Source organism: Phyllobates terribilis, unplaced genomic scaffold (assembly GCF_046119375.1).
Source record: "Phyllobates terribilis strain yellow unplaced genomic scaffold, ASM4611937v1 Scaffold_7__3_contigs__length_470593459, whole genome shotgun sequence".
Taxonomy (NCBI): domain Eukaryota; kingdom Metazoa; phylum Chordata; class Amphibia; order Anura; family Dendrobatidae; genus Phyllobates; species Phyllobates terribilis.
Genome location: NW_027362767.1, coordinates 230,703,790 through 230,992,147, shown reverse-complemented (window position 1 = coordinate 230,992,147; position 288,358 = coordinate 230,703,790). Strand labels below are relative to the sequence as shown.

Below are 288,358 nucleotides of genomic sequence, written 5' to 3'. Positions count from 1 at the left end.
CAGTTTGACCACTAGTGGCCGCTATTCACTTTAATAATTGTGCTGCAGTTTCACAATTTACCACCGGAGGCTACTGTTGTGTTTTGCAATAGCTCTTTACCAAGATGGCGGATTCTGAATCTATGGAATCCATCTTGTTTGCTGTTTGGGCCTACTTAAAGCCGCATGGATTTCTCACTCATTGCTTGAGTATTGTGCCTAGCTGTTAGCCTAGTTTCGGTCTCCAGCGCCTAAACATTCTTACCCAGACTGTTCTAATTTATCTACGGATTGTTTCCCACAACTCCTTGCTACCTTCAAGAAATTCTACTACTGCTTGCTGTTCCTGCTTGTGCTCCTTCGGCTACTGGTTTCCAACAGTGCTATGCCAGTACTGTAACACCGGCCTGGCTCAGTTCATTTGTATTGAGCAAGGTCGCGCATATCCAGTCGGCACCTGACCGCATGTACGCAAATTGCATACTTGCGGTCACACATTTGCTCCCAGAGAATCCTGACAACGTTCATTGTGCCCACTGTAAGGATTCACAACTTTTGAGGATTCACAACTCTTCAGTCACAAATAGTGGCCATGTACAAGTCTTCTTGATATCCAATACCAATACTATATTACTCACCCAGTTATTGGTGGGAACATCAGGTGACTATTAACTCTCCTGATGTGCCCACCAATAACTAGGAGGGTGAAACGCGTTGAGACTTATGATATCGATAAATGAGACTGATAGATATTTGATACCAATATAGTATTGGTATCCAGCAATGAATATGCAGCAGATTTAGCCAGAATCAAAAATTATAGAATAGTTACGAGAATTAAAATTATAGGCGAGTTATCGAGGTGGTTTCTTTCTACTGTATAGACTAGCTGTATCTTGCTGTTCATTATTGGAAACTGTGACAATTTAAAAACATTATAGTGATTTTGATAATGTGAGGAACACTACTGTTGCAATATATTGATAGACTTGCACATAGCACAGTGGAATTGTAAAACACATTTCAACATTTTTCAAATAAAAATGATTTTTTAACTAATTAGTCCACTTACGGGAGCAGACGGCCGTATAAATTATACCAAGATCAGAACACAATGCACGGACTGGCCGGTGGCTCTCCCACCCTGAGCATGACCGCTGCATATAAATACATGAAGCGGTCACGCTCGGGTGGGGAGAGCCGTCAGCCAGTCCGTGCACTGTGTTCTGATTTTTACGACTGTCTAGCTGTGCACTTAGTCAGTTACTGTTTATCTGTCTGAGTATTCAGGAGTATGCTTCACCATCCACTTTACTCAGATGGCTAATCATCTCTTCAGCGAACTCCTGCCTGTTTATCAACAGTCTGCATTTACTTCCTAGTTCGGACCTGCAATTATCCATTTGTTTGCTGTAAGCAAAACAAACTTTTCTCTTCTAATACTAATGTTGTTCACACATCTCTGCTGCAACAGTGTGTAATTTTCTCTGCAAGCAAGTATCCAGTTTGAAAATTCTTCATTGCTGTTAACCACTTGCATACATTTCTGCTATTCTACTGATAACATTCAACACTTCTATTAACCATTTATCTGCTGCAAGTCCTGGATTGACTATACACCTTCAGTTCCTGAGTATATCCACACTCCTGCATCTGTGTCTTCTAGTGTTTTCAGCTCCGATGGTCTACCTGCCGTTCTACCTACTGCTTGTCATACCTGCCGTCCTTTTCCTAGCTGATCCATGTGCCATCTGGCCAGTCCTGCTCCATGTCAGATTCTCAATTGTCTTGCCATGAAGTAGTGTATGGAAAATGTCAATCATGCCCATGGGGTGTGTGATTAGGGGATCGGAGCCAGGACTAGTATGGGAAGAGCAATACCCTGCCGCACTAGTCCTAACTTATGTACATATGACAAGCTGCAGAATAAAACTCATAAATGTTAGAATGTAACTTCAAAGGCTATATTATAATCCTGCCAGATGCATATATATTTTAATATAAATATATATATATACACACACACATTATATATACAATATATATATACAGTACAGACCAAAAGTTTGGACACACCTTCTCATTTAAAGATTTTTCTGTATTTTCATGACTATAAATATTGTACATTCACACTGAAGGCATCAAAACTATGAATTAACACATGTGGAATTATATACTTAACAAAAAAGTGTGAAACAACTGAAAATATGTCTTATATTCTAGGTTCTTCAAAGTAGCCACCTTTTGCTTTGATGACTGCTTTGCACACTCTTGGCATTCTCTTGATGAGCTTCAAGAGGTAGTCACCGGAAATGGTCTTCCAACAATCTTGAAGGAGTTCCAGAGATGCTTAGCACTTGTTGGCCCTTTTGCCTTCACTCTGCGGTCCAGCTCACCCCAAACCATCTCGATTGGGTTCAGGTCTGGTGACTGTGGAGGCCAGGTCATCTGGCGTAGCACCCCATCACTCTCCCTCTTGGTCAAATAGCCCTTACACAGCCTGGAGGTGTGTTTGGGGTCATTGTCCTGTTGAAAAATAAATGATGGTCCAGCTAAACGCAAACCGGATGGAATAGCATGCCGCTGCAAGATGCTGTGGTGGCCATGCTGGTTCAGTATGCCTTCAATTTTGAATAAATCCCCAACAGTGTCACCAGCAAAGCCCCCCCACACCATCACACCTCCTCCTCCATGCTTCACGGTGGGAACCAGGCATGTAGAGTCCATCCGTTCACCTTTTCTGCGTCGCCCAAAGACACGGTGGTTGGAACCAAAGATATCAAATTTGGACTCATCAGACCAAAGCAGATTTCCACTGGTCTAATGTCCATTCCTTGTGTTCTTTAGCCCAAACAAGTCTCTTCTGCTTGTTGCCTGTCCTTAGCAGTGGTTTCCTAGCAGCTATTTTACCATGAAGGCCTGTTGCACAAAGTCTCCTCTTAACAGTTGTTGAAGAGATGTGTCTGCTGCTAGAACTCTGTGTGGCATTGACCTGGTCTCTAATCTGAGCTGCTGTTAACCTGCGATTTCTGAGGCTTGTGACTCGGATAAACTTAGCCTCAGAAGCAGAGGTGACTCTTGGTCTTCCTTTCCTGGGGCGGTCCTCATGTGAGCCAGTTTCTTTGTAGCGCTTGATGGTTTTTGCAACTTCACTTGGGGACACTTTCAAAGTTTTCCCAATTTTTCACACTGGCTGACCTTCATTTCTTAAAGTAATGATGGCCACTGGTTTTTCTTTACTTAGAATTTGTATTATGGCAAGAAAAAAGCAGCTAACAGTCTATTCAGTAGGACTATCAGCTGTGTTTCCACCAGACTTCTACACAACACAACTGATGGTCCCAACCCCATTTATAACGCAAGAAATCCCACTTATTAAACCTGACAGGGCACACCTGTGAAGTGAAAACCATTTCCGGTGACTACCTCTTGAAGCTCATCAAGACAATGCCAAGAGTGTGCAAAGCAGTCATCAAAGCAAAAGGTGGCTACTTTGAAGAACCTAGAATATAAGACATATTTTCAGTTGTTTCACACTTTTTTGTTAAGTATATAATTCCACATGTGTTAATTCATAGTTTTGATGCCTTCAGTGTGAATGTACAATTTTCATAGTCATGAAAATGCAGAAAAATCTTTAAATGAGAAGGTGTGTCCAAACTTTTGGTCTGTACTGTATATATATATATATATATATATATATATATATAAATAAAAATGGCAGCTTTCAATATTTAGGAGATCAGACAAGTTCCCATAAAGGGGTTCTTGTATATTTTATTAGTGACTCTGTCATTTGTACTTTTTATTGATTTTTTTTTTTGTAATCATAAAGACTGAATTATTGAATTGTAGTGTTAGATTTAATTGCTTGAGCTAAAATGTAGGTGTCAAAATGTATGATGTATCCTTCATATATTGTAATATTGGTGCATAGTGGGCTTTGTGCCCCTTCCATGGGTGTGACTGCTACTTCTGCACCTCCTGTAGCTATGACCCATGCATGGCTTATAAGTCTCTTCACTCTGACATGCCAGGCTTGGCTTGTCACTCTCCACAAGGAAAAACGTTACCCCTTAGATCCCAGCTATGACCTTGCAAATAAGTATTCCATTTAAAAGAAAAGTTTGCAGTTATAAGGAATGTGGTATTTATGGATACCTTCTAACATTATTTCAAATGACTTCATGGGTGAAACAAGGATAGAGTTTAATCACCAGTGGAGTTATGGATTTTGGATGGAGTTGTCTTTTTTTACTGTAAATGGGCGGCCAAAAGACCATTTGTCACAAAAAAAATATTCTTGCAGTTCCTTTTTTTCTGCTTACATGGAAAATAGAATATATTTAAAAATATAATAATGTATATTTCAAAGAGACAATGAACGGAATGCACCGGCTTAATGTACCGCAATCCATTGTCTCTTCCAGATGATATTATTTTAAGGGTCAAATTTTCTTCTTTTTTTTTTGTTGTAATTGCTCCATGTGGTTTCTTCCGACCTTCTGCAAAGCTCCTTCCCGTTCTGATACGACTAAAATGACCTTTTTCACTATAGCTGACACGCATGAATTAAAAGCGACCCTTTAAAATTACAGAGAAATATGCCGTCACTTTGGAAAAAAAAAAAAAAGGGTTTCACCTTTCTGGACAGTAAGCCATTTTCTCACATTACCAGAGACTTTGTTTTTCAATTTACAGCTCTCAGACAATTCCTTTCCCATCTAACACGCGGCAAATGAATCCGTTAAAACACCCAGCTGTCTGAGAAATACTGAAAATTTAATGTATGTTAAAAGGGTATTAAATTTCCAAGCAAAATTTACATGGGAATATGACATTAAAATATTTTTAGCTTGCAGAAACCCGGGGGCTTAAACATTATAATATAGACAAATTTTATCATTTTAAAATGAATTAGCATTGCAATATTTCTTATGTATTCATGTTGAGTTAATGCATAAAGATGTAAAAATAGCTTCAGGCAGTTACTCTAGTGACATTGAAATCACACGCTGGAAATCCGCATCACTTAGGAATGCGTGAACTCTGCAAGCGAACGGACGGCCTTAATGCAAGGACCTAAATGGCTTTTAAACAAAATATATAGTAAGTTGGTATGTATTAAAACACCCCTGGCTGGCGGCTTCTAGGCGGCTTAGTCGCTGAGTGGCGAAATATAATAGTTTTAACGGCAGAATTTAAGTATAGAAATTATGTTATTTGCAAATCTTGCAGCGGTGACTTATATATGGAGCTTTCAGGGTGTCTTGGCTCGTTATATATTTGGCTCCGTAACAGAACAGGATTTTATAAATGTTGAAAACCACATCAAAAGGGTTATGTTATCTCAAAGGGGTTGTCCAGGCTTGGGGTACAAGTCTGCAGTTACTCTATGTGACTTGTAATCTTGTGAATCCTCACAGTGCGCACAGTGCACGCTGTCAGGATTCTCTGGTGCCGGTGTGGCACCCCAGGGGTCTGGTTTCCACAGTAACAGCAATGTTATGTCTGACAGCAGGTGGGAGGTCTCTTGGTCAGGGATCCTGTGCATGCCACACCTCCTGCCCAGTCCTGGGAGGGGAAGAACTTCCCCTATATAAACCTAGGGCTGAGGCAGGGTTAGTGAGTAGAGAAGAAGTAGAGACAGAGAAGAGAAGCAGATATAGGAAAGAACATCAGGAGCTCTGTGGGAGCAGTGCTATAAGGAGTCAGGGGCTGGCAGCTGCAGAGTTCGCCCTGACTGAGAAGCTAACACCGGACCCGGAGTCCGAGGCTGTGGGGACTAATCTCCTATCCAGCAGCAGAAACCGACCGGCAGGGGATTGCAGGTCCTCTGGCCCAGAAACCCGAAGGCACGGTCACACGCGTGGGACCAGCACCGCCGTCGTGGAGCGGAAGCTACTAGAAGGCCCCGAGTCACCGGCCATACGGGTGAGCACCACACGGTACACTCAGGGACGTGGGCTACTTATACCCGCTTCTAGCAAGGTAGCCAGAAGAGTATCGTTAGTTTGGGAGGCCTACAACTCCGCCTGGCCAGGGGAGATCCCATCTGCTCAAGGACTGACCAGGCCCCAATCGCTAGCCAGTACTCCGGGAGGGTCTATCGTTGTCACCAGTAAAGACCCTGAACTACACCGTACCGTCTCTGAGTGGTTCCTGCTACCCCCATCATCCACGTCGGCTGCCCTGAGGCCATACCCCTCCCGTTGGGGGTTATACTATCACGCTGCACAATCCTACCACCGGCCTCAGCGGTCTGCCCTGCAGCAGCAGCTCCTTAGCTGTACTCAACGGGTGGCGTAGTCGTCCAACATCTACCGCTAATACAGCGCCACTTAGTCTGACTCCCTGGGCACGGACCGGATCACCGCCACGAGACTACAACCCTCAAGAGATCCGGCTCCGGGTAAGCTCCCGCATGCGCAACGCAGCGCGACACAGGCCCAGGGGCGCGTCAACGTTTGGCGTAGTCGGCAGGATTTCGTGCCCGCAACCACCGGGTACTGCGTGCCTGAAAAAGACTGTTCAAACTTACCTGTGGTGAAGATTCCCGCCATCCGGCGCCATCTTCCGCTTCCTTCCCGCCATCGGTGGAGTTTTCCCGCCATCCGGCGCCATCTTCGGCCTTCTTCCCGCCATACGTGGAGTTTTCCCGCCATTGGACGCCATCTTGAGGACGCCGCGCGGGAAGAAGAGGGGCGTGGACTCCGAAAGCGCGCGAGAACTGAAGCCCCGCCTCACGTCCGGACGTTGCGTAAGGTCCTGGAAGGAGCCCAGCAGACGCCGATGTCACAGGAGCGCGACGGAAGGTCCTCAACCCTGACGATCCACTGCGGAGCCGCGGCCTACGGAAGAGGATCATCGCAAGGTAGGCCACGGTCCACTAGGGGGGAGAAGGATGTCGGATACGGAGGAGAGCTTCACCGCTTCAACCCCCGCCAGCGCCACCGCTGTTGCGGTCATGCCTTTCACCATGCCCTATATCCCGGGGGCAGCCTGGCTACCCCAGTACTCAGGGGAGTCACATACCCTGCATGACTTTAGAGAAAAGCTGGATAGCCTCTTCCAGGTGTACCCCCTCACAGAGGAGCAAAAAGTGAGCATCCTGGTGGCCCAATTAACCGGAGCAGCCCAAAGGGAGGTAAAGTCCTGGCCACCTGGGGGGAGGACTGTCGCAGGGATACTAACCCGGCTGAGGGACACCTTTGATACCCGCACCTCAGCCGAGATCAAGCTTAGATTCTACGGGTGCAAACAGCGGGCACATGAGAGTATAAGGGACTATGCCCTGAACCTACAAGAGGCCCTGAGGGCCATTAAGCAGACCGACCCTGACGGCGTGGGAGACGAGGACAGGCTGTTGACTGAACAATTTATAGAGGGTTTATATTGCAATGCCCACCGAACCCAGTTGCGGGCAATGGCCTTACAGGACCCTCATCTGGGATTTGCACAGTTCAAGGACAGAGCCATCCGGGTGCTTCGAGAACCGGCACCAGGTGGCGTTGTGACCCCCAGACGCCCCACTACCACTTACCACCAGGGCCTGTGGGAGCTGATGCGCAGGCTTTGAACAATGACCCGGCTCCAGACCTGCACCATCAGGTCCAAGAGCTAGCTAAAAGCGTTGCTGCGCTAACCCGAACTGTGCAGTCTTTACAGGTTTCCACTCCAGGGAAGATCCAGCTGGCATCCGGACCGGAGGACATCCCGTGGCGTCGACCAAGGAGGACCCCACCGGCCAGAGGAAGACCCAGCGACCGATACAACGAGGACGGACGACCCATCTGCCGCCGCTGCAATCAACCCGGACATATGGCAAGGTACTGTCCTTTAAACTGGCACAACCTGGGGTAGAGGGCCAACCCCCAGGAAAAAGATCACCAGGCCCATCGAACTGGCGCGACAAATATGTGGGAGGACGTCCAGTCTTACCCGTGGTACTGGATGGCATTCCTATGAGTGCCCTACTGGACACCGGGTCACAGGTCACCACCATCCCGTACGTGCTCTTCAAGCAGTACTGGAATGACTCGGATATCACCCGCTACCCTGACGACGACTTGAGTATCATCGCCAGCAATGGTCAGCCCGTGCCACAGATTGGATTTAAAGAGGTGACCATTAAAATCGGTAGAGTCGAACTGGCAGCACAGGGACTGATCATTGTAGACATTGACAAACACGAGAGTCACCCAAAGATAACTCTAGGGACTAATGTAATTGAAAATTGTCTTGCAGAGGTGATTTTCCTTTTACAGCAGGTTGCCAAGAACGCCAGCTCCGGCCAGCAGCGAGTGCTCCAGAAAGAGATCCGGGCACTGATGCGACGGCAACAGCTAGAACTCTCCGGTGGTGAGATTGGTAGCGTGCGAATGTGTGACCCTTTCCATATTGCCATGCCCCCGAAAAGTGAAATGATGATTTGGTGCCGGGCAGCTATTGGTCTGAGAGGTAGAGATTACCAGGCAATGGTAGAACCAGTTTACTCAGACAGTAGGCCCACCATTTTGACAGCACGGGGGGTGGTCAATGTACGCCATGGGAGGGTGCCCGTTCGCATAATAAATATCGGGAAGAGGGAAGTGTACCTGCCCCGGTATGCCACGCTAGCCAAATTGTATACCATCAATCAAGATTCCATACAGTCCGTAGAACCCTTGCCTCCATCTTCCCCGGAGGAAGGTAACGGCTCTCAGAAAACAATGGAGGACTGGTGTCAGCAACTACATTTGGGTACTGACTCCACTCCCTCACACCAGAAACAGGGAGTCTATCGGGTGGTGCAAGAGTACGAGAGAGTGTTTAGTAAACACCCGTTAGACTTCGGGCGAGTCAAGGGGGTAGAACACCACATCTCCACGGGAGACCATCCTCCCATAAAAGAGAGGTATCGACCCCTACCCCCTGCACACTACCAACACGCCAAGGGGATGCTTAGAGACATGAAGGAGGCTGGGGTGATCAGGGATAGCTGTAGCCCCTGGGCAGCTCCACTAGTCTTAGTCAAAAAGAAAGACAACACCATGAGGATGTGTGTAGATTACCGGAAAATCAACCGTATCACACACAAGGATGCGTACCCCTTACCAAGGATAGAGGAGTCTTTGGCTGCTTTAAGATCTGCTAACTTCTTCTCTACCTTGGATCTCACTAGTGGGTACTGGCAGGTTCCTGTAGCAGAGGCGGACCGGGAGAAGACCGCATTCACCACCCCGATGGGACTTAGCGAGTTTACCTGCATGCCGTTCGGACTCTGCAATGCACCAGGAACCTTCCAACGATTAATGGAGTGTTGTCTGGGCCACAGAAACTTTGAGACGGTCCTGTTGTACCTGGACGATGTCATCGTATATTCCAAGACGTATGAGGACCACCTGAAACACCTGGCGGAAGTGTTCGAAGCTCTGGCAAGCTACGGCCTAAAAGTGAAACCCTCCAAGTGTCACCTCCTGAAACCAAAGGTGCAGTACCTGGGACACGTGGTGAGCGCTGATGGAGTGGCTCCCGACCCTGATAAGATCACCGCAATTAAGGAATGGCCAAGTCCCTCCAGTGTAAAGGAAGTGGGGCAGTTCCTCGGGTTGGTAGGCTATTACCGCAGATTCATCCCCGGTTTCACCAAAAAGGCAGCTCCTATGCAGGACCTCCTGATAGGCCAGTCCCGGAAGGCCAAGAACCAGAAGCCGCCCTTCAAATGGGAGAAGTTAGAAGAAGAGTCCTTCCGCCAGCTGAAGATGGCCCTCACGGGGGATGAAATCCTGGCGTACCCTGATTACAGCCAGCCCTTTATCCTCTACACCGACGCAAGTAACATCGGGCTAGGAGCCGTACTGTCCCAGATCCAGCAGGGGAAAGAACGAGTAATCGCTTACGCTAGCCGAAAACTGCGACCCACCGAAAGAAACCCTGAGAATTACAGCTCATTTAAGCTAGAGTTCCTGGCAGTGGTGTGGGCAGTCACCGAACGCTTTAAGCACTACCTCGCTTCTTCCCGGTTCACCGTGTACACGGATAACAACCCGTTGACACACCTGGACACGGCAAGACTCGGTGCCCTAGAGCAGAGATGGATGGCCCGTCTGTCCAACTACGAGTTCACAATCAAATACCGGGCAGGACGCTCCAATACCAACGCGGACGCCCTGTCCAGGATGCCAAACCTACCGGACGTAGGAGAAGATCCAGAGGGACTGGAAGAAGTCGAACTCCCCGCGTTCCACCGTCATGGGACTATCCAGTATTCCCATCGGGTAAGGAGTAAGCAAGCCGCTACGTTTAACCCCTTGCCTCACTACGACTGGGAGGAAACGCAAGACAGTGACCCTGCCGTCCGGCTGGTAAAAGAGATGCTGACTCGGCCAGAGGCTCGCCTTGAACCAGACGCTCCGGAGGAAGCCAAGCAACTGTGGGCTGAGAAGAGTCGACTGTTCCTTTACAAGGGGAAGTTGTGCCGCAGAATGGTTAACTCCCGGACGCATGAACTAATCTGGCAAGTAGTGGTGCCACGGAGAGACGCAGCCATGGTGATGGAAGCATACCACGACGGGGCTGGACACTTCGGATGGAAGAAGCTGGAGTTCCTGCTGCGTGGGCGGTTCCACTGGGTAGGCATGAGGGGAACCATCGAGAGGTGGTGCAGAGACTGTGGCCCGTGCAACCTAAGAAGGAAGGACCGTGCCAGCCAGAAGACTCCCCTGCAGTCCATCGTCACCCGGCAGCCGTTGGAACTGGTAGCCTTGGATCATGTAAAACTGACCCCAAGCAGAAGTGGCTACGTCTACGCGTTAACCATTGTGGATCATTACTCCCGGTTCTTGGTTGTCGTCCCCGTCAAGGACTTAACGGCTCAAACAGCAGCTAGAGCCTTCCAGCAGCACTTCTGCCGTCCACACGGGTACCCGGACCAAGTGCTGACGGACCAGGGACCTGCCTTTGAAGCGGAGGTCTTCCAGGAATTCTGCAATCTGTATGGCTGCCGGAAGATAAGGACGACACCCTATCATCCGCAAACTAATGGACTTTGTGAGAAAATGAACCAGGTGGTAATGGATCTCCTGAAAACGTTGCCCCTGGAAGAACGCAGTCTGTGGCCTGAGAAGCTGCCCGATCTGGTGGACCTATACAACCACATCCCGGTAGGTTCCACCAACTGTACCCCGGCTTACCTAATGAGGGCGAGACCTGGTAAGTTACCTGTTGACCTGGAAATGGGAGTCCTGACACCCGAGGACACTTCACCAGAAGCAGACTGGGACACAGAGAGGCAGCAGCAGTACCGGAAAGTACAGGAGAGCGTGGAGCGAAGTCTCTGTCAGGCTAGGGAAAGACAAGAGAAAACTTACAACCAGTATGCTCCCGCTGTTCCCCTGGTACCCGGAGAGCAGGTCTTGAAGAGGAAAAGACGGCTCCACAAGTTGGACGACCAGTGGGAGAAGGACCCGTACACCGTACTGCCCTCAAGCCACGAGAACCCGAAAGTCTGTACCATCAGTAAAGACGGAGGGGAGACCATAGCCATTGTATCCCGGGATCACCTGAAGAAGTGTCCTGAACAGCTACGGAACCCTGAAGAGGAACAAGAAGACCATCGACCCGTAGAGGAAAGGGAAGATATGGTTAGTACTGTGCTCGGAGACTTCCCTCGGTCCTGGACTCAAGTCAATGGTGCAGTTGTGGTACCCGTCCTCACGTTCCTCCAACCAGCATCCCAAGTGCCTACGGAGCAACAGGTAGAGCTGGAAGAGCAGCCGGTGCAGGAGGCAGAAGACTCCACACAAGCAGAACAGGAGGATCAACCCTCTGCTTATAGTGAGCCTGCCGTACCCCTAGTGAGCCAAAGAGCCGGTAGACAGCTGCCCAGTTTACCCTTGACAGCTCCTACACCCTGTAGTTCAGGGCTAGACAGTCAGCTCCGTAGGTCCACTAGGGCCACTAGAGGCCAGTTACCCGCACGTTGGAGGATCTAAGTGTTTAAGTTATTTTATTAATGTTTGTCTGTTATTGTTGCTTGTGTATAATTTTGTGTTTCTAGTTATTTACAGGAGTCTTTGGTGGATTTACCGGGAATCCTTTGTGTATAGTTGGAGCGTAACCCAGGACGGACTAAAGACTGTTAAGGACTCGGGGCAGGACAGACCCCTACCTGGTTACGTCTCCCTGTTTTGGTGAAATGGACACCTTGCTTTGCTTCAAAAACTGCACCCGGTTGCGGACACGCCGTGACCATCTTTATATGTTTTTCTTATTGTACTATTATTATTGTTTATACCTCGTTATGTTTTTCTAAAAATATGTTTAGTCCCGGAGTACTAAATTTCACTAGGGGGGAATGTGGCACCCCAGGGGTCTGGTTTCCACAGTAACAGCAATGTTATGTCTGAGAGCAGGTGGGAGGTCTCTTGGTCAGGGATCCTGTGCATGCCACACCTCCTGCCCAGTCCTGGGAGGGGAAGAACTTCCCCTATATAAACCTAGGGCTGAGGCAGGGTTAGTGAGTAGAGAAGAAGTAGAGACAGAGAAGAGAAGCAGATATAGGAAAGAACATCAGGAGCTCTGTGGGAGCAGTGCTATAAGGATTAAGGGGCTGGCAGCTGCAGAGTTCGCCCTGACTGAGAAGCTAACACCGGACCCGGAGTCCGAGGCTGTGGGGACTAATCTCCTATCCAGCAGCAGAAACCGACCGGCAGGGGATTGCAGGTCCTCTGGCCCAGAAACCCGAAGGCACGGTCACACGCGTGGGACCAGCACCGCCGTCGTGGAGCGGAAGCTACTAGAAGGCCCCGAGTCACCGGCCATACGGGTGAGCACCACACGGTACACTCAGGGACGTGGGCTACTTATACCCGCTTCTAGCAAGGTAGCCAGAAGAGTATCGTTAGTTTGGGAGGCCTACAACTCCGCCTGGCCAGGGGAGATCCCATCTGCTCAAGGACTGACCAGGCCCCAATCGCTAGCCAGTACTCCGGGAGGGTCTATCGTTGTCACCAGTAAAGACCCTGAACTACACCGTACCGTCTCTGAGTGGTTCCTGCTACCCCCATCATCCACGTCGGCTGCCCTGAGGCCATACCCCTCCCGTTGGGGGTTATACTATCACGCTGCACAATCCTACCACCGGCCTCAGCGGTCTGCCCTGCAGCAGCAGCTCCTTAGCTGTACTCAACGGGTGGCGTAGTCGTCCAACATTTACCGCTAATACAGCGCCACTTAGTCTGACTCCCTGGGCACGGACCGGATCACCGCCACGAGACTACAACCCTCAAGAGATCCGGCTCCGGGTAAGCTCCCACATGCGCAACGCAGCGCGACACAGGCCCAGGGGCGCGTCACCGGCAACGGGGGCAGGCGGACATATGACCGCATACTTCCAACCACATTCCAACTAGAAGTTTCCAGCCTTGCTCAATTCATTTGTATTGTGCGAGGCAGCACACGTCTAGTCACATTCTTCCGGTCACGCACCCACCCGCACATGGCGCCAGCGAATCTTGACAGTGCGCACACTGAGAGCTGTGAGGACTCACAAGTCGGCAGTCATAGAGAGTGACTGCAGACCTTAATTGAAACCTGGACAACTAAGGATGAGCGAACCCAAACTGTAAAGTTCTCCTATAAGTCCGTGAGAAGTTTCTGTTACTGTTCAGATACTTAATAAAGCTTGTTGAAAAGCTGCAGCGCAGCCAATCAACAAGCTTTTAGGCTGTGGGCACTTCCGCAGCCATCACAGCCATACTAAGTATTGGCATGGCTATGATTGGCCGGCGCCACCAGTGACCCGCCTGTATTACCGCCGGATCATGGGTGGCGTCGTCTCTGACTAGCTTAGAGACAGGACGCTAATCGAGTGATGGACAGTGTAAAATAAATAATTAAAAAATACAATATGGGGTCCACCTACTTTTAATAACCAGCTAAGGGAAAGCAGACAGCTGTGAGCTGGTCTTATTATGCTGGGAAGGACCCAATATCCATGGACTTTCCCAGCTTATTAAAAACAGTCCCCAGGTGTCTGCTTTGCCTTTGCCCGTTATTAAAAATAGGGGGGGGGACCCTAAAAACAATGATATGGGGTCCCCCCTATTTTTAATAACTAGCTAAGGCAAAGCAGACAGCTGGGGGCTGATATTAATAGGCTGGGAAGGTCCATGGTTATCTTTCCCTTCCCAGTCTAATAAGACCAACCCTCAGCCGTCCAAGAAATGGCGCATCCATTAGATGTGCCAATTCTGGTGCTTAGCCTCGTCTCTTCCCAAAAAAACCTGGTGCGTAGACAATCGGGATAATAGTTTTTGGGATTGGGGTCAGCTGTGTAATGTCAGCTGGCATCAAGCCCAGGGGTTAGTAATGGAAAGGCGTTTATCAGACACCCCCATTACTAACTCCATATTTAAAAGTAAAAAGCCACACACACAGGAAAAAAAAGACTAACTAAAGAATAAAGTCTCCTCAACACATTCCCTGGTTTACTCATTTAGTATTAAAAAATAATCCCCACAACCCTGACATAAATCCATTGTAGTTCCCACGATGTCCAGCGATTCTGTACATTCTGAGAATGATGCTCCATAAGTCACTCCCAGTCATACCCTAAGGCTAAATGCACACTGAGGGGTTTTGGTTAGGAATTTTTTTGAGCTGTAAAATCGTTTCAAAAACTCTTGAAAGACTCATTTCTGTTGTAAAAACGGCTTTCGTGTTTATATGTTCTTTACTGTGAGCAATTTTTTTTTTTACTCTTCAGATTTTGAAAAATACCTGGTGAGAAAAAAAAGTGCATGTCACTTAATTCAAGCAGCTCCTGATGGAAAACTCTCCGTCTTAGGCAATGTCCAATCAAGATCTTCAGGAAAAAAAACTCTCCCAAACTCTTTAAAAAAAAAAAAACTCTTCCAAAATCTCCCAAGGGTATGTGCACACTATGGGCCTGATTCATCAAGCTTTTTTTTTGCCAGTATTCTGGTATAAAAAGCTTTGAAAATTTGCATAATTTTGGCATAATAATCAGCTGCGCTAAAATTATGTGACTTGCTTGAGCTCTCATTTGGGTCTAGTTGGACTATGAGGCTCTGATTTTTCTGTATATTCTTGTTTAGTGGCACAATGTGAAGCTTGTGGACCCCAGTGCAAATTTCCAACAGGGTCCCAACTATTACAGATAGTCAATAGTATTTGTCTTATTACGTTAGCCAAATGGACCTTTTGAGCCCCCTTAGTCTCCATGGCCTAGGGCAGAGGTCCCCAACCGCCGGTCCGCGGACCAGGACCGGGCCGTTGGGGTTTTTCAGCCGGTCCGCGGCGCCGCTGACAGCTAGCTCCGCGGTCCTGCGCCTGGTCAGAGCTCGCTCTGTGTGGATTTATAATGTTTTCTGCCATAGCCGTGACAGCTCGCAGCTCCCGGCAGAGAACATTATGCAGGACGGGGTGGGGCGTCGGGCGGGTCTTAGTGACGCAGCCCTCCACAGCACAGCATGGTACCTGTTGTACGTCACGGGGCGGGTCTTAGTGACGCGGCCCTCCTGCACAGCATGGTGTGTTCCTGACGGGGTGGGGCGGCAGGCTCTCCTCACTGACACGCCCCCGGCAGAACATGTTATGTGGGGCGTGCTGGGGCAGCAGACTGGCTTCAGTGACGCGGCTCCCGGTACCGGTGTTCAGTGTGTAGCGCTGCTAAGCAGCAGCGCTGTATACACTGACGCTCAATGTACAATGCTGCTACTTAGCAGCGCTGTACACCGAGGTCCCGCCAGCATCCTCCCCATACAGCGCTGTCTGGTGCATATAGCAGTGCTAGTAGCAGTGCTGTACACTGAGGCTATGTGCCCATGTTGCATTTATGAAGCAGAAAATTTCTGCTTCATTTCTGCAAGTCCTCTCCCGGAAAAATGCATGTGGAATTCCGCACGCGTTTATCGCGCATTTTTCGCGCGTTTATCACGCGTTTTCCACATGCGGAATTGCCTTGCGTTTTTTATGCATTGAACAAAGGCAATTCTGCTTGCGGAAACGCAAAATTAAATGACATGCTGCGGATTTTTGAACGCGGCATAAATGCTGCGGAAAAATCCGCAGCATGTGCATAGAACTTGCGGAATCCCATTGGGGACCATGGGGTGCGTGTTACCAAGCGTTTTACAAGCGTTTCCGCTGCGGAAATTCCGCATCAAAAACGCTTGAAAAATGCTACGTGGGCACACAGCCTGAAACTCAATGTACAGTGCTGCTACTCGCAGAATGTGCTCAGGCAGGAGCAGGGACAAGCAGGTCATGTGTGTCCAGCGCTCCTTCCCCTCCTGCTAGCTGCGAGTTGGAGGGGGAGGGGCTCTGGATGCTAATGGACAGCTAGATATGACGTCAGGTGTCCCACCCTTATGACTCCTGTAGCTGTGTTCTGGTGTCGTGCGGCCCAGCAGCAGATTTTCTGGTTAAAGTGAAAAAAGCAAATAACAGTGAAAATTCATAGCAGCAGTGGCTGTGTCCAGTAGCAGCAGTAGTGGTCATCATCATCAGTGCCCGTCTCCAGTAGCAGCAGTAGTGGTGGTCATCATCATCAGTGCCCGTCTCCAGTAGCAGCAGTAGTGGTGGTCATCATCATCAGTGCCCGTCTCCAGTAGCAATAGCCATCTTTCTGTGTTAGGGGCCCACTACGCCTTCACCTCTAACCCTTGTAAAATGAGTAAAAAACAAACATCACTGAAGAGCTTCTTTGAAAAGGAAGAAAGACCCAATGAGACAGATGAAGACTCCATGACTGCTAAAAAAAAGAAAGCTGCATTTAAAAGAAAATACAATGAGTCCTACTTAAATTATGGGTTCATCGCAACTGGCGATTCACATGCCCCAAGCCCACTCTGTCTGATATGTGGCGACCGGCTATCCAACGAGGCCATGAAGCCTTCAAAACTGGTTCGCCACTTACAGACCAAGCACCCTGCATCAAAAGACAAGCCTTTGGAGTTTTTTGAAAGAAAAAAACGCGAACACGAAGGACAGAAGCAATTATTGAAGGCCACCACATCAACAAATGTGTCTGCTCTGAGAGCATCATTCTTAGTGGCTAACCGCATTGCCAAGGCTAAGAAGCCCTTCACTATTGGTGAAGAGTTGATCCTGCCTGCCGCTAAGGACATTTGCCAGGAACTTTTAGGAGAGGCTGCGGTTAAAAAAGTGGCACAGGTTCCTCTTTCAGCGAGCACGGTCAGTAGACGAATTAATGAAATAGCAGAAGACATCGAGGTACAATTGTTGGAGAGGATTAATGCGTCACCATGGTACGCAATCCAGGTTGACGAGTCTACTGACGTTGACAACAAGGCAATGATGCTGGTTTATGTGCGATATATTTTTCAGGAGGATGTGCATGAGGATATGTTATGTGCATTATTGTTGCCAGCCAACACCACAGGTGCAGAACTATTCAAGTCTTTGGATGATTACATATCAGGAAACCTAAACTGGTCATTTTGTGTCGGTATATGCACAGACGGAGCAGCTGCCATGACTGGACGGCTTTCTGGTTTAACTACCCGGGTCAAAGAGGTTGCGTCTGAATGCGACTCTACGCACTGTGTCATCCATAGAGAAATGCTGGCAAGCCGAAAAATGTCACCTGAACTTAACAGCGTTTTGCAAGATGTGATTAAAGTTATTAATCACATAAAAGCACATGCCCTTAACTCACGTCTGTTCGAGCAGCTCTGTGAGGAGATGGACGCGGAGCACAAACGTCTTCTCCTACACACAGAAGTCAGATGGCTTTCTAAAGGTAGAGCACTGGCCAGAGTTTTTGAGTTACGAGACCCGCTTTATAGATTTCTTTTAGAAAAAGAATCGCCACTTGCAGCACATTTCAGTAGTAAGGAATGGGTCACAAAACTTGCTTACTTATGTGACATATTCAACTTTTTGAACGAACTTAATCTGTCACTTCAGGGGAGAATGACAACTGCCTTCAAGTTGGCAGATAAAGTTGCTGCATTTAAAGCCAAACTGGAAGTGTGGGGACGGCGAGTGAGAACAGGGATATTTGACATGTTTCAAACATTAGCAGGAATTTTGGAAGAGACCGAGCCTGAGCCTTCATTCTCCCAGCTGGTGCATGATCACCTATCTCAGCTTTCAGAAGAGTTTGAGCGCTATTTTCCGACCACAAAAGACCCACGAACTAGGAAGGAATGGATTCGCAACCCATTTGTGAACAAGCCAGGTGAATCGACCTTGTCCGTGCTTGAAGAAGACCAACTGCTTGAGATTGCAAATGATGGTAGCCTTAAAAGTATGTTTGAGACTTCAAATCTCCCAACATTCTGGATTAAAGTCCAGGCTGAATATCCTGGGATCGCCACCAAAGCACTGAAAACTCTGCTTCCTTTTCCAACATCCTATCTTTGTGAAACTGGGTTTTCTGCCATGACAACAGCAAAAACGAGATTACGGAGTAGACTGGACATAAGGAACACACTTCGGGTTTCACTGTCTCCCATCACCCCTAGATGGGACCGTCTTGTTGCAGGAAAACAAGCCCAGTGCTCCCACTGATCCAGGGAAACAAGCCTGGTGCTCCCACTCATTCTGAACCTATGGTAAGTTGAATCACATTCTCATTATAAATGTCATAATTATATGATAAGTATGCACTAAGCTCCACCCCTCCATAACCCCACCCCCATATGACCAAAGCCCCGCCCCCACCCCCACCGGGCCATGGAAAACTGGTCTTGCTTAAAGCCGGTCCCTGGTGCAAAAAAGGTTGGGGACCTCTGGCCTAGGGTGAGACGGCAAACCGTACACTCACTATAGTTGAGCCCCTTTATGTAGAAGTCAATTTTTCATTTATTTCATAGAAATACAACGCAATATGCCTTTATCAGCTGTACTGTTTCATCTATATGCTGCAACTTAAAAAGGTTAACCCCTTTACCACCTTGGGTTTTTCCGTTTTTGCGTTTTTGTTTTTTTCTTCTCTTCTTCCCAGAGCCATAACTTCTTTTATTTTTCCGTCAATATGGCCGTGTAAGGGCTTGCTTTTTTGCGGAACGAGTTGTACTTTTGAACTACACCATTGATTTTACCATATAGTGCACTTGAAAAAAAATTTGAAGTGCAATGAAATTGCAAAAAAAAGTGCAATTCAACAATTGTTTTTTGGTTTTTTTTTTAGCATGTTCACTAAATACTAAAACTGACCCTCTATTATGATTATCCAGGTGATTATGAGTTTGTAGATACCAAACATATATAGGTTCTTTTTTATTTAAGTGGGGAAAAAAATCAAAAGTTTGTAAAAAAAAAAAAAAAAATGGCGCCATTTTCTGAGATCCGTAACGTCTCCATTTTTCGGGATCTCAGGCCGGGTGAGGGCTTATTTTTTTTGCACACTGAGCTGACGTTTTTATCGATACCATTTTTGGGGTAGATACGATGTTTTGATCGCCTGTTATTGTATTTTAATGCAATGTTGCGACGACCAAATTATCGTAATTCTGTCGTTTTGATTTTTTTCTCGTTACGCTGTTTACCGATCGGATTAATTCTTTTTATATATTGATAGATCGGGCGATTCTGAATGTGGCGATACCAAATATGTATTTATTTATTTTTTTTTTAGGCTTATTTTGGGGCAAAAGGGGGGTGATTTGAACTTTTATATTTTTTTAAATATTTTTAAAAACATTTCTTTTTTTTTACTTGCTTCTAGAAGCTGCGATCGTTTGATTGCTTGTGTTACACACAGCAGGGATTCAGCCCTGCTATGTGTAACAAAACAGTTCGGCAATGAAAACCACAGGGGTCTCCCGCCAACCCATCGGCAACCAACAGTCATGTGACACTGGCGCCGATGAGCTGGTCTTATGACGCGTTTCCGGAGCGGCCATCTTAAATGCCACTGTCGGAGTTTGACAGCGCCATTTAACATGTCAACAGCCGTGGGTGGATCGCGATTCCACCCTCGGCTGTTAGGGGCACATGTCAGCTGATCAGATCAGCTGTTATGTGCCGGGAAGATGCGGGCTCAGCACCGGAGCCAACATCAAAGGGAGGGAGACCAGATTGGACATACCTATACGTCCAAGTTCGCAAAGGGGTTAAAGGAGTTTTGAGGACTTTTTTTTTTTTTTTTACTTAAATGCATGTATTTAAAGCTAAAAATGATTTCTGAAATCGGGTTCCCATTAAAAATTTGGCACCATTTGCCTTCTATAACCTTTTTGTTGTACTGTCTATTGCTGACTGCAGAATGAGTCAAATGAGAATCTGTCAGTGAGCTCGTTCTGATGGTCTGACGGGAGAGTTTTTAGATATTTTTTCTGAGCTTTTTCAGCCAATTTAGGACCACAGAGCACATATAAGTTAAATTGACGAAGCTGTGCTCTCCAGATCCGCAACTGAGCACTTTTGGTCATGGTGGTGGCACCAGGAACAGCTGATCAGCGGAGGTGCCAGGTGTGGCACCCCCACCGATCATATAATGAAGACCTATCCTAAGGATAGGCCATCAATGTAAACCTCCCGGACAACCCCTTTAAATGTTCAGGGAAATAAAGAGACTGTAGAAGCCAAATGTTGCAACATTTTTAATGAAACCCAATTGCAAAAATAATTTTTAGTCCCAATTACATTCATTTAAGTTAAAAAAAGAAGAAAAAAAATCGCTAGAGGACATTTAACAATACAAAAATAATTAATTGGAATGAAAATTAAAATTAATTGAAAATGTGTCACCTAATGACATATTTTCCCATTAGAGCAAATATATTAGACTCCAATCCATTAAACCCCCACCACCCCCCAAAAGAAGCTAAAATTGCAAATCCTGCATTAAAAAACTAAAAAGTAAATTGTTTGCCCAATTTCCATTCCGCAATTTTTATGCTGATCATTACTATCACTATAATTTAGGTTGATAGAGGTTTTTTTTTCTATAAGGCTGATTTTTTTTGCTTTTTCCCATTTCCTAGTCTACAAATTAAAGAAATTAATTGTGATTAAGAAACCTCCAATACAGCAAATTACTACTAATTAATTAGTATATTTTACAGTTGCTTCTTGCTGCATCTAATCAGGACGCTAAAAATATTTTACTATCGTCTATATATCTCTTGATTTAGAACTAGAGCGATTTCGCAAGCAATAACTTTAAGAAAAAGATTGCGGTATTATGTCGAGAGAGAAAAAACAAAATGGAGATTTCATGGATGAAAAAAAATAAAATAAAATAAAAAGTAACTTTGAGAAAATAGAAAATTAGGTTTTCTCATGTCCTTGACTGAAAAAAAAGGAAGTTGCAGGAAAAATAACTACTTTGTCGAGCGAGGAGTCTTGTAAATTCTTGCATTACTTATTGGTGTTATATTACCCTATTTGTTAACATTGTCTTGAAAAGGAGACTCCGCTATTCTTACAATCTCTGTGCAATCCTGGTTTATTCTAGCAGGAAGGTAATTATTTATAAAATGACTATAACAAGTCATTAGCAATAAGCAAGCTATCCAGAAATTCTACATTCCCTTGGAACAAAAAAAAAGGAAAAAAAAAAACACAATAAATGTTTCATAATTAGATATATGTGGTTGAATAATTTCTCTTCTCCAGTACAAGAAGTACCTTAGTAGATGATCAGCGGGAAATGAGCCTTTAATCTTGTAACAAAAATTAGCCGTAAATTAGAGACAGAGGTAATTTCTTATAGAAATTTACGGTGCTCAAAACACATGGAATATTTACAGGCGAAGCGAAGAAAGAACGTCCCAGGTTTATTTAATACTGCGGAATTACCGAAGAATGTCAACGGCCTGCAGATACAACGACAAATGTAAAAAGAGAGATAGCGAGACAGATAAACAGCCCTGTGATAAAAAAAGAGTGACGGATATATAGAGAGGTACATAAAGCCGTAGATCCTCACCTGATGGAGAGCGATGGAAATATAGAAAGCAAGGGTGAGACGCAGGCATGACTGACGCAAGAATAAAACAAAAAAGACTGTAGTTGATGGAAAGATCGATAGATAATAGATAGATAGATACATGAGAGATAGATAATAGATAGATACATGAGAGATAATAGATACATGAGAGATAGATAATAGATAGATATATGAGAGATAGATAATAGATAGATACATGAGAGATAATAGATACATGAGAGATAGATAATAGATAGATATATGAGAGATAGATAATAGATAGATAGAGGATAGATAGATAGATAGATACATGAGAGATAGATAATAGATAGATATATGAGAGATAGATAATAGATAGATACATGAGAGATAATAGATACATGAGAGATAGATAATAGATAGATATATGAGAGATAATAGATACATGAGAGATAGATAATAGATAGATATATGAGAGATAATAGATAGATACATGAGATAGATGATAGATAGATACATGAGAGATAATAGATACATGAGAGATAGATAATAGATAGATACATGAGATAGATAGATACATGATAGATAATAGATAGATACATGAGAGATAGATAATAGATAGATACATGAGAGATAATAGATAGATACATGAGATAGATGATAGATAGATAGATACATGAGAGATAATAGATACATGAGAGATAGATAATAGATAGATACATGAGAGATAGATAATAGATAGATACATGAGAGATAGATAGATACATGAGAGATAATAGATAGATACATGAGAGATAATAGATAGATAGATGATAGATAGATAATAGATGATAGATAGATAGATAATAGATAGATGAGAGATAGATAATAGATAGATAGATAATAGATAGATGATAGATAGATGATAGATAGATAATGATAGATACATGAGAGATAGATAATAGATACATGAGAGATAGATATAGAATAAAAGAAAGAAGACTAGTTGATGGAAAGATAGATATGAGATAGATACAGTACATGAGAGATAGAGTGGCACAAAGTACATCATGAACAGACAGATAAATATGAGATAGATAGATGATCATGGATAAACAGATAATACATGGATACACATTGATAAATATATAGATATATAGATAATAAATATGAAATAGAGATAGATAATATATATAGACAGTAGATGATGGATAGGCAGAAAAATATGAGATAAAAAGATAGATATATAGATGATAGAATAATAAATATGAGAGACAGTATCCATCTATGTTTTTATCTATCTTTCTTATACATCTATCAATTATCTATCTATTATATATCATCTATCTATTATCTATCTATTAATCTATCTATTATCTATCTATCATCTATTTATCTTATTAATCTATATATTATCTATCTATTTTATGTTTCTATCTATCTCTATCTATCCATATATCAATCTATCTATCTAAGATTATTACAGAAAGACTTCTATGAGCAGAAGGAAAAGATGAAAGAAATTGAGCCTTTTTTTTTACCATGTACAAACTTGAGTTGGAGACAGGAACGGGGGATCGGGAAGGATTGGGCCATGTTTCCACATAGCGTCAATACTGCGTTTTTTTCTGGGGAAATTTTTCATACCAAAAACCTGCCATGTTTAACTGTCCAAGCAAAGTGGATGTGATTTCCTGTAAGCTCCTGCCAACTGTGCACCTAAATTTGCTGTTGAACGCGTGGGCTTTTTTTAATGTAATTTTTTCTCTCTAGGGAGCCTGAAAAAAAGCATGTTAATAAAAAGCAATTGCGTTTGTAAGTGCAGAATCAAAAGCCTTTTTGTACTAAACCCCCCCCCCGCAAAGCTTCAAATCTGCACCAAAAATCAAACAAAGGGGAAAAGGCATAAAAAATGCGTCAAAAACGCAATAATCACAGAAGATTGGGTATTTTGGTGCATAAATAGCAGCATTTATGCTAAGTGAGAACACGGCCTTAGAGATCCAACTTCTTTGATGTGATAGATTTTGTTTCATGATAAAGAAATACTAATTTCATAACAAAAAAAAAAAAGTAAAATAATTTCATGATGATATATACATAATACATCAGCATTATACTCATTGCTATAGTTATTAGAGTATGGTGTTATAAATACGAAATTAATTACATTAATATTTTTTTTAAATCATACCTACATATAGATGTAAGAGATAAAAAACATTTTATATAGTATGGCGCTGTTATGGTGCTTTGTTTTATTTTATGTTTTTTTCTTAGCTATTTCAATATAGTAAAAAGTCATTATAAAAGTTATTAAATAATGCAACATTTGGACAAATACATATAGTAAATTATAATTAGGATACGTTTTGATGATCTAGATAATGTTGGGGTTATCCTATAGAATTTTCTATAGTTTAATTATGAATCACGGAGATTTTGATTGTGATTTTTGTAGGACAATATGTGACAAAGAGTCATTTATACGATGCTGCTTGACTATATCAACGTGTCCACAAACTAAAAGCCTGTGCAGCAAATCTACCACAATGGCACATGAACAGACGGATCCGGAGCCGAGAAAGGTCAGCACAGGTATATCACACAGGCACAGACATAACACTTAAAGAGCTCATTTTCTGAGAAATGTTAATTGTGTGCATGTAAATTCCTCCATGCATAAACTGCAATGGCAAACAGTTTGCCGATTACCCGGTACTTTTTTTTTTCTCTTTAAATTCTTTTAATTAAATTTCCTTTTTTTTTTTCTTCTATTATTTAACTCTGTAGTGATTTTACAGACCTACTTATAATTATTAGACTGGTTCATTTTCGTAAAAAAATAATATATATATATATATATATATATATATATATTTGATTGTAAACTACTGGACATTGTAAAGAATAGGAAACCTGTTACTAAACATAGATACTTTACCTTTAATACAATTTATCATATTTTTTTAATGTTTTGTTATATAAGCGTAATATAATTCATATATTATGTTACAAATATGCCAAAAACTAAGGTCTATTGTGACTTTACTTAGATTTTGCAGTGATAAAATTGTATTTTTTGCAAGAAAAATTATATTTAACTATTCAAATTGCCTCTTCAGAGAGGAAGAGGACTTGAACTCTAGCGCCACCTATTGGGTGGAGCAATCCTAAAAGTCAATATCGACCCTTCAACCAGCCTTATCACATGACTTAGGATAAGTTCAAGTCCTCTTCCTCTCTAAAGAGTCAATATGTATATTTAATTTAGTAAAGGAGTATTGCATGGCCTATAAGTCTCCTTACACTGGCATGTCAGTCTACACAAGGAGAAACGCTACCCCTTATTTATATTTAAAGGAATTATCCTCTTTGGACAATTTGCTTTTAAAGGGTTCTATGGAATAAGGAATCTCTTTTTAATCACTGGGAGTCCTACCACAGATCTCAAGAACCGGTGATGTGTAAATGGGTCAGTGGTCGATTTTACACACTGGCGCGCCATTTATTCTTATAGGAGTGCTGAAGACTAGCCGAGCGCAGTGCTTGTCTATCTCCGGTGGTCCCATTAACAAGGAATGATGCAGAAGTGCCCATGATCAACTACCACTCCATTCACACTGGGGATCCCAGTTCTCGGAATGGGTGGGTCTCTCAGCGGTTGGATCCCCAGCAATCGGGAAACTGGAACTTGAGAATACCCTTGGAAGGAGGATTTTTACAATGGGACTCGCCTACGCTGTGGGTAACTTGAGAGCTCACAGAACTCCGTTATGATAGCCAAACATATACCGTATGTAGGAGAGAGGGAATAAAAATGGCTTGCATACTGTCAAGCCTGCAATGTATTATACAACTATCAAGCTTATACATAATTAAGTCCCCTAGTGGAAGGAACTAAACAAAAGTAAGTAGAAATTCAAAAGGCATTTAAAAAAAATAGAAAAAAAAAAAATGTAAATGCTTTAGGATGTACTTAAAAAATACTGATTAAATCATCAACTAATAATGAGAAAAAAACAAGTTCAGCAATGTAGAAATAAATGTTAGGGTTCTCATAATAAGGCAACACAAAAACAAATTTAGTTTAAAAGGAACCTGTCACCTGGTTTTCCCAATATAAACTAAAGCCACCATCTTTAATGCCTATTTTACTGCAGTCCGGCAAACTGTATATAAGCCCCCAACCTCCTCGGCATATCCCAAAAAAATACTAATTATAATCCCCCCATTCAGCATGGTCCGGTCTTATGGGCATTGTTGGTCTTGTTTGGCACCTCCTCTATCACCGCAATCACCGTCTTCCTGCTTTGTTTGATGTAGATGAAGCGTTTTACGTCAACCACACAGCGATGCAAATCTTGCACCTGCGCAGGCGTGCTTCGTTCTGCCATGCTGAGGGCAGAGAAAAGATCTATAATGGACATGGATAAAGAGAGCCGATGACCCCAGAAGTAAAGCCGGCGCATGCACATTACTGTACTTTGCTCTGCCCTCACACATGGCTCGCCATTGCTTCGGGTCGTCTGTCCTCCTCAACATTCTCCTTCAGTAACAAATTTTTTAGGCAGGTCATAATAATGGCCATTTTACATAATTATGGTTAAGTGAATATTCTGGCTCAACTCACTTCCATATGGGGAAATGAAAGGGGTCAAGTCTCTACACGAAAAAATATAGTCCAGCTCACCATGATTTGCATCCTGTGGGTGTTCAACGGTACAGCATACAAAACACGTATCAATGCGTTTCAGGTGTCTACGCACCCTTAATCATGTCTCTACACACCTGCTGGGGTGAGCATGATTGCCAGGTATTGTGCACCTGTAGTTGACATCTGCCGGTGGCACAGGGATCTGTAAGGATCACTTTCACTGCTCACCTCCCAGTATCCACCATTGGCAGCATCCCTAGATGTGGAAAGTGCTCAGAAGCTGAGCGATTTTTGTTCACAGCGTGTGTTGACTGTTTTCCACAGTCTGCACCCACAAGCAGATGCCGGAACTAGAGATAAATCCAATCCCGGCAGATTAAACCCAGTGATGCCACAGTCAATTGTGACCGTGACAGCTGAAGAACTAATCAGGAGGTACCTTCCAACCGCTTGTTTCAGTTGTTTCCGGTTTCTACGACTCTTTGCATAGAACGTGTCCCGCAATCATTTCTCAGAACTAAATGTGGCTCTCAACGTAAGAAAGGTTGGAGAGCACTGCTGTACGCATAGGCCATCTGTAGTTAAAAGCAACTGAATCCAATAAATGAGAAATAAAAGTTTGTTTTCCAAGAGACTAATCACAGCGTCATATTATTATATGGAGAGATACAGAATTGTCCCTATCAGAGATGAGCGAATCGATTCGCGGGACCCTGGTCCAGCGGCGCAGTCAGTACTCTTTGGCTGCCAGATGAGAGCCCTGTGAACCAATTACGACCTGATGTTTTGTCCTTTAATTTGCCAGCCTCATCATTGCGGAGAACCACACACATGTCGCCCCAGGCAGCTAATCAACTGAGGATCTATGGATGCCGCCAGGTTTGACGCATTTCGCAAAGCACTTGTCCAGCGGTCACAGAATACTGACCTGACAGCTGAACCAGGTTCTTGCAAATTTATTCGCTCATTTCTAGTGTCTATATATAGTAGTCGTAGAACTAAGAAATATATAATTCACTAAGGGTTGTACACCGAGTAAATGGGATCCTCCATTGAGTCACCAGTTGTCTCCCACAACGAGGCCCTCATCATACAAGCAGTGGCGTAGACTGGGCTGCCATCCGCCAGGGCAAGGCAACTATTTTACGTCCCCCTAACCTGTGAATGTTATGAACTGCTACAAGCACTAAGGAAAGATAGGAAAACTGTCCCTACAATAGGACTAAGCTGATTCCCTACGATGCAGCGGGGGACCAGTTCCTTGTGAACAGACCCGCCTAAGTCCTAGGCTAGTCTGAACGCAGACCTATAGATATAAGGGAGGGGTCCCTACAAGAACTAAGGACTAGGATATAGTTGGACACCTCCTAGCAGAAATTGTAGCAGAGCAAAGACAAACAAACAAAAAGTACTAGTGGTCCAAAGACCAAGCAAACTACAGAGTTAGGTACAAGGCACCTGGCTAGCTTAAGAGTAAATGTAACACTGAAGTCAAGCAAGGCCAGAAGGGCGGAGCTGAATTATATAGGCAGAAAGTCATGTGACCAACAAAATGGAAAAAGAACTAACAGGAGGGTTCTAACAGTACCCCCTTTTCTATGAGGATCCTCCGGATCCTCCAGGCCCAGGTCTATCAGGAAACCTCCTGTGGAACGCTCTGATAAGTCTAGGAGCAGAGACATCATCCGTTCTTACCCAGGAGTTATCCTCGGGACCGAAACCTTTCCAAGCGACGAGATACTGCAATCTCCCTCTATGCCATCTAGAATTAAGAATGCGAGAAATTTCATATTCACCGTCTTCCACCACCGGAGGAACAGAGACAGTGGCGTCCCTATCCGAAACCTCATCTTTTTTCAATAAGGAAACATGAAACACCGGATTAATCTTCCAGGAGGTGGGAACCTCCAACCTAACAGCAGATTGGTTAACTACCTGAAGTTACTTAAACGGCCCTACAAATTTCGGGCCCAATTTCTTAGAGGACAACCAAACCATGTCACCAACCGTAAACAAAACCTCTTGACGTTTCCTGTCAAAGTACCTCTTAGATTTTTCGTTAGCCTCTTGAAGGTTACAACGTACATCAGTCCAAACTCTCTCCAAATCACCGGAAAAATCCTCCTCCTCCGGCACAGCCGATACCAATTTGGAGAATGACCCAAACGACGGATGTCTCCCAGTACAACAAAAAAAAGGAGAACACCCAGCAGAAGAGTATGTATGGTTGTTAAGAGCAAATTCAGCAAGTGGCAGAAACTCAGACCACCCCTCTTGATTGTCAGCCACAAAACAACGCAAAAACTGTTCAACATCCTGGTTCTTTCTTTCAGTCTGTCCATTAGACTCAGGATGATAACCAGACGAAAATGACAAATGAACTCCCAACCTGTCACAAAAGGCACGCCAAAAACGAGCCAAGAACTGAGGTCCTCTATCGGAAACAATGTCGGTAGGAACGCCATGGAGTCTGACAACTTCCTTAACAAAAGCCTTAGCGAGTGTCTTAACGCAGGGCAGTTTGATGAAAGGAACCAAGTGACACATCTTGCTAAAACGGTCCACGACCACCTAGATGACAGTGAAACCCTCAGGGGCAGGAAGGTCAGTAATAAAATCCATAGCAAGATGCGTCCAAGGTGTACTAGGAACCTCCAGAGGGCAAAGCAACCCCGCAGCAGGAGCATGTGAAGACTTAGATCTAGCACACACAGTACATTGATGCACCCACTTAATGACTTCCTTCTGCCACCCAGGCCACCAAAAATTGCGACCTACAAGTCTCTTAGTCTCCGAAATTCCTGGATGACCTGCCAACCGAGACTCATGACACTCCACAAACAAATCTCTCCTAAATCTCTCCTAAAGTTCCTAGGCACAAACAACCTCCCATGGGGAGTCCAATGCTGCTATCACAACTCCTTCCTGTAAAATGCTCTCCTCCTCCTCGGTACCAACCATGGGAGAGAAGCTGCAAGATAAAGCATCAGCTTTTACATTCTTGGTACCTGGGATGTAAGTAACAGAAAAATTAAACTGCGAAAAAAAAAGTGTCCACCTAGCCTGACGGGCATTCAAGCGCTTAGCAGCATCAAGATAGATCAGATTCTTATGATCAGTGAAAACCTGAATGGGAAATTTAGCACCTTCCAAGAGATGACGCCAATGTTCAAATGCGAGTTTAATATCCAGCAATTCCCGATTACCAACATCGTAATTAAGTTCGGTCTCAGAAAATTTTTTTGAAAAAAAGGCACAGGGATGTACTCCATCCTTGTTTTCCTGAGACAAAACAGCCCCGACCCCCACCGAAGAAGCATCAACCTCGACCAAAAAAAGCTTGGTCTCATCAGGCTGCATAAGGATGGGGGCAGAACTGAACCTCTCCTTGAGATACACAAAAGCTTCAATGGCCTCAGTAGTCCACTGGACCGTATTCGCACCTTTCCTGGTGCGATCGGTCAGCGGCTTAACAATTATAGAAAAATTCTTAATGAATTTTCTGTAATAATTGGCGAAACCCAAAAATCTCTGTATCGATTTCAAACCAATAGGCCTAGGCCATTCCTGAACCGCCTGTACCTTCACCGGGTCCATCTCAAAGCCCTCGCTGGAGATAATGTAGCCCAAAAAACTAATTCTCTGCACAGCGAACTCACATTTCTCCAGCTTAGCAAAAAGCGAATTGTCACTTAACAACTGCAATACCTCACGTACACTCTGCCAATGAGACTCCAGATCCGGCGCAAAAATCAAAATGTCATCCAAATACACCACCACATTCTTACCAATCAACGGTCTTAGGATGTCATTAATAAGGTTCTGAAAAAACGCTGGTGCATTGGTAAGACCAAAAGGCATAACCGGATTCTCAAAATGACCCACCGGAGTGTTAAAAGCAGTTTTCCATTCATCACCTTCCTTCATACGTAACAAATTGTATGCCCCCCAGAGATCAATTTTAGAGAACCACTTGGCCCCCACTAACTGGTTGAACAAGTCAGGAATTAATGGCAGTGGGTAGGAATTGAATACGGTAATTTTATTAATTTCGCGAAAGTCCAGACATGGACGTAAACCGCCGTCCTTTTTTTTTACAAAAAAAAATCCAACAGCCACAGGAGACTTAGAAGTTCTAATGTGACCAAGCTTGTCTGTATGTATTCCTCCAAGGCCTTTCTCTCAGGGATAGTCAGATTAAATAAGCGACTCTTGGGAAGAGTAGCTCCAGGGACAAACTCAATAGTACAATCATAGTCCCTATGAGGAGGCAAAACTTGCGACTCCTCCTCAGAAAAAAACCTTCCAAAAATCCTGAATAGGTACAGGTAATTCCCCTCTTTCCACAGCAGCAATGCGACCGTTACAACATTTATCATGACACTTAGGACTCCAAGACTTAATTTCATGGGTAGACCAGTCCAGTACAGGATTGTGCAACTTTAACCAAGGTAACCCCAAAACCACTGGAGAAGGCAAATTATTTAATACCGCCAAATCTAAATTCTCTTGGTGAATACCATTAATGGTGAGGGGAACTTCAAAAACCTTGTGAGTAATACATTTCAAGGGAGAGCCATCAACAGCAACCACAGAAATAGGAGATGACAAAAGTTTGGATTCTAATTTAAATTTTTCCAAAAATCCCTTATCAATCACATTGAGTGTAGAACCACAATCCACAAATACCCGAAATTCAATCAACTCCTCCTGGAATGAGATGCTTCCAGAAAGAAATACTCCTTTTGAGTTTAAACAAGCTATACGGGTGTAACTGACCTCTTTTTTTTTTTTTCTTTGTTCAAACGAAGCACACAGTTCTTAATAAAGTGGTCAGATTTACCGCAATAAAAACACAATCCCTTATCAAACCTGCGGTCTTTTTCCTGAGAGTGGGGTGACATCGCCCCAATCTCCATCGGTTCTCCACCTTCCGAGCAGACCCTCTGAAAACTAGGAGCTGCCATAGCAGTAGATTTCTCCTCATTAATCCTAGCACGCAGTCTCCTGTCCACACGTATAGCTAATTGCATTGCCTCCTGCAAGGTTCCAGGTTTTGGGAAGGCAATCAGCAGATCCTTAACCCTTTCACCTAGACCAGCAAGAAACAGACATTTTAATGCCGAGTCATTCCATTCCACTTCGGCCGACCATCTTCTGAAGTATGTACAATAATTTTCCACATCACCTGATCCCTGCTTCAAACATCTTAATTCAGTTTCAGCAGATGAGACTCGATCAGGATCATCATACAACAACCCCATAGCAGAAAAAAAATCTTCCACAGATCTAAAACACGGATCATTAGGTTGTAGAGAAAAGGCCCATCCCTGTGGTTCTTTACGCAAAAGTGACATTATAAACCCAATGCTCTGTGATTCATTCCCCGAGGATCTGGGTCTTAAACAAAAATATAATAAACAAGCGTTTTTAAAGGAAAAAAAATCTTGCTGTTTACCATAAAAAAAATCTGGCAGTCCTACCTTCGGTTCGTCAAAATGCGCTCCAGGACAGCTACTCACGTGTTGCTGGAGCTCGGCCACCTCCAAAGACAGTCCCTGCAGGCGTTGAGCCAACTCCTGAACCGACACCATGCTGATATCTGGATTACTTTCCTTAGAGTGTTTTATTTTTGGCTGGACTTACTGTTATGAACTGCTACAAGCACTAAGGAAAGATAGGAAAACTGTCCCTACAATAGGACTAAGCTGATTCCCTATGATGCAGCGGGGGACCAGTTCCTTGTGAACAGACCCGCCTAAGTCCTCGGCTAGTCTGAACGCAGACCTATAGATATAAGGGAGGGGTCCCTACAAGAACTAAGGACTGGGATATAGTTGGACACCTCCTAGCAGAAATTGTAGCAGAGCAAAGACAAACAAACAAAAAGTACTAGTGGTCCAAAGACCAAGCAAACTACAGAGTTAGGTACAAGGCACCTGGCTAGCTTAAGAGTAAATGTAACACTGAAGTCCAGCAAGGCCAGAAGGGCGGAGCTGGATTACATAGGCAGAAAGTCATGTGACCAACAAAATAGAAAAAAACTAACAGGAGGGTTCTAACAGTGAACTGTTAGAGCTCTCAAAGTTCCTTCCACCAGAATTCACCTCCTTATCCTCAAAAGCACATGTGTAATTTGAGGAAAATACTGATGTAATTATAGTTTCATCTCCTATTATTTCTGTTTTTTTTTATTTTATTTTGGTCACTGCCAATGAGCAATTCATCTCGCCTGTTGCGCTCAGCATAAGCAGCTCTAGGCGGGCATAACTTTACAGTGTAGGCATCGCGGGGAGGATGGGGGGGGAATTTGCACCTTCACAGACAGACTGGAGCAACTGCCCCATTGGTCAGCCCCTTTTAGGATAGAGAATTAGCATAATTATGTCCCAGCCCCCATTTTTTTAGCATTGCAGGGAATATTAGGTACTGAAAATGCCCTGAACCATATGGGGCTAAACTGAGCTATGTCTCCTCTTCTCATGGCTCCATGGTATATCTAGCCTTAGGGAGAAGAGGAAGCTAGAATAAACAGCAAAATAGGGCTTACAATTTATAGATTAAAAAAAACACATTTATTCTGAAAAATGGTGTAATTTGCAGCAAATCTTTCATTTCAACTCCGACAGTCCATATTTACTAAATGTCGCACCTTAATGATAAATTTGGCACAATTTTCACCAGTGCAACTTTCCAAGCATGCTTGTACACTTCACAATTTTTTTTCCGCAAATTGTGACTTTATATGCATGTTAAAAATGGTTACGGTGCCTCAGACCTGCTGGTTAACTGACCAACGGCTGTAAGCATTACAAACTACTATCTAGAGATTGTTCACATTGCACTGCAGTCATTTCTGTGAATTTCTGTAGTTTCTACAATCAGCAACTACTGCTTCCCATTGTCTGTTCTACGCATTAAGAACTGCTCTGAACAGACTGTTCACATTACGTCGCAATCACTTCTGCAAATTCCTGTGGATCTGCAATCTGCATAGTGTGGAAAAAAAAGTATTTAGTCAACCACTTGTGCAAGTTCTCCCACTTAAAAAGATGAGCGAGGCCTGTAATTGACATCATAAGTAGACCTCAACTACGAGAGACAAAATGGGAAAAAAAATCCAGAAAATCACATTGTCTGATTTGGAAAGAAATTTTTTTCAAATTTTGGTGGAAAATAAGTATTTGGTCAATTGCAAAAGTTCATCTCAATACTTTGTTATATATCCTTTGTTGGCAATGACAGAGGTCAAACATTTTCTGTAAGTCTTCACAAGGTTGGCACACACTGTTGCTGGTATGTTGGCCCATTCCTCCATGCAGATCTCCTCTAGAGCAGTGATGTTTTAGGGCTGTTGCTGGGCAACACGGACTTTCAACTCCCTCCAAAGGTTTTCTATAGGGTTTAGATCTGGAGACTGGCTAGGCCACTCCAGGACCTTGAAATGCTTCTTACGAAGCCACTCCTTCATTGCCCTGGCGGTGTGCTTGGGATCATTGTCATGCTGAAAGACCCAGCCACGTTTCATCTTCAATGCCCTTGGTGATGGAAGGAGGTTTGCACTCAAAATCTCATGAAACATGGCCCCATTCATTCTTTCATGTACACGGATCAGACGTCCTGGTCCCTTGGCAGAGAAACAGCCCCAAAGCATGATGTTGCCCCACCCATGCTTCACAGTAGGTATGGTGTTCTTTGGATGCAACTCAGCATTCTTTCTCCTCCAAACACGACGAGTTGTGTTTCTACAAACAGTTCTACTTTGGTTTCATCTGGCCATATGACATTCTCCCAATACTCTTCTGGATCATACAAATGCTCTCTAGCAAACTTCAGACAGGCCTGGACATGTAATGGCTTAAACAGGGGGACACGTCTGGCACTGCAGGATCTGAGTCCCTGGCGGTGTAGTGTGTTACTGATGGTAGCCTGTGTAATGTTGGTCCCAGCTCTCTGCAGGTCATTCACTAGGTCCCCCCGTATGGTTCTGGGATTTTTGCTCACCGTTCTTGAGATCATTTTGACCCCACGGGGTGAGATCTTGTGTGGAACCCCAGATCGAGGGAGATTATCAGTGGTCTTGTATGTCTTTAATTTTCTAATTATTGCTCCCACAGTTGATTTCTTCACACCAAGCAGCTTGCCTATTGCAGATTCAGTCTTCCCAGCCTGGTGCACGGCTACAATTTTGTTTTTGGTGTCCTTCGACAGCTTTTTCGTCTTCACCATAGTGGACTTTGGAGTGTGACTGTTTGAGGTTGCGGACAGGTGTCTTTTATACTGATAACAAGTTCAAACAGGTGCCAGTACTATAGGTACTATAAAAAGTACTATAATGAGTGGAGGACAGAGGAGCCTCTTAAAGAAGAAGTTACAGGTCTGTGAGAGCCAGAAATCTTGCTTGTTTGTAATTGACCAAATACTTATTTTCCACCAAAATTTGAAAAAAAAATTCTTTCCAAATCAGACAATGTGATTGTTAGAACCCTCCTGTTTGTTTTTTCCATCTTGTGTTTTGCGGTCACGTGACCATCTGCCTTTATATTCCAGCTCTGCCCTTCTGGCTGTGCTGGACTTCAGTGTTTGACTGTTTCTCTAGCCAGGTACTTCTGTGCCTTTCTCTGCCTGTTCGCTTGGTCCTTCTGGGACCTCTAGTACTATTTGTCAGTTTGTCTTTTTGTGTTCTGCAACTACTTTTCTGTTTAGGAGGTTTCCCATATTTGTCCCAGTCCTTAGTTCTTTTAGGGACCCTTCCAGTTATGCTATAGGTCTTCGTTCAGACTAGCCGAGGACTAAGGCGGGTCTGTTCGCTAGGAACAGGCAGCCCGCTACATCGTAGGGATTCAGCTTAGTCTTACTGTAGGGACAGCTTTCCCCTATCTTTCCTTAGTTTATGTTGCAGATCATAACAGTAAGTCCAGCCCAAAAAACTAAAAGGAAAGAAATTCGGGGATCAGTATGGTTTCCGTCCAGGATTTGGCTCAACGACTGCAAGGATTGTCTCTGGAGGTGGCCGAGCTTCAGCAACACGTGAGTAGCTGTTCTGGAGTGCATTTTGTCGAACCCAAGATAGGACTGCCTGATGTTTTTTATGGTAAACAGCAAGATTTTTTTTCCTTTAAAAATGCTTGTTTGTTATATTTTTGTTTGAGACCAAGGTCCTCTGGGAATGAATCACATTGCATTGGTTTTATGTCACTTTTGCGCAATGAACCACACGGGTGGGCCTTTACTCTCCAACCTAATGATCCGTGTTTAAGGTCTGTTGAAGAATTTTTTTCTGCTATGGGGCTGTTATATGACGATCCTGATCGAATCTCATCTGCTGAGGCAGAACTCAGGCGTTTGAATCAGGGGTCAGGTGATGTTGAAAATTATTGCACACATTTCAGGAGGAGGGCTTCAGAAGTTAAATGGAATGATCCTGCGCTGAAATGTTTATTTCTTGCTGGTCTGAGTGAAAAGGTTAAGGATCTGCTATTTGCATTCCCTGCACCTGAGGCTCTGCAGGATGCCATGCAATTAGCTGTTCGTGTGGACAGGAGGCTGAGGTGCAGGCTGAATGAGGTAAAGACTCCTGTAATGTCAGTTCCTAGTCCCCAGAAAATCTTCTCAGACGGCGGAGAATCAATGGAGATTGAGGCGATGTCACTCCGCTCTCAGGAAAGAGACCGGAGGTTCGCCGAGGGATTGTGTCTTTATTGTGGTAAAGCTGACCATTTGATTAAGTATTGTGAGCGTCGTTTAAGTAAAGAAAAAAAAAGGTCAGTTGCGCCCGTATAGCTTGTTTACGCTCTGCAGGAGTATTTCTTTCTGGGAGTACTACTTTGCAGGGAGATTTGATTGAATTTAAGGTATTTGTGGATTGTGGTTCAACACTTAATGTGATTGATAAAGGGTTTTTGGAAAACCTTAAATTGAAATCCAAACCTTTGTCATCACCTATTTCTGTGATTGCAATTGATAACACTCCCTTGAAATGTATTACTCACAAAGTTGCTGCATTTCCCCTCACTATCAATGGAGTTCACCAAGAAATTTCGGACTTGGTTGTTTTAGATAATTTACCCTCTCCAGTTGTTCTAGGATTGCCTTGGTTAAAACTGCACAATCCTTTGTTGGACTGGTCTACTAATGTGTTTAAGTCTTGGAGTCCGAAGTGCTATGATAAATGTTGTAATGGTCGCATTGCGGCTGTGGAAAAAGGGGAATTACCTGTACCTATTCAAGATTTTTGGAGGTTTTTTCAGAAGAGGAGTCGCAAGTTTTACCTCCTTATATGGATTATGATTGCGCCATTGAGTTTGTTCCGGGAGCTACTCTTCCCAAGAGTCGCTTGTTTAATCTGACTATCCCTGAAAGAAAGGCCTTGGAAGAGTACATACAGACTAGCCTGGATGCTGGTCACATTAGACCTTCTAAGTCGCCTGTGGCAGTTGGATTTTTCTTTGTTAAAAAAAGGACGGGGGTTTACGTCCATGTCTGGATTTTTGTGAAATTAATAAGATTACCGTACGCAATTCCTATCCATTGCCGTTAATTCCTGACTTGTTTAACCAGTTAGTGTGGGCCAAGTGGTTCTCTAAAATTGATCTCCGGGGGGCATACAATTTGTTACGAGTGAAGGAGGGTGATGAATGGAAAACTGCTTTTAACACTCCGGTAGGTCATTTTGGGAATCTAGTGATACCTTTTGGTCTTACCAATGCACCTGCATTTTTTCAGAACCTTATTAATGACATCCTGAGACCTTTGATTGGTAATAATGTGGTTGTGTATTTGGATGACATTTTGATTTACTCACCAGATCAAGAGTCCCATTGGCAGAGTGTACGTGAAGTTTTGCAGTTATTGAGTGATAAATCACTCTTTGCTAAGCTGGAGAAACGTGAGTTCGCTGTGCAGAAAATTAGTTTTTTGGGCTACATTGTCTCCATCGAGGGCTTTGAGATGGACCCGGTGAAGGTTCAGGCTGTGCAGGAATGGCCTAGGCCTATTGGTTTGAAATCTATACAGAGATTTTGGGGTTTTGCCAATCATTACAGGTAATTCATTAAGAATTTTTCTGTAATTGTTAAACCTCTAACCGATCTCACCAGGAAAGGTGCGAATACGGCCCCGTGGACTACCGAGGCCATTGAAGCGTTTGAGTATCTCAAAGAGAGGTTCAGTTCTGCCCATATCCTTATGCAGCCTGATGAGACCAAGCCTTTTTTGGTCGAGGTCGATGCTTCGTTGGTGGGGGTCGGAGCAGTTTTGTCTCAGGAGAACAAGGGTGGAGTACATCCTTGTGCCTTCTTTTCGAAAATTTTTTCGGAAACTAAACTGAATTATGATGTTGGAAATAGGGAGTTGCTGGCTATTAAACTCGCGTTTGAACATTGGCGTCATTTTTTGGAAGGCACTAGATTTCCTATTCAGGTTTTCACAGATCATAAGAATTTGATCTATCTGGATGCTGCCAAGCGCTTGAATGCCTGTCAAGCTAGGTGGGCACTTTTTTTTTCTTGGTTTCATTTTTCTGTTACCTATATCCCTGGTACTAAGAATGTTAAAGCCGATGCTTTATCTCGCAGCTTCTCTCCCATGGTCGGTGCCGAGGAGGAGGAGAGCATTTTACAGAAAGGAGCTGTGGTGGCGGCATTGGACTCCGTTTTAGAGAATGGGATTCCGAAAGCTCAAGATGATGCTCCATCTAACACTCCCCAAGGGAGGTTGTTCATGCCTAGAACCTTTAGGAGAGATTTGTTTGTGGAGTGTCATGAGTCTTGGTTGGCAGGTCATCCAGGAATTTCGGAGACTAAGAGACTTATCAGTCGCAGTTTTTGGTGGCCTGGATGGCAGAAGGAAGTCATCAAGTGGGTGCGTCAGTGTACTGTGTGTGCTAGGTCAAAGGCTTCACATACTCCTGCTGCGGGGTTGCTTTGCCCTCTGGAGGTTGCTAGTGCGCCTTGGACGCATCTCACAATGGATTTTATTACTGATCTTCCTGTGTCCAATGGTTTTACTGTCATCTGGGTGGTCGTGGACTGTTTTAGTAAGATGTGTCATTTGGTTCCATTCATTAAGTTGCCCTGCGCCAAGACACTTGGATTTTCAAGCTCCATGGCGTTCCCACGGATATTGTTTCTGATAGAGGACCTCAGTTTGTGGTTCGCTTTTGGCGTGCTTTTTGTGACAGGTTGGGAGTCCATTTATCATTTTCGTCTGGTTATCATCCTGAGTCTAATGGACAGACTGAAAGAAAGAACCAGGATGTTGAACAGTTTTTGCGTTGTTTTGTGGCGGACAATCAAGAGGTGTGGTCTGAGTTTCTGCCTCTCGCAGAATTTGCTCTTAACAATCATACATCCTCCTCTGCTGGGTGTTTTCCTTTTTTTGTTGTACTGGGAGACATCCGTCTTTTGGTTCGTTCTCCAAATTGGGGTCGGCAGTGCCGGAGGAGGAGGATTTTTCCGGTGATTTGGAGAGAGTTTGGACTAATGTACGTTGCAACCTTCAAGAGGCTGACAAGAAGTCCAAGAAGTATTTTGACAGGAAACGTAAAGAGGTTTTGTTTACTGTGGGTGACATGGTGTGGTTGTCCTCGAAGAACCTGCGGTTGAGGATTCCCTCTAAAAAACTGGGTCCTAAGTTTGTGGGTCCATTTAAAGTGCTTCAGGTTGTTAACCCACCTGCTGTCAGGTTGGATGTCCCTACTTCCTGGAAGATTAATCCTGTGTTTCATGTTTCCTTGTTGAAAAAGGCTGATGTATCGGATAGGGATGCCACTGTCACAGTTCCTCCTGTGGTGGAAGACGGCGAATATGAAATTTCTCTTATCTTGAATTCTAGATGGCATAGAGGGAGATTACAGCATCTCGGTCCCGAAGACAACTCCAGGATAAGGACGGATGATGTCTCTGCTCCTAGGCTTGTTAAAGCTTTCCACAGGAGGTTTCCGGATAGGTCTGGGCCTGGAGGATCCAGAGGATCCTCATAAAAGAGGGGGTACTGTTAGAACCCTCCTGTTTGTTTTTCCATCTTGTGTTTTGCGGTCACATGACCATCTGCCTTTATATTCCAGCTCCGCCCTTCCGGCTGTGCTGGACTTCAGTGTTTGACTGTTTCTCTAGCCAGGTGCTTCTGTGCCTTTCTCTGTCTGTTCACTTGGTCCTTCTGGGACCTCTAGTGCTTTTTTGTCAGTTTGTCTTTTTGTGTTCTGCAACTACTTTTCTGTTTAGGAGGTTTCCCATTTTTGTCCCAGTCCTTAGTTCTTTTAGGGACCCCTCCCGTTATTCTATAGGTCTTCGTTCAGACTAGCTGAGGACTAAGACGGGTCTGTTCGCTAGGAACAGGCAGCCCGCTACATCATAGCAATTCAGCTTAGTCTTACTGTAGGGACAGCTTTCCCCTATCTTTCCTTAGTTCATGTGGCAGATGATAACAGTGATTTTCAGGATTTGTTTTCTCATTTTGTCTCTCATAGTTGAGGTCTACCTATGATGTCAATTACAGGCCTCTCTTTTTAAGTGGGAGAACTTGCACAATTGGTGGCTGACTAAATACTTTTTTTCCCCACTGTACTGCTAGCTCTTGTTAAACCCATCATCTGCTGTATGCATTACGAACTGCTATCTACAGACTGTTCACACGATGCTGCAATTATCTCTACAAAACTCTTATAGTTTCTACAACCTTCGTATACATGTTGGTTCAGACCTGCCGTTTAACCATTCCCTTACTTTCCAGTGTTTGTCTAAAGTGTGTTCTGATCTCCTTGGTTGCTTATTGTCCAGGTCTTCAACACTGTTCCATTGTCCTCTATCCATGTCACCTGCTCCTTGGTGAATCCACCAGGTGGTGCCCAACAGTCTGAAATTAGTCCACCGTTACTTGGTCTCAAACCTCTCAAACTTTCGGAGAGAGAAAGGTGAAAGAGTCTGGGATGTAAGTGTTCCTAAATAGTGCTAATCCGGGGTTGAGACATAGTAAAAGAAAAGCTATCCAAGATCAGTGGTGTAAAAAGAAAAGATAAGAGGAGAGGGTTAGGTGACATTAAAAAGTACTTCAGTGTACAAAAATGCTTTTTAATTTTATTATTTACTGCTTGCAAGTATGAAGTCTAGCAGCGGTGACTGAACAGGCACAGTGCTTACAAGCTCTTTTCAATAGCTCTTGTAAATGCGGCACTGATGCAGACCAGATTGCTGGAGAGCACTGTTAGCTTCCAATCCGGGACAGCTTCAGCGCCAGTGTACTGCTCCGATGCTGCAGAGGCAAAACTGCCTAATATAGCAGCATCGGAGAGCGCACAGCCATGCTGCTGGTCCAAACTGTTGATCAAGAGGAGCGCATCGCTTCCTGGCAAACAGGAAGCCGAGAGGCTGGAGAGCTGTGTGCTCCTGCAGAAGGAGTTGAGGATAACCTTTTAAATGCATTTATTCCTACATCTTTCTTGCATGTTCATATTTTTTGTGATTCTACCTCAATGATATTGATACTCTTTCCAGGCTGAAGCTTATATTCGCCCCGCAGCTAAATAGCTACCAGATTCCTGCTTATACTTTAGCAGAGCTCCCTTGCTCATGTCGTTTCCTGTCTACACAGAAACATCTCAGAATAGTATAGCACAGTATAGTTGCTACCTGGGGTTTATATACACTACCAAAAGAAATAAAAAAAAGCTATTTAATTAAATTATTAAAAAAAATGAAAGTATAAAAGAGAAAATACAACTGAGCCCCAGTGTTGCCTGCAGGTGGCAGTCATGGCGTACAAAGAAACACAAACTCCACTTTGTCTATTTACAGAACAATGGCACATTAGCGTCTGCTGCCCCTAAGCAAGAAAAATTCTTTCATGATCGTATCCGATAAAAAGCATGTGCCCTTGTGAGAGCATTCGGTTTTAAGTGATGTCCTTTGAAAAATGCCAAATTGGAAGGGCTAGTATCTTGCTGTTAACTGTGCATATAATAAGGTCAGGCGCTCCTCGGAATTGTTTAAGTCATAGGAAGACCCTTCATTCAAGGTGTCTGATTTACAACATATAATCTGCTGTGTATCTAGTGCTGCCTCTGTCCTCTCTATATATATATATATATATATATATATATATATAAATATATATATATATATATATATATATATAAATATATATATATATATATATATATATAAATATATATATATATATATATACATATACATATATATATATATATATATATATATATATGTAGAGAGAGAGAAAGTGAGCGGATAACATTATAGAAAACTTTTGTTGTATATTGGTGCTATACTATTCTGATTTGATCCTATAAATGGATGGAATTGATTGAAATTTATAAAAATAAAATTGAGAGAAAATGAGAGAAATATAAACAGACGGATTGATAGATGCAGTAAAAAGATAGAAAGATACATAGCTGATTACATGCAGTAAACGGATGGAGATAGATAGATAGATAGATAGATAGATAGATAGATAGATAGATAGATAGATAGATAGAAATATAGATAGATACATACATACAGTGGAGAAAATAAGTATTTGATCCACTGACGATTTTGCAAGTTTTCCCACCTACAAAGACTGGAAAGGTCTGTAATTTTTATCATAGGTACATTTCACCTGTGAGAGACAGAATTAAAAAATAAAAACCAGAAAATCACATTGCTTGATTTTTACATAATTAAATTGCATTTTATTGCATGAAATAAGTATTTGATACAAGAAAAACAGAACTTACCATATTTTTCGAACCATAACATGCACTTTTTTCCCCCAAAATTTTGGGAGGAAAATGGGGGGTGCGTCTTATGGTCCGAACGTTACTTTACCAGATAGTTGCGGTGGTGGTGGAGTGGGATCGCAGAACCCCCCCGTGCCCTCCCCCCTTCAGGAACGCGGCAGCAGCAACAGAAGAAGAGGTGAGATGCTGTCGGCGGTGAGTCGGTGAGGCAGAGCAGCTGGGTCCTGGGTCTGGCAGGGGCCGGGACCTGTGTCGGGCTGTTAGCGGCCTTGCAGAGCGGCCTGCGTGGTTTTCTGGTGTGCGCGGCCATCTTCCTGATGCCGTGATCTACATGAAAATTGCAGCCCGAGCCGGCGCATGCGCAGACTGGTAGCTCCCGCAGCCATTTTCCTGTAGATCACAGCTTTAGGAAGATGGCCGTGGCCACCAGAAACCCGCGCACACCACTCTGCCTCACCGCCCAACGCCGCTCAAAGCCCGGCACAGGCCCCTGGCCCCAGCCTGGCACAGGCCCTAGCCCGGCACAGGAACCAGCCAGGCTAAGGGCCCCGGCCAGGCACAGACACCAGCCAGGCACAGGCCCCAGCCAGGCACATGGCATCTCACCTCTTCTGCTGCAGCCACCAGATTCCTGAGGGAGGGAACTGAGGGCCCTGTGATGCTGCTCCACCACCACCCCAACTCCCTGCTGTTGGAGCACCAACTTTTTGCATCCAGGGTTCGCAGCATTACTCCACTTCCGCCAGCTTCCTGAAGGACCCTGTCTCCTGTGACCCTCGCTCCACCATTTCCCAGGTAAGATACTGTACCTATTCAGGCTATAAGATGGACCCCCATTTTATAAAAAATATTTTTTTTCCTATTTTCCACCCCAAAATTTGGGGTGCGTCTTATGGTCCGGTGCGTCTTATAGTCCGAAAAATATGGTAATATTTGGTACAGAAACCTTTGTTTACAATTACAGAGGTCAGATGTTTTCTGTAGTTCCTGACCAGGTTTGCACACACTGCAGCAGGGATTTTGGTCCACTCCTCCATACAGATCTTCTCCAGATCTTTCAGGTTTCGGGGCTGTCACTGGACAGCATTGTGTTTCAGCTCCCTCCAAAGATTTTCTAATGGGTTCGGGTCTGTACACTGGCTAGGCCACTCCAGGACCTTGAAATGCTTCTTACGGAGCCACTCCTCAGTTGCCCTGCCTGTGTGTTTCGGGTCATTGTCATGCTGGAAGACCCAGCCACGACCCATCTTCAATGCTCCTACTGAGGGAAGGAGGTTGTTGACCAAAGTGTCGCAATACATGACCCCATCCATCTTCCCCTCAATACGGTGCAGTCATCATGTCACTTTTGCAGAAAAGCAACCCCAAAGTATGATGTTTCCCCCACCATGCTTCCCGGTGGGGACGGTGTTCTTGGGGTTGTACTCATCCCTTCTTTTTCTTCCTCCAAAAACGATGAGTGGAGTTGATACCAAAAAGTTCTATTTTGCTTTCATTTGACCACATTACCTTCTCCCTTGCCTTCTCTGAATCATCCAGATGGTCATTGGCAAACGTCAAACGGGCCTGGACATGTGCTGGTGTGACCAGGGGGACCTTCTTTGCTCTGCAGGCATAGTGTTTTACTAACGGTAATGTTTGAGACTGTGTTTCCAGCTCTCTTCAGGTCATTGACCAGGTTCTCCTATGTAGTTCTTGGCTGATTCCTGACCTTTCTCAGAATCATCCTTACCCCACGAGGTGAGATCTTGCATGGAGACCCAGACCAAGGAAGATTGACAGTCATCTAATGTTTCTTTCATTTTCTAATAATTGTGCCAACAGTTGTTGCCTTTTCACCAAGCAGCTTGCCTTTTGTCCTGTAGCCCATCCCAGCCTTGTGCAAGTCTACAATTTTGTCCCAGGTAAACTTAGACAGCTCTTTGGTATTGACCATGGTGGAGAGGTAGGAGCGTGATTGATAAAAAAGTTCAAAAAGGTGGGAAAACTTGCAAAATCGGCAGTGTATCAAATACGTATTTTCCCCACCATAGATAGATAGATTTCTTGCAAATTGATTTGCAGAACCCAGTATATTGGTCACATCAGTAATTTGAGGCTGTAGGATGGAAGCTGCAAGAACCAACTGGAATCTGACGACATCCGTGGCTCATCTTTTGATTAGCAGGCTTGGTGCCACGTCAACTTGCGGCGTGACGCACACGTGACGTTGCACCAGGACGATTAATCAGGTTAGAGACGGTTCTCGCAGGTCCCATCCTTCTGCCACAGATTACTGACGTGGTCAATGGATTGGATTGTGCACATTGATTTGCACCAACTCTAATACTGTAGATACAGTAAAAAGATTAATTGTGGAAAATCTACAGCAAGGGAGCACAAAGCCTTTTGCCAGTCCCCCAAACCACTCTAATACAGCACTATTTAAAATAAAAAGAAAGAATTGACAATAACTTTTAAAGTGGTGGGAAAACCTCTTAAACTTGTTATATTTTTAATGATATGGGATTATGAGTCAAGTTAAAGTGTGCTACATCTAAGTATATGTATTACATACATCTTAAAATGGGTGGATTTTTAAAAAAAAATCCCAAAAAGTGTGTAGCACTCAGTACTTGATTACAATTAGTAAAGTAGATATTTTATTGGCCCATGTGAACAAGGTCCAATGGGCAAATAAAATATCTGCTATACTATTTGGAATCAGTTATTGATTGATCTGGATTATTTTAAGTTTCATAGGTTATTGGGTTACAACAACCTGTAAGCTCACACTATACTCATTTCCTGCAAGCTTATGCTATTTTATTTATTTTTCTTCAGATAGATACAGTAGATAGATAGATAAATAAATAGACAGATAATGGACTTCTCATCCCTTATATTTATATATGAATAACTAATTGTTCTAACCCATTCAAGTGTTCACATTGGCAATGCTAACTTTTTTTTGGTCCTATCAGTAACGATTTTTGAATGAATTTATAGATATGTAATAAATAGATACAGAAAACATGGTTATGAGATAGACAAATATGAAATAGATAGATGTGAGATAGAAAGATACATAGAAATATAGATGCAAACAAAAGAATACAGCAGCACTCTGTAAGGACTAAGATGTATGCAGACACTGAATACATGAAATTAAGACTGTATTACTGCTTTATAGAATATTCCTATAAAATTAAGCCAATTCATAGGCAAGGTGTACCTTACTTTGATGGGATCCTAAACCTAATACTTGTCGAACATGCCTCTCACTGGCTAAAAGTTACAAATTCAATTTAAAAGGCATTTAGGATCCAGCACAAATTAAAAACAGTTTTAGGGTGAAGGGAGGAGGAGTGCTCGGCCAAATATAGAGGAAGTCATCACTTTCAACACTATACTACAAAAAAAAAATGACCAGCACCTTCGAACAGAATAAAGCAAGTGTGAACAGGTGCAAGGTGCTACGACTGCATCATATGCAAAGAAAAGCATGCTGCAGCACTCTGTAAAAGTTAAGATGTATGCAAACATTGAATATATGAAATGTGGACTGCAATACTGCTACACAGAGTATACTTAAAAAAAGAAGGTACTTAACACATAAACTGGCCAATTCATGTTATAGATAGATATGAGATAAGTGTAAACGTCACATATTCAATGTTTGCATACATCTTAGAGTATACAGAGTGCTGCGGCGCTGTTTGGTTTGTATGTTGTGCAGTCCTATCAGCTCGCACTGGTTCACTCATGTTTCATTCTGTTAGGAGGTCCTGGTCAGTTTTTTGTTTCTTTGTACCATATATTTGGAGGTGTTGACTGCCTTCATATTTGGCTGAGTTTTTCCCATCAGTCTAAAGCTGTTTTATTTGGCATTGGATCCTACCTGCCCTTTACATTTGTATGCTTTTGGCTTGAGAGAGGTATAACTGATAGAAATGGTTAGGGTTCCTCCAGAGAAAGCTACATATTGTTATGGCTGATGAGCTCACATGAATTGACCAATTTGTCCACTAAGTACATTCATTTTATAAGTATAGTCTGTATAGCAGTAATGCAGTTTAAATTTCATATATTCAATGTTTGCCTACATCTTATAGCCCACAGAGTGTTGCTGTATGCTTTGGTTTGTAGATGAGATACATACACAAGAGATAAATAAGAAATAGATAGATAGATAGATAGATAGATGGAGAGATACAGTGGCTTGCAAAAATATTCACCCCCTTGACTTTTTATCAATTTTTTTACATAACAACCTGTGTTTGAATATTTTATAACCAGATTTGTGTGTGATACATCAGCGCTAAACAAGATAAGTTGGTGAAGTGAGAAAAATATAGGCAAAAATTTAATTTATGGGATAAAATAAATAAAAATTGGCCTTTTGCTATGAAGCCCCTAAAAACTTCTTCTGGTGCAAGCAATTACATTTATAAGTCACATGCTTAGTGAGAGGACGTCCACTGTGTGCAATCTAAGTGTCACATGTCTGTCAGTATATACACTTTACCTCTTCTGAAAGGCCACAGAGGCTGCAACACCATTAAGCAAGATGCACCACTAACCAAACACCACCATGAAGACCAATGAGATCTCCAAACACCACCATGAAGACCAAGGAGTTCTCCAAACAACACCATGAAGACCAAGGAGATCTCCAAACAACACCATGAAGACCAAGGAGATCTCCAAACAACACCATGAAGACCAAGGAGATCTCCAAACAAGTCAGGGACAAAGTTGTTGAGAAGTACAAGTCAGGGTTGGGTTATAAAAAAAATATCCCAATCTCTGATGATCACCCGAAGCACCACCAAATCCATTATCATCAAATGGAAAGAACATGCAACCACAACAAACCTGCCCGGGAAAGGAGGGCATTAATCAGCGAGGCATCTCAGAGATCAAAGGTAACCCTGAAGGAGCTGCAGAGTTCCCAAGCAGAGAATGGAGTATCTGTCCATATGACCATAATAAAATTGTAAGGCTCGTTTTCAGTTTGCCAAAAGACATGTGGGAGACTCACTAAATGTATGGAGGAAGGTGCTATGGTCAAATGAGACCAAAATTTAACATTTGGCCACCAAGATAAACGCTATGTCTGACGCCAAATCAACACAGCTCATTACCCCAAGAACACCATCCCAACAGTGAAACATGGTGGTGGCAGTATCATGCTGTGGGGATGTCTTTTGGCAGCAAGGACAGGGAAAATAGTCCAAGTCGAGGGGAAGATGGATGGTGCAAAATATAGGGATATTCTTGAGCAAAAGCTGTTGCAGTCTGTCAGTCATTTGAGACTGGGACAGAGGTTCACCTTCCAACTAGACAATGACCCAAAGCATTCTGCTAAAGCAACATTCAAGTGGTTTAAGGGGAAATGCGTAAATGTTTTGGAGTGGCCTAGTCAAAGCCCAGATCTTAATCCAATTGAGAATCTGTGGTCAGATTTGAAGATCGCTATTCACCAGAGGAAACCATCTAACTTGAAGGAGCTGGAGTAGTTTTGCCTTGAGGAATGGGCAAAAATCCCAGTGGCCAGATGTGGAAAACTCATAGAGACTTATCCAAAGCGACTTGCAGCTGTAATTGCTGCAAAAAGAGGCTCTACAAAGTAGTTATGCACACTGAAGTTTTCAGCTATTTTGTCCTATTTGTTGTTTGCTTTGCAATAAAAAGAAAATCAAATGTTCACAGTTGTCGGCATGTTCTCTACATGAACTGATGGAAACCCTCAAAAAAAACAGTGCAATTCCAGGTTGTGAGATAAAAAAACATGAAAAATGCCACGGTTGTGAATACTTTGTATGATGAGAGATAAATAGCTGGATAGATAGAAGATGAACATGAGATAGACAGATGGAGATAAAGATATATATGAGATAAATATAATAAAAGTAGAATATATTTAGAATGTTTGTGTGATGAATATATATATATATATATATATATATATATATATATACATCGTTCATATGATTATTATATACATTTTTTCAGTCCTGCTTAGTAGATATCACATCTCTTATAACCCATTCATAAGCAGCCATTCACCCATTCTGGAGTTTATTTAAGGCGCTGTGTGTTTAGCGTGAGTGACATTACACGACGAGCCGGGATTTACATACATGTGAAACGCGCCTCCCGAGCTCCAGACTAAAGCAATGACAGAGACAATTGTGTAGAGCCAGATAAATCAAATTAATTCTGCAGTGCGATGCTATGGAACACATCAATGTCTCATAAATATATGATAAAAAATAATAAACTCCGGGAGAACTACAAGCATTTAATGCAACGCTGAGCCTTCGGGTGATAGATTTTGGGGTGAAACATCTGTCATTTCACAAAGGATTGATTCAGCGTTGTCACACGACTATATGACCTTCCTATTGTCGAGAAAGAACTACAGGAGTGTGCGATACTTCTCGGTGAAGGACGCATATAGACATGACATTACGAGATGCATTAAACCCTCTGCCACACAGTATATCAAAGCCCTCGCTAAACATATTGCTCCGGCTCCCTCTTGCCCTGAGAAATAGAATGCAATGTTGTGACATTTGTATCATATCACCAGTAAAGACAGAAGGAATACACCCAGATGGATAGCACAGGTTTATCAATTTAGCAGTAGGCAGGTGTTTCATTCTGCAGGGTAATATATTTGAATCACTGCGTGAAAATATAAATGATTATTATGCCGTACTAGAAACCTGCACGGTATTTAAAAAATGGATATTGTAACATTTATTACATGGAAAAAAAGGCAATAAAATACATCTTCGGTGCCACAGTTGGTTCGTAACATTTGTCTTGTTTGCTTTTCAGGCGCCGCTGCTTGCTCACAAAGGCTTACAATCTAAAGACAAAGGGTAAGGGCTCAGCATTTATAATGTCACCACCAGAGAACGAGGGCTTCCTATCTCTTTATAGGTCATTTTGATATTACAAATCCTCCGTTATCTCCCTTCTTCCAAACACCCCCCCAATCCACTCGTCTTATTCTGCTGAGAGAGTGAAAAGTTCATTTGATGTTCAGCGATGTGCCTGGTTGGCGCTTAGGATTACAAGAGTAATATTAATAAAATATAAAGCCTTGGATATTATACAAAGTTCAGCATAGAGAACACACACACGGGGAGTTATGCAAAGTGCCAGGCTTTTACTGCGGGCGCCCTATTAAGCGTTTTTTTTTTTTTTTTGTTTCAAGGAGATAATTTGCTCCCTTCTTCTCTTTTGCAAAGAAAGTCACCTCATTATAACTTGAAAAATATCAGGATTAATTAGGCAGAATGGGAGCGCTAATGAGATCGTCAACAAGTCACCTCGGAGAAATGTGGATAAGTCCGTACCATGGAGACAGTTTAGTGTACAGTCAGCTTAGTCTGACGAGACAGTCCCCCAAACTCCCCGGCGTGGTGCGGGAAGGAAAAGCGCTTTTACAAAAATAGAAGGTTTTATAAGAGTTTATTCTGTGATAAATTACTTTTTTTTGGGGGGGGGGGGAGAGTCAGACTAAAAAAAAAGACATATTAATAGATTATGATGCAAGTAAGACAATCTGGGACAAGGTCATTTCATTTTGGTAATAAAGTGGAGGGTGACGTCTAAGCGCTGAGGGATTCAACGACTTATGAGTTGTGACTTACAAAACGATATTTGCCCACTAAACGTTTTATTGTTTCATTTCCATCAACGTCTTTGTTCCAAACGTTGCAGAACAGATATGGGTACAATGATAGGGTTTAAGTCAGGGAGTTAAAATGATTTTCTTGTAATTATTTAGGAGGGATGTTGATGTAATCCACCGAAGATAACGCTGGATCTCCCATGGAGATACATAGATGACAGTGCTCATACTTCCCAACACTTAAATCTCACATTTTGGGACATTTTAAACTGCAGTCTCAGTAAGAAAGTCAATAAAGCTGTCTATAAACGTGTCTTTATGTGCCAATCTGCATCAGCGACATCTCTTGGCAATTTCACGAAAAAACGGGACTGTTGGAAATCTGAATTAGATCAAATCATTCATTTTGAAAAAAGCATTGTAAAATTTTGGAATCATTTCTACTCTTTTATTTGCCTTAGTTCTGATTCCCAAGTGTCTTTAAACTGCACACAAATATATTCAAAACAAAGGAACTACATGATATTTCCAGGCACTTTCACACTGTAGCATATTCTTTTGCATTGCACGTGTCCTTATATGAAGAAAGCTCAATCATACTAATGCCTCCTAGTTAGGGATGAGCAGACCCCAACTTAAAATTCAGCGTTCGTACCGGACAGTTAGTGTCCGAAGCTAAATGCCGAACACAGACTTCTCCTGGAAGTCCACTGCAAAGTTCAGAGCTCCGGGGAAAGTCCATTGAAGAGAGAGAGAATTTTCCAACTGAAAAGTTTGGGTCCCCATTGTTTTCAATGGGGGTTCAGGTTCAGTTCAGGTTCTTGAACTGAACTTTGGAATAAAGTTTGGGTTGGCTACCAGAACCCAAACCTCCACGGGTCCGCTCATCCCTACTCCTAGGTTATCTAGTAAAAGCCTGCAAAAGGGATGGGCATCTTGACCCTCCAAAGGGCAATGAAGTTTCCTACCAAAATAGGAATCTATATGACCGGTGAAAGTGATTGAATCACTGGCGTTGAGGTCTACAGAGCTTGATGCCTGGACCGGATGCATCAGACAATTTGTAGGCTACTCACAGGTCACTTCTTGCAGAAACTATATTAATATTCTGTAATTTGCATTGTTAATGGGTGGAGAAGGGAGAATCGATTCGCAGGACTCCATTCCTTCAGACAGGTCAGTAATCTGTGACTCCTGAACCTACAAATCTCCTTGTCTTCCAACTCTTCTTTTGATTACCCGGGCTGGTGTGACATCATTGCAGTGGGACGCACCCATGACATCACGCCACCCCAGCTAATCACAAGAGGAGCTTGGAATGCCGGCAGGTAAAAAGATTCAGAGGACTCCCATCCAGTGGTCGCAGATTACTGACCTGGCTGATGGCTATAATCCTGTGAATCAATTCTTCCATTTCTACCAAAGTGGGAATACCCTCATTGTCATGGTTTATGGGGGTAATATCTAGCTAACAATATGTATTGAATCACCAAGTGGCTACACTGTTTATAGGGCCTTTTTCCCCCTTTTCCTTTCCCCCTTTATGTAGGATCTGCCTATACATGTTTATATCCAGATGTGGTTCAGTGTGTGGTATATATTGTGTGCACATCTTCCATGATGTGCATGTATATATATTTATTTGGACATGTTTGGGTATGCCCCTTCACTCCCTGTACATGGTGGTACACTGTAGAATGACTCGAAAGGTGATTTGTGTAGATAAAAATCTTTAAATGAGAAGGTGTGTCCAAACTTTTGGTCTGTACTGTATATACATATATATTTTTCTATATGTTCATGACTATGAAAATTGTACATTCACACTGAAGGCATCAAAACTATGAATTAACACATGTGGAATTATATACTTAACAAAAAAGTGTGAAACAACTGAAAATATGTCTTATATTCTAGGTTCTTCAAAGTAGTGGTCTTCCAACAATCTTGAAGGAGTTCCCAGAGATGCTTAGCACTTGTTGGCCCTTTTGCCTTCACTCTGCGGTCCAGCTCACCCCAAACCATCTCGATTGGGTTCAGGTCTGGTGACTGTGGAGGCCAGGTCATCTGGCGTAGCCCCCCATCACTCTCCTTCTTGGTCACATAGCCCTTACACAGCCTGGAGGTGTGTTTGGGGTCATTGTCCTGTTGAAAAATAAATGATGGTCCAACTAAACGCAAACCGGATGGAATAGCATGCCGCTGCAAGATGCTGTGGTAGCCATGCTGGTTCAGTATGCCTTCAATTTTGAATAAATCCCCAACAGTGTCACCAGCAAAGCACCTCCACACCATCGCACCTCCTCCTCCATGCTTCACGGTGGGAACCAGGCATGTAGAGTCCATCCGTTCACCTTTTCTGCGTCGCACAAAGACACGGTGGTTGGAACCAAAGATCTCAAATTTGGACTCATCAGACCAAAGCACAGATTTCCACTGGTCTAATGTCCATTCGTTGTGTTCTTTAGCCCAAACAAGTCTCTTCTGCTTGTTGCCTGTCCTTAGCAGTGGTTTCCTAGCAGCTATTTTACCATGAAGGCCTGCTGCACAAAGTCTCCTCTTAACAGTTGTTGTAGAGATGTGTCTGCTGCTAGAACTCTGTGTGGCATTGACCTGGTCTCTAATCTGAGCTGCTGTTAACCTGCAATTTCTGAGGCTGGTGACTCGGATAAACTTATCCTCAGAAGCAGAGGTGACTCTTGGTCTTCCTTTCCTGGGGCGGTCCTCATGTGATCCAGTTTCTTTGTAGCGCTTGATGGTTTTTGCAACTGCACTTGGGGACACTTTCAAAGTTTTCCCAATTTTTCACACTGACTGACCTTCATTTCTTAAAGTAATGATGGCCACTCGTTTTCCTTTACTTAGCTGCTTTTTTCTTGCCATAATACAAATTCTAACAGTCTATTCAGTAGGACTATCAGCTGTGTATCCACCAGACTTCTGCACAACACAACTGGTGGTCTCAACCCCATTTATAAGGCAAGAAATCCCACTTATTAAACCTGACAGGGCACACCTGTGAAGTGAAAACCATTTCCGGTGACTACCTCTTGAAGCTCATCAAGAGAATGCCAAGAGTGTGCAAAGCAGTCATCAAAGCAAAAGGTGGCTATTTTGAAGAACCTAGAATATAAGACATATTTTCAGTTCTTTCACACTTTTTTGTTAAGTATATAATTCCACATGTGTTAATTCATAGATTTGATGCCTTCAGTGTGAATGTACAATTTTCATAGTCATGAAAATACAGAAAAATCTTTAAATGAGAAGGTGTGTCCAAACTTTTGGTCTGTACTGTATATACATACAAGCTACTTATGCATCATATTCACTGCTTTATCATTGTCCCACACACATATACATGTGTGTATATGTATACATATATGTATATACTTATTTTTTCACTTTCAATCCCATCCCCTTTTTCCCTCCCCCTCCACCCCTCCTTTCTTAGTTGTTTTTTTTTGCGGACCCCTCTTTAAACAAATTACCATGTTCATGTTTTTTCACTTTTCTTTATTTTTACCCTGGTCAGCCTTTACTCACTTCCTTCATTCACTCATGCACTTGGATTTATACACCTCACATTATTTTATACACTCTCTAGGCTTGAGTAGCAATATCCCTCACCTATGAGCTCATACTGTATATACATATCCTAATATGCACTGATGTATTTTTATATAACTATTTAGATTAGCACTATCAGTTGTTTTTTTTTCATATTAATATAACTATTCAACACATATCCATTACCACACACCATTATATGATTCTTTCATAAGAATACTTCTATTAGGCATATATTTTATATATTTTTATAATCATTAGTTGGTTTATGTTAATATAATTATTTGACACATCTCCATTCTCACATACCTTTATCTCATTATTTCATATGAATACCTCTATTAGGCACATATTTTGTATAATTATTCATTTATTTTCCACCAATGGTCTTATTCCTTAAATTAACATAGTATTGGCATATTGAGTCACCTTTGTTAAGCCGATACATCTGCAGACTTATTCCATACTTACGTTTGCGGTCTATGTGATAAGAAGGGTATTGTACGCATGTGCCGCCTGTGTTCCGAATGTCTGGCTTGTCCCTGTATCTCTATGCGTCTGATCGGCATGTCCTGACGTCATTGGTCACATGACGCGAGGGCGGGCCAGCGCTCGGATCCTCCTGACGGGAGATGCGTCATCGGTGCCTGATCTCCTCCCATTGGCCTTGGCTGCTTTTTAAACCCACGTTAGTGTATTGGACCCCACCCCTGACGAAGGCATATCCGAAACGCGCATCGGGGTATGCGTGCAACACACAGTTCTCCCGGCCCACCAGGTATTGTAACCACCAGTGCTTCCCTGTTTAGTGTGCTACAATGGCGGTTTGCACTTCAGACAAATTACCACACTTTTTTCTCGGCACCTAGTGGTGGTCACATGGTGGATGATATAGGAGCCTATAGAGAGATTGATCCTTGGCAGTCTGTGTATAGCCCTTTCACATGAACAAAGTGTCACGCAATGTGTGTGAAAGACTAAGTGCAACACAAAGGGAAGGGGGAAAGGGAACCCAGACTCTAGAAAAAGGGGGAGTGGAGACCTCCTAGGCTGATCTGATATCACCCTGTCTCCACTAACGTCGCACAGGAACCTAAATCCTGTATTTCCCTAACGCTTGGCCCTGGATAGGGAAGGGTGGGATGAGCACGAGTCGATCCCCACTAAACACTAAAGACAACAAGGGACACAACACGGGGACAAGTAGTTTAGCTTTAGCCGACTTCAGAGAAAAGCGTCCTCCTAGCACCACAGAGGAAAAGCAGACTGCAACAGCTCCAAGCATTCACAAGGAAACATGTATCACTGGCACCTTCCTGCTGCAAAGTGAAACTATTTAAACACCCAGGCCAGGGTGTTAATTAGCAGGAAGGAGGTAGCCGCTGGGTCCTAGAGTGAGACAGCTAAAAGGGGTCTGTAATGCCAAACAAAGAGATCTTCTGCAACCCACTGCAGGGCGACTGTCTGTCACATCTGACACACCCGTGACACAAACTACCTGCATTCAACCAATAAATATTATTATCCCACCATTTACTACTGTGGTGATGTCAGGACTCCCACAATGGGTATCAACTGAATTAGCTACAAGTATTTTCTAGTTGAACCCCTCATGTGGATAGTCTTCATTTATTCCACTCTTCTCTATACAATATATATATATGTCTCCGGTTTTGCGTTATTTATACTTATATTTTATGTATATATGATATGTAATGTACATTATACATTTATATAATGTCTTTTAAACTATGAGTGGACTTCTGTTCTTAGTACCACCATATAACCAATGGCTGTTTAATAAAGGATTTTTATTTACTATCTTTGTTTCTACTCATTACTATCTGTATGACCATTTATTCGTTTTTTTTAAAGTTCGAACAAGTATAATGTTGCTGGATCCTGTGGCAGGATAGGGTTTAGAGAGTGGTGCTGATGGACAGAGAGAACTCCTCGTCCTTCCTTTCTGCTCTCTTCCACATTCTAAGGATACCTCCTAGTCCATGTTTCTTTTGTTCGTTAATTTTGTTACAGAACATGGATAAAAGTAATTATAAACGAAATTTCTGGTTCAGCCAAGAGTGTATGTGATCTCAATGGGGAGAGGAGCATAAGTTGCTACCACTCTTCTCCATGGGGCCTTGTCTGGTATTGGATGACATATCATGCCACATCAAGGAACCTCAAAATTAGAACAGTCGCGGCTATCAGCTTGGCTTACTGTCATACAGTGCTCTGAACTTCAGGTAAGCAATGGATCATCCCATAAAAAAACTGTGGATGTGTCCTTTTGAAACTGGGAGCATACAGAGGTACAATAGTGTCTCATGGAGGTTAATTAGGAATGGTAACCTCCTGAAGCACTAATGTTTAACCTCACTGGAACTAAGGGGCTTAGGCCCACCCAATGAAACAGCCCCATAGTATTATCCCTCGTCCACCATCTGTACAGCAGGCACAATGCAGTCAGGCGGGTAACGTTCTGGCATTCACCAAACCCAGACTCATCCATCAGATGCCGGATAGAGAAGTGCGATCCGTCACTGCACAGAACATGTCTCCTCCAGAGTCCAATGGTGGTGGCGGCTTTACACCACTCCATCAGACGCTCGGCATTGTGCTTTGTGATGTACGACTGCATGTAGCAGTTCGGCCATGAAGCTCCCGGTGGGAGCACAGTGTTTATGCTGATACCAGTGGACGTCTGGACTCTGCAGTTATGGAGTCAGCAGAGCGGTGGTGACTTTTCTGCCCTCTGCTCTTCAGCACTCGACCCCCCATGCTGTAACGTTACGGGGTCTCCACTTCGTGGCTGAATTGCTGCGGTTCCTTCCACTTCTCAATAATATCACTCACAGGTGATGGGGGAAGGTTTAGGAGGGAAGAAATGTCATGGACGGACTTGTTACAATGGTGTCTCCTTTTACAGGACCGCGCTGTTATGTCATTTGTTAGTAAAAGCAGATGGCATGGCAGGGGCGGAGGTTATACACCAGGGATGTTATACACTGGGGGCGAGGGGCAGGAGGCTATACACTGAGGGCAAAGGGACGGATGTTATACACCGGAGACGAGGGCCCAAATGTTATACACCAGGGGCAGTGGACCAGATGGTATACTCTGGGGAGCGAGGGCTTAGATGTTATAAACCGGAGGCGAGGGGCCAGATGTTATACACTGGGGGTTGTGGACCAGACAGTATACTCCGGGAAGCGAGGGCCAGATGCTATACACCGGAGGCGAGGGGCCAGATGTTATACACCGGGGGCTGTGGACTGGATGGTATACTCCGGGAAGCGAGGGTCCAGATGCTATACACCGGAGGCGAGGGCTCAGATGTTATACACCAGGGGCAGTGGACAGGATGGTATACTCTGGGGAGCAAGGGCTTAGATGTTATGAACCGGAGGCGAGGGGCCAGATGTTATACACCGGGGGCTGTGGACCAGACAGTATACTCCGGGAAGCGAGTGCTCAGATGCTATACACCGGAGGAGAGGGCTCAGATGTTATACACCAGGGGCAGTGGATTAGATGGTATACTCTGGGGAGCGAGGGCTTAGATGTTATGAACCGGAGGCGAGGGGCCAGATGTTATACACCGGGGGCTGTGGACCAGACAGTATACTCCGGGAAGCGAGGGCCAGATGTTGTACACTGGGGTTGAGGGGCAGGATATTATACACCGGGGGGCGAGGGACCTGATGTTATACTCCGCGGGGCAGCGGACCAGATTGTATACACCAGGTAGCAAGGGGCAGAATTTTATACAATGGGAGGCAAGGGGACGGATATTATACATGAGGGATCTGATGTTATAAACCAGGGGCGACGGCAGGATATTATACAACAGGGACGACGGACGAATGTTACACACTGGGAGACAAAGGGTCGGTTGTTATACACAGGGGGCGAGGGGCCAAATGTTATAGACTGGGAGACGAGGGGCCGAAGGTCATACACCTGTGGCAATGGGACTTAATGAAAAAACTGAATTCAATGATTAACAGGTATGTTTCTGTACTTTTGTTCATACAATGTATATGCATGAGATCTAGGAGAATTTTCATTATTTTCTCTACGATTGAGCTGAAAATTACTATACCAATTAGGATAAATATGAAAAAAAATTATTTCAATTGGTGGATATATCTAATGCGTAATAATTTCCTTTAACAATCAATATTTAGTCCTGTCTTATACAAACTTTTCCCATAGTAGCAAAATATCATCGGATTGGTCATCTCCCTAAAATAGAATGATATAAGCATGGTTGGTCAAATGGTCTAACTGGAAGGTAAAATCCTAATGAATAGCTTTCACAGCCATATGTATAGTAAGCATACATTTTGGGCCTGATTCATAATTTGCGATTTAACTAATTTTTCCTTTTTTTTTGTCTGCAGTATTCTCTGACACATTTTGCGACAAACTCTTCAACATGGCGCCCGTGGTTCTTGAATTTGGTGCAAAATTTTTTTTAAAAAATGCGTGTTTTTTTCTGTAACCAGTTTTTGCAACTTTTTTAGCAGTAAAAGTTGCAAGTCCTTTAAAAAAAAAAAGTAGTAAAAATGCGCCAAATTGAAAAGTCCTCCAGGAACCTCTGTCCGGGGAGAAATGAGGGGGTTGAACTGGAGTGAAATGCGCCCCAAAAATTGCAATATTTGATTAAAGTCGCATTTCATTAATCTGTCTGGAAAAGAGAAGTTGATGAGGAAAGGGGAAAAAAAGAAAAGAAAGACAAGCTAAAAAGAGGCGCAAATACGAAAGTCACTAGAAAAGGGCAAATGACTCCAGAACAGTGGAGAAACTGCAATGATACATATGTACTACATCTAGGATCTCTGATTTTCCACCAGTTATTATTTAAAATGGAGATTGTATCACTAACCCCGAATTCTCCGCAGAAATGCAAAGCATCCCATCTACACATCCTAACATTTCCAAGCCAGCTTAGAAAATGACCATTTTAAAAAAAATAAATAAAAAAAATGAAAATCTTATTTCCCAAAAGCAATAAATCCCTAAAGGCTTGCAATATTTCCTGTGCGGACAAATGATGTGAATATCTGGGTTTTGGAATATTTTTAGCGTTCATATTCCTTGAACTATTACTCTACTGAGCCTCGGATGAGATTAGAATGATGGAAACGATCGTATTTCGCCTTCAGCTTCCGGATTTTCTTGGTTATCTTTAAATATACCCCGATCTTAGCAAATGACTCCTAAATTCTCTGCAGGTTTGAGATACCTTTTTTTTTTTTAATGAAAGCCATGGGATTGTGTTTTCCCAAAAGTGTTTCCCTTTTGTCCATCTTAAATAATGGTAAGTGTCCTTATGAGTTAATCACGCTCGGGCTTACATCATCGGATTATATTCGGGTAAGGGTTGCAACCTGAACAATGATATTGATGCCGCGTGCCGTCTACTGAATGGCCGCGCCAGACACACTCCTTTGTCTGTAATTATCGACAGCATCTGGGGCATTTACTGAATTAAGATCGCTCTTCGTAAAGGCTGAGATGGGACTGTCAAAGGGTTAAATATATCCTAAAATAAAGTGTTTTTGCCCCGTCCGTTATATGCCCGAGCGCTCTCACTGACATGCAATATACGGCAGTCAGATAATCAGCAACCAGACAAAAAGCCTATGCGCCTTTTGTTTATTAAAACACCCCGGAGGATTTACGGGGGAAAGAGAAATTGTGACGTCCCCGCTGTTAATTAAGGCTGCAGAGAGGATTTTAAGCCGAGGCGCTGTCTCACCTCGCTGCTGAAGCTATTAAGGCAGATGGATACACACAGAGAGCTCTCACATTTGTAAAGCTTTTAGCTTCTCTAACACGTGAAGGCAGAGGGCCCAGGCGACAGATTTAATAGCAATAATGAAAGGTGGATGTGATTATTAATGTTACGATAGCAGCATTAGCATGTAAGAGGAGCCACCTACAAGTGTTTATACATCTCCTATAAACCCCTCTCCTGGTCTCCTTCCAATCATCCTATTAGACGCCAAGTTTTTCCCTTTAGACCCTTCTTGATTTAATGTTTAACCCCTTTCCTGAATTAGCGATTTTCCATTTTATCGTCCCCTTCTTCCAAGAGACCAACATTTTTATTTTTTTTTATTTTTCTGCCGAAATAGCTGTACGAGCGCTTGTTTTTTTGTGGGACGTGTTGTATTTTTGAATGACTTCATTCATTTTACCCCACGTGGAGAAATTGCAAAAAAAAAAAATGCAATTCTGCAATTGTTTTTTTTTTTTTTTTTTACTGTATTCATCATGCTGTAAAAAATGATCTGGCGGTATGATCTTCCAGGTCAGTACGATTACAACTTGAATAGTTTTTTTGTTATCATTTAAGAAGTGGTGAAAAAAAAATCCGGAAACTTGTAAAAATTATACATTTTTAGACCCCCAACATTTTCATTTTTCAGTGAATGGAGTTGTTTGAGGGCTTGTTTTTTTGCATAGCGAGTTGGCGTTTTTATTCATACCATTTTGGGGTGGATAAGATGTTTTGATTGCTTTTTATTGCATTTTTTGCGGTGTTGGGGCAACCAAGGAAAACCTTGCAATTCTAGCAGTTTATTTTTTTTTCTACGGCGGTTTATGAATATTGCACAAAATAAAAAATGCTATTTATTTTTGTCTTTAAACAGTTTTGCATCTTTTTAAGAGCAAAAAGTTGCATGTTTCACCAAAATGTCAAAACATTTGCAAACAAATTTGCGACTTTTCAGAAGTGCAAGGTTTTGGCTAATTATGCTTTACTTTATTATACCACCTTCTTAAAGGGGTTGTTAAGGATTAATTTTTACTTGCCCAAAGACTTGCAGACATAGAAAATAGCAAACTAAGCAATGCTCACCCTCACCAGGTCCAGCACTACCCTCCCTTCCGCTGCTCTCATCTGTGTTAACAGACTGCGGTGGTCACATCGTAATTACAGCACTGACCATCACAGGGGTCAGTTTTTGTGATGAAAAAAATAATATCAGACTGCTAAGCCCCTGATAGGTTACATGCAGTGTAGTGGTCGTGCCATCACCACTGAAGTCTGCCAACAAAAACTGGGGCAGTTGTGGAGAAGCAATGATGAAGCAGGGATATTACTTTTGCCGTTGAACTAAAAATTTTTTTAGGAAACCAGACAGTTGATACCTTCTGCTGAAACTATGGGCAGCATGTATCAGACACTGGCTGCATGTTTCCACATGCAGTGTAAATACATCTTAACATTCAGAAAACCCCTGACTGTTCTGAAACTCCATTACTGCACCTCACTCTCCGAAAACTTGTTACTTACTCACTGTCCCAAAACCCCTCATTAACTGCCCAGAAGCCCATGAAACACTGACTGAATTACCCATAACTCCTTTCTGATTCCCCCGAAACCCCATGACTTACACTCCCAAAAGCCCTTTCTGACTAACTATTCTGAAAACCAAAGACTGTGACTCACTTTCCCAAAATCTGTTACTCACTGTCCCAAATCCACTGACTCCCCCGAAACTCTCTGAAACCCCTAAATAACTTACACGCCTTAATGACTGACTCCCTTGAAACCCCTCATTGACTCCTCCGAAACTATTTAATTACTGACTCCCTCAAATCCTGACTGATCCCCCAAAAACCTGACTCACTCCCCTGAATTACGGAGTTGCCTGAAACCTGTAAATCACGGTGTCACGCAGGCACAGGAAACCTCCCAGGAATGGTAGGATTGCAGACGTTTTCGGAAGGCTCGTTCCGGGAGAACTTATTATTACTAGCGCACTGTGGACAAACGGTAAAAAAGTCCCGAACATCCTTTGCCAGTTTGGATTCATGTCTCCAGGATAAGGATTCTCCTTCTACTGGTAGAAGCAAAGGTGTTATCTGGAGAGATGTCTTTTACAAAAAACAGGAGCTACTTCTACAATCTTAGCTGTGTTAAAGTTGTGCTGCAATTCCTCCTTAGATTCAGATGCGTCAAAGTATCGAGACAAGACACGAGTCTCAGGCAGGGAAGGCAGGTTCGAAGGCATGGAAGGCGGAGACTTAGGCAATACCTTGGCCAAGCAGTTGGTAGAACACGATGTTCCCCATTGAAGCACCTTACCGGTGGACCAGTTAACAACCGGTACGTGTAGACGAAACCATGGAAGACCCGAATTTACAGAGCTAAGTAGCACATAAAAAGAGATACTTTCTGAGTGCTGGGTTTGAAACTGCAGGGTGACAGGCAGCGTGACATGAAAAATAAGCTCCACCAGGAGTTGTCCGTCATTAGAGGCAACAAGCAGGGGACAAGGATGGATGAGTTAGGCAACGGATCCAGAGTCTGAATGGGCTGTCGCGGAGAGAGATCTCTCTCCCTAAACCAAGGAGACTTGGGTCAAAAGTTTTGCAGAGCTAACTTTCCCATCAAGGGTCGTCTCTCCGACTGTTCCAAGACACTGGAGGCCTCTGGGACTCACTGGGCACTGATGAACATAATCTCCCTCGTTTCCACAATACTTGAACATATTGTCACGATACCTTCACTGTTGCTCTTGTACAGAGAGTTTGGCTCACTCTTCCTGCATCGGCTTTATATTAGGAAGTGGAGCTTGAGGCAGCAAGGGGTTATGAAAGGTTGGAAACAACCTAGCAGGTTCCCCGAGAAGAGAGGACACTTGAGCCTGTTCTAGCGCTTGCTCATGGAAACAAAGAACTATCCTTGTGGCCATGTGTATAAGGGCATCTAGTGAGAATAGTAGATCTCTGCCTGCCAACTCATCCTTGATATAACCAGACAGGCTTTGCCGGTAGATTGCCACCAGGGCTTCTTCATTTCAGGCCAGCACCGCCACCAGGGTGCGGAAGCATAAGGCATACTGAGCCACAGTATCCGTGCCCTGTCTTAGTCAGCAGGGATGAGGTGGAGGACTAGGTGTGGCTAGGATCCACGAATACTGCCCGAAACATCTCCAAGAGTCACGGACCACCATGCTCCCAAATGGGGTATGCCCAAGCCAGGGCTCGACCAGATCTTAGTCTGGTCAGAAGGAAAAAGATGAGTGTGGAGAGTGAAGTGGATCTGGCACTGGTTTATGAAGTGGAGGCTTTCCTTTGGGTCTCCATCAATGTGGGACAGAAGCGGAAGCTTTGCTGCTCCACCAGACACTGGAACTCAAGGCGGCTCACCTAGAGACGATGTTGATGCTGAGGAAGGCGGACCTGTCACAGTTGAGGCGGGGGAAAGGGTGGACACATAAGTGGACAAATCCTGCAGCTGGGTTCCCATAACATTAATCGGCTGCATCAGCTGGTCTTGACACTCCCATTCAGAATGGACCTCCTCGAACAAGACTTGTACTGGATAATTGGTGTCACTGGATCTTGATATGTCAGGGGGTCCATGGCCCGATCATAATATAACACTAGTGGGTGTGTATAACGCTGATGGGTGTGAACCCACTGCGCCATGGACCGGGATTACCCTGGAGGGTCTACCAAGTGTCTACCTAGTGTAATGCAGCAGGTTGCTAGCATTACTGTAAATGGTCCAGGATGTGCTTACCGGACCATGTACCTTCCCCTTTAACTGACTGGTCACATGACTGTGACATCACACAGGTCCTGTATGCACAGTAAAGCTCTGTACACGTGACTGGGACAGCACACAGGACCTATACACACAGCTGACTGATCACATGACTGTGACATCAGCAAGGTCCTGTCAGTATGTGGCTGTCTGTGCACAGCATATATAAACCTGCTTAATTTGAGACAGGTGTGTTCGGTGTTCGGTGTGAGGCCTGTTCCCCATGTGTGTGGGATACCGTGATACCGTTTGTGAGAGGCCTAGTGAGGCCGAGAGTGAAGCCTGGCAGCCTGAAAGGCCAAGCCTGGATCCGATGCATGGATGTCAGTGGCCTTTGAGGGAAAGCCGGCTTGTGGAAGAGTCCTGAAAGGCGCAGGCTGGATGTGAGTGGAGACATACCAGTAGCCTTAGACGGAACGACGGCTGGAGACCCCTACCTGGGAAGCCGCAGAGCCACAGTGGTGGCAGAGTAACGGACTGAGACAGCTATACCCGGCAAAGGTAATACCCGGTGCTATATGGACATTGTGATATGAACATTGCTACTTTATTACCTTGCCGTAAGCTGTACCCTGGAGCAAGTGGGCGGGTGTGCCACTTGGCTCATGAATTGTTTATGTGTGTAAACCTGCCGGTGGCGGACTAAGATGAACTGTGTGTGAACAGCGGTTTATGAAGTGCCATAATAAACTGCAACACTGTGTGAAAAACGTAAAGACATTGCACGTGTGCATTGATTGACGCAGCGAAGCGAGTTACCCCCAGTATGATGACGAGCGCTGCCTTACATATGGTGGAGAATGCGGGCAACGGCAGCCCGGTTGCTAGTGGCAACGACAACCCCGGTTGCTAGGGGCAACGGCACAGGACGACGAGTGTGGATAAAGCATCTTGCGGCAACTCGGCGGGGTTGCGAAGATTGGCGTCGCACTCAAACCTGGTTTGCTGTGGCTCGGCGGGGCTCACGAAGTATAAAGCATCTTGCGGCAACTCGGCGGGGTTGCGAAGATTCTCATCGCACTCAAATCCGGTTTTGCGGTGGCTTGGTGGGGCCACGAAAATTTTTCCGGGAGAGCGATGAAGTGCTAGTGTGAACAGTGTACCGCGATGGCTGTGAGCAAAGCAGCAGATCTGTCTGGAGCTATTGAGCGGTTGAAGGGCCGGTTGGGACCGGAGCAGGTATTTGGGAAACTTTTACTGGACATGGTGCAGGAACCGCAGGAGCTGTGGGCACCATATGGAATGGCGGCAGTGGACCATTCTATGGACTCTCCGGGGGCGCCAGTGTTGTCCCAGAGTGCCCGGGGAGGTGGTAAGAGATGTTGTGAACTGAGTCCTAAGACTACTGCTGATTTTTTGTGTAAAAATTACCCTGCCGGTGTGGTTGTTAAAAAGGGGGCGGAGTCTAAAAAAGGGGCGGATTTTCACAAGAGTGTGGAGTGTAGAAAACTGAAAATTGTTACTGGTGTTGGGTTGGTGCCTCCTAAAAATGACAATGTGACCGTTGATAACGTGGTAACTCCAGTAGAAGGGGGTGACGTCAAAGTGGGAGGTGACCTGTTAGTTCACAACACCATGGGTAGTGACACAGACCCTGTAGCTGACTGTGACACTATGAAAGTAAAAAGTGAGTTCAGTCAGGAGGGGCTAGACGAGGTGAGAGAGTCCCCATCTCGTAGACGGCGCAAGGGCCACAAAAAGGTTGCTCCTGTAGACTTGGCTGAAAATAAAAATAAAGAGAGGGTAGTACTGTGTGCCTTTGCTTCAAGTGTGGATCCTCCATTAGAGGTAGAAGAGGAGGTGACGTTGCCAGTAGCAACCTCCGGTACGGTACCGAGTCAGAAGGATCTGACAGCCCTGGAAGGGGAGGCGGCCAGTCGTGACCAAGAGCTGGAACCTATCGGCCAGCAGGGTCAGAGTGACGGGCAGCAATTATGTGGAAACCTGGGGAACGTGTCCTCAATCCAGTTGATCCTGGAGTCTGAACAGCAGAAAATACACCAGCTTGTGAAGGACTTACAGCGAGATCTAAAGGGAAGCAACGAGGAAATTAACCAGTGGAAGGAAATGTTCTACGCAATTAAGGAGGACCGCCGCAAAATCCAGGAAGAGGTTTTGCAGTTGAAGCTTGAGAAGGAGGCGCGGCAGAATGGTGTTTCTGGACGCGAACAAATCCTAGAACGACTGCGCAAACAGCTCAACCAGGAGCTGTGTGACTCCAAGAAGGAGTGTGGTGAACGCAGTAGGGAACTGCAACAGAGTAAGAGAGATTATGAGGATCTCCTCAAGGTGAAGGAAAAACTAGAGGAGGATAAGGTGGGTGCAGAGCAAGTGCGCCAAGCGGTTGAGACCACTCTGCAAGACACCCGTGAGGAGAATGATGGTCTCCGGGGAAAGACCCTAGATCTGGAAGCTCAGGTGAAGGAGCTACAGATGTCCTGTGATGCTCTCCAGAAGGCGGAGACGTACCTTAAAGAAACAGTCAGCAAGATGGAAGCTGAGCGGAAAAAGATGGAGGAGTCTGTCGGAGAATCCACAGACCAGGGCCAGGAGTTGGCCGCTGGTGAGGGGAGGTGTGAAGCAGATACCTCCTCGAGTGATGCGAGCTTGGATGATTCGGTGGAAGTAAGAGCCGAGATCAGGGAGCTCAAGGAGTTGCTACAAACCCAGTGGACGCAAGAGAAGCGTGAGAGACTGGCTATTGAGAGCCGAGTGGGCACATTGGAGACGGAGAGGTCTGAGAGAGCTCTGCTGCTGGAAGAGCAGTTGAAGCAGGAAGAGCTTCAGAGACGGGCCGCTGAGAGGCGAGTAATTGAGCTGGAAGGAGAAGTTTTGGAGCTCAAAGGTCGCCTAGCAAAGTGTCACATGGTGAACGAGGTCTCCTTGGAGAAGGGAAAAGGCAAACAAGTTGCACTTACTCCCTTAGACCATGAGAAGGTAGACCTGAGGAGAGCTAAGAGTATGGTGTTGGAAGATAAAGGTGAAGTGGAGGTGGTCAAGACGAAAAGTTGTGAAGTGGTAGTTGTGAGTCAGCTCAGGGGAAGCATCCAGGGTGAAGAAGCTGGAAGTCAGTTGTCCCTGAAACCTGAGCTGGTTGATCGTCTGGAAACCACTGGTGAGACCGAAACGTCTCGGTACAAGTGCCTCGTAGATGTACCCGAGGACTTGAGGGAAGAATGCACCCGTGAGTTCGTGCATGAGGAGTTTAAGAAAGCCGTGGGAGCCTGTAAGGTGTACCTGACCTCAGAAGCTAAACAGCTGGTGGTCCTGTCCACGACCGAAGTCACAGTGAAGAGGGTGGCTATCCTAAGTGACATGCACTGGCGATGTATTCGTACGAAGCGGTTTCTCCGGTTGAAGACGGAACAAGCCGTTAGGCAACTGGAGCTTAGGAGAAAAGCTCACAGTATGCGTGAAGAGGTCATCCGGGTGCCTCATGTTCTGGTGAGAAAGCTCATTGGGAGAAGCGGTCGAGCCATGCAGATGATGGTCAAGAAGTCTGGTGTGGTGAAAGTAGGCAGTCCACGTGATCATCAGGACTGGATACCAGACGAAGACGGCATGGTGTCCTTCTCCACTGTAGGAACAGAAGAAAGCCTAGAATATATACGCATGCTGATTGAGTACCGAGTGACCTACCTGCAGGAGGTAGAACAATTGAATCTCGCTAGACTGCGAGTAGATAGACAGCATCATCTGAGCAGCAGAAGATGGGAGCCGTCTAGAAATAGTGAGACCCGACAGAGAAAGGGCCCCCTAAATAACAGAACAGCTACAGCTGAAGTTAGGGACCTTTCAAGATGTCCTGAGAGTAGTGGGCGTGGGTTTAGAGGTAGTGAGACCTCCAGTAACTCAGGTTTGAGCAGCCCGTACAAACGACCCAATAGAGGACAGGACAGTACGGAGTCGAACCGGACCTTAGATACCAGGGCATGTGAGTCGCACTGCTGTATTGACCGCTGGGAGCGGGGAAGACCTGACAGGGTTTTGATTGACCGCTGGAAGCGGGGGAGACCTGACAAGGTTACAACTGACCGCTGGGAGCGGGGGAGACCTGACAAAGTTACGACCCGGAAAGGTGACCTGACGAAGTCAGTGACAGTGACAAATGGTAGGTCCCTAAAGAATGGGCTAATGTCATTGACTAAGGTTCCAGGGGCTGAGTAGCACAATTGTAAAGTTCATGGTCTCTGTGAGCTGGGGGTTATAATGTTATTGTGTATATTATGTGTTCAACCCCACAAGTTTGAACAGAGGGGGGGGATATGTAATGCAGCAGGTTGCTAGCATTACTGTAAATGGTCCAGGATGTGCTTACCGGACCATGTACCTTCCCCTTTAACTGACTGGTCACATGACTGTGACATCACACAGGTCCTGTATGCACAGTAAAGCTCTGTACACGTGACTGGGACAGCACACAGGACCTATACACACAGCTGACTGATCACATGACTGTGACATCAGCAAGGTCCTGTCAGTATGTGGCTGTCTGTGCACAGCATATATAAACCTGCTTAATTTGAGACAGGTGTGTTCGGTGTTCGGTGTGAGGCCTGTTCCCCATGTGTGTGGGATACCGTGATACCGTTTGTGAGAGGCCTAGTGAGGCCGAGAGTGAAGCCTGGCAGCCTGAAAGGCCAAGCCTGGATCCGATGCATGGATGTCAGTGGCCTTTGAGGGAAAGCCGGCTTGTGGAAGAGTCCTGAAAGGCGCAGGCTGGATGTGAGTGGAGACATACCAGTAGCCTTAGACGGAACGACGGCTGGAGACCCCTACCTGGGAAGCCGCAGAGCCACAGTGGTGGCAGAGTAACGGACTGAGACAGCTATACCCGGCAAAGGTAATACCCGGTGCTATATGGACATTGTGATATGAACATTGCTACTTTATTACTTTGCCGTAAGCTGTACCCTGGAGCAAGTGGGCCGGTGTGCCACTTGGCTCATGAATTGTTTATGTGTGTAAACCTGCCGGTGGCGGACTAAGATGAACTGTGTGTGAACAGCGGTTTATGAAGTGCCATAATAAACTGCAACACTGTGTGAAAAACGTAAAGACATTGCACGTGTGCATTGATTGACGCAGCGAAGCGAGTTACCCCCAGTATGATGACGAGCGCTGCCTTACACTAGTCTTCAATAGAGCCTCTGATGGTGAGGATAGGCTTGGATACTGGTAGACACCAGATACCACTCCAATGTAGTCCCTGGGACTTCAGCAGCTAACCGAAGTGTCCGAGACTCAGGTACGTGGTACAGGTGGATGAAAGCAAAGACGTGATCATGCAATCCAGGGTCAGGGCCAGCAGCACAAGTTCAGAATATGTAGCCGAGGTCAGGAGTGGAGAGGTCAGGATAAACGGTAAACGATATAGGTCAATAGCAGGAGAAACAGAACAAACATGCACCCAGTGGATCCAGAGACATGCAACTGGGAACCAACGTTCAGGCAAGCAGTGGTGGGAGGATCTGCCTAATAAACCTGCTGCTGGTCAGGATAAACTATAAATGAGCTGGGTCAATAGCAGGAGGGACAGAACAAACATTCACCCACAGGATCCAGAGACAAGCAACTATGAACCAACAATTGGGCAAGAAGTGGTGGGAGGGGCTGCCTAACAAAGCCGCTGCTGCCTAGGGATAGGCTGGGGAAGGCAAATCCTGCAGGACAATGCAGGGTTAAATTCTTGTAGGATCTGTCCACGCCTCCCTATAGCCAGGTGGAGATTTTCTAGGAGCAGAGCTGGCAGTGAGCAAAAGTCAGCTCAGGAAGATGGTCTGACGCTAGGGAAGCAAAGTGGTGAATGCAGTGAGTAGGGTGGCGCTGAGAACGAGTGCAAAACACCGACGTGACAGTACCCCCCATACGCTCCTTACTGCCATACTCCCTGTAAACTTTCATAAACTTCCCCGAAACCTGCACTGATTCCCCCAAAACCCTTAGCACACTCTTGAACAAAACACCACAATGACTAATTTACTGACTCCTTCCGGAAACCCCTGAATCACTGACTTCCCCGTAATCCGGGAATGACTGACAAACAAACTGACTACTCCCCTGAAATTCCTCATTAAGTTCCTTGAAAGTTCTCACAGATGCCCCTAAAAAAACTTCACTGATTCCACCAGAACACTCGAATAATTGACTTAATGAGTAAATCTCATGAAACCCCTGAATACCGACTACCAAGGAAGCCCTGATGCCCCAAAACGTTTGAAATCCAATTTACAGAATGACTTCTCTGAAACTCCTTATTGACTCTCCTGAATCTCATTTCTTCTCCAAAACTGCTCATTAACTACCCTGAAACCTCTGCCTGACTCCCCTGATTCTCCCAAAACCTGACTCACTCTATTAAACCCCCTTAGTGACTGACTTAATGACTAGCCCCCAAAATCATCGATTCGCTCTCCTGACACCCCTGAATGACTGACACCAATAAATCAATGACTCCTCTGAAACTTCTCACAGACTGCCCTAAAGGCCCCGTCACACTTAGCGACGCTGCAACGATCCCGACAACGATACGACCTGTCAGGGATCGTTGCTGCGTCACTATGTGGTCGCTGGTGAGCTGTCAAACAGGCAGGCTCACCAACGATCAGGGGAGCAGCGACATCGTGGAAAGAATCTTTCCGCGATGTCCTGCTCCTGGTTACGAGCCTGCTGAAGCAGGAGCAGGCTGGTAACTATGGTAAACATCGGGTTACTAGGGGCACACGAGCACCTAGTAACCCGTTGTTTATCATGGTTACCACTCTGCTACGGTGAGCAGGAGGTTACCGCTCACTTTAGCAGGCTCGTAACCATGATAAACAGCGGGTTACTAAGTGCGCGTGTGCCCCTAGTAACCCGATGTTTACCATAGTTACCAGCCTGATCGCTGCTCCCGCTGGTCACACACAGCGATGTGTGCTGACCAGCGGGAGAGCAACGACCAAAAAATGGTCCAGGACACTTTGCAGCGATCAGCGACCTCACAGCAGGGGCCTGATCGTTGCAAAGTGTCACACATAGCGACATCGCTGGTGAGGTCGCTGTTGCGTCACCAAAACCGTGACACAGCAGCGATCTCGCTAGCGATCTCGCTATGTGAGACGGGGGCTTAACTCTTTTCTCCCCGCAAACACCTCATTATCACCCCTGAAACATCATTAACTTATCTGGTTTCCCTGAAGTGGATGTCTGTGTCCTTTACTGATTTACCCATGGGCCCATCCATCTGGTTCTTTAAGAGTCACTCTCATCTCATCAATCCATAAAACCTTTGAACAATCTGACTTCAGGCATTACTTGGCCCAGCCTTGATGTTTCCACTTCTGTGTCTTGCGCAGTAGTGATCGGGCTCAGCCTCTCAATTCGGCCATGTCTCTGAGCACTGAACACCTTGTACTTCTGTGTCTTGCTCAGTGGTGGTCGGGCTCAGCCTCTCACCTCGGCCAAGTCTAAGAGCACTGAACACCTTGCACTTCTGTGTCTTGCTCAGTGGTGATCGGGTTCAGCATCCTCACCTCGGCCAAGTCTATGAGCACTGAACACCTTGCACTTCTGTGTCTTGCTCAGTGGTGATCGGGTTCAGCATCCTCACCTCGGCCGTATCTCTGAGCACTGAACACCTTGTACTTCTGTGTCTTGCTCAGTGGTGATCGGGTTCAGCATCCTCACCTCGGCCGTGTCTCTGAGCACTGAACACCTTGTATTTCTGTGTCTTGCTCAGTGGTAGTCGGGGTTCAGCATCCTCACCTCAGCCAAGTCTATGAGCACTGAACACCTTGCACTTCTGTGTCTTGCTCAGTGGTGGTCGGGCTCAGCCTCTCACCTCAGCCGTGTCTCTGAGCACTGAACACCTTGTAGTTCTGTGTCTTGCTCAGTGGTGATCGGGTTCAGCATCCTCACCTTGGCCAAGTCTATGAGCACTGAACACCTTGTACTTCTGTGTCTTGCTCAGTGGTGATCGGGTTCAGCATCCTCACCTCGGCCATGTCTCTGAGCACTGATCACCTTGTACTTCTGTGTCTTGCTCAGTGGTGGTCGGGCTCAGCCTCTCACCTCGGCCGTGTCTCTGAGCACTGAACACCTTGTATTTCTGTGTCTTGCTCAGTGGTGATTGGGTTCAGCCTCCTCACCTCGGCCAAATCTCTGAGCTCTGAACACCTTGTACTTCTGTGTCTTGCTCAGTGGTGATCGGGCTCAGCCTCCTCACCTCGGCCATGTCTCTGAGCACTGATCACCTTGTACTTCTGTGTCTTGCTCAGTGGTGGTCGGGCTCAGCCTCTCACCTCGGCCGTGTCTCTGAGCACTGAACACCTTGTTCTTCTGTGTCTTGCTCAGTGGTGGTCGGGCTCAGCCTCCTCACCTCGGCCGTGTCTCTGAGCACTGAACACCTTGTACTTCTGTGTCTTGCTCAGTGGTGGTCGGGCTCAGCCTCCTCACCTCGGCCGTGTCTCTGAGCACTGAACACCTTGTACTTCTGTGTCTTGCTCAGTGGTGGTCGGGCTCAGCCTCTCACCTCGGCCGTGTCTCTGAGCACTGAACACCTTGTATTTCTGTGTCTTGCTCAGTGGTGGTCGGGCTCAGCCTCCTCACCTCGGCCGTGTCTCTGAGCACTGAACACCTTGTACTTCTGTGTCTTGCTCAGTGGTGGTCGGGCTCAGCCTCTCACCTCGGCCGTGTCTCTGAGCACTGAACACCTTGTATTTCTGTGTCTTGCTCAGTGGTGATTGGGTTCAGCCTCCTCACCTCGGCCAAATCTCTGAGCTCTGAACACCTTGTACTTCTGTGTCTTGCTCAGTGGTGATCGGGCTCAGCCTCCTCACCTCGGCCATGTCTCTGAGCACTGATCACCTTGTACTTCTGTGTCTTGCTCAGTGGTGGTCGGGCTCAGCCTCTCACCTCGGCCGTGTCTCTGAGCACTGAACACCTTGTTCTTCTGTGTCTTGCTCAGTGGTGGTCGGGCTCAGCCTCCTCACCTCGGCCGTGTCTCTGAGCACTGAACACCTTGTACTTCTGTGTCTTGCTCAGTGGTGGTCGGGCTCAGCCTCCTCACCTCGGCCGTGTCTCTGAGCACTGAACACCTTGTACTTCTGTGTCTTGCTCAGTGGTGGTCGGGCTCAGCCTCTCACCTCGGCCGTGTCTCTGAGCACTGAACACCTTGTATTTCTGTGTCTTGCTCAGTGGTGATCGGGTTCAGCCTCCTCACCTCGGCCAAGTCTATGAGCACTGAACACCTTGCACTTCCGGGGCTCTGGGGAGGTTGCAGGTCTGGAATTCAACAGTACTGGAGAATAATGGCTTCCTCGTCACTTAACGATTGATACTTCACAAATCTTTCACAGTTAATGTGTGTCTTTTTATCTCAACACCTTTTTTTGAGAACATGTTGACTATTTGCATCAAAACCTTTGTGATCATGCCCCAATTTTGTCATCATGCCCCAATATTTTACAAATTTCATGAGTGTTGCATCCCTGTTTTAACAATTTCTGACTTTTCAGAGTCAGTTAAATCTAATTTTTGACCCATTTTGCTTGAAGAAAACAAGCTGCACACCTTGATAAAGGGTTTTGTATCCTTAGGCCTCACCCCCCTCATTACACAAATACACATCATTTGATCTGCTCCATCCAATAAGCAATCAAGTTTAAACAACTTGGAGTTGGAAAATCTGCATAAAAATGATGATAAGGTCAAATACTCACTGCCTAATAATTGTGCCCAGGTGTACCTGTTCCAAGAGATTGAACTATGTTATCCACATATTACCCCATTATATCCAATCACCCTGAAGTAGATAGGTGTTACAGCCGTATCTACTTTAGTAGAGAAGGTTTGACCCAAGTAACCGGACCATAAAAACTGGGGAAACCAATCCAGAATGGGTATTGCTCTGCACGGCTAACAGGCATAACTCTACAGCTGGTGTGAGCACCTTGCAACCAGATCTCCCACTGTCACAAAACCCCTGAAACACTGATTGAATCACCCGAAACTCCTTCTGATTTCTCCAAAATGCCTTACTCACTCTCAAAACACCTGAATGAGTGACTTAATGGCTTACACACCTAGACCCCCTCACTCACTGTTCTGAAACCCCCTGACAAACCTGTGGCTGGAATTTATAGGAGTTGTTGTATTGCAGTACATAGCATAAGCAATTGGACGAATGCAGGTTCAAGTCCCTTAAGGGGGCTAAAAAAGAATGAAAAAAATAGAAAAAAGTTACTTTTTTTTTTTAGAAAGTTAAAACCCAATAAAAACTCAAATTACCCCTCTTTTTCCCTCTTTTACTATAGTCACAGACAGCGCCGTCTGGTCCAATGGGCGCCTATGGTCTTGATCTGGCACCTCCATTCATCCTATAATCACTGTCCTCCTTCTCTGCTCCATGTGGATGACGCTTCCTACGTCATCCACACAGTGTCCCCCAATCGCGCTCCCGTGCAGGCTCACTTCTCTCAGCCCTTTCGAGGGCAGAGCAGAGCACTGAAGTGAGCGTTCGCCGGTTTACTTCCAGGTCATCGGCGCTCTTTTGCCTTTACCGGCATAATGTATTTCAGGATAAATATATTCAATATTTACAAATATGTTAGTGGACTCAGAGTGCGTTTGCATCTATCGCAGTCACAGCAATCTGCACGCTAATTTATTTCACTAATTTAGGAGATGGTTGCCAGTTTCATTTTTTGCAGTGTATATATAGGGGTAAGAGACTGCCTCTATATTGGCTGAGAACTCCTCTTATCCGTCCAAGGCTGTTTTTAAAGTGGTTGTCCACTACTTTTATACTGATGAACCATCCTCAGGATAAGTCAGCGATATTTGATTGATGGAGGTGCGACACCCGGCACCCTCATCGATCATCTGTTTCCACTGCTGAATGGATGTGATCAGCTCCATCAACAGTATAGTGGTCGTGGCAGGGTACTACATCTGCCCCCATTTGAATGCATCTGTGATGCCTACTTTGGCCACTATAAAGTAGATAAAGCTGTGCTGCTCAGCAATTGATCGCATCCCGCCAGAACAGAAATCAGCTGATCAGTGAGGGTGCCAGTTGTCGCACCCCCACTGATCTGATATTGGTGACCTATCCTGAGGGCACGTCATCGCTATAAAATTATTAAACAAACCCTTTAATTAAGAGTTGGATCTTACCTGGCCTTTAAATTTGTAAGCCTAAACCAAGGACAGGTGATGTTACACATCTGTCTTGGCTCGGCAGGGCTTCATCACCTTCCCGTATGGCTGCTGCCCTCTGCTGTGCTCCACGCCGGTTTTACAAGTGGCCCGGCATGCTTCCATGTGATCACCTGCCTAGGCCTATATAAGGTCCACCAAGACACCCGTCTGTGTCTTGTTATTAAGGCTCTTGGTTCTGTTTGCTTTACTGTATACCACTAGTTGCTTTCTTTTGTCTTGTCTGCTCCATATGTGACTTCCTGCTGCTGCATCTACCCCTGGGATCCGTGTGCCCACCCGGCCTTGGGCTTAGAGGATCCACCTTACAAGGTGAGTCCTTTAACAAGCGAGTTTGTTAGCATAGTTTCCATCTTCAGGGGTCGTCTTTTCTTTTGCAGATGGGCTCAGACACTTTTATCAATCTATATAACAGTAATGCAGTTCAGGTTTCATATATTCAATGTTCCTATATACCTTAGTATATTCAGAGTGCGGTTTCTTGTTTGTTTTTTTTTAGAAGTTATAAGAATTTAGGGTTTGCTTTTTTACAATACAAAGTTTTGGCATCAGTCACAATAAGTTGAGATATAATTAAATAATTGGATACAATATAACCAGTCACAGTATAATTGAGATGTCTGTATTTTCTTAGTTCTATTCGAACATATTAATTTCTAATTTATTATCTTTCTTGGCTTATGTGAAGGAGACATTTTCCCATTGCATGTTTTTTTTTTCACCTTTTATAATGTCATCACTTCTGCTTCGCTTCCGTCTTATATTCTTTATTCAGGAGGCCAATGGCTGGGGAAGGACATCATGAGTAAGAGGCACTGCAGCATTAAAAGAAATTTAAGAAACTGCTAAAAAAGGATCAAGAGTCATACAGGAAAAATAATGGTTATGGACAACTGTGGAGATGATGAGTAGCCTCATGTATCACACCAAGTATACGGCAGCTGAATGGCACCTGCCATAAATCCTCTGTGTTCTGGTGCCAATGATGGGGTCATTTTGACGGTGGTTGATTGAGAGGGTAATATCTCTATCTTGTCAATGCAAAGTACAAAATCTAAATTTCAGATTTTTCAAAATGAAACGCCACCTTCATTAAAGGGCTCCTGGTAATTATACTGTATGGATCCATAACAAGCAATCTATGTGGAATTTAACCAACCACATCCAGGCTGAAGATTTACAAAGCTTAAAGAAAAAAAAAATTCCTTTTATGTTTACGATGTGTTTTTCATTGCACATATGTAATAATGCATAACTTACTCCAAACAGGTGGAAACATAAAAAAAAAAAAGACATGCTGGATAGTAAATCGCATATTTCAGTTCAGTACCTGCACTGCCAGGAGACGGAGGCTCAGCGTCTGTGCTTTATGTTAGGTTAAATTACCCAGCACGCTGAAAACACTGTGATCCAACGCTCAAGCAGATTCCGTGGCACGAAAACAGAAAATGTGATAATAATCCGGTTTATGGAGGTTATTAAATGTAAAACATTATACTTTTCTAATACTTTGCTTATATCCTGCGCAGGTCTACCCATTTTATGCATTCTCCATTGTTAAAAACCATGTTGTAGTTGGCATTGCTTACTCAATTTAGGTAGAAAGGTGAAGCCTTGTTCCAAGATCCTTTTACAGGTAACACGAGACTGAGTTTCTTTTATTTTCAAGGGATTTGTACAGTGTCCTAAAAAGATGAAACAAGTGGACAAACTTGCATCCACTAACTGGGCATCCAAAATGACGAAATGTGGGTCATGACTATGCAATTGGTTTTTTCACTTGAAAAAGCCGCTAAGTCCAGGGCTGAAACGAGTTGTGGAAATTAAAAATGTTCAACTCATCTTGGTCCTAAGGATTCTTTAGTACAGCAGTGCAGCATGATATCGTGTTATCGTCGAAACTGGTCAAAATGTGGGTCATATAATATTAAAGGGAATCTGTCAGGACGGAATCACTGCTCAAACCAAGTATATGAGCTCGGTGCACCCTTGGCATGGCTAAACATTGGAGTGCACCTTCCCACTTGCTTTCCTTCTATCTCTCCTCTTTCCTCTTCTTTGACTGACAGCTAAGGCTTTATAGAGCTAAACAAAGGAGAAGATAGGTGGAAACCAAACAGGTGGGAAGGTGCATTGATCTGTTTGGCCATACTGAGGGTGTGCCAAGTGTGCGCCGAAAGCTTGTGCAAGGTTCTGTCCTGACAGGCTCCCTTAAAAGGTATATTCCCATATTTATCACTTTTCCATGGAATAACAAAAAAAGCAGAGATTGTCTGGAGCACACTCAGAGCAACACAAGTCAATAAAACGCAAAGGAACTTAACATGGACAAATTCAGACTTGGCTGGCTCCGGTACATAGGACTGGTACAGGATTAACTGGAGAGATATAGGGACCCCACAAGGGGATAGCAGCTGTCATGAATGTGGCGCATAATACTGGGGTACATCTGAGATTAGAAGATCGCAGTAATTAGCCGTACACAGGTCCTCTTTAAATCCTCACGGTCATTGATGAGTTAACAGGTTTCTTGTTGCATGGAAAGGGTTTAGAGTTCCTCGTGATCTATTGGCTGTCCTGCTTATTGGAACGACTCACTTCCATCATATGAACTTGTGTTTGGCTTCCCTCCATGCGAGCAATAGAATCTTCATTCTGTTCTTGTCCGCATTGGAGAAGGTGTTTCCTGAGAGTCGCTCTGGTCGTCTTGAGATTGTTGCATGCGGTTTGTTGTGAATTCCTCTTACTTCCCCTTGTTGGTGTTCCTTCGTGTTGCTTTTCTGCCTCGTTACTTTGCTCCCATCTTCCCTTTGAGTTTTATCCTGTGTGCCTGTCGTTTGATTGAGCCTTGGTTTGCCCCGTTTGTCCAGCCTGTGTTACCCCTTATGCGCCTGCCCCATCCCTCACTGGGGGAGGGTGGGAGTTCCATAGGATTTTGTAGCAGCAGAGAGAGGTATGAGAACCGGGCATCTCCACCTTCAAGGGTAACCCTGGGGTTAGGCATAGTCTAGGGCAGTGCTGGCAAACCTATGGCAAGCGTGCCAGAGTGGGCACGCAGAGCCCTCCCTAAGGGCACGCGCGCCATAGCCGCAGAACTAGTGCTCCTGGACCAGGACCTGGCCCGGCGAGTGAGTACTCGGAGCCCACCGATACCAGTCCCTATTTCAGCTAGATGTGCGCTCTCTGACACACATCTAGCTGAAGTATATTGCAGCGCACGAGTTGCCAGGCCCGTGCGCCGCAATACACACTGCTGGCCAATCAGAGGAGCGCTGCTGATGTCAGCCTACAAGCGACCGGGCGCAAGGCAGTGACGTCAGTGACCTGAGTCAGCTGCCGGCTACAGGAGAGGATGCGGTGCGGGAGAGGAAGGAAGGTGAGGAGGAGTGTTTGTTATGTTTTTTTTTTATTTTTTTTTTTAATATGACCAGCGGTGCCAGCAGGATGGAATGGGGGTGGTGGGGGGTGGAGGACAGCAATATATACTGTACATGGAATGGGGGGGCAGCAATATATAAATGGAATGGGAAGGGGGAGGGAAACAGCATATATACATGGAATGGGGGGGGGGACAGCATATATACATGGAATGGGGGAGGGAAAGAGCATATATACATGGAATGGGGGGGGACAGCATATATACATGGAATGGGGGAGGGAAAGAGCATATATACATGGACTGGGAGGGGGCAGAATATATACATGGAATGGGAGGGGGGAGGAAACAGCATATATACATGGAATGGGGGGGGCAGAATATATACATGGAATGGGAGGGAAAGAGCATATATACATGGAATGGAGGAGGGAAAGAGCATATATACATGGAATGGAGGAGGGAAAGAGCATATATACATGGAATGGGGGAGGGAAAGAGCATATATACATGGAATCGGGGAGGGAAAGAGCATATATACATGGAATGGGGGGCGGCGGGGGGTGGAGGACAGCAATATATACTGTACATGGAATGGGGGGCGGCGGGGGGTGGAGGACAGCAATATATACTGTACATGGAATGGGGGGCGGCGGGGGGTGGAGGACAGCAATATATACTGTACATGGAATGGGGGGCGGGGGGACAGCAATATATACATGGAATGGGAGGGGAGGGAAAGAGAATATATACATGGAATCGGAGGGGGGAGGGAAAGAGCATATATACATGGAATGGGGGGGGACAGCATATATACATGGAATGGGGGAGGGAACAGCATATATACATGGAATGGGGGAGGGAAAGAGCATATATACATGGAATGGGGGGGGGACAGCATATATACATGGAATGGGAGGGAAAGAGCATATATACATGGAATGGGGGGGGGGCAGAATATATACATGGAATGGGAGGGAAAGAGCAAATATACATGGAATGGAGGAGGGAACAGCATATATACATGGAATGGGGGGGCAGAATATATATATATATGGAATGGCAGGGAAATAGCATATATACATGGAATAGGAGGGAAAGAGCATATATACATGGAATGGGGGGGGGCAGAATATATATATATATGGAATGGGGGGGAAATAGCATATATACATGGAATGGAGGAGGGAAAGAGCAAATATACATGGAATGGGGGAGGGAACAGCATATATACATGGAATGGGGGGGCAGAATATATATATATATATGGAATGGCAGGGAAATAGCATATATACATGGAATAGGAGGGAAAGAGCATATATACATGGAATGGGGGGGGCAGAATATATATATATATGGAATGGGGGGGAAATAGCATATATACATGGAATAGGAGGGAAATAGCATATATACATGGAATAGGAGGGAAATAGCATATATACATGGAATGGGGGGGGGAACAGCATATATACATGGAATGGGGGGGGGGGAACAGCATATATACATGGAATGGGAGGGGGGAGGGAAACAGCATATATACATGGAATGGGGGGGGACAGCATATATACATGGAATGGGGGGGAAAGAGCATATATACATGGAATGGGAGGGAAAGAGCATATATACATGGAATGGGGGGGAAACAGCATATATACATGGAATGGGGGGGAAGCATATATATATGGAATGGGGAAATAGCATATATACATGGAATGGGGGGGAAAGAGCATATATACATGGAATGGGGGGGAAGCATATATATATGGAATGGGGAAATAGCATATATACATGGAATGGGGGGGAAGCATATATATATGGAATGGGGAAATAGCATATATACATGGAATGGGGGGGAAATAGCATATATACATGGAATGGGGGGGAAAGAGCATATATACATGGAATGGGGGGGAATATATACATGGAATGGGGGGAAAGAGCATATATACATGGAATGGGGGGGGAGAGCATATATACATGGAATGGGGGGGGATGGAAACAGCATATATACATGGAATCTGAGGGGGGAGGGAAAGAGCGTATATACATGGAATCGGAGGGAAAGAGCATATATACATGGAATGGGGGGGAGGGAAAGAGCGTATATACATGGAATCGGAGGGAAAGAGCATATATACATGGAATGGGGGGGAGGGAAAGAGCATATATACATGGACTGGAGGAGGGAACAGCATATATACATGGAATGGGGGGGGCAGAATATATATATATATATATATATATATATATATATATATATATGGAATGGGGGGAAATAGCATATATACATGGAATGGGAGGGAAAGAGAATATATACATGGAATGGGAGGGGGGAACGAAACAGCATATATACATGGAATGGAGGGGGAAACAGCATATATACATGGAATGGGGGGGGAAGAGCATATATACATGGAATGGGGAGGGCAGCCATATATACATGGTTGGGGGAGGGTGGCATATATACATGGATGGGGGCATAGAACAAGATGGGGGTGAGCACATTCTTTATTTCTTCAGTCTCATACACCTGCTCCTTCCTGTGGCTGCTCTATGCTACCCTTGTCTGCTCTCTGTATGAGCTGTTTTTTCTAAACTAAAACCTCAGTATTCAGGTTAATTTGCCGTGTTGGCACTTGGCGATAAATAAGTGGGTTTTGGATTGCAGTTTGGGCACTCGGTCCGTAAAAGGTTCGCCATCACTGGTCTGGGGCTTCCCTAGATTGAGGGACAGTATAGGGTCCCTCTTCCCCGGCTCTCTTACGGTCACAGCGTGACAGCAGCTTGCAGACTGACTAACACTATTGTTGATTAGGCGCCTCCCAAAAGGTGGAGGAGCCTTAAGTACTAAATGACTCCCAGTTATTGGCTGGGGACAGATTAGGAGTGTGCGCAATGTCTCTTTAAGAGACAGGGAGTGCATGCACCCTAAGTGTTCTGCCAGAAGACCTGTGTGGCATGCGCAAACCCTGGGAGATGTGAGCCGGAGCACAGGACGTCCCTGCTGGGAGGAAGGGGCAGAGGCATGCAGGGCGTTACACCTGGATTGCCATGTTGGCTTTTTTTTATGATTATAACTTAAAACTTCAATAAAAACAAGTTAAAAAAAATACACTTGGTAGGAAAATCCAAACAGCATGGAACAATGGCAAAGTACACCAGGGGGGTGCAAAAGCAGAAAAAAAATCTTTTATTCCTCCATGCACATGAAAAAACAGCAATGTTTCGATCTTTATGGTCTGAAGATTATAAAGATCAAAACATTGCTCTCTTTTCAAGTGCATGAATGCATAAAGACATTTTTTCTTACTTCTGCAACCCTCTAGTGAGCGCTGTCATTGTTCCATGACAGTTGGTTATCCATTGAAAAAATCCAAAAAAGTAAACAAAATTCCAGCAATGCCAACTGGAAAAAAATAATCAATCCTTAATTTAGTCATGGTTAAAATTACATATAGCCATGTACTTCTGCCATAAGAGTAGGTCAAGCGTTTTGGGTGCGTCCACCCTCATCATAGCGGTCCATCAAATAGGTGATACATTTCTGATTGCTGGGACAGGAGATGATGATGGTGTGCACTAGTGTTTTTGCAGATTCGTGGTTGAGGAATGTGCAGATCCGGGAGATATTTTTGAGTTAGAGTCGGCAGTAAGTGGAAAGGGCTTGGATATGAGGTTTGAAGGAGAGATTAGAGTCCATGGTTACCCCGAGACAGAGAGCTTGTGGGACTGGGGAGAGTGAGCAGCCATTTACTTTAATGGATAAGTCTGTTGGGGGGTTGAGTGAGATAGGGGAAAGATGATGAATTCTGTTTTATCCATGTTAAGAAATCTAGCAGAGAAGAAGGATGAAATAGCGGGCAGACATTATGGGATTCTAGTTAGTAAAGAGCTGATATCAGGTCCAGAGAGGTAGATCTGTGTGTCATCAGCATAGAGATGATACTGAAAGCCATGAGACTCTGAGCTGTCCCAGGCCGAAGGTGTAGATGGAGAAGAGCAGAGGTCCTAGGACTGAACGTTGGGGGACACAGACAGATAGGGGGCGAGATGAGGAGGTGGTGTGTGAGTGGGAGACACTTAATGTCATGTCGGTTAGGTATGAGGAGATCCAAGATAAGGCCAAGTCTTTGATGCCAAGAGATGAGAGAGTCTGTAGTAAGAGGGAATGGTCCACTGTGTCGAAGGCAGATGACAGCTCCAGGAGGAGGAGGACAGAGTAGTGTCGCTTGGATTTGGGGGTTAGTAAGTCGTTGGTGACTTTAGTCAGGGCAGGGCTAATTTCATAAGTTCCATAAACTTTGAAATGAATGGAAGCACGAAAGCTAGACCACCACTCCATTCTAACTCCTCATCACTGCCCAACCACAGTGAGGAAAAGTCAGAATGGAGAAGTGGTCAAGCAGAGGGATCCCCCTGTTGTAGTGATTGCTGGGGATCCCAGTGATGGAGTCCCCAGTTATCAGACAGCCAACATGGAATGATTGTGCCTTTTTGTTTTAGAAAATTGGAAACTCGGGAGCCAATGAATGCAATTGAGGCCAAACATTTGCACCTTCGCTCTATTCTGGATCCATTTTCTGGGTTCCAGAGCCTTGATCTCAGGATCACTGGCAGTCACAGCAGTCAGACCCCCAGAGATCAGCAAGTCATTCCCTCTCCCAAAGATAGTGGATAACTTTATTATTTTGGGATTAACCCTTTAACATGAGAAAACAATAAATTTAGCTCTATGTTCACGTGATGAAAACTGCTTTCTCCACATTAATTCTCCTACCCATGGATCGTCAAAAGGATGGCAAGTAACGTCATTTTTTAAAGGCCTATGAGAAAATGAAAGCAGTGATCTGGTTTTGACTCTATTGTTTCCATGCTCTAGTTTTGATAAATCTCCCATTTTGAACATAGCCTTAGAGAAGGAAAGTTCATTTGAGACGCTAAAGTTCTGCTTTTACATCAGAAGTAAGTAACGAAAAATCTATAGGTAATTGTCTAAATGTAATATAAACAGTCTCGGTTAATAACTGTTGGTTATTATGAGTTTTGACCTAATAATGAACTAATATGGTCTATGAACATTTTTTCCCAATGGATGGAAGGTTTTGCCTTTATCTTCCAGGTCTTCAAAATCTAATTTTCGCAGCGAAGATGTTTTTCCTACATCCGGTAAATTCCTAAAAATCAATTTTCCGCCAGTAAAGACGATCGCAGGCCTGTAATTTCATCATGTTGTAATGTTGTTATTGTAAACAAACATTTTCTTGAGATTATTACAAAATTGATGGATTAATGACCTCAGAATGACCACAGAGAAATACACCCACTAAGCACACACATAACATGACACTGTTGTATCTGCAAACCCACAGGGTGCTGCGACCATGATGTTTCTCTACGGGGTAAAGAGGAAAAGTCACAAGACGATAGCAAAGTTTCTACGAGTTCTTTTGATTTTTGTTTCAAATTTCGTGGTGACAGAAAACTGTGCTTTTACCAATTAATTGCTGTGGAGTCCAAGCTTAAAAATTAGCTAAAGAAAAAAGAATAGGAGAGATTTATAAATGTTGCCATCGGATGCCTGAATTTACAATTTTTAAAGATGTTTTCCATGAATTAAACAAAATTCCGATAAGTAGACAAACTTCTAAAAAACAAATAACCATTAATTATTACCAGTTAAATCAACATCCTCTGGTGGTCTCTGCCAGTCATGAATCCTATATATAATTCACAAGACCACTGCAGCCAGTGACTGGCTGTAGTGGTCAATGAGTGATGTACAGTATGTCATTACTACAGGATCAGGAGACCACCGGATCAGTGAAGGATTTACTTGGTAATAAATGAGGTTGTCTCAAGATGTAGCTCAGGATCGCACTAGCGTACTGCTCCTGGCTTCCTGGTTTGCCGGAGGATCGCACTGCTCCTGGCTTCCTGGTTTGCCGGGGGAGCGCACTGCTCCTGGCTTACTGCTTTGCAGGGTGAGCGCACTGCTCCTGGCTTCCTGGTTTGCCGGGGGAGCGCACTGCTCCTGGCTTCCTGGTTTGCCGGGGGAGTGCACTGCTCCTGGCTTACTGCTTTGCAGGGTGAGCGCACTGCTCCTGGCTTCCTGGTTTGCCGAGGAAGCGCACTGCTCCTGGCTTTCTGGTTTGCCGAGGGAGTGCACTGCTCCTGGCTTACTGCTTTGCAGGGTGAGCGCACTGCTCCTGGCTTCCTGGTTTGCCGGGGGAGCGCACTGCTCCTGGCTTCCTGGTTTGCCAAGGGAGTGCACTGCTCCTGGCTTACTGCTTTGCAGGGTGAGCGCACTGCTCCTGGCTTCCTGGTTTGCCGGGGGAGCGCACTGCTCCTGGCTTCCTGGTTTGCCGAGGCAGTGCACTGCTCCTGGCTTACTGCTTTGCAAGGTGAGCGCACTGCTCCTGGCTTACTGCTTTGCCGCGGGAGCGCACTGCTCCTGGCTCACTGCTTTGCCGGAGGCAGTGCGCTCCTGAAGATTAACAGTTTAGACCAGCGGCATGTCGTGCCACTTGTACAAACTGAGCACTCTCCCATACTACTAGCGGAGGCAACTTGGCCTCTGCAGCATGGGGGGCAGCGCAAGAGGACTGAAGCTGGCTACATCTTTCTGTCAAAAGCATGAGCAGGCTCGCACCGCGAGCTCCATACCTAGGTAACTGTCCCAGTTGGGACAACCGGGTAGCCGGTAACCTATAAACTTGAGACCACCCCTTTAATATTTATTTCTTTATTTTGGAACATATTATACTTATCCGCAATATTGTAAAATCAGGGAAAACCCAATTAAAAAATAGGCTGCATTTTATCTTTTTTGTCAGCTACCTCACTTTTGCAAAACACTTTCAAGAATTTGTGGTTGAAAACCAAGGCTGAAAATCGTAATTCTGTTACAGATGTGCCAGTGGAGCACATAAGGCCCATTGTAAATAATTGTGGGGCTAATACGCAGCTTTTACATGGTGAATCCGCGGCACTAATGAACGTTGTTGTTTAAAGGGAATCTGTGAGTAAAAAATTAATGTTCAAACCAAGCACAGACGCTCAATACACCCTTTGCGTGGCCTAATAGTTCACCTCATCTTCCCATCTACTTGTTTTCCATCTATCTCTGCCCTCTTCTGGTTCCAGTAAAGCCAAAACTTGTCATCAAGGAAGAGGAGAATAGAGACAGATGGAAAACAAGTAGGTTGGAAGATACACTCAACAGTTTGGCCACACCAAGCGCTTGGTTTGAACAGTCATTTCGTGCCGACAGACTCCCTTTAAGATCAGCACCGCAATCATAATTCAGCTGCATTGAATAAAAAAATATCCCATTCATATGCATTAACGTTAAACTGTTGTTAGATTCGGAACATGTGAACATTGCCCTAAAAGAAAAAATGTATTTACAGCATTTCACGTTCTTCTTTTTTGGAACAATTCAGAATTTTGGTGCATCTTCTGCTCTCTCTCCTAGAGCAGGGGTGGGCAATTAACTTTTCTAAGGGGCCACATGAGAGACCTTCACTGTCTCTTATGACTATTTACAGTATGTGTCAGGACTCGAACCCAGCAGCTCTTGTGCACTAGGCGGCAGCTCTTCCCTCTGAGCTATTCAGCTTGCTGTACAGTTCCTGGCTAACCTAGATTCTAGTACCTGTGTTGTTCCTGATTGGCTTAATCCTGTGAGTTCCTGATTGAACACCCTAGTTAACCCTGGCCTGGCACCTCCTTCCTTGCGAGATTATTGAGCTTCCCGCCTTTAATCAAGCTTTCCCTTTACCTGAGGCCTTATACAAGATTATACTGCATTTCCTGTGTACCGACTACTGGCTTTCCCTGACTACGCAAGCTGCTAAATCCTACAAGATTATACTGCTTTTCCTGTGTACTGACTCCTGGCTTTTCCTGACTACGCTACCTGCCGGTGCTGCCCCTAGTTGTTACAATACCACTACTTCAACCCAGATCAGTTCCAAAAAGTATGAGCCCCCATATAGCTTCCTATATACAGTATGAGCCCCCACATAGTCTCCTATATACAGTATGAGCCCCCACATAGCCTCCAATATACAGCGTGAGCCCCCCCACAAAAACTCCAATATACAGTGTGAGCCCCCACATAGCCTCCAATATACACTGTGAGCCTCCAAATAGCCTCCAATATACACAGTGAGCCCCAACATCGCCTCCAATATACAGTATGAGCCCCCACATAGTCTCTAATATACAGAGTGAGCCCCACATAGCCGCCTATATACATACAAATTTCCCATACACATGAAAAAAACAGCACATACTCACCTCGACTTACCCGAGCGCTCTGCTCCTGTCTCCTGTGTCTCAACAGCAGCTGAGACAGAGATGTAATTTCATCGCTTCTGCTGTCTCATACGCTGATTGGTGGAAGATGGAGCCGGCGACCCCATCCTCCATCAATGTATTCACCAAGGTCTGCATTCTGAGGATGCAGATAGCGGTAACAATTGTCAGCGTCCATGGATGGACGGCGAGCGGGGGAGGGCATGGTACGGCCCGTGGGCCACTGTTTCAGCCCTTTGGCTGTCTCGGGCGGAGGGCTGCAATGGAACCACCAGAGGACCGGATATGGCTCGAGGGCCGCAGTTTGCCCAAGTCTGTCCTAGATGGATTCCCCACTCCATTATGGCCATATACCCTAGGGTACATAGACAGTAGTTTAAGGGTTATTCTCATCAAGTTAAATTGGCAAACCTGCAAAGTTGCTTGTTTTCACAAGCAACTTTGCAATTTACCTATTATTGAAAATTATCTCTGTTCTCAAGCATGGAAGGATTTTAAATTCTACAGTTTACTGCTCATTGCCTAGGTTACCAGCCATCTCTGCTATCAAAGGTGGCCAGTTGAGTAGGCATAGAGCACATACTTGCAAAGTTATTGCTTAAGATCATTGGATCCAGCCAGTTTCAGTGTCCCTGAACTCTGCCGATGCTGCAGGGGGAAAGCTACCTCTATTTATAACAACTGAGAGCACACAGTTCAGGCCAGTGGTGCAACTATGCCGCTGGCCCGAACTGTCAATTTTCAAAGGGCCACCAGCCCTCAGTAAGCTGGAAAGAACATGGAAGCCAAGGCAGTGGTGCACTCCTAAAGAACAATCATGATATTATGGTTCACCTAGTGAAGTGGATTTTCTAAGTTTTGGATCCGGGTGAGCAGCACGAATTGGAGGTGATGGCGCAGCATATCGGTTCTTGCTCAATAACACATGAATCAAAGAGAACTAGTACAACGAAGTATGCAACACGGCAGACAGACAAGCAGAGCAGGACACACCAAAAGAAACTGATCCAGGAGTACAGATATACACAGGAACATAAAATATATAATCAATCCGGGACTGACAGCAGACAAATGGTTAATGGCAGCAATGTATGCAATAAGCAGACAAATGGTTAACCACAGCACTGCAGACTTGAATAGACAAACTGGATACTTGCTTGCAGAAAATATTGCACACTGTTGCAACAGAGTTGTAAGTGGGAGCAGCACCAGTATTATCAGAGAGGAGTTCGTTATCAGGCACTTGTCAGCAGAGATTAATTTGTTTTCCGGTACCTGTTGCAACAGAGTTGAGAGTACAACAGCACCAAGATTCACAGGTCTGAGCTAGGAAGTAGTTACAGATAGCTGGATAATGAGTAAAATGTATGTAGTACACAAGGTAGCTGAATGCTATGTTTACTTAATACTCAGCACATTGCTGTCTGAGTCTGCCTTAAAAGGCCTTGGGTGATGATGTCAAAGTTGTTTGCTTAGCTACCACATTAAGGCTACGTTCACGTGAGCTTTTGGGGAGTTTTTGACGCTGCAGAATTTCTGCACCATTTCCGCACCTATTATTTAAATTATGTTACTTGCGTTTTTTTATTGGGTTTGTGTGAATTTTTTAAACATGCGTTTTTATCAGGTTTTTGATGCTACGCTTTTTGTCTCTTGTTGGTGTGCCATGCTTTAAATAAAGCTGCTATGTTTTTGATATGTTCTGGCATTTGGCTTTGACAAAACTTTATTGATATTCAGTGGGGAAAATAAGTTTTTTGATACACTGCCTTCTCATTAAGAAGCCCTCCTACTCTGCACTCATTACCTGTATTAATTGCACCTGTTAGAACTCATTACCTATATAAAAGACACCTGTCTGCACACTCAATCATACTCCAACCTCTCCTTCATGGCCAAGACCAAAGAACTGTCTAAGGACACCAGGGACAAAATTGTAGGCCTGCACAAGGCTGGGATGGGCTACAAGACAATAGACAAGCAGCTAGGTGAAAAGGCAACAACTGTTGGCACAATTATTAGGACATAAAAGAAACACAAGATGACTGTCAATCTTCCTCGGTCTGGGGCTCCATGCAGGATTTCGCCTTGTGGGGTAAGAATAATTTTGAGAAAGGTCAGGAATCAGTCAAGAACTACACGAGAGGACCTGGTCAATGACCTGAAGAGAGCTGAGACCACAGTCTCAAATATTACCGTTAGTAACACACTATGCTGTCATGGATTAAAATCCAGCAGGGAATGCAAGGTCCCCCTGCTCACGCCAGCACATGTCCAGGCCCGTTGGAAGTTCACCAATGACCATCTGAATGACCCAGAGGAGGCATGGGGGAAGGTCATCTGGTCAGATGAAACCAAAATAGAACTTTTTGGTAACAACTCCACTTGCCATGTTTGGAGGAAGAAGAAGAATGAGTACAACCCCAAGAACACCGTCCCAACCGTGAAGCATGGTGGGGGAAACATCATACTTTGGGGGTGCTTTTCTGCAAAAGGGACAGGACTACTGCACCGTATTACGAGAGGATAGATGGAGTCATGTATCATGAGATTTTCGCCATCAATCTTCTTCCCTCGTTAAGAGCATTGAAGATGGGTCGTGGCTGGGTCTTCCAGCATGACAATGAGCTGAAACACACAGTCAGAGCAACTAATGAGTGGCGACAGTAGAAGCATTTCAATGTCCTGGAGTGGCCTAGCCAGTCTCCAGACCTGAACCCAATAGAAAATCTTTGGAAGGAGCTGAAACTCAATGCTGCCCAACGACAGCCCCGAAACCTGAAAGATCTGGAGAAGATCTGTATGGAGGAGGGGGCCAAAATCCCTGCTGCAGTGTGTGCAAACCTGGTCAAGAACTACAGGAAACGTCTGACCTCTGTAATTGCAAACAAAGGTTTCTGTACCGAATATGAAGTTTTGTTTTTCTATTGTATCAAATACTTATTTCATGAAATAAAATGCAAATTAATTATTTAAAAATCATACAATGTGATTTTCCGTTTTTTATTTTTAGATTCTGTCTCTCACAGGTGAAGTGTACCTACGATAAAAATTACAGACCTCTCCATTCTTTGTAGGTGGGAAAGCTTGCAATATTGGCAGTGTATCAAATACTTATTTTCCCCACTGTATTTAGGTGAGGATTACATGCGTTTTTGATGTGTTTCCGCCACAGAAACTCACTAAAAACACATGTTAATTTTATTACCTGCAGGTTTTCCGCATCTAATGCAAGTCTGTGGGGAATATCTGCACAGAAAACTCAGTGTACCTGCAAGAGAAATTGACATGCTGCGGATTTGAAACACACACCGTAGGTCAGTTTACGCTGAGTGAAAAAGTACAGTGGGCAAGAGATTTCTATAAATCTCATCCACTTTGAACACTGCGTTTCTGAGGCACCAAAAATGCACAAAGTCAAAAACTCACCAGAAGCTCATCGTGGGAACGTAGCACAGACTTGCATAAAGAAAACCGGCCCTAGGAGAATGAAAAGGCCTGGCCCATTGACAAAACATGAGAAAACAAAACAAATAAAGTGCCATGGTAATATCAAATGATATACAAATACAGTCATGGCGAAAAGTGTTAGCACCCTTGAAATTATTTCAGAAAATGAAGTATTTCTCCCAGAATTGTTTCAAGCATGTGATGCTCGTTCAAACTCACCTGTGGCAACTAACAGGTGTGGGCAATATGAAAATCACACCTGAAACCAGATGAAAGGGGAGAAGTTGACTCAATCTTTGCATTTTATGTCTAAGCATGGAGAACAGAAAGAGGAGAAGAGAACTGTCTGAGGAGTTGAGAACCTAAACTGTTGAAAAATATCAACAATCTCAAGGTTACAAGTCCATCTCCAGAGATCTTGATGTTCTTTTGTCTACGATGCACAACATAATCAAGAAGTTTATAACCCATGGCACTGTAGCTAATCTCCCTAAACGTGGACAGCAGAGAAAAATTGATGAAAGGTTGCAGGACAGTCTTGATGGTGGATAAGAAGCCAATCAAGTTCCAAAAATATTCAAGCTGTCTTGCAGGCTTAGGGCGCATCAGTGTCAGCTGAAACTATCCGTTGACATTTGAATGAAATGAAACGCTATGGTAGGAGACCCAGGAGGACCCCACTACTGACACAGAGATATAAAAAAGCTAGGCTGCAGTTTGCCAAAATGTACATGAGTAAGCCAAAATCCTTCTGGGAAAGCGTCTTGTGGACAGTTAAGATCAAGATAGAGTTTTTTTTGGTAAAGCACATTATTCTGTTGTTTATCTAAAACAGAATGATGCCTATAAAGAAAAGAACACAGTACCTACAGTCAAATATGGTGGAGGTTCAAATATATTTTGGGGTTGTTTTGCTGCCTCTGGCTTGGGTGCCTTGAATGTGGGCAAAGCATCATGAAATCTGAAGATTACTAATGGATTTTGGGTCACAATGTAGTTCCCAGTGTCAGAGAGCTGGGTTTGTGTTCTAGGTCATGGGTCTTCCAGCAGGACAATGACCCCAAACATACTTCAAGAAGCCCCCAGAAATGGATGGAAACAAAGCGCTGGTGAGTTCTGAAGTGGCAGCATTGAGTCCAGATCTAAATCCCATTGAATATCTGTGGGGAGATCTTGAAATTGTTGTTGGGAGAAGGCGTCTTCACATACGAGAGACCTGGAGCAGTTTGTAAAAGTCTAAGATCCCAGCTGAGAGGTGTAAGAAGCTGATGGTTATAGGAAGCGATTGATTGCAGTTATTTATTACAAAGGGTGTGTAACCAAATATTAAGTTGAAGGTGCCAACAATTTTGTCTGGCCAATTTTTGGAGTTTTGTGTGATATTATGTCCAATTTGCATTTTTTTCTCTGTTTTTTTTTTTTTTTTTGTGTTGTTCCAATACACACAAAGGAAATAAACATTTGTATAACAAAACATCTGTAATTGCAATAATTTATGAGAGAAATCCTTCATTTTCTAGAATAATTTCAAGTATGCCAACACTGTCGGCTATCACTGTATGAATATACTTGATGCAAGACTTTGAATACTTTTTGCATAACTAAAAAAAATCATACAATTTAAGTAAACTTAAATATAAAAAGAGTCCGCTATCTTTAAAGACTGACCTCAGCTGAGGATATTGAGCTTTGCATCATTTCTTCCACTCAGGTGGAAACATAAAATCGCTAAATAATACGACTTTTAATAGCGGCTTTAATCTGACACACAGTTTGGTACTTTTGCTATCAAAGCAGATATTACTTCCCAGCGTTGTTCTGTACATTAAGCTACATTACACAAACAGTCAGACTGCACACATGCCGGCAAGGTTCACGTCAAGTACATTTATGACCAGGGACCTGCAGGAGTGTAAGAGGGAGTAATAAACTCTTTTACTGAGCCGTAAAAACATTCTGCCTTTTATATCATCGATCGATATTTGTGAAAATTGTTGTTTTTTTACCTATTATAACGCTGAACATTTTATACAGCATTACCCTTTATATTTTCTTCTACTGCTGAGCTTTGTATATTTTTTGCTTGATTGGTTACTGCATCCTGTAATACAAGCTTTCATCATTTCATGGTAACTTGTAATAATGACTTCCCAATGGCTGTATCATCAATATGTCAATGTGCTCAGCCAGAAAAAAAACACTTCTCTTAAAGCTTATAGGTATTTATGACATGGAAAATAAATTTTTACAGATATTAGTAGTTACCTGTAGTCTGTAATATTCATTCCTTTTCATATAAAGTTGCAGCCTGACTTAGATATTTCTGTTGTGGGAGCATCTTTCCTAGTAATACAGGTTGGGTGTGAGGCCTGTGTGTATGAAGGGTGTTGCCGTTTTCAGCACAGCTTCTAATCTGGCTTATTTTCTCTTTTTCTGTGCTTTCCTCCCTCTCTGTAGCTTTTTTCTCTTCCATCCCTGAATTACTTTCTCTCCTCTCCATACTGTGAAAATCTTTGTACAACCTCTTCCCTGCTGCTTCCTCTAACACTGAGCGAAGGGTGAAGGAAGCCGAGATTCATCAGGAGCAGAAGTTCTGATAGATATGATACATTTTTGCAAAAGCGCTCAGCTAAATAAAGGACTTACAGACTCCCTGTGGCAGCAAAGTGGAACATTTCTTGATGAAAAGTATATAGAAAATTGATTAACTTTGCAATTGGGAAGCAAAAGAATAATTAAAACAAATCTGTACATAGTTGTACATAGCTTTTAAAACCCCCATTCACATCAGAATAACAACTTGCTGACATTCGCCATACAGAAGAAGTCTGATGCACATGCTCAGGAGCTGAGCAAGCTCAGATCGCTGCTCTGTAATCACTAAAATATAGCTGTCAATTTCTATCAGTGTGTGATCTGGCGGTCGGTGCCATTTCGGCAAGTTCGCAGGGTGCCCCCTATTGCTGCTGTCTATTTAATCGTAAATTTCGGTATATACTGCTATACTAAAGCATATTGCAAGTTCAAGTGTAGACTAAGTGTAGACTAAGTGTAGACTACTAAGTGTAGACTACTGGCTCTGAAGTGTAGACTACTGGCTCTTTTAGAAGAAAAGGTGCGGGGACTGGAAGAAAGAATTGCGACATTAAAACTCATCAAGGAAAATGAAGACTTCCTGGACAGAACAGAAGCGTCACTACTGGTCACGGAAAGTGAAGGAAGCGTCAGAGAACCTCCAGAGGCAGACAAGTGGAGGCAAGTGACCAAAAGAAGCAAGAAGACCATGGAGACACCACCAACCACACAACTGAGAAACAGATTCCAAGGACTTGTGGAGGACGAAGATGGCACACCTAAAGATGAGGAACTACCAGCAAGCAAAAAAGAAAAGAGTACCCAGAAACACCCAGAAGCGACAAGAAAAAGGACAGCCAAGAAGGGAAGAAGAGTGGTGGTGGTGGGAGACTCACTACTGAGAGGAACAGAAGCAGCTATCTGCAGACCGGACATAACCGCAAGAGAAGTATGCTGCCTCCCAGGGGCGAAGATCAAGGATGTTACCGATAGGATACCGAAGCTCATCAGTTCCAAGGATGTCCACCCATTTCTTCTGATACATGTTGGCACCAATGACACGGCAAAGAAGGACCTACCGACAATCTGCAAGGACTTTGAAGCATTGGGGAAGAAAGTAAAAGAACTGGATGCGCAGGTAGTTTTTTCTTCTATCCTTCCAGTAGACGGGCATGGCGTCAGGAGATGGAACAGGATCCTTGAGGTGAACAACTGGCTGAGACGATGGTGCAGACAACAAGGATTTGGATTCCTGGACCACGGTGTGAATTACCTCTATGACGGACTCCTTGCCAGAGACGGACTACACCTGAACAAACCCGGGAAACACACATTCGCCAGGAGACTCGCAACACTCATCAGGAGGGCGTTAAACTAGAAGAAGAGGGGATGGGAAGAAAAACGCCGGACACGAACATGCAACCAGAGAACATACTAATGAGAGATATGAAGTGCGACAAAGAAGGTCCAGGACAAGATACTTGGAGGGGAGGTGAGAAAATTTCTAATACAATCCACAGGGAGAAGATTGGAACAAAACAAAATCGTGTAAACTGCGTGCTAGCAAATGCCAGGAGCCTGACAAACAAGATGGATGAACTGGAAGCAGAAATATCTACAGGTAACTATGACATAGTGGGAATAACCGAGACATGGTTAGATGAAAGCTATGACTGGGCAGTTAACTTACAGGGTTACAGTCTGTTTAGAAGGGATCGAAGAAATCGGAAAGGAGGTGGAGTCTGTCTATATGTAAAGACGTGTCTAAAGCCTACAATACGGGAGGATGTATGGGAGGGAAATGAGGAGGTCGAGTCCTTATGGGTGGAGATACATGGGGCAAAAAACAATAATAAAATTATCATAGGAGTCTGTTATAAACCACCAAATATAGCAGAAGCCACGGAAAGTCTATTAATGAGACAAATAGACGAAGTAGCAAAAAATAACGAGGTGATTATTATGGGGGACTTCAACTACCCCGATATAGACTGGGAAACCGAAAGCTGTAGATCTCAGAAAGGAAACAGGTTTCTGTCAATTATCAAAGACAATTATTTGTCACAACTTGTGCAGGAACCAACTAGAGGGACGGCCCTTTAAGACTTAATATTAACTAACAGGCCAGACAGAATAACTGAGGTGCAGGTCGGGGGGCACCTGGGAAATAGTGACCACAACATTATACAATTCCACATGTGCTTCAGTAGGTGCCCAGCAAGGGAGTCACAAAAACACTGAACTTCAGGAGGGCAAAGTTTGATCAGCTAAGAGATGCCCTGCACCTTATAGACTGGGATAGTATCTTCAGTAATAGGAGCACGGATAGAAAATGGGAAATTTTCAAAACAGTCCTACATAGTCACTGTAGAAGGTACATACCTTATGGGAATAAAAGGGCTAGGAATAGGAGGAAGCCAATGTGGCTAAATAAGGAAGTCAAGAGGGCAATGAAAAACAAAAAAAGGGCTTTCGGTAAACTTAAACAAGAAGGCAGCGAGGAAGCGCTAATATCTTATAGGGAAAAAAACAAAATCTGTAAGAAACAAATAAGAATAGCAAAAGAGGAGACAGAGAGACTAATTGCCAAGGAAAGTAAAAAGAATCCCAAACTGTTCTTTAACTATATAAACAGTAAAAGGATTGAAACTGATGGCGTTGGCCCATTGAAAAATAACCTGGGTAAAATCATAGAGGGCGATGAGGGTAAAGCAAACCTACTCAATAGCTTCTTCTCCACTGTTTTCACAAAAGAAAGCAATTTATCGGAGGAAATGCAGAGTGATAAAGTAAACCCTCCGCTAAATATCACCCACCTAACCCAGGAGGAAGTTCAGAAACGCCTAAATAATATCAAAATAGACAAGTCACCAGGCCCAGATGGCATACACCCCCGGGTACTAAAAGAATTAAGTAATGTGATAGACAGGCCGCTGTATCTTATATTCAAGCACTCTTTATGGACAGTGACTGTCCCACTAGACTGGCGCCAAGCAAATATGGTACCAATATTCAAAAAGGGGTCTAAAAGTGACCCTGGGAACTATAGACCAGTCAGCTTAACGTCTGTTGTGGGTAAATTGTTTGAAGGATTTCTTAGAGATGCTATTGTAGAATATCTTAATGATAATAACTGCCTAACTCCATATCAACATGGATTCATGAGAGATCGCTCCTGCCAAACAAACCTGATTGCCTTCTACGAGGAGGTGAGCTCACAGCTGGACCGGGGAGAGTCCGTGGATGTTGTATACCTTGACTTCTCCAAAGCGTTTGATACCGTGCCACACAAAAGATTGGTATATAAAATGAGAATGCTTGGTCTGGGGGATAATGTGTGCAAGTGGGTAAATAGCTGTCACGGGTGTGTTGCCACGAAGATCGTCACGAGTACACAGCCTGACTTCTCGCAGCTGACTTGTTGGTGCTTTGTGTTTTTTCGGCAGTGAAGGAGTTAATTCTCTCTCTCTCTGGGCTAGCTGAGGTCCAGCCTCGCCCAGCTGCAATCAATGCTTCTTTAGTGAGACTCCTTCATATTCCTGCAGGTCTGTTTGGGAGGTGTCGGTGAAAGCTTTTCATTCAGACTTACAGAGCGGATCGTGGTGTTTGGAGTTGCTGAGATAAGTGTATTTGGAAGTGTTTTTTCCCTTTCCTCGCTTTATCATTTATCTCCTTTCCCGTTGGTGTTCCCTCTGTTGTAGTTGTGTAGAAGTTGTATGCAAGGTGGTTTTGGTTTTTCCCTTGTACTGTCTCGTTCGTCTAAATACTGTGTGTGGGCATATTATTTCTGGTTCCCAATTGTTGTGATCGGGGTCCTTCTCAGGACTAGATTACTGAGGTGCAGGGATCCTCAGGAGGTAGGGGTTACGCTGGCGGCCTGGACCTCTGTACCTTTAACAGTACCTCCAGGTTGAGGGATTAGTCAGGGCCCCAGCTTAGGGTCAGCTTAGGCCCCCTACCTCCAGTATTCTGTGACAGTGTGACATTTTCACCGACCAACTTAGTTTTTCTCCAGCTACCATGGATCCAGTAGCCGGTCTAGCTCGGCAGTTGCAGAGTTTGTCCATGGGGCTGGCGGACGTTAGGTCCAAGGTTTTGCATCCTCTGGAGCAAGCCGGACCAGAACCTAAAGTAGCTCTCCCTGACAGGTTCACTGGGGGGCGGGACAAGTTTTTTGTTTTCCGGGAGGCATGCAAATTGTACTTTCGGCTGCGGCCTCGGTTATCGGGCAGCGAAGAACAAAGGGTGGGAATTGTCATCTCGCTCCTACAAGGGGACCCACAATCTTGGGCGTTCTCTCTTCCCCCAAGCTCCCCGGTTCTCCAGTCAGTGGATAGGTTTTTCGCTGCTCTGGGACTCGTATATGATGACCCAGATCGGATCTCCCTTGCTGAGTCTAAGTTACGTAGGATTCAGCAGGGAGATCGTCCGGCGGAGGAATTCTGTTCGGAGTTCCGTAGGTGGGCCACGGACACCCAGTGGAATGACCCGGCTCTTAGGAGCCAGTTTTGTCATGGTTTATCCGACAAATTACAGGATGTGTTGGCACAGTATGACTCTCCCGCGTCACTGGAAGCCGCTATGGCCCTTGCCATTCGCGTTGACAGACGGATTCGGGAGAGGTGCGGGATAACTCTACCCCCTGTAATGTCTCCACCTCCTACAAGGTCCCCTCATATGGTGGTTCCCCTGGTCAGTCCGGAGGAGCCTATGCAATTAGGAGGGACATCATTTCGGGGAAGGGGACCGGTGGAGCGCCATAAGACAGGAAGGTGTTTCCTCTGCGGGAAAAAGGGACATTTTATTGGGGGGTGTCCATCCCGTCCCTTGCAGAGTAAAGAGTCGTCGAAAAAACTGTTGATCCCAGGTTGTGTGGTGGACGGCAATCTGGGAGTAGGTATTTCGTCCCTAGGTTCGTCTCAGTTTCTCGTACCGGCGGAGGTGGTGGTGGGTGCGAGAACTGAGAGGATATCTGTTCTTCTGGATAGTGGGGCCGGGGCTAATCTGGTTGATGCTCGGTTTGCCCGGGTTCAAGGTATGCGATTGAGTGAGTTGGCTAAACCCATCCCCATATTCTCGATCGATGCCAGGCCTCTCGGTCAGGGAAGTTTTTTGCAAGCTGTGCATGGCGTAAAACTTCAAGTGGGGGCAATACATAAAGAACTGTTGTCTTGCTACGTGTTGGAGGGTCTTCCCACTCCTATAGTGTTGGGCCTTCCTTGGTTAGCTAAGCATAACCCGGTTATTAATTGGCAAACCAGAGAGATAAGCCAATGGAGTAAATTCTGTAATAAAAACTGCATGAACACGGTCATCGGTGCGGTTACTCCTTGGGTCTTACCTCCATTTCTGGCGGACTTTGAGGATGTATTCTCGGAGAATGGGTGTCAGGAACTACCTCCTCATCGCGAGTATGACTGTTCTGTAAAACTGCTCCCTGAGGCCAAGTTACCTAAAGCTAGGTTGTATAACCTTTCTGGTCCTGAGAGGCAGGCCATGAAGGATTATATTTCTGAAAGTCTGGCTAAGGGGCATATTAGACCTTCATCTTCACCGGTGGCCGCGGGGTTCTTCTTTGTTAAGAAGAAAGATGGAGGCCTACGCCCTTGCCTGGATTTCCGTGAACTTAATCGGATTACGGTCCGAGATCCGTATCCGCTCCCACTTATTCCCGATCTCTTTAATCAGATCGTGGGCGCCAAATGGTTCTCTAAGTTGGATCTCAGGGGGGCGTACAATCTGATTAGGATGAAGGAGGGGGATGAGTGGAAGACGGCTTTTAACACTCCGGAGGGGCATTATGAGAACCTTGTCATGCCATTCGGTCTGACTAATGCCCCGGCGGTGTTTCAACACTTTGTTAATGATATTTTTCGCCACCTGGTGGGACAGTTTGTTGTCATATATCTGGATGATATCTTAATTTACTCGCCGGATCTGGTGTCTCATCAGGAGCACGTTAGACAGGTGTTACAGATCTTGCGGGATAATAAACTGTATGCCAAGTGGGAAAAGTGTGTGTTCGCCGTACAGGAACTCCAGTTTTTAGGCTTCCTGGTTTCAGCGTCCGGTTTTCGTATGGACCCTGGGAAAGTGCGGGCAGTTCTTGAGTGGGATCGGCCGGAGAATCTTAAGGCACTACAACGTTTCCTGGGGTTTGCTAACTATTACCGGAAGTTCATTCGTAATTTCTCCTCCATGGTTAAGCCTCTCACAGACATGACTAAAAAGGGGACGGATTTTTCTAGGTGGTCTGACAAGGCTTGTCAAGCATTCTCCTCCTTGAAAAAATGTTTTGCCTCGGCACCCATACTCATTCAACCTGATGCGTCTCAGCCATTCTTTGTAGAGGTAGACGCTTCCGAGGTAGGGGTGGGAGCAGTATTGTCACAGGGTTCGTCCCCTGGTAAGTGGCATCCGTGCGCCTTTTTCTCTAAAAAATTGTCGTCCGCTGAGAGGAATTACGATGTCGGCAATAGGGAACTCTTGGCCATTAAGTTAGCTTTTGAGGAGTGGCGCCATTTTTTGGAGGGGGCAGTTCATCCGGTCACCGTCATCACCGATCACAAGAACCTGCTATATCTGGAGTCCGCTAAACGTCTGAATCCCAGACAAGCTAGGTGGTCATTGTTTTTTACCAGGTTTAATTTCGTCGTTACATATCGTCCTGGGTCTAAAAATGTAAAGGCGGATGCCTTATCTCGTAGTTTCCCTGGGGCCGGGAATACGGACGACCCGATTCCTATTCTTCAGGAGGGGGTGGTGGTTTCGGCAGTATGCTCTGAGCTGGAGGAGGAGATATTGGAGGCTCAGGGGGACGCCCCTGTTGGACCTCCGGGGAGACTGTTCGTTCCAGATCAGTTGCGACAAAAGGTGATCGAGGCACACCATAACTCAGTTTTTGCAGGACACCCGGGAAGTAAAGCAACTGTGGATCTCCTCTCGCGTCGGTTTTGGTGGCCTAACTTACATAAAGAGGTGGTAACTTTTGTCGCGTCCTGTGGGGTTTGTGCGCGCTCTAAGACCTCACATACCCGTCCGTCTGGGGCCCTTTTACCTTTGAAGATCCCGGAGCGTCCTTGGACTCATCTGTCTATGGACTTTATTACGGACCTCCCTCCGTCTTCGGGTAAAACGGTCATACTCGTTGTAGTGGACAGGTTCAGCAAGATGGCACATTTTATCGCTCTTCCGGCTCTCCCTAATGCTAAAACTCTTGCGCAGGTGTTCATTGGGGAGATTGTGAGGCTTCACGGGGTACCCTCAGAGGTGGTGTCTGATCGGGGGTCTCAGTTTGTGTCCAAGTTCTGGAAGGCGTTTTGTGCACGGCGGGGGATGCATTTGTCATTCTCGTCGGCTTTTCATCCTCAGACCAATGGTCAGACGGAACGTATGAACCAGAGCTTGGAGACATATCTTCGGTGTTTTGTGTCAGAGAACCAGGAGGACTGGGCTTCTTTCCTACCTCTGGCAGAGTTTGCTCTCAATAATAGGCGGAGCGAGTCCACTGGTAAGTCCCCGTTTTTTGGGGCATATGGTTTTCACCCCCAGTTTTGTACTTTCAGTAGGGGGGGCTCTTCGGGGGTTCCGGAGGAGGAACGATTTTCCTCATCTCTCGCTTCAGTATGGAGAGGGGTGCTGAAGAATCTGAATACTATGGGGAACCGATACAAACGTATGGCTGATAGGAGGAGAGTGTCTGGTCCGGACCTAAGTGTGAACGATCAGGTATGGTTGTCTACCAGGAATATTAAACTTAAGGTTCCCTCCTGGAAACTGGGTCCCAGGTTCATCGGGCCGTACAGAATCAGTTCTGTTATTAATCCGGTGGCATTCCGTCTTGACCTCCCCCCTACGTTTAAAATTCACAACGTGTTTCACAGATCATTGCTTAAGAGGTATGTGGCGCCGGTGGTACCGTCACCTTTACCTCCCCCTCCTGTGGTTGTCAATGGTAACTTGGAGTTCCAGGTATCGAGGGTCATTGATTCACGCTTTAATCGCCGGTCCCTTCAGTACTTGGTTCATTGGAAGGGGTATGGTCCTGAGGAGAGGATGTGGGTTCCTGCGTCGGATATTAACGCAGACCGATTAGTTCGGGCCTTCCACACGACTCACCCGAATAAACCTGGCCCTGAGGGTCCGGAGGCCCCTCGTAGAAGGGGGGGTACTGTCACGGGTGTGTTGCCACGAAGATCGTCACGAGTACACAGCCTGACTTCTCGCAGCTGACTTGTTGGTGCTTTGTGTTTTTTCGGCAGTGAAGGAGTTAATTCTCTCTCTCTCTGGGCTAGCTGAGGTCCAGCCTCGCCCAGCTGCAATCAATGCTTCTTTAGTGAGACTCCTTCATATTCCTGCAGGTCTGTTTGGGAGGTGTCGGTGAAAGCTTTTCATTCAGACTTACAGAGCGGATCGTGGTGTTTGGAGTTGCTGAGATAAGTGTATTTGGAAGTGTTTTTTCCCTTTCCTCGCTTTATCATTTATCTCCTTTCCCGTTGGTGTTCCCTCTGTTGTAGTTGTGTAGAAGTTGTATGCAAGGTGGTTTTGGTTTTTCCCTTGTACTGTCTCGTTCGTCTAAATACTGTGTGTGGGCATATTATTTCTGGTTCCCAATTGTTGTGATCGGGGTCCTTCTCAGGACTAGATTACTGAGGTGCAGGGATCCTCAGGAGGTAGGGGTTACGCTGGCGGCCTGGACCTCTGTACCTTTAACAGTACCTCCAGGTTGAGGGATTAGTCAGGGCCCCAGCTTAGGGTCAGCTTAGGCCCCCTACCTCCAGTATTCTGTGACAGTGTGACAATAGCTGGCTGAGTGATAGAAAGCAGAGGGTGGTTATCAATGGAGTAAGCTCAGGGTGTGTCAGGGTTACTAGCGGGGGGCCTCAAGGGTCTGTCTTGGGCCCTATATTATTTAATATATTTATTAATGATCTAGTGGAAGGGTGGCATAGTAAAATAGCAATATTTGCAGATGATTCTAAACTTTGTAAAGTAGTTAATACAGATGAGGATAGGGCACAGCTACAGGAGGATTTAGATAAATTGGGGAGTTGGGCCAAAAAATGGCAAATGGGGTTCAATGCCGATAAATGTAAGGTCATGCACATGGGAAAGAAAAACAGCAGTCACCCATACATATTAAATGGGAAACCGCTGGGGAAATCTGACATGGAGAAGGACCTGGGCGTCTTGGTTAATAGCAAATTAAATTGGAGTGCCCAGTGTCAGGCAGCAGCTGCGAAGGCAAATAGAGTCATGGCATGCATCAGAAGAGGAATAGGGGCATGTGATGAGAACATTGTTCTTCCTCTGTATAAAGCGCTGGTAAGGCCGCACTTAGAATATTGTGCACAGTTCTGGGCTCCGGTGCTCAGGAAAGACATATTGGAGCTAGAGAGGGTACAAAGGAGGGCGACTAAGGTAATAAAGGGAATGGAGGGACTAGAATACCCAGAGAGGTTGTCAAAATTAGGCCTATTTACATTGGAAAAGAGAAGGCTTAGGGGAGACCTCATAAACATGTATAAATACATCAGGGGGCTGTACAGAGATCTCTCCCATGACCTGTTTATACCAAGGACGGTGACAAAGACGAGGGGGCACACTATGCGTCTGGAGGAAAGGAGGTTCCTGCACCAGCATAGAAGGGGATTCTTTACGGTCAGAGCCGTGAGACTCTGGAACTCTCTGGGAGAGGAAGTGGTGATGTCCAACTCACTTAATGAGTTCAAGAGAGGCCTGGATGCCTTTCTTGAGAACAATAAAATTACATCTTATGCTTAGTGATAGTTAATTAATCCAGGGATTTAATCTGACTGCCAGATTGGAGTCGGGAAGTGAATTTTTCCTCAATGATATAAATTGGCCTATACCGCATGGTTTTTTTTTGCCTTCCCCTGGATCAACGCTGCGGAATAGCTGCAGTGCACAAGAAATAGGCTGAACTGGATGGACGCTTGTCTTTTTTCGGCCTCATAAACTATGTAACTATAAACTATGTAACTATGTAAGTCCGCCAGGAGGACTAAAAAGTAAGCAAAAAGTAATTTGAAAAACTTTTCTAAAATATTAAATAATATTAATTAAATTCAAATCAAATCTCCATTTCACAAAACAAAAAATAACGAAATTAAAAAGTTTTGGAGTGAATCCGATCTATCAAAATACAATAATTGCTGTAAGGAAAAGAAAAAAAATTAAAAGTGTCAAAATTTTATTTTTTTTCAGCCACTGTACCTCTCAAAAAGATGCAATAAACAAAAACATAGCTATGTAGAAGCAAAAAAACCCCCAAAAAAACAGAAACATGACTTTGGGAAGAAGGGTAGGAAAAAAGGAAAGAGCAAAAACGAAAATTCACCATGTCAGGAAGGAGATAACATGATATTATTTGAGCCAGACAATTTAATTTCAAGAGTTTTCCGAGATCTCATAAAAGTGATCCTGTTGTTTTATGGTTAATGAAGCATAAAATGTTACTTGTTTTTTTATTTGGAACAATAGATAATAATCTACAATGTGCAGCCAAATGCCTTTCGTCTACAGTGAAGATTACATTAACCTGATAACGACCAAGGGGTGAGGTTAAAGCTCCTGCAATCTAGCAGCAGCATGTCCGGACCGCGGCTGTCAGGCACAGCTGGGGAGCCTGGGGAGTAGACAGAAGTGGTTTATTACCGCTTCTGCCTTTTCCATCTACATAAAGCTTAATGAGCGCTATGCAGTGGCATTGCTTCTGTAGGACCTGGTAATCACGTGAATGAAGGGTATCTGCTCAGAATACCAGAGCTGCCCGTTCTTGGTAGACCAATATCAGTGCTTTCAGTGACTTGTGCCATTGTAGAGGACTACTGGCGCTACTATGGGTGCCCTTGTTGCAGTAATAAAAATGCAGAATAAAGAAAAACTAAATATTCCACAGAAATTGTTTATGCTCTCTTGGGGGGGGCACATTATGTACAGCATATATACAGTCTCAGACTGGCCCATTGGAGAATAGGTAAATCCCCCTGTGGGCAACTGTGCAGAAGTCCCCCAATCACCCTATATGAGCAGTAGTTGAGACAATACACCTGATTCACTATGTGCTGACAAGGTAGCATTCATTGATGCTGCGGGCCCTGGGCTAGGAAGAGGGGGTGTTCCAGCGGTGCAAGGCAAGAGACAATTTCCACTGCGCATAATGACCTCACGGTGGGCTTCAGGAAAATGGCGTCGGTGTCGACGCATATGCAGATTGAGATCTTGTCTCAATGATGAGGTGAGATACCAACCTGCGCATGCGCTGCCTGCAGCACCATTTTACTGAAGATCTTCGGGAGATCAATGTGTGCAGCGGGGACTTTGCTCCTGCCTCGCACTGCCAGGACACCCCCTCTTCCTAGACTAGGGCCCGCAGCATCACCCCACTTCTGTTGTCAAATGATATAAATGTGACTCCACTCCACCGCCGCTGTCCCCCAGTAAACTACAGCACCTGTGACCCCTGACATGCCTGATCCTGATGACAGGTTAAACATTATTTTTTCCTATTTTCCTCCTCTAAACTTAGGATGTGTCTTATGGTCTGGTGCGCCCTATAATCCGAAAAATACTGTGTGTATATTTGAGTGCCGCCTGCTTTTTTTTAAATTTTTATATTATCTGGTTTTAGGGCTAGCGCCTATCCCTTACTCTGAAGCCGGTGCTGCATCATATTTTCTGTTTGCTTTGTAGGGATTCAAGCTTTCCAGCAGTGGCGAGGGGTACAGGCACTAGGTTTTGTTGCAAAACAGTCTTAAGTTCATTGTCTGTCATAAACTTCAAAAGTAGCTTTTCTTCAGCCAAAAAAAAATGCATTAACAAAGGAAAACAGTCCTTTCTCAGAGTAGGCACAGTAAAATTACATAGTCTTACTTTCATAGCAAGTCAGGCATTGCTACGGCTTCAGGCATGGTCTATCCACCATAAGAGCTCTCACTCCAGCTCCACTACCTCAGGCATACCTCAACCAATTCAGCTGCCTTTTATAAGACCTGCAAGGCCCGGACTGGAGTGTATGGGAGCGACCATTCCCACTCAGGCTCTTCTGTCGCTCCTAAATCCAGGACCCAAAATCCAGTCCATTTACAAAAACCTCCCAGCAACCTACAGTTAATGGTGCCTTCATTTCTGGGACTTACACTACCGAGGCCAGCCACCTCAGTGATACATAACTGCCATCCAGGACTTTCCCTCCTGCTTCCTACAATATACATGTGTGTATATTTATTTAATTAAAATAAACTATATATATTTATAGAGATACATATAAATAAGTTTTTTTGTAAAATATATATACTCACACATACACATATATACACTGAACAAAAATATAAACACTTGTTTTTGCTCCCATTTTTCATGACCTGAACTCAAAGATCTAAGACTTTTTCTATGTACACAAAAGGCTTTCTTCTCTCAAATACTTCACAAACTTATATATATATAAAACGTTTGTAAGAAAATAATAAAAATAAAAAAGTCTACACTGCAAAAAAAAAAAAAAAAAAAAATTAGATTTTTTTGTTAGCTAAAATACATTTTATTACATACATATAAGAAAAATAAACCTTAAAAACCCCTACACATATTAGGTATCCACATAACTATACTAACCTGGAAATTAATTTGTCATGTTATTTGATGTGAAATGTGAATACTAGAAAATAAAAAAAATATATTTAAAAAAAAAGTTTTTTTTATATTTGGTTGCCGCCCCCCCTCCAAAAAAATATCTAAATTTGTCAGTAATTTATATATACCCGAAAACATAATACAATTTGCTACACATAAAATCATTATTTTAATCCTAACGCTCCCTTGAGTTTTTGTAACTCTACCATTCAGTTCCAGAGATATGGGCCCTTTTTTATGCTAATTTTTATGGTCTTTGACAAGGGGGTGTGGCTCACAGGATCCTCTGCGGCTGAACACGTGCAGGGCTGCTCCATTCAAGTACTATGGGACTGACGGAGACAGCTGAGAGCGCGCTGCCGGCAATCTCTGGCAGTCACATAGACTTTGAATGAAGCTACAGTACACATGCAGCCTGAATGCTTTGCGTAATATTTTATTGTAAAAAAAAAAAAAGCAATAAAAAAAAAACTACCCAGAAAATATTTGCTCCCAAGGTAATTTTCTATCATTAACCCCAAGAAATATTATTCCTTTTTTTACTGACAGCTTTGCTTAATTGGCATTTTGATAGCATTAACTTACAAGGCAATTAACATATTTATGAGATGCCCTGATACATAGTCAGAATCACTCATTGCAGAAAATATCTAGATACATTTTGGATGATTACAAGCTGGAAATGTAGAGGACAGTGAAGAAGATCTACAGAAAATAGATCTAAATCCAACACAGAATCTAAGGCAGCCAATGGACTGACACAGAGATGGGGATTCTACCTCATCATGAGTTTTCGGCTGCCGAATATAACAGGTTTTCACCAAATAATGGACCTGAGTACATGTTCTTTTGTACATTCTTCTTAGCGGGATGGCTAGAGGTAAAACAGAAAGCAAAGAGTCAGTAAAACGATTATTCCCACCTTCATAGATGGATATTGTCAAGGGTGTGTCAGATGTGACAGACAGTCGCCCTACAGTTGGTTGCAGGAGATCTCTTAGTTTGCCATTACAGACACTTTCTTAGATCTGTCTCACTCTAGGACCCAGTGGCTACCTCCCTCCTGCTAATTGACACCCAGGCTTGAGTGTTTAAATACTTTCAGTTTGCCAAAGGGAGGTTCCGGTGATATTCACATGTTCCCTTGTAAAGGCCTGGAGCTATTGCAGTCTGCTTACTTCCTCTCTGGTGCTTAGGAGGACGTGTGGTGTAATCTCTTTGAAGTTGGCTCAAGCTAAGTTACTTCCCCTCGTGTTTGTCTCCCTTGTTGTCTTTAGTTGATAGTGGGAACTGACTAGTGCTCACCCTCCCCCCACCTTCCCTATCCAGGCCCAAGCGCTAGGGCAATACAGGGTTTAGGTTCCTGTGCGGCGATTGGTGAGGAACCAATATAGGGACGTTAGGGGAGACAGGGTGATATCAAATCAGCCTAGGAGATCTCCACTTCCCCCTTTCCCTAGTGTCTGGGCTCCCTTCCCCTCTTCCCTTCGTGTTGCACCTAGTCTTTCCTACACCTTGCGTGACAGATTTTGTTGGATAGAGCTTGTAAATACAAGCACTTTTGAAATTTACTGCACATTAAAATTTGCAGCCGTTCTTGTGATATTAACACTTTTGTTTACAGCTGCTTTACTAGGAGACCGACCACCGATGCTGTCTAGCTTGTAAGCACTGCGCTGAAGCTGGCCGGGATTCGGAGATAGCAGAGAGATCCATCGATCCTGGCAAGCTTCAAAACAGTGTGTACAAGCTCAATAAAAAGGAGCTGGTCAGCACTGCACATGTTCTGCTTCTGTTGTCTTGCAGGGCAATGAGCTGTTATCAAAAGAAAAGAAAAATGATATGTCAAAAATGGCTAAATATTTTAAGAAGCAGTAAATTGCAAAATTGCTTGAATTTACAAGCTATATCTGACAATATCCATTTATGAAGATGAGAATAACCCTTTAAAAGAGAATCTATCACCAGTTTTGTGTTATGTAATCTGACAGTAGCATGATGTTTGGGCAGAGAACCACATTCCAGCAATGTATCACTAACTAGGATGTGTGATGTTGTGTGAATAAAATCAAAATTTTATCAACAGGAGATTATCACTAGAGGACTAGGTGTCTCGTGCCTCCTGGTCCAACCATGCCCCTACCATTGATTAGCAGCTTTCTGCCTATGCACAGTGTACACAGAAAGCTGCCAATCAGTGGTGTGGGCGGGGTTATACAAGGCTCAGCATTCAGAGCTCTGCTAGATCTAAAACAGAGAAAACTATGAGAGTATACATCATGCTGCCATCAGATTACATCGAAAAAACCTGCTGTCACATTCCCTTTAAAGTGTTATTGCCATCTTCATAAATAAGTATTGTAAGATAGTGCTTGACATAAAACCAATAACCTCTTCGCAACCAAATAAGGTAAAGATATGTCATATCATCAAAAAGAAAGTATGAAGCGGGCTCAGAAACTGAGCCTGCACCGTACCTGGCAGATGCTGACTAAGTTACAGTAACAACAGCGGCTGGAGCTTGCTCTGATCACTACTGATAACCATTCAAATGCTGCTGTCAATCATTGACAGCGGAGTTTAAATGGCTAAATTGATGATGTACATATGCACCTGAACCCATTAGGTAATCCATCGTAAAGGGAAACCCATCATTAAATTTATGCTGCTGGAACTACGGGCAGCATAAATCAGAGCCCGACTTTACTATTGCACCCAGGTATGGTTTAATCTGAAACACTGCAGCATTTCACAGAAAACATAGTGTGAAAACCCATCCGGATACTATAGGGAGAGGCTCAGGAGTGAACACTGATGGAAGATGGCCCCTGTGCAAGAACAATATATGAGCCCCTTGTTGTCCAATAGTTCATCATAATGTACAATTCAACCTGCTTTGCAGGTGGTAGTAAGCCCCCTTACCTTTCAGGCACCTTTGCAGCTGCCCAAGTTGCACCAATGGTATGTCTGCCCTGGGTGACCTGATTAGTTCGGTGCAGCGCCCTTCTTCCCTCCCTGCTCCAGTCGATTGAAAGATTTCTGGTTATGTATGCAGGAGATAGATTTGTCAGTCAACTGGAGCTGGGCGAAGGGAAGTCAGCCGGAGATGGCATTGGACTAGTCTCGTCTCTCCCTATAGTACCCAGACCGTTTTTCAAACTATGGTTTCTCTGAAACACTACAGCATTTCAGAGCACAACATACCTGGCTGCAATTACACGGTCAATGTCTGATTCATACTGACTATGGTTCGGGCAGAATGAATATAATGACAGGTTCCCTCCTATGTAAGGATGTGTACATATATTAAAATACTTACGGATCTCCGTCTTCTCTGGTTCCAGCGCCGCTCTGGCCCCCACACTCAGAACGCACTTCAGCATCACCGATTCACACAAGAACTGGTATGCGGGGCGGTGTCACTTCCAATTAAGTAACTGTGAGGATCTGGCCTTTTTCTAAAGACTATCAGACTTTTTACAGCACGGAGCACCGATGCCATTGATCTTGTGTTTTATTAGTGATTTCTTGCTGTATTTTATTGTTCTGCTTTCTCGTCAGTATGTGCACTAATTTCACTTGTAAAGTGTCCAGCATTCCAGTAATCTCATTAGTATCTCAAGAGACTCTAACCATTGTTCAAACAGTGACTAGGCCCATTGTGTGAGTGTTGAAAGTAGATCCGGCGGAGCCATCACCACAGGGAGTCTCACATGTAGACCAAGGTGATGGGTTCGGCTTGAGAAGAATACCTCCACTAATGCACCCTTAGCTTTGGGGGGAGGGGGAGAGCAGTTCTGCCCATTCAGAGGAGTGATCCCAGTGAAAGAGGAAAAAAGCCACATGTTTAGTGAGGAGTTGGTGGAATGATGTCGCAAGGGTAGGATCTAATCTGAGGACCTGGACCATAGATGGATCGATGGCATATGGAGTCTTGGAGATCAGTACCGACTGGGCTGGATGAACGTGCTACAGATGTGGGATATGTCATTGGGATTTAAACTTTCTTAAAGGACTGTTGCTACTGGATTCCTGTGCTTCCATTGTTTTATCTGTCGTCTGGAGGATCGTGGACTGTGGCTACAGTCAATACTGGTTGGAGATATGAAATCTGTGGGCCAACCAAAAGTTGGGAGACAGTAAGCATCGCCTGACACAAAGTCAGTGGAACTACTAATCCCAGGTTGGGACTTGAGGACTGAAAGAACTGTATTTTGGCCATTTACCAGGAGTTGTTGTATTACCATGGATGCGAGGAATAAAATATTGTTGCATCATTAACCTGCTTAGGGGCTTATTTACAATCCACAACCTCAGATCTTCACAGTAACCCTTTGAGACTCAGACTACAAATAATTAAAACGGATTCCAAAATAAAAATTTTGATCAGACTTCTTCATTATGTCCGCGAGGTGATCCGATTACAGACATTATACATTGATATATTTTTGTCAGTTAAAACACTTAAAAAAAAACATTTGTTTTTGTATTGCAATATTCTGAGAGCCAGAACATTTCTATTGATGGAGCTGTGTAACGTCTTGTTCCTGCAGGGCGAGCTGTATTATAGGTACATGCAACAATTTGGGCAGTGAAAGTAGCTAAAAACAGTAAAAGAGATGAAAGCCCGGGATTGGAGAAAACTCTGATCCTGCCGGTGCCAATGGCTGGAATTGCAGAAAACTCTGATCCTGCCGGTGCCAAGGGCTGGGATAGGAGAAAACTCTGTTCCTGCCGGTGCCAATGGCTGGGATTGGAGAAAACTCTGTTGCTGTCGGTGGCAATGGCTGGGATTTTGAGAAAACTCTGTTCCTGCCAGTGCCAATGGCTGGGATTGGAGAAAACACTGTTCTTTCTGGTGCCAATGGCCGAGATTGGAGAAAACGTTGATCCTACCGGTGCCAATGGCTGGGTGTCACGCAAGGTGTGGGAAAGACTTAGTGCAACACAAAGGGAAGTGCAAAAGGGAGCCAGACTCTAGGAAAATAGGGAAGTGGAGACCTCCTAGGCTGATCTAGTATCACCCTGTCTCCACTAACGTCCCTGTATTGGCTCTTCACCAATCGCCGCACGCGAACCTCGCCCTGTCTTTCTCTGGCGTTAGGCCCTGGTAAGGGAAGGGTGGTGGATGAGCGCTAGTCAATCCCCACTGATCACTAAAGACAACAAGGGGGGACAAACAAGGGAAGATAGTTTAGCTTTTAGTCGACTTCAGAGAAATGAACACCCGCCCTCATAGCTACAGAGAGGAAGTAGTAATGCACTTGCTCCGAGCCTTCACAAAGGGTAATGTGAGTATCGCTGGCACCTCCCTCTAGCAAAAAGCAGGTATTTATACACCCTGGCCAGGGTGTTAATTAGCCAGAGTAAAGAAGCCGCTGGGTCCTAGAGAGACAGCCTCTAAGAAGGTGTTTGTAATAAAAAATGTAGAGATCTCCTGCAATCAACTGCAGGGCAACTGTCTTTCACTTCTGACACACCCGTGACACTGGGATTGGAGAAAACTCTGATTCTGCCGGTGCCAATGGCAGGGATACTGCCGATGCCAATGGCTAGTATTGGAGAAAACTCTGATTCTGCCAGTGCCAATGGCTGGGTTTGCAGAAAATGCTGATCTTGCGATGCTAATGGCAGTTTTTGAGCCTGCACCATAACTGTGTCATATCCATAACATACTGGTGCTTTAATATGCTGTAAATGGTGGCAAGTGGTCAAACTAATTGTCTGGCGTTAGCTGTTTAGTAGCTTGACCCGTTCCCTTTAAAGGGTTTTTCATCAAGAGCTCATTGCTCCTCTACCACCCAGCATCTAAGGCTATGTGTCCACGATCAGGCTATAGCAGCGCTTTGGACGCGTATTTTCGTTGCTTCCGATCCCGCACGTAAATCCACATGTGCTCACTGCACACATGCGCAGTTAAAGCACCCTCTGCATTCTATTATGGAAACTGACATGCTGCGGCTCCTAAAGCCGCGCCTCCGGTGAGTTTAACCGGTGGCAAATAGAAGCACAGTGAGTATGAGATTTCTATAAATCCCATCCACTGTGCTTGTAATTTAGAACGCAGCGGTTTGGACGCAGCACAGGTGAGCTGCGTCCAAAACGCTACCACTACGGATCGTGGGCACATACCCTTAAAGTGAACCTGTCATGTAAAATAACGCCATTAACCAGCAGATATGGGGTTAATCTGTGTTCTGACACCGTGTGGCGCCGGCAATGATCTCCCCACTGCCGGGGTGAAATTATCTTTATTCCCCCAGCAGTGTTAAGCATCCAGTCATAGGGGCGGCGTTGACGCGGGTTCAGTCCCTGCTCATTCTATAGAGAGCGGCGTTTGTAACTGCTCTGCCGGTAATGACTGACAGCCGGTCCCTAATGCTGAGCTGCTGTCAGTCAATGCCAGGGGCACTGTTACAGCCACCACAATCTATACACTGAGCGGTGACTGAACCTAAGTCGGCAACGTCCCTATGACTGAAAGATCTAACTTGTCGGGGGGAATAAAGTTCTTTTCCTCCTGGCAGCGGGGCTCTCAGTACCGGAACGTTCAGTACCCTCCAGATTAATAGCGTTATTTTACATGACAGGTTCCCTTTAAGGAGGGCAATGTGCTCCAGAATGACACCTGCAGCACGGTCACACCTTCCTCTCTGTGGCGGAGGACGTGCGTCAGAGCAGCGCTTCCAAGCTATAAAGTAACGGTGCTTGTAAGAGCTGCACTCGTTACCTAGGAAATCAGCCACTGCAGATAGACTGCAAAGGAGGCTGGTAACCAAGGCAACGTGCAGTATACTATGGAATTGACCACCCTTCCTTCCATAATGACAATGTTGCTTTCCTTTTTTCACCCATTTATGATGATGAAAACCCTCTAAGGTCACTAATACCAAATCTCCATCACTGGCAGCAAAATCTCAACCACCTCCATGTTTCCCCGCAACAGCCGCCTCCTCCTCCCACAGTCACAGCCGCAGCTCCGGCACGTGACGCAGCACGTCATCTCTGTGCGCAGTCACATGACCCCCTCCTCTGACGTCATCAAACATTTCCTGCTCTCATGTTTAGCTAATAACAACAACAGACCGTGGAGCCGGTGACAGTCGGTACCGGAACTGGCGGCGCGGACTCAGGTGAGGGCGGCGGCGCCGTTATTACACCTCCACAGGCTAATGACAGCACAGGAACAACGTGATTGCCGTGTGTGCGACATTACCGTACCAGGGGATGTGACCTGGCGGCAGGGTCCTCCTGTCACCGGGAGCAGTCTGCAGGTGGAGAGCCGTGCACCTGTCCTCCCCTCCCCAGTGCTGGCTGCCCTGCAGATACCGAGACCTGGTCACAATTCAATGGCAGCAAGCAGAGCTCTGAGGAATGGCAGCTGTCCTCCCTGCTGTGCAGCTGTCATCCAGCGCAGGCCCCTGCTGTTACAGGGGTCACATGCCTCAGCTGCTGCAGAACCTCTTTTTTTGCACAGTCCCGTGTTCGGACGACAATCTCTGGTCCTAGATTGTTATGGCCCCTCCGGGGATCAAGTCCCGTCTCTTCACTTAACATTCCAGGAGTTATAACTTTTATTTTATTTCTCTGACTTCTGGTTTATTGCTGGACGAGCTATAGTTTTTATCGATACCGTTTAGGCGTCCAGATGACTTTTTTGATCACTTTATAATTCATTTTTTTGTGGGGAAGCAAAGTTCACCCCCCACCAATTCTCCCCCCCAAAAAAAAACAAAACAATTCTATTTATTTTTTTCTTCTGTTTCATTGTTACATAAACGTTGTAATATTTAATCAGTTGGGACAGTCACGCCCGTGGCAATACCAAATTGTTTTTTATTTTTTAGATTTTAATAATATTCTTGGAATTGGGGGAGGGGTAATAATTTTTCATTTCTAATTTTTTTTTCATATATTTAATATTTTTGTTATTAGTTCTACTAGGGAACATGAGCATCAGCATCCAAGGGTATGTGCACACAGCGTTTTTTTAATTTTCATTGTCATTTTATTTGCAACGTCTTGTTTTTTTTTCTTTTTTAATTCTATTTATTATATATTATATTTAATTAAGCGGAAGCCTCCTGAAGAATGCTCATGTCACTTCTTTTATCTCTTTATTTTAAACATTTTTGTACTTTTTTTTTTAGGCAGATTCTAGGTGAATCTACCGGAAAAAAAACAAAAACACCATGCGCACATACCTTTACTCGCAAAAAACATGTCAAGTACATGTACGTATCAAAGATATTGCGTGCACACAGGGTTTCTCGAGGAGTCTTTTAGAACAGATCCACTTCTAAAATGCTTGTCACTTCATGTTTATTTGTTCAGTGTTTTGAGTGTATTTTCCCACTTCAGGTTTTAAAAAAAATTCCTGGTGGGGGAAAAGAAGATGCATGTCACTTCTTTTAAGCAGCTCCTAAATGGGGACGCTCCAAAACTGTCTAATGTGCGTTTATTATTTCCGTTACTGGAAAAACCCATAGCTGAGATGTCTGTGTGCATCTGTGTGGCACACATGTGCCTCATCAGTAGCACACGTACCGGCGCCTGGTAATCAGCGTACAGTTAGCGCTGTTCCCAAGCGCCGGGTGCTGAACGCTGCCCTCATCATTGTCCCCTGCCGGCGCTGCGATCAGCACCAGCAGGGGGTAATGATGAGGGTAGTAGTGTCTGCTCCTGCAGTGTCTGACTGTAAAAATAAGAATAAAATAAAAAATCCTTATACTCACCTGTCCTAAGTGTCCCCTGCTGTAGTCCATGCGACCGATCAGCAGAGGAGCCTGGTAGAATGACTTGCTGCAGCGAGCGAGCCTCGGACCTCTGCTGAGCTCAGTGAGTAACAGGACACCGCTCAGCGAGCTCAGCAGAGGTCCGGGGACCGCTTGCTGCAGCGAGTCATTCTCCCCGGCTCCTCTGCGTGAGCGGTCACATGGATTACAGCGGGGGACACTTAGGACAGGTGAGTATAAGGATTTTTTATTTTATTCTTATTTTTATAGTTGGAGACAGCGGGAGGAGAATACTACTCTTATCACTGTCCCTGTTGATGCTGATCGCAGCGCAAACAGAGGACAGTGATGAGGGCAGCGTTCAGCACTCGGCACTTGGGAACAGCGCTAACTGTACCCTGATTCCCAGGTGCCGGTACGTGTCACACTGATGACACACGGATGTCCTCTGTGTGTCATCAGTGTGGGACATTTTGCGAACCGTGCAGTGTGTAAAAAATGGACTTGTCAACGTGTTTTCCCACGGACACACAGTCTGTGAAAACACACTGACATGTGCGCAGACCCATTCATTTGAGTGGGTTGACGTGTGTCAGTGTCTCCAGTACGTGTGGAAACCGACACCACACGTACTGGACACACTGACGTCTGAAAGAGGCCTAATCAGAAGGCGGCAAAACTGCTTCAGGAAAATAAAACTTCGTAGCTCTTTCACATGTCAATGTGTCCGATACGTGTGGTGACAGTTTCCACATGTACTGGAGACACTGACACACGCAGACCCATTCAAATCTATAGGTCTGCGCACATGTCAGTGTGTTTCCACGGACCGTGCGCACCACATGCTGACATGTCCGTTTTTTTGCGAATGCACGGTTTGCAAAAGTGTCTCACTCTGAACACACGTGGATGACATCCGTGTGTCATCAGTGTAACACGTACCGGCGCCAAGGGAATCAGCATTACAGTTATCACTGTTCCCAAGCGCCGGGTGCTGAACGCTGCCCTCATCATGGTTCCCTGCCGGCGCTGCAATCAGCACCAGCGGGGACAATAATACGAGTAGTAGTAGTCTGCTCCCGCAGTGTCCCTGTGTAAAAATAAGAATAAAATAATAAAATCTTTATACTCACCTGTCCTAAGTGTCCCCCACTGTAATCCTCTGACCGCTCACGCCGAGGAGCCTGGGAGAATGAGCTTTGGGAGAATGAGCTGCTCCAGCTAGCACTCCCCGGACCTGAGCTCAGGAGCTATGTCCTGTCACCCACTGAGCGCAGCTCCGGAGCCGCTCATTCTCGCTGGCTCCTTGGCATCAGCGGTCAGAGGATTACAGCGGGGGACACTTAGGACCAGGGCTGTGGAGTCGGTATAAAATGGACCGCCTCCGACTCCTAAAATCTATAATAAATTGGGTACAGTAGTTCAATGCAGTTTGTGGGGAATATTTTTTCATAAGAATTTGGGAAAGTCATGAAATGTCCTATAAATGTCTGTCCTATTCCTGATCTAAAGGTCTAGACTTTTAGCTTAGATGAATCTGTGCTACAGTAAATTTATCATTTAAACATGAGCCATGTATGTCGGAGTCGTGGAGTCGGAGTCATGGAAATTGAGAAGTTGGAGGTTTGGCTTACCGACTCCATAGCCCTGCTTAGGACAGGTGAGTATAAAGATTTTATTATTTTATTCTTATTTTTACACAGGGACACTGCAGAAGCACACTACTACTACTCTCACTATTGTCCCTGCTGGTGCTGATCGCAGCGCCGGCAGGGAGCCATGATGAGGGTGTTCAGCACCCGGCGCTTGGTAACAACGCTAAATGTAGCGCTGATTCCCAGGCGCCGGTACGTGTGCTCCTGATGAGACACACGGTTGCCACATGTGTGACACACACAGGACACGGATATCTCCGGTACCTTTTTTTTCCATACCGGAAATATACGCAAGCGTGAAACCGGCCTAAGCACTTAAAACTGCTTCAGGAAGTGAAAAGCTCCTCCAAAACACTCTAAGTCTATGTTCGCACATTGCAATTTTGCTGCATTTTTTATGCTAATTAAAAGCTGTCTTTTACAGTACAAGCAAAAGCTATGAGATTTCAGAAGTCTCATGCACACACATTGTTTTATTTCCTGACTAAATTCGAAAATTGCTGTTTTTGTAAATCTGCAGCATGTTATTTCTTTCAGCGTTTTTTCACCCATAGAAAGCTTTTTTTAAGCAGCTTCTTTACTGCCAAGAGAGCAGGTTTTGCCTGCAGAAGAAAACACAGCAAAAATGCGACGTGTGTGAACATAGTCTAAAGGAGGAGTGCTTCCTGAAGCTTTTTCCAGTACAAAACATCTCATTTTGGTTGCCTCAAAACACCTCTGTAGGCGCATAGCCTAAGGCAGGTGTGACTGTGTCATTTGCTTCTGCCTTCTGGCAGATTCCCAGTGTTCCTCAGTGCTTGGGATGACAGCCCTGTTTTTCTTGTCGCCATCCTTTTAATTTTTCTTTACTTCTACATTCAATACAGAATGGAGCAGCACTGGATTGCGTCTTGATGCTGGCCAGTGCCAGGACATTCTTTGTGTGCAGAATTAGCACATCTGTGCTCCTGTCCTGCTCTTTCATGTGGTGAATGCATCAGTCGCAGTGTATCTTTTGTGATATATATACAGCAGTCTCTGAGAATCCTTTGTGAAGTATACTGTAGTCTCTTATCTTATGTGATGTATAAACCGCAATCTCTGTGTATCTTATGTGATGTTTTTACAGCAGTTTCAGAGTATCCTATGTGATGTGTGTATACCAGCCTCAGCTGTCTCCTATGTGGTGTGTGTATACCAGCCTCAGCTGTCTCCTATGTGGTGTGTGTATACCAGCCTCAGCTGTCTCCTATGTGGTGTGTATATACCAGCCTCAGCTGTCTCCTATGTGGTGTGTATATACTAGCCTCAGCTGTCTCATATGTGGTGTGTGTATACCAGCCTCAGCTGTCTCATATGTGGTGTGTGTATACCAGCCTCAGCTGTCTCCTATGTGGTGTGTATACACCAGCCTCGGCTGTCTCCTATGTGGTGTGTGTATACCAGCCTCGGTCTTGAAATATGCATCTGTGTTTGGAACAACTTAGTGGTGCGATCAGTTTGTTACAAAATGTATTATTGCAGAGTCATGTCTTTTTGGCAGAAAAAAAAGGATCCCCACCCTGTCTCCTATGTGATGTTTGTACACCAGCCTCAGCTGTCTCCTATGTGGTGTGTATACACCAGCCTCAGCTGTCTCCTATGTGGTGTGTATACACCAGCCTCAGCTGTCTCCTATGTGGTGTGTATACACCAGCCTCAGCTGTCTCCTATGTGGTGTGTATACACCAGCCTCAGCTGTCTCCTATGTGGTGTGTATACACCAGCCTCAGCTGTCTCCTATGTGGTGTGTATATACCAGCCTCAGCTTTCTCCTATGTGGTGTGTACAGTACAGACCAAAAGTTTGGACACACCTTCTCATTTATAGATTTTTCTGTATTTTCATGACTATGAAAATTGTACATTAACACTGAAGGCAACAAAACTATGAATTAACACATGTGGAATTATATACTTAACAAAAAAGTGTGAAACAACTGAAAATATGTCTTATATTCTAGTTTCTTCAAAGTAGCCACCTTTTGCTTTGCTGACTGCTTTGCACACTCTTGGCATTCTCTTGATGAGCTTCAAGAGGTAGTCATCAGAAATGGTTTTCACTTCATAGGTGTGCCCTGTCAGGTTTAATAAGTGGGATTTCTTGCCTTATAAATGGGGTTGGGACCATCAGTTGTGTTGTGCAGAAGTCTGGTGGATACACAGCTGATAGTCCTACTGAATAGACTGTTAGAATTTGTATTATGGCAAGAAAAAAGCAGCTAAGTAAAGAAAAACGAGTGGCCATCATTACTTTAAGAAATGAAAGTCAGTCAGTGCGAAAAATTGGGAAAACTTTGAAAGTGTCCCCAAGTGCAGTTGCAAAAACCATCAAGCGCTACAAAGAAACTGGCTCACATGAGGACCGCCCCAGGAAAGGAAGACCAAGAGTCACCTCTGCTTCTGAGGATAAGTTTATCCGAGTCACCAGCCTCAGAAATCGCAGGTTAACAGCACCTCAGATTAGAGACCAGGTCAATGCCACACAGAGCAGACGCATCTCTTCAACAACTGTTAAGAGGAGACTTTGTGCAGCAGGCCTTCATGGTAAAATAGCTGCTAGGAAACCACTGCTAAGGACAGGCAACCAGCAGAAGAGACTTGTTTGGGCTAAAGAACACAAGGAATGGACATTAGACCAGTGGAAATCTGTGCTTTGGTCTGATGAGTCCAAATTTGAGATCTTTGATTCCAACCACCGTGTCTTTGTGTGACGCAGAAAAGGTGAACGGATGGACTCTACATGCCTGGTTCCCACCGTGAAGCATGGAGGAGGAGGTGCGATGGTGTGGGGGTGCTTTGCTGGTGACACTGTTGGGGATTTATTCAAAATTTAAGGCATACTGAACCAGCATGGCTACCACAGCATCTTGCAGCGGCATGCTATTCCATCCGGTTTGCATTTAGTTGGACCATCATTTATTTTTCAACAGGACAATGACCCCAAACACACCTCCAGGCTGTGTAAGGGCTATTTGACCAAGAAGGAGAGTGATGGGGTGCTACGCCAGATGACCTGGCCTCCACAGTCACCAGACCTGAACCCAGTCGAGATGGTTTGGGTTGAGCTGGACCTCAGAGTGAAGGCAAAAGGGCCAACAAGTGCTAAGCATCTCTGGGAACGCCTTCAAGATTGTTGGAAGACCATTTCCAGTGACTACCTCTTGAAGCTCATCAAGAGAATGCCAAGAATGTGCAAAGCAGTCATCAAAGCAAAAGGTGGCTACTTTAAGAACCTAGAATATAAGACATATTTTCAGTTGTTTCACACTTTTTTGTTAAGTATATAATTCCACGTGTGTTAATTCATAGTTTTGATGCCTTCAGTGTGAATGTACAATTTTCATAGTCATGAAAATACAGAAAAATCTTTAAATGAGAAGGTGTGTCCAAACTTTTGGTCTGTACTGTATATACCAGCCTCAGCTGTCTCCTATGTGGTGTGTATATACCAGCCTCAGCTGTCTCCTATGTTATGTGTATATACCAGCCTCAGCTGTCTCCTATATGGTGTGTGTATATACCAGCCTCAGCTGTCTCCTATGTTATGTGTATATGCCAGCCTCAGCTGTCTCCTATGTGGTGTGTATACACCAGCCTCAGCTGTCTCCTATGTGGTGTGTATACACCAGCCTCAGCTGTCTCCTATGTGGTGTGTATACACCAGCCTCAGCTGTCTCCTATGTGATGTGTGTACACCAGCCTCAGCTGTCTCCTATGTGGTGTGTGTACACCAGCCTCAGCTGTCTCCTATGTGGTGTGTGTACACCAGCCTCAGCTGTCTCCTATGTGGTGTGTGTATACACCTGCCTCAGCTGTCTCCTATGTGGTGTGTGTATACACCTGCCTCAGCTGTCTCCTATGTGGTGTGTGTATACCAGCCTCAGCTGTCTCCTATGTGGTGTGTGTATACCAGCCTCAGCTGTCTCCTATGTGGTGTGTGTATACCAGCCTCAGCTGTCTCCTATGTGGTGTGTGTATACCAGCCTCAGCTGTCTCCTATGTGGTGTGTGTATACCAGCCTCAGCTGTCTCCTATGTGGTGTGTGTATACCAGCCTCAGCTGTCTCCTATGTGGTGTGTATACACCTGCCTCAGCTGTCTCCTATGTGGTGTATACACCTGCCTCAGCTGTCTCCTATGTGGTGTGTGTATACACCTGCCTCAGCTGTCTCCTATGTGGTGTGTGTATACACCTGCCTCAGCTGTCTCCTATGTGGTGTGTGTATACACCTGCCTCAGCTGTCTCCTATGTGGTGTGTGTATACCAGCCTCGGCTGTCTCCTATGTGGTGTGTGTATACCAGCCTCGGCTGTCTCCTATGTGGTGTGTGTATACCAGCCTCGGCTGTCTCCTATGTGGTGTGTGTATACCAGCCTCGGCTGTCTCCTATGTGGTGTGTGTATACCAGCCTCGGCTGTCTCCTATGTGGTGTGTGTATACCAGCCTCAGCTGTCTCCTATGTGGTGTGTATACACCAGCCTCGGCTGTCTCCTATGTGGTGTGTGTATACCAGCCTCGATCTTGAAATATGCATCTGTGTTTGGAACAACTTAGTGCTGCGATCAGTTTGTTACAAAATGTATTATTGCAGAGTCATGTTTTTTTGGCAGAAAAAGAAAGATCCCCACCCTTGGCCTAAAGGGGTTATTGGTTTGGACCGTACAAGTCTGCAGTCACTCTGTGTGACTGCAGACTTATGAATCCTCCCAGCGCACGTACTGTGCAATGCGGGGACTTGCCGGTTTCTGAGCCAAGACCGGAGGGTATGTATGATGTATGCATACTCCCGACCAGAGCCCGTCCAGTGGACGCGGCCTCGCCTCATACAATTGTATTGAGCCATGCTGTGCCCCGACTAGAATAGAGGGCGTGGCCTAGCGTATGGAACGAGACCACACCTACTGGCCCGGGATATGTATAACTCATACATACCCTGCGGTCCCGGCTCAGAAAGCGGCGAATCCCCGCTGTGTACAGAGTGACTGACGACTTATTGGTTTTGACCGGACAACCCCTTTAAGGTGTTAAACTTCTAGATCCCATCACCAACATCCATGCTGTAAGGAATAGGCTGTGCTTATTCTATACATGGAGGTGTGTATTATGATGTTCTTGCAGCAGCTGTGGTGTGTATTATGTTTTCAGCAGCTGAGGAGTATTATGAGATTCTGTAGCAGCTGAGGTGTGCCTAACGGTGTCCTGCGGCGGCTGAGGTGTGCCTGACGGTGTCCTGCGGCGGCTGAGGTGTGCCTGACGGTGTCCTGCGGCGGCTGAGGTGTGCCTGACGGTGTCCTGCGGCGGCTGAGGTGTATATAGTTTGGTAAGAAAGGATTCAGAATAACCGGAGTAAGAATCATTTCATCCTCTGCTCTTTCTGGGGTTTGGGGTCCAGTGGGCGGTCCATCAGTGACTGACAGCTTACTTTATATAGGTGTGCACACAGAGGGAGCTGTCAGTCACTGATAGGACCGCCCACTGGACCCCAAACCCCAGAAAGAGCAGAGGATGAAATGATTCTTACGCCGGTTATTCTGAATCCTTTCTCACCAGACTATATAATATATATCAACGTCCTCCGCTCCCCTGCTCTATAACATGGGGCCTGCTGGTTGGAGGTATTTACATGGTGACGGGTTCCCTTCGTTTATTAAACTCTGTCTTTGGAGTGCAGGATACATATTGACATCGGACATTCTGCGTCTTGGTGACGGACCCCCGGAGCTGCTCCTGTATTTGGAGCAGACGGCCCCTTCCAGTTCTGCACACACACACAATGGACTCCTATTATATAGAATCGTGACTGATCCATTTTGGGTCAGATGCCATTAACTTATGTTTAATATGTCTGTCAGGTTTCTAGTTTTTTTTTTTTTTTTTTAACTATTGAAAGAACAGACCTTGCCCAGTTTTATGTTTTTGAAGCTTAAAGGGATTTTTCATAACAAACTATTTGTTTTTGTACAAAGCACTTCACAGTCCATTATTACACAACTTAATAAATAACTCCTGTTTTAGAGAGATGCTGGGCGGATGTTGGGGGAATGATTGATTGAGCATGTTCAAATTCAGCATGCCCAGTCCTTTTTGTTCTCATAGGAGATAGGCCTGTGCCAGAGGTGTCCACATAGGGATTGGGGAGTTGGTCCGACTTCTGACATCCCCACTGATCAGCTCATTGAAGGAACAGAAGTGCTTCAGAACTGCCAGTGAAAATGATTAGAAAAGGGCTGTAGTACCATGGAAGACCCCAGAACAATGTCCAGGGCAGTGCCACTTCTGCTGCTTTGTGGCCTCTGTTCAGCTGATCTGTGGCAGTGCCAGGTGTTGGACCCGCACCAATCTGATATTCATGACCTATCCTAAAGAAAGATCAACAAATATTAAAGGGGTTGTCCGGCCTTAGGCTACAAGTCTGCAATCACTCTATATGACTACACACTTGTGAATCTTAACATTGCTAAAGTGGCAGGTGCATGGCCGCAAGTATGTGATTTGCATACATGCGGTCACGTCCCGACTAGACTGTATCTGGTCTCGCTCAATGCAAGTGAATTTAATGATGTCGGATACAGTCTAGTCGGAATGTGGCCGGAAGTAGGCAAATCTCATACTTGTGGTCACGTGACTGCCCGCTCCCGGAATCGGATAATCCTCACAGCTCACGATGTGAGGATTCACAAGTCTGCAGTTACATAGTGACTGCAGTCTTGTAGCTTAAGGCTATGTTCACACGTTGCGTTTTTTATGCAAATTTTCAGCTGCCTTTTACAGTACGAGCAAAGTCTATGAGATTCCAGAAATTTCACGCACACATCTGGGTTTTTATTTTAGCAGGATTTTGTGCTTTGCATGTTTTTTTTGCAGAGTAGAGCATGTCACTTCTTTCAGAGTATTTTCACCCATTGGGAGTCATGGGTGGTGAAAAAAACATAGGTGTCAGGTTTTTCAGTGTTTGTGACAAAACCAGAATGAGATTTTTTTTTTTCACTGAACTTTATGTACATGCATAAAGAGACAAAAGGACAGTGAAAAAAACGCACTAAAAAACAAGCAAGAAAAATCCTGAACAAACCTCCTGGCAAGAGATTAGGTTTTGCTGCAGAAAAGAAAAAAGCTGAAAAAATGCAATGTGTGGACATAGCCTTAGACTGGACAACCCCTTTAAAGAAGTCCTGACTTCAAGTCAAAGATGACCAATTTTTCTAATTCCAATTTATTTAATTTCAATATTTTAATTCCAATTCCCTTGAGTTATTCCAATTTTCTTTTTTTTTTTTTACTTTTTTGAAATCCGCCCTACAGTTCTAGACATATGGGGCTTTTTATTTAGTCCTCATTTTTATGGTTTTAGGGGGTGTGGCTCATAGTAATTATGCAGAGCAGCCTGAAGACCCGCCCCAGACCCTATTAGCCACGCCCCTTCAGAAAAGACCATTAAAAATTTAATACAAGATAAAAAAAAAAATCAAATTTTAAAAATCGGATTACTCAGGGAAGCAGCGGGAATAAAATCTTAGCAAGCACTGACCACTTCTGGCCTGATGATAAACCCTCTTTAGGGTATGTGCACACGATGCAGAAATGAAGCAGAAAATTTCTGCATCATTTCTGCATCTCCCTGGCAGAAAAAACGCATGCAGATTGTGCATGCGTTTTTCCTGCAGAATACATGCGGATCCACATGCAGATTCACATGCATTTCCGCATGCAGATTGACAAGCGCTTTCCAGGCGATTTTAGCATCACCTGGAAAGTGCTTGACAACTAGGTCACACTATATAAATCCATGCAAACAGCATGGATTTATATAGTGTGACCCGAGAGAGTGTATATACTTACCTCCGATGGCCCGCGCTGTCCTGCTCACTCCGTTCTCCCGGCAACTTTGAATTGAAAGACCTGCCGACGTCAGCGTCATGTGACCCGTCACATGACTCTGACGTCAGCGCAGGTCCTACAACTCACTGCAAGTGCCGGGAACCAAGCGGGAGCGCTGCGCGGGCCGACAGAAGGTAAGAATACATTTATTTTTTATTTTATTCTTTTTTTACAGCTTTTTTAATGGTACCTGGGTGTGGATGAGACTCTCCTCTCCTCCACACCCGGGTACCATCCGCATATTAGAACGCGCCAATAGCGCAAGTACAGATGCTGTCTTGCGGAATTGGCGCGTTCTAATGCAAGTCAATGGCGGCGAAATCACCGCGTTTCCGCAAAATTAATTGACATGCTGCGGATTTTTGACCGCGGCGTTCACGCTGCGGAAAAATCCACATCATGGGCACAACACATGCGGATTTCCATTGGGGAACATTGCTTCCCTTCTACCATGCGTTTTTCATGCGTTTCCGCGGCGTTTACGCAACTGCAAAAACGCCGCGGAAACGAATGAAATACGCATCGTGTGAACTCAGCCTTAAAGTCCCCTATTATATAACGCCTCACCCATCCCCTACGATGTAGCGCCTCACCCATCCCCTACGATGTAGCGCCTCACCCATCCCCTACGATGTAGCGCCTCACCCATCCCCTACGATGTAGCGCCTCACCCATCCCCTACGATGTAGCGCCTCACCCATCCCCTATGATGTAGCGCCTCACCCATCCCCTATGATGTAGCGCCTCACCCATCCCCTATGATGTAGCGCCTCACCCATCCCCTATGATGTAGTGCCTCATCTGTTGGGCTCCAGCCGGGTCCTAGTTTGGAGGACTGTGACGTTTTGGGGTCCTGGGTTTATTGGGTGACCCGTAGAAGTAAACTGGGTGATGCACATGACAAAAACTTGTTGTGGAGTCACAATTTTTCTACCTTGGCAAAAACATCTTGGTAACTCTTTGTTGTATAAGTAAAATGTTAATAATACTTGTAAAAACTAAATAGTTGGAAAAATATAATAGATTATTATATTTATGAGATTTTTTTCTAAAAGTTTCCAAAGAGCGGGATATGTAGAAAGCTACAGATGGAGGCGGCTGAATCTCTCGCACACATGTGCACTGCTTAGGAATTCACGTTGCGTCTTTTTACCTTTCCGCCGCTAGGAAAGAGTTAAACAATTCCTGTCTCAAACACTCAGTCATCTCCCAGGCTGAGAAATGCCAAGGTCTTTTTGACATCTGCTCTCCGATTGATACCGCAGGCTTTGCGGGTAACAGCTGAAAAGGCCCCACAGGTGCCATATAAAGAGGTGACCATGTTGTCATATTTCATTGCGGCATCCTTCTGCAACGCCATAATTACCTAATTAGGTTGTTAATTAGGAAATTAGCATTTTGCCGTATTGATAGAATGCGGCGTGCAAGCTGGGCGCGTTTGTCTACTTTAATTTAGGATTTGTGTGTCTATCATACGTTCGCACTAACTTGAGCCATGGGGAAAGGAGATGCAAGGCAGGACCGGATCAGGAATGAATGAGACGGCGCGAGCAGAAAGGAGGGCTGGCGGGTCCGGCTTGGCCCACAGACAGTCCGTGCACCGCGGTCTGTACTCGCATGTGTGAGAGCGGCATTAAAAAAAAAGCTGGGAAGGAAGTTCATGTATGTTTCTTATTACCAGGCTACTGAAAAAAATCCAACTTGTTCCCTGAGTGGTCTTACTGGCTACTGAAGTCTACCTTGTTTTAGGCTCTGTTCACATGGAGTTATTTTTGGAGCAGATCCGCTTTTAAATCCTCCTCTAAAGGGGTTGTCCACTTTTAGAATGAAAGATAGTGACTGCAGATTTCTAGGTAATGACAGCGTGCACACCGCACGCTGTCAGGATTCTCCAGTGCCGGTGACAAGAATGGGCGGTCAGGTAACCCCAGGTATGCAATTTGATCACTTCCGGCCACATTCCGACTAGCAGGCTCGTCCTTGGTCAAGAGAGTAAATCCAGTCAGCACGTGACTGCCCGTTCTCTCCACTGGCACTGGAGAATCGTGACAGTGTGCCATGCTCGCACTCTGAAGGTTCAAAAGTCCGCAGTCACATAGAGTGACTTCAGACGTTCATCCCAATCCATGACAACCCCTTTAAGGGTATGTACCTAGGAGAACCCAATATCCTATCCCAATATGTAGTAGCTGTAATAATAATAATAATATTAAATCCCTCCAATTAGAAATGTAGTATAGTTCTTCTGATTCGCTCTGTCGCTTAACCCATGTGCAGGACAGTGCAGTAGCTTAGGTATCCGTGGCTATGACCACTCATAGTGACAGTTAGTTAGCTGTTAGTGTTTTAACCATGGATACCTAAGCTACTGCAATGCCCTGCACATGGGGTAAGTAACATAGTAAATCAGTAGAACTATACTACATTTCTAATTGGAGGTATTTGCTAATGTTTTTATTACACCTACTACATATTGGGATAGGATCTTGGAGATGGGAATACCTCTTTAAATTGTGATATTTATTTGCTGCTATAGAAATTCGAGGTTGACCTTTGGATTTTTTTGCCTTAAGTGTTGTCCACCTTTCCCTTCCCTTCCTTTTTATTTCTATTAAAAATGCCTATATATTTTGTCTGCAAATTGCCTCTTCAAAGAGGAAGAGGACTAGAACTCTATATTTTTGTCTGAAATAATTTTTTACAATTGGGCATCATTAAAAACGTTGTGCAGTTTGCCTTTTATAGCCCCTGTGTTGCACTATCTATTGCTGGCTGCAGAATGAGTTAACTGAGAATCGGTCAGTGAGGTCGTTCTGACAGTCTTACCGGAGGATATGTAATTCTATTATCGCTCCTTTCAGCTGGTTTGACCACAGACCACATCAAAGTTGAATGCGCAGAGAAAACTAAGAATCCTGTAAAAGCCAAACGGTGCTGAATTTTTAATGAAGCCCAATTGCAAAAATGATGTTAAACCTCAAGTTAAACAATTTTTTTTTTCCATAGGTGGAAAACCCCTATACATTTGCATTGGGGCAATTTTTCAAAAGAATTGGCCCTAAGTCAACGACTTTTCCTTACTGAAATTTTTATGCATGGAGTGCGGATTTCAGCTCTGCATGAGTGCGCCAGAAGCAATTAATGCCGCTACTATATACGTAGGTGAACCGGTGTGTCATTCCCGTTTTAACCTCCTGTTGTGTCTGTTTTCTAGAAATCGGCTGTTATGGATTACTGGATACGTTGGTGAGAACCCCGTGCAGCACGGGAGGAGATTATGGCTTTTTTGGACAACCCCTTGATTATCTTGGCCCACATCCGCCAGTCTCATGTTACTAGTGATGACACTGGTATGTGTGAGATGGTTCTCATCGACCATGATGTAGACTTGGAGAAGCTGTACCCATCTGCCGTGCCTGGAGAGAACAGCTCGCTGACACAAGGGAATGGAGAAACTCAGGGCTACATATACTCCCAATCTGTGGATATTACGTCCAGCTGGGATTTCGGCATCAGAAGGAGATCAAACACAGGTAAAAAATTTACAGATCTGTGATAATTTCCTTTTAGTGTATGTTATCAGCAAGTTTTTGCTATGTAATCTGAGAGCAGCATGATGTAGGGGCAGAGACCCTGATTCCAGCGATGTGCCACTTATTAGGCTGTGTGCTGTTGTTTCAATAAAATCAGCAGGAGATTATCACTACAGGACTAGATATCTCTTACTTTCTAGTCCAACCACGCCCACAGCACTGATTGACAGCTTCCTGCCTATGCATAGTGATGTGGGCGGGGTTATACAGGGCACAGCATTCAGAGAACTGCTAGATCTGCACCAGCTAACGCTGTAATTGTATCAATGTGACAGTAAGCAGCCCAATAAGTGACACATCACTGGAATCAGGGTCTCAGCCTCTACATCATGCTGTTCTCAGATTACATAGCTAAAACTTGCTGACAGATTCTCCTTAAAAATATTTAACATTTTTCTCTTTGTACCGCTTGAGCTTTACTTTGAATGAACTGGTTCATTTTTCAACTCCACTTGTGCATTTTAGGCGTTAAATCAGTTTTCCAAGATGTCTCTTGTTACATGGATTGGCGACAGAGAGAAAAGTGCCCAGATAATAAGCCAATCACAGGTTGCTGTACCGCTTCAGAAGCGACAGCGATTGTCCGTGATCAATGGGGAAGCATGGCGGCAAGGGTTCAGTTTTGCAACAGCGCCATCACAGGGTAAATTAAAGGAGTTGTCGTCATTATCAAAGACAATGGTGGCATATTCTGGCAATAGTCCACCAATGTCTTTGATGAGGTGATCCCTTAAAGAATAACATGGGGTTCATTGAATTCAATGGGCTACCGATGTCACTGAGTCTGGTAGACGCTCTCTGCTACTGCTGATAGGTGACGTCTCTGAATGAGGAACTCTATTAACTCTTGCACCTTTAATTGTTTTTTTTTGGACAAGTGATATCAAATTAAAAGGGATTTCTCACTACTGGGACAACCCTTTATTAAATGCATGTAAAGAAAAAAAGATATATTCACCTCCCGGACTTGCACCGTTCCTGCGATGTCGGCAGTGTGCCTGCCAGCGCTCATGTGATATTATGTAACGTGAGCGCTGCTGCCCATCAGTGGCTGCCGATGGGCAGCAGCGCTCACATGTCTCTAACTTTAAATCAAACGGACACCGTGCCGGGCGCTGTTGCATTTAAAAAGGGATTGTCCAAAAACGCTGACAGCTCGTTTCAGATATTGATGACCTAACCCAGGGATATTAGATCGGTCAGGCTCCCATTACCATACTATGAAAATAACAAATGCGCCGTAGGTTGTTCATTTCCATGTTTCACTTTTTTCCTTATTATTACATAAACACTTGCCAGAAATATGTAATTTTTACCCGATGTAAATGCCGCTGTTCTCCTAAATCCGACAATCTTTTTCTTTTGTTCCTGCGCCTCTCCGTTCCTTAGATATGACCCTTTCTTTCCTGTATGTAAATCTAGTCCCTTTTTTTTAGCCAACTGGGCGTGGTCCTTATAAAGACTTTTGATGGCCACACCCACTTGCCTAACAAGATTTAGATTTGTATAAAAGGAAGAAACTGCCCTATCTCCGGAACGGAGAGGAGCAGAAACGAAAGAAAAACATTGCCTGATTCAGGAGAACAGCGGCATTTACACTCATTTACACTAGATAAAAAAATATCTATACATTTATAGCAAGTGACAAGTCCTTTTAATTGCATGTGGTTTTGAGTGAAAAGCAATTCTGCCTTTGGATTTTATTAGGAATTTTGAACTCTGTCAGAGTACATGAAATACTTCAGAATGAGTTCACAGGGAATCTGTCAGTGAGCTTGCCTGTTACCTTTATTTATTTTTTCATGAACAATCTTCTAAGCTGATTTGATAGGGTTAATAGAGTGGATGGGGGCGACACAGACATAAAATGTGCTGATTATTGATTTACAACAGTTTTTGTGGTCTTAGGCTATGTTCACACATTGCGTTTTTGCTCCTTTTTTTATGCAAATTTTCTGCTGTGTTTTACAGTACCAGCATAGTCTATGAGATTTTGTGCTTTGCATGTTTTTTTTGAGTATGTCACTTCTTTCAACATTTTTTTCACCCATTGGAAATAATGGGTAGTGAAAAAAAAAATGTACCAAAAATGCAAAATTCTGGTTTTGTGCCAAAACCAGAATGAGATTTTTTTTTTTTTTTCATTGAACTTTATGTACATGCATAAAGATACAAAAGGACAGTGAAAAAAGCCCTCCAAAAACACACCAAAAAAGCAAGAAAAATCCTGTACAAACCTCCTGGCAAGAGATCAGATTTTGCTACGGAAAAAAAACGCAATGTGTGAACATAGCCTTAAAGGGATTTTCCCACGATCAACAGTTTTTGCCCTATCTTGTGATAAGCTTCTGATCACTTGGACCCCCAGAAGAACAGGGATCGTTACAGTCAAGGGGTGGTCTAGCATCTGCACGCTTCTCCCCACCCCGCTCTTCTAGACTTACCGGTCGCTCTATATGTCTGTGTATAGGGAGAGACCAGTCAGTCGGAGAGCGGGGGACAGAGAAGCCACCAAGGACCGGCCTCTTGGACTAGTCAGCCAAGGCGTATAGTCCCCGACCAACTTTTCCTTGAAATGTCGCCGAGTTTCAGAGTGAAACGCACACGATTGCAGTAACAGAGCCCATGCCTTTTTGGTTCAGGCAGCTTGAATGCTGACAGGTTCCCTTTAAAAATTAAAGCTCTACGGTCATTGACTACTACAGGCCTAAAGGACCTGCATAAATCTGCTCCTTTTAATATTTTTTATAATAGAAGTTAAAAAAAAAATTGAAAAGCCTATAGTAGTTTCTGTGTATTTGGTTATGGTGAAACCACGCCACCTGGTGGAAAGTTTACCATGAAAAAAAAATATATATATATTTTTTACTGTAGTATCATCTTGAGTTAAAAGGACCTATCTCCACTCCTGATACATGATATTTCTTTTTCCCCATGAAATAACAATGCTGGCTAATCTTTCATTCCATCTATGTATAGTGCGGTTCCTCTGTTATTCCTCCTGGCGATAAATTAATGAATTGACAACTGGATGCTACTTTTCCTCTTGTGCTTTGGGTGTACTTCTTCACACTCTGACCCTGTCCAATCAGTCATGACCATGTCGGACCACGTAGGAACCTTTAGAGTACAAAAAAATGGTTGGGTCCACTAATGAATTTATTTTTCCAGGAGGCTTAACAGAGGAGCACCAAAAAGCATAGTTTTAAGAAAAAGATGTTGTTTTATGGGGTTTTCCGAAGTATGTATGTAGCGGGAGAGAAGACTGGATTAGTTTTCTACTACTAGTATGTAATTTTAGATTTATTTATTTTTACTCTTTATTTTGCCTATTTTTTTTTTATTGGATGATATATTATCTTTTTCACCCCTTTTGCCCATGTGAAGCGGTCTACACTTGTCCACTACTTTTACATTGATGACCTAATTGATAGGTCATCAGCGTCTGATCGGCCAGGGTCCGACACCCGGCACCCCCGCTGATCAGCTGTTACCGGTGTCACCGGTGGCTGCTGCATGGAAATACTCGCTTGCAAAGCTGCTCCGTCTACTTCTTGTGTCTGGGGCAGGGTACTACCCATCCGCCTTCTATTCAAATCAATAGGAGGTGAATGTGCAGTACCCTGCGGTGGCCACTATAAGAAGAAGAAGCAGCTCGGCAAGTGAGTACTTCCGGCAGGCGGCCACCGGCATCGGTAATAGTTGATCGGTGGGGAAGCCGGGTGTCGGACTTTGGCTGATCAGATATTGATGACCTATCCTAGGGATAGGCTATCAATGTAAAAGTAGTGGACAACCTCTTTTAAAGGGGTATTCCCATCTCCAAGATCTTACCCGGATATGTAAAAGGTGTAGTAGTAATAATAATAATATTAGCAAATACCTCCAATTTGAAATGTATTCTAGTTCTTCTGATTAGTTACGTCACTTACCCCATGTGCAGGGCATTGCAGTAGCTTAGGTATCCATGGTTATAGCCACTAACAACTAACTGTCACTATACAGTACAGACCAAAAGTTTGGACACACCTTCTCATTTAAAGATTTTTCTGTATTTTCATGACTATGAAAATTGTACATTCACACTGAAGGCATCAAAACTATGAATTACCACATGTGGAATTATATACTAAACAAAAAAGTGTGCCTTGTCAGGTTTAATAAGTGGGATTTCTTGGCTCATTAATGGGGTTGGGACCATCAGTTGTGTTGTGCAGAAGTCTGGTGGATACACAGCTGATAGTCCTACTGAATAGACTGTTAGCTGCTTTTTTCTTGCCATAATACAAATTCTAACAGTCTATTCAGTAGGACTATCAGCTGTGTATCCACCTGACTTCTGTACAACACAACTGATGGTCCCAACCCCATTTATAAGGCAAGAAATCCCACTTATTAAACCTGACAGGGCACACCTGTGAAGTGAAAACCATTTCCGGTGACTACCTCTTGAAGCTCATCAAGAGAATGCCAAGAGTGTGCAAAGCAGTCATCAAAGCAAAAGGTGGCTACTTTGAAGAACCTAGAATATAAGACATATTTTCCGTTGTTTCACACTTTTTTGTTAAGTATATAATTCCACATGTGTTAATTCATAGTTTTGATGCTTTCAGTGTGAATGTACAATTTTCATAGTCAAGAAAATACAGAAAAATCTTTAAATGAGAAGGTGTGTCCAAACTTTTGGTCTGTATGGTATAAGTGGACGTAACCATGGGTACCTAAGCTATTACAATGCCCTGCACATGGGGTAAGCGACATAGCCAATCAGAAGAACTATACTACATTTCTAATTTTGAGGTATTTACTAATATTATTAATGTTACACCTACTACATATTGGGATAGGATCTTGGAGATGAGAATACCCCTTTAAGGCAAAAAAAAAAAAAGAAAAACATAAAATAAAAATATCTTCCTCGGTGTCTGGCTTCCCCTACACATTTGACTAATGTTGCTGCGGATACAAATCACCTCCTTTATTACCTATAAACTGTTCCGTCCTACCATAGAAAAACGCGGCTAATTTATATAGCCCTGACATTTTATAATTTTTCTTGATTTCCAGATAAAGGATTTTACATTTAAAACTTTAATAGTCGGAGCCCCGAGTTCATTTATCTTTAATTTTTGAAACGGGGGCACGTAATTCATATCTATAATTTTATGCACGCTCCGTAACATTCACGGGGACTTCATTTTGTGCATTAAAATTCCTTTAAGACCGTTATTAATGATTTATATAACGAAGTGTCCTATTAATCACGCAAGTTTTCACGTTTTACGATTCGCTTCTATGTTAATACTATCTTTATGGTCTGTATTAATGTTTTATGTCCCCTAATTTCAATTATAAATCAAGAACATTTTCCTGTTTTTGTTGGTATTTTTCTGAACTTTGTGTCAGCTTTAAAAAATTTTATGCCTTCTTGCTCTGTCTCTCTGGAAATCCACCCTCCCCGCCGTCCCCTCTTCTCCCATCTTTCTATACATGCGTTATGAAATATTCATGAAATTGGAATTAATTGTGATCTCCCGGGAAAGTTTCATTGACAAAGTGATTTTTGTCTTTTTTTTTTTTTCCTTCTTCGTTCTTGTTTTCAGCTCAGAAACTTGAGCGTCTACGGAAGGAAAGGCAGAACCAGATCAAATGTAAGAACGTACAATGGAAGGATCGGAACACAAGCCATTCAGGTAACCGCTTCCGGTGCCACCTCGGGGGTCTGATCCACAGGAAAAGACGGCTAGGAATATGGGGATGTCTGCAACCGAGAAATGTCAACTTACATCTGACAAAAGGAATGTGTCACTGGAAAATAACCTGTTGTTTAAATCATGTTTTTATATATATATATATATATATATATATATATATATAATATAATATAATATAATATAATTTTTTTTTTTTTTCAGTTTTCCATATGAGTATCCATATTAAAATATGAAAAAAAAAAGGAAATCTTGCTATTTACAGACTGGTCATTAGGCCTTTACTACACAAAACCGCAAGAAAATGGACACCTAAAATATAACTTTTATTGAGAAAGTAAAAAAAAAAAACTTTTATTGGGAAAGTTAAACTTTATCTTTTAGGGATCCATTTTCTTGGGGTTTTGTGAAGTTGATTGGGGCCCTACTTTTCATTGTGTTTTGGTTTTGTTCCTTATACTACACTCATTCTTTCTGTTCTGTTAAGAAGAATTTTCAGCAGTGTCATAATCATCACAGACAGGATTGCATGATTGATATTTCTGTGAACAGTAGATAACACAGGATTCGCCATTTAGAATAGGTGATGTCACAGCTCACCTCCTCCTGTACAATGACTTCTGACATCTTTATATACCGTAGATAACACAGGATCTACCATTCACAATTGGTGATGTCACAGCTCACCTCCTCCTCCTCCTCCTGTACGATGACTGATAACACCTATATATCCGGTAGATAACACCGGACCCACCATTCATAATTGGTGATGTCACAGCTCGCCTCCTCCTTTTGTACAATGACAGATAACACCGCTATACACAGTACATAACACAGGATCCACCATTCACAGTAGGTGATATCACAGCTCACCTCCTCCTGTACAATGACTGATAACACCTCTATATACAGTAGATAACACAGGATCCACCATTCACAGTAGGTGATCTCACAGCTCACATCCTCCTCTTCCTGTACAATGACTGATAACACCTCTATATACGGTAGATAACACAGAATCCACCATTCACAATAGGTGATATCACAGCTCACCTCCTCCTCCTGTACAATGACTGATAACACCTCTATATACAGTAGATAACACAGGATCCACCATTCACAGTAGGTGATCTCACAGCTCACATCCTCCTCTTCCTGTACAATGACTGATAACACCTCTATATACGGTAGATAACACAGAATCCACCATTCACAATAGGTGATATCACAGCTCACCTCCTCCTCCTGTACAATGACTGATAACACCTCTATATACAGTAGATAACACCAAGCAGACAGAGGTCGTGCTGGCTTTAGCTGGTCATTTGAAGCTGTACTATTGCATCATGGGATTTATAGCAGATTTTGTAGGTTGAATTTAATGAATTTGTGTCCACTGTAAAGAGGACCTATCACTTGCTAAGCAAATTGGGTTAAAATTGAGTTTTGAAAATCCCTGAGCTCTCCTGATTCTGCCGTCTTTTTTTTCGTTTTGCACTGCGTCATTCCATTGCAGAGATATTCACATTTTTTTTTTAACTTTTGGAGCACAGTATGTGAAATCTCTGCTTGTATGCTTGTATGCTTTCACCCCACTCTCCCTGATGCTGCTAATCACACGTCAACAGCGTTTGAGACTTCTAGATCAGATGCTGAGCTGTGATCATCAGTGTCTAGGAGGGAGGGATGAAGGCACACGACCCCAGAGAAAACTCTGGAAAAAGGCCTAGTTGGTCTACAAGCAGAGATTTCACATACTTACCACCAAAAGCGATAAATGTGAATATCTCTGCAATGAAACGACGCAGCGAAAAAAGGAAAAGAACGCCAGAATCGGAGAAGATCAGGGAATATCAATTTGACAAGATAATTAATTAAATATTTTTGAGCACGTGACATATAAAATATCTAATTTTTATTTCCTGTTTTCAGTCCCTTGCTCTACTTTTCACATCTGTTTTTCATATTACAGCATACAGTGCAGTTTATGGTAAAAATCAGTCTGCTATGATTTAGTTGGGCATCACTGGAGAAATAACATGACGGACATGAGGTCCTTCACCCACCCCCCAGCAGTCATAGCAACCCAGTGGCCCCTTGCTATCACATCGCATGGGGGCTGATGGGCGCTTGAATGAATGCCAGGGCCGGTTAGTGGCACTTTAATGCTGTTGTGATTGATGGGAGCATATAAGAGACTAACAGCGACTGGAAGTAGCTCCGATTGCTACTGCTAAAGACAGATATCAGCTTTGTAATCCAGCCGGCATCTGTACTGCATGGAGCGGGCTCAGCTTCTGAGCCTGCTCCAACAAACTTACACCCTCTAGGTTTAAGACAACAACAGTGTATTTACTATATTAAAATTTGCTTTCATTACTGTAATACTTACAATATAAAGTGGCAAATGTAATTATTATTATTTTATTTTGCAGCTGAGGAATTGAGTTCATTGTTTGAAAAGAAAGACATCATAGAAAAAATCCAACGCAGCGTGAAGCCGTCCATACTGTCTGTGCGCTTGGAGCAGTGCCCGCTCCAGCTGAACAACCCATTCAATGAATACTCCAAATTTGATGGCAAGGTATGGAGCTGTCCTCGGCGCACTTGCTGTAATAGGGGAGTCGCCTAGTAGAGGTTTCCCAAAAGTGTTCTTGAAACTTCTCACCAGTTGTTGTGCAGTTCGCAAGACTCGTGCAGACCGTTTCGGTCTGGAGTGCACTCCCCATCGAAACAAGTGGGGATTATTATATCTACTGCTCATTAATTATTGCTTTTTGCAGTATGTTCTACTCTTGCATTTGGTGGAAAGAAAAGCATAAGTCGGCAGCACCCATCAGTATGCTTTGGGATCTGTTTGAAAACAGATCTATCATACATGTCACTACTCCGTCTGAACAGAGACGTAAAGTGGCAACCTCCCTAATCTAGCTGGGTATTTCAGAGCTATGTTTTTGGAATCGTTTTTTGAAATCCCCTCCATACACAGAAACATTTGCTCCCCCGAGCGCTTAGGAGTCTGCAACCAGCCCCCTCTTCTGGCCTCAGCGAGTTTCCCAGAGAACTAAAGGATAGGAAATCTCATGTGTTGAATCTTTCTCTTCTTGAATATCTTCTGTTAGGGGGAGAGTTAGTCCAGTGTGCCTGGGGTCCTCCTATCTGTAGGTTTGGACATCATTGGTCTAATTTATATGGAGGCCTTAAGTCTAAAATGAACAATGAATTACCCTTAAAGTGTATCTGTTGTTTTAATTTCATAAATCAATAGTCACATAAAAATAATAAACTTTGCAATATATCTTGTCAGAGAAATATGCTTCTTCCTCCTCCTCCTAGCCTGCTAGAAAAAAACAAAACAAAAAAGGAGCGCCAGCCAACAAGCACGGTCTGCGAATCTCTGGCTGGATTGGCAATCACTCCAGCATATGATTTAACTTCCACTGCATTGCTCAGTGTGCAAGGAGGAGAGGCTGACCTGGAAGAAGGGGCAATTTGAATCACTCTCCCCCCTACGAAGTAAATGGGGCTTAAGTGCTTCAACTCCCCTACTCCAAGTGTGGACCTACCGTGCTTGTCAGCTGGCGCTCCTTTTTTTATTTGTTTTTTCAACTGTCTTACAATACGGCACCTGATTATTATGTCCAGACCTGGTAGCAGCGGGCTGATTGAGCTGTAACAAAGTTGTCCACGTTCAAGATATCTATTTAATGTAAGTGTTTTGTTGGTTTTTCTTTCCCTCCTCAAAAGCTCTCCTTTTCATCCTTTTTTCTTGTTTTTTTCTTTTTGTTGCCTCCTGGGCTGATCTTTCACTCTAGAAACTCTGTTTTCAGTGATAAAATCTGTCTTTGGTGAATACAGATTTTCCCAGTTGCTGCTTAAAAAAAAGTTTAAACTGTAACTGTCATTTTCAGTTGAATTTGCAGCAGAATGCCGGTGTCTGGCTCCTCCCTCCTTCCATAGAATCTTATGAGCACCAACTGTCAACTCTTATTTTAGTAATGGGAAAATCTGTCCGAATGCAGTTTTTACCACTAAATACAGAGTTTACAGAATGAAAGATCAGTCCAGGAGGAGAAAGAAGCAGATTTATCTTATAAGATATGTTATAAGGTTTCTTGTTTTTATGTGTACTATTGATTCATGGAAAAAAAATAAAACGACAGATACTCTTTAAGGCCCTTATCATACGTCGGAAAAACCCTCCGATATCAGCATCAGTCTAATCTGTATGGAATCTCCTCCTGTCAGATGATGTCGAGGGTCTCCAAGAATCTGGCCTATTGCGTTGGTTCTTTGGGAGATAAGCCACCCAATAGGACCTCCACTAATCCTGAGAATGACGGGGCCACAGGGCTGATTTCTCCATGCTTTCAGCCACCCAGTTGTGCAGTGCATTGAGCTGCACAGCATGGCTCCATTTAATTCAATTAGGGGGTGCTACAGTTGCCTGCACAGTGAGCGGCCAGGTTAAAAACTGCACTAAGGGCCAGATTCATTAAAACTTTTACTGCTGTATTGTGGCATAAAAAGTTTTGGAAATTTGCAAACTTTTGACGCAATTCAAGGCTGCACTAAACTTTTGCGACTTTTGGCATTTTCACACCATTTTTGCATAGCTCCAACAAAGTGGGTGAAACTGAGGTGGCGGCCTGGTGACCGCCGCTCCTCAAATTCTTCATGGGCGTCAGCGTTTGCTAGGCCACAAGTCTTAATCCAGGAGAAGCAGCGCCAGTCTTAATGAATCGAGCCAGAAGTCTTTATGCTCAGTTTTGGTGCTGGTATACCCTAGCAATATGCTGTTCCTTTATAAGCCATTTGGTGCACATACACCCATCTCATCTGTCCTCCCTGATGTCCTCCGCATATGGCTGCTGCCCAATGCTGAGATGTCAATAGTTACTCCATGCCAAGGTTTAGATATGATCAGAAATAACCCCGCAGAACGTATGATGGACAACATTATCAATGCTTAATGATACAGTTGCATTCATTGTGATTCAATCGTATTTCATGATGTCCACTTCACAGTCTCCTAGAACTAGCGACCCATCTGATGTTATTCAACAAGGCCTCGGATAAACTTTTAACTGCGGCCTAGTGCTGGGATTTCAATACTTACTCCATGCCAAAGTTTAGGTGTGATCAGAAATAACCCCGCAGAATGTATGATGGAGAACATTTTCAATGATTAATGATACAATTACATTCATTGCGATTCGATCGTATTTCATGATGTCCACTTTGCAGTCTCCTGTAACTAGCGACCCATCAGATAAAACTCGTCTGATGTTATCCAGCGAGGCCTCGGATAAACTTTTTTTTTTTTCCTGCATGTGACTTCCGGATGCAAGGGGTTAATCCTGTCCCAGGTTTCAGGGGACCCTCAGAAGACCCAGCCGGTTCATCAGCTCAGACGTCCCCCACGCCTGTGAGCCCGGTCTATGGCATAATTCATGAGCGCTAATTACTCAGCTGTTAATTTTCATAAGTGTTGATTGTAGCAGTTCCTTAAATTAAGACTCCTTTTAAAGCGTACCTTGGGAAATATTTTATCACGGCCCGGAGTGCAAATGAATATGAATATGGCTCCAATTAACACTCGCTGGTTAATGGCTTTTAGCAGCATTTTGGGATGTGCAGTCCTTAAATACCATTTTTTTTTTGCCTGCTGCTCTTACATTGAGCACCATTCAGATAATTAGGGATACGCAGAGCCATTTAAAAGACTGGAATGAGACATGGCTATTAGCGCTGCAGTCTCTGCTGCTCTTTGTGGCCATTGTGACCCCATCCCATATTCTTCAGTAAATTTATAATGAGTTACAGGCCTTTCGGGAAACCTTGGAGGAGATAACCTCTTTAGAGGGGGCATTAGGATCTCCAGGGGGTCTAGACTGTGGTGACTCCGGCTGATGAGAAAAGTTATAGCTTCAGCTTGACAAATATATTTGATACATGCAAAACCATTGAAGACAAAAGGGGTGTCTGTGTCCACTGTCTACTTTTTTGGCAGTCCTGGGACATTTACACTGTCACAACTCTTCAGTCCCATCAAGACGGCGCAATTTGAAAATGAAGTCAGATGATTGTGCCGATCAGCTGCAGCTGGCTTTACTCTCCTGCTGCAGCGACCACTTCAGGGAGAATGGGGTATTGCATACCAACCATTCACACGGGGAAGATATAGCCCTAGCCTAATACCTTGCTCTTGTGAGTTTTTTAAGATCTATATAGGGCCTATAATTTTACTACTGATGCGAGGATTTAGAATAAAAAATTTAATTCTAGGCAAGACCAAAAAATGTTCCCAGAATTTGCATGCTTATTTCTATTCTATAGGTGATAACTCGCTGATCGCTGGGATCCTCACCAGTTGTAAGTGAAGGGCTCTGAAGTGCAACATGTCAACGGAACGATGGCTGCGCATGCGCAATGCTGCCTCTTTCCTTGTCTTCTAGGCCTACCTACTCTGCTATCTCTGGCGCTCCCATAGTCAACGAATGGATCGATTTTTGCTCATGTGCTTGTATCCCTCTATACAAACTTTGCACTTTAGAGTCCAAATTTCAGGATCGGTGAAGGTTCCAGCCATCAGACTCCAAACAATCAGCCCTTTCTCGCGCTCGCCTTTTCTCACTCGCACCCTCCCCCACGCGCGTTCTCCCGGAAGTCTTTTAAGTTGGGGTTCTCTCATCTCTAGTTATCACCCATCCTGTGTATTGGATGATTCCTTGTTAAAATGGGAAGGACCTTTAATTTTCCCACTTAGAGATTTGACAGCCCTGGGTCATATCGTTTTGGCTAAAAGGACAATCTAGTTTAAAGGAGTTTTCTGATTTGTTGAAAGTAATGGTTTACCCTTTTGGCTAAGTCAAAACTAACTAACTTCACGTCACAAATACATTGTTTGGAGGGGTTTTGGTGCTTCTTCACAGCCCCCGACACTGTTTACATTGCTGCGTACAGCACAGCTCCATATTTGTCATAGTGGCTGTGCTTGGTATTACAGCTCAGTCCCACTCCAATATAATTCACATGGTAAGCTATAAGGGGGACACGGCGCTAACAGGAGCCCCACTGCTGATTAATGGGGGTGCAGAGAGTCGGAGCTCCACCAATCTAATCCTGATGACCTAAAGATAAACAATCAGTTTTAAAGAAAAGGAACAAAATAATAATTTAATGAATCGGTTACAACCCGAGCAGCTAAATCTCCATGTGGAGGCATCAAGAAATATCTTGCTTAGAATGACCCTTTAAGAAGAACTTCTTTTTCTCCAGCTCTTTAGGTTTGTCTCCGTGCAAGGCCAGAACGTAGGATAAAACTGATTGCATTGTCTGCCGGTTACTTCATTGTCTTCTCTCTATGTGAGTGGTGTGGAGAAGTGATTGACAACCCTAACACATTCTGCGGCAGCAGCGCTTCTCTAACTCCACAGATCAGCAGTTTCTTAGCTGTCAGAGCAGCGCAGATTTACTAACTCTTTCCCATTGATGTTCCTGTATTTAATTTATTACACAACTGTATCCTTACCAGGCTTTAATGATCTTTTAACCCCTTTGTTTTCTAAGACTGCTGTGCTAATTTGAATTTGTATTAATACTTCGATATGACCGTTACATTGGGTCACATCTTACAGCACAGGTTTTTTGGAATCTATCAGTTAAATAATCCATCACCCCACACCTCATTTAGGGGCATGCAGTTCTTTAAAATGTACATCCATCGACACCTTTATATCTTCCATCTGTTGCTGCATTCCTGAGTAATTAACCAATTTAAGCATTAAGTGCTCTGGGCGTGGCAGAGCACTGAAGGAGCCACAACGTTTTTTTCCCCACCTGCCCAGCACCTGTTACTTTAGCTTGATTGGTGGCTCAAATTCTGATTTCCTTGCCTGACAGTGAGATACCTATCGAGCTTAGAAGGCTGGTGCTGGGTAGGAAAATAAGTTTGGGGGCTCCTTACATGCTTGGCCTCACCCAGAGCACTTAATGCTTAATAGCTAAGGAAAAAAAAGGTGATTTAACTGCTGGGTGCCTCCTCTATAACATCCGTACTGGTATATCTTCATAGAGCGGATGGAAAAGCGCTGTGTTAAAGAGGTTGTCCACTACTTTTACATTGATGACCTATCCGCCTCCTATTCAAATCAAGTAAACGGAGCAGCTCGACAAGTGAGCACTTCCGGACAGCGGCTGACACCGATAACAGCTGATCAGTGGGGGTGCCGGGTGTCAGACCTCGGTCGATCAAACATTGATGACCTATCCTAAAAAAATGTGTATATATATATTATATATTGTATTTTTTTCATTGCAGAGGTTTTCCGAAATTGGAAAATGGCCTTTAATTGTTGAATGGTGGGAAAAACTGGGCGATCTGTCAACTGGTGACCATGACTTGTGTTGCGAGAGAGCATACATTTCCCAAAGACGCGATGACCCTTAAAAAATTAAAATTGTGATCCTATGACCCCTCTGATGATCGTGCGGTCATACTCAGGTTCGCTACTGGGAACATATCCCTTTCCGATAAGGGCAGACTGCATCCATCTTTTTTTTTTTTTTCCCTTTTCTTTTTTTTTTTTTTTATACCTATCCATCCTGGATAAAAACGCCAAGCAGCTTTATTTATGAGCTGCAGTATTCAACTTTAATTGGTCATTTTTTCCTGTAGCTCTTTCAAAACCCATAAAACAGAAAATTCAAAGCGATGTAGCATAGCGCGGCATCAGTAGAAAGGTGAAAAATGCAGATTGATTCGAGCCGTAAAAACTGCGGAAAATCTGCCATTTCTGACCCAAACGCTCCTAATCTTCATTATTATGTATTCTACTAGCGGGGCCGTTAACGTTCTGCACAATTACCCTCCAGAAATTCTTCTTTATTAACCTCTTAATTGCCGCCGACACGCGCGCACACACAGCCCTTAACCGCGGGAGCTCCGGATCTATGAAACCCATAAAGGATAGCTCCATATAAATCGTTTAAATGCAGACGTACAAGTATATTATCATTTTTAGATCTTTAGAAAATTCAATTGCAGGTCAAGTATTTAAAGGTATAAATCCAAATAATGGACAGACGGCAATATCTTTTTTTTTTTCGATATGAGAATAATAATAATAATAATTAAAAAAAAAAAAAAAAATATATATATATATATATATATATATATATATATATATATATATATATATATATATATATATATATATATATATATATATATATAATGGAAAGATCATGAAAAAAAAATGCTTATGTACTGGTATCTATTAAAATTAGCAACACAGCAAAAAAAAAAAAAAAAAAATGTCTAAATCATACCCGCTACAGCTCTATATGGCATCTCGTCCCATTTCCGAACAGCCTTCGTCCTGCCATTGGAAATCAATTTGTACAATCCAACAGCCTGCGATATCAATCAGTTCTTTCCTTTTCTAATTTGACAGACACGAAGAGAAATGGGCGAAAAAAAAAAAAAAATGTCATTTTTGATTGCGGAGCGCAGTTATGCGGAACCTAGGAAAGGATATTATCTCTTTAAACGAGACAGCGGTAATGGGTCTGTTGACCATGAATAATTTTTTTATATATATATATTTTTTTTTGTTGTCATTATTGCTAGCCCCAGCATTTCCTTCATTAAACGCTCAGCCTTAAATTAAAATAGAGCCAGTTTCCAATAGTAATTAACTGGAGTATATCGGGGAGGCTATTATTCACATTAAAGTAACCTTTTAATAGTTCTGTCTTTAACTTCCCCGCAGGTAATGGTTTTCAAAAGCTCTTATAACAAGAGGAATTATAATGAGCTTTAATAGAGCAGGACAACGGGAAAATTAAGAATCATTTTCCGTCACCTTCTCCATCCCCCCCCCCACCCTTAAAAGAAAAAAAATACCAATAAAATATGTGTAAGCTGTTACGTGCATATTACATTAATGCTGCTAATGAATCCTTTATTGCACTTTTTAAGTATTGGCAATGACCAAAAAAAGAATGAACCATGCTGTTCTGTCATAGACTGCCAGATGGAGCTTGCAGTTTCCAATGATGTAGGGGAACAGGAACATTTCGGGAACACTTGTCACCTTCTTAAAGGGAATCTGTCACAAGGTTTTTCTATGTAATCTGACAGCAGCATGATGTCGGGGCAGTGGCGTAACCACAGTCCATTGGGACATCTATCCTGGTATATATATATCCCACATTCTGATGTATATGTCCCCCATCCGGTTATATATGTCCCCCATCCGGTTACATATATCCCCTATCCTGGTATATACAGGTGCATCTCGCAACATTAGAATATCATCAAAAAGTTAATTTATTTCAGTTCTTCAATACAAAAAGTGAAACTCCTCTATTATATAGAGTCATTACACACAGAGTGATCTATTTCACGTGTTTATTTCTGTTAATGTTGATGATTATGGCTACAGCCAATGAAGACACAACAGTCGTTATCTCAGTAAATTAGAATACTTTATAACAACAGCTTGAAAAATTATTTTAAAATCTGAAATGTCCTACTGAAATGTCTGTTCAGTAAATGCACTCAATACTTGGTCGGGCTCCTTTTGCATCAATTACTGCATCAATGAAGCAATGTGGCATGGAGGCGATCAGCCTGTGGCACTGCTGAGGGGTTATGGAAGCCCAGGTGGCTTTGATAGCAGCCTTCAGCTGGTCTGCATTGTTGGGTCTGGTGTCTCTCATCTTCCTCTTGACAATACCCCATAGATTCTCTATAATAGATTCTCTATGGGGTTAAGGTCAGGCGAGTTTGCTGCCAATCAAGCACAGTGATACTGTTGTGTGTAAACCAGGTATTGGTACTTTTGGCAGTGTGAACAGGGGCCAAGTCCTGCTGGAGAATGACATTTCCATCTCCAAAAAGCTTGTCGGCAGAGGAAAGCATGAAGTGCTCTAAAATGTCCTGGTAGACGGCTGCGCTGACTTTGGTCTTGATAAAACACAGTGGACCTACACCAGCAGATGACATGGCTCCCCAAACCATCACTGATTGTGGAGACTTCACACTAGACCTCCAGCAGATTGGATTGTGGCCTCTCCACTCTTCCTCCAGACTCTGGGACCTTGTGGAGTGTCAATGACTGCCTTCTGGACATCTGTCAAGTCAGCAGTCTTCCCCATGATTGTGGAGCCTACTGAAACGGACTAAGGGACCTTTTTCTAAACGCTTAGGAAGCCTTTGCAGGTGCTTTTTGTTAATTATTCAAATTTACTGAGATAATGACTTTTGTGTCTTCATTGGCTGTAAGCCAAAATCATCAGCATTAACAGAAATATACACTTGAAATAGATCCCTCTGTGTGTAATGACTCTATACAGGGTGGTCCAAAAGTAGGTGTACAGAAAGTGTAATAAGGTTATGAAGGTTATGGAACAGTCACAGGAGATAAGTATCTCGAAATTCTAATGAATCAAGTTGTTCCCCAGTTACAGCAACAGCCTAATTCAAATGACCTTTATTTCCAACAAGATGGAGCCCCTCCACATTATTCAAGAGTGGTCCGCGAGTATCTTGATAAAACATTTCCTAATAAATGGATTGGCCGAAGAGGCCCACTTGATTGGCCGGCACGTTCACCAGACTTGACCCCAATGGATTTTTTCTTTTGGGGAGCACTCAAGGACAAAGTTTATAGTCGAAAACCAAAAAGTGTCAGTGATTTGAAAAATGACATAAGAGATGCAATTCAAGAAATTAATACCCAAAGAGACTTGTGCAAAAAAGTTTGTTGAAGCGAAAGAGGCGACTTCAAAGCTGTGCAAATTGTAATGGAAAACAGTTTGAGCTCCTGCGTTGATAAAATTTAAGGGCTTTTGTATTACTGTTCAGAATAAAATTTAATTGTCAATGTTATGCTTGTGCTAATAAATATAATATTAGATATAAATCAAAATAAATGTTATTATTTTCTGTCCACCTACTTTTGGACCATCCTGTATAATATAGGAGTTTCACTTTTTGTATTGAAGAACTGAAATAAATTAACTTTTTGATATTCTAATTTTGTGAGATGCACCTGTATATCCCCTTTTGTGGTATATATGTCCTTCATCATGGTATGTATGCCCCTTATCGTGGCCCAATCCTGGTATATATATTATACTCACCTTCCCTTTGCTCCCCTGCTGCGTGGCGTCCTCTTTTGAAGCTGGCAGCTGACTTCAGCATGTAAGTGACGGGAGTGCATGACGTCGCTGCCATGCGTCCCCAGTCACATGCACACCAACATCAGCTGCTGGCCTCTGATTGGCCGGCAGCATGCAGTGCTGCTCACACACCCGACGGGTCTCTGCTCCGCTATACACTTCAGATGAACGTGTGTCCTTAAGACGCACATCCAGTCGAAGTTTGTGCTGGCGTCGGCGGGTCCCTCACCCACACTGGCCTCCACCCGTGCAGTGACTACCTCTGCGACCGTGTTCGTTATGCTCCTGTTTAGAAACTGAAAACCTGATTACAGTGATGTCACTTACTGCTTGGTGCAGTTTTCATAGAATCCCTGTTTTCTCTGCTGTAGATGTAGCAGTGCTCAGAATGCTGAGCTCTGTATAACCCCGCCCACATCCTGGATTGGCAGATTTCTGAGGTGAGGATTAGCCTGACTGTCTGGCATGTGACAACTACAACCCCTGGCAAAAATTATGGAATCACCGGGCTCGGAGGATGTTCATTCAGTTGTTTAATGTTGTTGAAAAAAAGCAGATCACAGACATGGCACAAAACTAAAGTCATTTCAAATGGCAACTTTAGGGCTTTGAGAAACACTAAAAGAAATCAAGATTAAAATGTGGTACTCAGTAAGGGTAATTTTTTTTTCAGAACAAGCAGAGGGAAAAAATTATGGAATCACTCAATTCTGAGGAAAAAATTATGGAATCATGAAAAACAAACACAAAAGAACACTCCAATACATCACTAGTATTTTGTTGCACCACCTCTGGCTTTAATAACAGCTTGCAGTCTCTGAAGCATGGACTTAATGAGTGATAAACAGTACTCTTCATCAATCTGCCTCCAACTTTCTCTGATTGCTGTTCTCAGATCAGCTTTGCAGGTTGGAGCCTTGTCATGGACCATTTTCTTCAACTTCCACCAAAGATTTTCAATTGGATTGAGATCCGGACTATTTGCAGGCCATGACATTGACCTTATGAGTCTTTCAAGGAATGTTTTCACAGTTTTTGCTCTATGGCAGGATGCATTATCATCTTGAAAAATGATGTCATCATCCCCAAACATCCTTTCAATTGATGGGATAAGAAAACTGTCCAAAATATCAATGTAAACTTGGGCATTTATTGAAGATGTAATGACAGCCATCTCCCCAGTGCCTTTACCTGACATGCAGCCCCATATCATCAATGACTGAGGAAATTTGCATGTTCTCTTCATGCAGTCATCTTTATAAATCTCATTGGAACGGCACCAAACAAAAGTTCCAGCATCATTACCTTGCCCAATGCAGATTCGCGATTCATCACTGAATATGACTTTCATCCAGTCATCCACAGTCCACGATTGCTTTTCCTTAGCCCATTGTAACCTTGTTTTTTTCTGTTTAGGTGTTAATGATGGCTTATGTTTAGCTTTTCTGTATGTAAATCCCATTTCCTTTAGGCGGTTTCTTACAGCTCGGTCACAGACATTGACTCCAGTTTCCTCCCATTCCTTCCTCATTTGTTTTGTTGTGCATTTCCTGTTTTGGAGACATATTACTTTAAGCTTCCTGTCTTGACGCTTTGTCTTCCTTGGTCTACCAGTATGTTTGCCTTTAACAACCTTCCCATGTTGTTTGTATTTGGTCCAGATTTTAGACACAGCTGACTGTGAACAACCAACATCTTTTGCAACATTGTGTGATGATTTACCTTCTTTTAAGAGTTTGATAATCCTCTCCTTTGTTTAATTTGACATCTCTCGTTTTGGAGCCATGATCCAGTCCACTTGGTGCAACAGCTCTCCAAGGTGTGATCACTCCTTTTTAGATGCAGACTAACAAGCAGATCTAATTTGATGCTGGTGTTAGTTTTGGAAATGAAAATTTACCGGGTGATTCCATCATTTTTACCTCAGAATTGAGTGATTCCATCATTTTTTTCCTCAGAATTGAGTGATTCCATAATTTTTTCCCTCTGCTTGGTCTGAAAAAAATCACCCTTACTGAGTACCACTTTTTTTTTTTTCTTAATTTCTTTTAGTGTTTCTTAAAGCCCTAAAGTTGCCATTTGAAATGACTTTAGTTTTGTGCCATGTCTGTGATCTGCTTTTTTTCAACAACATTAAACAACTGAATGAACATCCTCCGAGCCCGGTGATTCCATAATTTTTGCCAGGGGTTGTAGTCCAGCAGTGATAATCTCCTGCTGATAAAACACTGATTGTATTGAAGTGACAGCAAGCAGCCCAGTAAGTGACCTATTGCTGGAATCGGCGTCTCAGCCCCTACATCCTGCATCTTTCAGATAACAGCAAAACCTGCTAACAGATTCCCTTTAAAGGTGCCTTGAAGGGCAAAAAAAGATGCAGGTTTGTGCGGGTTCTTTTGCTTGTTTCCGTTTATTTGTACCAGCTGCAAAGACCTGGATGATTCAGTAGAATTGTTTTCCTTCTTTAGGCTCCATTCACATTTCCATTTTTCATGGACCGGCCACAGGTCTTCTGACCCATACTCAATAGTCTCATACCCATGGCCAATTTGGGCATCCAGCCTTAGCCCCTGTCTCCTCAACATTTTTTTTCAGTTGGGGAAGCTGAATGGCCACTAGTATTATTACTATTAGCCAAAGTACACGTCCCGTATCTAGTTCGAGTATTTTTGCAAGGATTTGTTCCCTGAAATCCGCAGCACTTCTGCATCTGAAATTTGGAAATATTTTCCTTCCTTATTTTTGCGTTTTTGCATGCTTTTTTTGTTTGTTGCATAAATGTACACCCCCCACCCACCCACCAAAAAAATAATGCATGAAAGCATTTCAATACCTGAATATTTAAGCTCCCCATTGAAATGAGTGTATAAAATCCACACCGAAAAGTTGCATTTCTGCAACAGATTCGTGCGGATTTTAAAGAAATGCAACAAAAGCCAATTTCTTGAAATAAAAATACAACTTGTGGGTGAGAGCAAGTTAAAACTCATCCACTTTTCTGGGACTGTAAAATGCTGCGGATTTTACATGCAAAAAAATCTGCATTAGATACGCAACGTCTGAATCTGGTTTAAGACCATAGTTATATATGTCAGATTTGACTTTCCTAAAAAAATGTATTTTCTTTTTTTTTGTTATACAGATGAATGGAACAACTAAGAAATCTGTGTGTGATTATATCATATCATAGCTTCCATAAAAGTTACCTAATTTTCCTAGGGTCCCTAAAGGGGATTTGTCACCAGGTTTTTTACTACCTGACCTGAGAGCAGCATGATGTTGCTGATTTCAGCGATGTATCACTTGTTAAGCTGCTTGGTACAGTTTTGATTAAAATCACTGTTTTCTCTGCTGTAGATCTAGCAGTGAGCTGTGTATAACTCCACCCACACCCCTGATTGGCAGCTTCCTGTGTACATTATCAGCCAGCTGCCAATCGGTGCTGGGGGTGTGGTTACACAGCAGGAAGACTACATGGCCCGAGACAACTAGTCCTTCTGATTTAAAACACTGATTTTATTGAAACAAAAGCACACAGCCTAGTAAGTGACACATCGCTGGAATCAGGATTTCTCCTACAGCATGCTGTTCTCAGATTACCTGCTGACTAATACCCTTTTAAAACAAATGTAACTTATTATGCACAGGTAACAAATTTAGGTGACACAGAGAGTTTCTTTTACTGACACTAGCCCGCCAGCACTAATATTCTATTTAATCCTGACTTTTTTCATAGTTCCTCTCTCCGTCCTGTTTTCTCTACCACCGTTCTTTTTTTTTTTTCTTTTTTTTTTCCTCTTGAGAGCAGTGGGCGCTAACAATTGTTATTTCTCCGATATCAATGAACCTCAATAATTTTATGATTGAGCGCATTGTGGCAAGAGGGAGTCGTCTGGCGGCTATGACTATAGGGTTCAGAGCCCTTTTGAGCTGCACCTTCTTTGTTCGCCGGCTCTTTCTATTTTCCACATTACAGTATTTGTGGCATGTTATGCTAATGTCAAGCTATTTACCACTCTTATTCTACACTACTCACTAATTACGCTGACAGCAAAATTGAGATTTTTTTTTTACAGGGAAGGAAAGTGGGGGGAGGGGGTGGTGTCGTAAGTTTCCAAGGGTTAAGAGATGCCTTTTTAAATAAAGGCAAAAAATAAAAATAAAAACCCCGCATTCTGTTTTTTTTTTTCCTGTCGAGATAAACCCGTTTCAGGCGATTACATTCCAGCCCGCTTCACAAAGGCGCAGTTTTCGTAAACCTCTCATCAGTGGAGCTTGGCAGTAATTGCAACGAGAGAAACTTGTAATTTTCCTGAAGGATCTGACACAGTCGGAATTAAAAATCAAGGCGCCCTCCTGAATGCCAGTTCATTACAAATTAACAGCAGTCCATAGGAAAGCAGCAGGCTGGGGCGTGCCGAAAAAAAACCGATCAGGATAAAGAAACCCAACATTTGAGTCTGTCACCGCTCCGGAGCTCGAACGGCCCACGAACAAATTAATGACACATTGTCAAGGCGGATAAAAGAAAAAAAAAGTTACATCAAATTAACACATCGGATCCCAGCATATTAATGCTCAATGTTGCACCTGAAAAGACGGCCGATAATATATCCAGATAGAGCGCCAGTCTCCGGGATACTGCAAAATGATCAGTGATCGTCGGACAGTGCCCCATACACACCCGATCTTTTTCCGCTCTTACCATAGCCTTTACTCACCCGATCCACATTTTTATAAATCTTCCTGACCCTCTCAAATGCAATGGATACAGCTGACGTCCACCTTAAAGGGTACAAACAGCGATGATGATTGGCGGGACAGACATTTTTGGGGGCGGTAACACACGGCGCATGCTTATTGCGAAGCTTCCGATAACGGAATGTTCGCGTTTTTTATTGCATTCCAAATTTGGGGGCGGAATGAAAATCTGGGAAAAAGAGTTGACATGTTGCGGCTCGATCACAGGTCAAGTTGTGTTCCGGAAATATATATATATTTTTTAAATCTCGAAAAAGCTGTGGATTTTGCACTTGGAAATCAGCACAGAATATCCGTTCCATATTTGCACTCCTCAGATGGTTCACACTGGGTAGATCCACCATGGAAATTCCGTATCGGAAAATCCACAACGGCAAAAAAAAATCCAAAACACTGCGTATTTAGTTAAGGAAATTCCACCACTAATTTGCTGCATTGTAAAGGGTGAAATCCACAGCATAAATTGATGCTCTGTGGATTTCCCCTGCATTGAGTGGATGAGTTCATGAAAACCCTGCTAATTCTGTACGTAGTGGACAAGCACATGCCCTTAAAGTAAACTGGACAAGAGGACCACCAGGTCAAAAGTGGCCATTTCTGCTCTTAAATGAAGAGCCATGGACATCATTTTTTTTCCATACTCTGCGAGTTTTGTGGGATTTTTCAGGGTGTTTTTAACCAGCAAAAAAAATAAAACCACCTAACACAGCCAGATTTAAAGTGCAAGTTATCAAACTTAGTTTTTAAACTCAGCATGGTGTAAGTGTACCGATTTTTTTATTTTTTCCTTTGCTTTTTTTTATGGACTCTCTATGGAGAAATTGCCTAAGAAAAAGTTTGTATTTATAGAAATAATTATGTCACAAAAAACAGTGGTAAAAAAACAAAACAAAATAAAGAAACAAAGCATGAAAATTATGGTGTTATAAGCCGGAGAATAAAAACACTGGAAAAAGAAAATTTGTGTGACGGAAACAAAACCTAAAAGATTCAAGATTTGTCTGGCTTGGACAATGGCGGCTCGGTCTGTGGGTTCTAGAACAGAACTCTGGGAGACTTGCTGATGGTCTCCTTTGCAACCGGCTGTCATGGATGATCCTCAGTGTACAAGATGTTTTTTTGTTCCTTTTTAAAGGACTGTTGTAGTCAAAGCCCAAAGAAATGGTCAAAAGCGATTTCAGAAATAAAGGCTGTACTTAATCTTATTAGATCGAAATAGAGTTGTCGATGCAATAGAATGAGCTATGGAATCCATCACCTGTGACAATGGCCTGTGGCTGCTGATCATTATACTATATGGGGGACTATGGGGAGTGCATTATACTATATGGGGGACTATGGGGAGTGCATTATACTGTATGGAGGACTATGGGGAGTGCATTATACTGTATGGAGGACTATAGGGAGTGCATTATACTGTATGGAGGACTGTGGGGCCCATTAAACTGTATGGAGGACTATGTGGGGCCCATTAAACTGTATGGAGGACTATGTGGGGCCCATTATTCTGTTTGGAGGACTATGTGGGACCCATTATTCTGTATGGAGGACTATGTGGGGCCCATTATTCTGTATGGAGGACTATGTGGGGCCCATTATTCTGTATGGAGGACTATGTGGGCCCCATTATTCTGTATGGAGGACTATGTGGGGCCCATTATTCTGTATGGAGGACTATGTGGGGCCCATTATTCTGTATGGAGGACTATGTGGAGCCCATTATTCTGTATGGAGCACTATGTGGGGCCCATTATTCTGTATGGAGGACTATGTGGGGCCCATTAAACTGTATGGAGGACTATGTGGGGCCCCTTATACTGTATGGAGGACTATGTGGGGCCCATTATACTGTATACTTGTTAGCCCGCGACACTGTCCAAGTTTTTCATTTTGGCCCTCTGTGAGTTTGACATCACTGTCAAGATGTCTAAAGCCAGCAACCCCTTTAACACTTTACCTGTCCAAAATAAAAAGGCATAAGAAACGCATGGATTTCTGTCTTGAAAATCTCTCGAAAACCACGTTGGATTTTAGGCAACGTTCACACGTCCATATAGTCTGGTCTGGGCCGACAGCGGATCTCGACAGCTTCATATAGTTTTATGTGCCTCCAAGGCTGTTACGAGAGTCAGGAGACCTGCTAGATGGTCCCTATAGAGACCGAGAAATATGGAAGTGTGAATTTGGCTTAAGCATAACCAAAGGTTAGCGGACTGCTGCCCATAGTAAAGGAATCCACGCTTTGATCAGAAGAGCCACCTGGTAAACTAAATGTAATCATTCTTTATTTTCGAATATTTCGTAAACACAAACAGGATCAATATTATGAGGAATCCTAATTTTCTTTGTATATGATGATGGGGCGATCACCAATAGTACCATTTTTGGCACCAGGTGGCTCAGTAAGCGAATGTTTCTCTAGGCTCCATGTGCGCCAAGGCTTTGCATCTCACTCTGGCGTTCCAACATTTTAATGACGAGGCCGTCGTTCTTCATGACAGCTGGAATGGGAATCCAGTTTCGGCAGCACCTGTACCTCCGTACCCCGGCTTGTTCTATTTCCATGGAGAAAGTCCTCGACTCCGTCAGTTAATTAGCACAATCGTATGCAAGGCTGGAATATTTATTTAATACATCACGCCGACATCTGAGCCAATTTGTGTCATTAGAGAATCTGCGAATGTGGAAATCACTCGTACTAAATTATGGGGGAGTAAGACTTGAATGAGAGGGAACAAGTGAAGAAATTACATTTATTTTATAATGTCTTGTCTGCTGTCACTTACTACCATACTGCTATGGAGCGGGAGAGAAAATTCGGGTGAGGCACCTGGTGTGGGTTAGAACCAATCCTAAATATCGCCCACCAGGGTTTCAAGCTGATATTTAAGTGGGAGACTAAAAGGATCCGGGGGTCTACGTTTTAAAATGCCCAATGCTTCTCTCCTCCAAAAACATTTCTCAGAGGAGACTCTGGGGCTCCCATACGCTTTTATTTTCTTACTGTGATTTAAAGGGCATCTGTCAGTAGGATCACCCCTCCTAAGCCGTCTATATGGGCATGTAGGTCATAGCTGAATAAAATGACACCTTGATATTTGTGATCTGATGTTTTATTCCAGGGAATTGCGCATTTTTCTTAATATGCAAATGAGCTGTTAAGATCTATGGGGTGGACATAGATCTCCCTGAGAATCTGCCGCCAGAGATTATTGTAAATGACAGGGGGAGTTACCAGTGTGAGACATGGAGATCAGGAGAGCAGACTGTCAGCCATTACATGTCTCACACTGGTAACTCCCCCTATCCGTTACAATAATCTCTGGAGGTAGATTCTCCGGGAGATGTATGTCCGGCCCATAGATCTTAACAGCTCATTTGCATATTAAGAAAAACGCAGACTTCTCTAGAATAAAACACCTTGACTTCTGTTATCCGATGTCTTATTCTAGAGAAATCTGCGTTTTTCTTAATACGTAAATGAGCTGTTAAGACCTATGGGCCGGACATAGATCTCCATGAGAATCTGCCTCCAGAGATTATTATAAATGATAGGGGGAGTTACCAGTGTGAAACATGTAATGGCTGACAGTCTGCTCTCCTGATCTCCATGTCTCACACTGGTAACTCCTCCTATCATTTATAATAACCTCTGGAGGAAGATTCTCCAGGAGATCTATGTCCGGCCCATAGATCTTAACGGCTCATTTACATATTAAGAAAAACGCAGATTTCTCTGGAATAAAACATCGGATCGCAGATATCAAGGGGTCATTTTATTCTCCATCCTATGATTTGTATGCCTATATAGACGGCTTAGGAGGGTGGATACTACTGACAGATTCCCTTATTTGCCGAAAAATATAAGAATCGGTTGACAGAAACATTATTTTATTACATTACCGTTATTTGGTATTTCTGCAGAAATAAAGTCATGCTATTAATACTTATAATTTTGATACAATATTTTCATTACCCTACAAAAAAGCCACTTCCTTAAAGGGTTTGTCCACATCATGGACAATTTTTTTTCCCACTTAAATGCATGTATTTGAAGCTATCATTTTTTTTTGATAATATGGGTTTTACTAAAAAGTTTACACCGTCAGACTTTTACAGACTTTTTGTTTTCCTGCACATACAACTTTGATGTGGTTTACGGTCATAAATCAGCTGAGAGGAGCGGAGATTACGGGCTCATTCACACGTCCGATTTTCACGTATCAGTGCAATTCATGTTTTTGACTGATGGCACTCGTACCTGTCATAGTCTGATTGTTTTGCGGTATTGGGGAAATCGCTGATACATGTCTGATTTAGATCTGCGAATCGGATCAAAATCAGCGATACAAGTCAATGGGTCTGTGAAAAAAATCGGAGCACACTCTCATGACATCTGAGTGCTGTCCAATTTTCGGAGACTGCCAGAAAGGAAAAGGTGGCAAAATCTTTTTTTTTTTTCTCCACGTACTGGCTACACTCAGATCAAAGTATAATCAGAAAAATCGGTCCGATTTTCTCGTAAGACAGATAAAATACGAACAAGTCCCAACGGGCTTACTGACTGATTCTCAGTTAACTCATTCTGCAACCAGTAATAGACTTTGCAGTACAGAAGGCAAACGGTGCAAAATTTTTAATGAAACCCAATTGCAAAAAAATGACTTTAAGCTGCACTGACATGCATTCAGGAATAAAAAAAAAATAGACAATTCCTTTAAGCCATCTTCTGACCTTGTACGAGCCGCTTCCTCATGGGGGAAAGTGCACTTGTGGGTGAGCTGTGACTTTGTAAACAGAATTCTTATAGTCGCATGCCGTCCCGTTATTATTTTTTATTCCTTTTGACTACTGGAGCCGATAAGAGGACAATGTGATTTTTGGGGAAATGCAATCTCTCCTGCCTCTTTCCTTTCATACGTAATTAACTTCTTCTTCACCACGAGCTGCTGGAATAAAACATGAGCGTTAGTTCAGCCCCGGAGCTGATGTTGTAGCGATGATTGCGATAGAGATAAAGTATTTCTCGCGGCAGATTCTGCCTAGCGGAGCCTTAAACCATCTGGCCCCATAATTAAATAATAGTCGCGGTAGTAATCCACGTCGGGTCCCCGCTCCCTGCCACCCGCCATACAGAATCCTAATTGATAACAAATTATTAGATCTGCCTCTGATAAGGTTCCTTCCGCTATCCCATGCACACCTTTAAGATCTAGCGGCGCGGGGGGATTCTGGGAATCTCATCTATAATACATAGTGTAAGGGGAGGGCTGAGGATTCGGAATAAGCCCCAGAAAAAAAACATTGCAAATTTTGTAGTTTGTCAACCAAGGGCTGTTTAATATTGTGTGCAAGATGCGGTTTTATTATGCACCTCTTTACACTGGTTTTATGTATATTTATACATACGTTCCCCCCCCCCCACCCCACCCCTAAAAGTGCTTTTTACTGTCGTACCCCAGCAGTCGGAGCCATGTCACATTAGCGGAGCACTTTCCCAGCAAGTCTAGAATTAAATTGTCTTGGAGGTCATTTCAAGAGTGCTCCAAATTTGCTGTATAATTTAGGAGCATGTTAATGACTACACTGTAACCTTTCCACAAGACCCATCAGCCGGTAATGGAGAATAAGAACACGTTTCCCCCCGGTGGACTTTCATTAAATCCTGCCAGACGACGTCCAGAATTTCCATGGGGGAGAGGGGGGTGCCCCATAAGATCTATGCCCTCCTTTCAAAGCGATTCCCTTTATGGATGTTCAAAAGCAGTTTTAATGACTTAAAATGGAAAAGTTTCGAAATTTTGTTACAGATATATTACTTATAAAAAAAAAAATAGTACTTACTGTTGTGTTTTTGTTATTTTTGACTGGTGAATTGGAAACTTGAAAGGGTTATTGCCATTTTTGTAAATGGTTATCAACCAATAGATCTTGTAAATGCAAGTAATTTTGCAATTTACTGTTTATTAAAATTGTCAGCTGTTCATGAGATATTAACAGTTTTCTTTTTGTTTACAATTTGTTGCCTTGGAGACCGACCACCGCTCCTAGACAGCAGAACATGCCCAGTGCCTACCAGCTCTTTTTTTTTATCGAGCTTGTGCGCACTGTTTTGGAGCTGGCCAGGATTGCCAGAGTGCGCTGTTATGTCACCGTATAATCCTACTGTGGGGTCTACAAGGTAGACAGCAGCAGTGGTCGGTCTCCAAGGCAACGATGTGTAAACAAAAGAAAAGTGTTAATATCTCAAGAATGGCTGCTAATTTTAGTAAGCAGCAAATTGCAAAACTGCTTGTTTTTACAAGTCCTGTTGGACAGTATTTGTCTGTGAAGGTTGGGAATACCCCTTTAAGTAGTGTGGTCTGTATATTTCGGCGAGATATTAGCGGTGTCTGGGCAAGGTGGGTGGCAATCGCAGTGGGATGAGGGATGTTAGTAACACCCTGCTTTCTCAGAAATCGGAATAAGTAACAAATGGCTCAAATGGGTCCAAAATAAACCCTCTCAGAGGGCGGATAGAGACACAGAAATCTATTGGGACGTTACAAAATGAATTTATAATGAATTACTACTGGCAGATTTTGTGGATTTGCGGCAGATTTTCCTAGTTGCAAAGAAGGCTAAAGAAACATCTGCACCAGATATCAATTTCTGTAGCCTGTAGATGAGATTTGTACTACTGCTTAGCTGCTACTGTATGGCTGAGTCTTTTTGCTGATACTTTGGAGCAGAATATCCAAGTTTTTGAGGAGTTTTGCATTTTTGAGAAAGATTTTGAGAGTGCTCAGTTTCTGCTCCAAAAACTCTTCAAAAAAGTCTGTGTTCACATAGCGGTTTCACACATCCGACTTTCATGGTCCAAGTGCGAATAGCAATATCCAGACCGGCCACGGGTCTCCTGACCCAAACTCAACAGCTTTGTAGGAATTAATGCGGGTGTTGGTTCGGTTCAGGAGACACCCAACATCGAGGTCTACACCCGGCCAAAACTAATAATTTTCCGAACTCAGATCCATGGGGAATATTTTTTAATACATGTGCAGTAGATGCTACGTGTTCATTTACACCTTTTGAGGTTGCATAAAAATACATCTCGTAGTCTGCACTAAAAATTAATTAGCATAATAGTCATACAAGATTTTATCTTTTTTAGCTGTAGATTGTTGTTTGCTTTTTTTTTTTTTTCACTTTTGATGTGCATTTGTAATGTGGATTTAACTGCAGAAACATTAACAGCGCTGCAGCCAATCAATGAGCTCAACAGCTCCGATCCGTCAAGTCTGACAGCTGCTGAGCTCCGTTATTGGCTGCAGCGCTGTTAATGTTACATCAGCACTGCAGACAATAACAGATATCGGGAGCAGTGGCGGAGAATCAGTCCTAGACCCGGGGAGGGTGAGTAAAAGCACAAAAATTTATCTTTTTTGTGATTTTAAAACAAACCGAAGCCGGGGGTGGGGGACAGAGGTGTTCCGAAACCGAAAAATCCATCTGAAATCTAAAAAGAATTTCTCCATCCAAAATGTCCAACACATATAGATAGGAATTTATCAAGACTTTTGCGCCAATGTTCTGGCAACAAAAAGTTGCAAACTTTTTAGGAGTTTTGTTGTTCTCGACACTTTTAATAAGCGGGTGTGATGAACTATGCAAATAGCCAGATTTATTAATTGCAACTTAAAAAAATAAATAAATCAGAATTCTCACTCCAAAATGGCTCTAGGCACAGAATTGTTATAGCTAAACACATTTTGGTGCTAAAATAGACAATTCAGTAACAAGGAAAGCTGACTTTAACTGGAACCTGTTAGGCGATTCTTGCTGCCCATATCGCGGGCATTATTAATCGCATCCGGGCTGTACGATTGAAGATCCTTTTGGCCGGCTCTTCCCAGTGCTTCTGCAGATGATTAACAGGTCTCTATCTCACGTATACATAGGGAGAGACCTGTCAATCATCTGCAGGGGCGGAACTAGACTAGTTTCGTCTCTCCCTATGGTCCCGGGCCAGATCTTCAAAGCATATCGCTCCTAAAAATAATACATCTGGCTTTCCCGCATATACTACGCAGTGGATAGTTTCACTTAGACCAGGACTACACCTAATCTTCTGTAGTTAGATGTTTTTCTATATAGTAGTTTTTTATTTGCTAAAATTAGCTACTTTTTAATGTTTTTTTATATATATAATTGCTCTGCAAACCCGACTTGTAGCAGTGAAAACAAAAAATTGCCGCGTACTCACTTGACTTAACTTATTGCTTTTGCTGTTATCCAGTACAGGAGCATTGTTGTGATTTGCGGGATCCCGGAGGTCAGGTCCCATCAATCAGGGAGCAATGTTCTATCCTAGCGATATGCCATTACTTCTTACGATTATTATTACACCGCATTGTGGGAACACTAAACCTAGAAATAAATGTTTAAATTAAACAAGAAATATAGCCGCCCTCGCTGCCGCTGCAGGATTTTCTGTTCGATCCTAAAACTGCCAGACTAACACAGGAGTTAATTTCTTGCAGATCTATTCTTTTCCTTGCTAAATCCTTTAAGAAAAGGCAAGGCTTGACCGTTTTTTTTTTTTTTTTTTCTCGTACTGTATACAGGAGAAAAGGGGGGGAGGCTCCTGCTGCAGAAAGAAGCAAAATGGTAAAGAGGAAGAGGAGGGAGATGGTTGAGCTCATTGGACACAGAGATGATTCCTTTTATGTATTTCTCAGTTTTAATTGTAATCGGAGACAAAAGGGCATTAAAAAATGACTGCATTAAAGGGGTATTCTCAAATTTGGAAGTTGTCCCCTGTCCATGGGATAAGGGGGTCTTTTTCCCTTTCATCGATCCTGAGAGCCAGGACTTTAAAGAGCCCAGTGCAAATGGAGCGGTGGTCGATCGTGTGCATGGGAGGGCTGAGCGCAACGCTCATTAAAGCTAGCCTTATGTTGGCCGACCCCACCGATATCAACTAGTTCGGCCGTCTGTCTTATGTGTATGGGGGCACCGGACAAACGATGGTCGGGAGTGATCTTTCGGCCAACAGCCATCCAATGTGTATGGCCGGCCTAACGGTGAGTACAGTGCACATGATAGACCGCTGCTGGTTTTCGGGATGGAGGTAGTCCTGGCAGATAGGGGAGGACCTCCAATCCTTAGAACACCCCTTTAAGGCAGAAAGTTTTTTTTTTTTTGCATTCTCTGTATGTAGTGTCTTCTATAAAACATTTATCTTGCTTCCAATACAAAAAAGTAAAATAAAATTCTACAGAATTACCAGGCACAGTCAGATGATATTCCCTAGTTTTACCCCGTCGGTGTGCACTGTTGGCTGCCATTTTTGTAAGCCTGTACACTGCTTATAGAAGGAATGTGTATATGTTGGGGAATTGCCTTTTATGCAGTTTTCTCATCTAAAATAATGATATATTCTATATGCACTGTTCTTGAAAAACATTGCCCAGCAGTGTCGCTCCGGTACTGAAACTATGAGGTCACCGGCGCTTTAATGGCTGACTGCTTCACCGCTTTCCGCCTCTAACCGTATAATCTGTACTCGATTAATCAAGCCTGTTAGCGTGGCACCACGCGATCCATAACGCCTAATCTTCATGTAAAACTATGCAGGGATACGTAAATGTTGTCCCGAGCTTGTAAATATTTCCGCCTTTAGTGCTCAGTCATTAACAAGGAATTAATGTGACTCTCGTTAGGCCTCTACCCGCCATTTATTTCCCGGAAGGAGTTAAAAAAGAAAAAAAAAAGCGCGGCCTTGTTTGGCCATGTAGATGAGCAACAAATCAATTTTTATGTGGCTGTTTTCCTTTGGTTTAATGTACAGATCCCTAATGAACCCGCTTACTCCCGATGCAAGTTTATTTACAAGCCCGTAAAAGAAAGGAGGGGTGGAAAAAAAAGAGGAGGCTTGCACTTTATTTCACAGCGTGATATCATCTTCTGACATAAATAACGGCACGGAACAAAGGCGACGGGCGCAGAACACAAAGCCGGCAGTGCCGATAGTCATCCGAGTACAAGCAAATAAAGTCACTGCCAAGTAGTTAGGATATAGTGCAAGGCGCAAACCCTGGTGTGCTGCCATGACGGTCTCCACTCTTTTCACCCCATTCATTGCTTTTAGAATCAACAGTAGCTCATGGCCTGACCGGAAAAAGGTCTAAGACTTATTGAAGATCAATTCAGATGTAAAAGGGAGTAGGTCACTAGGTTTTTCTTGCAACCCCTTGATATGAGACCGGCTGCCCCTTTTATGAGTCCCACACTGTTGTCACGGGTGTGTCAGGTGTAATAGATAGTCACTCTGGATCTAGCTGTTGAAGGTCACTGCGCTTTGCATTGCAGACACCTTCTTAATTCTTCTTCCTTTAAGACCCAGCGCAGCCTCCTTCCTGCTGCTGATTGACACACCCTTGCATGGGAGTTAAAAATCCTCAGTTTGCTCCAGGGAATCACCGGTGATATTCCTATGTACAGGCTTGGAGCACTAGCAGTTGGCTAGTTTCTTCTCTGGTGCCCTTGGAGGACAGTTGGCGTTACTCCTCTGGTGTCTGCTCAAGCTAAGTTCACCCTCTTTGTTTGTCTACCTTGTTGTCTTTAGTTTGTAGTGGGGCCTTACCAGTGCTCACCCTTCCCCGGGCCAAGCTCTAGTGTCATCCAGGGTTTAGGGTCCTGCTCGACGATAGGTATGGAACCTATATAGGGACAGAAGGGTAGGCAGGGTGATATTAGATCTGCCTAGGGGTCTCCACTCCCCCTTTCCCTAGTGTTTGGGCTTCCTCCCCCTCTTCCCTTTGTGTTGCACTTAGTCTTTCCCACACCTTGCGTGACAACTGTATACTCATCATCTTTGAGTAGTCCGGTAGGCGTCTCCTGACCGTGCTCGGGGGTCTCCTCTGTGCCCGCAGTCGCCACCTCCCCTAGTTTGATGGAGGTGGATGATTTCACCTATGTTGTCCACACGGCCTGTTCATTTCTCCTGCCGGCGTAGGTCTTGTTCCCTACTGCTCAGGTGTGAAAGATGAACAGGCCGTGTGGATAACTTGGGAGGCGTCCACTACATCAATAAAGCTTGGAGAGGAGGCGATTGCAGACACAGAGGGGGCACCGAGCATGGTCCAGAGACACCCACTGGTTAGCTTACCACATTTTTGGAGGTACACGGGGAAGCTGGGCTGATATCGAAGTTTGCTATTAAAGAGGACTTAAAGGTGGCGGCCAAGGTCTATAAGCCTGGTGACCGGTTCCCTTTAAATCTATTTCTAGGACAATTAGGTAGGTAGGTTTTACCTACATTTCTAAAGCTCCTAAACAGCAGGTGACCTTGTTATCTATAACAATGTAGAACTGCCGGACTTTCCGTATTATAGGCGTCACCAATCTTTTGTAACTTTGGCCGTTTGTGCAGATTTAGGTGGAAGTACCACTCCATGACATACCTAAAGTTTTTGTGTTTCCTTTTTTCTAGGGTCACGTGGGAACCACTGCCACCAAGAAGATAGATGTGTATCTCGCGATGCAAGCTAGCCAGGACAAGATGCTGCCCATGACGGTGGTGACCATTGCCAATGCCAAGGTCCATGACCTCATTGGTCTCATCTGTTGGCAGTACACCACGGAAGGACGGGAACCAAAACTAAAGTAACCAACCACTTTATCATTAATAATAATAATACATTTTATGTGTTGGGTCATCTGCAAAAAGATTTGCACTGCCCTGTTCCCGCACCCAGTCCGGAACTCCATGGCAGCCAGACCAGGGCAGTGTTCAATTTTGCTGCCTACATCTTCTACACCTTTGACATTTGCCAGGTACCTAGTGACTAAGGTATCAACTTTCATCTTGATGTCGCAGAGACCTAGTAAACACCACAATGGCTGCCGAAGAAGTGAAGACTGTTCTTGTCTGGCTGCCATAGAGGACTGGATGTTGAACCAAGACAGCACCAATCTTTTTGCTCAACTCTATTGATCACCTATCCAGAGGAGCCGAAGATGACATCCGCAGAAATGAAGGCTGCTCTTGTCTGGCTTCCACAGTGGAGCGGACTACAGTCTACGCTTCCGATTGTAACTTCTAGGAGTGATCAACTTTTACTGAAAAGGACAAGAAATAATAAACTAACATCTCAGACTCTGGAAGGGAACGTTTTACCAAAGATCATGAAACATTTCATTGTGTCTTTTGAAACCAGAGAGATTTGTTTTTGAGTTAAGCAAAAAAAAATAATACACTAGGACCCTGGTCCAGCAACCACGTGGTTAGTTCGTAACTGGTGGACCAGAGCCCAGCAATCCTCCTTTTACCTGCTGATATCCCCTGCACGTCTTCTGATTAGTAGGCCTGGCGCAACTTTGCGGCTGGACACATGCATAATATCTCATCGGGCCTGCTGATCGGCAGAGGCGCTAGGGATACCGGCAGGTAGGAGGAGGTTCGCAGGTCTTTGGTCCTGCAAATCTTTTTGCTCATCTCTAAGCGCACAGTCAGATGGCCGTATTACTCACACAAGGATGACATCGCAATACTCGGACTGGCCGTCAGCTCTCCTGACCTGAGCATGACAGCTGTATAGCAATACATGCTGTCACACTCAGATCAGGAGAGCCGACGGCCAGTCGAAGGATTGGCTGGCTACTCCAGATTAGAAACCCCTCTTTATATAACTGTTTACTCTACTCTAGACTTGGGTTTACTAAACCAAACTCATTACTTATAAGATAAGTAACCTGTAAATTCACCTTGCTGCCTATAAATGTCATCCCAGATGGCTGCCATGCCACTTCACCAGCCAGCGAGTACCATGCTGCTTCACCAGCCAGTCCGCAGATTGTGATGCGATCCTTGTGCCGTCTCACAGTGCCCTTCTATTTATTGATTGGACAGGCTGTCTCCTGTAGATTAGAAACCCTCTTTATAGCCACTGTTTACTCCATACTTGGTTTTACTAAACCGGACTCATTCCTTATAGGATAAGTAACCTGTAAATTCACCTTGCTGCCTATAAATGCCATCCCAGATGGCTGCCAGGCTGCTTCACCAGCCAGCGAGTTTCAGATTGCACAGACTCGTATCCAGTGTTCTAGTTGGTGCCTTTTGGAGAGAGAGCGGTTCCCTCAATTCTTTTTACCCTTCGGAAAAATAACAAGCCAATGAATTAAAAGCTGTTACTCCGCTGTCAATAATTACCTCCACGGTAGGGTTACGTAAGTTAAAGTTAAAACCGAGCTATGGCGGAGCACTTTCCCTTGACAATGACTACTGGCGAGCCGGCTGTGCGAGCGGGGAACGCCATTCATTAGCGCACCCGGGTCACCATAGAATTTCAGAAAATTGATACTGACAAATATATCGGTTTTAATTCCACGTTGGCAATCCATTCTGTAGAAATGTACAGCCTCCGCTAATATTAATGTGTCATTATTACTTGCCGGATCTAATAATAAATATCTCTTAAGCATGACAAGTTAGTATAGATCAGCCAGAAGGGGCAAACTTGCCCTGCCGCCTCCGAAGCAAAAGGTTTTGGGAATTAATTGAGGGAATTTCAAATCAGGTAGCAAGCAAAATAACTCAGTGCCACATTCAATCAATAGCCAGAGTAAATCAGCTACTTTTAATTCCCGAAAATGATCCATATAGATCAAGCGAGCAATTAAACAATTAGCATGCACTTTGAGATTAATTAATTTCCACATCAATCATGCAATTAAAACCGGAGATTCTAAAAGGGGGAGTCTGAGCGCTGCTGTGAGTAGAGGTCCCTGGTTATGTGCAATGAATATTAGCGCTCACTGTGACAACATTAACGCGTTTTAGGCCATAGATCGTAAAATGCACGAATACCATATTACAAATACTTTCACATCTGTTGGGATTTAAAGGGACAGCACCCTTTTTTTTTATCTCAGTGTAAGGAAGAAGTGCTGATAAAATTGCTCTTTTGTGTCCTTTGATTATATGTTAATGTTGTATTATGCCCCAGCCATCGTAATGTCATATATGTGTGGATTTTTACGTCCAGCCCTAATGATGTCATCGGGTGCAGGCACCCCAGGGAGAAGCCGTGCAATTGACCGCGAGATAAACATTATAGTAATAAATGTCTGTCAGCATGATGATAGAAATGTAGAAATCTCACGGACACACTGTGGATGCTTTCAGGCTGTCGGGGCATGTTGGGAGTTGTAGTTTCATTATAGCCGGAGTACTGGAGGCTGCTGATCCATGGACATAACTATAATTACTATAGATGCTTTATGGTGGTAACATTAGCCATCAAAGGCTATAAACCTTTTCAGTTTTTACATAAGTTACTGGATACCTGTAGATAATTACTCTACGTTTCAGTCTGCAATTTTCATGCTTTCATGCATTTTCAGTACCCTTGATATGCATTTTGTTGCCGGATTCAAGTTTCAGATTTTTCACTTGTGGGAGTGACTTTCCCAGTAATATAGGCTTTAATTAGGGCGCTACTGTCTTCAGTAGCCTATATATCTGCACAGCTTCTATCCTGCACTTATTTCCTCTTCACATGCTTTCCTCCTTTTTTTACTAATCAAACTTTCTGGTCAGCACTCATAGATAGAAGACTGTAGTGCTCTTTATTAGGGAACATCCCTCCAAGCAAAAGTGCAACACACTACGGCACTCACTCGTGCAATTTAAAGATTTATTGGTAAGTCAGCATATTAAAAGAAATAGAAAGGAGTGCCAATGTTTCGGTCTTTCCCAGACCTTGAACATGGCATATGATTCATAGCAGATACAAGGACAGTCAGCCCCTGTATCTGCAATGAACCATAGGACATAGGCCATGATCAAGATTTCGGATGAACTAAAGCATCGGCAATGCTTTTCATATACCGACTTACCAATAAATCTTAAAATTGCATATCTATTTTTTAATTGCATCTTTAAATTGTGTGAGTTCTGTAGTGTTTTGCACTATTTTTCTCCTTTTTTTACGGTATGTTTTCTCTGCCCTCCTTGAGACTGTACATGCTTTCTCCCTCTGTTTGCCGGTGTACAGCCTCATTCCCTACCCTACTACTATCTCTACCACTAGAAGGAGGGATAGTGAGCACAGAGCCATCAGGCACAAAAGCTGTGATGGATGTGAAATATTTTTGCTGAGCAATCAGCTAAAGAACTTAAAGACACAATACAGCAGCAGAAAATGGTAGAAAATGTTTAATGCAGACTATTTAAAATGTAGTTTTAGGAAGGAAATGAACAACAAAAAAAGAATTCAGTGCAATTGAGTGAATATTCGTTGTTTTTTTTTCTAAAGCTTACGAGTTTGCACAGTTCATTGATTGGCATAGTCAGTTTTTGTTAGAAGGGTCCCCTGACAATAAGCCACTGTTTTGTTTTGCTGCTGAAGCTTCCAGCTATCAGCCTGGTCAGTGGGGAAATCCAACAACAAGTATTCAGTTCCCCTTCAGCATACCCACAGGTAAAATGAAGCATTACACAATTCAAATTAAAATCAATGGGCAGTCTGTGAAATTCAACAACTTTCTGAGCTCTCCAGAGTGAGTGATGCCCCTTGTAGGATTCCCACATTGCTGTAGTTTGCGGATATTGATATTGATCCACGGACAACTCCTTATGAGGCTAAGTGCGCACGATCAGGATTTGAAGCAGAAATTTCCTGTGCGTTTCTGCATCTCCTTGGCAGGAAAAACGCTGCGGAAATTCCACGCGTTTTTGACGCGTTTTTTTTTTTGTACATCAATGAATGCTTTTTGGAGCTAAATAAAGTTATTTTGTGGGACATTGCTTAAACCCTTGGATTACCTTCAGATCTGGGGTGAGTATAATGGTTAATTTAAATGATTAAAGAATGTGTCTGGTGTATTTCAAATAAAGTGTTTATTGTGTGTTTATTTAACTCTTTGCTTTAATTATGTTTGGTCATGAAAAGGTCTGATTTGACACCTTGTCATAACCAAACAAAAGAGCTAGGTGTCAGCCGATTCCATACACCCAATCTTCATTAGCATCTCTATTCATGTAATTTATGCGGCTGCTGTGAGCTGCTATTTTTAGCCTGGGAAGGTGCCATTTGCAAACATGGTCCCTGGCCATTATTAACAGCTCACAGCTGTTTTGTTAGCTGCTATGTCCCCCAGATCAGCACTCAGCAGTGCTTTGGATGCAGCGTATTTTGTTGTGTCCAAAATGCAGTGTTCTAATGCTGCTCTTTTCATGTCGGTACATGTGAATCCACCACATATAATGACACTTCAATCGGTCAAAATGTGCAGTAGAGACTAGAATGTCCACTACAGAAATTGACATGTTGCGGGTGAGTTTGGGTACGTGGCCATGATCAGGAGCCGCTGCAGGTTTGACGCTGCGTGTTTTACACAGCATCAAACCCGCAGAATCCAGATGTTACAGCATAGTGGATGGGATCTCTAGAAATCCCATGTCAAATATGCATGCATCAGAGGCTGCGAATCACCCGTGAACACTGACATGCGGCGTCTTTCAGGACCGCAGCATGTCAAATTCTCTTGCGGAGTCGCTAGTCTTCACAAAAGAAATTTGACCACTAGAATGTATAGAATGCGGTAAATCCGCATGGTTCAGTGAACATGTGGATTTCCCTGCATTCAATAGAATTCAACATTTTTGGCGCAGCAAAAATATGCGTCCAAATCGCTGCTACGTCCGGATCGTGGGCACAGACTGTAAAATTAAAAAAATGGCGTGGGCTTCTGTGTAATTTTTATAACCAGCAGAGGGAAATCCGACAGCTGGGGGCTGATATTAGTAGCTGGGGAAGGGGCCATTAGCCAACAATATTCCCTGGCTATTAATATCAGCCCACAGCTGTTTGTTTAGCCTTTATTGACTAGATTACAGGGGGACCCCAGAAAAAAATTTACGTGGGGTCCCCCTATAAAATCTAACTAGCAAAGACTAAACAGACAGCTGCAGGCTGATATTAATAGCCAGGGAAGGGGCCATGACTACTAGCTCCCTCTGCGACTATTAATATCACCCCTCAGCAGTCCCAGAAATGGCGCGTCCATAACATGCGCAAAATATGGCGCTCAGCCTCCGCTCTTCCCACTGCCCTGTAGCGGTGGCGAGTGGGGTAATGGGGACCACAGGGCCTGGAAGCACAGTATACCACCGGCCGAAGGGGAGACAGCATCGCCGGGGACCAGGAGAACATCGGGGGCCGCCGGACAGGTGAGTATGAAGTTTTTTTTCTTTTTTACTTTTTTTTTTTTCTTTTTTTTTCACTGCCGGTGGTTGCTGACTCTGCTGAGGAGAACTACTGCTCCCCTCAGCAGCGCCGCTCTCTCTGTTATCAGCGGGAGCGGCGGTCATATGAGAGGAGTTGTAGTCCTCCTTTCCTGACCCGGGTACCACCCGCACCGCATTTCCGGAGCGTTTCCCTTTACCTGCGGGCTTGCTGCGTTTCAATTAAACTCAATGGGCGGGAAATGCTCTGGAAATGCTTGGCATAATGGACATGCTGTGTTTTTTTCCGCAATTCTAATCCTGAGCGTAAATTTCCGCATCATGTGCACAGCACATCATGATTAGCATTGCTATAGCTGGCAGACCTATTAGCAACCGTTTTTGATGCGTTTCTGCAGGGGGGAAAAACCTTCGAAAACGCATCAAAAAACGCTTCATGTGCACATAGCCTCAGCGTTTTTTCATGATCATAAATGATTGAACTTGCAAAGTGTTTGAAAAAAAACAGCAACTTTGCAATATACCTCATATTATAAATCCTCTCCGTTCTCAAGAATAAAGGGTTTATTTTTTTTAATTGTATAGTTTAGTGCTACATGCCACCACTGTGGTCTATCAGAGGTGGAGTGTTTCCTTGGTATGGAGTGTGCACTCGCAAGCTCTTTGCAGTAAGACCTGCTGGATCCGGCCAGCTTCAGTATCCCGGAGCTCCTCTGATGCTACAGAGGAAAAAGTACATTGGAAAGCGCACAGTTCAGACCAGAGGCTCAACCATGCTGTTTGTCTGAACTGTCAATCTTCACCATTCCCCCGGCAAGCGAGATGGCATGGGAGCGGTGCGCTCCTGAAGATAAAAGTGAGGATTTCATAATCAGGTATTTGAAAATGGGTTTTCTAAGCCAGTCATTTCCGTTTTAATGGTAGATTTTACACATTGGTTGGAACGGTCCATCTTCATCATATCCTGGTAAACTGGGAGGGAGGCAGGGGAGCGGTGTGCTCCTGAAGACAGAAGTGATCATAATCAGGTATTGGAAAATAGGTTTTCTAAGCTGGACAACCCCTTGTAATGGTAGATTTTTCATGTTGGCCATGGGTCTGACTTGTCAGTCTTCACCATTCCCCGGTAACACAGCGAGGCAGGGGAGCGGTGTGCTCCTGAAAATAGAAGCAAAGATTTCATGATCAGTTATTGGAAAATGGGTTTTCTAAGCTGGACAACCCCTTAGAGTGGTAGATTTTACACATTGATCATTGTCAAGCGGCAATCACACCTTGAAATTTGATGTGCAACCCCAATTTTGCATCAGTTGCTGTTATCAATTCTCACACAGTTTTTGCCCTCCGGCTGTGCACCCTATTACATGCCTGAAGTCGCTGGCCTTCTTACAGGTGACCTCGCCGTGATCATAAGCCGTGGTAGCCGGTGATTTTTTTGCGGCACGCGCTCTCTCCCAGCGAGAAGCACATTGTTTCTGCAGCACATATGATTGAGACGCTGAGCACAGCATATATCATTTTAATGAAACCTTTTGAACCTCTCTCCTTTTATTTGGATGAAGCATTTCCATGGAATGTTTAGCAGCGGATGTTTCCCTTGATGCTCCGCAGCACTGAGTTATGGCTCTGTCTCTCCAGCGCAGCAGATTTTATCCACATTACCATCATGTCCCCATTGCCTCGCACACGCACGCAAAGAGAGTTTGTACTGCTGCTTTTACGACCACTTGTGGTTGGCGCCTGAGGCACTTTTGCGGCCATGCCTTATGGTTTCCTGCATATTCATCCCTGCATCTGGCACGATGTCCCATGGTGCGGCAGGGAAGTGATCCAGAGGATCAGCGCTCGGCTCCTCAATCAGGTCCTTTATTTCTGTTACTTAATATCTCGGCGTGGAATATTCGGAGAGACCACACCAGACGCATCTGTTCTCCGCTGTCGGGGGTTTGACCTGGAAAGGAAGGTGTTAATCAATTATTTGCTAAGTTGATATCCAGAGATTTATTCTTCATAATAGGAGCATTGTCTCCCTAAGGTCTAAGCTGTTTTCTCTACATATTGACCCATCATTTTATTTAAAGACCTCACTCATGCTTCTGCCTACATCATAGGGAGAGACAGGGAGGCAGTACTATCTATAATGACATCATTTACAGGGAGGCAGTACTATCTGTACTTGCTTCATCCACAGGGAGACAGTACTATGCATAACGACCTGATCTACAGGGAGGCAGTACAATCTACACCTACTTTGTCTACAGGGAGGCAGTACAATCTACACCTACTTTGTCTACAGTGAGGCAGTACTATCTACACCTACTTTGTCTACAGGGAGGCAGTACTATCTACACGACATGATCTACAGGGAGGCAGTTCTATCTACACCTACATTGTCTACAAGGAGACAATACTATCTACACCTACATTGTCTACAAGGAGTCAGTACTATCTACACCTACATTGTCTACAAGGAGGCAGTACTATCTACACCTACATGGAGGCAGTACTATCTACACCTACATGGAGGCAGTACTATCTACACCTACATGGAGGCAGTACTATCTACACCTACATGGAGGCAGTACTATCTACACAACATGATCTACAGGGAGGCAGTACTATCTACACCTACATAGTACTGCCTCCCTGTAGACAATGTAGGTGTAGATAGTTCTGCCTTCCTGTAGACAATGTAGGTGTAGATAGTACTGCCTCCATGTAGGTGTAGTACTGATAATCTACACCTACATAGTACTGCTTCCCTGAAGACAATCTATTCTGCCTAATCTACACGGAGGCTGTACTATCTGTTCCTACCTCATTTACAGGGAGGCAGTACTACCTACATCTCCGTTTGTAGGGAAGCAGTACTACCTCTATCTCCTTTATAGGGAGGCAGTACTACCTATATCTCCTTTATAGGGAGGTAGTACTACCTATATCTCCTTTATAAGGAGGCAGTACTATCTATATCTCCTTTATAAGGAGGCAGTACTACCTATATCTCCTTTATAGGGAGGCAGTACTACCTATATCTCCTTTATAGGGAGGCAGTACTACCTATATCTCCTTTATAGGGAGGCAGTACTACCTATATCTCCTGTTATAGAGAGGCAGCACTACCTATATCTCCTTTTGTAGGGAGGCAGTACTACCTACAGGTGCATCTCACTAGAATATCATCAAAAAATTAATTTATTTCAGTTCTTCAATGTAAAAAGTGAAACTCCTCTATTATATAGAGTCATTACACACAGTGATCTATTTCAAGTGTTTATCTCTGTTAATGTTGATGATTATGGCTTACAGCCAATGAAAACACAAAAGGCATTATCTCAGTAAATTAGAATAGTTAACAAAAAGACCTGCAATTTTTGTCGCTCCGTGAACATGATTTGCGACTGTTTGCCAGCTTTAATACATGTGAGGAATGCTGGAAAACAGGCATTCCTCACATGTATTAAAGCTGTCAAACAGTCACAAATCATGAGCACGGAGCGACTAAAACTTAAAGCCCAAGCACGCTGAAGATAATAGGTGCTCGTCCGAGCATGCTCGTAAATCTCGAGCAACGAGCATGCTCATAAATCTCGAGCAACGAGCATGCTCATAAATCTCGAGCAACGAGCATGCTCGATCATCACTACTTCCTATGCTTTTAGAAAGGTCCCTTAGTCTGTTTCAGTAGGCTCCACAATCATGGGGAAGACTGCTGACTTGACAGATGTCCAGAAGGCAGTCATTGACACTCCACAAGGTCCCAGAGTCTGGAGGAAGAGTGGAGAGGCCACAATCCAAGCTGCTGGAGGTCTAGTGTGAAGTCTCCACAATCAGTGATGGTTTGGGGGGCCATGTCATCTGCTGGTGTAGGTCCACTGTGTTTTATCAAGATCAAAGTCAGCGCAGCCGTCTACCAGGACATTTTAGAGCACTTCATGCTTCCGTCTGCCGACAAGCTTTTTGGAGATGGAAATGTCATTCTCCAGCAGGACTTGGCCCCTGTCCACACTGCCAAAAGTACCAATACCTGGTTTACACACAACAGTATCACTGTGCTTGATTGGCAGCAAACTCGCCTGACCTTAACCCCATAGAGAATCTATTATAGAGAATCTATGGGGTATTGTCAAGAGGAAGATGAGAGACCCCAGACCCAACAATGCAGACGAGCTGAAGGCTGCTATCAAAGCCACCTGGGCTTCCATAACCCCTCAGCAGCCACAGACTGATCGCCTCCATGCCACATTGCCGCATTGATGCAGTAATTGATGCAAAAGGAGCCCGACCAAGTATTGAGTGCATTTACTGAACAGGCATTTCAGTAGGACAACATTTTGGATTTTAAAAACATTTTTCAAGCTGTTATGAAGTATTCTAATTTACTGAGATAATGACTTTTGTGTTTTCATTGGCTGTAAGCCATAATCATCAACATTAACAGAAATAAACACGTGAAATAGATCCCTCTGTGTGTAATGACTCTATATAATATAGGAGTTTCACTTTTTGTATTGAAGAACTGAAATAAATTAACTTTTTGATGATATTCTAATTTAGTGAGATGCATCTGTATATCTCCTTTTGTAGGGAGGCAGTGCTACCTATAGCTCCTTTATAGGAAGGCAGTACTACCTATATCTCCTTTTATAGGGAGGCAGTACTACCTATATCTCCTTTATGGGGAGGCAGTACTACCTATATCTCCTTTATGGGGAGGCAGTACTACCTATATCTCCTTTATGGGGAGGCAGTACTACCTATATCTCCTTTATAGGGAGGCAGTACTACCTATAGCTCCTTTATAGGGAGGCAGTGCTACCTATAGCTCCTTTATAGGGAGGCAGTACTACCTATAGCTCCTTTTATAGGGAGGCAGTACTACCTATATCTCCTTTATGGGGAGGCAGTACTACCTATATCTCCTTTATGGGGAGGCAGTACTACCTATATCTCCTTTATAGGGAGGCAGTACTACCTATATCTCCTTTATGGGGAGGCAGTACTACCTATATCTCCTTTATGGGGAGGCAGTACTACCTATATCTCCTTTATGGGGAGGCAGTACTACCTATATCTCCTTTATAGGGAGGCAGTACTACCTATATCTCCTTTATGGGGAGGCAGTACTACCTATATCTCCTTTATAGGGAGGCAGTACTACCTATATCTCCTTTATGGGGAGGCAGTGCTACCTATAGCTCCTTTATAGGGAGGCAGTACTATCTATAGCTCCTTTATAGGGAGGCAGTACTACCTATAGCTCCTTTATAGGGAGGCAGTACTACCTATATCTCCTTTATGGGGAGGCAGTACTGCCTATAGCTCCTTTATAGGGAGGCAGTACTATCTATAGCTCCTTTATAGGGAGGCAGTACTACCTATAGCTCCTTTATAGGGAGGCAGTACTACCTATATCTCCTTTATGGGGAGGCAGTACTACCTATATCTCCTTTATGGGGAGGCAGTGCTGCCTATATCTCCTTTATGGGGAGGCAGTACTACCTATATCTCCTTTATGGGGAGGCAGTACTACCTATATTTCCTTTATGGGGAGGCAGTACTACCTATATCTCCTTTATGGGGAGGCAGTACTACCCATATCTCCTTTATGGGGAGGCAGTACTACCTATATCTCCTTTATAGGGAGGCAGTACTACCTATAGCTCCTTTATAGGGAGGCAGTACTACCTATAGCTCCTTTATGGGGAGGCAGTACTACCTATAGCTCCTTTATGGGGAGGCAGTACTACCTATAGCTCCTTTATGGGGAGGCAGTACTACCTATAGCTCCTTTATGGGGAGGCAGTACTACCTATAGCTCCTTTATGGGGAGGCAGTACTACCTATAGCTCCTTTATGGGGAGGCAGTACTACCTATAGCTCCTTTATGGGGAGGCAGCACTACCTATATCTCCTTTACAGGGAGGCAGTACTACCTATATCTCCTTTATAGGGAGGCAGTACTACCTATATTTCCTTTATGGGGAGGCAGTACTACCTATAGCTCCTTTATGGGGAGGCAGTACTACCTATAGCTCCTTTACAGGGAGGCAGTACTACCTATATCTCCTTTATAGGGAGGCAGTACTACCTATAGCTCCTTTATGGGGAGGCAGTACTACCTATAGCTCCTTTATGGGGAGGCAGTACTACCTATAGCTCCTTTATGGGGAGGCAGTACTACCTATATCTCCTTTACATGGAGGCAGTACTATGTACACCTAGAGTATCTAGAGGGAGACAGGACTTTTATGTATCTACTTCTTTATCCCTACATCCTGAAGAGTAATGTATAGTTTACATTGTACAGCGCTGCAGAATATGTCGGTGCTAGACGAGCAACAGAATAAAATGAAATGCTGAAGTTGCCCTCATTCTGTGGTGTACGGCTGTGACCGCAGTGCAACAAGATCTCTAAAAACAGCAAAAGAAAACCCCGCAAAAAACATCTATTTAATTTCCGGTGTGCGGCGGCTTTGATCATGCTGTTCGCACCTTTCTGTTCTGTTTTGGGGAAAGCTCAGAACCTGTACAGCTGCCTCTGTAGCTTCCAACAATATTATTGTATAATTAGACAGATTTGCCTTTCTGAAGCCTAGAAAATTCCAGAGGGATCATTAATGGTTGCCATATTGGATGTAAAGCAGTTTTTGTAAGTAAGCGTATTATTGTGTATTCTGTCACTATTGACTCTCCCTTCTTTTATGTTGTTTACTTGCAGTGACAACGTGGACTCCTTCTGCCTCCATATTGCGGAGGATGACGGGGAGGTCGATACAGACTTTCCCCCTCTTGACTCCAATGAACCCATTCACAAGTTTGGTTTCAGCACCCTGGCTCTTGTGGAGAAGTATTCATCCCCTAACCTGGCAGCTAAGGAGTCTCTATTTGTAAGGATGTAAGTATGCAATCAAATAATCAAATAATTACAGTATGGAAATAAGTAACACAAAGCACAAATAATCTACTAGTGTAGTCAAAGTTGGGCTTAAAAGCAGCAATTTACAGCTAGGTTTCAGATATTATTCATAGTAATGCGTAGTCTCTGCTTTCTTCTCTCAGCTCGCAGTACTGTTCTCCCTGGCTTCTCTGTCAGGTTCTTTTCTTCGACATAGGTACATACATAGGTCGATACATAGGTAAAAGGTGTTCATTTCCCTTCATCGTTTACTGGGCAAGACGAGGACACCGTACTATCTGTATCTATAGTACTGCCTGCGTTTCTTGCTCGGTAAATACTATCTGCAATTACAACATTTACAGAAACACAGAGAAACCTTATTATTTGCAAACACATAATTTACAGATACAAGCTGGCAACATCTACATAATTTACAGAGAGAGATTAGAAGGTGGTACTATCTGTGTCTACATCATTTACAGAGAGAGACTGGAAAGTAGTATTGTCTGTGTCAACATCATTTACAGAGAGAGAGACTGGTAGGTAGTACTATCTGTGCCTACTTAATTTACAGAGAGAGACTGGAAGGTAGTACTATATGTGTCTACATATTTTACAGAGAGACTGGAAGGTAGTACTATATGTGCATAATTTACAGAGACAGACTGGAAGGTAGTACTGTCTGTGTCTACATAATTTACAGAGAGAATGGAAGGTAGTACTATCTGTGTCTACATGATTTACAGAGAGAAACTGAAAGGTAGTACTATCTGTGTCTACATCATTTACAGAGAGAGACTGGAAGGTAGTACTATCTGTGTCTACATCATTTACAGAGAGAGACTGGAAGGTAGTACTATCTGTGTCTACATCATTTACAAAGTGAGAAAGGAAGAAAACAATGTAGTGCCTGATCTACAGTTGAAACCAGAAGTTTCCATCCACTATATATAAAGACACATCTGTATGTTTTTCTCAATATCTGACATGAAATCAGAATAAACCTTTCCCGTTTTAGGTCAATTAGGATTACTATAATTTTTAATATTTGCCAAATGCCAGAATAATGAGAGAGAGAGAATGTTTTAAGGCATTTTTATTACTTACTGCAAAGTCAGAAGTTTATATACACTAAGCTTACTATGCCTTTAAACAATTCTGGACGGCCCATATGATGATGTCATGTGTTTGGAAGCTTCTAATAGGTTTTCTGGCAATATCTGAGTTAATTACAGACACACCTGTGGATGTATTTTAATGCACACCTGAACACACTGCTTCTTTGTGTAGCATCATGGGAAAGTCTAAAGAAATCAGCCAAGATATCAGGAAGAGAATTGTGGACTTGCACAAGTCTGGCTCATCCTTGGATACAATTTCAAGATACCTGAAGGTGCCTTGTTCATCTGTACAAATAATTATATCCAAGTACAAACAAGATGGGAATGTCCAGCCATCATACCGCTCAGGAAGGAGACGGGTTCTATGTCCCAGAGATGAATGTGCTTTGGTCTGACATGTGCATATCAACCCAAGGACAAAAGCAAAAGACCTTGAGAAGATGATGGAGGAAGCTGGTAAGATTGTGTCAGTATCCATAGTGAAATGAGTACTGTATCAATATAGGCTGAAAGGCCACTCTACAAGGAAGAAGCCATTACTCCAAAAGAAGCATAAAAAAGCCAGATTAATGTTTGCAAATGCACACAGGAACAAAGCTTAATTTTTGGAGATATTTCTTGTGGTCTGATGAAACTAAAATTTAACTTTTTGGGCATAATGACCATCGTTACCTTTGGAGGAAAAAGGGAGAAGCTTGGAGGCCTAAGAACACCATCCCAACTGTGAAACACGGGGGTGGCGGCATCATGTTGTGGGGTTGTTTTGCTGCAGGAGGGACTGGTGCACTTCACAAAATAGATGGCATCATGATAAAAGAAGATTATGTGGCAATACTGAAACAACATCTCAAGACATCAGCCAGGAAGTTAAAGCTTGGGCGGAAATGGGTCTTCCAAAGGGAAAATAACCCGAAACATACTGCCAAAATGGTAAGAAAGTGGCTTAAGGATAACAAAGTCCATCTTTTGGAGTGGCCATCACAAAGCCCTGATCTCAATCCTATTGAAAATGTATGGGCAAAGCTGAAAAGGCCGGAGGCCGGAGCGGGCAAGGCAACCTACACACCTGGATCAGTTACACCAGTTTTGTCATTAGGAATGGGCCCAAATTCCCACCAACTATTGTGAGAAGCTTGTGGAAGGAGATCCCAAACGTTTCACCCAAGTCATTCAGTTTAAGGGCAATGGCACCAAATACTAATGAAATGTATGGAAACTTTTGACGTTGCAGTAAGTAATAAAAATGCCTTAAAACATTCTCTCTCTCTCTCATTATTCTGGCATTTAAAATTATAGTAATCCTAATTGACCTGAAACGGGAAAGGTTTATTCTGATTTCATGTCAGATATTGAGAAAAACATGGAGATGTGTCTTTTTATATAGTGGATGGAAACTTCTGGCTTCAACTGTATGTCAACCTGAAATAAATGGAAATATAATAAAGTAACACATCAGTTGCAATAAAGTCACAGTGTTGTTATTCCTGGAATATTTGGAGATTTAATTGATCTCAGCCAACTTTGTGACCCTGTATTATTTAGACCACAAGCCGTATTAGTTTAGGTAAGCTGAAAAATATAATGACATGTAAAAAACTTGTGCCCCCCGCAACTGAGCTTTTCTGCGTAACAGTAGGTGACGCTGGCTGCGTCGTGCGGAGCTGGCACTCTTAGTTCTGTTTCATTGAAGTGTAACATGTGAGGTCTCAGTTGATATTTGACACAATCATTAGATTTTTGTTTTACTGGTTGACGTGAAGATTATTAGGATAATCTCGGTCTTAAATGTTAACAGACATGTTTATCCAGACTGGCTCTTGCACCTCCGGCTGCCATTGTTGAGGCAATTTACTGAAGACATGAAGGTTTTGATCACTAGCCCACCCAAGACACTTTGTAGCAGCGTAAGAAAATCATGTTTTCAGTGTATAACGTCATTGCAAACTAAACCCAAACCTCCCTTCCGACAATTATCAGTCCATGCACGTTCAATATGGCTAGCCATCTGAATGCATCATCATAAAATTACCAGGTAAAAAAATACTTAAAATATAAAAATCTGATTTAAAGAAGCAATCCCCCCTCCTCCTCCCATCAAAGTTTTTCTCCTCTTAATATATTGCGGTCATCATATTATATAGCACTGTGTACTTACAATTGCTCATTTTGCCTTTCTACCCGGCTAATTCTTCTCTTTTCCATTAGGTCTATGGCATCACGTGATTAAAAACTGACTAGCTGAATCCTTCTACGCTCTGTATAGAAACAGGAGGTCAGTTTTCTCTGTATGAGTCATCAGTCACTGCAAAAGTCCCTGGCGGAGGGAGAGCAGCTGGGTCAGGAGTTGAAGAGGGGAATGATAAATGCAGGGAAAAGAGACTTCCCGTTTCTACATAGAGCAGAGAAGGATTAGCTGAGTAGAAAGACAAAATGAGCAATTGTAAGTACACAGTGCTAAATAATATGATGACTGCAATATATTAAGAGGAGAAAAACTTTGATGGGAGGAGGAGGAGGAGGAGTGCTTCTTTAATCAAATTTCCTTAGATATATATATTTTTTATAAAAAGAAAAATTTTTGCCTTTTTCACAGTGGCCACTGGGGCTATTCTGGTCTCATACTTCCTGTTCTTTCAGGAAATTCACATGTACATTAGCAGCAATGACTTAAAGGGGTATTCCCATCTCCAAGGTCCTATCCAAATATGTAGTAGGTGTAATAATAATATTAGCAAATATCTACAACTAGAAATGTAGTATAGTTTTTCTGATTGGCTATGTCTCTTTTCTCATGTGCAGTGCCTTGGGTATCCATGGATACGACCACTAGCAATTAACTAACTGTCACTATATCAGTTGTCATAACCATGGATACTTAAGGTCCTGCACATGAGGAAAGAGACATAGCGAATCAGAAAAACTATACTACATTTCTAATTGGAGGTATTTGCTAATATTATTATTATTACACCTACTACATATTGGGATAGGGTCTTGGAGTTGGGAATACCCCTTTAATCTGAGTTTATGTTTTGTGTTGAAGCATCTAATGCGCGTGTGCAAGGTGATCTTGAGGAGAGGGGGATCAGCTATGTATAGAGGTGCTACTCATCATTGAATTTCTGCCTCTGGTGATAATGAGGCTGCTGAAAACGTTTCCTGAAAGGACAGAAATGATGAGGTCTAAAATGACCCTAGTGGCCAGTGTGAAAATTGCAATTACTATATATTTTTTTTAAATACAGATTGTGATTTGGGGAAAAAAAAATGCATTTCGTAGTAGACTTGTAACATGCCAGTTGGAGAATGGCCATTGGTCACGTGTTGTAGTTGTACGGAATAATTGACAATTTTGCAGCTAAATCCTGTAAATAATAAAAGTCTGTGCATGATCCCAATTTCTGGGGGGTCGTACACTGCGCGTTTCAGAACGGCAAGTTTCAGGCTTTCGCTACCACGCACATCAACATTTTCCGAAGTTGTTTTGACAGTTCTGGATTTACGCGGTCATAAAGAAAAACGCTGCCTAAATTCTTGAAATACTCGTGGACTCCCATGCCCCCCGGCCTGTCTAACAGTTGATCATCCACTGCATTTCCTTGCTCCTCTTCTGAGACCTACAAGAGCCGCTAGTGTTTGCAGTCACGCTGCCCATACCAGCCGCTGCCAATGCAAACAGAGCGCTGGCCGCATCTCGCTCTGAATACCCAGCAGTCCTTGGCTGGAAGCGGATTGCTAGGAATCAGCGGCGGCTATCCGCAAGGGCAATCAATAACTGTTAGAGACTAGGAAGGGGGAGCGAGGCAGCCAGTTCACACCCTGAGTACCTGTGCCCAACTGGGAAGACAGGCCATGAAATAGAGCCATTAGCTGTCTCTTTTATGCCAAGAGCTGAAATACATCTGTGTCTCATTTGTGCTCCAGCTGAGCGGACAGGCGTAGCCACGGCTGGCAAATTCTATACGTTCCCCGAACCATCCAGGTCTAATTTGCTCTTACTTTCTTGGCTGGTGTTGTTCACGATTGCTTACAGAATTGAGTCCAAGAAGGGTTAACCATGAGAAACTTTTAAGGGTACATCTACACGCATGGGCTTGATACACTGCCGATTTTCTAGGTGCGAATTCCACTTCGTTACCACCATTATTTGATGAGATTTTACCGAAGTACCATCAAAATCATCCGGAGCCGAGATCGACCCATTCTCATTGCGGCAGATATTGACCGCAATTTTGTAAAGTTTAAAAAAAAAAAATAAAAAAAAAATGGTGAAATCTGCAGGAACCCGTTGCAATTGCAATCTGTAAGATTTGGTGCCGATTTTTCTGTTCTAGAAAATTTTGGAACATTTTTCTGGTTCGCATATACCCGAATTGTTTGCAAAATTGACCGGTAAGTGGATTGTTGAGTCCGATTTTTTTTTTTTCCACGTACGAGAAAAACGGTCCCATTACTCTGAATCAGCCTTTGATCAGAGTTTGATCAGAGCGTTGTCTGAGTGTCATCCATTTTTCTGGTACGTGGACAGATTAAAAAAAAAAAAAAAAGTTTCTCCAACTTCTCCATTCTAACAGTCCGTGAAAAATTTTTCACAGACCCTTTGAATTGCGTTGCTGATTTTGATACAACTCTCAGATCAAAATCAGACATGACGCCGTGATTCTCCAGGGACCTCTTGGTCCGCAAAAGATCACAAACATGCAGGCTTGGACTGGCCAACTGGGGAACCGGAGAATCCTCCGGTAGGCCACCCCTGTGAAGCAGTACTAATGAGAAGTGCTGTTACACTTGATTCACAATTTGCAGAAAAAGTTATAATCTAATCATTCATTAAATAAGCTAGCCAAATTAATATTCCATAGAAGCGAAAGTAAATTTGTCTACTAGGGTCAGGTAATTTTTGCATGTAGCTGAATAGTGGACCCCAAGAATCAATGTTACTGGTGGGCCTTTGCCAACCTGCGGACTTGTGAATACAAGTGCTATCCCACAAAAACATGGAGAGCATTCGTACGCGAAAACAGGATGTGTGAATGAGTCCTAATGTTGATGTAAAGGAAAAAAAGAATGTCCTCTAGAATGAATCGAACCATGCACGTTGATAATAGGGTGTTGCATGGTGGAGCGCTTTCTACCTTCTGTATCTGCATCACACGTTCATTTATAAAATCTGAATTGGGCCTGCAAGGCATGTCAGAGAAACAGCAACACATCTTCTCCTCCTCCTCCCCCGAAACCCCTCCACCCTTCCATCTTCTCCCTCCCTGCCCCGGCTGAAACAGGCCGCGGCCATAAAGGAAGATGGAGAGACCCGTTAGCTGAGAATGATCGCTATCATTAAAGACAGGAGGAGGCTTCACTTATCACCGCCAGCTTTCTACATGGCAGGTTGGATGAGGCGTCCACAGGTAGAGCAGTGGGATACAAATTACAAGGGTCCTACAGCCGCTCCGTGCGCTCAGTAACAAAAGCACAGCCTAATGAAAGAACACCATATTCCATCCTTTATATCTATCCCAAACCATCCATCAATAATGGCCCGACCCGTAGAGGAACAAATACACATTCTCACATCAAGCCCCAATTTCGTTCATCGTTCTTCTCGTTAAGATTCTAAAAAAAAAAAAAATTCTAAAAGTAACTACATGACTAATAAAGATTATTATTATTACATGATTGTGAGATTATAGAATTCTTTATGGATCAAAGTAAAATATAGGAACATTATTTTAGTTTTCCTTTTTTCCTAATGAGAGAATCTCTGGTGCGACCACCAGCCCTGAAGATGATTGGAGGACTTAGAAGATGACTATGGTCTTATTCACACGCTGCAGTATTTTGCATCAGGAGGTTATCTTTTCATTATACACTACTATGTTTAAGGACCCAGTCCTGGTTTTGGTGCCGAAATACCAAAATCTGAATAAGACCTTAGTGACAATATTTGCTGGTCAGATATCTAACGTTGGCCTGCACTGGCGTTAAATTTGGCAAAATGTAAAAGCGCTTTCAAAAAGAAGATAAGTTAAAGTTAATCCGTCACTAGCCGTGTAGCCTATAAATGAAATATAGGTTCTATAACTAAAGACTGTGTTTTGAAAGCGGAACATTAAATGGTGAAAATCCTAGCAATTTCCTCCTTATAGGGAATCTGTCAGCAGGATTTTGCTCACGAAACTATATGTCCATGTAGCTTTTTCAAAGACAAATCCAACAATCGCTTTACATGGCCAGTCCGTCCCTCCCTCCATTCCTGAGTAATCAACATTTGAATGGGTATGCAAATGAGGCTGAAGAGCTATGATAGATCTCAAGCCTCTGTCACTCCAGCTCTATCCTCCACCCAGTGCCTCCTTTCCCTGCCTAACTGACCACTCCTTTGCTTGAAGTCACACAGCATCAAGGCAGTCAGTAAAGCATAAGGAGGCGGCGCTAGGTGGAGAATAGAGATGGAGTCACAGAGGCTTCAGATCTACCATAGCTCTTCAGCCTCATTTGCATATCGATATAAACACTGATTTCTCAGAAATGGAGGAACGGACTCGCCATGTAAAGCTATTGCTGGGTTTGTTTTCTGAAAGGGCTACATGCAAATATAAATAGTTTGGGGGTGAAATCCTGCTAACAGATTCCCTATAAAGGAGTTGTCCACCTTTCAGATATAATTTATTTTATTATGTATTACTTAAATGCATGTATTTTTTGGCTAAAAATAATTTTTATAATTGGGTTTGATTAAAAAATGTTTGCACTGTTTGCTCTCAATAGTCTGTTTCGCACTGTCTAATTCTGGCTGCAGAATGGGTTAACTGAAAACCCATCAGTGAGCTCATTCTGAGATCCAATGGGAGAATTTGTAACTCTGCCTTTTCCTGAGCTCCTCTCCACTGATTTATGACCACAAAGTTGTATGTGCAGGGAAACAAAGAGCCTGTGCAACACCGAATGACAAATAGGATTTTTAGCCCCAAATACATTAATTTAAGTAAAAATAATAAAAAAAAAATGTTTGCAGCTGTGGACAACCCCTTTAATATTATTCTCTTCTTTTACCTTGTCCTGTCTCATATTTCTTAATTTGTGAAAAATGTATTGTGTCTCAGAAAGGAGGAGCTTCTCTTTAAAGGGTCTTCCCATCTCTCACATCTATGGCATATTCACGGGTCATGCGATAAATATATATTAGATGTGTTTCCCTCAGTGGGACCTGCATTTATCCTGAGAACAGGGCCCTGACGTGCCAGTGAAGAGGTGGTTGGAATTTCTATTTATTTGTATAGTATTTTTCTATTATAGGGGTTCCAGGCTTGGAACAAAAGTCTGCCGTCGCTCTGTGTGACTGCAGATTGCCAAATCTTGACAGCATTCGGTGCAATTTCCCGGTATTTGCCATGCTATTCGGTGGCTGTATTCTTGTGATCTCACGTATGCTATTTGTATATATTTGTCACATGCCGACTAGACTTGTTTGGCTTCTTCCAATAGGAGTGAATTGAGAGAATCCAGTTGAGTCTAGTCTGTATGTGTATGCAAATTGCATACGTGGTCACAGGGCCACCATATAACGCACAGTGTCACGATTTTGCAGTCTGTAGTGTCTGCAGACTTTTGTTCCAAGTCCAGATAACCTTTTTAATAAAAAAAAATCTCAAAGGTCCCTAATGACCCCAGAAAGGACCCGACATTCTAGCAATGCAGAGGGAGATACCACCATCCTCTGCAGCCGTTCTTGCAGTACAATAGGCAGCAGTGGTCGGTTATTGCAATGAGCCAGATTTTGTTCTTTCACTGCGTGGCTGATGGGATCCCGCTCTGCATGCCAGGATGCCACAATCTAGAAGTTCAGATGTGACTTTTGCTGGAACTTTGGGCCCTTTTTCGGGACATTAGGGGCCCATCTGAGCACTTTTGTGAATATATGATATTTAGAAAAGTCCCCAGATTGGTGACTCTCCTTAAGGTGAGCATACATTTTGGAAAGGTCTATCAGCTGGCAGCCCTATCTCCTGACCACCTCCCACCCAATACTCAAGCATGCTCAGCCGAATGTACATGTGCACTCAGTGGGAGAGGGGAGCGAGCAGCTGACAGACAGCTCTGGTGGCGACTTTTATCTACTGAAAACAAATGGATTGAATATATGTAGGGTCCTCCTGGATAGAGAAGGATTGAGCAGTTGGCTTTCAACAGGCCCCATCCCTCTCACCTCATGAGGTCCCTGCATAGATTGGATGGTCTTTTAAGTCTGTTGAAATAGTTGGGTTGTCCAGAATCTAATTTGTGTAGACCAAACGGCTACTGGAAGCCTGGAAATATTTGCTGGACCCTCATCTAAGAGGGTCCTGAGCTACTCTCCTCTATTTCAGTAGTAAGACTGTATTGGGGAATTGCTGTATTTGCACTTTAGGGATGGGATTCCTGAAAAACTAAGATTGATTGTTGGATATTGGGCTGTTTTCTCTTTGCACAATACATATGATCAAGTAGGTCAAATTAAGGCTCGGTTCAAATCATGTATATCTTCCATTTCACGTATGCATCAGGATATATACAATAAACCGATGCCTCCAGGTGGTGCCAAGCTGTACCATCCCTCGCCTATAGAGACCGAATCTCCAGAATGTGAGGTTAAGGGGATCTCATCTTGGGATCTCCAAGTGTGTTAATGTGGTTTGCAGTCAGTAACCACAAGTCGTCTTCTTCTTTCCATATTTCCTATGAAACAGAAATGCGGCCCATGGATTCTCCCTGATCCAAGTGGACAGTACGATTGTCACCATGAGAGAGATCTTGGAAAAAGCTCTGAAAAGAAGAAAAGGCTCCCAGAGGAACTCAGGTGAGTTTTTTTAGGCTTATGATTGAATGTTATGCTATTCATGGGTACTGATCTACAGGAAATATAAAAAGTCTACACATCCCTGTTAAAATGCCAGGTTTTTGTCATGTAAAAATTATATCAAGAAGAATCATTCTTTTCTAGTAGGATTTTATTAGTTTTATTTTACAGCAAAAGCCATTGTCCATAAACAGCTTACAACACAACAAAGGGATCTCACCGTGGAAAGTCATCAGTCAGGAGAAGGTTACAAAAAAATTCCAAGACCTTAGATTTACCATGGAGCTAGTAAAGACGGTTATCAAGAAATGACTTAAATGTGGCACAACAGTGACATTACCTAAAAGTGCACATCCCTCAAAAATTGATGAAAAGACCAGAAGAAAATCGGACCGGGAAACTGCCAAGAGGCCAACAGCAACATAAAAGCTGCTGCAGGAATTTCTGACAAGTACTGGTTGTGTAGTGCATGTGACCACAATCTACTATATTATTCATATATCTGGCCTGTGGAGTAGGGTTGCAAGATGGAAGACTTTTCTTACAAAGAAAAGCATCCAAGCCCAGCTATGTTTTGCCAAAACCTACATCAAATCTGCCAAAAGCATTTGGGAAACTGTGGTCTGGTGAAATGTGACCACGGTTGAATTTTTTGGCCATAATTTCAAAAGGTATGTGTGGCACAAAACCAACACTGCACATCACAAAAAGAAAACCATACCCACAGTGAAGCATGCTTGAGGCAGCATTATGCTTTGGGATTGTTTTTTGCCATTTTGAGCTGGGGCTTTAGTCAAGGGGGAGGGAATTATGAACAGTTCCAAATATCAGTCAATTTTGTAACAAAACTTTTAGGCCTATGTTAAAAAGCTGAAGATAAATTTTAACTTTTTAGAACGACATTGACCCTAAGCGTACCTTCAACTCAACAAAACAATGCCTTCTCCAGAAGAACATCAAAGTTTTGGAATGGCCCAGCCAGAGCACACACCTTTAAAACCTGTGGGTGGCCTGAAGAGGGTGTTGTACACTGGAGATGCCCTCACAATCTGAGAGATTTGGAGCAACTACAAGGAAGAGTGGGTGAAGATTACCAATCCTAGATGTGCCATGCTGATAGAATCCTGCCCGAAAAGACTGAACGCTGTCAGAAACTCAGACTGTACTTTCACAAAGTATGTCTGATTGAAGTGTGGGGAATGGAAGTTATTCTGTGTTCTCTGGAGTCACAACAAGGCAATAGTAAGGTAAAAATGTAGGTTTATTGTCAACGCTTTTCAGAGTCCACCGACTCCTTCTTCAGGACAACCATACATAAACAACCATACATTTTTTAAAGTATTACTCTGTGCATATTAATACAACCACATTATTTTAGTTCTTTATTTCTCTTTTTCAACCCGAAAAGATTTCTGTTTATTTTTCAATGGGATTGTACAGATCATAGGCAACTTTAAAGGGAGGTAAAGTTCTGAAATAATTATTTTTGGTTGGATTTTTTTTAAATCTTATCAGGGGTGTGTAGACTTTTCATGTCCACTGTAAATCGCTGGCCATACAATGATGTTTATTGTGATTTTTGCCCATCCATTTGTCAGACAATCCTTTCCCATATCTCCACCTACATTCTCCATGAATGGTCAACCATATCTCAGTTTTTCCCCAACTCTCCGCGTGGATTGATTAGACCGATCGGCGGCTAATAATGCCCCCAAAGTGGATGCATTCTTTCTTTCATCCATGAATATATTAAAGTTGAAATTGTTCCCAAACCCTGCTCCTTTCCCAACAACCAACGTCCCATCCGTCACAGGGTGTAGCAAGCTATCGACAGGCGAGAGTAAAGGGTGGGAGCAAGTTTTTAATAAAAGTGGCGAGAGATAAGGCTGTGAAGGACACGGGAGAGCGATCTCAAGGCCATATTCCCAGGGAGAGATAAGAGAGCCTGGGAGAGATCAGATCCTCATAAAGAGAGCGCGAGATGGAGAGGGGGACAGGAGCCTCATTCTGCTGCCAACGTCTGCAAGCAATTTGGCTGCGCTCCAGAGTCTATTGTTCAACCCAGGCTGTGGGCAGCCGGCTCCAGATGTTCCAGCTGCACTCGTTCAGATTGTGCCAGCTGACGGCACGCTGTGGTACCCAGCTCCTCTGGACGCCCATCTCTGACCGCTGAGATAGAATTAAATGATGATGATCTCTCTCTCTCTCTCCCAAGTTGGGAGTCAGAACTCTGCATATAAATCTCCATCCCATCGCAGCGTGAGAAGTCTTTATCCATCATCACTCATAATGAACAAGTCGTTAGCTGCTGCAAATGGTCCGCCGGGCCAGGCTGCCTTTTTTTTTTTCGCCTATTTTTTTTTTTTCTTCTCCTCCTTTTGCCTTTTCTCTGTCTTGTCTTTTGTGCACCTTTTTTTTTTTTTTTTTATAAAGACTTAGCCTTTATCTGGTGTATCTGTGAATTATCTCTCTCTGCTGCTGCTCGCAGGAAAGTGAGACCAGGTCAATTAATCACTGCCCAGGAACCCGCTTGCCTCGTTCTTGAGTCTTTCTCAAGGTCGAGGCGAGTTCTAACTACTTCAGAGGCCAGCTGCATAAATACAAGGCCAGTCTTGCTGCTCGTGTCCACTTATCGCTAATGCAAAGAGCAGGAGGCTGCAAGATCGTCACATAGAGCATACGCTGCACATTGTGGCCACTTTCATTGATTTCCAAGATATCATAGGACTAATTGTGTCTTCCAATGTTTATAAAATGCCAGTCTCTTAGGACAAAAGCCCTATGACGAATGGTCTCTGGACAACCCTTTTTTTTAGGCTCAAAGCATTCCTATTGTTAGGCACAAGTTAGTCCCTTTTTTAGGCACAAGTTAGTCCCTTTTTTTAGGCACAAGTTAGTCCCTTTTTTTAGGCACAAGTTAGTCCCTTTTTTTAGGCACAAGTTAGTCCCTTTTTTTAGGCACAAGTTAGTCCCTTTTTTTAGGCACAAGTTAGTCCCTTTTTTTAGGCACAAGTTAGTCCCTTTTTAGGCACAAGTTAGTCCCTTTTTTAGGCACAAGTTAGTCCCTTTTTTAGGCACAAGGCAGTTCCTTTTTTTTAGACTTCCAAGATTACTTTTATTTAAGTGTATTTGTTTTGCTATATATGTGCCAGTTGCCTGTTTAATCTTTTGCACTTGTAGTTTAAAATAATTTTGCAATTTTTTTTTTCTCCCTGCAGTACTGCAGTATAAAGCTTGACTAAGGAACTCACCACAAGCCTATTAATAAATGGTCTGAAATAAATTAATAATGGCATTACCCTGATGTCAAAACTAACATATAGACCATTTCTCAATTCAATAGGTTTTATCAGTGGGGGTCTGGATCCTGGGATGGAAATTCTTTGGGTCCGTACACCACTCTGCTCAGAGTCCAAGGATCATCTCAGCACTTAGTTTTAGTGGGGGCCAAACCTCCTCCAATCAAAGTGACTGAACATTGTCTGCAACTTATCAAAAGTTACTTTAAAAATTTACTTATCCCCCCCAAAAAACACGGTCAATCACTAGACCTCCCCAAATACACGGTAGATTGAAGTTGGCCATGCAATGCAACGTCAGTCCAGCTCTGTGGGAGCGGAGCCTCTAATCTAAGGCATCCATAGACCCTATAGTGGAAAGAGTTAGGGGCTGCTTTTAGTAGTCATTTTATTGCTAGCCTTCTTGGGTTTCTAGTATTTTTAACATAATAGACTGTTTAGTCTGGAGCTCTTTTTCTTGCCATCAAAAATGCCAGGATGCTGCTGACAACCTGACGGACCTCATTATAAATGTCAGGATTTGTTGCAAAACTGATCCGGCATAGCTGTCATCATCTGTTCTACCCGGAAGCCATGACGCTGGTGTGAACAGAGCCTGATTGTATTACTTCCTCTTTCACATTGAAATTTGCCAAAAAATGTAATTTATTTATTTTTTTCTTTACCGCCTTTTTACATTGGATTATTCAATCTTCCTTTTGCACCAGGTTCTTCCTGATTTGTGCCCTAGTGATACTGTACAAACACTTGTTCCCATCATCGCAGTCTGCCCGGCATCCGTCAACGTGTGTTTTCCTTGGCACGTCGTTGCCGTGCACGGTCACGGTGCCAGACTGAATCATTTTTATTTTCGTAGAATAAAGGCCCAGTTAATATTATTAGTTGAGGTCCTAGGACATCTAGGAGTCGGCCTTCATGCGGCATACACAGCATTGATGGGGGCCATTGAATTAGGTGAAGTGGGGATTGGCCTGGCTTTCTATACCGGTGAAGAGTAATGGTGGATTTGGAAGGAGCAAAGGTGGCGGACTATGCAGATCTCGGTTCCACAGCTTGTAAGACTTCTAACTACACTAGCCCCTGTTCTTATGTCCTTAAAGGGCATATTGATATCGTAAAGGGGGTACTTTCTTTGGGTCTCCCTTATGTAGGAGCCAAAACCATCAGCCGCTCTATAGGGATAACTCCAGGTCGGGCGGACTTGAACTGTGCTTATATCACAAGGGTAGATCTTACTGAATGCCACTTAATAGTACATTTTTTTTGCAGGTATATGCCTGACTTAAAGGGCTTGTCCACTTTTGTAAACAATTTTTTTAAATAAATGCATGTATTTGGGGCTAGAGATCATTTTTGCAGTTGCGTTTCATTAGAAAATTTGCACCGTTTACAGGCTTTATTTTCATGCACGTTCCACTTTTATGTGGTCTGTGGTCATAAAACGGCTTAGAGCAGATCAGAATAAGGCCTCATTCAGACTTCCGTTTCTCGCGTGTTTTTCACCGATAGCACTCCTATCTATAATTTTGACTGGAGTCCTTCACATGTCCGTGACTTTCAAAGTGCAAGTGATCCGTACAAAATTGCGGAGACATGTCCAATTTTGATCCGACTGTCAGATGAAAATCAGCAATGCATGGCATCGAAGAGCAGTCCAATTTTCATGGACTGTCACATAGGAAAAGAATAGGAAATTTTTATTTTTTGTGTACGAGAAAAAATAATGACACTCCGACCAAACTCAGACCAAAAATCACTGATGAAACTCGGTCAGTTTTTCTCGTATGTGAAAAAAAAATGACGTATGAATGAGGCCTAAAACAGATAAGCGTTCCAAACTCCTCGTCAGACCAAGCCCACTGACAGATTCTCAGATAACTCACTCTGCAGCCGGCAATAGACTGTGTAATACAGCGGCTATAGGAGGGAAACGGTGGAAATTTGGGGATGAAACCCAATTGCAAAAATCAGGTGTGTCTAGGTTTTCCAGCACCCAGGGCAAGAATTAAACTTTAGTTCCCAAGCACATATATGATTTGCACACTTAGTCACGTGCCGACAAGCTGCTTTTCCTAATTGTTTCAAGGTTCACTGAAAAACTGAGAGAATCAGGAAGAAAAGCTCGTTGTCATGTGACCGGAAGTATGAAAATCGCATATGAGTGACGTGTCCATGTGATGACTGCTGGAACCTGCAAGCAGAGCTGAATCCTGACAGTGAGTATATTACACACTGTTAGGCTATGTGCCCACGATCCAGAAATGCTCCGGATTTTTTTGAGCATTTCTGCATCTCCCTGGCAGAAAAAACGCATGTGGATTGTACATGCGGATTGTACATGCGGATTGTACATGTGGATTGTAGATGCGTTTTTCCTGCCAGGGACATGCGGATGTGAAGCGTTCTTCACATGCATTTCCGCATGCGGGTTATCAAGCGCTTTTCCAAGCGATTTTAGCATCACATGGAAAGTGCTTGACAACTTGGTCACACTATATAAATCCATGCAACCGGCATGGATTTATATAGTGTGACCAAGTAATAGTAAAAGAATGGTAAAAGATAAACATTATACTCACCTTCCGATGGCCTGCCGACGTCAGCGGTCGTGTGACCTGTCACATGACTAAATGACGTCATGGAAGGTCCTTTTAGACCATCGCGAGCCGCCCAACACACCGGACGCATCAGATAAGGAGACCGGGAGCCATCAGAAGGTGATTATAATGTTTTTTTTTTTTTATTTTAAATTTTTTTTTTTCACAAGTACTATGGTACCCGGGTCTGGATGAGAGTCTCCTCTTCTAAAGACCCCGGTACCATTCGCACATTGATTCGCTTAATATCCGCATGTGCACATGTAGTCATGCAGATATTAAGCGATTCAATGCAAGTCAATGGCGGCCAAAATGCCATGGTTACGCAAAATAATTGTTAGTGCTGCAGATTTTTCCGCAATGATAATCCGCAGCGGAAATTTACGCAGAATGTGCACAGCACATGCGGATTATCATTGGGGGACATGGCAGATGTGGGCACACAGCCTTAGGACTGGCTACAGGGATTCATTTTATAATTAAAGGGCATGTGCAGGTATATTTAACCCCTCAATCTCCTTACTGCCTCCTCACACATCCCCCCGACTTCCCATAATGTTTCCGCACCCATCCCATCACCCTCGCTCCCTATACTGTGTCCGCATACATTATTCCCCTCGCTGCTGATACCGTGTCCACATACATTCCCACCCTCGCTCCCTGTAGTGTCCGCACCCATCCCCCCACTCGCCATACTGTTTCTGTACCCATCCCCTCACTCGCCACATATACTGTGTTCACATACATTCCCACTTCGCTGCTCATATTGTGTCCCACCCATCCTCTGCATTCTGTGTCAGAATACATTCCCCCCTCACTCCTCATACTGTGTCCGCACCCACCCCCCCCACACACCACACTGTGTCTGCACCCACCCCCCCACTCACCACACTGTGTCTGCACCCACCCCCCCACTCACCACACTGTGTCTGCACCCACCCCCTCATTCACCACACTGTGTCTGGACCCACCCCCCCACTCACCACAGTGTGTCTGCACCCCCCCCCCCACTCACCACACTGTGTCTGCACCCACCCCTCCACTCACCACACTGTGTCTGCATCCACCCACCCACTCACCACACTGTGTCTGCACCCACCCCCCCACTCACCACACTGTGTCTGCACCCACTCACCACACTGTGTCTGCACCCACCCCCCACTCACCACACTGTGTCTGGACCCACCCCACCCCACTCACCACACTGTGTCTGGACCCACCCCACCCCACTCACCACACTGTGTCTGGACCCACCCCACCCCACTCACCACACTGTGTCTGGACCCACCCCACCCCACTCACCACACTGTGTCTGGACCCACCCCCCCACTCACCACACTGTGTCTGGACCCCCCCCACACTCACCACACTGTGTCTGGATCCCCCCCCCACTCACCACACTGTGTCTGGACTCACCCCCCCCCACACTCACCACACTGTGTCTGGATCCACCCCCCCCACCCCCACTCACCACACTGTGTCTGCACCCACCCCCCCACTCACCACACTGTGTCTGCACCCACCCCCCCCACTCACCACAGTGTGTCTGCACCCACCCCTCCCCACTCACCACACTGTGTCTGCACCCACCCCTCCCCACTCACCACACTGTGTCTGGACCCCCCCCACACACTCACCACACTGTGTCTGGATCCCCCCCCCACTCACCACACTGTGTCTGCACCCACCCCTCCCCACTCACCACACTGTGTCTGCACCCACCCCTCCCCACTCACCACACTGTGTCTGCACCCACCCCTCCCCACTCACCACACTGTGTCTGGACCCACCCCACCCCACTCACCACACTGTGTCTGGACCCACCCCTCCCCACTCACCACACTGTGTCTGCACCCACCCCTCCCCACTCACCACACTGTGTCTGGACCCACCCCACCCCACTCACCACACTGTGTCTGGACCCACCCCCCCACTCGCGACGCTGTCTGCACCCCCCCCCACACACTCACCACACTGTGTCTGGACCCCCCCCACACACTCACCACACTGTGTCTGGATCCCCCCCCCCCACACACTCACCACACTGTGTCTGGACTCACCCCCCCACACTCACCACACTGTGTCTGGACTCACCCCCCCCACACTCACCACACTGTGTCTGGACCCACCCCCCCACACTCACCACACTGTGTCTGGACCCACCCCCCCCCCGACCCACACTCGCCACACTGTGTCTGGACCCACCCCCCCCCCCACCCACACTCACCACACTGTGTCTGCACCCACCCCCCCACTCACCACAGTGTGTCTGCACCCACCCCCCCACTCACCACAGTGTGTCTGCACCCACCCCCCCACTCACCACAGTGTGTCTGCACCCACCCCCCCACTCACCACAGTGTGTCTGCACCCAACCCCCACTCACCACAGTGTGTCTGCACCCACCCCCACTCACCACACTGTGTCTGGACCCACCCCCCACCCCCACTCACCACACTGTGTCTGCACCCACCCCCCCACACACCACACTGTGTCTGCACCCACTCACCACACTGTGTCTGCACCCACCACCCCCCACTCACCACACTGTCTGCACCCCCCCCCACTCACCACACTGTGTCTGCACCCCCCCACTCACCACACTGTGTCTGCACCCACCCCCCCACTCACAACACTGTGTCTGCACCCACCCCCTCACACACCACACTGTGTCTGCACCCACACACACCACACTGTCTGCACCCACCCCCCCACTCACCACACTGTGTCTGCACCCACCCCCCCACTCACCACACTGTGTCTGCACCCACCCCTCCCCACTCACCACACTGTCTGCACCCACCCCTCCCCACTCACCACACTGTGTCTGCACCCACCCCTCCCCACTCACCACACTGTGTCTGCACCCACCCCTCCCCACTCACCACACTGTGTCTGCACCCACCCCTCACCACACTGTGTCTGCACCCACCCCACCCCACTCACCACACTGTGTCTGCACCCACCCCCCCCCACTCACCACAGTGTGTCTGCACCCACCCCCCCCCACTCACCACAGTGTGTCTGGACCCACCCCCCCACTCACCACACTGTGTCTGGACCCCCCCCCACTCACCACACTGTGTCTGCACCCCCCCCCCACTCACCACACTGTGTCTGGACCCACCCCCCCACTCACCACACTGTGTCTGCACCCACCCCCTCACTCACCACACTGTGTCTGCACCCAACCTCCCCATACTATTTCCTTATGCATGCTCCCCTATTTCCCTCCTTGCTCTTCATACTGTGTCCTCAAATTTCTCACTTTCACCCCCTCCCCCTCTCCATATTGTGTTCGCACCCATCCCTTCTTCGTTCCCCAAACTGTACCTTAAATCTTAGTGTCGTGCCGCTTCCCTTCTTCCGTTACAATAAATCTTCGGTGTCTTCAGCTCCACTGGAGCACTTACCAACAATGTTATCCGCGCTTCTGCAGCGCCAGAAGTGGCGTCATCAGTGTGCTCACATTACCTGATCACGCTGCGGACGTCGGCCTGACTCTCGTCTGAAAGTTGCGAGCACAATTGATCACTGGGATCTGGCACATTGCACCTTTTTTGAGCCGGTTGTCAAACTGACTGGCTCAGAGAACAGCCAACTCCCAGTCCGGGGGACGGCAAAATGCAGCCACTGGAGAAACACCTTGGACTGCCGCATCAGGCAACCCGACTGCGCCCCCTACCTGCTGCGCCTGGAGAAGATACCCCATCTGCCCTCCCCTAGGTACGCCTCTGAAAAAAAAAGATTTTTGACCCTAAATACATGCTTTTAAGTATAAAAAAAACTTTAATTTCTTCCAAATTCAACTCTGAGTGAGACCCAGTGTGATCTCTTCCTCTCTCTGATCTATTTGTCTTTATGACCGTTCCTTGTAATCCTTAATTTCTCTCTTTCTCTCTCTGATCTATTTGTCTTTACGGCCTTTCCTTGTAATCCTTAATTTCTCCTTTGGAGGCGCTGCAGGAAAGTGTAACACTTGCTGATCTGTTTCCCAGCAGATTTCGCCCAATAACAAGGAACCTAGAAACCGTACAAGATGAGATCAGCTCTTTATTAGAAGACTCTAACAAAAAGGGATCTGTAGACTCTGACAGCCTCGTTTACCAGCTTTGTTGAGCTCCTATATGACAAATATAGTTTTCTTTATGTCAGATTACTGTCCGGACCTTCCTGAAAAGACACTTCTTAGAATACAAATCGTCAGATCAACATCCCTTCTGCCATTGATCCTGAAAAAGAGTCCTGCAAGATTTCAGCTTTGAGGCTTGCAAAATACTTAATGCTGCTCCTTTTTGCAATACATGCTGTAAATTGGGATCGATGTATAAATAATGCAAGGTTCTCCAAGAGTTTTTCTTGTAGAGTATGGTCAAATTTTCGTCTTGCACCCTCTGCAAAATATTCCAAGTTTCCCCCTCCCCCTGGTACTGAAAACAATATGTCCCATGCATTATGCGGAGCGCATCCTATGGATCCGCGGGGCCGCAAGATTCTGTGAACTTGTTGGCCCAGGAATACTTAATCCTTTTAAGTACAAACTGCTCTCCGAGTTTAATTGTTAAACATCGTCCCTTTGCCAACATTTCTCCAGGGTGAGCAGAATTTTCCACAGGTCACGGCGAGTTATTAAGACGCAGCCGTCGAACGCTTAATACCTTTTCAGCGTAAATGAAAACATCTGTTTAGGAGCCGTGTCACAGCTGTCAGACTTTGCATCTTAAATTGTCTAAAAGTGACACAAAATAGCCAAAAAATTGTCTGCACCGTTGAGTAAGCGTATTATCTCAGCGAGGCAGGAAATGGGAGAGTCGGCGATACCAGAGATCAGATGGCCGGCGTCTGGACCACAAATGCTTCTGGATTAATAAAATTTCACTTTAACTCTTTCGCAGCTTCAGTTCGGCAGTAATATTTCATGTATAGAATAAAAAAAAAAAAAAGCAGTGACGCTGGGGGATGTAATTTCTTTTTTAAAAAATGGCGATGGTCAAGGGAATTCATGGGAGAACCACATGTCTGTGACTACTGGTTCAATGTTGACCCTTTTTGCCTTATGGGTATTTAATTTTTCTGCACTCATGGACTTACGGCACACGTTCCCACATACATGTTAGTGAAAAGTCAGCCGAACCTGCTTATTTCGAAAGAACTGGTTGACCATCTACTGTGTATGGAGGCCTCTTGACTCTACCTCTTAGTGGAAGTTCAATCCCCATTCCTTAAGTTCTCCTCGGAGATGAGCTGCCGCTAGAAATTTCTCCTCTTTCTTAAAGCTGAAAATACATAAATGCTCAGCCAAGCGTGCACGTGTATTTGGGGAATTGGAAGAGCGAGTTGACCATGAGTTGTCCAAAGCCGGCCATACACATTAGATGGCTGCTGGATAAACTATCTCAGCCGTCTCCCCCATACGCATGAGCGCTTGCTATGCCGATTCTATGAGAAAATTGCTGACATTGACTATGTCTGGGAGAGCAAAGCGATCGGCAGTCCAAAATTGCAACATGCCTGGTCGACATCATCTCTCCCCTGATGATCATTTGTCCTCTCCCACCATGCACATTACACTGTTGGTCGAATACGTCTGTCGCCGGGTTTGGACGACATGACCGATTTCAGTGTGACTGGCGGAAGGTTTATGGCCCCAATGCACACTGGATAATAGTTGGCCGAATCCTCCGATATCAGCAGGTCCAGTCATCCATCCTGCCCCAATTTGTCCCCTGACCGATGATGTCTGGTAAGGATTCGGCCGTTGGAATTTCAACCCCTGATCCTTTTGTTTTCAAGGGAGATAAGCTGCTGCCAAAAGTGCCTGACAGCGGCTTTTTCTACTCTGCCCGTTAAAAGCTCATGAACACTTAGTCAGGAATTTGTATGTATGGGGGAGCAGAGAAAAATCATGGACTGTCGAATGAATGGTCACCTGACAGCTGTCATGTATTACCAGCTTAAGGTCTAAGGGGTAACATTTCTCCTTGTGGAGAATGACATGCCAATGTGAGGAGATTTATAGGCCATGCAATACTCCTCTGGGAAGCATTAGTGCAATGAAACCTTAGCAGATCTCAGTGAGATTAGTGTACATATTTTACAGACTGGAGGTGGCCAATCACATTAGATCACAGTAGCTTTGTGGTTTGAACACCCACTAACCCCTTCATGACCACCGGCGGTAAATAAACATTGGCGCGTGCTGGACATTGTGCAGCGCCAATGTTTCTCTGGGGTCGGCGGTCTTGCTGCACTTGAGTCCCCCAGAGTCCTGCAAGCAATGGGATTCCGGTGCAGAGTGATGGCTTTGACCAGCGACATCATTGGGACCTGATTGACCCGATGATGTTAAGCTGTGTTATCTTCTACATTCCGTGATCAGTAATAGTCGCAGCATTTAGAAGTTTGTGAGAGGGAGTGGGCTCCTTCTCTCACCCTTCAGGCACCCCCATGACATGATATCGGGGGAGCCGAGGGCTGCCATGGCAACCGGAGGTCAAATGATGATCTCCGGGTCTGCCATCTACGATGGCCTTTTAGACCCAGCCAGCAGCAGGGTCTAACAGGCGTTCTGACATTGTAAAACTGACAGTTCTCATGTATTGCAGTACATGTGCATGTGTATTGTAATGTATGAGACCATTGATCAGAGAAATAAAAGTTGAAGTCCCATAGAGGGACTAAGTAAAAAAAGAAAAAAAAAGTTAATTTTTTTTAAAACTATTTAAAAAAAAATCACAAAATAAAGAAAGTGAAATAATATTAAAACGATAAATAAATTTATTTAAAAACAAAAGAAGTATACATATTTGGTATCGCCGCGTTTGGCACGACCCGACCTATAAAACTGTCACAGTTAACCCCTTCAGTGAACACCGTAAAAAATAATTAGATAAAAGTGGCAAAAAACTGCTTTTTCATCATGCTGCCAAACAAAAAGTAGAATAAAACGCACTCAAAAAGACAAATGTAAATAAGAATGGTATCACTAAAAATGTCATCTTGTGCCTCAAAAAAACAAGCCACCATACAGCTCCATAAAGAGAAAAATAAACGTTATAGCCCTCAGAATATAGCGATGCAAAAGCAATTCTTTTTTTTCTATAAAATAGTTTTTCTTGTGTAAAAGTGGCAAAACTTTAAAAAAATATATATCGCTCTAATCGTACTGACCCGAAGAATAAAGCTGCCTTATCAATTTTACCGTACGGTGAACGACGTTTAAAAAAAAAATAATAATCCTGTTTTTTGTTAATTCTGCCTCCCAAAAATCACAATAGAAAGCTATCAAAAAATATTATTTTCTCGAAAATGGTACCAATAAAAGCTCGTCCCACAAAATTCAAGCCGTCACATGACTGTCAGCGGAAATATGGAAAATAGCTCTCGAAATATGGCTCTGCAAAAACAGTGATATAAATCTGATATCGCTGTAATCGCACCGACCCGAAGAATAAAGTAGTCTAATCACTTATACCGCACGAGGAAAGGCGTAAAAGATAAATACGAGGGTCAGTCAATAAGTAATGCCTCCTATTTTTTTTCTCCTTTTAATTGGCAAGAAATTCAAATGCAATTACATAGGTTGAAAACCACAACATTAACGATTAATTTGTCACTTTTCAATATAATCTCCATCCATTCCCACAGTCTTGGTCCACCGTTTAACAAGGGCATGTATTCCAGCATGGTAAAAAGCATTCTTGGGACCCACCGTGCACAAACTTTTCTGTATCTCAGTTGTCCAATAATTTTCATCACACTGCCTTTACTGAGGCAGATAATGCCACACAATTCATCTGCAGTCACCCGGCGGTCACCACGAATGATGTCATCGACTCGCTGAATGTTGCTTGGAGTCACTGCGGTTACTGGCCTGCCACTCCGCATTTTGTCAGCCAACGGTGATGGCCCTTCAGCTGTGTTACAGCGACGAACCCATCGTCTAACAGTACTGACATCCACTGTGGCATCACCGGACACATTTTTCAGTCTCTCATGAATTCGAATGGGCGTTTCACCTTCTGCATGCAAGAATTCAATCACAGAACGTTGTCTAATACGAACATCGATGTCAGCCATTTTGCAAACGGATACAGTCCTGCCACCTGTTGGTGCAGGAAGTTGCAATTGCTGTGGATTGGAGAAGAAGGTTTGAGGAATTGTGCCAAATTCGAATATTTAGCATAACTACCTTATTTAAGGAGAAAAAAAATAGAAGGCATTACTTATTGACTGACCCTCGTAAAAGCAATTCTTCACCTGCTGTTGATTTGTTCATTCTTCCTCCCAAAGATCGCAGTAAGGCTCGGCTCACATTTATCCTGCGCTGAGCTCTTTACACCGGGGTGTCTGTGTAAATCTCTGAAATACATGACCCAGATGGATATTCCCCGGTTGAAGTTTCCTTATAATGAGGCAGATGGAAGCACTGTGGACGCCGTCTGGCCTGTGATCCAGCGGTGTCCATCTTTTTAGGCACAATATATGGTCACTACAACGTACTGGGCGCTACAATAGCAGATTTTCTATTTTCACTTAGCAACATCCACTGCTGCTTGTTTCTGGAAAACACCCATGGAGTCAAAATCATCACTACACCAGTAGCTAAATTCCCTGAGAGGTGTAATTTCCAAAATGGGGTCACTTGAGGGGGGAGTCTGCTTTTCCAGCAGATAGGGGCTCGCAAACTATTCTAGAAAAATCTGCGATCCAGGAGGCAAATAGTTCTCCATCCCTCCTGAGCCTCGCCGTGTGGCTAAGCAGTACTGTACAGCCACATATTCCCATGTTCAGCTGAAATTGTGGGACAAGTTTTGGCACCATTTTTACCCATTTCCCCTTGTGAAAATGTAAAATCTGGGGCTGAAACTTTTTTTTTTTGGTGGTAAAAATGTAAGTTATTTTTTCTTCACCGCCGGATGGTATAAAATTCTGTGACACACCTGTGTTGTCAATGTGATCACTTCACCCCTAGATGAATTCATTGAGAGATGTCGTTTGTAAAATAGGGTCACTTATGGGGGGGTTCTGCTGTTATATCACCTCAGGGGCTCTGCCAATGTGACAAGGCATCGGCAAGCCATAACAGCAAAATCTGCACTCCAATATTTTCCAATATATCCTTCCTTTCTTGGCTTTGCACTGTGCCTCAAAAGTAGTTTTCGACCACATATGGGGTATCCGTGTACTCAGGAGAAGTTGCGTAACAAATTGCACCTTTTCGTTTTCTCCTATTATCCCTTTTGAAAATTACAAACTTTGTGCCAGAGCAACATTTTAGTGGAAATAATGGTAATATTTCATTTATTCAGCCCAATGTTATACAATTCTATGAAATGCCCAAAAGTTAAAAATACTCACTACTCCCCTAGATGAATTCCTCGAGAGGTGTAGTTTCCAAAATGGGGTCACTTGTGGGGGGTTTTGCTATCTTGGCATGTCAAGGGCTCTTCAAATGTGACATGACATCCACAACCTGTTCCAGCCAAAATGGTGTCCCTTCCGAGCCCTGCTGTGCACCCAAACAGTAGTTTTACACCACATATGTGGTATTGGTGTACTGAGGAGAAATTGCACAACAAATTGTATCATCCATTTTCTCCTGTTACCCTTGTGAAAATAAAACATTTTGGGTTAAAGCAACATTTTTGTAGGAAAAATATGATTTTTTTTTTTATCTTCACTTCTTAACGTTACAAAATTCTGTTAAGCACCCACCTGGGAGTTTATCTACATAAGTTCCTTGAGGAGTGTAGTTTTCAAAATGGGGTCACTTGTGGGGGGGGGTTCCACTGTTTAGGCACATTAGGGGCTCTGCAAATGCAACATGGAGTTCGCCATCCCAGCAAATTTTGCGCTACAAAAGTAAAACGGCGCTCCTTCCCTTCTGAGCCCTGCCATGTGCCCAAACTGTAGTTTTCCACCACAAATGGTGTATTGGTTTACTCAGGAGAAATTGCACAAAAAAAATCTACGGTGCATTTTTCCTGTTACCTTGTGAAAATGCAAAATTTGGGGTGAAGTAACATTTTTGTGGGAAAAGTTCAATGTTAATTTTTTCCTTCCCCATTGCTTTAATTCTTGTGAAACACCTGAAGGGTTAATACATTTCCTGAATGTGGTTTTGAAAACCTTGAAAGATACAGTTGATAGAATGGTGTTCCCTTTTGGGTATTTTCTGTCATAAAGGCCCCTCAAAGTCACTTCAAATGTGATGTGGTCCCAAAATAATTGGTTTTGTAAATTTTGTTGGAAAAATGAGAAATCGCTGGTCAACTTTTAACCCTTCTAACTTCCTAACAAAACATATTTATATTTCAAAAGTGGTGCAGATGTAAAGTAGACTTGTAGGAAATATTTATTAACTATTTTGTGTGATTTAGAACGACCTGGTTTAAGGGCATAAAAATTAAAAGTTTGAAAATTACAAAATTTTTGCCAAAATTCAGATATTTTCACAAACGCAAAAAATATGGACCTAAATTTGCCACTAACAAAGTACAATATGTCATGAAAAAAACTATCTCAGAATCACTGGGATACGTTGAAGCGTTCCAGAATTATTACCATAAAGTGACAGTGGTCAGAATTGAAAAAATTAGCCTGGTCGGGAAGGTGAAAACAGGCTCGGGGTTGAAGGGGATAAAGAACTATTGTTTGGTGATTGATTTTATGCTGGCACAGCCATACACATTTTGGTCCATATTGGCCCTTAGTTTTTTCACCAGGCCATTCATGTCCAATGACACCGAGTGAAGAAGGAACGATTGTTTGTAGAGGAAACATCCCCTCTGTTTCAGGATTCTGGATATTTCAATCACTTGGAGATCAGTGCTGCCAGAGGTTTTTGACCACAGCTTCTTGTGCTACTGAAATATCTGCTAATAGGGGATTCCAGAGAAAGATGACTTTTTTCATCCATTTATATGGGAGAAAACGTGAAAAACCATTCACGGTCACTAAAAGATATACAGAGCTTCTCCACCTCGGTGCTCCACTGCCGCATTAATCATTTGATCATGCTGATGTTTGACTTTCCCCGATTTGATTTCAGAGTCCCTGATCTTCGGAGCTAGTGAGTCGATCTTTGGGAATCTGCAAGGCAATTATTGTGCTAAATTAGTGGCAAACTAATAATGTGACCGGTCCTGAAGAACTTTCGCCACTTTGCAGAGTGCTTCCTACAAGTTTGATTTTGGGATTGACCATTGTTCCAACTTCCAATATAATAAATAGGGTATTCACATAATGCTGCATGAATCGGTCACCAGCCAGTATGTGTACAGTACAGACTAAGAGGGCTATTAAAGGGAATCTGTCACCCCCTTGGACGTATCTAAGCTATTAATATGGGCATACAGGTTGTAGAATACTTAAAATAGTCATACCTGTATGCCTCATATCTCTGGTCTTGTTCTTCAGAAATCCTTTTTTTAATATTGCGTTCTTCCAGGCTCTGGGGCATGCGGTGCCTGGAAGGAAACTCGGCCTTCAGTTTTCATTTGCGTGGCAGTCGCCTCCTATCAGCGTCACAGTGCCCCGTGTCGTCTAGTGGTTGTCCCACACATGCGCCCTGCAATTGTGATAGTCTACTTTACTTTTCCGCCCTTCTATGGTCTTCTTGTTTCTTCTGCGCAGGCGGTGGCATCGGTGAGGTGAGGCAATAGACCAGTCTAAAGAAATGCTTTTTCAGGCTACGCTTAAAACTGGGTATTGGGAGTTATTAGAATTGTCCTGGGTAGTGCATTCAAAAGAATTGGCGCAGCATGCAAGAAGTCTTGGTAACGGGAGTGGAAGGTTCGGATTATTGAAGATGTTATTCTTAGGTCATTAGCAGAATGGAGGTCACGGGCAGGGTGGTAGAGATAATGGAGGAGATGTAGGGTGGTGCTGAACCGTGGAGAGCTTTGTGGGTGAGAGTGATAAGGTTATATTGAACTCTGTAGCAGATGGGCAACCAGTTCAATGACTGGCACAGGGGAGAGGCATCGGTGTAGCTGCTGGAAAGGAATATGATCCTGGCTGTTACATTCAGGGCGGATTGGAGAGGGGAGAGTTTAGTAAGAGGAAGACCAATTAGTAGAGAGTTGCAGACGAGAATGAATAAGAGCAGCAGTAAGAGAGTTTTTGCAGAGTCGAAGGTAAGAAAAGGTCGAATTGTAGAGATGTTTTTGAGGTGCAGGTGACATGAGCGAGTGATTGGATGTGGGGAGTGAAGGAAAGATCTGAGTCAAATATGACCCCAAGACAGCGGGCATGATACTGGGGAATAATGGTGGAGCCACACATGGAAATGGCAATATCGGGCATAGGTAGGGTAGTGGAGGGAGGAAACACAAAGAGGTCAGTTTCTGACAGATTTAGTGTTAGATAGAGGGAGGACATGATATTAGAGACCACAGACAGACAATCCCTGGTATTTTGGAGTAATGCAGGGGTGATGTCAGGAGGCGATGTATATAATTGGGTGTCATCAGCATAGAGATGGGACTGAAAACCGAATCTACTGATGGTTTGTCCGATATGGGCAGTGTATAAGGAGAAGAGGAGGAGACCTAGGACAGCACTCTGAGGAACCCCGACAAAAGGAGAAGAGGAGCCAGCAAAGGATACAGAGAAAAGGATCTGTCAGAGAGGTAGGAGGAGAACCAAGAGAGAGCGGTATCTTTGAGGCCGATAGCGCAGAGCATAGTGAGGAGGAGCTGGTGATCCACAGTGTCAAATGCTGCAGAGATCCAGGAGATCAGCAGGGAGCAGTGACCATTAGATTTAGCTGTTAGTAGAGCAATCAGGAGAATGTTATAAGGTTGGCCGTTCTTTTAAACACCAAATTTGTCATGATAATAGTGAAGAATTTAAGGCTTTAAGCCCACTGAGTTATTATCACGCAGATGTAACACCACTAGCCCCCCACTGTCACTGCTGGAGACATGCCTGTCGGTCTCTGTTACTGACTCTGACATCTGTACAGTGTAATCCTCCCTATGTGAACTGATCTGGTATCCCCTTTATATAATCTCATCATCCTAAAATGACTGCATGTAATCTCTCAATTGTGGAACTTCATGACACTTCGCAAAAAGACTGATCGTCCGGTTCTAGGTGGAAGCTCCTGTATCCGACCCCTATAATGCATGGCTCTCCCTCTAGATCACCAGTCGTCACTCCTGAGTTCACTCGCCATTTACATATCCCATGAAGACCACATCTACTTATTGTCCTGATTCTTATTTAAAGGGGTTGTCTGGCGAAAACTAGCTGATTGGTGATGGTCCGACTGTGGGGACCCGCCCTAATCGGCAGCCGCAGAACGGAGCACTTTTGTCCCCGTTAAGATTGGAGCATCAGCACACATGCTCGACCACTGTGCCATTCGTTCCCTATGGGGCTGTTGGCCTTTTCCAGCAACCCCATATAGATTGGCAGTCGGGCATTGTACCTGTCACTCCATTTTGTAATGGGTATAAAAAATTCCCTGTTCTGCTAATCCATGCGGGTCCCAGTGCTTGGACCCCCACCAATCAGCAACTTGACCCCTATCCAGTGGATAGGTGATAACTTGTTTTCACTGGACAACAACTTTAACATTTAAAGCATAATTTTCCACACTCCGATCCGGCTTGTCCTGCTGCATGTCAAACATAAAAAATACTTAAAATGAATGTGTATTCAGAAAATTACCTGTTGTTTAAATCAGGGGTTTTTGTGTTACATTTTTAGACTTATACTTCCTGTCTTTTCAGGAAGAGTTTTCAGCAGGCTCCTTATCAGCAGAGGCGGGATTACAATGACAGGTAATACCTCCATACACAGCTGATGGCGCAATACAGCAATCACTAACAGGTGATAGGACGGCTCCCTCTTCCTTCACAATAACCTTTGCACACGCTCATTAGATGCCTCAGTACAAAGCATAAGGTCAGCGTTTATTCATTGTGGCTAATGTACATGTGCATTTCCTGAAACAAGAAGTTAGAGACTAAAAAAGCCCCAGTGTCTGGTGTGAAATTTTCAGGATTTCTGTTTTTTATTTTTAGTAGTGATTGTGGGGGAAAAAACACTGACTTTTTTTTTTTTTAATTCATCGGACCCTTTTTTTTTTACACTATACACAAAACTTAAAAAAAAATTGAAGGGGACATCAAAGCTTGACAATAGTTTTTCACATACTAGTGCCGGATCCTCTGGCGGTGACTTAACTCCCAGAGAACAGAAGTGATTGGGCATAATAATAATTCAACAGGTCCAATCACATAATGTCCAAGAGAGTCGGAAGGGCCCATACACATAATCAGCCAGTCCCAACGAAATCATGGAAGGACTCTATGTGCGGACCATAGTATCCCATATATGTGACTCCCAGAAACGGGTAAAGCTAAAGTAACTCCAGTGGGAGGTCCTCATCAAACAGCCCCCCATATCTCAGCTTCCACGTAGAGCGTGGATTGTTAATTTGGTGATTTAGGGATATTGAACTGCACTATACACACTCCTATGTTTTTCAGGTGAAATTAGGTTAAAGACACTTACAAGAGGTACCTAAAAAAAAAATATAAACGTGGGAAAGATTTCTCAAAATACCAAGAAAAGGAGAACAGTCTGGGGCAACCAATCAGATTCCAGATCCCGTATTTTGGAAGCCCTTTTAGAATCGTTTGCTTCTCCTACACTTTTCTTTGGCACCAGTTTCTACTTCCCAAATTTCCCAGAGGCCAGACCCTAGTATCTAAAGGTTATTACATCTCCTGGGGATGAAAAAGAAAAAAAAAAGTGGAGCATCATATATGGCCTGATTCATTATTGCATTTTCGCTAGAGATGAGTGAACCCGAACTTAAAAGTTTGGCATTTGTACCGGACAGTTAGTGTATGGTGCTAAACACCGGACTTTCCCTGGAAGTTCGCTGCAATGTTCGGAGTTCCGGGGGAAGTCGAGAGAGAGAGAGAGAGAGAGAGATAAAGTTCGGGTTGAGTACCAGAACCTGAACTTCCACGGGGTCCGCTCATCCCTAATTTTCGCCTGTTTTTTGTCCATTCTTTTGCGCCTAATTGTTTTAATTTACGCCTTTTTTTATAAGCCTATTTTATATGTTCTCTTGTTTATTTTTATATTCGCCGGAGGTCGTTTGGGTTTTCTTGGGCTGAATCATCAAAATGCAATTTTTTTTGAAAAAAAAGTTGCAAAATTTGGCCCCGACCCTGAATGATTTTATTTATGTCATCTATTCTGGTGTAATTTTTGCACTATTTATGCAACTTTTTTTTAGCTAAAACAGGTGAAAAACCAAAGAAAAAAGTTTGTAAGCACAAAATTCAATGAATTTATTGAATTTGGTGCAAATAAACTTTCAATGGATGCCACAAAACATAAAAAAAATGCAAATGATAGCCTCCCGCTGTCTACAGCAGGCCAATCCTTACTTAGCTCCTTTTATTTATACCTTATATTTTTTTGTGTATTTCATATTTTATGTCTGTATTGTGGCCTTATATTATTCCAAATCGCCACATTTCAGAGTATTTTTTATTACCCATAGTGCAGATCAAATAAACATGAAACAAATGTAAGTTTTTGGGAATTAATTTTTGACCCTAAACTGAGCAAAACCTGTTTGTTTTTTTTTAAATTTTCTAAATGCTATTTTTGTTGTATCCTGTATGTACACATACAGCCACGTCCCAAACATTTGTGAGCATTCACTCTGTCCATTCATGGTTTTCTTGATTGATGTAGATATTTCATCTTTAGAAGCCTCCAGCTGGAAAAGGCAGAATCTTCAACCTTGGCTCTGACAATGGAAAAGGAAATACCTAGTTCCAAAATGAGGAAACTTTCTAGGTCATCTAACCCCTTCCTGACCTGACAATTTTTCATTTTTGGGATTTCTTTTTCCACCCCTTCCTCCAAGACCCATTATTTTTTTTTTCTGTCGAACTTTGTTTTGTTGTTTTCGGGAGAAGTTGTATTTTCAATAACTCCATTCATTTTAAAAACAGGTAAAAAAAAAATGCGGTGAAATGGTGGCAAAATGCCAGTCCGCCATTGTTTTTTGGGTCACGTTTTATGCAGTAAAAAATGACCTAACAACATGATTCTCCACATCAATACTATTAGAACGATACCAAACTGGCACAGTTTTGTTGATTTTTTTATATATTTTTGTGGTTGGAAAAAATTCTATCTTCTCTTTGTGTCACCATTTTACAAGACCGGTAACTTTTTTATTTTTTGGTCAATAGATATAGATGATGACTTATTTTTTGCATGGTGGGCTGTAGTTTATATCGTTGCCATTTTGGGGTGCATGCAACCCTTTTGATCGCTTGTTATTCCATTTTTTGGAAATGCAGGATGACCGAAAAGCACCAATTCTTCAGACGTTTTGATTTATTTTTCCCTTTTGTGGGGTTAACCATATATTTTAATTAAATTATATATTTTGGATAGATTGGATATTTGACAGACTGTGGTACTAAATATTTATATATCTTTTTTTTTTTTTTTTTTTTGGAAAAGGGGGAAGGGATTCAAACTGTTTTTATATATAGATATCTATCTATATCTGTCTATCTATATATACAATGCTCAAAAAATAAAGGGAACACTTAAACAACAGAATATAACTCCAAGTAAATCAAACTTCTGTGAAATCAAACTGTCCACTTAGGCAGCAACACTGATTGACAATCAATCTCACATGCTGTTGTGCAAATGGAATAGACAATAGATGGAAATTATTGGCAATTATCAAGACACACTCAATAAAGGAGTGGTTCTGCAGGTGGGGATCACAGACCACATCTCAGTACCAATGCTTTCTGGCTGATGTTTTGGTCACTTTTGAATGTTGGTTGTGCTTTCACACTTGTGGTAGCAAGAGACGGACTGTACAACCCACAGAAGTTGCTCAGGTAGTGCAGCTCATCCAGGATGGCACATCAATGCGAGCTGTGGCAAGAAGGTTTGCTGTGTCTGTCAGCGTAGTGTCCAGAGGCTGGAGGCGCTACCAGGAGACAGGCCAGTACACCAGGAGACGTGGAGGAGGCCGTAGGAGGGAAACAACCCAGCAGCAGGACCGCTACCTCCGCCTTTGTGCAAGTAGGAACAGGAGGAGCACTGCCAGAGCCCAGCAAAATGACATCCAGCAGGCCACAAATGTGCATGTGTCTGCACAAACGGTTAGAAACCAACTCCCTCATGGGGGTGTGTGGGCGCCCGACATCCACAGATGGGAGTTGTGCTCACAGCCCAACACCGTGCAGGACGCTTGGCATTTGCCACAAAACACCAGGATTGGCAAAGTCGCCACTGGCGCCCTGTGCTCTTCACAGATGAAAGCAGGTTCACACTGAGCACATGTGACAGACGTGACAGAGTCTGGAGACGCCGTGGAGAGCGATCTGCTGCCTGCAGCATCCTTCAGCATGACCGGTTTGGTAGTGGGTCAGTAATGGTGTGAGGTGGCATTTCTTTGGAGGGCCGCACAGCCTTCCATGTGCTCGCCAGAGGTAGCCTGACTGCCATTAGGTACTGAGATGAGATCCTGAGACCCCTTGTGAGACCATATGCTGGTGCTGTTGGCCCTGGGTTCCTCCTAATGCAGGACAATGCCAGACCTCATGTGGCTGGAGTGTGTCAGCAGTTCCTGCAAGATGAAGGCATTGAAGCTATGGACTAGCCCGCCCGTCCCCCAGACCTGAATCCGATTGAGCACATCTGGGACATCATGTCTCGCTCCATCCACCAACGTCACGTTGCACCACAGACTGTCCAGGAGTTGGCGGATGCTTTAGTCCAGGTCTGGGAGGAGATCCCACAGGAGACCATCCGCAACCTCATCAGGAGCATGCCCAGGCGTTGTAGGGAGGTCATACAGGCACGTGGAGGCCACACACATTACTCAGCCTCATCAGGAGCATTCCTAGGCGTTGTAGGGAGGTCATACAGGCACGTGGAGGCCACACACAATACTCAGCCTCATCAGGAGCATGCCCAGGAGTTGTAGGGAGGTCATACAGGCACGTGGAGGCCACACACATTACTCAGCCTCATCAGGAGCATTCCTAGGCGTTGTAGGGAGGTCATACAGGCACGTGGAGGCCACACACAATACTCAGCCTCATCAGGAGCATGCCCAGGCGTTGTAGGGAGGTCATACAGGCACGTGGAGGCCACACACAATACTGAGCCTCATTTTGACTTGTTTTAAGGACATTACATCAAAGTTGGATCAGCCTGTAGTGTGTTTTTCCACTTTAATTTTGGGGGTGACTCCAAATCCAGGCCTCCATTGGTTAATAAATGTGATTTCCATTGATGATTTTTGTGTGATTTTGTTGTCAGCACATTCAACTTTATACAGAACAAAGTATTCAATGAGAATATTTCATTCATTCAGATCTAGGATGGGTTATTTCAGTGTTCCCTTTATTTCTCTGAGCAGTGTGTGTGTGTGTATATGTATATATATATATGTTTGTATGTGTGTATATATATATATATATATATATATATATATCTTTTTTTTTTTTTTGCAAACTTTTTTTCTATTTAACTTTTTTATTTATTTTTTAACCCCCCCCCCTTCAGGTGACTTGAACCTGCGATCACGCTAGCCAATAAGCATTCTACTAAACTGACACTTCCTGTTCTGTACAGATGACTTTTCAGCAGTCTCATTAAAGAAGTTGTCCACTACTTTTACATTGATGCCCCTATCTTTAAGATGTACGATCAATGTATGATCGGCCGGGGTCACGCACTCAGCACTCCCGCCAATCAGCTGTTATCGGTGCCGGCAGCCGCCGGCCGGAAGTGCTCACCTGTGGGGCTTTGCCGTCAAGTGGTAGTGGCCGCCGCGGTGTACTGCACATCCGCCTCCTATTTAATTCAATGGGAGGCGGATGTGCAGTACACCGCGGCGGTGGCGACTACCACTTGACGGCGGAGCTCCGCAGGTGAGTACTTCCGGTCGGCCGCTGCCGGCACCGATAACAGCTGATCGCCGGGGGTGCTGCGTGCGGGACCCCGGCTGATCATACATTGATGCCCTATCCTGCGAATAAGGGGCATCAATGTAAAAGTAGTGGACAACCCCTTTAACAGCACAGACAGGATTACTATGAAAGATAACACCTTTGTTCACAGTAAATTTCACAAGAGTTGTCTTCACATCGGGTGATGGTCATAGCTCACCTCCTCCCCCTCCCTGCTCAATGACCTTAGCCCAGATTAGAACATGCTCAGAAATCATTTCATGCTACCAGAACCACAGAAAATCATTCAGTCTAAACAGTAAAACACTCGTTCATCAGATGGAATGGTCTCCTCATTCTCGCCAGCACATTGTCCTGTGCGAACAGGACATGTGCTGCCGAGACCAATGGCAGTCTATGCACACTGAACGATCTGTGTGTATCTGAAGAGCGGACTGCCTGCGTAAACCGGATAATACATTTCCACCGACCGGCAGTCATGTTTGGCATTTAACACTGCACAACGCGCAGGGTAAGTGCCATCCTCCCAACATTAGCGGTCCGAGTCCAGACCGCGATATCTGGGCCGGCCGCAGCTCTCCTCACCCAAACTCATCAGCTTCATATACGCCTTGGTAAGGAGAAGCGCGGCCGTCCCAGATATCACATTCTCTACTCAGACCGTTAATGTCGGATGTGTGATACCGCCCTAATTTGAAGAGTGTCCGTGATCATTTCGTCTGTGTGAACACGGCCTTAAAGCTAAGTTGACTGATCTTTTACTATTACATTATTCCATAAAATGTTTGCCTACTCTGTTGACCGTTTGCTTCAAACTAATTTGAAAAAAAAGGTAACAAAATAGTTTGTCTTTTTTTTTTATGCTGTAATTTTTGTGTAGTTTTTGTCTCCTTTATACAATTCCAAGGTGTCTATGGGGCACACGGAGAGCCGGTATCGTACCACTAAAATAAGGAGCGCTGCCCTGGCCTCGGCCGGGTCTGAAGAGTTAAGTTGCTGTCACATTAATGCCCGGAGCATTTCCCGCATATCTCTCACCTCCACTGCTACATAATGGGAGCAAAATTGCATTTCTAAACATTTGAACTGCGGGTAACCAACACCTCACTAAACTGATCTCATTCAATTGCTTCAATTTAGCAGCAGGATTTTTTCCCCCCTTCCCTCCAGCATATTACCTTAGAGCTGAGTGATGTTGATAAGGCCCAGGCCTGAAAAATTGGATCCCTGATAAGGGGTCCTGTTATCAGGAGGTGGTGGAGTGAAGGGGGGGGGTCTGCTGTTCCTCATTTCCATTTAGATGACTATTGATTATTTATTTATCCCGGCAAAGTGAGCCTCGCTTCCAATCTTATCTCGGCCGCTGCTTGTCAGCAGAAAAGAGAGATAGAGTTTACAGACATCACTATCTCAGATAAAAGTTACACTGGGCCTTTTCTTCCCTTTTTTTAATCCTTGACTGAAAGGATAACTTTTTTTTTTTTTTCCTCCCAAAGTAGAATTGACGGTGTGGATTTTCCAGCGTGATTCCTGACAGCCGGCCGCATGTGTTTAGAGCTCAGATACCCCACTATTACCAAATTGGGATTTTTTTTTTTTGTCTTTTCCAGTTTTCTACATTTCGCCATGTTCTTGTTTTTTTCATAACACATGGACGCAGGAGTTAATCTCAACATATGAAAAATAGCAAATTTCTGGAGCATCCTTGCCTATTTCATCCAAGTCCTCAGCCACTAGCCTAATTTTCCTCTCTTCTGCTTCGGATGTTCCTCTGTAGATGCCAGTGGTGGTGTCCATTGTGATGACCGATCTGGTGATAGCTGTGGATGGACCGCCACATAGAGCCCACCGTAGAAAAACTGTTACATACAGTACCAACCATGTAATATTAATAGGTGGTCTCAGAGCAAGAGAGACGTTTGCATCTCATGTAGACGAGTCGAAAATCCAGCATGCCGGCAATCACCCGACAAACAGGCAAAATGCTTATTCATAACGTGATTGGCTTATCATGCCAGCATCAAAATCACCATCCTCGGCAGCACATCGTCGATATAGAATTTTGGTCACATAGTGTAAACAGGCCATTAAATGACCGCAAATCGAGTAGTATGTAGGTAAAAAGGGAATCTGTCGTCAAGTTTTTCTATGTAATCTGAGAGCAGCATGATGTAGGGACAGAGACCTTGATTTCTGAGATATGTCATTTACTGGGCTGTGTGCTGTTTCGATAAAATCAGTATTTTATCAGCAGGAGATTATCACTGCAGGACTAGGTGTCTCATGCTTCCTGGTCCAACCACGCCCCACAGTGTACACAGAAAGCTGCCAATCAGTGGTGTGGGTGCCGTTATAAAAAGTTCAGCATCCAGAGCTCTGCTAGATGACCCCGCCCACACTACTGATTGGCCGTCTTCTCTGTATACTGACAGAAAGCTGCCAATCAGTGGTGGGGGGGCGTGGTTGGATTAGGAAGCACGAGACAGCTAGTCCTGTAGCGATAATCTCCTGCTGATAAAACACTATCTGTAAGCCGAACACAAGAGCTTTATCTAGTTTAGGCAGTCAAGCTCCAAGAGGAGGGTTGGATATATAGTAACACAAAAGTGTTAGGTCTGTATAAGCAAAAAGAGAGAGATCCCTTGAAAATGGCGAGGAATTGGATAAACTATAAATACCCACAGATTAAATTAGGCAGCACATTTTTCCGCAGCATGTGAATGAGATTTTATGAAGTGTCATCACTTTTTTTTTTGACACTGAAATGGAAAGGACGAAATTTTTTGCACACTCCATATTTTGGTTGCTTTGGACTTCAGCAATTTATCAGTCCCACGTGGACGTCCCCTTTGGTTGCAAAACGGCATTGTTTGTACACATTTGCTGCAGATTTTGTTGCATCGTATCTGCAGCAGAATGTGCAAAAAAAAATTCATTGCCAAGGTTGAAATCTGCACCGATGTCCGTACAAAGAAAATCCACACCGCATGTCCGTTTCTGCGTAGAAATTTTTCGAAACTCGTAGATTTAGATATTTTGAATTCCTTTACTCATAGTACACAAAGTGTGAACATACCCTCGATATTGTCGGTGGTCGCTTTATTAAAAATGGACAATGAATTACTTTTTGTAGGACTGGTGCCGCTTGCCTTGCCAGTGTATATCCAACTATAGGATGGTTCTGTTAGGTGCAGAATATGGACACCTCCATCAGAGCAATCATTTAATACCAATTTTAGGTTTCATTATTCCAGTTTTTCGGCGGTCGGCCAGTAGTTTGGACCTTGGCTGTGTGAGCCCATAGCTAAATCTGCCTGTGACCCAGAACAAGGCGTGCTTGTGCAGTAGATCAATCATTGCGCCTGGCTCTCTCCTGACGGCCGTATTACTGCCTCACATAAACGCCTCCCGCTGCCACATAAACAAACTTGTTTCCTCTCAGGCCGCTGACATTTTTAAGGTCTCTGTAAAGGGTACAGGAGGCCTGCGGTCCTCCGCATGGTGTCACAGGGAGACCCCAGTTCAGTTCCAGCAATAAATGTTGCAAAGTAGGAACTCCCTAGAGGCTGCACAATGTTTAACCTCTTCCATCTGTGCTTACTTTCTAATGTTCATATACTATCTGTGCAATGTGATTTTTTTTTTTAAAGCCCACCTATATGGAGTGTGATGCCGATAGGCACTAGGCCACCTTTCTGCCCCACTCCCTTCAGAGAATCCAGTGACTACAAATGGCGCCTGATTTCCTCTTGCATGGAAGCAGTTCAGATCTTTCCATCATGGCCCTTCTTTAATATTTTCACTGATATCTGATGGATATATACAGCTCTGACAAAAATTGAGACCACTCAACAGTTTTCTAAAAATCCCCATCTCTACATGTCTGTCAGCCATTCCATTCCAGTGTCAGTTGAATTCCAACCACAGTCCACCTCATTCTACTTAATGTGCTTCTGATTAGGTGATCACCTGAACCAAATCTTATGTAATGAGGGAAAGTATAAAAAAAACACTGCTGTGGTCTTCACAATCCTCTTGCAATAGGACAAGCTGGATGGCAAAACAAGTGCTAGGAATAGCCCAAAAGTAATTTGAATAAAAAAAAATAACTTTTAACCATGCCAAAGGAGTTAAAAAGAAAAGCCTTGAGTGAAGAAAAGAAGGGCTCAATTCTGGCTTTACTAGCAGAGGGATACAGGGAGCGTCATGTTGCCTCCATCCTTACAATTTCAAAGACGGCAGTCCATTACAACAAGGTCAAGCAGCAGACATTGGGGACAACAAAGCTACAGACCGGCAGAGGGCGAAAGCGACTCTCCACTGACCGGGATGACCGTCATCTTATTCCAATGTCACTCAGCAACCGCAGGATGACATCAAGTGACCTACAAAAGGAATGGCAAATGGCAGCTGGGGTGAAGTGCACGGCAAGAACAGTTGGTAACAGGCTCCTAGAGGCCTCAAGTCATATAAAGCTAGAAAAAAGCCTTTCATCAATGAGAAGCAAAGGAGAGCCAGGCTGAAGCTTGCCAAAGACCATAAGGATTGGACCATAGAGGACTGGAGTAAGGTCATCTTCTCTGATGAGTCTAATTTTCAGCTTTGCCCAACACCGGGTCGTCTAATGGTTAGACGGAGACCTGGAGAGGCATACAAGCCAGTGTCTTGCACCTATTGTGAAATGTGGTGGAGGATCGGTGATGATCTGGGGAAGCTTCAGCAAGGCTGGAATTGGGCAGGTTAATCTTTGCGAAGGACGTATGAATCAAGCCGCATACAAGGTTATCCTTGAAAAACACTTGCTTCCTTCTGCTCAGGCAATGTTCCCCAACTCTGAGGACTGTTTTTTCCAGCAGGACAATGCCCCATGCCACACAGCTAGGTCAATCAATGTGTGGATGAAGAAGCACCACATCAAGACCCTGTCATGGCCAGCCGAATCTCCAGACCTGAACCCCATTGAAAACCTCTAGAATGTAATCAAGAGGAAGATGGATCGTCACAGCCATCAAGCAAGGAAGAACTGCTTACATTTTTGTGCCTGGAGTGGCGTAAGGTCACCCAAAAACAGTGTGAAAGACTGGTGGAAAGCAGCCAAGATGCATGAAAGCTGGGATTAAAAATCATGGTTATTCCACCAAATATTGATTTCTGAACTCTTCCTGAGTTAAAACATGAGTATTGTTGTTTCTAAATGAATAAGAACTTGTTTTCTTTGCATTATTTGAGGTCTGAAAGCACTGTTTCTTTTTTTATTATTTTGACGATTTCTCATTTGCTGTAAATAAATACAAAATTTTTAGCTTTGAATTTCAGAGACATGTTGTCAGTAGTTTCTAGAATAAAACAACAATGTACATTTTCCCCAAAAATGTACAGTGGTGGCCAAAACTATTGGCACCCCTGCAATTCTGTCAAATAATACTCAGTTTCTTCCTGAAAATGATTGCAATCACAAATTCTTTGGTATTATTATCTTCATTTAATTTGCTTGCAAGGAAAAAACACAAAAGAGAATGAAGCAATAATCAAATCATGGATCATTTCACACAAAACTCCAAAAATGGTCCAGACAAAAGTATTGGCACCCTCAGCCTAATACTTGGTTGCACAACCTTTAGCCAAAATAATTGTGAACAACCGCTTCCGGTAACCATCAATGAGTTTCTTACAATGCTCTGCTGGAATTGTAGACCATTCTTCTTTGGCAAACTGCTCCAGGTCCCTGATATTTGAAGGGTGCCTTCTCCAAACTGCCATTTTGAGATCTCTCCACAGGTGTTCTATGGGATTCAGGTCTGGACTCATTGCTGGCCACCTTAGAAGTCTCCAGTGCTTTCTCTCAAACCATTTTATAGTGCTTTTGGAAGTGTGTTTTGGGTCATTGTCCTGCTGGAAGACCCATGACCTCTGAGGGAGACCCAGCTTTCTCACACTGGGCCCTACATTATGCTGCAAAATTTGTTGTTAGTCTTCAGACTTCATAATGCCATGCACACGGTCAAGCAGTCCAGTGCCAGAGGCAGCAAAGTAACCCCAAAACATCAGGAAACCTCCGCCATGTTTGACTCTAGGGACCGTGTTCTTTTCTTTGAATGCCTCTTTTTTTTTTCCTGTACACTCTATGTTGATGCTTTTTCCCAAAAAGCTCTACTTTTGTCTCATCTGACCAGAGAACATTCTTCCAAAACGTTTTCGGCTTTCTCAGGTAAGTTTTGGCAAACTCCAGCCTGGCTTTTTTATGTCTCGGGGTAAGAAGTGGGGTCTTCCTGGGTATCCTACCATACAGTCCCTTTTCATTCAGACGCCGGCGGATAGTACGGGTTGACACTGTTGTACCCTCGGACTGCAGGGCAGCTTGAACTTGTTTGGATGTTAGTCGAGGTTCTTTATCCACCATCCGCACAATCTTGCGTTGAAATCTCTCGTCAATTTTTCTTTTCCTTCCACATCTAGGGAGGTTAGCCACAGTGCCATGGGCTTTACACTTCTTGATGACACTGCGCACGGAAGACACAGGAACATTCAGGTCTTTGGAGATGGACTTGTAGCCTTGAGATTGCTCATGCTTCCTCACAATTTGGTTTCTCAAGTCCTCAGACAGTTCTTTGGTCTTCTTTCTTTTCTCCATGCTCAATGTGGTACACACAAGGACACAGGACAGAGGTTGAGTCAACTTTAATCCATGTTAACTGGCTGCATGTGTGATTTAGTTATTGCCAACACCTGTTAGGTGCCACAGGTAAGTTGCAGGTGCTGTTAATTACACGAATTAGAGAAGCATCACATGATTTTTCAAACAGTGCCAATACTTTTGTCCACCCCCTTTTTTAGGTTTGGTGTGGAATTGTATCCAATTTGGCTTTAGGACAACTCTTTTTGTGTTTTTTCATTGAAGACAAATTAAATGAAGATAATACCAAAGAATTTGTGATTTCAATCATTTTCAGGAAGAAACTGAGTATTATCTGACAGAATTGCAGGGGTGCCAATACTTTTGGCCACCACTGTACCTGTAAAGAGAAAAATCAGAGAAAATTAAAATTTTGCAGTGGTCTCTTAATTTTTGCCAGAGCTGTGTATATGTGTGTGTGTGTAAAACAGTGTCATGGAACTTGCTGTTGAGTGCTGTCCACTTTTTTTTGTATTTTTATGTACCGTAGGTTGTAACCTGTGGGCTGGCTCCTATACCTGACCTGCTCTTTTGCTTGTGGTGCTTCATATAAATATATATTACAGTGGATGTATAAAGTCTACACACCCCTGTTAAAATGCCAGGTTTTATCATGGAAAAAAAGGACTTTTTCCACCTTTTTAATCTGTACAGTTCAATTGAAAAATAAACTGAAATCTTTTTGGGTGGAAGAAGAAAAATAAAGAACTAAACTAACGTTGTTGCATAAATATGCACACCCTTAGACTACTACTTTGTTGAAAAACCCCTTGAATTTCTGACAGTGTTCAGTCTTTTTGGGTAGAAGTCTATCAGCATGGCATATTTAGAATTGGCAATCTTTTCCCACTCTTCCATGCATGGGCCATATACCGTTTGCTTTACACCCGGACAGGGCTAAATGAATACAAAATATTGACAATTCGCTTACAGCGTTTATATCTGTTATCTTTGGAATAATCGCTTTGATAGTTTGTATGGAAACTCTTGTGTCCCCCTCATATTAAAGGTTTTGTGCATACAATGGGCTTATTTGTGTATGTATAGGGCTCCCTGGGGTAAGAGTATGGTCAGCGAGGGCGCCATTTCTTCAGTGCCTTTTTAGGGTGCCAGCCTCTGTGGTCAGGCAGGGTTATCGGGGAGAAAACCCTCCTATTCCCTTATCCCTCCTACTCTCTACCCTATACTGAGTAGTGGATATCAGTTGCAACTTTTTGGGTCACTCACCACTTTTTATCCTGGACAAATATGTATTGGAAACCCATATAGGATGAAATTGTAAGTACACCCCTCCCTCCGATTATCTCAGCTACAGTGATCGCATTCAGCAATAGATACATTGGAAGTACTTTGGTTAATAAAAGCTATATAAATCCAATGCTCTTTACAATATATAATAAAACCCTTGTTTGTGATCATATTTTATGCATAGAACAGATGGCGTGCAGCGACTTGAGAGAAATAGTGCAGGTCTGGTATTCACGCACGGCTTTATACATATGTCCTGAAACTGAATGGCATAAGGTGGCACATTTTATCCATGCCATCATGCCGCGTGCTGCTACTACAGTTGGGAGACATAAGCCAGGTTTACCATAATACAACAGCGCGCATGAGTGATAGTAACTCTGCAATGAGACTATGTTGGATTGGTCAATGCATGTTTACCAATCACCATCCTACACGGGATATGGTCAAGCAGAGTAGACTCACCGATGAGGAACCAGTAAAACGGAGCAAAGTTACACAATGGTATGGCAGAATTTACTCAGTTATACGGCACAGCTGAGTTTGCCCCAGAGTCCAATGCTGACACAGCAAAAGAGGAGAGCTGAGTTTGTCACAGAGTGCTATGTAGCGCTGACAGCAGTACAGCAAAGTTGACCTAGCACTATAGTAAACCTGAATTGTGAAATAGCCCAATGCAGATTTGGCAAAAGAGGTGAGCTGAATTTGTCACAGATTCCAATGCAGAACTGGCAGCTGTAGAGAAGAGTTGACCCAGCAATATAGCAGAGCTGAGTTTGTCACAAAGTATTATATAGGGCTGACAGCAGTACAGCAGAGATGACCCAGCAATATGGTAAAGCTGAATTTGTCAGAGTGTCCAATGCAGACTCGGCAAAAGAGGGGAGCTGATTTTGTCACAGAGTCCAATACAGAACTGGCAGCAGGACAGAAGAGTTGTCCCAACATTATAGCAGAGCTAAGTTTGTCACAAAGTCCAGTGCAGACTTGGCTAAAGAAGTGAGCTGAGTTTGTCACCGAGTCCAATACAGATCTGGCAATGGTGCAGCAGGGTACTGTAAGGCAGCGCTAGTCATCATGCTGGGGGACACTCGCTTCACCGGGTCAATTAAAGCACACATGCAACGCCTTTCCGGTATTTCACAATCCAGCAGTTTATTATTAATCATAAACCGCTCATAACCGAGTCCATCTCAGTGGCTCGCCGACATATTACACATATAATGTCCAAGAGCCTTTCCAGTGGCAGATATGTCCACTTGGCTCCACATACAGCCTTCAGCAAGGTAACAACATAAATGTCCACATCAAGCAGTGTTTTTACCTTTGCCGGGTCATAGCTGCTTCAATCAGATTTGTTCTGCCACCGCTGTGGCTTTACGGCTTCCCAGATGGGGGTCTCCAGCCCTCGTACCTTCAAAGGCTACTGGTATGTTTACACACATAACATCCAGCCCCTGCCTTCCAGAACTCTTGTCTTCCAAGGCTACTGGCATCTCTTACACATAAGGATCCAGCCTCTGCCTTTCAGGCTTCACCAGGCCTCACTAGGCCTCACACTCTAACGGTGTCCCACACAGGGAACAGGCCTCATGACTTTCACACCCTGTCTCAAAACTACCAGGGTTTATATATCTTCCAGTGCACACTCAGGACCTGTGCTGATGTCACAGTCATGTGATCAGTCACCTGAGGGGGAGGTACATGGTCAGCCAAAACACACCCTGGACCATTACAGTAATGCCGCAAGCCGCTGCATTACAGTACCAATTACCATTCTGCAGGCCCGGAACTAATTTGTTCATTATGTCAGGGCAGACTTTGTAAAATTGTTGGGACAATCCAAATTGGGCTGCCTAATCTACGCGATGAACAGCTACATGAAAAAGAATGTGCATTGGAATTTCACACAAATCGCTAAACCCATTCAGAGCTTTTTCCTCTAAAAGTATATTAATACAAATAAAGGGTTTTCACATACATGAGCACACTTACACCGACATTATCTGTCAGTTGAATGAGCGTGTTTGTTGAGCATTGAGTTGGGGTCGCACATTCTCACTACCTTCTTTCACATAAGGGACCTTTGGAACCCCTATTCTGATGATCATTTGTGGTGATGGTCCTCCTATCAATAATACATTTATCTACCTTGTGACAATCTTTTTATGTTTATTAGACCACAAAGGTTGGGCTTTTACTTTTCCAATTCTTTAATCATTAGCTGAGGTCTATAAAGGCTTTTTTTTCTACCTCCTATAGCAATAACTGACTCTCCACATCAAAAAGCAGTCAGCCAAATTCCCGTTGGGCCAAAAGGAGTCTCTAACATTCCCTCCATACACATGAACACTTGGCTCAGCTGAGCGTGTATGTGTTCCCAGTAGGAATTGAAGACTTTGTGTGTGTCAGGGCCCCACCTCCTTTAGAACAAAAGGATCAGGGAGTTGAAATCCAACTGCCCCATGTTCAACCCCTTCTAGTTGCCATCAGGAGGCCTCCATACCCCTTAGATGGTCTAAGGAGTAAGGTTTCTCCTTGTGGAGAGCAACAAGTTGGCGTAAGGAGACTTATAGGCCACGCGATGCTCCCCTGTGAATTTGAAGATGCAAGTAGCCTCTTCAGAGAGGATGAGTACAGGAACTTTAGTGACACCTATTCCAAAGCAGCAATCCTATAAGTCAATATCGATACTTTTTAAGCCCTTGCCACATGCCTTGGGGTAAGAAGTCAAACCAGAAACTCCATTTGCAGACAATTGTTTCCAGGGGACAGTTGCATTGCATGGCCTATAAGTCTCCTTACCTCAACTTGGTGCTCTTCACAAGGAGAAACCTTACTCCTTATAACTATTGTCAGAGGCCACTCACCATGACAAACCTTTTTATCATTATTCATGTAGCAAGACCCTTTTAAAGGGTCGATATTGACTTTTAGGAGCGCTACTTCCAGCAGGTGGGCTCTAGAGTCTACCTGTCCTCTTCCTCTCTGAAGAAGCTACTTGCATATACGCATTAGATTGTTTTCTATTCTGCCAAATTCAGCCGATACAGCTGATTGTGGAGCCTACTGAAACAGACTAAGGGACCTTTTTAAACGCTTAGGAAGCCTTTGCAGGTGTTTATTGTTAATTATTTTAATTTGTTGAGATAATGACTGTTGTGTTTTCATTGGCTGTAAGCCATAATCATCAACATTAACAGAAATAAACACTTGAAATAGATCACTCTGTGTGTAATGACTCTGTATAACGAGTTTCACTTTTTGTATTGAAGAACTGAAATATATTAACTTTTTGATGATATTCTAATTTAGTGAGATGCACCTGTATATACATAATGTGTAATTTAAGGGTACCTTTAGCCTATCATCGCTCCATGTAAAAAAGGTTTAAGGATGACCATACACTTGAGATAGCCCATGTTCAGCTGACAGCGAATCCTCCCAAGTTCAGCTGACAGCGAATCCTCCCAACGCCCCATCATAGACATGCATGCTCGACTCAGCCAAGCATGCATGTATGCTAAACTAAGAACAGGGGAGTAAGCTCCTGTCAGACATCTCTAGTTATGTCTTATCACTATAAGGAACAAAGGCATCTGGCATGATGAAGCCCATAATACCCAAATCCACTTTCCCCTGACCTCTTCCTTTAAGGGAGATTTAAGACACCGCCATTCACAATAGATTGATGGCTGCTCCGGCCGATGTGTATAATTTCCATGGTGTTTTTATGTTCCAGGTCCTCAGTATCGACTGGAGAAGCAGAACCAGCCTAACGTTCCTGTGGATCTGGACAGTACACTGGAGAGTCAGAGTTCCTTGGAGTTCTGTCTGGTCAGAGAGAACAGTAAGTATGTGCCCCCCCAGCGTGCCGCCTCTGCAGAGACCCTGCACACTCTCTTCATTTCTTAGATCTTGCTAGGCGAATATGCCCATAAGCTGTGATTGATTGACTCCCTCTGTATGGAAGAATCAGGGTCTTGGTTATCGTGCTCATGACGGATCTATGTAGAGGGTCTGACTCCAGCACAGCTGAAATGAGAATCTCTAGATAACTGATGAGGGGGTCATGAGCAGATGGAGGCAGAATCCTTTTACATTTTAGTTGGACTGATCCCTTTTTCAGCCTGTTTAACACTTTACAGTTTTGATTCTGTGATGAAATTGTGGTGTATGAGCTTTGATACACTACACGGGAAAAAATATTGGCCCGCACGTCCTAATCGTTTAATTCATTTTTTAAATTCAGTCCAATGGCCATAAGTGTACTACAGCCCCTCGCTTCCGGAGTTTAACGTCCGGTCCCCCGCCGTGACGTCTGCCTTTACTAACATGTGACACAACGGCCTTGTGAGTGAGTTCAGAGCTCACTGATACCAGCGCGGTCCTGTAGTAGGAGCCACCAGAGTAACAAATCCGTCGATGACATTTCTTCTCTCTTAGATATTCCCCCATCACCTGTGAGTGATATTATGTAGAAGTGGAAAGAATCGCAGCAACTCGGCCCCCAGCTCTGTAACGTTACGGGGTCTCCACTTCATGGCTGAGTGCTGAGGAGCAGAGGGCAGAAAAGTCACCACCGCTCTGCTGACTCCATGTCACGCCAGGTGTGGGAATGACTTAGTGCAACACAGAGGGAAGAGGGAAAGGGAGCCCAAACACTAGAGAAAGGGGGGAGTGGAGACCTCCTAGTCTGGTCTAGTGTCACCCTGTCTCAACTACCGTCCCTATATTGCCTCTTCAGGAATCGCTGCACGCGTGACTCGCCCTGTCTTTCCCTGGCATATGGCTAAGGCTAGGGATGGGAGGAGATGAGTAATAGTCGATCTCCACTAAACTCTATAGACAACAAAGGTAGATAAACGGGGAGAATGCTTAGCTTTAGACGACTCCAAATGTGCACTTGGGCCTCAAGCTCAAGAGAGGACGAAGTACTGCTCTTGCTAAGCCTCACAAGTAAAAATGAATATAGCCGGCGACTCCCTCTCAGACACACCAGGTATTTATACACCCAGGCCAGGCAGCTAATTACCAGAGGGAGGTAGCCACTAGGTCCTAGAGAAAGCCTCTCACCTAAGATGATGTCTGTAATGCCAAACGTAGAGATCTCCACCCAATGCACGGCGACTGTCTGTCACCTCTGACACACCCGTGACTCTCCATGGTTGCAGAGTCCAAACCTCCTCTGTTATTAACATCAGTACAAACACTGCGCCCCCGCCAGGAGCTTCATGGCCGAGCAGCTGCATGCAGCCGTACATCACTAAGCACAATGCCGAGCGTCGGATGGAGTGGTGTAAAGCCGCCACCACTGGACTCTGGAGGAGACATGTTCTGTGCAGTGACGGATCGCACTTCTCTATCTGGCATCCGATGGTGGAGTCTGGGTTTGGTGAATGCCAGGAGAACGTTACCTGCCTGACTGCAATGTGCCCCGCTGTACAGTTTGGTTGAGGAGGGATAATACTATGGGGTTGTTTTTCAGGAGTTGGTGTGAAGGGACACCTCAATGCTTCAGCATAACATTTTGGAGAGTTCTAGCTTTGAGGGACCAACTTAGGGAAGGCCCTTTTTTATTCCCCATGACTGTGCCCAGTGCATAAGGTCCATATAGACATGGTTGGGGGAGTTCGGTGGAGAAAAACCTGACCGGCTGCACAAAAGCCTGGACCTTAGCCCCCTCCAACACCATGGGATGAACTAGAGCGGAGATTGTAATCCCGGCCATCTCGTCCAACATCACTGTCTGACCTCACAAATGCTCTTCTGTATAAATGGGAAAACATTCCCAAGATCTTGTAGAAAGAAGAGTGGGAGCTGTTGTATCTGCAGAGGGACCGACTACATATTCATGTCTGTGGATGGAGAATCGGAGGTCATAAAAGCTCCTGTATGTGTAATTTGGAGGGGGACAGTACTTTTGACCAGTGTAATTTTCCAACACTGAAATAATTGGCTGGACAGTGCATAAAATCTTTCTGTGGTTGCTTCACACTATTTCCCTGCAGATCAATGCTTCCAGCATGGGAATTGCAATGCAGCCCTCTTCACTTTGGCTCCCCTTTAACTGAATGCATAGGATTCCCCTATTAATGTCTATATCAACAGATTATTATCCTTCTGTGGTGCCCAGCGGACATGAATATGGGCTCCATTTGGATGTTCGTCATATCAATGGGAAGAATAGCGGCAGAAATAAAGGAATCTTTGATGGAGGCGCCGATGTGTACTTTGCCTAATTTTTATTGCTTCCACTTGAGCTCGCACAATATTACAATATGGCTCTTAGAGCAAATAACACTCTATTTTCGGAGTACCCCTTTAATCATGCTTGCATCTATTTGAATTGAAGACATTTGCACCATTGCTTTCTCTGTTAACCCCAGTGTTTGGGTCTCCATGTCCCAGACGGTGCGGCCGTAGCACGATCTGCAGTGCTGTATCTGTGTGATAGGAGAATATCTGTATCATTAAACACAAACCAGACTGTGTTATGCAGAAAGCATTGTCTGCCTCCACAGCTTCATATAAAGCCCTGTCCTCTTCCCCCGAATATGCCAGAGATTTACAAGCTCAGAATCCAGCCCTTTCCACCCTCCAAAATACAAGTTGTGCAGACGAGCATCCTTTCCACGGCTAATTGAATTTTATATCCCGCCGCTTGCTTTCTATGATGCTCCCCTCCTCATCTTATCATTAAGAACTAATTAGTATTCAAGGGAAATTGGTCTTAATATATTAAAATTGGTTAAGTGCCTTTAGACCTGCTTGAAAAGCCAATGTCTTATTGGAAGCTGTAACTGGGGACTGTGTATGTAATTAATTGAATTACAATTAAGAATTTTCATTAAGCAAAATACTAGTACATTAAAATAATAAGGCATCATGTTTTCTGTCTGTAAACCGTCTGTTCTTGCCAGAAGCTGGAATACTTACAGTGCATACATTGGCAGCGCCGTACATGTCATATAATGTCCTGCTGATTTATCACCTTCCCAACTTATCGGCACAACTTGTGCTCTTCTGACTCTTGATCTGGCAGATTCAGCTATTCTTTACAAAAGCGTTACCAGTAACTGGAGCCTTGTTGACTACTCAAGGTCTCATGGTTTTTCTCCATAAACTTTTTGTTGTTTTTCTTTTTTTACAAGATATGGACACTCTTGACCACACTTGCCTTGCTGTTGACTGACACTCTTGACCACGCATGGCTCGCTGTTGATTATGACACTCTTGACCCTATTTGCCTTGATATTGACTATGGCACTCTTGACCAGACTTGTCTTGCTTTTGACTATGGCACTTTTGACCACACTTGACTTGCTGTTGACTATGGCACTCTTGACCCTATTTACCTTGATATTGACTATGGCACTCTTGACCAAACTTCCCTTGCTGTTGAGTATGACACTCTTGACCCTATTTGCCTTGATATTGACTATGGCACTTTTGACCACACTTGACTTGCTGTTGACTATGACACTCTTGACGACATGTGGCTTGCTGTTGACTATGACACTCTTGACCATACTTGCCATGTGTCACGGGTGTGTCAGAGGTGACAGACAGTCGCCCTGCTGTGGGTTGCAGGAGATCTCTACGTTTGGCATTGCAGACAGCTTCTTCGATAAGAGGCTGTCTTTAGGATCGAGCGGCTAAATCTCTCTTGCTAATTAGCTCTCTGGCCTGGGTGTATATATACCTGTTGTGTCTGAGAGGAAGCCGTCGGCTATATTAATTTATACTTGTGAAGCTTAGCAGGAGCAGTACTTCGTCCTTTCTGGAGCTTGAGGCCGTGTGCTTATTTGGAGTTCATCTAAAGCTAAGCCGTTTCCCCCTGTTTTGTCTATCCTTGTTGTCTATAGAGTTTAGTGGAGGTTGACTAGTGCTCATCTCCTCCCATCCGTAGCCATACGCCAGGGAGAGTAGGGCGAGGCACGCGTGCAGAGATAGCTGAAGAGGCCATATAGGGACGGTAGTTGAGACAGGGTGACACCAGATCAGACTAGGAGGTCTCCACTGCTACCTTTCCCTCTTCCCTCTGTGTTGCACTAAGTCAATCCCACACGTGGCGTGACACCATGCTGTTGACTATGGCCTTCTTGATGACACTTTACTTGCTGTTGACTATGACAGTGTTAACAACACTTTACTTGCTGTTGACTATGACACTCTTGACCATACTTGCCTTGTTGTTGACTAAAATGCTTAGTCTAAAGGCCCTGAGACATGTAAGATGATCGTTTTGTCAACAGCGCTTTCTCTCCCATCTTCTCTGTATACTTGAACACTCAGCTTGGCCAAGCACTCTTGTGTTCTCTAAGAAAGAGCTGCCAGAAGGTGACTTATCTCCCGGGAGATTAAAATGATCGGCTGTTGAAATTTCAACATGCCGATCCTTCTTTTCCCCCTACCTAATTTGTCAGGGGAGAGCTGGGAGGCCCCCATCCACGTTAGACTGTCGGCAGATACAGCTGATACAACCAGGTTCAGATGACTTTAATGTGTATAGAAGCGTTAATGGGGCTGCATGTTCTTTACCCTCAATTCCTAGTTTGGAAAGCTTAAGGTGGCAATGCACATTAGGTAGAAGTTGGTCGATTGTTGAACAAGAGGACTGATGTTAATAATCGTTTTGCTGACATGGCTATACACATAGTCCATGTTGGCCACTCGAGTAATTCAAACAAAGGACGAATCTGGGATGATCTTTCAGTAACTTTTCGTCTGACTATTGGCCGAGTATTTAAAACATATAAATTGGAATAAGCCATTCCTATAATCTTCGGTGCACAAGTAGGGTCCCACCCTGTACATAATAGACATAGAACTTGGCACTCATACTGTATCAAGTATCATACTGAATTACTTCCGGGTGAGAGGTAGTGGGCGTACCAGTGATGCAGAAGAATTGGGGATATGTCAGCCTATAGCTTCCCATTGCTATGGAATTGGACTGTGCAGATCAGGAACGAGACGTGCCTCATCATATGAGGGGTGGTCCCATGTGAGTGATCGCTTCTCGGGATGAGATCCGTAAGGTTGTACAGAAGGTTGTGCAGTCCTGACGAGCTCAGTGTAGATATGGAGAAGTACTAGAGGTGGTGAGCACCAGATGCTGTGTGAGTTCGAGTCTGCCGTCCTACACGAGAGCCTAAGTACGGTTCTGCAATGAAAAAGGGTCATGAGTACAAGATCTAAAAATAAGATGCATATTAATATAGGTAAGTATAAGAACTAGAAAAAGGGAAAATGTACGTTTTTGCTTCATATCATGCATCGATTAGAATCAATAGATACATAGCATCCATAGCCTAAGGTCATTAGAACGATGTGACATAGACCCAAGTTAGATCAGTTACGGTGTACAGACAGATATATTAATAAACTGTTCTTCATCAAACAGAAAAGTTTCTCATTAACTACGGAAAAGAAGGTGTAACACCTCTACAACGAAGAAGCTTATAGATATCTGTAACTAATCAATATACACTTATCAGGGATAAAGGGTATAAACCAAGTTATATACAAAAGGACCCTATTTCATACTCGTGGTTCAGACCCTTGGGTTTTAATGTCTGTAGTTCGTGAATCCAGTACGCTTCTCTATTAATTTGAAAACGAAGAAGTCTATCGCCTCCCCTGCGTTGTAGTGGTATCTGTTCGATCACTTGAAAACAAAGTTGGGAGATGTTTTGACCCATGTTATGAAAGTGGTATAGTAATGGAAGAAGGTTTTTGCATCTTATGGAGGATTTGTGCTTATAGATCCTATCACGGATTTGCTGGGTTGTTTCACCAACAAACACCAGGCCACATGGGCATTTGCTAGCATAGATCACATATGATGAATCGTGGGTAAAGTAATCCCGGATTACTGTGTGAGGATTATAGAGGGTGTTACCCTTCTGTATATTGTTGCACTGTTAACACTCAAGACAAGGAAAAGTTCCTCGTCTCAGTGTGCGAAAGAACTGTTGTCGGGGAAGTTTAACAAGAGAACGCTCATCGGCCCTTATCAATTTATCCCTCAGGTTAGTAGGTCGGCGGAAACATGGTAAGGAATGGTAGTTGAAATTCCTGAATTTCAGGATAACTATTGTGCAGGTTACCCCAATAGCGCCTAATTGTTTTATATATCCTGTATACAAATGGGTGATACGTATGTGTAAAAGCGACCCTCCAGTTAGCCGATTGTGGTGTCAATGATCGGGGTTGTCAAGTGAGTTCAAAGGTGTGATCTGGATATCCCCTGTTAATGAATTTGTTTTGCATATCTTTTAACTGTGTCTGGTGTACCGTGGTGTTTGAGACTATCCGATTGACTCCTTGAAACTGAGAATGGGGTAGTGATCGTTTGGAGGTCAAAGGATGACAACTTTGAAAATGATGCAAATTGTTGCGGTCAGTATTTTTCACAAAAAGGTCTGCTGACAGAGACCCAACGGTGTTTTTGATAACTAGAGTATCCAGAAAATAGATCTGGTTGCTATCGTAATGTATTGTGAATTGTAGTTCAGGCCAGATTGACTTTAAATAATGATGAAACTCATGTGATTCATCCAATGGGCCATTCCATATACAAAATGTATTGTCTAAATTTTTTTATTTATTTATTCTACTCATTTACTGTATATAGCGCCATTAATTCAACAGCGCTTTGCAGACACTGGGGCTCACCATCGAAATTCCCTATCGGTATGTCTTTGGATTGTGGGAGGAAACCCACGCCAACACGGGGAGAAGATACAAACTGCTTGCAGATGTTGTCCTTGGTGGGATTTGAACCCATGACCCCAGCGCTGCAAGGCTGCAGTGCTAACTACTGAGCCACCGTACATTGCTAGCCACTGAGCCACCGTGCTGCCCACATATACAGTACAGACCAAAAGTTTGGACACACCTTCTCATTTAAAGATTTTTCTGTATTTTCATGACTATGAAAATTGTACATTCACACTGAAGGCATCAAAACTATGAATTACCACATGTGGAATTATATACTTAACAAAAAAGTGTGAAACAACTGAAAATATGTCTTATATTCTAGGTTCTTCAAAGTAGCCACCTTTTGCTTTGATGACTGCTTTGCACACTCTTGGCATTCTCTTGATGAGCTTCAAGAGGTAGTCACCGGAAATGGTCTTCCAACAATCTTGAAGGAGTTCCCAGAGATGCTTAGCACTTGTTGGCCCTTTTGCCTTCACTCTGCGGTCCAGCTCACCCCAAACCATCTCGATTGGGTTCAGGTCTGGTGACTGTGGAGGCCAGGTCATCTGGCGTACCACCCCATCACTCTCCTTCTTGGTCAAATAGCCCTTACACAGCCTGGAGGTGTGTTTGGGGTCATTATCCTGTTGAAAAATAAATGATGGTCCAACTAAACGCAAACCGGATCTAATAGCATGCCGCTGCAAGATGCTGTGGTAGCCATGCTGGTTCAGTATGCCTTCAATTTTGAATAAATCCCCAACAGTGTCACCAGCAAAGCACCCCCACACCATCACACCTCCTCCTCCATGCTTCACGGTGGGAACCAGGCATGTAGAGTCCATCCGTTCACCTTTTCTGCCTCACACAAAGACACGTTGGTTGGAACCAAAGATCTCAAATTTGGACTCATCAGACCAAAGCACAGATTTCCACTGGTCTAATGTCCATTCCTTGTGTTCTTTAGCCCAAACAAATCTCTTCTTCTTGTTGCCTGTCTTTAGCAGTGGTTTCCTAGCAGCTTTTTTACCATGAAGGCCTGCTACACAAAGTCTCCTCTTAACAGTTGTTGAAGAGATGTGTCTGCTGCTAGAACTCTGTGTGGCATTGACCTGGTTTCTAATCTGAGCTGCTGTTAACCTGCGATTTCTGAGGCTGGTGACTCGGATAAACTTATCCTCAGAAGCAGAGATGACTCTTGGTCTTCCTTTCCTGGGGCGGTCCTCATGTGAGCCAGTTTCTTTTTAGTGCTTGATGGTTTTTGCAACTGCACTTGGGGACACTTTCTAAGTTTTCACAGTTTTTCGCACTGACTGACCTTAATTTCTTAAAGTAATGATTGTTATGATCTGCTACAGGAACTAAGGAAAGACAGGAGATCTGTCCCTACAATAGAACTAAACTAGATCCCTACGATGTAACGGGGAACCTGATCCTGCGATCAGACCCGCTAAAGTCCTCGGCTAGTCTGTACGAAGACCTATAGATGTGAGGGAGGGATCCCTACAAGAACTAGGGACTGGGATAAGTTGGACACCTCCTAGCAGAAATAGTAGCAGTCAAAGACAAACACACAACAAAATGCATAGAGGTCAGAAGACCTAGCAAAACTAACAGAGAACGGCAACAGAGCACCAAGCTAGCTCAAGAGTAGTAAATACAATGAAGTCCAGCAAGGCCAGGAGGGCGGAGCCGGATTAAATAGGCAAAAATGGTCATGTGACCAGCAAACTAAAAAAAAACCTAACAGGAGAGTTCTAACAGTACCCCCTCTTCTAAGAGGATCCTCCGGATCCCCTAGGCCCAGGCTTACCAGGAAACCTCCTGTGAAAAGCTCTGACAAGTCTGGAAGCAGAAACATCATCCGCCCTCACCCATGAGTTATCCTCCGGTCCGAAACCCTTCCAAGCGACGAGATACTGCAAACTCCCTCTATACCGTCTAGAATTTAGGATGCGGGAAATTTCATATTCCCCGTCCTCCACCACCGGAGGAACAGTGGCAGAGGCGTCCCCATCCGACACATCAGCTTTTTTCAACAGAGAAACATGAAACACCGGGTTAATCTTCCAGGACGTAGGAACCTCCAACCTAACAGCAGATTGGTTAACTATCTGAAGCACCTTAAAGGGCCCTACGAACTTGGGACCCAATTTTTTAGAAGGAATCCTCAATCGCAGATTCTTAGAGGACAACCAAACCATGTCACCAACAGCAAACAAAACCTCTTGCCGTTTCCTATCAAAGTACCTCTTAGATTTTTTGTTAGCCTCCTGAAGATTACCACGCACATCCGTCCAAACTCTCTCCAAATCACCGGAAAAACTCTCCTCCTCAGGCACAGCCGAAACCAATTTGGAGAATGACCCAAAAGACGGATGTCTCCCAGAACAACAAAAAAAAGGCGAACACCCAGCAGAAGAGGATGTACGGTTGTTAAGAGCAAATTCAGCAAGTGGCAGAAACTCAGACCACCCCTCTTGATTGTCTGCCACAAAACAACGCAAGAACTGCTCAACATCCTGGTTCTTCCTTTCTGTCTGGCCATTAGACTCAGGATGATATCCGGATGAAAACGACAAATGAACTCCCAACCTGTCACAAAAGGCACGCCAAAAAAGAGCCACGAACTGAGGTCCCCTATCAGAAACAATGTCAGTAGGAACACCATGTAGTCTGACAATTTCCTTGACAAAGGCCTTAGCGAGTGTCTTAGCGCAAGGCAGTTTGATGAAGGGAACCAAGTGACACATCTTACTAAAACGGTCCACGACCACCCAGATGACCGTGAAACCTTCAGAGGGGGGAAGGTCAGTAATAAAGTCCATAGCCAGATGTGTCCAAGGTGCACTAGGAACCTCCAGAGGGCAAAGCAACCCCGCAGCAGGAGCATGCGAAGACTTGGATCTAGCACACACAGTACATTGGCGCACCCACTTAATGACTTCCTTTTGCCATCCAGGCCACCAAAAACTGCGACCCACAAGTCTCTTGGTCTCAGAAATTCCTGGATGACCTGCCAACCGAGACTCATGACACTCAACAAACAAATCTCTCCTAAAGGTCCTAGGCACAAACAACCTCCCATGGGGAGTGTTAGATGGGGCATTCTCCTGAGCTTTAAGAATCTCATCCTCCAAAACGGAGTCCAAAGCAGCAATCACAACACCTTCTTGTAAAATGCTCTCCTCTTCCTCCTCAACACCGACCATGGGAGAAAAGCTGCGAGACAAAGCATCCTCTTTAACATTCTTGGTACCCGGGATGTAAGTAACGGAAAAATTAAACCGCGAGAAAAAAAGTGCCCACCTAGCCTGACGGGCATTCAAGCGCTTGGCAGCATCAAGATAGATCAGATTTTTATGATCAGTGAAAACCTGAATGGGAAATTCAGCACCTTCCAAGAGGTGACGCCAGTGTTCAAATGCGAGTTTAATCGCCAGCAATTCCCGATTACCAATATCGTAATTAAGTTCAGTCTCAGAAAATTTTTTTGAAAAAAAGGCACAGGGATGTACTCCATCCTTGTTTTCCTGAGACAACACCGCACCGACCCCCACAGAAGAAGCATCAACCTCAACCAAAAACGGCTTAGTCACATCAGGCTGCATAAGGATGGGAGCAGAGGTGAATCTCTCCTTTAGAAACACAAAAGCTTCAATGGCCTCAGAAGTCCACTGAACCGCATTAGCACCTTTCCTGGTGAGATCGGTCAGCGGTTTGACAATAATATAAAAATTTTTTATGAATTTTCTGTAATAATTGGCGAAACCCAAAAACCTCTGTATCGATTTCAAACCAATAGGCCTAGGCCATTCCTGCACAGCTTGAACTTTAACCGGGTCCATCTCAAAACCTTCACTGGAGATAATGTAGCCCAAAAAACTAATTCTCTGTACAGCGAACTCACATTTCTCCAGCTTAGCAAAAAGCGAATTGTCCATTAATAACTGTAATACCTCACGTACGCTCCGCCAATGAGACTCCAGATCAGGCGAATAAATCAGAATGTCATCCAAATACACAACCACATTTTTGCCGATTAAAGGTCTAAGGATGTCATTAATAAGATTCTGAAAAAATGCTGGAGCATTGGTAAGACCAAAAGGCATAACCAGATTCTCAAAATGACCCACAGGAGTGTTAAAAGCAGTCTTCCATTCATCACCCTCCTTCATGCGCAACAAATTGTATGCCCCCCGGAGATCAATTTTAGAGAACCACTTGGCCCCCACTAACTGGTTAAATAAATCAGGAATCAATGGCAGTGTGTAAGGATTGCGTACAGTAATTTTATTAATCTTACGAAAGTCCAGACAAGGACGTAAACCGCCATCTTTTTTTTTTACAAAAAAAAAATCCAACAGCCACAGGAGACTTGGAAGGCCTAATGTGACCGGCGGCCAAGCTTGTCTGTATGTATTCCTCCAAAGCCTTTCTCTCAGGAATAGTAAGATTAAATAAACGACTTTTAGGAAGAGTCGCTCCAGGGACAAATTCAATGGTACAATCATAGTCTCTATGGGGAGGCAAAATTTGTGACTCCTCCTCAGAAAAAACTCTCCAAAAATCCTGAATAGGAACAGGTAGTTCCCCTTTATCCACAGCAGCAATGTGACCGTTACAACACTTGTCATAACACTTAGGGCTCCAGGACTTAATTTCATTGGTAGACCAATCCAGTACAGGATTGTGCAATTTTAACCAGAGTAACCCCAATATTACTGGAGAATGCAAATTATCCAATACCACCAAATCCAAATTCTCTTGATGAATACCATTAATAGTGAGGGGAAATTCACAGACCTTATGAGTAACACTCTTCAAGGGAGAGCCATCAACAGAAACCACAGCAATAGGGGATGACAAAATTTTAGGTTCTAATCTAAGTTTTTCCAAGAATCCCCCATCAATCACATTCAGAGTAGAACCACAATCCACAAATACCCGAAATTCAATTAATTCATCCTGAGCAGCGGTAGTAGCAGATAGGAATACTCCCTTAGAATTTAAACAGGCAATACGTGCATGACTGACCTTTTTTTTTTCTTTCTTCATACGAAGCACACAGTTCTTAATAAAATGACCAGAATTTCCGCAATAGAAGCACAAGCCTTCAGAAAGCCTGCGGTCTTTTTCCTGAGAGCGGGGTGCTATCGCCCCAATCTCCATCGGCTCTCCATTGTCAGCACAGACCCTCTCAGGACTCGGAGCTGACATAGCAGAGGATTTGCTCTCATTAACCCTTGCACGCAGTCTCCTGTCCACCCGTATAGCTAATTGCATTGCCTCCTGCAAGTTTCCAGGTGTGGGATAAGCAATCAGTAAATCCTTAACCCTTTCACCTAGCCCTGCAAGAAACAAGCTTTTCAAAGCTGAATCGTTCCACCCCACCTGGGCAGACCACCGACGGAAGTGAGAACAATATTTTTCCACATTACCTGATCCCTGCCTCAAACGTCTCAATTCAGACTCAGCAGATGAGACCCGATCAGGATCATCGTACAACAAACCCAAAGCAGAAAAAAAACTATCCACTGATCTAAAGCACGGATCACTAGGTTGGAGAGAGAAGGCCCATCCCTGAGGATCTTTGCGCAAAAGTGACATTATGAACCCTATGCGCTGTGATTCATCACCAGAGGATCCGGGTCTCAAACGAAAATACAATAAACAAGCATTTTTAAAAGAAAAAAAATCTTGTTGTTCGCCAAAAAATAAATCAGGCAGACGTACCTTAGGTTCCACAAAATGTGCTCCAGAACAGCTACTCACGTGTTGTTGGAGCTTTGCCACCTCCAGAGAGAGTCCCTGCAGGCGTTGAGCCAAATCTTGAACCGAGACCATTATGGAAAACTGGAGGTCTTTCCTTAGAGAAATTTTTTTTTTTTTTTTTTTCTTTTAGGGCTGGACTTACTGTTATGATCTGCTACAGGAACTAAGGAAAGACAGGAGATCTGTCCCTACAATAGAACTAAACTAGATCCCTACGATGTAACGGGGAACCTGATCCTGCGATCAGACCCGCTAAAGTCCTCGGCTAGTCTGTACGAAGACCTATAGATGTGAGGGAGGGATCCCTACAAGAACTAGGGACTGGGATAAGTTGGACACCTCCTAGCAGAAATAGTAGCAGTCAAAGACAAACACACAACAAAATGCATAGAGGTCAGAAGACCTAGCAAAACTAACAGAGAACGGCAACAGAGCACCAAGCTAGCTCAAGAGTAGTAAATACAATGAAGTCCAGCAAGGCCAGGAGGGCGGAGCCGGATTAAATAGGCAAAAATGGTCATGTGACCAGCAAACTAAAAAAAAACTAACAGGAGAGTTCTAACAATGATGGCCACTCGTTTTCCTTTACTTAGCTGCTTTTTTCTTGCCATAATACAAATTCTAACAGTCTATTCAGTAGGACTATCAGCTGTGTATCCACCAGACTTCTTCGCAACACAACCGATGGTCCCAACCCCATTTATAAGGCCAGAAATCCCACTTATTGTGAAGTGAAAACTATTTCCGGTGACTACCTCTTGAAGCTCATCAAGAGAATGCCAAGAGTGTGCAAAGCAGTCATCAAAGCAAAAGGTGGCTACTTTGAAGAACCTTGAATATAAGACATATTTTCAGTTGTTTCACACTTTTTTGTTAAGTATATAATTCCACATGTGTTAATTCATAGTTTTGATGCCTTCCGTGTGAATGTACAATTTTCATAGTCATGAAAATACAGAAAAATCTTTAACCCCTTAATAACATCTGACGTACTAATACGCGTCTGTGCCCTGGGACTTAAGAGCCAGACCCGTATTAGTACGTCATCGCGATCGCGCGCGCACACAGGCTGTGCGGGCGCGATCGCCGCCGGGTGTCAGCTGATTGTCACAGCTGACACCCGGTACTATGTGCAGGGAGCGGTCCTGCACTGCTCCCAGCACATTAACCCCCGCGATGCCGCGATCGAAGTCGATCGCGGCATTGCGGGGGCAAGTGGAGGTGATCGGCGATACTCACCTCCTCTTCCGGCTTCCAGCGCAGTCTGCAAAGGCTTCCTGGGTGTTGCCATGACGACCCGATGTCGTCATGACAACATCCGGGTCACCAGAGAGCAGGAAGATTGCTTGGACATGCGCAGTGCATCTCCAAGCAATCTTCACACTGTGCACTTCTGACAGCCTTCATGGCATAGGGATGGTGCTCCATTCCTGTGCCATGCAGGCGATCAGAAAAAAAAAAGTGAAAGTCCCAGAGTGGGACAAAGTAATAAAGTGTATAAACTGTGTGAAAGTGGAAAAAAAAAAAAATGTGCAAAAATATTATAAAAAAATAAAAAAAATAATACACCAAAAATAAAAATATAATGTACCCATCAATAAATATTATTATAAAAAAAACAATAAAAGTACACATATTTGGTATCGCCGCGTCCGGAACAACCTGACCTATAAAACTGTCCCACTAGTTAACCCCTTCAGTGAACACAGTAAAAAAAAAAAAAAAAACAAGCAAAAAACAATGCTTTATCACCATACCGCCAAACAAAAAGTGGAATAACAAGCGATCAAAAAGACGCATATAAATAAAAATGATACCGCTGAAAACGTCATCTCGTCCCGCAAAAAACAAGCCGCCATACAGCTCCATCAGCCGAAAAATAAAAAAGTTATAGCTCTCAGAATAAAGCGATACTAAAAAATATTTTTTTCTATAAAATAGCTTTTATTGTGTATAAGCGCCAAAACATAGAAAAATCATACAAATGTGGTACCGCTGTAAACGTACTGACCCAAAGAATAAAGCTACCTCATCAATTTTACCACACGCGGAACAGAATAAAAAAAAAACAAAAAAAAACAATTCCTGAATTGTTGGTTTTTGTTTATTCTGCCTCCCAAAAATCGGAATAGAAAGCGATCAAAAAATGTCACGTGCCTGAAAATGGCACCAATAACAACGTCAAGTCATCCCGCAAAAAACGAGCCGTCACATGACTGTCTGCCAAAATCTGGAAAAATTATAGCTCTCAAAATATGGCGATGCAAAAACTAGATTTTACAAAAAATGCGTCTTTTAGTGTGTGACAGCTGTCAGTCATAAAAACCCCATATGATTCTGGCATTGCTGTAATCACACCGACCCGAAGAATAAAGTCGTCTAATCACTTATACAGCACAAGGAACGGCGTCAAAAATAAACTCTTGGGTTAGGATTGGGCTAGGGTTAGGGCTGGGTTTGGGGCTAGGGTTGTGCTGGGGCTAGGGTTGTGCTGGGGCTAGGGTTGTGCTGGGGCTAGGGTTGTGCTGGGGTTAGGGTTGTGCTAGGGCTAGGGTTGTGCTAGGGCTAGGGCTGGGGTTGGGATTTTTTTCAAAAGTAAGAAAAAAAGATGACGATATGGCGACTAGTGTTGAGAGCAAGTGCTCGCTACTTGAGTTTGCATCGGGTGCTCTGGTATGCATTGAGTATCGTGGGTATTTGAGTGACATGCTCGAGTCTCTGCCCCATATGCTTCGCGGCCAAAAAACTTTACGGGGATTGCCTGCCATGCACGAGCGATCCCCGCATGTTTTTTTTGGGTGTCTAATAACCGTGAAACATGCGGAGCAGGGACTCGAGCATGTCACTCGAGCACACGCTGTACATGGTGCATACCTGAGTACCCGATGCAAACTCAAGTAGCGAGCACTTGCGCTCAAGAATAATGACAACTTATTCAATATGATGACCTAATGTAAACAAATTCTGTGCCGTACCTCTGGGTTCAAAATGTTCACTATACACCTTAATAAAATCCTTGAGGGGTATAATTTCCAAAATGGGGACACTTGTGGGGGAGCTCCACTGTTTAGGCACATCACGGGCTCTCCAAACGCGACATGGTGTCCGCTAACAAATTGAATGGAAAATCGGCTCAAATTGTTAGCGGACGCCATGTTGCGTTTGGAGAGCCCCTGTGTGCCCAAACATTGGAGCTCCCCCACAAGTGACCCCATTTTGGAAACTAGACCCCCCAAGGCACCTATCTAGATGCATAGTGAGCACTTGGAATCCCCAGGTGCTTCACAAATTGATACGTAAAAATGAAAAAGTGAAAAAAAAAACACTTTTTCATTTTTATGAATCAATTTGTGAAGCACCTGGGGTTCCAAGTGCTCACTATGAATCTAGATAGGTGCTTTGGGGGGTCTAGTTTCCAAAATGGGGTCACTTGTGGGGGAGCTCCAATGTTTGGGCACGCAGGGACTCTCTAAATGCAACATGGTATCCGCTAACAAATTGAATGGAAAATAGGCTCAAATTGTTAGCGGACACCACATTGCGTTTGGAGAACCCCTCTGTGCCCAAACTTTGGAGCTCCCCCACAAGTGACCCCATTTTGGAAACTAGACCCCCCAAGGCACCTTTCTAGATGCACAGTGAGCACTTGGAACCCCCAGGTGCTTCACAAATTGATTCGTAATAATGAAAAAGTGAAAAAAAAAACACTTTTTTTTTCCAAAATGGGGTCACTTGTGGGGGAGCTCCAAAGTTTGGGCACAGAGGGGCTCTCCAAACGCAATGTGGTGTCCACTAACAATTTGAGCCGATTTTCCATTCAATTTGTTAGCGGATACCATGTTGCATTTAGAGAGTCCCTGTGTGCCCAAACATTGGAGCTCCCCCACAAGTGACCCAATTTTGGAAACTAGACCCCCCAAGGCACCTATCTAGATGCATAGTGAGCACTTAGAACCCCTAGGTGCTTCACAAATTGATTCGTAAAAATGAAAAAGTGTTTTTTTTTTTCACTTTTTCATTATTACGAATCAATTTGTGAAGCACCTGGGGGTTCCAAGTGCTCACTATGCATCTAGAAAGGTGCCTTGGGGGGTCTAGTTTCCAAAATGGGGTCACTTGTGGGGGAGCTCCAAAGTTTGGGCACAGAGGGGCTCTCCAAACGCAATGTGGTGTCCGCTAACAATTTGAGCCGATTTTCCATTCAATTTGTTAGCGGATACCATGTTGCATTTAGAGAGTCCCTGTGTGCCCAAACATTGGAGCTCCCCCACAAGTGACCCCATTTTGGAAACTAAACCCCCCCAAGGCACCTATCTAGATGCATAGTGAGCAGTTGGAACCCCCAGGTGCTTCACAAATTGATTCGTAACAATGAAAAAGTGTTTTTTTTTTTCACTTTTTCATTTTTACGAATCAATTTGTGAAGCACCTGGGGGTTGCAACTGCTCACTATGCATCTAGATGGGTGCCTTGGGGGGTCTAGTTTCCAAAATGGGGTCACTTGTGGGGGAGCTCCAATGTTTGGGCACACAGGGGCTCTCTAAACGCAACATGGTGTCCGCTAATTATTCAAGCAAATTTTACAATCAAAAAGTCAAATGGTGCTCCTTCCCTTCCGAGCCCTACAGTGCGCCCAAACAGTGTTTTTTCCCCAAATATTGGGTATCTGCGTGCACAGGGGAAATTGCACAACAAATTTTGCGGTCCATTTTTTCTTGTTACCCCTGTGAAAATAAAAAAAATTGGGTCTAAAGTAACATTTTTGTGAAAAAAGTTAAATGTTCATTTTTTTCTTCCACATTCAAAAAATTCCTATGAAGCACCTGAAGGGTTAATAAAGTTCTTGAATGTGGTTTTGAGCACCTTGAGGGGTGCAGTTTTTAGAATGGTGTCACTTTTGGGTATTTTCTGTCATAAAGACCTCTCAAAGTGACTTCAAATGTGATGTGGTCCCTAAAAAAATGGTTTTGTAAATTTTGTTGGAAAAATGAGAAATCGCTGGTCAACTTTTAACCCTTATAGCTCCCTAACAAAAAAAATTTTGGTTCCAAAATTGTGCTGATGTAAAGTAGACATGTGGGAAATGTTATTTATTAACTCTTTTGTGTGACATATCGCTCTGATTTCAGGGCTTAAAAATTCAAATTTTGAAAATTGCAAAATTTTCAAAATTTTCGCCAAATTTCCGTTTTTTTCACAAATAAACGCAAGTGATATCGAAGAAATTTTTCCACAATCATGAAGTACAATATGTCACGAAAAAACAATCTCAGAATCAGGGGGATCCGTTGAAGCGTTCCAGAGTAATTACCTCATAAAGTGACAGTGGTCAGAATTGTAAAAATTGGCCCGGTCATTAACGTGCAAACCACCCGCGGGGCTTAAGGGGTTAAATGAGAAAGTGTGTCCAAACTTTTGGTCTGTACTGTATATATCTCTTCCATAACCCCACGTATTGATGAAAAAGGGGACTTGTGTAAATGAACTGTTATTCAAATGAAGACATAAAGCAATTAGCGTAGGGGAGCGCGATATTAAACCCCATCGCGGTGCCTTGTATCTATAAGTAAAATGAATCATGAAAAAGAAAAAAGTTTTCAGTACGAATCATCTCTAATAAGTCAATACATAACTATTGGTCATTGTTATGGTATGGTGATGTAAGAAGTAATAAATTGGCCGCCCTTATACACACGTGGTTAAAATTGTTGGTACCCCTTGTTTAATGAATGAAAAACCCACAATGGTCACAGAAGTAACTTGAATCTGAAAAAAGTAATAATAAATTAAAAATCTATGAAAATGAACAAATGAAAGTCAGACATTGCTTTTCAACCCTGCTTCCACAGAATTTTAAAAAAAATTAAACTCATGAAATAAGCCTGGACAGAAATGATGGTACCCCTGAAAATAATGTGACAAAAGGGACATGTTAAATCAAGTTGTGTCCACTAATTATCATCACAGGTGTCTACAATCTTGTAATCAGTCAGTGGGTCTGTATATAGGGCTACAGATACTCACTGTGCTGTTTGGTGACATGGTGTGTACCACACTCAGCATGGACCAGAGGACGCAAAGGAAGAGTTGTCTCTGGAGATTAGAAAGAAAATTATAGACACGCATGTTAAAGGTAAAAGTTATAAAACCATCTCCAAGCCGCTTGATGTTCCTGTGACTACAGTTGCACATATTATTCAGAAATTTAAGATCCATGCGAGTGTAGCCAACCTCCCTGGAGATAGACGCAGGAGGAAAATTGATGACAAATCAAAGAGACGAATAGTACGAATGGCAACAAAAGAGCCCAGGATAACTTCTAAAGAGATTAAAAGTGAACTTCAAGCTCAAGGAACATCAGTGTCAGATCTCACCACCCGTCATTGTTTGATCCAAAGTGGACTTCATGGGAGACGACCAAGGAGAACACCATTGTTGAAAAAAAATCATAAAAAAGCCAGACTGGAATTTGCCAAACTACATGTTGACAAGCCACAAAACTTCTGGGAGAATGTCTTATGGACAGATGAGACAAAATTGGAAGTTTTTGGCAAGGCACATCAGCTCTATGTTAACAAATGGAAAAATGAAGCATATCAAGAAAAGAACACTGTCCCTACTGTGAAACATGGAGGAGGCTCTGTTATGTTCTGGGGCTGCTTTGCTGCATCTGGTAAAGGGTGTCTTGAATCTGTGCAGGGTACAATGAAATCTCAAGACTATCAAGGGATTCTAGAGAGAAATATGCTGCCCAGTGTAAGAAAGCTTGGTCTCTGTCGCAGGTCATGGGTCTTGCTACAGGATAATGACCCAAAACACACAGCTAAAAACACCCAAGAATGGCTAAGAGGAAAACATTGGACTATTCTGAAGTGGCTTCTATGAGCCCTGACCTAAATCCTATTGAGCATTTTTGGGAAGAGCTGAAACATGCCGTCTGGAAAAGGCAACCTTCAACCACGAGACAATTGGAGCAGATTGCTCATGAGGAGTGGGCCAAAATACCTGTCGAGAGGTGCAGAAGTCTCATTGACAGTTACAGGAATCGTTTGATTGCAGTGATCGCCTCAAAAGGTTGATCAACAAAATATTAAGTTAAGAAGAACCATCATTTCTGTCCAGGCCTATTTCATGAGTTTAACTATTTTTTTTTTAAATTCTGTGGAAGCAGAAAAGCAATGTCTGACTTTCATTTGTTTATTTTCATAGATTTTTAATTTATTACTTTTGTCAGATTCAAGTTATTTCTGTGACCATTGTGGTTTTTTTTTTTCATTAAACGAGAGGTACCAACAATTTTGACCACGTATGTGTGGATATACAGTGCCTACAAGTAGTATTCAACCCCCTGCAGATTTAGCTGGTTTGATAAGATGCAAATAAGTTAGAGCCTTCAAACTGCAAACGAGAGTAGGTTTTATGAACAGAAGCATAAATCTTACAAACTAAAAAGTTATGTTGCTCAGTTGAATTTTATTAAATTTTAAACATAAAAGTGTGGGTCAATTATTTTACAACCCCTATGTTTAATATTTTGTGGAATAACCCTTGTTTGCAATTACAGCTAATAATCGTCTTTTATAAGACCTGATCAGGCCGGCACAGGTCTGTGGAGTTATCTTGGCCCACTCCTCCATGCAGATCTTCTCCAAGTTATCTAGGTTCTTTGGGTGTCTCATGTGGACTTTATTCTTGAGCTCCTTCCACAAGTTTTCAATTGGGTTAAGGTCAGGAGACTGACTAGGCCACTCCAACACCTTGACTTTTTCCCTCTTGAACCAGGCCTTGGTTTTCTTGGCTATGTGCTTTGGGTCGTTGTCTTGTTGGAATATGAAATTACGACCCATCTTAAGATCCTTGATGGAGGAGCGGAGGTTCTTGGCCAAAATCTCCAGGTAGGCCGTGCTATCCATCTTCCCATGGATGCGGACCAGATGGCCAGGCCCCTTGGCAGAGAAACAGACCCACAGCATGATGCTGCCACCACCATGCTTGACTGTAGGGATGGTATTCTTGGGGTCGTATGCAGTGCCATCCAGTCTCCAAACGTCACGTGTGTGGTTGGCACCAAAGATCTCGATCTTGGTCTCATCAGACCATAGAACCTTGAACCAGTCTGTCTCAGAGTCCTCCAAGTGATCATGAGCAAACTGTAGATGAGCCTTGACATGACGCTTTGAAAGTAAAGGTACCTTACGGGCTCGTCTGGAACGGAGACCATTGCGGTGGAGTACGTTACTTATGGTATTGACTGAAACCAATGTCCCCATTGCCATGAGATCTTCCCGGAGCTCCTTCCTTGTTGTCCTTGGGTTAGCCTTGACTCTTCGGACAAGCCTGGCCTCGGCACGGGAGGACACTTTCAAAGGCTGTCCTGGCCGTGGAAGGCTAACAGTAGTTCCATAAGCCTTCCACTTACGGATGATGCTCCCAACAGTGGAGACAGGTAGGCCCAACTCCTTGGAAAGGGTTTTGTACCCCTTGCCAGCCTTGTGACCCTCCACGATCTTGTCTCTGATGGCCTTGGAATGCTCCTTTGTCTTTCCCATGTTGACCATGTCTGAGTGCTGTTCACAAGTTTGGGGAGGGTCTTAAATAGTCAGAAAAGGCTGGCAAAAGAGATCTTTAATCCACACATGTGAAGCTCATTATTCTTGGTGCCTGAACTACTTCTTAATACTTTTGGGGGGCCAAACAGAATTCTTGTGGTTTGAGGGGTTGAATAATAAATGACACTCTGAATTAACTTTTAACGTTTAAAAAAAAAAAAAAATTTGCTGCAGTGCATTTCCCACTTCCAGGCTGATCTACAGTACAAATGTCACAATGCCAAGTTAATTCCGCATGTGTCAACCAGCTAAATCTGCAGGGGGTTGAATACTACTTGTAGGCACTGTATATATTCATAATTGGATTATAATATATCTGTTAGAACCCTCCTGTTTGTTTTTTCCATCTTGTGTTTTGCGGTCACGTGACCATCTGCCTTTATATTCCAGCTCCGCCCTTTGGGCTGTGCTGGACTTCAGTGTTTGACTGTTTCTCTAGCCAGGTGCTTCTGTGCCTTTCTCTGTCTGTTCGCTTGGTCCTTCTGGGACCTCTAGTACCTTTTGTCAGTTTGTCTTTTAGTGTTCTGTAACAACTTCTCTGCTTAGGAGGTGTCCCATTTTTGTCCCAGTCCTTAGTTCTTTTAGGGACCCCTCCCTTTATGCTATAGGTCTTCGTTCAGACTAGCCGAGGACTAAGGCGGGTCTGTTCGCTAGGAACAGGCAGCCCGCTACATCGTAGGGATTCAGCTTAGTCTTACTGAAGGGACAGCCTTCCCCTGTCTTTCCTTAGTTCATGTTGCAGATCATAACAATATCAGCACATTGTGTATATAAGTATATTGTTTTATCTGTACACAGTGCATCTGATGAAAGACCATAGGACCGAAACTTTATGCATATTCTGTGAGGGAATCTTTTGTTAAATATATCCCCAACATTTCTTCACTTACTGGCTTAGTTCTGTGTCAAGTATTTAAAACATGGCAGACTTTGTTCCAGAGAATGATAGCATGCCATTGGTCGGCTGAAACAATAGTTCGTTGTTAAATTTCATCCAATAAATTTTCATCATGGTTGAAATAGTCCATGTTCATCTACAACCCCTATTCCAAAAATTCCAAACAATCTGGTACTCTGTTTAAAGCGCACCTGTCAGCAGGATTGTGCTTAGTAAACCACATACACTCTCAGGTGGGCGCCGTTACACTGAGTAAAACGATACCTTTGTTGATGAAATCCGTCCAGTGGTCCTTTTTATGATCTTTATTTTCATGTCTACCATAATGATATGCACGTGCTCAGGGCGGGACTTTAGTGAGGGGCTGTAACTGGTGCTCTCATTATGTATACCTACCTCTGGCCTCTGACAGGTCACTGAGCTTTCAGTCACCTGCCTACTGTTTAAAATATTGCCCGTATAATTTCTGTTCAAAAGTAAAAATTTACATTCTCCAATATGGCTGCATGCGCAGTAGCCTCTTTTAGTTGCCGAGAGATGCTACTGCGCACACGCGGGCGCCATTTTGCTTCAAGAAAAAAGAATTTGGGTGCAGAAATATGGCGCCTTGCATGCGCAGTAACATCTCTTGGCGATCGAGAAATGCTACTGCAGAAGCGCGGGCGTCGGGGGGCCATATTGCTGCAGACAATTTTTTTTTTTTTCCTAGCAAAATGGCGCATGCGCAGTAGCATCTTGGCAACCAAAAGATGCTACTGCGCATGCTCGGGCCACGGCGGCCATATTGGGGATGTAAATTTTCACTTTTGAACAGAAATTACACAGTATTTAAAACAGTAGGCAGGTGACTGAAAGCACAGTGACCTGTCAGAGGCCAGAGGTAGGAATACATACTGAGAGCACCAGCTACAGCCCATCCCTAAAGTCCCGCCCCAGAGCACGAGCATATCATTATGGCAGAAATGGAAATAAAGATTATAAAAGAACCACTGGACGGATTTCATCAACAAAGGTATCATTTAACTCAGTGTAACGGCGCCCACCTGACAGTGTATGTGGTTTACTAAGCACAATCCTGCTGACAGGTGCACTTTAAGATGTATAGAAAACAAGAAGGCAATAGTTTGGAGATCTCTTATAGCCATATTTTATACACGGCAGAACATAGATCACAGGTGAGAAGGTGAACGTTGAACAGTTTTCTGTTTCATTTGAAAAAATTAACTCCTTTAGAAATTGATGGCAGCAGCAAATCTCAAAAGCATTGGTACAGGGTTAACAAAAGGCTTGAAAATTAAGTGGTACTAATGAAAAACAACTGAAGGGTCATTTTTCAACTGAGTCACACGACTGTCTATAGAAAGAGCATGTTAGAGAGGCAGAGTCTCTAAGAAGCAAAGATGGTCTAAGGTCACCAATCTGTGAACTACTGCCTAGAGATGACTTATTAGCAGTCTGATTATCATCGCAGGCATGATTACAATGACTGGTAACACCTCTATATACAGAAGATATCACAGAATCCACCATTCACAATAGGTGATGTCACAGCTCACCTCCTCCCCCTTCCTTCATAATGACCTTTGCCCAGGATAGAGTATGCTTCTTTATATTTAAATACAAACAAATAGTTTGTCTATTGCTGCTAGCGGTCAGTGTAAATATATAAAGATTTTTTTGTTTTAATTTTTAAAAAATACATTTGATGTAACATCTGATTTAAGCAACAGGCCTGACGACCCCTTCGCTCTCGGCAGCTCTTCCACTTTTGTTTGCAGCTGCAGGAGCAGAGTGAACTCTTCATGTTATTACGCTGCAGCACGTTATTGCCGTTTTCATTATTTGTTGCCTTTTTACCTTTTATACTTAATCATTTCTGCTGGGAATTACGAAGCCTTTCCGGGCCGGCACTATTGCAGCATAGTAGCATTTTCTGAATAAATTATATTAATTCCATGCATAAAGACAAGTTTATTCGCTCTCATCGCACACGGCGCCTCCATTTAAAGAAAACAATGACGTCTTCATTAATCTGCCGCTGAAATCCAAAGATTGTGGCTTTTAGGTCCTGCATTAGCCAGTGCTGCAAGCGGCATGTCACGCTGTCTCGCAAAGAGGCTAAATCAATGTTTCTGCCATATTTTATGCAGCACTTTATTTAAAAGCATCTGACTGATTATTTCCCGGCTCGCGACGCTGGCATCACGGGGGCTATATTTAAACAAAATCCGTCAGAAACCTTCATTTCCAAATTGGTTTTGATCCAAAAAATCATAAAAAGGCAGCGAATGGCTGGCATTTCCTAGTGTTAGTCTCAAAGTAATTGACGTTTTGGCTTATTGAACGGTTACCTTCATTATAACTAATAGCTTCCAAAAAAAAAAAAACAGGGTGTTGGTAAAGAAGGATATACGAGGTCGATAATGGGGCCAGTGGCAGCTTTATGGGAAAAAGTTGTTAAAACCCCACAGTGCCTAAATCATTTGGGAGCAGAGGAAAAGGAGATTAACACCCTCTGTACTGGAAAGACCTTCATTTTCCTAATTTTAGATACAGATATGTGGGTGGGTGGGGGGTTTGGGAGGCATTTGCCCGACTGGCAATGGTTTATATGACACTGTTTGCCATATGGGGGGGTATTTCCAAAGCATGTTATATGTAGTGTCGGAATAGTGACACATAAGAGGAGATGAGTCTGACGACCCAGCATCCGCCAGTACAGAATATTTACACTTTTAATTTTATTGAAACTTTTTGTAAATCAAGCAAAAGCACAGTTTTCTGAACTTTTCAGAAAAGAGAGATGCTCAGCTAGAAAGGGGTTCGTTCTCGAGATCGGGGGGAATGTACGTCTATTATTAAATTATGGTATTGTCCAAAAACATACTGATAGGGAATGTAGATTGTGAGCCCTAATGGGGACAGTGCCGATAATGTATGTAAAATTGTCTGAATTGTAAAGTGCTGCAGAATATGTTGGCTCTATATAAATAAAAAGATTATTATTATTAATATTATTATTATTATATTCTGTAGATATGACAGATTTTTTGGGGGAGAATTCAATAAAATTGCCATGACGTACCTTCCAAATCTCCCAATTTTCACTACCACTGCCCAAAATTGTTAACCGAACAAAATGAAATGGAGTTTAAGTTGGTATTCATGCAAAATAGGAGCATGTTCACACTGGCCATTAAACAGGCAAAACCTAAGACAGTGCATATAAATAACCTAGTGTGCTTAGTAAACACCAGTGGTTAGGACCATCCCGGTTGGGGTACACCTTGATGCTGGTGGGATGACTTTTACTTTTTTTAATCAAAACTGTGTTTTTGGTATCCATATTCTGGACCCGGTTATTCATATTCACGTCCTTTTAACACAGACAAGGCAATCCCAACATGTGTTGCATCTGGTCACCGCCGCAAAACATGCTGCGCAGGGAGTCAAAGGTGTTAGCAGAGGACGCCAAAGATACTCTGATAAACACCCGAGCATGCTCGGATAGCACCTTATCCGAGCACTTCGCTCATCATTACTCATTAGTTTAATGGTTCTTCGGCCTCCGGCTACAAGTCTGCAGTCACTCTATGTGACTGCAGATTTGTGAATCCTCACATCGCAAGCACTGTGGACTGTGAGAATTCTCCGGCGCCGGGAGCAAACTGACTCGTAACCGCAAGTATGTGATTTGCATACATTCAATCATGTGCGGAGTAGATGGACTTGGCCTCGCTCAATGCATGTGTATTCCAACAAGTCTAGTAGGAATGTGTCCGGAAGTATGCAAATCGCATACTTGTGGTTACGCGCCTGCACTTAAGAATCCTTGCAGTGAGCACGATGTGAGGATTCACAAGTCTGCAGTTACAGTGCCGGCAAAAAAAATCTTTACAAGTTCAATGAAACCACAAAATCTTAATATTCAAGTGGATTCAAGTGTTTTATTGTGGATATTTTATTACAATTAGTATTTTGTCATGTCACCCTTACATTTTATCACCATCTGCAGTCGTTTAGGCATGGACTCAGCAAGGCTGGCTAAGTAGGTGGAGTCCATGTTTACCCACAGTGTCTTCAGCACCTCCTTTAGACAGTTGATGTTGCTGGGTCGTGTCTCTTGAACCTTGTTTTTCATTAAATTCCAGGCATTTTCTATGGGGTTAAGGTCAGGGGAATTACCTGGCCACTCTAAAATGTTAATGTTATGGTCACTGAGAAACTTTCTCACGGCCTTGGCTTTGTGGACAGGGGCTCCATCATGCATAAAGTAATCACACTGATGTATGACCCAAAAAGTAAGCATGTGTTCTTCCAAAACAGTAATATAATTGCTTCCTTTCATAGTTATAATCTTGGGAAGGAAGTACAAACCTGCCCTGCCCATGCTTCCACTGAATGCACCCCACACCATCACACTGTCAGGGTGTTTAACAGTCTTAACTGTATATTTTGGGTCATACTGTGACACTGTACTCGGACGACGCACAACCTTTGAGCCTCCCCTGACCAGCCTGAAAGTGCTCTCATCACTAAACCTCACTTTCTTCCACTCTTCAGATGACCAATCTTGATATTTCTTACAAAAGGCAAGCCGTTTCTTCTTCATTGCTGCTGTGAGCAGGGGCTTCTTTGCGGCACGGCAGCTTGGTAGACCCAGGTCCTTCTGCAGGCGGTGACGAATTGTCCTAGTTGCGATGTTCTGGAGGAGCATAGGGTACTTGTTTTTTATTTCAACGGCAGTTATAGAAGGGTGTGACATCACTTCACGCTCCAGAAGCTTATCAGTCCTTGGTGAAGTCTTCTTAGGTGCGCCAGAGCCTGACTTCCTCTGCGGTACCATCCCAGGAGGCAATGATGCCGCCAACCGCTTCAGTTGATAAATTGCTTCTCTTGACACTCCCAGATCTCTAGCTACAGCAATCACTGAATCCCCTTTCTCGAGCAGAATCAAGGCACGGGATTTCTCTTCCATTTTAAGCTTCTTTCGACCCATTGTGGGAGATAATATAAAACTGAGGGAGATAATAAAAGACTGCCTAATAGCAAAACTGGCTGAGCTGCACATAACAACCAATCAGAGTGCAGCTTTCGCTTGACCAGAGAAGTGAAAACTGAGCATTGATTGGTTGATATTTGCAACAAAGCCAGCTTTAATATTAGACAGTTTTTTATTATCTCCCCTATTGTGTACACTTTTAAAAAGTGAAATTATGATGTGTATTTTATATGTAAAGTTTTTTTTTGCTGCGCAAGTGTAAAGATTTTTTTTGCCGGCACTGTATATAGAGTGACTAGAGTGACTGCAGACTTGTAGCCTAAGGCCAGTCAACCTCTTCAACGTATTCTCAACTCATGACTGAGCTCCTCTCAGCTGATTTATGCCCAAAAGCCACATCAAAATTGAGCTGAACTTTGATGTGGTCAGAAATCAACAGAGAGGAGCTCAGGAGCAGACTATTATAGAGTTACAAACTCTCTGAAACATTCTCGGCTAATTGAGCAGCAAGCAGTATGAAGGGAAACAAAGAGCCTGTAAATTCCTGACTATACAAATGTTTGAATGAAACCCATTTGCAAAAATTACTTTTAGTCCCAAATATTATTATTATTATTATTTATTGTTATAGCCCCATTTATTCCATGGCGCTTTACATGTGAAAAGGGGTATACATAGCAAAAACAAGTACAATAATCTTGAACACAATGTGACAGCGACTGGTACAGGAGGAGAGGACCCTGCCCGCGAGGGCTCACAGTCTACAAGGGATGGGTGAGGATACAGTAGGTGAGGGTAGAGCTGGTCATGCAGCGGTATGGTGGAGCGAGGATTACTGCAGGTCGTAGGCTTGTCGGAAGAGGTGGGTCTTCAGGCTCCTTTTGAAGGTTTCCACGGTCGACGAGAGTCATTAGAAATTAGGAGTTGAGAGGTAAATACACACATTTAAGTAAAAATAAAAAAAAGCATTCATATCCCTTTACCGTACTGTTCAAAATAATAGCAGTCCAATTTGGCTAAGCAGATTAATCCCTGTTTTTGGTATAAATTATATTACCCCGTTGCAAACAATTTACCAGTTGGTGCAGTAGATTGTAAGAAAACCATCAGACTCCGCATTCATGATCTGCAGGTTTTTGAGTCTTTTTATTTGAATAATTAATTAAAAGGAGATGTGTTCAATATAATAGCAGTGGGGAGTTCAATTAGTGAGGACAATCATTCTGTGAAGAAACAGGTGTGAATCAGATAGCCCTTATTTAAGGGTGAAGCCAGTACATGTTGTACATGCATTTCTCCTTGAAAGCCCAAGAAATATGGGTAGTTTGAGACATTGTTCAGAAGAACAGCCTACTTTGATTAAAAAGTTGATTGGAGAGGGTAAAACCTATAAACAAGTGCAGACTGTGATAGGTTGTTCAGCTAAAATGATCTCCAAGGCTTTAAAATGGAAAGCAAAACCATAGAGTTGTGGAAGAAAATGGAAGACTACCGTTCAAATGGATGGAAGAATAGCTAGAATGCCAAAGGCTCAGCCAATGATCAGCTCCAGGATGATTAAAGACAGTCTCAAGCTACCTGTGAGGACTGTGACAGTTAGAAGACGCCTGTGTGAAGCTAATCTCGTAGCAAGAAGTCCCCGCAAAGTCCCACTGTTAAAAAAAAATACACATGTACTGAAGCGGATAAAATTTGCCAAAGAACACATCAACTGGCCTAAAGAGAAATGGATAAACATTTTGTGGACTGATGAAAGTAAAAATGTTCTTTTTGGGTTCAAGGGCTGCAGACAGTTCATCAGACGACCCCCAAACTCTGCATTCTAGCAACAGTACACTCTGAAGACAGTGAAGCATGGTGGTGCAAGCATCATGGTATGGGCATGTTTCTCTTGCTATGGTGCCGGACCTATTTTCCACATACCAGAGATCATGAATCAGTTTGCATATATTAAAATACTTGAAGAGGTCATGTTGCCTTATGCTGAAGAGGATATGGCCTTGAAATGGATGTTTCAACAAGACAACAACCTTAAACACACCAGTAAACGAGCTAAATCTTGATTCCAGTCCAACAAAATTGAGGTTATGGAGTGGCCAGCCCAATCTCCGGACCTTAATCTGATAGAACGCTTGTGTTTCTGAGGCAAAGCCAACAAATGCCAAAAAATTGTGGGATGTAGTCAAAGCATCCTGGGCTGAAATAACAGGTGACAGGTGCCAGAAGTTGGTTGACTCTATGCAACATAAATATGAAGCAGTTCTAAAAAAAAACTGTGGGTAACAAGTAAATATTAGGTTACTGATTCACAGGAATGCTAAATTCTCAAAAAAAAAGACCTATTGTGAGTTTGTAAAGACAAATGCAGACACTGCTATTTTTTAGAACAGCCCAATGTTCATTTTTTGTTATTTTCTGTAAAGTAGTTAAAACTATCTACATTTCTCTTCATGTTTTGAATTAGAAAACAGCGTGCAATGTTCCCAATGCTGGAAATAAAAACTAGTATAAAGATTTTGTGCTTAACTTATGTTTTTGAACACAATGCTATTATTTTGAACACTACTGTATTTGGATTATGACAAATTGACTTCTCGTTACATAAAAGTGAAGCCTCCGAACTTCTGTAATCAAAACTTTACATTCCATGGTCACAAAGTTGTTTCCTATCATCCTTGCTCCTGTCTGTTTAGTGCTACGAGATGCAGAACCTGTGCTAGCATTGATGTGTCTGTGCGTGGATATGGAGGCTCAAGGGTTTTGACGTTCGTTCAGCTTGTAATGTTTGATCCAACATGTTTAATATTTAAGAATCAAAAAAATGATATGATCACAGGTATTGTATTCTATAAGAAATACACAATGTCTTATTCTCTGATAGGTTCTAGAGGTGAAGAGCCCCAGGAGGAGGAAACACAGATTGACATCGCCACAGTGCAGGATATGCTGAGCAGTCATCACTACAAGTCATTCAAGGTCAGCATGATTCACAGGCTGAGATTCACCACAGATGTCCAGCTAGGTAAGACCACATTTATTTTCCTGTACAGCTCTCCCTTGAAAATGAAACTTTAAGGATAAATCCACCTGTAAACAATTTTGCAACCTACTCATTACCCGAAACTTCCTTCCCTTACTGCTGTAGTCTGCTGCTGTGACTGGAACTCTGTGGCGTAACTAGAGTTTGATTAACCCTGGTGCAAAATTTGGACCTGCCCCCACCCCCAACCCCCTTCCCCCATACACACACAACCATCCGCCCCCACATGTCGGTCAGATATATGGGCCCTTGTAGCGTTCTAAATGCTATAACGATATACGAGTTGCCACCCATTATGTATTAATGTCCCCCATCCTGGTTTCCTTCCTAGTATATATAGCCGTATGTGTGTGTGTGTGTATATATCTATCTATCTATCTATCTATCTATCTATATATATATATATATATATATATATATATATATATATATATATATATATATATATATATCCCATCCTGTTATACAGTATATGTTCACCATCCTGTTATATATGTTTCCCATCCTGGTATAATATTTTTCCTTATCCTGAGCCCCATCCTGGTATAAATGTGCCCTAATCCTGAGCCCCATCCTGGTATTTATGTCCCATATCCTGGGCCCCATCCTGGTATATATGTCCCATATCCTGGGCCCCATCCTGGTATATATGTCCCATATCCTGGGCCCCATCCTGGTATATATGTCCCATATCCTGAGCCCCATCCTGGTATATATGTCCCATATCCTGGGCCCCATCCTGGTATATATGTCGCATATCCTGGGCCCCATCCTGGTATATATGTCGCATATCCTGGGCCCCATCTTGGTATATATGTCCCATATCCTGGGCCCCATCCTGGTATATATGTCCCATATCCTGGGCCCCATCCTGGTATATATGTCCCATATCCTGGGCCCCATCCTGGTATATATGTCCCATATCCTGGGCCCCATCCTGGTATATATGTCCCATATCCTGGGCCCCATCCTGGTATATGTCCACCATTCTGCCGCTGTTCGTTGCAACCTCTGCAACTGCGATCGTTACACCCCTGCTAGTATTCCATTTACAGGGCGACTTAGCGTAATCAGGGTGGCCTTTCCTGGCACTTCTTGAAGGAAATATCACAGTGGTGTATTGTCATTGCTGGGACGTCACTATTGACACCAGTTTATTAAAACGACATGTAAGCACAGTAAAAGCTGAGTTTTGAGATTTTAGCATATATTATCATAATTTCTGCACTGTTGGCTTTTGCTCTAATCTCGAAATGCATTTTTTAATGTCCCTAAAATTAAGGGAGGAAAAGTCTGATGTGCAGTCATCTGGCCTTATGAGAGAAATGGTTAAAGGGTTCTTCCCAGCTTTAAAAGTTATCACCAATCCAATGTGGTTGGACCCTCTCTGATCCAAAAAAACAGTGCTCTAAAGTTCCCGATCATAAAGTTCAGTACTCTATCCCTGGCGATCTCCTAGAGAATGGATCTCCGTTTCAACAGAGCCTCGTTTTTGGGATGATGTGTCTCAGCTGTCAGACCACTCGAAAATCCACAAGTTATCACTAGTGCTGAGCGAGCATGTATCATTAACTCTTTCGGTGAGCACGCTCGGGTGCTCGCCGAGTATTTTGGCGTGCTCGGCGTTTCATTCACTGTCACCGTGCCTGCAAGTGTCACGGCTGTTAGACATCTGTGACACATGCAGAGATTGCTTGTCGAACAACCGCGCGTGAGCGCCGAAAGAGTTAATGATACATACTCACTCAACACTAGTAATCACATATTCTTTAGACCTCTTTTAACCCCTTTTTAAGCTTTTTTTTCAGTGGAGAGGTGTCAGGATTTCTGTTGCTCTTCTACAGTTTGACCACTAGTGGCTGCTATTTTTCACTTTAATAATTGTGCTGCAGTTTCACTCCTTACCACTGTAGGCTGCTGTTGTGTTCTGTAATTGCCCTTTACCAAGATGGCAGATTCTGAATCTATGGAATCCATCTTGTTTCCTGTTTGGGCCTACTTAAAGCCACATGGATCTCTCACTCATTGCTTGAGTATTCTGTCTAGCTGTTAGCCTACTTTCAGTTTCCAGCTCCTGAACATTCTTACCCAGACTGTTCTAATTCATCTACGGATTGTTTCCTACAACTACTTGCTATCTCCAAGAACTTCTACTACCGCTTGCTGTTCCTGCTTGTGCTCCTTTGGTTTCCAGCAGTATTGGTTTCCAGTAGTACTACGCCAGTATCCTAACAAGTGGTGACAAAAAGTTGCTCCACAAGAACTAATAACGCTTACAGTGGTGCAGCTGTTGTACACTGTAGCAACTTATCCTCCCAGTGAGCAAAATGTTTGATGGAAGGTTCCCATACAGATTAGATAATTGGTGGGTTTTTTCCAACATTAGTCTAATGCAAAGGTGGGCAATTAATTTTCCCAAGCGGCCACATGAGAGACTGTGACTGTTGTGGAGGCCGAACCAATAGGCTGAAATTAATTCTGCTCAATATTAACAGTGACATATTAATGATAATTATTTTATATCAATATTAATTGTATCACTTAATATTGGACTGAATTAAGTATGCTGACATCCCCTGTATACCGTATGAGCCCGCACACTGCCCCCTATATACAGTATGAGCCTGCACACAACCCCCTACATATAGCATGAGCCCCCAACATACAGTATGAGCCCCCACATAGCCCCTCTATATTCAGTGTGATCTTCCGCATAGCCTTCTGTATACAGTTTGAGCCCCACATAGTGCCGGACCTATTTTCCACATACCAGAGATCATGAATCAGTTTGCATATATTAAAATACTTGAAGAGGTCATGTTGCCTTATGCTGAAGAGGATATGGCCTTGAAATGGGTGTTTCAACAAGACAACGACCCTAAACACACCAGTAAACGAGCTAAATCTTGATTCCAGTCCAAGAAAATTGAGGTTATGGAGTGGCCAGCCCAATCTCCGGACCTTAATCTGATAGAACGCTTGTGTTTCTGAGGCAAAGCCAACAAATGCCAAAAAATTGTGTGATGTAGTCAAAGTATCCTGGGCTGAAATAACAGGTGACAGGTGCCAGAAGTTGGTTGACTCTATGCAACATAAATATGAAGCAGTTCTAAAAAACTGTGGGTAACAAGTAAATATTAGGTTAGTGATTCCCAGGAATGCTAAATCCTCAAAAAAAGAGACATATTGTGAGTTTGTAAAGTCAAATGCAGACACTGCTATTTTTTAGAACAGCCCAATGTTCATTTTTTGTTATTTTCTGTAAAGTAGTTAAAATTATCTACATTTCTCTTCATGTTTTGAATTAGAAAACAGTGTGCAATGTTCCCAATGCTGGAAATAAAAACTAGTATAAAGATTTTGTGCTTAACTCATGTTTTTGAACACAATGCTATTATTTTGAACACTACTGTATTTGGATTATGACAAATTGACTTCAGAGATTGCTTGTCGAACAACCGAGCGTGAGCGCAGAAAGAGTTAATGATACATACTCACTCAACACTAGTAATCACATATTCTTTAGACCTCTTTTAACCCCGTTTTAAGCTTTTTTTCAGTGGAGAGGTGTCAGGATTTCTGTTGCTCTTCTACAGTTTGACCACTAGTGGCTGCTATTTTTCACTTTAATAATTGTGCTGCAGTTTCACTCCTTACCACTGTAGGCTGCTGTTGTGTTCTGTAATTGCCCTTTACCAAGATGGCAGATTATGAATCTATGGAATCCATCTCGTTTCCTGTTTGGGCCTACTTAAAGCCACATGGATCTCTCACTCATTGCTTGAGTATTCTGTCTAGCTGTTAGCCTAGTTTCAGTCTCCAGCTTCTGAACATTCTTACCCAGACTGTTCTAATTCATCTACGGATTGTTTCCTACAACTACTTGCTATCTCCAAGAACTTCTACTACCGCTTGCTGTTCCTGCTTGTGATCCTTTGGTTTCCAGCAGTACTGGTTTCCAGCTGTACTACGCCAGTATCCTAACAAGTGGTGACAAAAAGTTGCTCCACAAGAACTAATAACGCGGACAGTGGTGCAGCTGTTGTACACTGCCGGTAGCAACTTTTCCTCCCATGTGGCCCCCTGTATACAGTGTAAGCCCCCACATGGCCCCCTGTATACAGTGTGAGCCCCCACATGGCCCCCTGTATACAGTGTGAGCCCCCACATGGCCCCCTGTATACAGTGTGAGCCCCTACATGGCCCCCTGTATACAGTGTGAGCCCCCACATGGCCCCTGTATACATGTAAACATCCCATACACATATGAAAAAAAACAACACATACTCACCTCGCTCCTGTTCCCCCGGCACTCTGCTCCGGTCTCCGGGGCACTGAGTCTTCGCATATCAGATGTGATGTAATGACGTCATAGCGTCTGCTGTCTAACGCGCTGATTGGTGGGAAGAGCCGGCGGTTCAGTCCTCCACTAATGTATTCACCGCTGTCTGCGTCCTGAAGATGTGGATAGCGGTGATATCCGGACACGGGCCGCCGACAATGGAAGGCATGGTGCTACTGTTTTCAGCCTCTCTGCTGTCTTGGTCCTCAGGCTGGACTGGAACAGCCACAGGGCTGGATGTGGCCCTCGGGCTGCACTTTGCCTATCTCTGGTCTAGTGATTGGACTTGATGGATTTAACCTTAAAGACACTGTTCAGGACCTGTCTGCATGGTCGGTGCCACACTTGTAAGACATTTTGCACGTCTTATTAGTAAATCTAAGGGTAAATTTACACTTGCTAACTTGCCGTATTGAACAACCACCGATAGGCTACGGGTTTAGACAGGCCGACTGCACTTATAATGTGCATGGAACGATCGGTAATAATGATTGTTCTGTGCCCATCGACTGGTATTCTTCTTGACATGTGCTGTTTATTCAAGACAATGTGCTGCCGAGAATGATGATTATTAAGCTAGTTTAAAAATCATTTCTCCCGATCAACAAGTGATTTGCTTGTTAGGTTATCACGATAACCGGGAAACAAGCATTCCTATTAACGCTCATTCACAGTAATCGGCCAATGAAAATGCACGCTTAGTCTGAATTGTCGTAGTCTTTGTTTTTTCTAGGACATGGCGCAAGCTCAGCAGTTTTGCTAATTTGTGTTACTTATCCTCTATTATTTGTAGATATGGATTAATTTCCATTTACTGCATGCAGGTGATGAGACGCACATATGTCTTTATTTTTAGTTAAACAGGCGGCAGCATATGGCGTTTGCCTATTGGGTCTTATATATTTTTATTAGTGCCTAATGTCTTGTTTTTGTCTTGGGTTCCGTAACAATTTAAAAGAATTTAGAAAAGAATAATACCTTACTCCATTATATAGTTTAACTGTTTAGGGAGATGGAGGAGCTGTGCTATGGGGTGGATATAGTACCTGTCTTGTTGTTGGCTGATTGCACTGTTAAAGGTATTTACACGCGACGTCTTTAAGATGGGGGCTCACCCGCCAAGTTTTTTTTAAGGTGAAAACGCTTTAGGAAAACTACAGTTTAGCCCTCTTTGTTCTATACGTTCAAGTATAGAGAGTAGGTTTCTAAACAAAGCTGTCTGAAGAATGGACACGCTACTTCTTTTAACCACGTCATCGTTTTCCGAACCGTGGAGCTGCTAAAATAAGAGACAAAATACTGAACATGTGCACAGCAATGTCGTTTTGTGGGCCGTGTTTGCAGGGCTTTTTCAGGCGGGGTCCGTGTGACAAGGAAATCCAATCTGAACAGACTGTCAATCACCCGACGAACTAGCAAAATGCTTGTTCATTAGGTGAAGTGTTTTTGTTTTTTAAACTTGCTTAAAATTAACCGTTCTCAGCAGCACTATCGTTGAAACAATTGTTCTGTGCTCATGAAAGTGCGATCAGACTGTCTAAACAAGCTATTAAACAACCGATCAGCGGCAGTGTAACACCTGTGATCGGGCTGTGCAAATGCAGCTTATTTCATCAAGGTCGTACCCTTTTTTTGCTGGGCCAGTTGATCAATCGACCATCTTATTGTCCGTAACAACTATCCAATGGGCAAAAAACACCACATTGTACAAAGTGACAAATGTAAGATCAAATTTGGCTAATCTGCCATGCAAAGCTCAACTGTCTGACCAAGGCTTACATTTTCCAACCTATTCACATTTTCAGCAGATAAAAGTTTGCCGTCAGCCATCGGGAATTATTATCTGGCATAAAATTTGCAAATTTTGCCCAATTTTTATCTTGCGGTCATGGCCGAAATTGTTGCACCCTTGAAATTGTTCCAGAAAAGCATTTCTCCCAGAAAATTATTGCAGTTACCCATGTTTTCTTATACACGTTTATTTCCTTTGTGTGTATTGGAACAACACAGAAAAAATGAAAAAAAGGCAAATTGGACTTAATTTCAACCCAAAAATTGGCCGGACAAAATTGTTGGCCCCCTCAACTTAATATTTGGTTGCACAACCTTTTGAAATAAATAACTGCAATCAATCGCTTCCTATACCCATCAACAAGCTTCTTACACCTTTCAACTGGAATTTTGACCACTCTTCCTTTGCAAACTGCTCCATGTCTCTCATATGTGAAGGCGTCTTCTCCCAACAGCACTTGTAAGATCTCTCCACATGTGGTCAATAGGATTTAGATCCAGACTCATTGCTGCCACTTCAGAACTCTCCAGCGCTTTGTTTCCATCCATTTCTGGGGGCTTCTTGAAGTATTTATGGGGTCATTGTCTCACTGAAAGACCCATGACCAAGGATGCAAACCCAGCTGTCTGACACTGGGCACTGCATTGGGACCCAAAATCCTTTGGTAATCTTTAGATTTCATGATGCCTTGCACACAGCCAAGGCACCCAGTGCCAAAGGCAGCAAAACAACCCCAAAACATCTTTGAACCGCCACCATATTTGACTGTAGGTACTGTTCTTTTCTTTGTAGGACTCATTCCATTTTCGGTAAACAGTGGTGTGATGTGCTGTACCAAAAGGCTCTATCTTGGTCTCATCTATCCACATGCTGCTTTCCCAGAAGGATTTTGGCTTACTCACGTACATTTTGGCAAACTGCAGTCTAGCTTTTTTATGTCTGTATCAGCAGCAGTAGGGTCCTCCAGGGTCTCCTGCCATACCGTTTCATTTCATTCAAATGTTGACAGATAGTTTATGCTGACACTGATGCACCCGGAGCCTGCAGGACAGCATGAATTTCCTTGGAACTTGATTGGGACTGCTTATCCACCATCTGGACTATCCTGTGTTGCAAACTTTTATAAATTTTTCTCTGCTGTCCACGTCCAGGGAGATTAGCTACAGTGCCATGGGTTATAAACTTCTTAATTATGTTGCGCACCATGGACAAAGGAAAATCAAGATCTCTGGAGATGGACTTGTAACCTTGAGATTGTTGATATTGTTCAACAATTTTGATTCTCAAGTCCTCAGACAGTTCTCTTCTCCTCTTTCTGTTCTCCGTGCTTTTTATCTGGTTTCAGGTGTGATTTTCATATTGCCCACACGTTACTTGTCACAGGTGGGTTTGAGCGAGCATCACATGCTTGAAACAAAGTTGTTTACCCACAATTTTGGAAAGGTGCCAACAATTTTGTCCAGCCCATTTTTGGGGTTTTGAGTGAAATTATGTCCAATTTGCCTTTTTTCTCTGTTTTTTATTGTATTGTTCGAACACACACAAAGGAAATAAGCATGTGTATAACAAAACATATAATTGCAATAATTTCTGTGAGAAATACTTCATTTTCTGGAACAATTTCTAGGGTGCCAACACTTTCAGCCATGACTGTATGTGTATGGGCAGCTTAACAAAGATCCTGCAAAGTGAGACCGAGCTCCACAAACAAGAGACCAAAATAAATGGCTTGATATTTAATGGCGATTCTCATCAGTATGATATAAATGAACATTACCTGGCCTACAGCTTTCCCTGGTAATGACATCTGATAGGTAGGAATTCAGCAGGTTAAAAGTAGCGATCAGTTGATCACTGAGGCAGCAGGCCTCAGAAAAGAAAGTGCCCTGCAGCTCTCAGTACCTGTTGGGAGTTGTAGTTTCACCACAGCTGGAGGAGCTGTCATTTAGAAAAAAAAAGAGCTTTGTATCAAAATGTATCACTCCCATCTTCCAGTTGTGGACAATCCCACTTACGGATATTGATTACATGATACAATATGACTATTTGTAACTATTTCCAGCATGCAGCGTCTGTAGGCTGTAAATATCTCCAGGTATCTGCTGCTATACGCTGTCTGTCACACCACACAGACAATTATATCTGGGAAATCTACTTCCCAAGAGCTATCGATTCCCAGCCGGCAGCTTTATTGATCACACTCGTTCTGCACAAGATGAGTGAATGGAAGAAAATATAGACTGGAGAGACTGCCAGACACTGCACTGCAGAAGGCGGACAGCTTGTGGACCTGTGCTCTGGAGACCATGTGCACGGGCATGTACTAGCCCTGCTGTGACATGGGTAACCCCCACGACCACCATTCTAGCTTCTAATGGGTTACCACCCAGTAGCCCTATACTTCCTATTAGTGTGCGATGTATCATGCCATAAGAAGACTGATCTGGATTAGTTAAGCCGAGTGACAAACCTTATGATTGAACCTCCTCACTTGGATGAAAAGCAAACCCACACATGAACCGTTTCAGGATCCTTTACTGCTGGCATGACACAGGACTCTTAGTAGCACTCATCTTATCTTCTTTGGACAATCATTTTTGCAGAAGTCCCAAACTGTCTCAAGGGAGCTTCATCAGAGAAAATAACTTTACCCTCGTCCTCTTGAGTCCAATCCCTGCACTTCCTGTAGAATGTCAGACTGTCGTCAATGTTTTCTTTGGCGAGAAGTGGCTTCTTTTCTGCCCTTGACACCAAACCAGCCTCCAAAAGCCTTCACCTCACTGTGTGTTCAGATGTGCTGCCTGCTGCCATTACTGAGCAAGCCCTGCACTCGTTTAACAATAGTCCCGTAGCTAAATCCTCTTTAGGAGATGGTTCTGGCACTTGATGGACTTTTTTTTGGCACCCTGATGCCTTCTTCACAGAAATAGACACGCTTTCTTTTTTCAATAAATTGATTTAGGGGCAGTCTTACAAGCAGCAATGTTCTTGCCTGTAAAGCCTTTGTGATTCAGAGCAATGATGACTGCATGTGTTTCTTTGGTGATGACATAAAACCATGATTTAAAGCAACCAGCCTGCTCTTCTCACTTTATCTTGCTGATTGCATGATATCAGCTACCTTATCCTCATTAACACTTTCTCCTGAGCTGAAGAGTAGATCCCTAAAATGATATAAGCAGCTCATTTTGTGGCACGGCTGTAATTTAGTAGAAATGGGGTTTTTGCGATTCAAGTTAATTTTCAAGGCAAGGATTGACTTTGCAATTTTATAGAATTTATCTGATCACGCTTCTTAACAATCTAGAGATAAAGCACTATAAAAACTGAAGCAACAAACTTTGGGAAAACCAAAATTTGTGTCACTCTCAAAACTTTTGGCCACGACTAGAGTTTCTATACTCCTTTCCTGTCTATAGAAGTATATTATACACTCTATGTATTTTGTGCGGTAGACAATGAAGTCTTTCCCGCTGTCGCGTTCCTCTGCATGTGCTCTAGAGTCTTTTCTCATGTAGATACAGGCAGTAATGGATGGACCATCCGGCAGATAAATATAGTAGAGGTTTGCACGCTCTTTACATGATAAAAAGGCAGATGAGAATGACTGGAGCGGCTGCTTTCTCCCTCTGCACAACTTCCATGCCTGGCCCACTTGCCCCTTGCTGAAAAGATTGATGGCTTTGAGGGTGACCTTGGCTAGGAGCAGGAGCCGGTGATGTATGTACCAAGCTCTCTCTGCTAAATGGGCCCAGATTTGTAGTGCTAATATTCATGGGGACGCAGGCCCAAACTCACTGTGGCTATAAATCAGCGGCCACTTTAGGTGTCACTGCTGGTTTATATTCGGCTACTGTCGAAAAATCACTCTAGGTTCAAACCTCCGGCATCATGTGTACATCTGGAAGAATTTGGTATCTTGCCTTATTTTCTTACCCGCGGAGGAACCTGACTGCGACAGTCGAATACGCACATCTTTTAACAGCTTCACTGCCAGAGAGGTCAACAACGCATCACCAGCTCTTGGCAAAACTTCCGCCAAGTGAAGCCGAACCGACGAACCCAGGATGTTACTTTATATAGAGGCAATGATGGAGTCTGTGCCTTTATTAGAGGAGTTCATAATGACGTGGAATACTTTAAGCATTTCTTCACTTTTTATTACATTGCAGTTGATCATTTGTGTATGCATTCTATTATTTTCTGTTATCAGTTTTGTTTTGTTTTTGCTAAACCTATCTGGAAGGAGAAATTACTAATAATGTAGTACTGCAGATTTCCACTAGGGGGAGCATATGAGAGAATACATTTATTAAAGGGAATCTGTCAGCAGGTTTTTGCTATGTAATCTGAGAGCAGCATGATGTAGGGGCTGAGACCCTGATTCCAGCGATGTATCATTTACTAGGCTGCTTGCTTTAATTTTTATCTAATCCCAGTTTTATCTGCTGTATGCTGAGCTCTGTATAACCCCGCCCACACCACTGATTGGCCGCTTTCTGCCTATGCACAGTGTACACAGAAATCTGCCAATCAGTGGTGGGGGCGGGGTTATACAGAGTGAATATGACAGCAGGTTAACTAGTCCTCTAGTAATAATCTCCTGCTGATAAAACTGTGATTTTATCAAAACTGCAGCAAGCAGCCCAGTAAGTGGAATTGGGGGTCTCGGTCTACATGATGATGCTCTCAGATTAGGTGGCAATATATTCCCTTTAAGTTCAAAGAAAGTTGTCTAAATTGATGAGCTCCCCCTAGTGGTGGCTTCAGAAAGTAATAATTCATGATTTAATTCTCTACCTGTGTAAAAAGAAGTAGGCGATTCGTAGCAGTTTAACAAAAGGTCGCCTGCCCTTAGATCTCTTGTGGATTGTTTTTTTTATTCTCGTAACTTTTTGAAGAATGTCCCGTTAAAGCATAAAGTCGTTTGACGTGATTGAATGTATTAATAGAGAACGGTGTGAGGTTTATATGTGAAGCCTGCGAGCAGTAACATTTCAGATTTCTGTGTAACCTTCCGAGGTCTGGTCAACTCACAGCTTCCCATTACATCCCTCTGGCTGTGGTATTAAATGAGATGCATTTACTTTTTCTCCGCAGGGATCTCCGGTGAGAAGGTCGAGATTGACCCAGTGACTAATCAGAAGACCAGCACAAAATTTTGGATAAAGCAGAAGCCGATCTCCATTGATTCCGACTTGCTTTGTGCTTGTGACCTTGCGGAAGAGAAAAGCCCAAGTAAGTGGCTGATATCAGAGGGTCATCGGGTATAACACAATGCACCCAAAATCTATTATAGGACACCGATCACAGGCTAGGAGTTTAGGAACATCGGTAAAATCAGCCGTGAATTATGGATGGCGGAAATCACGCATCTCGCATGGGAAGTCAGTAACCCGTCCTCCTTGAATTTCTGATTTGGAGCGTGTAGTAATTACTCGATGTGGATCGTGTAGTAATTACTCGATGTGGATCGTGTAGTAATTTGTTTGTTAGACCTTTAACAAACGAAGGTCTTCTCATTTTTGCTCCACTGCCTTCTGACAGCATGAAGTCTCCCAGGCATAGAGAGAAAACTGCAGCTGCATCCCCCTCCTCTAAGACTGTATTAATGGAGTTTTTCCATTAAAGTTACTTATCACCTATCCACAGTGCCTAATTGTTGGGTGTCCCACTGCTGGGAAACCCACGATCACTGGCACAGGGGTCCCAATCCTGTTACTCCTCACTTTGGTCAAGCTTGAATGGAGTGTCATGGTTGCATACTTGGATAACTGCATGGGTCCTAAAGACATTGAATTAGCCCCTTTTCGATATGAGGTGGTCGTTTATTGGGTGCGGGTGTTTGAAGCATGCCCACTCTGTACACAGTGAGTGCTGGCTGTGTTATACAGCCAGAATTTGCCTCTAACAGCAGCAACAGGAGCTAGCTCCGATCGCAGCTGGTGAACCATTTCAATCTCGGACGACATCATTTAAGTGGCGCGCCAATTCAGGCACCTATTACACCCCGCCAACAATGAAATTGCAGAGTGTCAGTGGGTTGTTTTAGAAGCTTGGGGGGCTACTAAAGGCCCCCATCACCACCGTGTGTGACAGTCATGTGTTCTACGTACTGTAGTATTCCAGTATAAGGAATAAGATGAAAACGAGAACGGTCATTGGTTCAAGTCTACTAAGAGGAATAAAAAAAAGTAAAAATTAACAAACAAGTTAAAAAAAAAAAAAAAAAAAGAAGAAAATTAAACATATTTGGTATTGCTGCTTCTGTAAGAACCTCGATCCATGAAAATACAAAATTTAACCTAATGAAGCCGTAAAGAGAAAATAAAAATTGAAATGCCAGGATTTTGGTTTTCGGTGGTTGCATTGTATGTACCTCCAAATGGTATAAATAAAAAATGTCAGCTCAGCACACGAAAAAAAAAAAAGAACAAGCTATCGTACAACTAAAGTAACAGAAAAATAAATCTCAGAAAACTGCAACGCAAGTTCCAAAAAAAAAATTTTAGAGTTCCAAAAAGAACCCACAAAAAAAGTAGATTATACTTTATGGCAAAATGAATGATGTGATCCAAAACTTCAACTCATCCGGAAAAAAGAAGCAAGTCTTCACAGAGAAAAATAAGAAGAAAGAGAAAAATGTATGGCTCCTTAAAGAAGGGAAGGAAAAAACGAAACAGGGTTGAGCTGCAGCGGTTGTGCGATACCACTCCGGTGTGAGGAGTAATGGGGGATCGGGGTCCTAGTGATCGTAAGACCCTCAGAGGGCAGACATTTCTTGTGGATAGCTGATAAATGCCCCTTAAAGATACAGTAGTTTTTAGGAGGACTTTTAAGCGATTACTTATGGGCAGAAAATAAGAAAACGACTGGCGTCCTTAGGTACAAGACTTAAGAATCCCCATCAGCTTTGTTCCTTTCCTCGCTCGCTCCCTCTTCCGAGGGGGCACTGTCTCCACAAGTTTTGAGCGTGATCCTTATCAGTCTGTGATATATGTCTGCCTGCATGGCTTACATCAAAAAAATGATTCCTGGGGTCCTCCATGAATGAATTATGAGGGAGAAGTGGAGGATTGGGAATAGATAAGAGGCGAGACTTGTGCAATATATCCTCTTTTCTGTGTTTTATCTCTGGTAACACAAGCTCAGCCTATCTAGCGCGGGAAGATATTATAAATTGTACTTATGCACGCAGGCAGAGCAGGGTCAAGTGTGCGGCTGTCACAATGAAGATGTCAGCCCGCTAAGAGACGGCTGCTCGGTTCCGCCATCGGACTCTTTTTCTATTCTGCTCATATGGCGGCCACTTCGCTTTCACCTTCCTTCCCAAGGTTACCGGCGTTCTTCGCCATTTCCTCTATGCCATCGTTATTTTGCCTCAATCTTGAAAAATGGGTTTTTATTACTTTGCAAACCTAAATTTCACCTAAGAGCACCCCGGCCATTTGCTATCCATCAGGTAGGTGCATATAGGATAGCGGGGTGTGCATATATATATATTTTTTTCCTTTGGATTTACTCATCCTTAATATCAAAGCTCACGTATCTCGTCATAGTCCAGAGAGACAGCGCGGGGATCGGAGTCATTGCGAGTATATGGCGATAATGTGATTGTATCAGTCTACCGACCCCGGAATGACTGGTGGTGAAACATTAGCCTTCTAAACTCACACTATTATGTGCCCTACGAGTTTCTCTCTCCTGAGTAAATCAATCAGCATTTTCAGCGATTCCCTCTGTGAAGCTGACAGCCAGGGCTATCTGCCTTGGAAATAGAGTGGAATTGAAAGTGCTACATAATGACTTTATTTCCCCCCCAAAAAAAAGATGGCCTAGCGTTAAAGGTTTTTATCTAACAGCCCGGCTTCCGAGACCTGTCAATTACGTCACCGCAGCGCCGGCCATGCAGATATATCATGCGGCTTCAAGCCTGACTGAGAGTGAGCCATATATATATTCTCGGGCAGATCAGACAAAGCTTTTATCTTGGCCTAGACCCGGCTATACCGTCCCCCTCCTGCCGGCAGGTAAAGCGCGTACGGAGGAAACCTAGAAGCCAGCAACATTTTCAGGCATTAACGTTGGATTTTAATTCTAATTATTTAGCAGAAATTAATACACACCCCCTAAGGGTAAAGGCACACATAACGGAAATAATGTGCATTATAGCACTAGCCATGTGCTTGGAAACATAGTTTTGTGCATGGAAATTGACCTGGGGTGAAGATTTTAAACCCTTAATGATATGTGACCTATACAGTTATGGCTGAAAGTGTTGGCAACCTTGAAATTGTTCCATAAAATGGAGTATTTCTCCCAGAAAAGTATTGCAATTACACATATTTATTTCCTTTTGTGTGTATGGGGACAACACAAAAGAAAACGAAGAAAAAAAGTCAAATTGAACATAATTTCACTCAAAACCCCAAAAATGGCCCAGAAAAAAAATTGTTGGCACCTTTCCAAAATTGTGCGTAAACAAATTTGTTTCAAGCATGTGATGCTCGTTCACACTCACCTGTGGCAAGTAACAGGTGTGGGCAATATGATTATCACACCTAAAACCAGATAAAAAGGGAAGAAGTTGACTCAATCTTTGCATTGTGTGTCTGTGTGTGTCACACTAAGCATCGAGAACAGAAAGAGGAGAAGAGAACTGTCTGAGGACTTGAGAACCAAAATTGTTGGAAAAATATCAACAATTCGGGTTCAGGTCCCTTAGGAGGACTACAAAATATGTAAAAAGAAAGTTAAGAACACACTTGAAAGTTTGTCACCCCTTTTCCCCGTTTCTGTATTTTTTAATAGCAGTAATGTTACAAAATTTTTACAGACTTTTTTTTTTTATTGCCATAATTGTACTGTTCTAGAGAAGTTTGTTGCCAAGTCATTTTTACCATACAGTGAACACTGTTTTTTTTGTTTGTTTTTTTCACCATTTCACTGTACTTGCAATTTTTTTAAAAAAAACTTTTTATAGTTCATTCATTATAACTATTTAAAGTGAATGGTGTCATTCAAAACTACAACTCTTCTTTCAAAAAAACAAGCCATCACACCGCATTGTTGCCAGATAAATGAAAAAGGCGATGTTTCTTGGAAGGAGGAGAGGTAAAAAACAGAGGCACAAAAGCAAATAATCGCTGCGTCCTTAAGGGGCTAAAACCTGCTGCATGTCAGATTCATTTCTGGATTTTCACTGCAGCTTTCATCTCTATCAATGTAGAGGGGTATTACATATGCAAATTGCCTCTTCAGAGAGGAAGAGGACTAGAACTCTAGTGCTACCTATTGGAAGGTGTCTCTAGAGTTCTAGTCCTCTTCCTCTCTGAAGAGGCAATTTGCATATTTAATTTCTCAGAGGAGCATTGCAAGGCTTAAAAGTCTCCTCACATTGGCATGTCACTTTCCATAAGGCAAAACGTTACCCCTTGGACCCCAGTTTAGAGGGGTGAAGTCTGCAATGAATTCCACTAAATAGTAATCCCCAAGCGGATTTTTCTGCTGCGTGTGGAACACATCTGAAAGTTGCTTTGCGGGACCTCCTAGATCGAGTTATAGATGACAATGATCACATTTTTTTTTGCTTTTTTTCACTACTTTGTGCACTGCACCATTCCCCTGCCTGATGAAGGAGCAAGAGTTAATTTCTAAAAATACGCTGATTTATATGCCTACTACATTTTGGGAAATCCGGGTCTAATGTTCGCTTGTAGTGACTGGTAACTCTTTGCATAAATCAAAAATCTAGAATAGCCTATCCATTACCTATTTTTGTTATTTTTCTCCCCCCTATAGTATCGGGTTAGATTTTTGGATGAAAGTCTGCTCTACCTTAGATGTTTTTACTTTTTAGTCGCTCATTCTGTTTGCATCTTTGTAAGCGTCTTACCGGTAGCCATCAAGCTTTGTCTGGCGTACAGACGGTGAGTGAAGCCTGGACGGCCTATCCCATCCAGTTACTACTCTGCATTTCCGCACGGCTGATCAGGGAAGTAGCAAGAAGATTGATGAAGATGGTAGATTCTGGGGCTCCTGCCTCTGTCTGTGCTACAAAGGTGGGGGTTTGGTGGCTGTCTTCTGTAGGGACCCTTTCATTTCTTCTTCTATTCTTTAACCTCTAACCTGAGCCTTCTGTCGGTAGCTGTCACTGCCTCTGACAGCTTGATTGATGTCTCTTGCTACAGAAGTGTCTCTGTGCCAGTCATTGCACACGTTCACACTCATATATGTGCACATTTCAACGCGCAGTGAGGCCAAGGCGATGCATGGATACACCGATGTGTATCATACACGGGCAGAAAATAGCTTCTCTGACAAAACTACGGAAGCAATAAGAAAGCAGCAGCTTGCAGGCGGGCGAGTGGGCGCACTGTTTTGTCTCCGTACCATCGGCGTTATTAACCCCGTGTTTGCTAATCAGTTTTCAAGATGCGACTGTTCAAGCAGTTAATACATCGGAGGTGGCCAAGTCGGTGATGGGCGATGTTAGATTAACCGTGCCTGTTTGGGAGAACGTCCAAATAAATAATGACAGAGAAGGAAGAAAATGTGTTATGGTATCCTAGACAAGGAGGCCAAGTTGCGAAATTCACACTAGCGGAGCTCCAAATCATCAGCAAAGCAAAAGGCTAAAATGTTCCTTTAGCTTCAAACAATATTTACAGACTCTGCCGGAATAAAATCTGGAGGCAAACCTCAACGTTTCGACTTTGCCAGTCAACATTTATCACCTTTCCGCAGGATATGATCTTTATATGATCGTTGAGAACCCCATCAATCTCTAGAATGGGAGGGTGACTAAAGTCCTGTGTGTGCATGGTGCTCTAGTGAGCATGTGCAACTACCACTCCTTTAGACGGGGAAGCTGTGGTCGCACATGATCACTATCGCTCCATTCCTACAGGGTATTTTGGATGAGGGACCTAGCTGTTGGAGCCCCACAGATTATATATTTATCCAAAGACATACTGATAGGGAAATTAGATTGTGAGCCCGATGGGGACAGCGACGATAATGTATGTAAAGCGCTGCGGAATGTGTTAGCGCTATATAAAAATAAAGATTATTATTATTATTATTATCACCAACCTATAGATTTGTGATACATATGGTTTATGGTACAACCCTTTTAGTCACAGTCTTTCATTCTCTTCCCCCATCGCTAAAGTTTAAACTAGACATGGGGCGCCCTTTGTTGGTAGATTGCACTATAGCGGTCATTGTGCTTGTTAACTCTGCTGCTTTACAAAAGAGTATCTCTGAAGTGCTAATGGAGTATCCCTATCTGATAAAGCGATGTCACATGTGCTGCCAATGGCGTAACTAGAGTACAATGGTCACTGGTGCAAAATTTGGACCTGCCCCCCTCCCCCCACTCGCATGTTGGTCAGATATATGCAGCGTTCTAAATCCTATAAGGACATAAGAATTGTACCCCCTCCCCCAGTATATAGTAATATCCCCCATCTTGGCCCCATCGTGGTATATATGTCCCTTACCCTGGGCTTCATCCTGGTATATATATTCCCCATCCTGGTATACATGTCCCTTATCCTGGGCTCCATCCTGGTATATATATTCCCCATCCTGGTATTGTAGCGCCCCGAGGGCTCGGCCGCTACAGGGGTATTGCACCTCAGACCAGAGGTGTGATATTCCACTCCCGGGTAAGGATGGAGAATGGACCAGGGCTCAGTTAGCTGCATACAGCACACACACCCCATTTCCGAGGGACAGCTCAACGGTGCTCCCACTAGACAGAAGTGCAGGCACGACCGACCATGTCCCTGCTGGAGTGGGGAGGGAGGGGTGGAACACCCAGTGCTGTAGGGGCAGATAGGGGGCGGTTCCTGAGCGTAGGAAGGAGCCCATTGGTTGCTGGTCACCTGGGCTCATGGTCAGAGGGAGGTATAAAAGGTGGGCACCATCTTAGATCAGGGTTCGTTCAGTCTGTGAGGAGAGGAGAGCTGACAGTGAGCAGCAGCTCAGGCTGAGTGCTGCTCCAGAGGCAGGCCTAGGGAAGAGGCCGGGGCCTGAGAGGAGAAGGAGAAGTGGGCCTAGAGAAGAGGCCGAGGAGGAGGTGAAGGGGAGCTGAGATTCTAGCTCATCTCCGCTCCAAGAGAAAGGAACAGGAGCAGAAAGGAACTGCAAAGAAGGAGAGACAGAGAAACAGAAGGGCTCAGGAACAAGAAGGTGGAAGGGACCCTAAGAACCCACGAGAATCCAGGGTGCAGGGTCAGGCAGATTAAGGGTACCGGATCCCAAGTTGGTGGAGGAGAAACAACCCTCCGCCAAAGACCGGTCGTCGTGATCATATATTGGTGCGACACCTCATCAAACCTGCTAGGAAGGCACCATATAGGACAGCGGAGGACGGGGCCCACGTTTAACCGCACAGGTCCGCGGCAGCTGGACAAAAGTGGGTCACTGGTGAGGCAGGCCAGAGAAAGGATAAAAGGGGGTCCTGTGCCATGCTCCTGAACTGCCTGGGAGTTGACCGAGCCCCGCACCTGGTGGACGCAGCACGGCTCGGGCAGTCATTGCCAGCTGAAGTGACTTGGAAACTAACTGTGAGTAAAGACCCTGGACTGTAACTTGTTGTCTGTGTGCTCCTTCGCGCCTCCAGCACTATCGGTACCGGGACTCTCGCTACCATCACTCCCACCATCCGCTACACTGCCCTGGGGCCGCACTCTTCCCGTGGGGAGTCACACCATCTCAGCTGCACACGTCATCAGCCCCAGCGGACTGCCTTGCAGCGGCGGTTCCTAATAACCGCAATCCACGGGTGGCGTAGTCGGACATCATCTAAAGCACGTAGCAGACTACCATTGGCCTGACCACCCTGAGCCGCGGGACCGGGCCGCCACCACTACTACCCCCAACGTCTCCCTATCGCCCGGTTCCGCGTGCCCCACGGCCCAGGGGGCGAGTCAGTTTTGGCGTAGTCGGCAGGATCGTGACCAACCCCCCACAAACGGGTATTGCGTGCCTGAAGAGAATTACACATGTACCTTAAAAAGAAGTTTCCCGCCGTCCGGAGTCGTTTCCCGCCATCCGGAGCCGATTCCCGCCATCAGACGCCATCTTGGACCGTTTCCCGCCATCTTCATCCGTCTTTCCCGCCCTGGCAGAGCGGACGCCATTATGTGCGCACCAAAAGACAGCAGGAAGCCACCTCCCATCGTGGGCCAGGTCCCAGAATGGCGCCAAAGAAGGAGCCCGCCCCCACCAGCCATGAATGCAGCAGTGGAGATGTCCATCAACATGGGGGGGCTGCCCCTGAAAGTGATTGTCAGCAGAATGCCCCAGGACCACCCCCTCTGGGGGCGGAGAGAGAAGAAAACTGTGGGGCAGGGCGCAGTCGTGATCAGTCTGGCCAGGCCGCACCCGAAGATAGAGACAGGAGCCAGCTCCAGCGCCCTGGCGCGTGGCCTGCTGCAGGCCGAATCCCCATGCAGCTTCACGGAGCTGCGAGCACACCTCCCCAAGGAAGACCCCGAGTATGTGCGGGCTGCGCTGGAGGAGCTGGACCGGAGGATGGTCCGGGCGCAGCAGGACGTGATCGCCGGATGGAAGAAGGAAGTGGCCCGGCGGGCCGTGATCCTGCAGCAGGAGGCGCCGTCGACATCCAGCGGCACACCAGCCACCGAGGGCAGTGAAAGCAGAGCGGAGGCAGAGGACGACGCCGCGGAGGAGGCCGCGACAGCAGAGGCAGGTAACGGAGACGCCCCTACCCCGAACCCTGGGGCCGCCGACCTGCCCCTGCACCCTGTTGCGGAGCCCAACGTACCTGAACCCGCCATCGACACCGTGCCTCCACCGCTACCAACCGGTTCCCAGGCCATCGACACCACCAGCGAGCCCCGCCCCACGCCGTGCCCTCTGACCCCGGACGTGCTCAGCCAACCGCCACCGCAGGCCCGGCCGCAAGGCCCTGCACTCCCGGGCGCCGCTGCCCTTACGGAATCTCCTACACCAGCTGTGCCACCTGTGGGAGCAACAAGGAAACGACCAGCACGGGCCTGGTCGCAAGGTCACGTGCCCCCGGGTGCCGCCAACCCACTTGCGCCCCCTGCTGCTGCAGTACCACCACTGGGCGCGGATCTCTTTGCCCAGCACACCACTCCGGAGGGGCTGCCATTCATCTGGCCCCCCGAGTTTGTCAACCCCCGCTTCCGGAAGAGCCCGTCCGCGGAGATCGACGTACCCTCTGAGCCCCTCATACCTGCTCCAGCGCCTCAAGAAATTCCCCAGCTGCCATTAGAAGACGCCCAATTTGAATGGGACCCCACAGGGGAGGACCTGATGGGGTTCACGAAGGAAACGCGAGCGAGCGCAGCCGAGCGGCGAGAGGCCTGCCGCCAACAGCTGGAGATGTTTGAAAAGGAGCAGCGCGAGCGGCGGGTGAAGCAAGAAAAGCTGCAGGTCCAGAGCGCGGAGCAGAAAATGAAGGCGCGGCGAGATCCCCGAACTGCCCGCAGACCCCGAGTCACCGGGACTGTGGTGAAGTTCCAGATGGAGCGCGGCTGGGGTTTCATCCGAGACCCCGAGACCATCAGCGACGTGTTTGTGACAAGGAGAGATGTGGAGAGTCACCTACCGGAAGGCCATCGTGGGCGGGATCTATTCCCAGGCGACGTGGTGTCTTACACCCGACACCAAGGCGTGAAGGGATGGTACGCCCTACACGTCCGCCGAGTAGTAGAGGAGGAGGAACAACACTACTCGGACGCCGAGTACCAGGAGGGCCCGGACGGGCCTGAAGATCCGTATGAGGAGGAAGAAGGAGCGTCACAAAGACACCGTTACCAGTGAACGGTCAAGTGGCATTGTAAATAGTTACCCGTAAGGGTGCAAAAGAACTGTGTGGGACTGTTACAGAGTGAAGTGTGGTCCCCGTTGGGACTGATATAGAACTGTGTGAACGTTATCCCCTTCCCCTAAGTAGCCAGGCTGAGGACTGTGAGCAGCCATCCCTCTTCCCCTAACAGGCTGAGGACTGTGAGCAGCCATTCCCCTATCCCCACCGGCCGAGGACTGGGAACGGCCAATCCCTTGTATATAGTTGCGCTTCTTAAAGCGCCCCCTACTGGTTTTATAAAAGAACTGCAACGTCTACCTCAAGACAAGTTCGCTAGAGTGTTGCACCTTTAAGAAGAATGAACACCTGGTCGCAAGTTGCACCGCGACCGTGAACCAAGAATACAAGGATGTGCTTTAATTAAAAATGTTTTAGATTTTATATGCTGCTAAATAGTAATGTGAAAGTTTTCTATAATGTTTATTACAAAAGAGTTGCGGAAGTATTGAAAAAGTTTTCTATAATGTCTAGTGAAAAGAAAAGTATGTCCCATAAAGGGAACTGAACCGTATTGTCTGTTTCTAAATGTGAAAAGTTTTAAAAAAAAGTTTTGCATGTCCTGTAAATAACTGTTTTTGCTCTTTTCCAGCCCGAGGACATGCTGTGCTTTACCAGGGGGGAATGTAGCGCCCCGAGGGCTCGGCCGCTACAGGGGTATTGCACCTCAGACCAGAGGTGTGATATTCCACTCCCGGGTAAGGATGGAGAATGGACCAGGGCTCAGTTAGCTGCATACAGCACACACACCCCATTTCCGAGGGACAGCTCAACGGTGCTCCCACTAGACAGACGTGCAGGCACGACCGACCATGTCCCTGCTGGAGTGGGGAGGGAGGGGTGGAACACCCAGTGCTGTAGGGGCAGAATGGGGGCGGTTCCTGAGCGTAGGAAGGAGCCCATTGGTTGCTGGTCACCTGGGCTCATGGTCAGAGGGAGGTATAAAAGGTGGGCACCATCTTAGATCAGGGTTCGTTCAGTCTGTGAGGAGAGGAGAGCTGACAGGGAGCAGCAGCTCAGGCTGAGTGCTGCTCCAGAGGCAGGCCTAGGGAAGAGGCCGGGGCCTGAGAGGAGAAGGAGAAGTGGGCCTAGAGAAGAGGCCGAGGAGGAGGTGAAGGGGAGCTGAGATTCTAGCTCATCTCAGCTCCAAGAGAAAGGAACAGGAGCAGAAAGGAACTGCAAAGAAGGAGAGACAGAGAAACAGAAGGGCTCAGGAACAAGAAGGTGGAAGGGACCCTAAGAACCCACGGGAATCCAGGGTGCAGGGTCAGGCAGATTAAGGGTACCGGATCCCAAGTTGGTGGAGGAGAAACAACCCTCAGCCAAAGACCGGTCGTCGTGATCATATATTGGTGCGACACCTCATCAAACCTGCTAGGAAGGCACCATATAGGACAGCGGAGGACGGGGCCCATGTTTAACCGCACAGGTCCGCGGCAGCTGGACAAAAGTGGGTCACTGGTGAGGCAGGCCAGAGAAAGGATAAAAGGGGGTCCTGTGCCATGCTCCTGAACTGCCTGGGAGTTGACCGAGCCCCGCACCTGGTGGACGCAGCACGGCTCGGGCAGTCATTGCCAGCTGAAGTGACTTGGAAACTAACTGTGAGTAAAGACCCTGGACTGTAACTTGTTGTCTGTGTGCTCCTTCGCGCCTCCAGCACTATCGGTACCGGGACTCTCGCTACCATCACTCCCACCATCCGCTACACTGCCCTGGGGCCGCACTCTTCCCGTGGGGAGGCACACCATCTCAGCTGCACACGTCATCAGCCCCAGCGGACTGCCTTGCAGCGGCGGTTCCTAATAACCGCAATCCACGGGTGGCGTAGTCGGACATTATCTAAAGCACGTAGCAGACTACCATTGGCCTGACCACCCTGAGCCGCGGGACCGGGCCGCCGCCACCACTACTACTACCCCCAACGTCTCCCTATCGCCCGGTTCCGCGTGCCCCACGGCCCAGGGGGCGAGTCAGTATACATGTCCCTTATAATGGTATATATGTCTCTTATCCTGGTATATATATCCCTTTTCCTATGTCCCTCATCTTAGTATATGTCCCCCACTCTGTCGCTGTTCTTTAATGCACAGAAAAAAAAAAAAAAAGATTTTACTCCCCTTCCCTCTGCTCCCCCGTCGGGCAGCGTCCTCTTCTGAAGCCGGCAGCTGACTTCAAAGTGCAAGCGATGGGAGAGCATGACGTCACCGCCATGCGCCCCCAGTCACGTGTCGTGCACGCTCACGTCAGCTGCCGGTCTCTGGCCAGCAGCGTGTATTGCAGCGCACAGACCTGGTGGGTCTCTGCACCGCAATACACTTCAGATGAATGTACGTCCGAGGAGGTACATCCAGTTGAAGTTTCCGCTGGCATCGTCTGGCAGCTCAGCCTCACGGGCGCCGTTGCGACCTCTGTGACCGTGATCATTATGTCCCTGTGTTTAGCACCTGTCCTCACTTTATGAACAGTGAGTGTCTGACCTCTCGAACCCCCACTGATCCTGAAAATGATGGGATGGGAGTGCCAGTATTAGCATTGCATACCTGTTAGTTTTACCTCCTCAGTGGCTTCTCCAACCACAAGCTGTGCAGGCTGTGGCAGCAATCCACTTGGAAGACCCCCACAGTGCAGGGAGAAACCGTTAATGGACCACCATAAGGAGACCAACGGCTCACCACACCTGTAATAGTTTCATGCAGGGTGCACGGCAGCTTGAGCAGAGCTTGTCAATATAATCCGGTAAGAGAGAAGCCAGCACCCCTGCCTTCCCGAGAAACTCCTTGTTTGTTGTACCACTGAACACAGGTCATCAAATATCTGGTGCTTTTCAGAAGTAAACTTTTTTATTCATAGCACAATGAATAAGGAAGTTTACTTTCGAAACGCGTCAGATGTTTGCTGACCTGTGTTCAGTGGTTTTAGTGGAATAAAAGTACAACAAATAAGGAGTTTCTCGAGGACAGAGCACTGGCTTTTCCCTTACGGAGTTAAGGGACCATGGTGTGTCCTCAAAGATGCACTGTTATGGAAGTTTCCCTTTAAAAGTTTTTGTTTTTTTTTCTCACTCTACATGCTCAATATCATTGGATATTGGTTCCTCGGTAGGGTAGTGGGCTCCACTGCAAAATTTCTGACACTTCTAACAAGTTTTTAATAGTATTAGTCATCTTATATGTTCCAAAGGGAGCTCCCCCCCCCCCTATCTCCCTCCTGGGCCCAGGTGCAACTGCAATCCCTTTACCAAATATAGTTATACCTTTACTCTTCTGACTCCCCCATCCACACGAGCGTTCATATGTTTTTAAAAGGGTGAGAGGAGAAAGCTGCTGACGGACACCTCTATCAGTGGGTTATCTCCCATGAAAAAAAAGATTTTCGTGTTAAAATTCTAATTGCCCGTTCCTTCTCTGCCCCGACATAATCTGTTTGGAATAGTCAGAAGGCTCCCATGCACATCAGATGGTCAATCAGTTTTGCCAAAATTTGCAGGCTCAGCTGGCCAGGAATTGTGATAATTCAGAGCTGCTAAGTTCCCTGTCAAGAGCTGAGAGGGAGGATGATGGCGCTGAGCAGTTAATTCCTGTATAGAAGTCAATTAGCTGGAGAGAGCTAACTGGAATGTTAGGAGTTAACTCCTCTCCTGGAATATAACTTATGCACTGTTTTGGCTAGGGTCTGGGCAGCTAGTGGCGGAGCTACTTGGAAACCAGCTGCACACTATGTAAGATAAAAGCTCTCATTGCAGGAGAATGACAACAGATAGAAAAAGCAACTCAATTGCAAACTTTATTTTCACGCTAACGAAAGCAATTTAATAACCATTGTAATCATCTTACTTCTCCCCATTACTTAGACTCCTTTGACCTTATATATACGCCAACTACCTGGTCATCTTCCTCTTCTCACTGGTGGTTTAATAGTCTGATGCTTCTATCCTTTTAGTCATTGCTCTTTATACACTGATCTCGTGGCGAGCTTCTAATATAAAGAGCAGCAGCAGCCTGAACCAATGGTGAGACAGGAGGCGTGTCTTAGACTACCACAGATTCCTCATCAGCACTGTACCTAAACCATAGTCACAGATTTCTACTCCGTCCTAATGGAGCTGAGCTCGAAGGCCGCACTAAGAAATAGATATAGTGGGTAAGCTTCAAGTGCACTCAAAGAAATTGAATTCTAAAAATATATATAAAAAAATATATATATATTTTTTTTAAGGCAAAAATATAGTTTTCTTTCCCCCTTTAAAAATGAAGATGTTTTTTTCTTTGTGGGTATGAAGAGCCTATAACATATCCTTCACTTTCTCTGAAGATCTCATTTCATTCTTCCAGTCAGTCAGATGCCACAGTTTTACAATTATCTATATCTCCTTCTCTGAATTTCCTCCCTTTGTCTCCGGTGCCCTCTCGCTTATCGCATCTCACAGCATTGCTGGTACTTTTCTATTATCTTTTCTCTCCACCTCTCGTTCTGGTTCTGCCTTGGTGTTAGCTGTACGGAGGATGCGGGGGGACAGCCGCACAGGCTGTGTTGCGTTCCAGCAGCGGTGGAGTTAAAAACCGATAAGGGGAAAACCTGCTTTTAGAAGGAGTCGGGCTATTCATGTGTAAAAGCCGCTGTTCTGGTGTCTCACCAGTGAACGGAGAAACACTCTGTAATTTCTTTTTAATTAGCTGTATGTAAAAGGTCAGTAGATTTCCCAGCATGTCCCTGTCACCGCCGTGACACCAAGGTACCTGCCATCAGACCCCTTCCCATCGTATCCTCTGCTCCGAACAACGAGACGTCGCCCGCACATTGCTGCCGTGTAAATATAAGAGCTGCCCTTTTGCAGACTGAATCCTTTCATGTTGCATCAAACAGAACAGCTGTTCTATTCACTGCCCGGAAATATATTGCAATAATAAATATAGTGTGTGTTCATGGAACGGTTGCATCTGCATCGCCGGAGGGGTCTCCAATGAATTTTTAAGCATCAGACCCTATTTGATCCCTGACCCCTTTATGTGTGTTGCTAACATTAAAGATCATCCGATGAAATCTTTCACCCTTACTGCGTCGTGAACATCTAGACCTTGTGCTGTGCAAAGAATAGCCTCAAAATGTTTCTCTTATTTCCTCTATATTTAAAGGAGTCGACAAGATAGAAAGAGAGAAGGGGGCTGGCTTTGCTATTTAAATCAGTAGTTAGCCAGCCCCCTTAAAGCACAGCTCTGATTGTGTGCCGAATGGATGTGATGGGCAAAAACCATGTAAAGATCATATAGTTGTCTTTTGGGTTGTCAGCATTTCAAAAAGAAACAAACAAAAAAAAAACATGGCTTCTTTCAAAAATCATGGGATGTCTGTGGTATTGCAGCTCGGCTACATTTACTTCAATGGGGAATTGCGTTACCAGACAAAACCCATGGTCAGGGGTGGTGCTGTTTTTAAAAGAAAGCAGCCATGTTTTCCTAATCCTGGACAATCCCTTTAAGGTCACAATCAGACGGCCGTATAACACTGACAATGATCGCACAGTAATGCTCGGACTGGCCGTCGGCTCTCCTCACCTGAGCGTGACAGCATGTATTTCTATGCAGCTGTCACGCTTGGGTCAGAAGAGCCGACAGCCAGTCCGAGCACTGCGGTGCGATCGTTGTCCGCGTTATACGCCCTAAAGTTCACTCTCCGCTCCCAGCTGCAACACCTTTGTCTTTAGTTCCCAATTGCGACCCGCTACCCTGTGCCTTTTTAAAGGGTTATTCAATATCAAGATAACTTTGTGATCGCTGGGGGGTGCAACTGCTGGGACCCTCAGTGATCCTGAGATTGGTGCGCATGCCCGACCTATGCTCCATTCATTGTTTATAAGACCAAGGGCAGACTGAAATACCTCTAAGGGTATGTTCACACAGAGTTTTTCAAGGTGGACTTTGAAGCAGTCCTCTTCAAAATTGCTCTCAACCCTTATACGGCAGACCCTCCTAACTTGGCATCAGCGGTAATGCCCAAATCTGCGTCCGAATGGGCCATCATACACCCAACTCTATAAAATGTAGATTATGGATAATCATATTGGCTTGTTGAATGTTATATCTGCTTTAGTGGTCCTGTCTTCTGGCAAGGGACCAATTGAGGAATGAAACTTCTTTTGAAGAGTCCAGACTTAACGAGGTTGTAGAGGTTAAGAAAAACATGGCTGTTTTATTAGACTAAAGTTTCACCCATTGGCCAATGTGGCTCTGTTTCTAAAGAAATAGCTCCACACCGGCCCATAGGTCCTGTGTCTTATTGTAGCTCAACTCCATTGTAGTAGATGAAGCTGAGCTACAGTATCGGACACAACCTGGTTTTGGTGGAAAGCAGCCATGTTTTTCTAATCCTGGACGACATCCCTGTAACTTGCCACATAAAAGTGTTGCAAATAATGCAGGACCTAAACCCCAGAAATGGGAATGGATAATTATATATTTTCCAACATGGCCAACTCCAGATAAAAATAACAAATTTGGACCTGATCAACCCTCTTAGATTTTTCGTGCATGTAAAAAAAAAAAAGGATGCAGTGAAATTTAGTGAGGATTTCAATAACCCAATTAAATAGGTTGGATCTCCATCTCTCTGGTCAGTATCCAGAATGCAGAACTGCTGCATACTATATAGGATTAATGTGTTGTATTTAGTGACATCTTGTCAGCAGGTAATAGATGTAATAGAATTGGAGCGGCGTGTTACACCTGGCCATCTACAGGGAGGTTAATGATGCGCCTTTATGATTATATTTGGGTGCAGCGAGGTACAGGCACCGACAACGGTGACAGGAGTGAAGAGATGTGACATTAGACGGAGACTGATATGGACACAATGCTTAGATTCGCCTATTTTTGGAAAACTCCCATCCATCTCTCCTCTCCTCTTGTCTCTTCCGATCTTCCTTGGTAGAACAAGTTATGTTTTTTATACACGATGCAAAAGTTTTTTTATATATATATTATTTTTAGGCTAGCTTTTAGGTTTTTGACTTGTTTACTTGTCTTTTTTACTTTTAGCTCTTTGCGTGTTAGCAGCAGTTTTGCGCTCGTCTACTCTACTCCTCCACCTGCTTCTACACTTCACACCTATTCATCATCATCTCCGCGAGCAGTAAACTTTCCAGATTTGTCTGCAAGAAAAGTCACGGCTCGTCCCCTATTAGAATAATGGGATGTGTTAGCCGGCTGGAGTCCTGCCACACAAGATACACAGTATTGTGACTCCCACTGTCACTCTGTCACAACTGCTGATAAAATAGGCAGTGATTTTATAACTAGCATTTAATGTGACGGACGAATGTCTGGAGGACCCCGGAGTTGTGGAGTACATTAGGTAGGATTGTCAACTAGTGGAAATGCTTGTACGTAGGCTCGAAAATCTGGAAAAAAACAAAGGACTTTCATTAAAATGTACAAATTAGAAGAAGAGGAGAGCAAAATTGGTTTTGGTGACAATTTTCTGGTATTATGGAGCAAGATATTACGTGAAGAGGTCACAAATTGTTCTGCCGGTAATTCTCTCTCCCATATTTTAATGAACATGCACATTGGGCTCAGCTAAACTTTAACAGAAGGCGTGAGGAGCGTCTGCCATCTCCAGCTCTGTACATTCAAGTGGTCGAGAGATCCAGAGTTAGAAGATACCGGTAGATTGACCAAGTCCAACGGGTCTATGAAATTTGCACAGGTTAAAGGATTAGGCATGCGAAGACCACCTTTCTTCTCAAGTCTTGTTCTCAGCATTCCTATTAATAGGGGTCCCCACTATCAGCCATAGAGGGGAACCGAAACTAAGAGCATTTCTTGCTCTAGAGGACCCAACCCATTAGTACATTCCTGACTAATAGTTGCTGATACAAGTAGAAGCCACCGACTACTTCTTTTCCTTTGCATTGTTGCTGAAGTTGGGACTTTCCAGCAGCTGATTTTGAAGATCCAAGTAGTCCAAACCCAATGAAAACACTTGTCCGGAAGACCTTTTTAGGGTATATTGACTATTTTGAGGAAGTTCTGGCACTTTGGACTCTCCACTGTAAGCTGGAAAAATATAGCTTACTTTTTGGGGACTTTAGTTGCCATTCATTTCCATTGTACAATTTCCAGTGTAAGAGCAATGAAAAGCCATAAAATTCCTCGATGATGACAGTTGATTACAATGATCAGACCCCCTTTGATTGTTGACGGCCAGGATGGATGAATTGCCCTTCAATGAAGATTGCCCAGTTAAACAACCCATAGCTGGAGAATAGGGTGGTCTTTACTTTCGAAAGTGTGTTTTCAGTGCTCCTCCTCCCCCCTGTTTGCTACTTGTCATTGTCGTTCATCAGTTCATAGAGAAAGAATGAAACGCCATCAGACAATGGCTCTAAACCTGAAACAGGAGTTTCATCCAACTGTACCTTTTACAATTCATTGGGATGGAAAGCTCTTAGAAGACATCTGCGGCAGGAAAACTGTAGACCATCTTCCCATTCTGGTATGAGGAGTTGGCATTGACCCGTTGCTTGTAGTTGCAAACTTTGCCAAAGGAACAGGTGACGCTTGTGCTAATGCTGTTTATGCTGCAGCAGAGACCTGGAATGTTACTGACAAGGTGAAGTGCATGTGTTTTGATACCACATCTATCAACATCGTTTTCAGGAAAGGCGCCTGAAAACTTCTAGAGCAGAAGCTTGGCAAGGACATGCTGTGGTTTGCATTCCGCCATCATATTCTAGAAATAGTGCTGGAAACAGTGGTTGTTCATTGCCTTGGCCCATCGAAAGGTCTGGAAAAAAATCATCTTCCGCAGGTTCAAGAACAACTGGCCTATCCTTGACTTGACTACCTTTCAGACAGCACTACGAGTCCAGATCATGTCAACAACAGTTTCCCACATTGCAGCTGAAATCATAGCCTTTGCGGAGATGCAACTGCTTCAGTACCAGCTTCGAGAGGACTACCGAGAAATATTGGAGTTAAAAATCATTTTCCTTGGTGGTGTTCCAGCTAGAGGAATTTCATTCAGAGCTCCAACTGGACTGCACCGAGCCAGGCAAAGGCCATCTACGCGCTAAAAATGTGGGTGTTCAAGAGTCAGTTCGTGCTGACAAATGAGGAAGAAAAAGGCGTGGTTCCTGGCGCCATCAGCTCCATGCATTATCTCCAGCTGCTAAAGGACATCTATCTGTACAAGGAACAGAAGAACACAGCGTCAGAATTGCGATGAAGAAGATGAAAAGACACTTATGGTACTTGTCAGAGGAACTGATCGCTCTATCCTTGTTTGATGATGCTGTGTCAAATGACACCAAACGTCTGATGGTGACAGCCCTACAAACACCGGCTGCAGAGCATCCTCCCAAGAAGATAACTTTCGATTCAGCATCAGTTGTGACGAAGAACCTGGAAGACTTTGTCACTCAGAAAACCTACAGGTTCTTTAGCATCACCGGAATGTCATCGGCGTTCCTTTCCAAAGATGTAGATCTATGGTCTGCAGATGGAGGCTACCAAGAAAGCAGTCAGTGGTACCAGAGTGACTAATGATACTGCAGAATGAGGAGTAGCACTGATGGAAGAATATAACAAGTTGTACACGACAAATGAAGAACAGAAACAATTTTTGCTGCTGGTAGTCAAGGAGTATCGAGAACAATATGAAGCTAGAAAGAAAAAGATACTCATGGACTGCAGATAATAAGTGATGCTATCAAACAAGTATTTAACTTTCAGGCAACAAAAGTAACTGTTTTTGTTGAGAAATAAACATGATTTGTAATTGCCAATCATAATGGTCAGTTTTTACCAAGATATGTTCAAACAACAACATATCTTGATTGGTAGGGACCTGTAATATTTGAAAATATAATTTTTTGCTTGCATTAAGGACCACCCTACTGGAGAAGAAGCCTTGTTACTAATTGTACAGTATTGAAAAAAACTCTGACATCCAACTTGTTGCAAAACTGCAAATCCCAGCATGTCCTGAGAGCTTCCATCTTGCAGAAAAAAACATCACCATAGTCTACGACCAGCGTGAATTGGATAAGTTATATATAATGGGAGATTCTGAAGAACTTGACTGTTATAATATTGTTAAAGGGGCTGTCCAGTGAAAACAAGTTATCCGCAGTTGTCAGGAATTCTGTTGCCTTCTACAGTTTGACCACTAGTGGCCGCTATTGTTCACTTTAATAATTGTGCTGCAGTTTCACTCCTTACCACTGGAGGCTGTTGTTGTATTCTGTAATTGCCCTTTACTAAGATGGCGGATTCTGAATCTAAGGAATCCATCTTGTTTCCTGTTTGGGCCTACTTAAAGCTGCATGCATCTCTCAGTCATTGCTTGAGTATTGTGTCTAGCTGTTAGCTTAGCTTCAGTCTCCAGCAGTACTACGCCAGTATCGTAACAGCAGGATACTTGATAACTTGCTGATTAGTAGATGTCCCACCACTGGGTCTCATCGTCAGATCGAGGATTTTTTATCCTCATTTAATAATAGCATGGCAGGTCGGATACCCAACCGACTCAGTGTGTCTGTGATGCAGTTACTCACAGCTCAGCCGTCCAGTCTGATGCAGGCGTGTGCTGAAGCTGTCAGTACTTTAACAGCTTAGTCATCCAGTCTGATGCAGGCGTGTGCTGAGCTGTCTGCGTTTTGATTGACCGCTCGGCCGTCCAATCTGAGAATCGGAGGTTCTGAGCTGTCTTCAGGTTTTCCCTGTCCCAGGTGATTGCCCAGCTACTTAGCTGGGCTGTCAGTCCCAGATCTCTGCCAAATGTAGATTCAGCTCTGTGTGGTTTGTTTCTCTGTGCCTTGTGCTTTGCTTGTGGATTTTTTTACTGCCTGACCTTGGACCTCTTTCTGACCATCCTTTTGCCTAGCCCCTTTGCTCTGATCTGCTATCCTTCTGGTATTCTGACCTCGAACCATTACCTGACTACGCCTTTGTCTCTTCCCTTTGTTTAGGACATACCCTCCTGGCTCTTGACCTCAGACTCCATGACTACCCTGACTCACGGCTTGTCCATGAGAAGTGATTCAGAGTCACAATGGGGCTGCCAGAAAAAAGCCGAACGCAACTCTCAGGCAGCCCCTAAAGGAATGAAATGAGCATAAATGCTGCCCCTCCATCCTAACAGGGATTAAAGTTGCCCTTTCTGCTGATCGGTACGGGTCCCCATGGTCAGACCTCCTCCGATCTATATGCTGTGGATAGGAAATACCTTGTTTTCATCGGAGAACTCCTTTAAGTAGTAAGAATTTTTTGGGATGTTTCTTCTATTCAGCTCAGTGCTGCTCATTAGCATTTCCCCTAAACCCATGACACCCGCTTTCACCCTCCTTTGCATGTACGGTAGGTGCACGGTGAATAATGTGCATATTTGTTAGTCCAGTATTCAGCATTTCTGCTCCCTTTCTAAACACTTTCATCCTCCTAATTACAAAAACAAATGGTTCTGCTGGAGGCAGCGAGGAATATATGAAGCAAAGTTTAATTTGTGATATGATTTAAGGAAGTTATATATTTGTCGCCCCCCCCACCCCTCTCTTTAAATCATTAGGCGGAAACCAGGGAAGATGAATGCTTTGTAATTATATTTAATTATGCAGTTCCATGATAAAATGTACCACGTCCACAGATTGCTAAATGTGGAGAAAAATGACTGTCTGAAAAACTCTTACCTTGAATATGTGGCTCTTCAAGGGATATGTGGAGATGGCGCCAAGAAAAATGCCCATTTGTGTCATTTTCTGCAATCCTTAACCCTTTCATTGCAGAGGACATATGACTTTAGACACAAAATCATAGGGCTGGAGCTCTTAGGCTATAAATAATACTGGGACAGTATTCGGGGGTGCAGCGCTCATTTGAAGTTGCAGAGCAGCGAGAAACGTTTTACTTACTGGTTCTGTGTATCGAGAAAAGCGAAATCTGGAAAAAAGATTGCAGCCAATACCACCTCCAATGACCCTTAGGCCGAATTCACGCATGAAACATTGACCTCGTCCAACCTAGAACTAGGTGTCTCATATGTGCCTATAAAGTAGTTAGCTCAGGTCAGTTGGTACAACTTGGGCTGCTCTTTGGGGTAAGTGGTCCAGTGTTGTGTTTTTGGTTTACTTGTTGTAGATATTTGGCCCCCTTCTGCACCACCAATGGAATGCGTGCACTGCTAATGGAACATGGGCACCACCAATGGAACGCGTGCACCGCCAATGGAACGCGTGCACCGCCAATGGAACATGTGGCTTTATTCTGACTATTACTTTATTATACCCCCTGGTTATGTATGCCGGTTGGATTGTATGTATGGACAACCAGATTTTGATATTTTTTTTCTTCATCTCCGCAGGCCATGCAATGTTCAAGCTGACCTACCTCAACAACCACGATTACAAGCATCTGTACTTTGAATCGGACGCAGCTACTGTTAATGAGATTGTTTTAAAGGTTTGTTTTATTGTCTAGACTTATAAATGGAATCAGCCGTGATTTTTCAGCCAAATTCAGGCTCGAAATTGTTGAATATTTTATCAGGTGTCTTCTACAAACTTGTTACCATACAAACAGTACTTGTTATTTGGAACCTTGAGGGAATGGCTTTGCCCATCCTTGGCATACTCCTGGCACCATTCTGGGCCTCATGATGGGCTCAGTGTTACTCTTATCCAGTTAGACGTCATGCCGCGTCAATCCCATCCAAAAGATTTTATTGAACTGACTATTGTGCCCAGATAATCATTCAGAGGGTCCAATCTACTAAATTCCAACTGAAGTCCCCCTGACCAATGTCGAGCCAAGAGAGATTAAGACCAACATAGCAAATATTTTACCATACCATGTACCAATCCTATAGTGTCTGCAAGATGGCATTAGTACCGGCACAATAATATAAAAGATAACTTGTCAAATTCCCTAAATATCCCTCCAGTAATGATTTACAGCATTGAACCGGCATGCCAATCATGTCATCAATATCAATTAAAATGGATCTTATATTCGCTAAAAAAAATTTGATTGCTATCCTCGGCATATAGAAACTAGTCCAGCGGGGCGTCACTTCTTCCAGAGCAGTCGGGCTTTAGATGCTGTTATCATGACCCCCCTGGACTTGACTCAGATCCTCATTAATTGCCATATCATGTCTTCAGCATTATTATGCTTTCCTGGGCATGTACAGTGTGCTGATGAAACTGGGGGAGGTAGACCCGGCTTCACTGCGTATGCTTAGATAAAGATATGACGCGCATGCTCAAGATTTCTGCCACTTGGAGATGGAGTGGCCATAGAGGAGAACGTAAATCACACCCAGAGGAGTAAGGGGGATGATTAGAGCATCTGGGTGAAGCGATGCCTCGCTGGACTAATTTACAAATGAGCATTTAAAAGTTTTTAACAAAATCCCCCAAAAAATGAGCTGGAGTATAAGTTGGTATGAATGCAGCGTATAAAAGCATGTTCAGACTAGCAATTAAACAGGCGAAACCAAGGAATCGAAACAAAATTGAAAAACTTTAAAATGACAAATCCACGAGAGAGGAGGTAATAAAATAGATGGACAATGCAACGCGTTTCAGACTCTGGCATCCTTTGTCATAGCAGCTTTGACAAAGGATGCCGGAGTCGCTTCTAAACCGCGTTGCTTTGTCTGTCTGTTTTATTACCTCCTCTCTCATGGATTTGTCATTTTAAAGTTTTTCAATAAATGAACTGATGAATGTTTAAGGCTGTAATTCTTTTTGGAGGAGTCTTGGGAGATTTTAAGAGATAAAGCCTATTCACTGTGTAATAAAACATTCTGTATATATAGTATTGTATATCAAATTGCTAATTCGCACAGTTCCCAACAAGAAAGAGCCTGCGATAGTTACTTGACCACCGCCGGGTGTAATCCTGAAGAGTCACATTCTGCGGTGAGGAATTGAGACACAAACCATGATAGAAAATTTCAGAACTTTTCCTCCAGTGTCAATTCCTGAAGCTCGAATCAGACAAATACCAGAAGGATGAAAGTGTTGGGTCGTGGTCAGTATCGCAGGGCGGTGATGTACCCGTCACTCTGTCCTCGTGTTTGTATCACACTCGCGACCTGTCATCGCGTTGAGAGCCGTCAGAATGGGGACACATGATGCGTCGGGGGCTCTTATCGGGTAATGTGAGCCAAGCTACATCGTGTGTATACTCTGAATTCAAGATAATTAGCAATGGATCTAATCGAATGGTTAATTGCAGCTTTTAGATGCGCTGAACAGATATTAATAGCCGGCATAAAGCAGACTTCATTATCTGTGTAGTTAAGTGCTGCCATTTCAATTTGAATATAGCGGTAATGAGTATACCTTGTTAATTTAACCATTTCCCACGTGCGACGTGGAGCAATATGTTTCAGTCCACTATAGACACAAAACATCGATTAGTAAAACCATTGCCACGATTTGTAATTATTGTTTAGTGTGCGTTACTATCACAGGCCTGATCGTTATTGCTCACACGCCTGAAACGCGTTGTATTTGGAACCTTTTAAAATTCACAACAACTTATTTGAAGTCAGCGCCCAACCCTGTAGAAATAATCCAAATCAGAGTCTCCAAAAGATAAGAAAAGTCCATCTGCGGACAGATGTTTTGGGGTTTTACCCCTCATCAGTGCCGAGTAAGATGCTTATTGGCTGGGTGAGTGGCCTTTGATGTGGGTGTAGGCTACTAATGCTTCTCCCTGTATTGACCTCAGGTGGTCTTATCTGCCTGTCAATGCACCCTGGCAGCCACTTGAAGTAGATGTAATATCCTTTAAGGAATTTTGCAGCATGATTGAGGATTTTAGACAAGCCAGGCTTTCCTCCAACCTAGAGCAGGATAGAGGGTGCAAGAATCGGGGCAAGTGGCACCACTTTAATTTTAACAAGTTTTTTTTTTTTTAACAAGTTTGGTCAACCTTATATGTTACCATAATTTATCAATTAAAATGGCATTCAAAATAATCCTGTGGGTTGAGTGACGGGAAGTGATGACAACTGCTCGGAGCACATTCCCTCTTCGGTGCAACGGTTGTCAGGTTTTTTTTGTTTTAGAAAAGAAAACTAAAAGCTTTGTTCGTATCCTACTTAGAACTTTTTTTCTTGATCTTCCTCAGGTTAATTACATTCTGGAGTCCCGGGCCAGTACAGTGAGGGCAGATTACTTTGCACAGAAACAAAGGAAACTGACCAGGAGAACCAGCTTCAGCTTTCAAAAGGAGAAGAAACCAGGGTAGACGGGAAGACTGAACACACAAGGAGAAAAGACTTGGTGGAGACATGGAACCTCAGTGCTGGCCGGCCGGAGAGCCTCCTGCACCCTCATTGTAGAGACACGGGCGACTTGTGGCTATGAGGATGTATCATTAGTACCAATCTCTTATTATTAGTCTATGGAACAATAATGATCTTGCCCCACACTGGCCATTTTCCCCTTTTTCGGCCTTCATATCTGTGTAAACAGGCTCAACAAATTGATATTTCAATAACTTTTCCAACTATGTAACCTTGATTTACACACTGAAATAATGACTGTTCGCGCCACCCCTTGAGATGAATGCAGACCCCTCTTCTAGGTAATGTTGCAGAAGAGGAGAATATGCTGGAATTCCTTTATTTCCTTCCAAGGAAACATTTGCGCAATCCCCTGTGTTCAGCGTAACAGAACCGGACTGCGTGAATGTTCTCATATCTGAGCTTTTTAAATAAAGGTTAGAACAGATGGGTCTGTGAGGAGCTCAATGTGTACACGGTCCTACTTGTGAGCGGGATAATTGTACTGTAAGATATTAGTGGTCTTTAAAGGCTCATGTCTAAACATAGAAATATATTGACATTGCAAGAATTTTTTTTTTTTTTTTTAAAGTACTTGATATAAGCGTTGAAAACAGCCAACACTGAGGGTCAAGCTGATGAGAAATGCACAACCACATCCTATCGCCATTGCAGATCAGACAGTCATCAGACTTCACACAGTCAGCCATATTTTGGCTCGGTTTTGTACAGAACAATATTAGGATTCCCATTGAGTTACTAAGACATACACAGTCTTTTTATCTGTCTGATATGCATCTGACAGTAAAAGAAAATAGTTGCATGCTTTGTTGCTTGCAATATATACAAAGGTAGACTCAGACTAGCCCCCGAGGAAATCCCCCTAACAATTGTGGTCGCAAATGGTGCGATTGGGGCGAAGGGGGGCTCGCTCTTATCAGCGCTATTCTTCACTGGGTGTGCTTCCTGAGGTGCACACTAGGGTTGAGCGAGTATGTTCTGTTCCGAGTATGCTCGCGCCGAGCTCCGAGTAGTTACAGCTGCTCGGTGATATGGTTGAATCGCTCCCGTGTGTATGATTTGCAACTGTGTGACAGCTTTATTACATGTGAGGAATGTGTAAGAAATAGACATTCCTCACATGTAATAAAGCTGTCAAACAGTTGCAAATCATGCACACGGGAGCGATTCAACCATATCACCGAGCAGCTGTAAATACTCGGAGCTCGGCCCGAGCATAGTCGGCGAAAGGGTTAATAGAACATACTCGCTCATCACTAGTGCACACCCATTTGGAAAGTATTGCAGAGCAAAGAATCACTGGCCACCTCCACCGCAGTAAATACACGCGCCCCAACCTATCCAGCAGTAGCTGACATTGCAGATGTCGCAATGATGTCACAATGGAGGAGGAAGAAGGGGCTGCTCGTCATGGGGTGGTAGTTGGAACAGGTGAAAGGAATCATTGGTTTTTTTTTTGTATTTTTAATTGCCATGTAAACAGTGCTACAATGGGGGACATCATACTGTATTGGGGGCAAGAGAGGGGGATATTATACTGTATGGGGGTCACAGAGGGGGCATTTTACTGTATGGGGGCTACAGAGGGGGGACATTATTCTCTAGGGGCCACATAGAGGACATTATACTGTGCAGTGGTCACAAAGGGGGACATTATACTGTATGGGGGTCACAGAGGGGGCATTATACTGTACGGGGGCTACAGAAGGGGACATTATACTCTGTGGGCCACAGAGGACATTATACTGTGCAGTGGTCACAAAGGGGGACATTATACTGTATTGGGGGCAAGAGAGGGGGACATTATACTGTGCAGTGGTCACAAAGGGGGACATTATACTGTATGGGGGCTTCAGATGGGGACATTATGATCTGTGAGGGTCACAGAGGGGTACATTCTTCTATATGAGGGCCACAGAGGGGGACATTCTACACTGTTTGGATCACAAAGGGGAACATTATATTGGGTGAGG

At 43.9% G+C, this 288,358-nt stretch overlaps 1 protein-coding gene across 2 annotated transcripts; it reads left to right on the top strand.

Annotated features, from left to right (window-relative positions):
- Window positions 1–111,571: 111,571 nt before the first annotated feature.
- Window positions 111,572–286,812, top strand: MAPKAP1 (MAPK associated protein 1). Of its 2 annotated transcripts, XM_073639780.1 has the most exons (13): window positions 111,572–111,719; window positions 126,088–126,406; window positions 132,070–132,159; window positions 134,613–134,761; window positions 160,607–160,779; window positions 173,088–173,264; window positions 183,115–183,224; window positions 202,863–202,913; window positions 219,779–219,886; window positions 249,915–250,055; window positions 261,308–261,445; window positions 283,428–283,525; window positions 286,208–286,812. In XM_073639780.1, the coding sequence occupies exons 2-13, from the start codon at window positions 126,151–126,153 to the stop codon at window positions 286,325–286,327; spliced, it is 1,611 nt and encodes a 536-aa protein (XP_073495881.1). In that variant the 5' UTR covers window positions 111,572–111,719; window positions 126,088–126,150; the 3' UTR covers window positions 286,328–286,812. The 2 variants fall into 2 exon arrangements, with proteins under 2 accessions (XP_073495881.1, XP_073495882.1); XM_073639781.1 differs by lacking the exon at window positions 202,863–202,913.
- Window positions 286,813–288,358: the final 1,546 nt, after the last annotated feature.

Coding starts and splice junctions, on each gene's coding strand:
- MAPKAP1 (XM_073639780.1), top strand. CDS start 126,151: ATGGCTTTTTTGGACAACCCCTTGATTATCTTGGCCCACATCCGCCAG. Junction 219,887..249,914: donor CTGTCTGGTCAGAGAGAACA/GTAAGTATGTGC, acceptor ATTCTCTGATAG/GTTCTAGAGGTGAAGAGCCC. Junction 283,526..286,207: donor TTAATGAGATTGTTTTAAAG/GTTTGTTTTATT, acceptor GATCTTCCTCAG/GTTAATTACATTCTGGAGTC.